Below are 286,861 nucleotides of genomic sequence, written 5' to 3' on the forward strand. Positions count from 1 at the left end.
ATCCTGCCTCGGGCATGGATGTGTGTGATGTCCTTAGGTTAGTTAGGTTTAAGTAGTTCTAAGTTCTAGGGGACTGATGACCTCAGCAGTTAAGTCCCATAGTGCTCAGCGCCATTTGATCCAGTGAAACTGTACCGAAATTCCCCGTGTTGCAACAAAAACTGTACAAATTGGCCTATGTAATAGTGAAATATGTAACAAACTGCCTCATGTCAACAGAAAAAATTGTAACAAATTTCTCCACATTACAGTGAAATGTATGATAAAGGACTCTATGTTACAGTGAAGTTGTAACACAACACCTCATGATACAATGAAAATTGTAACAAATTACCCAATACACCATTATGTTACAGAAAAATTCACTGAACACCTCAAGAGTAGTCTTCCATGAGAGCTTTAGCGCAGACCACAGACCCAACACAATAGGACAGTACAAGTTCTGCGTTACTGACAACCTAGTTGTACCGATGTGGAGGCAATTAGTATATGTAATATCATAGATTTCACAAGGTTCCATTGCTGTTACCAAAGACCTCTTTGCACCAACACAGATCTAGCCTACTGGATTTTCCTAGACATCATCCAGTTCTACAGTTGTAGGATCTGTTTATATAATAAAAGCATTCCATAGCTGGTGCAGTCTGCATAATTATCCGATTTCCAATATCCTACTGGGTTTTTCTGTGAAGTCACAGTGGAAGAATGTCGTTCGTGTTAAGTGTAGGATCCAAGATGGTTACTAAGTGTAATATCCAAGATTGTAATCCATGATGGCGTTTGAGGACATCATCAAATATTTCAGAATACAAAATGGCGATATGGCGATTCAAGATGGCTACTCTGGATGTATGAGTGCAGGCTGCAGTGTTACCAGTCCAAAATAGTTGTTCAAATTTCAGTGGCGTGGCAGTCGTCTACCCCACCATTCATCCTCAGTGTCTAGGCCTCCTAATCATCAAACGGACTTACGACTTGTGCTTTATACATAATAGTGAAAAGCTGATCATCATCATGAAGTGTCATCAGAGATCTATCACGTCCAGACAGAAAAAAATGATTCACACAGCTTGATGTCAGTTAATACCCATTCCTCTCTCTCAGTACTTACTATTGCTATTTATTATGTATTTATGTGTATGTGTCTTTTCATGGTTTTCTTTTATTTTTCTCTCAGCACAACAGCTACCTGATATAGACAATGCAGTGCATGATACATCTGAGCAGCAGTAGAAAGAAGAAGAAAAAACAATTCACCACACAACCACAATCCATGATGCAGCTCCCGACATACTGGAGTGAAAATAAAGTCAACATTCAGAACTGTTTCCAAACTTTGAGTTTCCATTATATCGATCACCAGCACTAGAAAGTCAGCACGCAGACAAACTGTCTGATGCAGTGCCTGATATGTATCGGAGCAGAACATAAAATTGTTTCCAGGCTTTGAGTTACCACTATATCCAATGTCTGGCACACTTGTTGAGCCTCAGCTAAGTCGTTTAGAAATACCGCTGTTCAACAATACTTATCAATTGATCGCCAATGAATCGAAACTTGTTAAAGTTGGTTTAGCACCTAACATAGACTACGAAGTTACAGCGTAAATAGAGAACTTCCAACGGGGTACAAAGGTACAGTTCAGTAATATGGGGTGGGATCAACTGTGCAGCAAGCTGAAATGCGTCAAAGATTGCATGGCACCCAGCTACAAATCATTATCTCGAGACACGTATACATTCGGCAGCGACAGTGCACCCATCATCGACATGTTTGTAGATGATTCGATGTAGTTAACATCTCAAGTTCCAACACAGCGCATTATTTAAAGTGTTCAAGTTTTGTGAACCAGAATAGCTTCTATACTGTGATATGGATAGCCACGGACAGACACAATCTATAATGAACTTATGTTAAACCCCTCTTCAGTGGCATTAACAACTATGCATTGGAAAATAAAGTTCACAATGAGGAGGAGAAGTGAGCGAAGTTCAGAATTGCATGTATGTGTGCTATACCTGAGTAAGCTAGTGTATTACTCACATAAACAGGAATATCATACTCGCCGAGTTTGCAGATGGCATATGTAGTTCTATTAGTGCTTCAACTGGTTTGCATGCAATACAACCTGAATTTAAAACATATAAAAAAGAGTTATTAGGGAAATATTGCAGAGTGATGGATAGGCTTGAGGTAGAAAAAAGAGAATGAAAATGTTTTGACTATAGTCATTTAAATAACTTACGGGTTTGCTGACGGGTGACGTCGTCGAACACCGCCGATATTTCGACAGAAGCACTCCCTGCCATTCTCAAGGCACAAATGCAAGGAAGGAAAAATGTACAAGCAAATTTAATACCTCGGTTCATAGAGGAGAAACAAGGAAGACACCACACACAGAACAAGTGTCAACACAACCAAAGATAAACAACATCAGAAATATCGATGGTTACTATTAATCAACAGGTGAGGTAGCACTAATTCTGTCCCTCTGTTTTGTAACAACAATACACACTAACTGCACTAACACAATCTGGTGGCCATTCTGCCTATCACAGAGAATTGTCACCATAATCATTTTACCTACCAATCAAGGCCGTGTATGTGTCGAAATTACATTGACATCCGATCATATATTTAGGGTGCTCTATTTTCTCTGTCAGGATGTATATCATTTGGTGACCCCCTCCCTCCCCGCCGGTGTTGGTGGCCGAGCGGTTCTAGGCGCTTCAGTCTAGAACCGCGCGACTGCTACGGTCGCAGGTTCGAATCCTGCCTCGGGCATGGATGTGTGTGATGTCCTTAGGTTAGTTAGGTTCAAGTAGTTCTAAGTTCTAGGAGGACTGATGACCTCAGATGTTAAGTCCCATAGTACCTAGAGCCATTTGAACCATTTGAACCTCCCTCCCCCCATTTTTCACATAAACTCTCAACTGTGTTAGTTTCCGCTACTAAGTGTGACGCTAAATTATACAAATATTGCACTTAGGTAACCCTGTCACCTTGTCGGCTGCTACTAATTGTGATAGGTTCTGTACAGAAATCTTACAGCTGTGGTGCCTCTGCCGCTCCTCTCCGCTTGGCGCACCAAGCGGTCGCATGTGTTACTTAAACCTTAAACCCGCCCTGAGCGTCTGACATTGACTTTGGCTGCCACCATCGTCGTCCTCTGTCGCGGTCTGGCATATAAGAATCCAGCGTTATTTAGAGTCCCTCATATTCATTTGATGTTAACAATCAGGAGCAAATTATGACGCGTCTATTAATTAAACGCCCTGTTCCACGAAACCTGTTAATGAACAAATAGCGCAACTCAAAACTGACTCGTAGGAAGACATCCACGCTCATAAGACAGAACAGAACTGTACTGTCAGCACGTTCAGTTTAAGTCCTTTAGCACTGACGTACTGTGGGACATCTATCTAGTAGTATGTTCTCATATTTTTTAAATGTATTATTTTACTTACATATAAAATTTAAAGATAAAGTGTAATAAAATCCGAGATTCTCGATCATTGCAGACGCACGTCCAGTGCTGGCCGACAACTGTAGAGCCAACTGTCGTGTTAAAATGCGCCGGTCGGCATGAATAATGGCATCCGTACGATGCAGAATGTCTGGAGCAGTGGCTGTGACAGGGCATCCCAAGCGTGGAGCTCTGTTTCTGCATTTCCTAAGGTGTAACTTTCTTTTAACATCGCCCAAATGTACTGCCATCAACTGCAGCATCGCCATACACTGTACACGAACGTTCATGGATGTTCACCACGGTTTCTTTTTCTGCACACAAAAATTCAATAAGAGCACGCTGCTTGTAACGTGAGTCGTTTGTAGACGCCATTTTTGCGCTGTACTACGGCTCTGCCATCTGATAGAACGGTTCGAAACTTCACCGGCCCATAGAACAAACATCAAATGTGTAGCACCAACAAGGACGTTTGTCTATGTATATTAATGCCTTTTTTTAAAGTGTGGGGCATTACTTATTGAACGACCTTCGTATATAACTGCTAAGTATGGAGCTATTGTATCAGCATACTCTGAAAGGAAATTAGCTGCTGTCGAGCTGGATGGGAGACCTTGCCTTTATTAAGTGATTTAAGCTGCTTCGTTACACCGAGATACTTTTGTTGGCATTTGTTCTCGATTAGAATTCTGCAATATTTACTTCGTCTTCTTTGGTGAAGGAATGTGTGAGAGCTGTGTATAGCAACCCTGCTTTAGTGACACTGTCGTCAGTAACATTACCACTGCTATCGTGCACTGAAGGTATTTATTGCGCCTGGCCACTGTTGTATTTTACGTACGACCAGAATCTCTTTGGATTTTCTGCGAGATTTCGAGAGAGAGTTTCGTAGAGGAAACTATTAAAAACATCTCGCATTTAAGTTCGCTCTAAATTTCGAGCTTCTGTAAAACTACGCCAATCTTGGGAATTTTGCGATGTTTTAAATTTGGCATTCTTTCTTCATTGATTCTGCAATAGTGTTTTGTGAACCATGGGGGACCAGTACCATCTCTTTCATTTGGCATATATCTCTCAAATGCCGTCGATACTGTTTCTTTGAATTTAAACCACATCTGGACTGTACTGAAGTAGTCATATTGGAAGGAGTGGAGATTGTCTCTTAGGAAGGCGTGAAGCGAATTTTAATCTGGTTTCGTAAATAGATATACTTTGCGTTTATGTTTGATGGATTTGGATGTTACATTATTCAGTCTCACCACAACGACCTTGTGGCCACTAATCCCTGTATCTGTCACGAAGTTCCGTATTTCCTCAGGATTATTTGTTGCTAACAGGTCAAGTATGTTTTCGCAACCATTTACACTTGTAGGCTCTTGAACTAATGGTTTAATCTAATTTTCCGAGAAAGAATCCTGTACAATTCTGGACGATGTTTTATGTCTACCGCCGACTTCAAAACATGTATTTTCGCCGAAAGACCGAGGGTAAATTAAAGTCACCATCAACTGTAATTGTATAAGTGGGGTACCTATTTGAAATGACTTTCAAGTTTTGGTTGAACTGTTCAGCAACTGTATGATCTGAGTCAAGGGGGTCGGCAAAAGACACCAATTATTATTTTATTCCGGTTGTCAAGTATAACCTCTACCCATACTAACTGACAGGAACTGTCTACTTCAACTTTACTACAATGTAAACTACTTCTGACAGCAATAAACGCTCCATCACCAACTGTATTCAATCTATCCCTGCCGAACATCGTTATGTCCTTTGCAAATATTTCGGTTGAACTTATCTCCGGCTTTAGCTAGCTTTCATTACCGATACCTATAGCGATTTGAGCTTCAGTGCATCCTTTTAGCTTTTGGAGCTCTTGTTCTTTCCCACTTCAAAAATGCGCAGTTCATTAGGTCGAAGGGTAGACAGATGCATTACTATGGATGGACGTTACGTTGATTGACTACCTCCTGTGTCATGAATGAGCATCACATCAAGCCTCTCCTATGAACAAACGTTCAGATATCCGACGGTACGGGTTTCCGTAGCGGGGTTGCTGGAATTGTTTCTTCTGATTATTTCGATTAGTATAGCCACCTCTCAAGATATTCAACACTTTTTATTATAACACCCTGCATAAGTCTAGGAGAAAGTGAGAATTCAGGCGAAAAATAAGTCAAAGTGTTTGTAATGAAGACTAAGACGCTGCCACGTCAACATTACTAGGCCTGTTTCAGACAGATCGGTAACTAGAAAGGAAGCGTTCAGTTAACGGTAAGATCATAGCCTAAAAATAGTCTGCATGTTATTGCGAGTATTATTTTTGTATGAGAGATAGCTCTTTTTCTGTCCAGCACTGTATTTTAGCTTTGCGCGGACTCTTTCTTTTTCGCAGTGCATTAACTAATGAGAATCGTAAACTGTCCTCGCAAAACATACGAGTGTTATGACCCTCTGCTGTTCACTGAAGCAGCTTCGCTTGCATTTCGATTGCAAATAACAAGTGTTATACCAGACGAAGGTAGTTTCGCCAACGTCCATAAAACGTAGAAATGAAAGTCGCCTGTAAAATTCTTTTATCGTAAAAACGTAATTTGCTTGCAGTTTCAAGGAAGTAATATTTGCCAGTTGTTGATACCAATAAAGTGTTCGTTACGTGACGCCTACGGAAACGTGTAGCAAATTATTCTACTGGCTGCTGCTCGTAAGCCGCCAGCCCACAAATTTCATGGATTACCACCCAGTACGCTAATATTTACCAGCGTTCATTGCAAATGTCGCTAAAGCACACAAGTGTGGTGTCGTTCGGCCTCAAGGTAGCAACTTCCAGCTCTGATCGAGGACGAAATTTCCACCGCCGGTTATATTATCACAGTCGTCCACCCGACAGACACAGGAAAGGAACGGGACCTTAATATTTCAATACCACCCACGAACAAGCGTAAAAATTAGTCATAACAATCGGATACGATGCTAAACCTAGGCCCACATGTCAATATCTTTTCTCTAATTCAAGAAATGAAAAATCCGAAGAATTACTGAAAAAATGGAACGGTTCATAATTATTGTAAAAAGCAATCATACACTCTGATTTAAGCGTGTGGCTATTTCCATAAGTCAAAAAGTTATTTTTTCCTGAAAACAATACAGACAGGTGCGCTTTGTCAGAAACAAAAACTAATATGCAATCAACTTCGTTTACATAGTAGATACTTTAAATTTGTGTTTCCAGAGTTTTCTGTATTTCTTCGTATGAGTTTTAGGGATTATTCCACCGTCTTCATAGCATCGAGTTAGAGTGCAGGAGAAAAATAACTAAGTTATCCACAGAAAAGAAGATCAATTACCCGTTAAGTTCTTGTCGAACTCAGTTGACAAATTAGCCTTTTCTCAGACTGAAGAACCTTCGAATTAGTATTGAGTACGTTTATTTCACCTAACAAGTAGGGGGACATTCATTAATTACATGAGGGATATGCATTAAAACTTGGACTCCTCCCCTCTCCCCATAGTGAAATGAAATGAAATGAAATGTCGTGTGATTAGGGCCTCCCGTCGGGTAGACCGTTCGCCGGGTGCAAGTCTTTCGATTTGACGCCACTGCGGCGACTTGCGCGTCGATGGGAATGAAATGAAGACGATTAGAACAACACAACACCCAGTCCCTGAGCGGAGAAAATCTGCAACCCAGCCGGGAATCGAACCCGGGTCCTAAGGATTTACATTCTGTCGCGCTGACCACTCAGCTACCGGGGGCGGACACTGTGGTTAGTAGTGATAGATGCTCTTTCAAATTACCCATGTGTCACCCACAAACTAAAACGGGTGTCTTGCGACACAATCGGATCTGTCACTGACTGCTTTCCCCAGCCCCATTTCTTCGTTTATCCTCTTGTGTCTCTCCCTTTCTAATGATATGCATAGAATTTTTTTTATTTCTTTTTATTGTGATATTCAATCCGAAGGCTGGTTCATAGGAGCTCTTCACGCATCTGCATTCTGTACAAGCCTTTCCAACTCCGTATAACTGCTGCAACCTGCATCCTTTTGAACCTGCTTATTGTATTTATCTCTTGGTTTCTCTCTATAATTTTTACCCTTCACTACTAAACTGGTACTTCCTTGATGTCTCACATTGTGTCCTATTAACTCATCCATTCTTTTAGTCAAGTCATGTCACAAATTTCTCTTCTCTCCAATTCTACTTAGTACCTCCTCTTGGTTACATGATCTATCCATCCAATATTCGGCATTCTTCTATAGCAACACATTTCAAAAGGTTCTGTTCTCTTCTTGTCTGAACTGTTTATCGTCCACACTTCACTTGCATACGAGGCTCCACTCCACAGAAATATCTTGAGAATAGACTTAAATCTACATTATATTCGATGTTAACAAATTTCTCCTCTTCAGAAACGCTTTTCTTGCCACTGCCAGTCTACACGTTGTATCCTCTCTGCTTCGGCCAGCATCAGTTATTTTACTGCCCAAACAGCAAAACTCATCTACTTATTTCACTGCCCAAATAATAAAACTCATCTCCTATACTACTTTGAGTGTCTCGTTGCCTATTCTGATTCCCTCATCACCACCTGATTTACTCTGACATCATTCGATTACCCTTGTTTTGCTTTTGCTGATATTCATCTTATATCGTCCTTACAAGATAGGGTCCACTCCTTCAACTGCTCTTCTAAGTCCTTTGCTATTTCTGAGAGAATTACAATGTCATCGGCAAACCTCAAAGTTTTTACTTCTTCTCTCTGATCTTTGATTCCTTCTTAAAAATTTTCTTTTGAGTCCTTTACTGCTTGCTCAGTGTACAAATATGGATAGCACTGGGGATAGGCTAGAACCCTGCCTCACTCCCTTCTCAACCACTACTTCCCTTTCCTGCCCTTGACTCATAACTGCCGCCTGTTTTTTGTATAAACTATATATAACCTCTCTCTCGCGGTATTTCACCTTTGCTACCTTCATAATTTCAAAGAGTGACTTCGAGTCATTGTCAGAAGCTTTCTATAATTCTACAAATGCTGTAAACGTACGTTTGCCTTTCTTCAGTCTTATCATCTAAGACAAGTGGTAAGGTCAGTACGGCCTTCCGTATTCCTGCATTTCTCCGGAATCCAAATTGATCTTCCCCGAGGTCGGCTTCTGCCAGTTTTTCCATTCTTCTGTAAATAAATCGCGTTAATATTTTGAAACCATGACTTAACAGATAGTTCCGTAATACTCACACTTGCCGTCCGCGGTGGCCGAGCGGTTCTAGGCGCTTTAGTCCGGAACCGCGCGACTTCTACGGGGTTAGTTCGGTTTAAGTAGTTCTAAGCTACAGGGGACTTATGACCTCAGATGTTAAGTCCCATAGTGCTCAGAGCCATATTCACACTTGACAGCACTTGTTTTGTTGGAAGTGGAAGTGTTACATTCTTCAAGGAGTCCGAGGGTATTTCACCTGACCAGTATATACTGCACGCCAGGATGAATAGTTTTGTCATGGCTGTCTCTCCGAAGGATATCAGAAGTTCTGACGGAATGTCGTCTACTCCATGGACCTTGTTTCAACTTACGTCTTTCAGTGCTCTGTTAAATTCTTCTCCTATCTTATCTTCATCTAAGTCATCTGCTCTTTCTATCACGTTGCCTTCAAATACATTTCCCTTGTAAAGTAGTTCTGTATACTACTCCCACCTTCCAACTTTCCCTTCATTTCTTAGCACTGGCTTTCTATCTGAGCTCTTGCTATTCATACAGCTGCTTTTCTTTTCTCCAAAGGCCTCTTTAATTTTCCTATAAGGGTATCTGTCTTTCCCCCAGTTACACCAAGTGTCCCTCCCATGGGTCGTCTGGCGCATTTACTCTGGCGTTTCGGCAGATATTTGCAGTTTCGTTTTGGCAACGTGTAGACAGAGTCAGTCCAAGCAAATCATGCTCATCACGTATCGCCTACGACGCCCAGCACCGACGGAAATTTTAGGATCCCATTCGATAGAATGGTTCGGAATTAGTTTGTTGCGTTATTCGATTTATCGGTGTGTATTAACAGGACCAGTAAAACACGAATAACAGTCAGTACTCCAACAGCGACTGACCAGCACTTCTGCAGGTTGGAGCTGTCGCTGCTGGACCACTGGCTATTCTTGGTGTTTTACTGTTCCTGTTGATACACATCGATGAAACGCTAGATTATTTTGGAACCGCTCTGTCGAAGGTCACGTAAAATTCCACTTCAGAAATCATTTTGATTGTAATAAGAAGCAAACCGACGCTTTTTATCGGCTCTGGGCGTCGCATGAAGGAAGTGATGAACAATATTTGTTTGGGCTGACTCCAGCTACATGTTGCAAAACCGAAATTGCATATATCTCCCGAAACACCAGAGCAAAACAGCCTAGCGACTCACGAGAGCCGGCCGGAGTGGCCGATCGGTTCTAGGCGCTACAGTCTGGAACCGCGCGACCGCTACGGTCGCAGGTTCGAATCCTGCCTCGGGCATGGATGTGTGTGATGTCCTTAGGTTAGTTAGGTTTAAGTAGTTCTAAGTTCTAGGGGACTGATGACCTCAGATGTTAAGTCTCATAGTGCTCAGAGCCATTTGAACCATTTTGAACTCATGAGAAAGAGACCCTGTATATATTTTTATATCCTTACATTTGTCATGTTGCCATTCCTGCTTAGCCATTGTGCATTTCCTGTCACTCTCATTTTTTAGACGTCTGTATTCCCTTTCGACTGGTTCATTTGCTGCATTTTATACTTTCTCCTTCCGTCGATTAAATCCAATATATCTTGTGATATCCAAGGACTTCTACTAGACCTTGTGTTTTTATTTATCGATCCTCTGCTGCCTTTGCAATTTCAGCTCTCAAAGCCACTCTTTCGTCTTCTGCTGTATCCTTTCTCCCTGTTTTAGGCAGTCGTTATCCTTCATTCCTTCCCTGAGTCCATATTCACCCACTATTTTGACTTCTCTTGCTTTTCCTGATATCGAATTCCAGTCCCCCAATACAATCAAATTTTCCTCTCCCTTAATTATATGAATAATGTCTTTCATCCCATAACACATTTTTTTAAAGAACCTCTTCATCTGTGGAGCTAGTTGGCACATAAATTTGTATTATTTTGGTGGGGTGTTGTCTTCGTGTCTACCTTGGCTACACTATGCTGTGCATACTAGCTTACCCACATTTCTATTTTCTTACTCATTATTAGAGCTACTCCTGCACTACCCCTATTCGATTTTGCATTTATAGCCCTGCGCTCATCTTACCAGAAGTTCTGTTCATCCTGCCACTGAGCTTTACTAATACCCACTATATCTGACTTCAACCTAACCATTTCCACCTAAATTTTCTAACCTACCTTCGCGATTAAGGAATATAACATTCCACGTCCTGACTCAAAGATTGCCAGTTTTGTTTCTTCCGATTACTACATCCTCCTGAGCAGTCCTTGCCCGGAAATCCTAATGGGAGATTAGTTTACCTCTGGAAAGTTTTACCCTAGAGGATGCTATCAGCATTTAACCAAATAGTAGAGTTGCATGCTCTCAGGAAAAATAACATCTATAGTTTCCCCTTGCTTTCAGCACAATAACGCCATGTGGGCTGATGTTACAAGACGAGATCAATCAATCATTCAGACAGGTGCCCCTGTAACTATTGAAAAGGCTGCTGCTATTCTTCAGAAACCACATGTTTGTCTGGCCTCTGAACAGTTGTGGTTGCATATGCGGTACTGCTATCTGTATCATTGAGGCACGCAAGCCACCCCATCACGGCAGGGTCCATGGTTCATGTAAAGAGAGCTGGAATTTCAAAGATAACGAATGAAATGTCTAAAAAATCTAAAAAATTGAAGACGTTTAACAAATTGTGTAACTCTTGAAGAAAGTCCATTTCTTCAGAGTTCATTTTTGCTTCAAACAATTTCCTAATATTTGAAACTTTCTGGCAGATCAGAAGTGTATATTGGACCAGAACCCGAACCTAGGACCGCTATCTTTCACGGGCAAGTTCTCTAACGACGAGCAATTGTGGTAAGCGAAAGCAATCAGTCCAATCTTTATTAATAAAGCTGTACATACCAATTATACGTGAGATACAAAACATTTAATTTCTTACACTTCCAACCACGACTCACTTCCCAGCCACACAACTTTACTTCCGCCAGTACCTCTTCTCCTATGTTCCAAACTGCTCAAAACTTGTCGTTCATAACTTTTGAGACTAGCACTCCTGGAACAAACGATATTGCGTAGAAGTGGATTTGCCACAGCCTAGTGAATCGATTCCTGAATGAACTTTCACTCTGCAGTGGAGTGTGCACTGATCTGAAACTGCGTCGCAGATCAGTGCTCTGTACCATACCGAGACTGGAGCCTGGGCTCGCACGTGCTCGAAAAGGCAAAGGTCGCAGATGCGAGTCCCGGTCCAGCCCATAGTTTAGATCTGCCAGGAAGTTTCAAATCAGCGCTGCTGTGTTAAAATTCATTCTGGGAAGTTCTAGGAGATCAACGCACCGGGAGAGGAAAATTAAACTTCACTTTATGATATTTGAGGAGTATTATACTAATATCACATAAAGGAATTAAAGATACGTATTTCAGACCCGTTATCTCACATGAAATGGCGCCTAAACCTTACATGCAATAGGATCCAAAGCACACTTTTGCTTACTGGGAATTATACGAATGACAATGTGAAACATTTAGGCTTACACACATGGAGGTATCTTCTAATGTAGGGATCGGCTGTCGATTAAAGTCATTTTCGTGAATTATCAAATTAGTCATGTTACCTTCTTTGTCAGCTTACCAGACTTTCGCCAACCAGCAGACTGAATCAACGAAAGAGGGTGACTTAGGTGATTGCACTGATGCGGATTGCACAGTGCCAGCAAACTAGTTTCGTGTGTTACATCTACATCTGTACTCTGCCAGCCGTGGCGGAGAATACATGGTGTAGCTGAAATTTCCCTCCTTCCTGTTCCCAGGGCAGGTAGTTCATAGGAGGGAAATTGTCATTACACCTATGCATATATCTGGATGTTTCTCATAGTGATTGTTACGTGAGTGAAACAGCATTAGCCACAGCTGCAGCCAAAAATCGTAACCAGGGCATTAGCAGCCGTGCCTGTCACCCGCAGTCATTGACCTGCCAAACCAGCACCCAGCAGGAGCGAGGCGCTCCCGTTGTTCTGTCCTCAACCAGGCCTGGGTCACTGGCACCTGCTCTGCATCTACATACATACTCCACAAGCCACCATACGTTTTGTGGCAGACGCTTCCCTGTACCACTACTAGTCAATTCCTTTCCTCTTCCACTCGCAAATAGAGCGAGGGAAAATCGACTACCTATATGCCGACATACGAACCTTAATTTCTCTTATCTTCGTTGTCGGTACCCAAAATGTACGCTGGCCGCAGTAGAATTTTTCTGTAGTCAGCTTCAAATGCCGGTTCTCTAAATTTTCTCAATAGTGTTCCTCAAAAAGAACGTCGCTTTCCCTCCATGAATTCCTATTTTACTTCCCGAAACATCTCCGTAATACTCGCTTGTGGCAGTGGGCGGCTCGTGGTTGGGATGTTTGGTGAACAGTTAGCAACAAAGAAAAATATACCTATTTTTACACAAGTTTATCTTAATAACTCAACCTACCTGTTTCTTGCACATCAAATCAATCTGTCGGTCCTTTATGGCTAAAACTTGTCGGCGATGTCTTCATAGAATGGCGGTGTTTTTATTAACTGCGCTAGAAGTTCTTTCTCAGTTGAAATATTCGCTAAAAAAAGAAAATCTCTCTTCAGAAATTGCATTCCTCAGGTATATTATTATACACTTCAGGCAAGAAAAACTTCGTTCCGCGAATGCTATGAGGTACTAGAAGAAATTGGCAGAATAAGGAAGAACTGTTTATAAGTATCCGTAAAAATTTCCTAATCCTCATTAAAAATGTCCAACATCTTTCCGGTGGAAATCTTTCTGTACTTCTCATCAGCATAAAAACAGAGAGTCAGAAGAAAACAGACCCAAATAAATTTTGTAATGTTTAAACTGCAATAGTAGACAAACGTGTGGTATTCTTCAAATTTTGTGGGATCGCAAGGCAAAAAACCTGAATTTTGTTGACAATGGCGAAATCTCTCATCTATTTCCATCAATACGTGATCCAAAATTTCATAATACAAGACTCGATAAAACGTGAAAATGGTGTTTGTAATAAAATTCACACTATATTATAAGCAGGATTCACATGTCAAACGTACAGCACTAAAGGCACTGCAGGTAGAAGCTTGCTACATGCACACAACAACCACTGCTTTACAGTCTGCAGTCTGGAACTGGAAACAGCCGGAAACAAACTTTCAGTTTTCCTCAACGCATGTCCCCTCTAGAGACGAACTCAAGCAGGTGACGTCACGATTGTTATAGCAACCATACCGCTACGCTCGGCCTGTGGCTCCAGATACGAGGTTGAGCTACGAGAAAGGGGAAGACTACTTCACTTCGCCTGATCAGAATCGCGTGCTTTCTGCTATACAAGAGAGTCCCGCGCAGTACAAGACAGGGAAATACGTTTGGCATAAAAAGCAGCATATATGATAGGATAAATAAACTTTTTTAAAGTGTCGCAAGATAAAGAATTAGTGAAGTGCCATTTCACCTACTATCCCTGAATAGTCACCCTGGCATGCTGTTCGAACATACCGGTAACAAATCTAGGAACATGCCTCTACAGGGTGTTACAAAAAGGTACGGCCAAACTTTCAGGAAACATTCCTCACACACAAATAAAGAAAAGATGTTATGTGGACATGTGTCCGGAAACGCTTAATTTCCATGTTAGAGCTGATTTTAGTTTCGTCAGTATGTTCTTCCACCTACGCTCAATGGAGCACGTTATCATGATTTCATACGGGATACTCTACCTGTGCTGCGAGAACATGTGCCTTTACAAGTACGACACAACATGTGGTTCATGCACGATGGAGCTCCTGCACATTTCAGTCGAAGTGTTAGTACGCTTCTCAACAATAGATTCGGTGACCGATGGATTGGTAGAGGCGGACCAATTCCATGGCCTCCACGCTCTCCTGACCTCAACCCTCTTGACTTTCATTTATGGAGGCATTTGAAATCTCTTGTCTACGCAACCCCGGTACCAAATGTAGAGACTCTTCGTGCTCGTATTGTGGACGGCTGTGATACAATACGCCATTCTCCAGGGCTGCATCAGCGCATCAGGGATTCCACGCGACGGAGGGTGGATGCATGTATCCTCGCTAACGGAGGACATTTTGAACATTTCCTGTAACAAAGTGTTTGAAGTCACGCTGGTACGTTCTGTTGCTGTGGGTTTCCATTCCATGATTAATGTGATTTGAAGAGAAGTAATAAAATGAGCTCTAACATGGAAAGTAAGCGTTTCCGGACACATGTCCACATAACATATTTTCTTTCTTTGTGTGTGAGGAATGTTTCCTGAAAGTTTGGCCGTACCTTTTTGTAACACCCTGTATATTGCTTCGATGTCCTCCTCTAATGCAACCAGGTGCGAATCCCAAACATTCGAGCAGTACTCAATAATGGGTCACTATAGTTTCCTACACGCGGTCTCCTTTACACATGGACCACACTTTCCTATAATTCTCCCAATACCAATGTCTACCATTCACCTTCCCTATTATAATCCTTACATGCTCGTTCCATTTCATACCGCTTTGCAACGTTGCGCCTAGATATTTAACGACGTGATTGTATTAAACAGAACACTACTAATGCTGTATTCAAACACTATGTATTTGCTTTTCCTACTCATCCTCATTAACTTACATTTTTCTACAGTTAGAGCTAACTGCCATTCATCACACCAACCAGAAATTTTGTCTAAGTCGTCTCGTATCCTCCTACAGTCACTCCACGACGACACATTCTCGTACACCACAGCATCATCAGCAAACAGGTGCAGATTGCTGCCAAATCTGTCCATCAGATAGAAAATAATATCGCTCCTATCACACACGATGTACTCCAGGCGATACCCTCTGATGAACTCTTGCTGTCGAGAACAATGTACTGGGTTCTGTTACATAAGAAGTTCTCAAGCCACGCACATATCTGGGAAGCTATTCCATATGCTCGTACCTCCCTTAACAATCTGCAGTGGGCACCATGTCAAATTCATTTCGGAAATATAGGAATATCGAATCTGCCTGGTACCCTTCACCCATGGTTCGCAGGATAGCAAGTGAGATAAGGGCAAGATGAGTTTCGCACGAACGCTGCTTTCTAAAACCGTGCTAATTCATGGACAGAAGCTTTTCCGTCTCAAGGACATTTATTTGAGAAGATGTTCAAGAAATCTGCAGCATCACGATGTTTAAGATATTGTTCTGAAATTTTGCGGGTCCTTTCTTTTACCATTCTTATATAAAGGCGTCACCTGCGCTTGCTCCTTTTTCCAGTCGCTCGGGACTTACCGCTGAGCGACAGATTCGCGATAAATGCGAGCTAGGTAAAGGGCCAATGCTGTAGAGTACTGTTTGTAAAACCGTACTGGGATTCCATCCGAACCAGGCCACTTATTTATTTCAACTCTTTCAGTTGTTACTCTGTGGGCGGAATGCCTATTACTACGTCCAAATGAGAGTCTGTGCGTCCCGGCGAAGGTTCGAGTCCTCCCTCGGGCATGGGTATGTGTGTTTGCCCTTAGGATAATTTAGGTTAAGTAGTGTGTAAGCGTAGGGACTGACGACCTTAGCAGTTAAGTCCCATAAGATTTCACACACATTTGAACATTTTTTTGAGAGTCTGTGCGATGCTCAAGCGATGGTATGTTTGTACGACTCTCCTGCGTGAACGATTTCTTAAACGCGAAATCTAAAACTTCGACCTTCCTTTTATCGTCTTCTGCTACCACTCCAGATTGGCCGACGGGTGACTAGATGGAAGCCTTAGATCCGCTTGACGGTTTTACGTAGGACCAGAATTTTCCCGGGTTTTCGGCAAGATGTTTTGCTAAGGTGCTAAGGTATGGTGATGGTAACTGTTGTATGCTGCACGCATCAATCTATTTACAGACCCACGAATCTCTATTAACTTTTGCCTGTCGTCATTTGCGCTTTCTCTTTTGAACCGAGAGCGCAAAAGCCTTTGCTTTCTCAACATTTCCCGAATTTGGTTGTTAAACTATGGCGGGTCTTTTCGGTACTTCATACACTTACTCAGCACATACTTCTCCAGAACACGATTTACAATCCGTTTAAACTTTGTCCATAATTTCTCTACGTCCATTATACTAGAACTAAATGATGTCAGTTGTTTAAGTGGGATGCTAACAACTGCTTACCTACTCTCTGTAGCGAAAGTACTCTCCAAGCCTTCTTGATTGCTTTATTAACGTTAGTAACAATAGTCGCTATGACGACATCATGATCACTAATCCCTACCTCTCTATTGACGCCGTCGATAAGGTCAGGACTGTTTGTAGCTACAAGGTCTAAAATACACTGACGGAAAAAAAAATCGCAGCACCAAGATGGATTTGTGGAACATAAACGAAAGATGGTAAGCGTGTTTCTATATCTCTAAGATCGTGTTTGTTCAAGTTTCGCGCCAGTCAAATGGTTCTAGTGGCTCTGAGCACTATGGGACTTGACTTCTAAGGTCATCGGTCCCCTAGAACTTAGAACTACTTAAACCTAACTAACCTAAGGACATCACACACATCCATGCCCGAGGCAGGATTCGAACCTGCGACCGTAGCGGTCGCGCGGTTCCAGACTGTAGCGCCTAGAACCGCTCGGTCACCCCGGCCGGCTCTTCGCACCAGTCGCGTAAGAGTGGCGCTAGGAGTGCCACTATGCAGAGACAAATCAGGTTTGCTATAAATATACGCTGTAACAGTCCTGAGCATTAGTTACCTTCGAGACTGGACAAGGTGAGTTGATTTTAGTCAAGGATTCCTTCAAGGCTACAAAGCCGCCATACTCAACACCGCACTGAGTATGGACGTGGTTGTATAATACGGCAACGAGAAGCTGCATATTCCTTCTGCGATATTACAGGAAGACTTGGTAGGAATGTAACCACTGTAATGATTGTTGGCAGCGGTGGTCACGAGAATGTACGGTCGCAAGAAGACCGGACTCCGGACGCCCACGTGGTACTACCGAGAGGACAGACCGTCATGTTCGGCGTATTGCTCTGGCGCATCGTACAGCATCTCTAGCAGCAATTTGAGCAGCACTGGGCACCACAGTTACACAACGAACTGTTACAACTTAGTTACTTCAAGGACAGCTCCGAGCCAGACGCCCTCTGGCGTCCATTCTACTGTCCCGAAACCACCGCCATTTTCGACTTCAGTGGTGTCAAAATTGTTCAAATGGCTCTGAGCACTATGGGACTTAACAGCTATGGTCATCAGTCCCCTAGAACTTAGAACTACTTAAACCTAACTAACCTAAGGACATCACACAACACCCAGTCATCACGAGGCAGAGAAAATCCCTGACCCCGCCGGGAATCGAACCCGGGAACCCGGGTCAGTGGTGTCAAGCGAGAGCTCACTGTAGGGCAGGGTGAATATCTGTTGTGTTTCTGCCGGCCGGTGTGGCCGTGCGGTTCTAGGCGCTTCAGTCTGGAACCGCGTGACCGCTACGGTCGCAGGTTCTAATCCTGCCTGGGGCATGGATGTGTGTGATGTCCTTGGGTTAGTTAGGTTTAAGTAGTTCTAACTTCTAGGAGACTGATGACCACAGATGTTAAGTCCCATAGTGCTCAGAGCCATTTGAACCATTTGTTGTGTTTCTAATGAAAGCTGATTCTGCCTCTGTGCAAGTGATGGCCCTGTGTTGGTTAGAAGGAGGCCAGTTGAGGGTATGCAGTCAACCTGTCTGTGTGCTAGTCACACTTGACCAATACCTGAAGTTATGGTATGGGCTACGATTTAGTGTAACAGCAGGAGCACCCTCGTGGATTTTCCACGCATCCTGACTGCAAAATTGTACGTCAGTCTTGTGCTGCCATTCATGAACAGCATTCTATGGGGTGGTTTCCAACAGGATAACGCTCGTCCACATACCACTTTTGTAACCCAACATGCTCGATAGAGTCTCGACATATTGTCTTGGGCTGCTCAATTACCAGATCAGTCTCCAATCGAGCACATATGGCACATCGTCGGACGACAGACAGTTCCAGCGTTATCCACAACCAGCATTAACCGTCCCTGAACTGACCCACCACATGCAACAAGTATGGAACTCCATCCCACAAACTGAAATCCGGCACCTGTACAACACTATACATGCGCGTTTGCTGCTTGCACTCAGCGTTCTGGCGGTTACACCGTTTATTAAAGTACCAGCATTTCATATTTGCAATGGCTTATCTCGCGCTTACTTTAATCTGCTATCTTGCAATGCTAATCACTTAAATATGTTAGCTCGACAAATGTACTCCCGAAATTTCATTATCTACATTATTTTTTGTGTGTTGCGAATTTTTTCAGTCGGTGTAGTTCCGCTGCGTGTGGGCTGTCAAAATAGCTGCTCAAGACAGTTTCCGGAAACGTGTTCGAAAGTACTTCTCAAGACTGTCTATCTGTACGCCTGCAAAGAATCCACTGACGCTTCCGCCTGACGTAAAAATGTTTCCGCACAGTTAGCCTTGGACAGCTGTAATTAAACCCCCGGAGCCATTCTGTCATTGTCGAATAGCCGGACTACACTATGACATCCAGTATCTGCCAGAGAAAGTCGTATAATTGAGGCAACCAGCACCACTGCCACCGGGCCTCGAACCCTCGACCACTGTCTGACCACCTTGGCTCTTGGGCAGCTCAGCATTCTGTTGTTTCACCAGTCTATGGTTGCAGCGTCCAGCCATCTCAGCATCTGCCGAGGATGACTCCTTCACCCTGTGCCTCTGGGGTGAGACAAAGTCCCCCATATTCCCGGTGATAGTAGAGGACACCTGCTGTGGGCTGGTAGTGCAACACTTCCCTTGATATAGCGGCAACAGCGGCGGTGCATGGTCTACCCTGCCTCTAATAGGGCCACGCCGGGAGGTCAACACCCCAGGAGACCTCACGTCAGTGTATTTGCCACAATCGCCAGGAATCGGTACTAGCAGCTGCAAAAAGGTACGACAGTGTAAACAATCAGCAATAAAGGATTTCTTGCATCGACGACTTGCCTTCTTATTCTGCACCCACATCCAGCTCTGGTAGACTATCATCACTCGCACCGAGGCATCTTAGACACTCCGATTTATTTTTTGTCAAAAGAACTACTAACGGTTCTGCAGCACAGTCATCCTACACAGCAATATGAGTAAGTGCCTAATTTAGAGTTTTCTGACACTGCATGGTTTTTTCTATCCTTTATTCGTCCTTGTTGTTTAGGATTTACCGTGTAATTTTGGTGCTAGTTGGTGAGCAAGATATCTGAACAGGTTCTGGCTCAGCATGTGATTCAGCATTTGCTGGATCAGGTGACTTAGTTATAGACAGAAATAGGAAAACTAAAGAAGAAAAGGAGGGAATGACCACATCCTAGTGTACCTGTTCCTGAATTAGTTTGTTAGTTACATGTTCCATAGATAATTTGAACGATTCTTTTGTCGATATCGAAATGATGTGAAACGAGACAGTTTACAGCTATACCTGAAACATGATTAACGTTAACATTACATTTTTACACTTAAAAACTACTTTTTTGAGGCTAACAATTTTTAGACAGGAATTCGTGGTGGAGCAGTGAAATAGGAGGAATTGTCCAAGAGAAATGATATTACGTTAGATTTAAATCTTGCTTTGCTACCTGTCAGACATTTTATGATATTGAGCAAATGATCAAAAATATTTGTTGCTCCATGTTGGACTTCTTTCTAATCCATTGACCGTTTCAATAACGGGTAATAAAGGTAATTTTTCCTATACCATTGTCGGTATGGATATAGCTGTTCTTCTTATATTGTGATGGTTTATTGTCTGGAGCCGCGCGACCGCTACGGCCGCAGGTTCGAATCCTGCCTCGGGCATGGATGTGTGTGATGTCCTTAGGTTAGTTAGGTTTAAGTAGTTCTAAGTTCTAGGGGACTGATGGCCTCAGATGTTAAGTCCCATAGTGCTCAGAGCCATTTGAACCATTTGATGGTTTATTCATAACGAATTACGTTAGCGAATGGTGTATGTATTGTGATGGTGCAGTCAACACTTCCTTTTTAAGTGATAAATAAATGTAAATGTCGTGTGACTAGGGCCTCCCGTCGGGTAGACCGTTCGCCGTGTGCAAGTCTTTCGATTTGACGCCACTTCGGCGACTTGCGCGTCGGTGGGGATGAAATGATGATGACTAGGACACCACAACAACACCCAGTGACTGAGCGGAGAAAATCTCCGACTCAGCCGGAAATCGAACCCGGGCCCTTAGGATTGGCATTCTGTCGCGCTGACCACTCAGCTACCGGAGGCGGACTTTCTAAGTGATTAGTTGCCACATAAAATTATTCCATAAGACGTTACTGAGTAGACATATGCGCAGTACGTCAGAAAGTCCACTCGATTGTTTCCAAGACTAGCAATTATACGAAGAACAAAAATAGTTGACTTAGTTATTTGAGAAGCTCAGTAATATGCCTTTTCGACTTCAAGTTTTCATCAATATGTACGCCCAAAAATTTGGAGCATTCTACCCTATTTACTGACTCTCATTCATGTGCTGCATCAATTGTTATTTGTATGACTATTTGTTGACAGAATTTAATATAGTCTGTTTTCTCAAAATTTAAGAATAGTCGATTTTCAGAAAACAACTTAATAATTCTTTGTAAAACACAAGTAACAACCTTTTTTATTGCTTCTTGTGTAATATAACAATAGTATCGTCTGCAGAAAGCACCAATACTTCTTCTTGAATGTTAGGTGGGAGGTTATTCACATACATAAAGAATAAGAGTTGACCCAAAATTGAACTCTGTGAGACTTCCTCTATGCTTTCTCCCCAGTCACTAAAATTTTCTACCTTTCCTGCATTATCTGAATTAATCAGCAAAGAGTTTTGCATTCTGTTCGTTAAGTATGATTCCAACAGTTGTGTGCAAAGCAATCAATTCCACAAAACTTATGTTTTTCTATGAGTGTAACATGATCTACACAAAGATACGCCTTGGAAATATCACAACAAATACCAACTGGACAAATTTTATTGTTTAAGGATTGTAATATTTCGAGGGGCAATGTCTAAACAACATTCTCAGATTAGTAATCCTTCTGAAATCCAAAGTAACACGACTTCTTTGGCAGCACCAGTTACCAGCAAAACAGGTTACAAAATCTTCATGGTTTTTGATCATTTGGATACAGCTACAAGGTTCGGAAATTGGAATAATGAGCAATTATTAAGTGTAGCTAGAGTGAAGTTAGCGAAGAACGCTGGGGCTGATGTAATGTGACAAGAGAAATTAACGGATGCCTAGTTGTTTGATGACTTCAGAGAAAGGTTAATAGAAAGATGTAGGGGGGAAAATACATCAATATATTACTGTGAGCAACTTAACGGGATATTTGAGAAACATGGAGAATCAGTAGAGAGTTTTGTAGACCGCACTTGGAAAATTAATGTCAATACATGTGAATTGACAAAGGATGATAATGTGAGTAAGACCATATTACAATAAGCCGAACAGAGAGTGCTTGCTGAATTTTTGTGAGGTTCACTAGCAGAAATGTCATGAAGAGTACGCCTGGAAATTCCAAAGACTTTGAGTAAAGCGCTAGACACTGCAGCAGCCCTGCTGAAATAGATGTGGTTACTAAACCACAGAAAAAGAAAGTTATATCTAAAACAGACGTCAAATGTTTTAAATTTGGCCATCAAGGTTACATTCAGCGTAATTGTAGGGAACAACAATATCAAACACTTAAATTATATGGGTGCATTGATCGGAATTGTGTACGGAATGGTTCACAGGGACAGGGATGGTGGCCACAGAGTGGACCTCGTACCCTTCTGTTAAATAGGAAAGCAAGTGGTGTGTACGCTATGCAGTGCTCCCAGTAAGGGTTAGCACGGGTCACCACAGAGTTGAATCAATGGCAGACTTCTTTCTGACCGGATACGTGAGAGGAAAATTATGCAAAATTTTATTAGATACAGGGTCTCAAGTATCGGTGGCCATTAAGAGTATACTTGGCGAAGCAAAATTAAATCCCCCATGCTGAAGATTAAGCAGCATAGGTGGTGGTGGTGGGGGGGGGGGGGGTGATGTTAATTCACTCAGTTCAGCATTACTGAGATTCCAAGTGGGACGAAGTAGCTTCGAGGTTCTCCCTATGGTCGGCAGTGGTTACAATGTCACGCTCAGTTCAGATTTTCTGGTTGCATATCATGCCACAGTTAACTTAGAATGGCATATAGCAGAGCTGAATGAAACACTGTCACTGTCACTGTCACAAGGATCATCCCTAGGCCAGGGATGGCCACCTGAATTGCGTACAAGGTCCCATAAAGTCAGTTCATGGGATATCATACCTAAAGGTACAGAAAAACTACTCTCGGTATATGTAGGAACTGATGTGGTAGTTAAATCTTTGTGTATGGCCGAGCCTTTCACTGAAAATTAAGAGTTGGATAGAGCACAATGTCTTACACGACATTGTTTGACCGATGTATTGGAAATTAATGGAAGAGAGTTGTGCCTGTCAGCACTGATTACTTTAGTTCTGAAAAAATAAAGCTATAACATAGTACTCCAATAGCCAGCTTAGAAGTACTGGACGAGAATGAATTAGGAAAGGATTTCACATCAATCTACGTAATGTCGGGACAGTCTGTCAGTTTAACTACACTGACGAGGAAAGTATCACACTTAAGAGGGACAGTATAATGTGGACAAGGACAGACCGTTGGGGGAATATGCCGAGTTATTTGATCCTTCTCGTCCATGGCCTGCCACACACTTAACTCAAAATCATGTTCCAACTGGGAATCGTCCACCAGTCTATAAGAAACCTTACAGAACCCCACACTATTTACAGTCTGCAATGGAAAAGTTTATAAATCAACAATTTCGCCGGCCGATGTGGCCGTGCGGTTCTAGGCGCTGCAGTCTGGAACCGCGAGGCCGCTACGGTCGCAGGTTCGAATCCTGCCTCGGGCATGGATGTGTGTGATGTCCTTAGGTTAGTTAGGTTTAACTAGTTCTAAGTCCTAGGGGACTAATGACCTGAGAAGTTGAGTCCCATAGTGCTCAGAGCCATTTGAACCATTTTTTTCAACAATTTCATGATGGGATCAGTGAAGAGAGTAACACGTCCTAGGCTGCACAGGTTGGCATTGTAGCAAAGAAACCATCAGATAACAATAAAGAATATAGATTTTGTTGCGATTATCCTTATTTAAACCAAAGGACAGTAAAAGACGCCTATATTACACCTAACATCTACAGCTGCATCTACTTATACATACATACCCACAAGCCACTGCCTATTGTCGTTGAACAGATGAACTACGTTATGACATCCAGTCCGTGCCAGAGAAAGCCGTAAGAAAGAGGCAGTCACCACCACTGTCGCCAGGCTTCGAATCCTCGACCGCTGCCTGACCTTCTGTGTGTTTTGGCAGCTCAACACTCTGCACCTTTGCTGGTCTACAGTGGTGGGGTCCAGTCATCTACACATCTGATGAGATCCAAACTGAGGACTCTTCCACCATGTATCACTGGGGCTAGGTGCGGAATACCATATTCTCAGTGACAGCAGCAGACGCCTGACAACCCAGCTACGGGCTGGTAATGTCAGACATACCCTGACACAGCAGCAGCAGTGGCTGCGCACTGTCTGCACTACCTCTGACAAGGCCAAGCTGGGAATTCAACACTCCGGAAGACTTGCGTATTTTCCACATTCGCCATGGATCAATACTACGACCCTTGAAGGCTGAGGAATGTATATTAACAGCAACAAAGGGTTTCTTGTAGGCAAGAGCTGCTTTCGTCTGCTGCACCCACCTGCATCTCCGGTAGAGAATCACCGCCCACACTAAGCCATCCTACATACTAGATATACAAGGTTCATGATGAAGGAAGTAGTACAGTTTTAGAATCGTACTGAAATTTGGCCTCAAGAAATTTTGTGAGCAAGGTTTTTGCCAGGGCACAGAGCACTTCTTATAAAGTCTTCCACTGGAGAGTGCTGAGCATATCCCTTTTGTGTTCGTGGATACTATGCTTTTGTTGCTTGTAAAACTTTATTGTACTGTTGTGCTTCCTTGTTGTGTACAAAATGCGACATAACTCCAGAATAAAAAGAGCTATGTTCAAATGAAAGAGATCATTGCTTTTGCATGCAATTCTTTACCTGTCTCGTATGTCGCATGAACCCCTTTACACCTGAAAATGACGAGATGTATCCGATATGTTCGCCATGTTCTCAACATAGAGTCTCAGCCCCCACCCCCTCCTCACATCTTATACTGTTGTTGTTGTGGTCTTCAGTCCAGAGACTGGTTTGATGCAGCTCTCCATGCTGCTCTATCCTGTGCAAGCTTATTCATCTCCGAGTAACTACTGCAACCTACATCCTTCTGAATCTGCTTAGTGTATTCATCTCTTGGTCTCCCTCTACGATTTTTACCCTCCACGCTTCCCTCCACATCTCATACTGTTGTTGTTGTGGTCTTCAGTCCAGAGACTGGTTTGATGCAGCTCTCCATGCTGCTCTATCCTGTGCAAGCTTATTCATCTCCGAGTAACTACTGCAACCTACATCCTTCTGAATCTGCTTAGTGTATTCAACTCTTGGTCTCCCTCTACGATTTTTACCCTCCACGCTTCCCTCCACCACTAAATTGATGATTCCTTTCCCTTGATGCCGCAGAACGTGGCCTACTAACCGGTCCCTTCTTCAGGTCAAGTTGTGCCACAAATTCCTCTTCTCCCCCATTCTATTCAGTACCTCCTCATTAGTTACTTGATCTACCCATCTAATCTTCAGCATTCTTCTGTGGCACCACATTTCGAAACCTTCTTTTCTCTTCTTGTCTAAACTATTTATCGTCCATCTTTCACATCCATACATGGCTACACTCCATACAAATGGTTTTAGAAAAGACTTCCTGGTACTTAAATCTATACTCGATGTTAACAAATTTCTCTTCTTCAGAAATGATTTTCTTCCCATTGCTAGTCTACATTTTATATCCTCTGTACTTCGACAATCATCAGTTATTATGCTTCCCAAATAGCAGAACTCATCTACTACTTTAAGTGTCTCATTTCCTAATCTACTAATCTAATTCCCTTAGCATCACCTGATTTAATTAGACTACATTCCATTATCCTCGTTTTGCTTTTGTTGATGTTCATCTTATATCCGCATTTCAAGACACTGTCCATTCCGTTCAACTGCTCTTCCAGGTCCTTTGCTGTCTCTGACAGGATTACAATGTCATCGGAAAACCTACAGAGCTTTAACTTTCTATTTATCCACCGGTTTTTGTTTCAGAAGTTTGGTTCCACGCAAAGGGAGTAACCTGGAATATTTACGTTCTACGATAAATGTTCATTGAAAAAGTGTACAGTGTGACTAAACATAAACCGATGTCTTTAACAATTTCTTTACTTGTAAAAACTACTTCAGAAGAAGAACTACCACTACCAATGTGGATCTAGGCGCTTCAGTCCGGAACCGCGCGACCGCTACGGTCACAGGTTCGAATCCTGCCTCGGGCATGGATAAGTGTGACGTCCTTAGGTTAGTTAGGTTTAAGTAGTCTTAAGTTATAGGGGACTGATGGCCTCAGCAGTTAAGTGCTATAGTGCTCACAGCCATTTGAACCTTTTGAACCGATGCGGAACAACAATACATTTTTGGCACTGCTCCTCTTCTCCCCACTGCCCTTCGTCCCTTTCCAAAAGCTTAGCTGCCATCATAAAAAAAAATCTTTCATTTACAGTTTTAAACCTACTACATTCTGTTTTAATAACTTTAAAAACATGTACTTTTTTTATCAGATTAGATTTTTTAAACCATCCATTTATATTTTGTAACTGCTCTCTGATATTTGTTCATATCTAATGACCACGCCATTGAGGGCCATTAAACTCTAATCCTCCTTACTTTCTCTCTTCGGTTTTTAGTTACTTGCATGTTCCAGGGATCATAACTATGACATTTTGTTGTGACGTGCAGTGAGTTAAATTTAAAATTGTGATACCAGCTTATCACTGAAAAACAAACATGACTGTCTTAAAAAATAAATTTTTACAGAAAGTGATTTATTCTTAACTATGTTCAATCTCTCACTCACTCACTCACTCACCTACATAAATACACACACACAAACACAAACACTAGATTATTATTGCACGATCAGAACTTATTCTACTCTGGATCTATAGTACTTGTATGTAGTTTGGCGGTGCACCACAGTGCAGTAAAAAAATCCTCGTCCTTCTCTCAGTTCCTGTTTCCATAGAATGGTCAAAACACAGTCCTGTCGCAGCTTAACCTGTTTCTACACGGTCTGCAAAAGGTGGTAGATATACACTCCTGGAAATTGAAATAAGAACACCGTGAATTCATTGTCCCAGGAAGGGGAAACTTTATTGACACATTCCTGGGGTCAGATACATCACATGATCACACTGACAGAACCACAGGCACATAGACACAGGCAACAGAGCATGCACAATGTCGGCACTAGTACAGTGTATATCCACCTTTCGCAGCAATGCAGGCTGCTATTCTCCCATGGAGACGATCGTAGAGATGCTGGATGTAGTCCTGTGGAACGGCTTGCCATGCCATTTCTACCTGGCGCCTCAGTTGGACCAGCGTTCGTGCTGGACGTGCAGACCGCGTGAGACGACGCTTCATCCAGTCCCAAACATGCTCAATGGGGGACAGATCCGGAGATCTTGCTGGCCAGGGTAGTTGACTTACACCTTCTGGAGCACGTTGGGTGGCACGGGATACATGCGGACGTGCATTGTCCTGTTGGAACAGCAAGTTCCCTTGCCGGTCTAGGAATGGTAGAACGATGGGTTCGATGACGGTTTGGATGTACCGTGCACTATTCAGTGTCCCCTCGACGATCACCAGTGGTGTACGGCCAGTGTAGGAGATCGCTCCCCACACCATGATGCCGGGTGTTGGCCCTGTGTGCCTCGGTCGTATGCAGTCCTGATTGTGGCGCTCACCTGCACGGCGCCAAACACGCATACGACCATCATTGGCACCAAGGCAGAAGCGACTCTCATCGCTGAAGACGACACGTCTCCATTCGTCCCTCCATTCACGCCTGTCGCGACACCACTGGAGGCGGGCTGCACGATGTTGGGGCGTGAGCGGAAGACGGCCTAACGGTGTGCGGGACCGTAGCCCAGCTTCATGGAGACGGTTGCGAATGGTCCTCGCCGATACCCCAGGAGCAACAGTGTCCCTAATTTGCTGGGAAGTGGCGGTGCGGTCCCCTACGGCACTGCGTAGGATCCTACGGTCTTGGCGTGCATCCGTGCGTCGCTGCGGTCCGGTCCCAGGTCGACGGGCACGTGCACCTTCCGCCGACCACTGGCGACAACATCGATGTACTGTGGAGACCTCACGCCCCACGTGTTGAGCAATTCGGCGGTACGTCCACCCGGCCTCCCGCATGCCCACTATACGCCCTCGCTCAAAGTCCGTCAACTGCACATACGGTTCACGTCCACGCTGTCGCGGCATGCTACCAGTGTTAAAGACTGCGATGGAGCTCCGTATGCCACGGTAAACTGGCTGACACTGACGGCGGCGGTGCACAAATGCTGCGCAGCTAGCGCCATTCGACGGCCAACACCGCGGTTCCTGGTGTGTCCGCTGTGCCGTGCGTGTGATCATTGCTTGTACAGCCCTCTCGCAGTGTCCCGAGCAAGTATGGTGGGTCTGACACACCGGTGTCAACGTGTTCTTTTTTCCATTTCCAGGAGTGTAGTTTCCGCCGGCCGGGGTGGCCGAGCGGTTCTAGGCGCTACAGTCTGGAACCGCGCGACCGCTACGGTAGCAGGTTCGAATCCTGCCTCGGGCATGGATGTGTGTGATGTCCTTAGGTTAGTTAGGTTTAAGCAGTTCTAAGTTCAAGGGGACTGATGACCTTAGAAGTTAAGTCCCATTTGAACCATATAAAGCTGCAAGGATGGTGGTGCAGTGTGTGAGAGGGCTGTTGCAGGATGGATAGGGACTACCTAAAACGAGAGTGGAACTTTACTATAGCAGTTAGGTTCCAGAGAGGTGACTCGTTTCGATATGTGAGAGTGCCAGAAATATGATTCACTAGTGGCTGTGATCATTATACGACTTCTCCATTGGATCCAACGCAGGTACGTGCTTGAATGGAGGGACTTCATTCCAAAACCCAGACAGCATTTCTAGCGGATAGCGTAGCATTAGAGATCTGGAAAGTTAGTCTACATTTCTTACGACGTCAATCAGCACACCATCTACTGTTTGTGATCCTTCTCAATCAACCATCGCCTATAGCTCAGTGGTTATATCACCGAACCTCTGACATGGCATCGAGGCAAAATGCGTTACAAATACTGTAGAAATATCTAGCTGCGGTGGCATGAGGGAGCCGCAAATACCAGTTTCATACCACGTTCCTTAACCGAATCAATTTCTAAATTGCGTAATTTTATTAAGACGTTGCATCGTCGGCGACGTGTAAGCACACTGTTGTTCTGATACTATATACTCCAGCGATCATCGTCACGGAGTTTCTCTGAACAAAAAACCACCTCATTCAGAGGTAATGTCGTACCTCGATTTATAAAGCCAGTATAGCTTTTAACATGGATATTTGTGTGCACCTGTAGAACCAAGACCACTTGTGACAGTAGCATACAGTAGTTGTTGCTATCGGGTTTTTTAACATCTGGTGGTTTGTCAGAGGATTACACCTCTCTTTCTAATACACAGTGGTACCACACGCAAGAAAAACTTATGAGACATGTACACCCATCGCTGATTTTCTGTCAAAATTATTTTGTATCGTCTGCAATCATTTATTGGCGAAGTATTATATGTAGTAGTAGGGGGTGCGTGATAGCTTCGCCTTGAGCATCAGGCTTATGAAGTATGGGTTTGTGTTCCGATATGTGCGAAGGAAATGAGTATGTCCAGTCGTAAGGAAGGTATGGATTTGACGTGGAGTACTGTGATAGCAAAGGGAAGTCATAAGAATGGTACCGATATTTCTATTTCCAGAGCCGCAGCCGTCAGCAGGGTGTATTTCCGATACTTTGCTCATTGCCGAATGTCGTTCAAGTGAGACCGCAATCGTAACACTTAGTTGTAAATACAGGGATAAAATATATACGAGGCCGGATTTTTCCTAGGACGACTCTGTCTATGCGTGCTTGACATGCCGGTGACCTGTGCTGGAATGATTCATGTTTCCCGTTAATGGTAGGAGCGTCCGAATGAAAAAGCCTGTTGGAGTGTAGGAATGTAGCTGACTTACTGTGTTGTCCTCTAGACGGCCGAATAGCGAACTAATACTTAGTATGTGTTGGATAGCTTTCGTGATCGCATGGAAATTTGAGAAGATTGAATATAGACGTGTGTTTGCACTGGACCGTTATTCCCTTCCATGTAAATTCTTCAGTTGACTGATTCTACACATTTCGTGCCTTTATTTAGTTGAGGGAACATCGATTGTGGTGTGTGCATCTAGCAGGTGAAAGACACGTTTGCTGGTTCTCTAGACATGAGAAACACCTTAGTTGACTTTGTAAATTATAGGGATGATTTGGAATCTGTTACATCAGCGAGATGGTTATTCACGAGTGGAAATATCATTTTCTTCTCTTTGTTTCGAGTTCTCAGGTAAAGGTCTTCGCAGACGAGATAAGTATTATGTTGCACGAGCAATCAGTAGGATATTGCTGTATGCTTGATATCGAGAAGTACCGCGAAAATGGTATAATATTATGGCAAACCATGCGAAAGTACATGTGTTCTTGTAATCCCAGAGTCTGGAGATGGCTGTAGAAAAGCAAGCAGGTCCGACCAGAAACAGTAACGCGTTTGTGCCAAGGGGAAACGAGCCCAAATTTTTAGAACCGTTCTGAGAGAGACTTTGGTTCACTGAGGGCGCTCTGGTCACTCGTCGGGGGTGGATGACCACCGACCTTGCATGGTAGTATCTAGTGTTGTGAGGGGTATATACGGTATGTCTTTGCAGTATATGTACAATTGATGTAAAATGGATGATTTTGTATGGCACAGGATTCGAGTTGTATGTTTACTACATCGACACAGTACACGGTGATATATTGCTGGGTTGGAGATCGGTTTCATGCTCTAATATTCAAGCTCTTGTCCTCAGTGGGAGAGCAGTGTAATTGAGTAAGAGTCTTTCCGTATTTGACGATATGTAGTGGCACTTTGCAGGGTTTAATTGTCGGTGCAGTATGGCGATCTGTGTAAAATAGTTTTTTGCCACTGAAAGTCTCATCTGCAGAAAAGAAAGTAAAGGTGGATGGTGCTTCCACACCGGCAGCATCAGTAATTTGGAGGGTGAATTCTGTAAGAGCCAATCGTAATGCTCTGTTCACTCACACGACATCCTTTGTGCTGGGATATAGGAGTCTCTACATAGCAGTGAGAACGTTTGTGTATGTTGAAAGCAGGAAGGGTAACAAGTGATAGATGAGGTGCCACATTAGGACCACAAGGAAGAATGCATTCGGCGTTATTCTGCGTTATTTTCGTAAACAGGTTCTGTTAGGGACGAATTTCCATGCAGACAAGCTGAGGCATCACAAAAGCTCCTACAAAAGCGACCATTAACTATTTGTGGGACACTATACAATTTCTGAGAGGTCGACTTGGCTCTTATTTTACATATACATGTGACATCAGTATAACATTGAGAACCTTTAAGATGGTGAATCGCCATCCAGACATTTCGCGGCATTGTGTCAGTCATGCTGGGCAGGTAAGCACGGCTATATGCATCTCGCATCTCCCATTACGATCGTGAGGGACAATGCACCCTGTGCTATTCTGGAAAGGATTTCTGCAGCATCTGCGAGGGTGAGTCGCTCGGCAGTTAGGTCATTGCTGGACCACAGATAGAGATAGGGATCACACCAGCAGCGGTGAACACATGCGTGCGCGGCCCAGAGGATGACTTGGTGCTTATTTATATTGACATGTGACGTCAGTGTAACACTCGAAGAACCATGTCTTTGACATGCCATCAGTTGCACGCCTGCGCTCGCTTGCATCTGGCTGGCCCTGCAGAACGCGCTACAGCCTCTGATAGTTGCGGTTGATGATAGTTCGGAAGCGTTTTTTACGTGCACTGGATTATTTTCGGCTGTTTAAGCAAAGTGAGCGTTACACATACATTATCTTTTGACGATTTAGGAGTTGTTTTGGTGTTCGTTTCATTATTTTGTGAACAGGTGTGCAGTGTATTATTTCGACAGTTGACAATTAGCAAGTGTGTTTGCAGAGTCTTTTTGATGGATTATTATTTTGACGATTTACGAGTTGTTTGGCTCCAAGGACATAAATGTATTGCATTATTTCGGTGATTTACGAGTGTTTTGCAGGTCTGTAGGCTGTGCAGTGCATTATTTTGGCAGTTTACAATTAGCAAGCGTGTCTGCAGAGCATTACACATGGGTTATTTCGGTGATCTACTAGTAGTTTGCAGGTCTGTATGCTGTATACTTCCCGCGGTTTTCTTAGGTCAGTAGAGATAGCCCAACTGACCTATCTTCCCTCCAAAATTCAAACTTCCCACCAGTTCCTAGGAAGAGGTGGTGGTCGAATGACTTAGGTTAGTGGAGGTACCACAAGTGACCTATCTTCCCGCCATTTTCTTAAGTTAGTAGAGGTTGCATTGTCCTGACGGAATTTGAACTTCCCGCCATTTTCTGGGGGAGGGGAGAGCGGAGGGGGGTTATGTTAGTGGAGGTAGCCCAATTGACCTATCTTCCATCCAAAAGTGAGGGGGGGGGGGGCGTGCACTTTCCTGCTATCTCAGATAAAGGTACTTGCATCATCAGCTGACATCATTTGATGACATCATCAACTGACGTCACGGCCACCGTCGTGGATGACGTCATGCACTGTTGCCAATTCTACAGGCCAACATCTTTTATGGCGTCATCGCCGCCATCTTGGATACATCTGGCAACAATAGAAAGTGGGGTGGTACATAGGTAGCTCTACTACTCAATATTCTTCGTACTTCGCCACAGATTGTGCCGTATCATAGACATTCTGCAGGTCCATGATGACCAAATGGGCCTCTACCCTTCTGGAAATTCCCTTCTTTATTAGATTCCGTAATGTGAAAATTCCATCAATACACGAGGCCCGTAATGTAAGACTGCTCTGTTCATCAGATATTATAGCCTCCATCTCTATTCTTTCTTTTAAGACTGTCATATGTAATGGCATCACACTTCTGCCCAGGTAATGTCCGTAGTCCAGCCTATTCCCCTTCTTGTAGATTGATGTAATAACATTTTTTTCCAGTCCTTGGGTACCTGGTCCCCTTCCAAACACTATACAGTTGGGCCAAGATATCATACATGACCATAGGAGCTGCCTTTATTGATGCTATGTTTATTCTTATCAATATAAAGCACTCCGTCTTCAGGCCACAAGTGGCCCATCAGGATCATCCGACCGCTGTGTCATCCTCAGTTGAGGATGCGAATAGGAGGGGCGTGTGTTCAGCACACCACTCTCGCGGCCGTTATGATGGTTTTCTTTGACCGGAGCTGCTACTGTTCGGTCGAGTAGCTCCTAAGTTGGCATCATGATGCTGAGTGTACCCCAAAAAAATGGCAACAGCTTATGGCAGCCTGGATGGTCACCCATCCAAGTGCCGGCCACGCCCGACAGCGCTTAACTTCGGTAATCTGACGGGAACTGGTGCATCCACTGACGCAATGCCGTTGCCCTTATCGATATAAGTCACCTAAAAATCAGAATATTCTGTTTCATTTCATGATTTACCCTCATGTATTATTTCTAATGGTGTTCAGATGTTGTGCAGTACAGAAAAGCATGTATTTCGTTTCATCTAAGTCTAGTGACAGTCCTTTTGCACAGAAGATGTTATTAATTTGCAACAAAATTTTACTAATATTTTCACATCTTGTAGTTGCTCCATAAGACTTCATTGTAACACTTGAATCTTCAGCAAAGAGAACTATTTTTGCTTCGTCGATGTATGATGGTAGATCATTTGTATAAAACGAGAACAAGAGCAGTCCCATTATCGATCTCTGCGATAGACTTGTAATCACTACAACTGTACTGCAGGGATCGATATTGGGTCATTTCTTGTTCTTGTTGTGTATTATCTGCCATCTTATATCGAAGAAGCAGAAATAGTTCTCCATTCCCCATTCCTAAAATACTGTTTCGTTCTTCAGACTCTCTGGGTTTCTTAATGCGACACTCTGTGTCCTTTAAATTATACAGGATGAAAAAAAATTACCAACAAAGTCCTGAGAAGAGAACTAATTAACAGCCAAGAGGATGTATAAAATATACTGAGGTTTTTAAAAAATATTAAACTGGTAATATACACTGAGCTGACTAAAGTCATGGAATCTCCTAATATCGTGTTGGACGTCCTTTTGCCTAGCGTAGTGCACCAGCTCGACGTGGCGTGGACTCAACAAGTCGTTGGAAGTCCCCTGTAGAAATATTGAGCCATGCTATCTGTACAGCTGTCCATAATTGTGAAAGTGTTGCCGGTGCAGGATTTTCTGCTAGAAATGACCGCTCGATTATGTCCCATAAATGTTCAATGGGTGTCACGTCAGGTGATGGGTGACCAAATCATTGGTTCGAATTGTCCAGAACGCTCTTCAAACCACTATGAACAATTGTGGCCCGGTGACATGGCGCATTGTCATCCATAAAAATTCCATCATTGTTTGGGAACGGGAAGTCCATGAATCGTTGCAAATGGCCTCCAAGTAGCCGAAAATAACAATTTCCGGTCAATGATTGGTTCAGTTGGACCAGAGGATCCAGTCCATTCCATGTAAATAGAACCCACGCCATTATGGAGCTACCCACCAGCTTACACAGTGCCTTGTTGACAAATTTACTCGATGGCTTCGTGGGGTCTGCGCCACACTCGAGCCCACCATCAGATCTTACTAAATGAAGTCGGGACTCATCTGGCAGTTTTCCACTCGTGTAGGGCCCACTCGATATGTTCACGATCCCAGGAGAGGCGCTGAAGGCGATGTTATGCTGTTGTTAGCAAGGTCACTCTCGTCGGTCGTCTGCTGCTATAGCCCATTGACGCCAAATTTCGCCGCACTGCCCTGACGGATGCTTTCGTCGTACGTCCCACATTGATTTCTGTGGTTATTTCAGGCAGTGTTGGTTGTCTGTTAGGTCTGACAACGCTACACAAACGTCGCTTCTCTCGGTCGTTAAGGGAAGACTATCGGCCGTAGTTTTTCGTATAGAGTAGTAATGCTTGAAATTTGGTACTCTCGGCGCACTCTTGACAATGAATCTCGGAATATTGAATTCCCTAACGATTTCCAAAATGGACTGTGCCATTCGTCTAGCTCCAACTACCGTTTCGCGTTCAAAGTCGGCTAATTCCCGTCGTGCGAGCTTTTCCACAAGAATCACCTGAATACAAATGACAGCTCCGCCGATGCTCAGTTCTATTTTTTACCTTGTGTTTGCGGTACTGCCACCATCTGTATATGTGCATATCGATATCCCATGACTTTTGTCGCCTCACTGTATATATGCGTTTTCAAAATCATAAATTATCTAGGAGAATACTGTGAAGTGCACAATAAAATGATACGGCAAGTCACAGCAGATACCAGTTAGCAACATTTTGTTATCAACAAAAGTATAAGTAGGGTAATGAACTGTGTTCGAATTAATTCAGTCGATGCTGAGAGCATTAGATAAGGAGATGAGGCTTTAAAAGTAGTAGACGGCTTTTCCAATTTCGCTAGCAAAATAACTACGACATAAATACAGAGAACATTAATTGCAGACTGGCAATAACAAGAAAACCTTTCTGGAAAAGAGAAATATGCAAACATCTAACACAAATTTATGTGTTAGGAATTCTTTTAGGAAAGTATTTTTCTGGACTGTAGTCTTACATAAAAGTGAAACATTGCCGATAAACAGTATAGACAAGAGGAGAATACAAACTTTTGGATTGTGGTGTTGCAGAAGAATACTGAAGCTTAGACTGGTAAATCGCAAAACTGCTGTACAGGCATTGAAATGAATCGGAAAGGAAAAAAATTTGGCACGATTTGGCTAAAAGAAGGGATCGGTTAGTGGTACACATCGTTAGTTATACTGTAGAGACGTTAGTGGGATAAAAATTATAGAGGGAGACTTGAGACAATTCTCAGATTATAATGCACTACATTTCGTAATGTGGACGTGTTGGTAGACATGGCCTCCAGTTATTCTATTTTCGACGTGGAGAAAGCTTCGTTGGTTTTTTATTATTTTGTTTTTTTTTTCTTTTTCTTGTTATCAAACATAACTTATCAAGATGTGGAAACTGTTGCAGTTAACTGAAGATTTTCACGGAGCATCACGTTTGTGGGAAATTAGTAATTCCGAGTAATAAAATCGCAACATGAAAAAGTTGCTTAGCGAAGAGCTGGCCCGGCCGGGGTAGCCGAGCGGTTCTAGGCGCTACAGTCTGGAATCGCGCGACCGCTACGGTCGCAGGTTCGAATCCTGCCTCGGGCATGGCTGTGTGTGATGTCCTTAGGTTAGTTAGGTTTAAGTAGTTCTAAGTTCTAGGGGACTGATGTCCTCAGAAATGAAGTCCCATAGTGCTCAGAGCCATTTGAACCATTTTTGAAGAGCTGGCCAAAAAATACTAAATATCAGTGAGTCTTGTTGAAAAATACATGTTGTCTTCTACTTTCAAAGTCAAAAGTAAATTACAGCCGAAACGATGCCCCTCCATAAACAATTCACGTTTCCACCAATGTCTCCTCTTTCGATTTCTTTCACTATCCTTTATTATCACTGCACAAGTCGCGATCCCAACCAGGTCAGACATATTTAGCGAATATCGAGAACAAGCCATTCATGTGTGTGCACGTGACAAAGTATCTAGTCTGTTTATATACACTGTCCAGCTACATGTCTATCAACAGTCCCTCTACCGTATTTAATCGCTCGATTTTGTATCCAAGTGCGTACTTACTAAAGGTTTGACTGCAGTAAACAGGTTCAAGTAAATGAATGTTGCATCAAACGGTCTTCTTATTGAAGACCACAATAACAAAAAGAATGAAACAATCTCGCAGACTAGAGTATTTCAAAAGTTTTGGAAATGCACATTTTGTTCACTCTATGGGAAGTCACCACATCACTCTCACATTTGTTTTCATAAACTGTCATTGACGTGATATGTTTGCAAGTGTACCCATAATTATTAATCGCAGTTTGCTTCACGCCCAGTTAGCTGAATATATTCTAAGAAAGATAATAGCAATTTCTGAAAGGTTGTTCAGCTAAAAGGCTACATTTAATTGTGGACTACAGAGCGGTTTCGACATTTAAGATACTTGTAGGTGCGCAAGCAAGATAACAACAAATTTATATAAACTCTGTACAACTATGCTGACTATATTGTCAGTTAATAAAAAAAGTGAAGTACCATGCGTAGTTGTTTACAAGTATTGGAAAATCCTTAAATTAGATGTGTGTCAAAAATTGTCATAATCTCTTTGTAAACAGTTTTCTGCCCTTTACCGTTATTTCATTGCCTCGCCCATCTGAACGAGAGTGGACTGAAAGTTCTATATTACCGCTCTTCTTTTTAAGGAAAGCTATTAAAACTAAAAAGTTGTAATATCTGAAATCAATAATTCAAATAATAAATTGAAATATCTATGACCAATGTCTACATCTGCATCTACATAATTACTCCGCAATTCACAATCAAGTACTCGGCACCTTCAAGCTATTTCTGTACTGTTCCACTCTCGAACGGTGCGCGGGTAAACGAACACTTAAATCTTTCTGTGCTAGCTCTGATTTCTCTTTTTTTGTAGTGGTGATCGTTTCTCCCTATGCAGGCCGACACAACAAAATATTTTCGCAATCGGAGGGGAAAGCTGGTGATTGAAATTTCACGAGAAGATTCTGCCACAAGAATAACGCCTTTGTTTTAATGATTGCCATCCAAATTCACGCATCATGTCCGTGGCACTCTCTCCCTAATTCCCTGATAATACAAAACGAACTGCCCTTCTTTGAACCTTTTGATGTCCTTCGTCACTCGCACCTGATGCGGATCCCACACCGAACAGCAATACTCCAAAAGAGGGCGAATAGGCGTGGTGTTAGCAGTCTCTTTGGTAGACCTGCTTCTGTCTTTGGTTTGCTTTCATCACAACGTTATCTATGTGATCATGTCAATTAATTTATTCGTAATTGTAGTCCCTAAGCATCTAATTGAATTTACATTCTTTAGATTTGTGTAATTTACCGTGTAACCGAAATTAAGTGGATTTATTTTACTACTCATGTGGATGACTTCAAACTTTTCATTATTTGCTACTTTTCGCACCATACAAATTTCTTGTCTAAATCAATTTTCAATTGGTTTTGATCATCTGTTGACTTTACAAGACTGTAAATAACAGCATCATCTGCAGACAATTTAAGAGGGCTGCTCAGATTGTCTCCTAATAGTTAAAGAGAAACCAGGAAAGCAGTTGAAGTATTTGAGGACTTCGTTATCAAAGAAACCATCAAATTATAAATGATAGCAGCCACGTACCCAACACATTTAATAATCACTTTCTGGAAGTCGCTCAGAAGATTGACAGGTGCAGTTCAAGTGATAAAGCAATAGAAAGATCTTTAATAAGTAATTCCACGTACATGCAGACAAATTACAATCACTCGACATTTTGCCAAAGAAATTAAAAATGCAATAAACTACCTTAAAAACAAAAGCTCTCAACTATCGAGCAAAGTACTAAAATCCTATTCTTCTTTGCAGATATGCAATGTATTCAACCGCATATCCAGTACAGCGCAATCAAAAGGGATATTTCCAGTCACACTTAATCTGCTCTTGTCAGACCCCTTTACGACAAAAGTAGTGAGACATATATTACTAATTAACCCACCAGTCTCACTAACTACCCGTTTTCGAAGGTACTAGAAAAGATCGAGTATACAAGAACCATCACACACCTCTCACAAAATAAGATAGTTGCACACAATTTGGAATTGAAAAGGGTTTCTCCACAGACCATGTCATTTTTCAACTCACGTATCAGAATATACAAAATTTAAATCACAAAATGTTGTCAGTTCGTGTTTTTTTGTGACTTTCCATGGAATTTGACTTTGCACTTCACAATATTTTCTTAGGTAATTAATAATTTTAAAAGCATGTACATATACTACCAATTTAATTTTTTAAACTTATATACATGTTTTAAATACTCTCAGTTGTTAGTTACATCTCTCCTCAGAGACCTTCGTGGTAAACATAGTAACCTCTTTTCACGACACTATTCATTCCGTTTATCTGCTATTCCAAGTTCTTTTCTGTTTCTAACAGCGTTATAATGTTACCTCTAAACCCTGAAGCTTTTTTTTATTTCTTGTCCCAGAATTGTAATTCCTTTTCCAAATTTCTCCTAGGTTTCCTTTTCTACATGCACTATGTACAGATTGAATAACACGGCGATCGGCTACAACGCTTCCCGCCTGACCTCCTGCCCTGGAATAAGACGAGATATGGAACTTCGCCACCAAGGAGAGCAGAGCATTCGTAGTTGGTTGAGGAAATTTGTTACGCAAGTGACGCACAGACGTGTTTAGTCGGCTTAAGGTCGACTCACACGTGACGGAACAGAATGTCGAACATTCTACAACGCATTTCAAATTGTGACATCCCGCACAGGTCGTCAACGTAACGGAGCGTCAACGTCACCGTTTCTCGGGAAGAATGTATTGAGCTTGACGTTGGCAAGAGTGACCGGGGCCGGAGGGGGAGGGGGGGGGTTCGTCTGCTAACTTATCGCTCACTCATGTTATAATGCTGTCTTTTGTGCTTTTTGTCTCATTAGTTTTGTTTTATTGATTGGTTTCCAGGAGAACTTGTATACATTTCTCATGCCTGTTCGCCGGCCGCGGTGGTCGTGCGGTTCTAGCGCTGCAGTCCGGAACCGCGGGACTGCTACGGTCGCAGGTTCGAATCCTGCCTCGGGCATGGATGTGTGTGATGTCCTTAGGTTAGTTAGGTTTAAGTAGTTCTAAGTTCTAGGGGACTGATGACCTAAGATGTTAAGTCCCATAGTGCTCAGAGCCATTTGAACCTTTTGAACCGATGCGGAACAACAATACATTTTTGGCACTGCTCCTCTTCTCCCCACTGCCCTTCGTCCCTTTCCAAGAACCATTTGAACCATGCCTGTTCATCATAAAAAAAAGACCAGAGACCTGAAAGAGAAAAATTATTTAACTTTTACAGTAGCTGGGCAAAGGAAAAAATTACACTGTGCATAAATAAGAGCACACGATTTCCATACGACAACCTATTTGTAACAGTGAAAATGTCTGCTTTAGTGAAGGAGAAATATACACGTGGTTTTGAAGTTATTTGGTGGGGAGAGTGTTGTACCTGGAGGATAGTGTACATAGGGACACATGATGTTTCCTGATCGGTGTTTCAATCTAGTGACTAATTTTAGAATCACATGACGGAATGCGTCGGGTCCGGCCTTTTTAAGTGTGTCTGTTGTTGTGAGACATGAGGTTCTGTTTTGTGCAGCGATTGTATATATTACAAGTTCTACATATTTAAGTACTGTATAACATACTAAAGCTATTTGGCGAATATTGTTAATTCTTCAGCCACAGAGTTTTTTAGTGAGTAAATTTTTCACGCTGTTTCACTTCTCACTAGATCACCATACAAACTTTGTCGAGAACATCGGTTATGAATTTTGCTATGACCATTAATAAATTTTTGATTGCTAGCTCCTTAATTCTGGTCGTACAGTCCAACTTTCGTATCACAGATCTCGTAACGTCACTTTCATAGTTAGGTACAGAACTAAGCGACGCTGTGCTGCCGTTCTGTCTGGTGTGGCATTTCCGGTAACGTCTTCCGTTCCTTTCCGTTGACGTCCGTCTGAATCGAGTTTAAGCGCTGGGGAGTGCGGAACCGCGCGTTGCGTAACGCACTTAACTGATGGCCGGCGCAAATGCGTGGTGAGATGTAACGAGGCGCGTGTCGCCGGCATCGCAAACCACGCAGGCGATCGTGTGCGCCGATGGCTGGCAGATACGTGCAATTAAAGACAGTGGCGGTCACGTCGAGCGTCACATGATCGTGCCACCAACAACGTACCGGCCCATACGCGTCCATTTCTCCCCCCCCCCCTCCCCATTTGCATTGTAAATAAGCCTCCCCGTGATGGCCGATCCGCCGCCAACCACCCGTCTCGTCACGAAACATTTTAATTAAGAGACCCATTAGCGAGATAATGAATATCCTGGGAAGCTCGTGCAATTGCGCACCGTAGCCTAAGCCAACAAGAAAAGGTAAGGTCTATGCAGAGTAGCTGTTAGGGACGAGACGGATTCCTATCACGATGGGCTAATGAGTCTCCGCGCTAGGACCTAACTGAAGTGGCAACGTTTATTTTTGAGAGCCCGGAAGGAGCAAGGAGGGGGGAGGGGGGCAGTGAGGCTTCCCGTACGGACAGCGTGCCGGATAAAGTGAACGTAGCTCCGGAGAAGATTCGCAGGTGAGTACTCACGCGATACGCCCGAAACCAAAAGGCACTACAGAAAAAGGAATTAAACGACATGCCGAAATGGAAGTCACGAAGGATGAAAGCCTGCGAAGGTTGGCCTGCTCACTGCTGTAGAGATGAGAAAAAGTTTTAGTAAGAGCCGGCCTCCACTATCTTAGGGCACCGCCCCTAACTACACCTACATAATGTTTCTGCGATGATCATATAAACGATTTGAGTATTTTCTGAAGGTATTTGTCTGAAGTGTAGCCTTGCACGCAAGTGAAATGCGGACGATGAACAGTTCAGACAAGAAGATGGTTCAAATGGCTCTGAGCACTATGGGACTTAACTTCTGAGGTCATCAGTCCCCTAGAACTTAGAACTACTTAAACCTAACTAACCTCATACACATCCATGCCCGAGGCAGGATTCGAACCTGCGACCGTAGCGGTAGCGCGATTCCAGACTGTAGCGCCTAGAACCGCTCGGCCACTTCGGCCGGCAGACAAGAAGAGAAGAGGAGCTATTGAAACATGGTTCTACAGAAGAACGCAGATGATTAGACGGGCAGATCGGATATCTAATGTGGAAGTGCTGAATAGAACAAGGGAGAAAAGATACTGATTGCACAACTTGATTAAAAGAAGTGATCGATTGAAAAGACAGATCCTGAGGCATCAAGGATTCGTCAGTTTGGTAATGGAAGAAAGTTTGGGGTGTTATAGACTGTAGAAGGAGACCAAAGATTGTCTGTAGTAAGCAGGTTGCAATAGATGTAAGATGTAGCAGTTACGGAGATATTAAGAGGCTTCCACGGGATATACTTGCATGGAGAGCAGCTTCAAACCAGTCTTCAACATAAGAATACAGCTTCAACGGTATAAAATTTCATGAATGATAAAGAAGAGCAAATATTTGATTTGAGATGAAGAACCCTGGTCCGTAAAAGACAGAGTCGAAAGTCACGAAGTCAAACGTGTTGTGGGATAACTCAGAAAACGGAGCACAAGAACCTTCAAATCAGTATTCGTATGATGTAATAAAACGATTTAGTGGAAACGAAAATCTATGCAACTGGGACTTGAACCCGGATTTCCTGCTTTTCGCTTGAAGTCGTCTTATCCATCAGGTTATGTAAACTCTCTTCAATGCTTGACTCAAACATTCATTGCCATTCATGTTTCCACTTATAATTTCAGAACACTACCACCAGAGGTTATCGGACGAGGTATGTGGGAGTAGCATCACTGGGAGGAACGTAGTCGGCCGAGGACCGTGGCTTACTCACCCACAAGATTATATTCTGAGCAGCCAAAACATTATGACCACCTGTCTAATTGCGAGTTGGTCCACCTTTCGAACGTAATACGGCAGCGATTCTGGGTGCCACGAATTCGACAAGCCCTTGGCAGGTTTCCAGACGTACCGGGTGATCAAAAAGTCAGTATAAACTTAATAAACCACGGAATAATGTAGATAGAGAGGGTAAAATTGACACACATGCTTGGAATGACATGGGGTTTTATTAGAACGAAAAAAAAAATGCTAGACGCGTGAAAGATCTCTTGCGCGCATCGTTTGGTGATGATCGTGTGCTCAGCCGCCACTTTCGTCATGCTTGGCCTCCCAGGTCCCCAGACCTCAGTCCGTGCGATTATTGGCTTTGCGGTTACCTAAAGTCGCAAGTGTATCGTGATCGACCGACATCTCTAGGGATGCTGAAAGACAACATCCGACGCCAATGCCTCACCATAACTTCGGACATGCTTTACAGTGCTGTTCACAACATTATTCCTCGACTACAGCTATTGTTGAAGAATGATGGTGGACATATTGAGCATTTCCTGTGAAGACCATCATCTTTGCTTTGTCTTACTTTGTTATGCAAATTATTGCTATTCTGATCAGATGAAGCACCATCTGTCGGACATTTTGTGAACTTTTGTATTTTTTTGGTTTTAATAAAACCCTATGTCATTCCAAGTATGTGTGTCAATTTGTACCTCTCTATCTACATTATTCCGTGATTTATTCAGTTTTCAAATTTATACTGACTTTTTGATCACCCAATATGTGGCACTAGATGTCTACGCACAGGTCACACAGTTCCCGTAAATTACGGGCCGGTGTTTCGTTGGCGCTGATCTGTCGTCGAATAGCGTCGTATATGTGTTCCATTGCGTTCAGATTGGGCGAATTTGGTGACCAAGCCATCAAACTGAGTACACTATCATACTCCCCAGGCCAGTGAAGCTTGATTCTGGCATATTGTGATGCGTACAGGTAACCCCCTGGAAGATGCCATCGCCATCAGTTTGGCTCGATGCAACTGGTCTGCAGTAATGTTCACGCAGTGCACAGCTGTCATGGTGCCTTCAGTTACACAGTTACGCCCAAAAGTCCCATGGATGGCCAGATGACTGTGCCCCATAGCGTATTACTGCCCAAACCGACCTACATTCGTGCCGTGGTGCATGTTTCGAGCAGTTGTCGCCTGAGTCTGGACACGACCATGGACCTGGTGTTACAAGCAACGTGATCCATCCCACTAGTGACACGTTTCAGTTTATCCATGGTTCAATCTCGATTATTCCGCACCAACTGCAATCGTAATTGACGATGTCTTAGGTCAACATGGGAGCACGGAGGGGTCGTGTGCTGCAGGGTCCCATGTTTAACAAAGTGCACTGAGCTGTGTTCTCCGAAACGCTTCTGCCTGCACCAGCATCCTACTCTGTCTTCACATCTGTCACAGATCACCACCTGATTTACAAAGTGGGCAAGTCTCCGACTTCCACTTTCTGCCATAAGGCGCATACGTCCAACAACCTTTCGACTTCTGAATGTCTCGGCAGAAACTTCTGAATGGTGGGCTCCATGTGGTTCCCAAGTTGTGCAGCGACCGTAAACCATAAAATTACCAAATAAGCAGGAACCAGTCGCAAAATCATGTTTTCTTTATTTACTTTTTCAAATCGATTTCAACTGATTAACAGCCATCATGGGTGCTGCAAATACAAGAATAAAAATAATTAATAACAGTGACCAAATGAATAAATGTACATTACTTTACATGTGCATTCAGCAATTTGGCGCCATCTGCCGGAAAAACATCCGATCTTTCTGAATATCATTAACTGTACGCTAGATGGATGCCAACACCGTTTTACGTTTTGGCATTATGATTAAGTTTTGCTCCTCCATAATATGATAAGTAATTTTAAATTTTTTTAAAAAGTTTTTTAAAAATTTTTCTATGGTGTGCTTCTCACCTGTTTGTTCCTTTTTTACTAATTTGTACAATCGCTTTTTGGCATATATAACTGTACTATGTGGTTGACAAAATCTTTGTCAATACATCCATTTTTTTTAAATATTTCAATATTTTATCATTATATTTTACCTGACTTTATATGGCATTTCTTCTTCTCATTTTTATTTTAGCTGCACCTTTTCTCATAGAGGGCGGGTTTGCTTTGCAGCACCCCCTTATGGTTTCTCGTTGTCATAGTCAATTCTCGATGTATCACTTTATGTCTGACCTCTGCTTAAGACAGTGTTACTACTCAGGGCACACATTCGTTGAAAGGTAAATTTGTATGTGCATTTTAAATGGTTTAATGCGTGTATATACATTTAATTGGTTTTATGTTGCTTGATATACATTTATTCATTTGGTCACTGTTATTAATTATTTTTATTTTTATTCTTGTATTTGTAACACCGATGATGGCTGTTAATTAGTTGAAATCGATTTGCAAAAGTAAATAAAAAAACATGATTTTGCGACTGGTTGCTGCTTATTTGGTAATTTTAACCTTTCGACTACTCGTGGTTTCACCGTCGTTCAATAATTTTCCATGGATGCTCACGACAGCAGCACGGCAACAACCGACCAGCCTCGTCTTTCCGAGGTGCTTGTTCCCGGGTGTCCGGTCATAACACTCTGCCTTCGCCAAAATGGCTTATTTCAGAAGAATTCCCCATTTGCCGCTCGTATCATCGCTAGAATGATTCCCCATTCGTCTCTGCTCCGATTATACTCTTTGCTCGCCACGTGACGTGTCCTTAACGCCATTACGCGGTATTCAATCTATCGGTGGCAGTGATCATAACACTTTGGCTCATCAGTGTAAATCAAGTGGAATAGATTCACTAAAATCAAATGAATGGAGCGACGGCGATGAAATCAATGAAGAAGTAAATAATCTTGATCTTCTTGAACTCCAAACTGATCTTGTTAATAAGACAAAAGTGATGCGACACATTTTTTTCTGAAATCAGGTTCGTTTTATTCAGGATTCTAATGCACCATATATAATACGGCTACAACACCCTTTTTCAACATAATCAGTGTTCAACGCGACGGCCTTACGCCGCCTTACAGCAAGAGCCTGTATGCCGCATGGTACCATTCCACTGGTCGACGTCGGAGCCAACGCCTTCCTGCATCAATAACCTTCCCATCATAAACGTACTGCTTCCCGTGGAGTGCATCCTTCACTGGGCCAAACAGATGGAAGTCGGAAGGTGCGACACCTGGGCTATAGTGTGGCTGAGGAAGAACGGTCCAGTGAAGTTTTGCGAGCTCCTCGCGGGTGCTCAGACTGGTGTGAAGCCTTGCGTTGTCGTGGAGAAGGAGAAGTTCGTTTGCATTTTTGTGACGACGAACACGTTGTGATCCGTCGATCACCTCGAATGAGAGTGTCCGTAAGTTCCAACATTGCAGTTGTGTACAGCCGGCCGGCACGCAAGAGATCGGACAGATTTGCGCGACGTTGTTGTAATGATCATAGACGCCTCGCCCAACGACTCACCGTGCATTTGTCCGCTGCTAGGTCTCTGTAAGACACTGTGTAAGCGCTTATGAATATCTGCGGTGCTCTGGTTTTCGCCAGAAGAAACTCAATGACAGCTCTCTACTTGGAACTCGCATCCGATACAGTCGCCATTTTGAAGGCTACGTAGACCGCCGCCTCCGATCGAAACTTCATGAAATTAAAGCAGGGCTTAACAACTGGCCGGTTTTGAGCACGAGTACTCGCGTCTGCTGAGGCACCTGCTCGCGAGCAGCTGCAAGGTCGTGGAGTGGGGAGGGAGGGGAAATGCGCGCGCACGTTTGAATAGGGCCGCAGCGTGCCTACTGAATTCGCGCCGACTGTGTAACGTTTAAAGTACTACGATCAGCTCGTAACAGTCACTTCGCTGGTTAAGAATCATGTGAAGTCGCCGTTGTGTAACCCCAACCATGCTTTCGCAGTTCAACCCCCATTGGGAGGAATTGTATCTGTTTACTGAAAAAGTTGGTGTTGCAAAATGATTAGTATGTCACAAAACGCTGAATTCTTTTACGATATTTAATTTGCAGCGACATTATATGTCGTACCACGCGAAAGACTACGGACGTGGAAAATGTGATTGACCAGATCGTGCACAGGAAGTTATTAAACTTAAAACGAAGCTATCCGAAGAAGATCTGGACGACGAAGGAAAATCAACTGAGGCAGCTCTCAGAGTGGGTTACAAAACTGCTTTGCTTTTAGCAAAATCCCTGCGCCCCTTAACTGATGGCGATTTAATAAAAGAATGTTTGGTAGCTGCAGCGGAACATTTGTGTCCATCTCAAGTTGAACTGTTTCTGATTGTGCCATTATCTAACATGACCATTATGCGTCGCATACAGGACATGGCAGACGACGTCCAAAGCCAGTTTGCAAATATCTGTAAAGATTTTATGGCGTATTCTCTAGCTCTGGACGAAAGAGTTGATATCACTGGAACAGCGCAGCTTGCCGTATTTATTAGAGGTGTTAATAGAGATCTTCAGGTGAGGGAGGAGCTCCTCGATGTAGTAGCCATGAAGAACACTACAACCGGAGGTGATATTTTAAGTAGTGTTGAAGAAAGTGTTGAAAATATAGGATTGTCGTGAAGTTCTTTAGTTTCAGTGTCTACAGATGGTAGGGGCATACACTAAGCTAATAAAATTATGAGGCAGGTGTACATTCTCCTTTATTTGTTTCATTTGTCGCAGTAATAATTCGTGGGTGATATTCCTACAGGTGGCCGTGGATTTACATCGACTGGCGGCAGCTGTTGTGTACCCCACGTGACTCTCCCCACTCTCCGCTCTGGTCCGGTAGTGGGGGTAGCGTGCTCGCGCTGCTCCGTGCTCGCGCCTTGCTGCTCACAGCTTGCTCCGCGAGCACGAATGTTGTGAAGCCCTGAATTAAAGGGTCTGAAGCGAGAATATCCCACGACGTCCCACAAGAAATTCCGCACTTTTTTCAGTCGAAATTGGTCGAGAAAAAAAGTGTTGCATTACTTATTGAACGCCCGTCGTGCTGATAAAATACCACCACAGCTGTATTCGTACACATTTACTATTTCACAACCGGTTTCGTTCAATAGAACATCATCGCGTTATATTGCTAACAGTCTTCGTACCAAATCCCAACAGTGTTTTACCAATGTCACGACTTCATACATCTAGATATCTTACCCAAGGTTAAAGGCTGGAACATGACAATCATATAAACACTCGATTGCCTGAGAGAAAGACGCTCGCTTACCCAGCAACGATACATTCCTCTAGAGAACAGCATCATCAGTGAGCACACTGAGAGAGCTGCTGCAGTCACGTAAAATGGTGGTGGCGGATTTGAGTTCCGTCTTGCACGTGGGAAAGGTAGTGGTCAGGGATGCGGGACTTAGATATGGCGTTACTCTCTTCACTAGTAGCAGGAATATTGATAGAAATGTTCGTAGGTATGCATATGATGCATGAGCCTGTTCTAGCGCACCGGAAAAAATTTGTCACCCCCAGAAGAAATCATGCTAATGTAGTGTAGTACTGCCTCTAGCACTGATAATGGCCTAAGTTCGGCGACTAAGAGAGTCTACAGGTTTCTTCAGGTATGTAATACCCAGCTGAGGCCATTCACTGATGATTACATCCCGTAGAGCTACGAACCTGCAGGGATGATGATCGCTACGTTTTGCACGCTATTCCAAATGGTGCCAGACATTTTCTACAGGATTAAGATCGGGTGATTTACAGAACCAGTCGAGGTTCAAAAAGGCGCCTAAGTGCTCGTCAAACCAGAAACGTATGCATTCTGCATTCTCAACACGGCCGTTGCCATGTTGGAAGACGGCGGCCACAGCATTGCCCTCCTCTGGATGTAGAAGTTGGGGCAACACTTGCTGGCCGAGAGTGTTGAAATTAACATTCTGTTTCATTTTCATGATGAGCTGAATGAGAGTGGGTCCAAGTCATGGTACGAAAAACGCCCACGAAACATCACAAACCATCTGCTGTCTGAAGTACAACCTACACTTCAAGCCACCCCACCCACCCACCCGCCCACACACACACACACACACACACACACACACAGCGTGTTAAACGCTTCATTAGGCTGTCGATGCACACGTTGCCTTGCACTATTCGGAAAGAGATAAACTTGCGACTCGGGCCACACTACACACCTCCAGTCAGCTACTGTCTAATTTCTGTGTTTTTGGCCCATTAAAGACGTTGTGAGCAATTGCCTTTTGCCAAGTATCAGATTCCAAACGTTTGCTCGGAAACTGGTAGAGATGGACATGCATTCACTGACAGAAGCAATTCCTGTCGAAACTAAAACCGGTTTTCATTGACAAGGCGTGACGCTTGTCTCCATTCCCAGTAGCTTAGGATGTTTTTACGCCCACTGTTCTTACGCCGTGTTTCATGGCGGCGAATGGTACACCATTCCTTGTAGGCACGTTGAACAGTCCGCGTTGACACACCAACATATCGGGCAACGTTTCACTCTGTGATCGTCGGTACTTCCAAGCATGATAGTTCCTTTTCCTATTCTGCATGGGCCCATCTTCCTGTGCTGATTCCATACAACCGCCTGGCACATATACATCACTTCACTACCATATCTTAGGTCAGAGGTGATGGGCAACATGACCGCTTATCAGCTGTATTATCTGTAGCGTCCCAAAGCGAGCAGTGTGCTCTTTTAAGCAAGTCACTAATATTTTCTTCATATATTTGTGACTCCTTCTCTCCTCCATTACTGAAATCCAGTGACCTCAACGATCGGGACATCATGTTCGATTACTTCTGTGACACGTATACGTGATTCAGAAGCTTGACCCAGTTATTTGCCCGACGAGTTGACCGCTGGAAACTTGAGGCCTCTTTGCCTACATCCACATCTATACTCCACACGCTACCTTACGGTATGTGACCGAGGGTACTTCTGGTACCATCATTTCACGCTTTTCCTGTTCCATTCGCTAATGATGTAAGGGAAGAACGACTATCGGTAAGTCTGCGCATAAGTTCTAATTTCTCTGATTTTCCTGTCGTGGTCATTTTTGCGAGACGTGTGGGGGAGGAAGTAATACGTTTCCCCATCCTTCTTGGAGCGTACGCTCTCGGAATTTTAACAACAAACATCTCTATGATGCAGAACTCATCTCTTGTAGCACCTGGCACTGGAGTTCGTAGAACATCTCCGTAAAGCTCTCGTGGTTACAGAACTTCATATGGGTCCCAGATTAACGAACATTACTGAAGAATCGCTAGAACGAATATTTTGTAAGCCGTATATTTCGTGGACGAACTGCATTCCTGACGATTTTTGCAACGAATCACAGCCTACCATTTGCATTTAGTACGGTAAGTTTAAGTGGTAATTTCACGTTTGAGCGCTCCGAACGGTTGCTTCCGGGTACGTTGAAGTTGGTTTTGTTTCCTGTGTTTTATCACCAAGATGGACAATAATTAAAGCAAAGCGAGGGTAATGGAATGCAGTCGAATTGAATCAATCGATGCTGAGAGAATTAGGTTAGGAAACGAGACACTAAAAGTAGTAGATAAATTTTGCTATTTGAGTTGTAAATAACTGGTTTTGGTGGACGTAAGAAGGATATAAACTTTAGAATGGCAATGGCAAAAAAGTGTTTCTGAAATAGAGAAATTTGTTAATATCGGATATAAACTTGAGTGTTAGGAAGTCTTTTCTGAAGGTATTTGTCTCGAGCACAGCCTTCTATGCAAGTGAAAAGTGGATGATAAACAGTTCAGACAAGAAGAGAATAAAAGATTTTGAAATGCAGTTTACAGAATTATGCTGAAAATTAGATGGATAGGTAATATGACTAATGAAAAGGCACTGAAGAGAATAGGGGAGAAAAGAAATTTGTGACATTCCTCGACTAAAAGAATGGATCAGTTGGTAGAACACATTCTGAGACCCTAAGGGATTTCCATTTTAGTGTTGGAGGGAAGTGTGTGTGTGTGTGTGTGTGGAGAGAGAGGGGGGGGGGGGGGAGGGAACTTGTAGAGGCAGACAAAGAGATGAATACAGTAAGCAGGTTCAAAAGGTGTAGGTTGCAGTAGTTATTCGGAGATGTTGTGTTCGAACATTATGAATTACCTTGAAGAGAATGGTCTATTGGCACACTGTCAACATGGATTTATAAAACATCATTTTTGTAAAACACATCTAGCTCTTTACACGCACTCAGTGATGAGTGCTATTGACAATGGATTTCAAATGTATTCCGTATTTCTAGATTTTCGAAAGACTTTTAACGTTGTTCCACACAAGCGGTTCGAAACCAAATTGCGTGCTTATTGAATATCGTCTCAGTCATGTTACTGGATTCGTGATTTCCTATCAGAAAGGTCACAGTTCGTAGTGACTGACGGAAAGTCATCGAGTAAAACAGAAGGGATTTCTGGCGTTCCCCAAGGTTGCGTTATAGGCCCTCTGCTGTTCCTTATCTATATAAACGATTCAGGGGACAATCTGAGCGGCTTTCTCAGGTTGTTTGCAGATGGTGCTCTGCTTATCGTCTAGTAAACTCGTCAGAGGATCAAAACAAATTGGAAAACGATTTAGAACAGATATCTGAGTGGTGCGTAAACTGGCAATTGACCCTAAATAATGAGAAGTGCTCGGTCTTCCACATGAGTACTAAAAGGAATCAATTAAATTTCGGTAACACGATAAATCAATCAAATCTAAAGGTCGTAAATTCAACTAAATACCTACGAATTACAGTTACGAACAATTTAAATTGGGAAGAACACATAGAAAATGTTGCGGGGAAAGCAAACCAAAGGCTGCATTTTATTGGCAGAACACTTATAAAATGTAACAGATCTAATGAAAGAGACTGCTTACACTACGCTTGTCCGTCCTCTTTTGCGGTACTGCTGCGCGGTCTGGGATCCCTACCAGATAGGATTAATGGAGTACATCGAAAAAGTCGAAAGAAGAGCAGCACTTTTTGTATTATCTCGAAATAGTGAAAAGAGTGTCACGAACATCATACAGGATTCGGGATGGACGACATTAAAACAAAGACGTTTTTCGATGCAGCAGAATCTTCTCACTAAATTTCAATCACCAACTTTCTTCTCCGAATAGGAAAATATTTTGTTGACGCCGACCTACATACGTAGAAACGATCATCATAATAAACTAAGGGAAATCAGAGCTCGCGCGGAAAGATATAGGTGTTCGTTTCTTCCGCGCGTTGTTCGGCTTCGGAATAATAGAGAATTATTGTGAAGGTGGTTCGATGAATCCTCTGTCAGGCACTTAAATGTGATTTGCGGAGTATTTCTGTAGGTGTAGATGAAGAGCCTTGCATAGAGTAAAGTTGCGTGGAGAGCCGCATCAAACTAGTCTTCGGACTGAAAATCACAACAACAACGAAACAGCGACATCAGCAATAGTGTAATCGAATTCTAATCGACCTCTTCGCCTGTTTATGCGCAATATGTTACTTTTATTTACGCTCTGGAACACTGCTACGCCTTGCTCCAATTGTCAGTGTGACAATGGGAAATGTTACACGATAAACACCTTGACTGGACGTTACGAAACTTATACTCCGTTATTTCCATGCCTGTTGGATATGTTGATTATAATTTCATTCTTATTTTCTATATTTTCGGCAGAGAAAAAAGCCTATGCTACGGATGAAGAGTGGTGAGAATACATTATGGCTGTTTGGTGTGTCTAACGTCACTGGAACTTTTCGAGCGGGTGTCACACCACAGAGGACGTGCATGTGCAACGTATGAACACTGCAGTTCGTACCAAAACTGCCTTGAGGACTGTACTGATCCTTGATTGGCCTGTCTTGCCCCAGATTTGTCTCCCATAAAGCATGTTTGGTTATGTTGTGTTGGCAGAAGAGCCAACACCGTGTTACTAGAGGAGGCCGAAATGCACGCGTTTTAGCTCACGCAGGCTGGCGTGAGGAGGGAAGGACTATATTGACGTGAGGTCTGGAACATGACAAGGAATTAGAATTCAGAAAGCGGACGTAATTAGTTTGATACTTAACTTTAATCCATTAATGATGAACGTCGCTCTTGACGGTACATGATTCACAATATTATCAGTTCAGAATACATTCTTGAAGAACATGGCGCCTTGCTAGGTCGTAGCACATGTCGTAGCTGAAGGCTATGCTAAACTGTCGTCTCTGCAATTGAGAGCGTATGTAGTCAGTGAACCATCGCTAGCAAAGTGGGCTGTACAACTGGGGCGAGTGCTAGCGAGTCTCTAGAGTTGCCGTGTGGCGGCGCTCGGTCTGCAATCACTGATAGTGGCGACACGCGGGTCCGACGTATACTAACGGACCGCGGCCGATTTAAAGGCTACCACCTGGCAATTGTGGTGTCTGGCGGTGACACCACAGTATATGATGTGAAGACGTATACTTTCATGCTAGTCTCCAGCCAGCAACCTTCATGAACTGACTGACACAGCACGAGTCCCAGGGATGGCAATAAACTGCTCAAGGTGACATTCGGAGGCTGTTTGCATCCATGTTGTAAAGAATATAACAGTGTATTGGTTCAAATGGCGCTGAGCACTATGGGACTCAACAGCTGAGGTCATCAGTCCCCTAGAACTTAGAACTACTTAAACCTAACCAACCTACCGACATTACACACATCCATGCCCGAGGCAGGATTCGAACCTGCCACCGTAGCAGTCGCGCGGTTCTGGACTGAAGCGCCTAGAACGGCTTGGCCACCGCGTCCGACAACAGTGTATTCATGCCTGTGGTTGTCACACCTCATACTGGTGTTGACGACTGACATCAGTTCCGCATACAATGAGAGATTTTCCCCGATGAGTCAACTTTTCGGGTATCCTGCAAACTGAACCATGATAACGTTCGTATATGGGGTTAAAGAGTTCTCATATTACACGCAAAATGGAAACAGACAGTGCCAAAGTCTATGTGTGGTGCGGACCTACATACAATTGCATTATTCGTCCATTCTTTTTCAGCGAGTCTACCGTCTACAGCGGTGTCTGCCTGGACATGTTACAATCGTTTGCTATTGCACAGCTGGAACACCCACTACCTGACGCCATATTATACATAGCAGGACACAGCACCACCTCGCGGATCCCTGAAGGTCCTTCAATTTCTGGATGAAACGTTTCCGGATAGATAAACTGCACGAGATGGTCTAATTCAAAGGGCGTTGCGATCACTTGACCTCAAACCACTGTACCTGCGGAGCAGGGGGGAGGGGAGGGGGGGGGTTACTAGTTACCTTACAACTATTTCATGGAACTGTCTCGTCTAAACGAAGCAAATTGGTCACAAAATGTACACAAAGTTTCAGTAGCAAACGGTCTGAAGGAGAGTCGTAGCTTTGGAAACAATGTACTACTTCCGGGTTTGGCTGGCATAGCTGCTTGGCGGCTGCCGCTGAACGAATGTGGCACACTTGTATGTATTCGCCACGTATTGTCTACACAACTCAGGAAGTCTCCAAAGCAGTTGCTTGTTATGACATTCGTACGGTTGCCTGTTCCAGCTCAAGTCCATTTTCCGAAGGACATTCCCATAAAAAATGAACTTTGCACTCTATTATCGACTAAATCGTTGGCCAGGCAAGAAATTTTTGTCTGCAAGTTAATGGTACTGTCTGCAGACAACGTTTAATATATGTCTGCTTGCCACACTCGTTTGATTTCACACGCGAACCCCCACAGACAACCTAGAAATCTATGATGAACGTGCGTTTCGCTTTTCTATACACTGTAATTGCCTCCTATTCCAAAGCATAAGTTTAAAATTTGGCTCAGAGGTGCCCCTACAACCTTCATTTGTACTCGTGCAAGGGCGTGGCGCCCTCCGACATCACCCTTGGGTTCGGCGATGCTTCAAACAGTAAGGTATCGATACACCAATATTCAAGAAAAGTAGTAGGAGTAATCCACTAAATTACAGGTCCATATCGTTAACGTCGATATGCAACAGGATTTTGGAACATATATTGTGTTCGAACATTATGAATTACCTCGAAGAAAACAGTCTATTGACACACAGTCAACATGGGTTTAGAAAAAGTCGTTCCTGTGAAACACAATTAGCTCTTTATTCATATGAAGTGTTGAGTGCTATTGACAAGGGATTTCAGATCGATTCCGTATTTCTGGATTTCCGGAAGGCTTTTGACACTGTACCACACAAACGGCTCGTAGTGAAATTGCGTGTTTACGGAATATTGTCTCAGTTATCTGACTGGATTTGTGATTTCCTGTCAGAGAGGTCACAGTTCGTAGCAATTGACGGAAAATCATTGAGTAAAACAGAAGTGATTTCTGGCGTTCCCCAAGGTAGTGTTAGAGACCCTTTGCTGTTCCTTATCATTATAAACGATTTGGGAGACAATCTGAGTAGCCGTCTTAGGTTGTTTGCAGATGACGCTGTCGTTTATCGACTAATAAAATCATCAAAAGATCAAAACAAACTGCAAAACGATTTAGAAAAAATATCTGAATGGTGCGAAAAGTGGCAGTTGGACCTAAATAACGAAAAGTGTGAGGTCATCCACATGAGTGCTAAAAGCAACACGATAAATCAGTCTAATCTAAAAGCCGTAAATTCAACTAAATACCTAGGTATTACAATTACGAACAACTTAAATTGGAAGGAACACATAGAAAATGTGGGGAAGGCTAACCAAAGATTGCGTTTTATTGGCAGCACACTTAGAAAATGTAACAGACCTACTAAGGAGACTGCCTACACTACGCTTGTCCGTCCTCTTTTAGAATACTGCTGCGCGGTGTGGGATCCTTACCAGATAGTACTGACGGAGTACATCGAAAAAGCTCAAAGAAAGGCAGCACGTTTTGTACTATCGCGAAATCTGGGAGAGAGTGTCACAGAAATGATACAGGATTTGGGCTGGAAATCATTAAAAGAAAGGCGTTTTTCGTTGCGGCGGAATCTGCTCACGAAATTCCAGTCACCAAAATATTTTGTTGACACCGACCTACATAGGGAGGAACGATCGCCACGATAAAATAAGGGAAATCAGAGCTCGTACGAAAAGATATAGGTGTTCATTCTTTCCGCGCGCTATACGAGATTGGAATAATAGAGAATTGTGAAGGTGGTTCGATGAACCCTCTGCCAGGCTCTTAAATGTGATTTGCAGAGTATCCATGTAGATGTAGATGTAGATGCGAAAACAAGCCCGCACCTCACAAGTTCATGTGAATTGTGAGGTGGGTTAACGATCTTACATTTGCACCAGATTTCAACATAATTCTGCCCAACGCCACCGTGGACGCGTCACGATGAGGAGGTCATCACATCCCCTCTTACCCTTGTATCACCGATTCGTTTGACGTCTCTGCAATGGAGGCCAGAACCACGACGTCCAGCATTGAATTCACGCTGTTTTCCCATGGGTGGCCTAAGAAAACATTTCAGACACCCCGCCGCTCAGAATCTACACGAAAAGGCCTAAGGGGATAGCATAAAGAGTGTCAATGAAATCAACCCTTTCCCTGAGGCGTTGAATCCCACACATTTCGCGGTTCAAAACGGCAGTTCGCAGTGCGAAGATCAACAGGAAGATGTTCTTGACGACCTTTGAAACTGCTGACACCCTCAGACGTTTCATCTACATCTACATCTACATCCCTACGCCACGCACCGTATGGTGGATTGCGGAGTCGCAATCCACCATACGGTGCGTGGCGTAGGGTACCTCGTACCACAACTAGCATCTTCTCTCCCTGTTCCACTCCCAAACAGAACGAGGGAAAAATGACTGCCTATATGCCTCTGTACGAGCCCTAATCTCTCTTATCTTATCTTTGTGGTCTTTCCGCGAAATGTAAGTTGGCGGCAGTAAAATTGTGCTGCAGTCAGCCTCAAATGCTGGTTCTCTAAATTTCCTCAGTAGCGATTCGCGAGAAGAACGCCTCCTTTCCTCTAGAGACTCCCACCCGACTTCCTGAAGCATTTCCGTAACACTCGCATGATGATCAAACCTACCAGTAACAAATCTAGCAGCCCGCCTCTGAATTGCTTCTATATCCTCCCTCAATCCGACCTGATAGGGATCCCAAACGCTCGAGCAGTACTCAAGAATAGGTCGTATTAGTGTTTTATAAGCGGTCTCCTTTACAGATGAACCACATCTTCCCAAAATTCTACCAATGAACCGAAGACGACTATCCGCCTTCCCCACAACTGCCATTACATGCTTGTCCCACTTCATATCGCTCTGCAATGTTACGCCCATATATTTAATCGACGTGACTGTGTCGCTACTCTACTAATGGAGTATTCAAACATTACAGGATTCTTTTTCCTATTCGTCTGCATTAATTTACATTCATTTATATTTAGAGTTATCTGCCATTCTTTACACCAATCACAAATCCTGTCGAAGTCATCTTGTATCCTCCTACAGTCACTCAACGACGACACCTTCCCGTACACCACAGCATCATCAGCAAACAGCCGCACATTGCTATCCACCCTATCCAAAAGATCATTTATGTAGATAGAAAACAACAGCGGACCTACCACACTTCCCTGGGGCACTCCAAATGATACCCTCACCTCCGATTAACACTCACCATCGAGGACAACGTACTGGGTTCTATTACTTATGAAGTCTTCGAGCCACTCACATACTTGGGAACCAATCCTATATGTTCGTACCTTAGTTAGGAGTCTGCAGTGGGGCACCGAGTCAAGGAATATAGCATCCGTCTGATACCCTTCATCCATGGTTCGCAAGATATCAAGTGAAAAAAGTGCGAGTTGCGTTTCGCAGGAGCGATGCTTTCTAAAGCCGTGCTGATGCATAGACAGCAACTTCTCTGTCTCAAGGAAAGTAATTATATTCGAACTGAGAATATGTTCGATAATCCTGCAACAAACCGATGTTAAGGATATTGGTCTGTAATTTTGAGGATCCGTCCTTCTACCCTTCTTATACACAGGCGTCATCTGCGCTTTTTTCCAGTCGCTCGGGACTTTACGTTGGGCAAGAGATTCGCGATAAATGCAACATAAGTAAGGAGCCAATGCAGTAGAGTACTCTCTTTAAAACCGAATTGGAATCCCATCAGGACCTGGCGATTTACTTATTTTCAACCCATTCAGCTGCTTCACAACCCCAGGGATGCCTATCACTATGTCCTCCATACGGGAATCTGTACGAGACTCAAACAGCGGTATTTTTGTACGATCCTCCTGCTAAATTTAAAATTTCAGCTTTCGTTTTGCTGTCTCCCGTTGCCAGGCCAGACTGATCAGTGAGTGACTGGACCTTCGACCAGCTTACCGATTTTACGTAAGAGCAGAATTTCCTTTGGTTTTCAGCAAGATCTTTTGCCAAGGTATGACGGTGGTAGTGGTCTCTAAGGACATTGTGGGGCTATATCCCCACTGAACGTGATCGTACCACTATGGAGTGCGGCGCGACCGCAATTTTTGCTCTTGTGTACAAGTTGGAATCACTAGGAATCGCTCAAAACTATTCGACGAAATTTGATCAAGATCCGAAGCAGCAATGGGTACTAATGCTTCTTCAGCCATCCTATTTTCCTCCCTCCCATGGCGTGATCACGTAGGAGTGCACGATTAACGTGAATAAAACAGCAAAGGGTCCCTCCATGCCGATGCCCCCCCCCCCCTTCCCACCATCCTCTCACAGTTCGGCAACACGCACGGTGCCACCCATGCAGCTTTGCTGAGCACGGCACAAATGTTCTTATCAGAAACTCGAACACCAGTTCAGCCTGGCAGCTGCTCTAGCACCTGAAGGTAGCAAACTCCACCCGAAGGGTGTCGAAGGCGTTTGCTTAACCCTCAGACTATAGCAGCCGCCAGGCTGATTTGGTGTCGAAATTTCTGAAGGTACACTTCTAACGTACTCATAAAAGGTGTCTAGGTGTCACCGAGGGTGTTCCCGAACTGGGGATCTTAGAGGGACCCTTTGCCGTTTTCTTCACGCACATGGGACTGTGACGACCATCTCATCGTGTGACACGTGCACGGTGCCGTTGGGCAGAATTTTGGTGAAATCTAGTGCCAATTAACCCACCTTACAGTTCACATGAACTGCGTAGCTGTGGGCATTTTTCGTACATGTCGACACCTTACGGTTTAAAGCATCGCCGCGCGGGATTAGCCAAGCGGTCAGCCGGCACGGTAGCTCAGCGTGTTCGGTCAGAGGGCCGGTTGGTCTCCGTAATAAAAAACTGAGTGGATCAACCACCAAACTTGAACAGGATGTCTTGCGACGTCCGCAACGACCAAACACAACGATTTAAAAAATAAAAAATAAAAAAATAAAAAAAGAAGAAGCGGTCTAAGGCGCTGCAGTCATAGACTGTACGGCTGATCCCGGCGGAGGTTCGAGTCCTCCCTCGGGCATGGGTGTGTGTGTTTGTCCTTAGGATGATTTAGGTTATCTAGTGTGAAAGCTTAGGGACTGATGACCTTAGCAGTTAAGTCCCATAAGATTTCACACACATTTGAACATTTTTTTTTTTTTTAAAGCATCCCCGAGCCCAAGGCTGACATCGGAGGACGCCACGCTCTAGCACCTTTACAGAGGAAGGTTGTAGGCACCGTTGAGCCAAATTTTAAACTTATGAGTCGCAATGGGAGATAATTACGGAGTTTCGAAAAAATGATCCTTTAATTCTATTGCGCAGTAGCGCAGGATGACCAGACGGGGAATTGAACCACTGCCCTCCAAAATGTGAGGTCAGCATCTGTCCATTGTCCCAACTTGCTCGGTGCTACCAAAAGAGCCATTCCCAACCATTTGGAAGTGATTTTCCGGTTATGTCATTAAATATGTGCATCTTCGGTATCAGGACGCACCGAATTGCTTATTTGGACACTGTTGTACGCCAAATGTTTTTTGCCAAACTTTACACTATTCTTCAATCCTTCACATAGGCTGATCAGGCAACATACTCTCATTTGTTACTAGATAACTGCGTAGCTGAAAGTCGACTGCGTATCCAAATCGAAGCCATTGGTGATGCCCGTGATGGGGCCCACAATTATTGTTCACTAATTTTCGCAATTTCGCCTGAAATGCTCCAAACACAACACAGTATATAGAAGACAATTTCAACAATATCGCAGTGGTTACTATCGCCCTACATTGTTGGTTGCGGTGGCAGCTAAACGCCCTGTTTGATTTCAGATTTCCTCTGATCTAGAGCTAGAGAGCTATGAGGTAAAGAAAAATTGTGCGAAAAGCATTTTCTGAAACTCACGTAGTACAGCTGAAAGCTCAATGGTAACAGACTAGCTGCTAGTACTGCACGGAGTTTTATCTGCTTCAGTGCTCCACTTCGGTGCGTACCTCTCTGCCGAGCTATTAATGTGAATAAAGAAGGCACTTTACGAAAAAGAAATACAGGAAAATGTCAGACGCAAAAGGCAAGAGATATCGGAGTCTACTTGGACACGAATCTGGGATTATCAGCCACAGAGGGAAAGGGTGTGTGGTAAACCCAGTAAAGACTTAAGGAAGAGACCGATCTTTGCCTTATGGGGCCTAACAGATTTGATAGTACCCTCGCTGCCTCATCCCCTGTGACATACATCTCGTGTTAACTATGAGCTGAAATGACCTAAATTAATCACGAAGCCGGCCGTTGTGACCGAGCGGTTCTAGGCGCTTCAGTCTGGAACCGCGTGGCCGCTACGGTCGCAGGTTCGAATCCTGCCTCGGGCATGGATGTGTGTGATGTCATTAGGTTAGTTAGGTTTAAGTAGTTCTAAGTTCTAGGGGACTGATGACCTTGGATGTTAAGTCCCATAGTGCTCAGAGCCAATTAATCACGAATCGAACACTTTCACCGAAATGCAGCTATGACGACGAAATAATTTATAGCGTTCTGGTGGTTCTACAGCCATACACGAGAAAATCATGCGAGGCTGCAAGGGACAGGCGATAAAAGTGGAAAGTATTTCCTCGGTGATCAAATTAAATACAAGGTCATCCGAGACTCAGCTTTTCGTATTACGAGGCGAAATCACTGCAACTTTTTCACGCAAGACGCTCATCGACACATCTCGTAACTTTCTTTATTCCGTCAACTTATTTTTATATTGGTTTCGCAGTAACTTTCCCCCTTTTAGGAGCAAATAAATGTCACGGCAACCGGAATGTGGCAGTTGCCCCACTCCGCTAATTCGTCGTTACGTTTATTGGGGCAATATTTAGTGCTAGTCCTCTGAAGCAATTTTGAGATCCGGATTTGCAAATGTCCTCTTATTCGAATGCTGGGGAACGTCAATTTGCCAACAAGACAAAAATATTTTACGATTTACAAAACATCACACGACAGCTTTCTTATTGTCATAGAAACGCCTATATTATTTGCCTCCGAATAAAGAATTGTTTATCTAAAAAACTTACACAAAGATATGAAATTAAATTATATTGCACTGGTGATCCTGAAAAGTGAAGATTTACACTTCAAATTTTGTAACTACAAAATACTTAATTATGCACGAATGATCATATAAAATTTTCTTCTTCTTCTTAGCGATTATCCCAGAGACATGGAGTTCAGTTGTAATGGAGTCCGTTATTTCATGATTTGTCAGCTCATTTGGTTTGAACTTTGTGGCCGTATGCTCTTCATCGATTTTAGCTATTTGTGCATTGCATTTTCTGATACGGAATTTTGGGTATAGTCAGGTATTTACCTAAATGGGCGTGCGTAGCAACCTAAAACCACTCTGGAGCTGACCTGATCACCAAACCGGCCGTTAATATGCCGGATTCGATCCAGGTGTGGTTCACTTTATCGCTGCGCGTTGAGCAATATGGACGAAACAATCACAGCACATGCATTAAGAAATGTATTTCTTTCAGTGGCACAGTGGGTCTCTTACCTATGCTACTATTTTTACTTAGAACATTACAAAAAAAAGTTTCTCCTGCAGATATTTTGCATACAGCCCTTTCATCTGCTTATGTTCCGATTTAAAATTAAATTACCAGTTTCGCAAGGAATCTTGCATGTGAATCCTTAATTAATTTTCTTCATCCTACCGTTTTACAACGTCAGGGAGTCCACTTCTTTGGACCTCGGAACGGCAGTGTTCTTGATCTTCTGCGTTTCGTGGGGGATATAAACGATCCTAATATCTTTGTTAAGGACGTCCTACCATCTCTGCTTAGGTCATCCACATGATCACCTATAATCGTTTTCCAGACTGTGTGGACTGTTGGCAACAGAAAGAGATGTTGATTTTATTACGTAACCTAAGCAGTAATGCTTGCCTTCCCTCATTTTCTTTGAATGGGAAATATGTCAGAACTTGATGGATTGTGTTACGGCAGGGTCGATGAAGTGGAAAAAAGGCACGTTTCCAACACCCCATACATATTTCATAAAGTGGAGATGTTTTTTAGTGGTCACTTGTTCTTCTTAGCAGTCGGTGCCATACAGTTCTATTAAACGGACAACTGTGTTTTATACCTTGGCCTTCATATATATTGGCATATGTTTGTTACACAGGACCTCCGTGAGCTCCTTCTGTCACAATCAGATCACTTTCACCACTATCTTATCGTCACTTTTCACACAGGACTGAGGTACTGGAATGTATTCACCTTCTTTAGATTTTGTTCGTCAATTTGGAGCACTCCAATACTAGGAACTGTTTCCTAATACTCAGTTTTTACAATATTCAGTGTAGATCCTAACTGACTGAATCAGCCATACAAGGACTTACGCTCGAGAAAAGCCCAAAGTGCGATTTGCTGCAGGTCAGGTGCAGTAGTGTACATAAGCGTCACAGAGCTGCTATTGGATAGGCCCGCTGGACAATGCAAGCAGTTCTTTTCGTCCCAGCCAGCATTTTAACCCAGTCACACACACTGTGGTCAGAAAGAAGTATCAAAGGGTTAGCGTGGAACACAGCAAAGCCCGTCTTAGAATCTAGAAAAGAAATCAGTAATGAAGAGATGGCAACAAACCTCAGCAAGATTTGTGTTTCAATGCTTGCTATTGAATGGGTCACTTAAAAAATCCTTTTAACAAATGTATCTATAGCTCAAGTGCACATTTCAAAGGGACAATCCTGACATTTTTATTATTAGTATTAACTGTAGCCACGTTGGCTAACTTCAGGAACAGTGGCTGTGTGGAATAACTATTTGTATTTTTCTGTTACCAGTCACATTTATTTATTTTATGTTTAATAAAACACACTGTAACCCGTTTCGAGCATGTTTCTCTCACCGTCAGTCGTTTATGTATACAGATGTTACTTAAAGATAAAATGTATTGCCGCGCGGGGTAGCCGCGCGATCTGGGCGTCATGTCACGGTTCGTGCGGCTCCCCCGTCGGAGGTTCGAGCCCTCCCTCGGCCATCGCTGTGTGTGTTGTCCTTAGAGTGAGTTAGTTTAAGTTAGTTTAATTAGTGTGTAAGCCTAGGGACCGATGGCCTCAGCAGTTTGATCCCATAGTCCTTACCACAAATTTCCAAAAATAAAATGTATTAGTCTCAATTAACCTAGAACTGTTTTGTCCACTTGTTCTGCTGCTGGAGTGGCTGTTTGGGTGTTTGGTGTCAAGGGGAGGGCAGTGGGTGACCAGAAATCGATGTCTAATGTTGGCTTCTGCTGATGTGAAGCACTGCCTCGTTGTTGTTATCGATACTACAGCTTGTGCAGAATTCATACAGTTTTTCTTCGGTTGCTATAGCGTGATAATTGTGTGCTATACTTTCTACTGGTAAAGACACCACTATAACAAGCTCCTCTATACATCCCACCTACCACAAAAAGGCTTCATGTAGACCAATGCTACACACATCCCACAAATTTCCGCTTCAGTATACAGAACTGTAGTAAGAAATATGCATCATAAAATGTCTTGCAATAAACAATGGATCTGATCCATTACTCATTGATACAGTGCCACAATAATTAAAAAACTACACTCACAATTAACAGCACCCCAGCGGTATTTATTTATCGTATCCAAGTCATCACCATTTTACAAAAAAAAAAAATATATTACAATGCAAGAGAAGCAGTTATAATACAATAATACATGGTCATAAGGTAAATTAATTACAATAATATAGAAAAGTATGTAACATATAATGATAAGCGCTAAGGATGCGAAACAGAGCGATTTTCATATCCCACGTGAAGCCCAATACACTGCAGCTTGAATAGCCTTGTCATTTGCTTCAAATAGGTCTTGAGTCGAACACGGGTTGTTTAGTTTCCTGCAGACCAGTAGGTGTTGTGGGTCTTGCTGTTCTCCACACTCGCAGGGCTCGTCTGCACTGATGTAGCCCCATTTTTTCCAAGTTTGCTCTGCATCTTGATACGCCTGTTCGTAGTCTATTCAGGGCTTTCCAGGTCGTATATGGGAGATCAGAGCCAGCTGTGGGTTCTTCCCTGGGGCTATTCCCTGGTCTTCCTGGGTCCACATTGTACCACAGCTCTTCTCGTCGTGCTCTAGGCGATAAAAGAGTTGCTTCAGTTGTTCGTAGGAAACTCTTCCTTGATTTAAGTCGGCGGGGTTGAAGATTGTATCCGAACATTGGATGCCTGGGATCTGTCTCCTGTTTATGTTTCTCGATTTCTGCGGCAGTCCTTCTTCTGATGTCTGGCGGGGCTATGCCCATGAGGTGGTACAGCAGCTTTGTGGGAGTTGGGCGGAGGCATCCTGTCACGATGCGTCCAGTCTCATTCAATGCTATATTTACTTGTTCAGCGTGGGTGGAATTTTGCCAAACGGGTGCCGAGTACTCCGCAGTGGAGCAACATAAAGCTAAAGTTGACGTGCGGAGAACTGTAGGTTGCGCTCCCCATCTGCTATTTGTTAGCTTCCGGATGATGTTGTTCCTGGCACTCACTTTCATCTTTGTGGCCAAACAGTGTTCCTTGTAGGTGAGAGCACGGTCAAGTTTAATCCCAAGATATTTTGGTGTGTCGCAGTGAGATAGATGTTGTCCCTTCCAGCTTATGTTGAGTTTCCTCCTTGCTTCCTTATTACGTAGGTGGAAAGCACAAACCTGGGTTTTTGCTGGGTTTGGCTTGAGGCGGTTATTATCATAATAGTCACCCAGCTTTTCAATCGCTAAAGTTAATTTACTTTCTACCTCTTCAAAGGTTTTTCCCTGGGTGGCATCGACTGTATCGTCTGCATAGATGAAGGAGCGAGCGTCCATGCTGATCGGTTGGTCATTGGTATAAATATTATACAGCAATGGGGCGAGGACGCTACCTTGAGGTAGGCCGTTTTTCTGGGTCCGCCATCGGCTCTTCTTCGACTGCAGCGTGACAAAATACCGTCTATTCTGCAACAGGCACTGGATGAATTGCGCCAGTCGGTAGTCTTTTGTGGTGTTACATATTTTTGATATTAACTTACTGTGGTTTATGGTGTCGCAGGCTGCTGTAAGGTCGATAAAGGCTGCACCTGTAATTTGTTTCCGCTCGTATCCATCTTCTATGTACTGTGTAAGGTTGAGGATTTGTCCCACAGCATGACCTTCCTGGGCGGAATCCTGCTTGCTCTTTAATTATATTCTTGTCTACATGTTCTGAGATGCGGTTAAGGATCATTCTTTCTAAGACTTTATAGAGCTGACAAAGCAGGGAGATGGGCCGAAAATTTTTAGGGTCTGTGGGGTTTTTCCAGGTTTTGGTATAGCTACTATATTTGCCTTCCGCCAAGTCTTGGGGATTTTCATTTCAAGAACACATTTGTTCATCATATCTAGTAACCACCGTCTGGTAACTGGTCCGAACATTTTTATTTGTTCTGGGCGTAGGTCATCTAGGCCAGCGGCTTTATTAATTTTCATTATGGAGATGGAATCTTCTAATTCTTTCAGAGTAAAGGGGGTGCCTAGGTGGTCTTTTTCTTGAGTGCCTCTCTGTAGTTTCTTTCTTGGGTGTTTCCTGTTGGTTTTACCATTAAGTAGAAGTTGATTTGCTATTTGATTTGGTGTGACCTTATACAAATTTTGTGTATTAGATGAGGGGTCATTATTGATGTTTTTAAGAAGTTGCCAGGCCTTTCGGCTATTGTGTTTCATGTCTAGGTTTGTGATTAGATTACACCATTTCATTGTTCTTGAGGCCGATATGGCATGGAGGAGTTCTTCTCCCGCCATAGTTGTTTCCTCTGAAAAAGGGTTTTCCTCGAAGAGCTGTTGGTAATGTTCCAGAAGAACCTTTGAGTTTCCGTCAAGTCCAGGGATATAACTAGTTCTGCAGCCTCGGGGGATATTTCTTCGGGAGACAGTTTTAACTAATTCAATGAAAGTGTCATATTTTTCCGGGCTAGCATCAAGGTTCTGCACCTCTTTGTCAAGTTCTTCAGAGAATTTGTCCCATAGGGCACGTTTAAAATTAAAACGTCTTTGGAAATGGGTGGTTGCTGGTTTAACAACTGCTTCAACCAGACATAATATAGCTCGGTGCTGTGTATGTGGGAGGGGTTCTCCCACATCCTTCCTGGTTTGATGTGCTACGTTTCCGCTGACAAAGATGTTATCTGGATTGTATCCACGGTTCCACCTGCTGCTGTTGAAGGAATATGGAAGTTTGGGGTCGTGTATTAATTTAAGGCCAGTTGAGTCTGCCCAGGTTTCTAGGTCGTCCCCACTTTTGTCTGTGTGCCTGTACCCCCAGGCTGATCCATGACAATTGAAGTCGCCCATTACTATTTTCGTTGGTTGTGAGTTGAAGTTGGTTGGCTCACTGAATCTGAACTCCCTGCTCGGTGACTTATATATAGACGTCACAGTGCAGGACTGTAACCCTACAGTCAAGATTTCGATGTCTTCTTGAGATGTCAGTTCTGCAGATATAATACCTAAGCCCATTTTGGCGAAGATTGCGCTGCCATATTGCTCGTGTGGTCTTTCAATTACTAATTTCATTCCGTGGATCTTTGGTCTTCTGTTTGTGGGGCCAATGTGGGTCTCTTGGATTAGTAAGAGATCACAGTTGTGAGTTTTACATGCTACAGCAAGTAGCACTTCTTTCTCATGAGAGAGCCCTTCAATGTTTATAGACATTATATTTAGCGCTGGCTTTGATACAAGCCTTTTTGTGGTGTCTTGGTGTTGAAAGGATTGGCCGTTAGGCACAGGCCTAACGTTGCCCAGGGTACGCCCGATCGTTGTCATGATCTTCGGGGAGGCTCCTTTCGTGTACCCCAGCGGTGAAATATGTAAAAATACCATACCTTGGTATAATGTGTGATAAATCAGCTAGGTTATTCAAAAACACGGATATAAAAATCAGTTTTAGCAACCAACAACAAATAGGAGGCTTATTCACAATATAGAACCGCCAGATACAGATCTTGACACATCTGGCATTTACAAAATAACCTACAGCCAATGCAACGAATATTATATGGGCCAGACAGAGAGAACCTTAAGAACTCTCTTTAAAGAACATATACACTGCTATAGACGAGATAATTGTAACAATTCAGCAGTAAAACTAAACATTGATTACATAGGCCACTCTTTGAAAATTGAAGGCAAGTTGGAAACTTTGCACAGAATCGAAAGAGAATATAAGAATGGGCAAAAGGCAAGAAATGATAATTTTCATTCGTAATATAAAAAATAGTGAAAATTTTGTTAACTAGATAACTGAATTCAAAAGCTCAAAATTCTTCGGTAGCCTTAACCAGTATTAATGCAAAGACTTAAAATGTGCCAGTGTGAAACAAACTACTACCAGACTGTATCACAGTCTTGAGTCTAACATAACAGTCGCGACACTTCGCCTCGATTTTGTTGCCTACCGCGCCAGCAGCGCCCCGAGCGGCCAGAAACTTAAACTGTGAGTTTGGCGTGATGGTGAAAGCGAATAGTGGTTGTTTATTTTGATTTCTACAATGGTTTTTACAAGCGGGAGCGTTTATAGCGCAATAAATTGCAGCAGCAACGGTTAGAAGACACCACAGCTGTCTTTTTTTTACGTTTCCTAAGGATCCTGAGAGCTATATACCATCACGTTACTAAACTGTATCGTCGGGATTCACTTGCAAACTACATGTGTGTAATGATTAATGTTACGTTTTAGGAGCAGAAAATGGCTAGTTAATAGCAGACGAGAAGACCTTTTGAAAAAAGACGCAGTTTACCTGTATAATAATATTAGGTTTTCTTCGCTACATTTCGAACAAAACCAGTTCATGAGCGCAGACAATAATAAACAATTGTGGATTGCAGTGCCCACACTATTTGACATCCCAAAGAAACCACCTCAACTGACGATGAAGAGGAAACTGCCACAAAGATTCGACAATCCATCTGAAGCTGTAAAACAGTCCTATGACACAGAAGCAGACAGTAAACTCTCCATGTATCAGTGCCAGATTCGTGTGAATCGTCAACACAGGCCTGCTTTGACGATAAAGTGGTTAGATTAAGTGCAGTTATTCGTGTCTTACAAAAGTGCAATGTTTGGTATGTGTTTCATTCACTTCTGTTGTTAGTCACTTAATTTTCCTTGCTTCCTTCGTGTGATGACATTATTTTGTTAGCACTTTGTTCACTGACAGATTGTTTGAAAATTATTCAAATATTTGGTTTTGCGTGAAATGTAATGTAATCAGCTCATTATAATGTTTTCAACATATTTCTCCCACTATTTGGCAGTTGCTTGTCCCACTTATAATAATATAAAGATGAAGGTCGAACTTGTGGCAACAGGCGACAATGACAAACAGTAGGCCTACAGAATGGTAAATGACCTGTCGATCGCTTTTGAATGTAGAAGAACATGTCTGTGCTTCTTACGTGTGAATCTGTGTTTTTATATTCTTTTGATATCAACGTGGTAAGCTGCAATTCTATCCAACGTCACCTGTGTTTCTGAAAGCCTGCTGATTAATTCCTATTATGCATTCTTTCATTGCCATATTAGCTATAGTATTCTTCTATGGGGTAATTCTCCATGGTCCAGGAAAATTTTTATTTGGCAGAAGAAAGCCATCAGGAGCATTTCTGGGATTACCAAAAAAATGGTTCAAATGGTTCTGAGCACTATGGGACTCAACATCTTAGGTCATAAGTCCCCTAGAACTTAGAACTACTTAAACCTAACTAACCTAAGGACATCACACACACCCATGCCCGAGGCAGGATTCGAACCTGCGACCGTAGCAGTCACGCGGTTCCGGACTGCAGCGCCAGAACCGCACGGCCACCGCGGCCGGCTCTGGGATTACCAAAAATAACATATCATGTAGGTCATACTTCAAAGATATACAGCTGCCTTTTGTACATAAAAGAAAACTTTAACAGTTACAACCTTAGGCAGTCCATTCATAATCATAACACTCATCAAACATTTAAGATAGACATACCAACAACTCGACTCAAGAAAACACAAGACAGTTATGAATACATGGGAATAAGGCTTTTCAACACATTACCTGTGCAGGCACATTGTGTCTCTCTTAATATATTTAAAAGTAAGACTAAAAAATGGCTGAAAGACAAAGCTTTTTACAGTGTTAAAGAATTTGAAAACTCTTCAAAAATATACCTGATGTACGAAACAACTTGCAACTCTGTTTGTACCTCTACCTAAGCTTTTTTTGTCTCTGTAATTCCATGTTTAACTGTTAAACATGTGGAGAAATCCTTATGTATCAAATGTATTCTTTTATTATGCACATTCTTTAAAATGCACACTTTAGTTATGTGGGATATCTTTATGTATCAAATGTATTCCTTTATTATGTATGTTATTTTAAAATGTATACTTTAGCTTTGTGTGATACCTCACAATAGTTATATTTCTTAATATGTAAATTGTACATTACTCATGATGACATCGATTGCATGTAAATGTTTAAAGATGGATAAATAAATAAATAAATATTGTACAAAAATAAAGAAAAATGTGTTTCTTCACGAATGTGCTGTAGCTTGCCACTCGATTAATGGTTTTTGTCCATACTTGCGCTTATTTTAGAATAATTTTAGAAACATACATGCCTTCTGGTACTACGCAAACCCTTTGAGGCAAGAAAATAACTCAAATATTTTGTAAATTAAGTAGGAAATGGATGCAAAACAAATATTATGCTTACGACGCATCTGACATTCACCTTACTCGCCGCTTGGGGCGCTAGTGTCGCTCCATCTGTCAAACAGTCTTTGAATTAGTATTATACATGATTTCAGATTGTTAGTTGTCCAACTACAACAGGAGGTCATGAAGTTAATGTGATTAAAATGTGCAGCTCTATTCACGAATTTCGTGAAATATTCCACAGCACCAACATTTCACTACATTTTGCCTTGTTTCAAATTTGTTGGTGATATGGTTCATTGGCAATTTATTGATCAAAAAGATTTGGGGTTCAATCGCTAAATAATGCTAAGATTTTTATCCCAGTAGTGCTTACTCTTACTTCATTGCCAGCATAGCTCTACATTAAAAATGCAAAATTTTACAAATTCACATCATTTTTAACCTGAACAACTCTACACAACTAATCTGATTGGGTGGTTGTCAGGTAGGTTGAATGAAAGGTCTGCCAACTACAAGAGAGTAAGGGGGTTGTATCCAAGACAGCAGTTATCCTAGTTGTGTGAAATTAAAAAGCTCTAAAATGGCGAACCTGGGAATATGGGCACAGCCATGATGTCAGAAAAAATGATAGTGGAATACAAGGGAGAAATTATAAGAAACATGTAAAGTGCACAAATAAGTACCACGGGGCTATTTGTGGGTATTATAAACATTACAGTCTTGAATTCCTCATAAGACTCCAGGACATCAATAAATTTAAGAGGCAGAATCCTCATATCTATTTATGTACATGGACTGGCTGAATGCAAGTCAGATGTGCACAATGTGCAGAATAATATTAACCATAAAGCTGACAGATCCCTTCACTTCTCCAAAGTCATTGGTCAGCATCAGCAACATGTAGAATTGTTGTTAATCTCTCAGGGTGGGAAACAACACTACTGCTGGATCAAAAAAATGCCAGTCCTATTTTCCTCAGTTAAGTAAAAATGATGATAAATGGCATTTTTGTCCTAGGTGGCTGTACTCATTTACAATAAGTGAGCAAATAACACATAAACTGTGGATTGCTCTATACAGGAAATAGTATGTGTAGAGATGCCTACTGGGGCAGATATTTTCTTAAAGTTTTAAGAATTTTCTCTATACTCTTTATTGCATATACAGATTCTGAGCGCCTTTTTGCTCCCATGGCACACTGTGAGGGTGACCCCTACTGCCTCACATACTACTCTCACAGAACGACACATACCATTCTCAGTAGCTACAAGGTTGTATATGTATATGACTGAAGTTGTAATTATATTGTTCATACATTTGGGAAGTCACTGTAAGATAGTCCCTCTCTGAGGTCAAAGAACAGCAATAACTGCATGAGAATTCAGCTGACTGCAATATTTCTGGGCAGCCATTAGCTAATAATTGCCAAAGAAATTCACCAAACAACCATATGTTTTAAAAAGTTATTATTTTATGTAAACAACCAGTTTCAGCATCTAATTAATGCCATCTTCAGGCCCCTATGCACTCAATGTATAGAGAATCAGATACATCGATGTATGCATAATGTGAGCCATCAAACCCTGCATTTTGTGAATTCTTTATTGTTGAGTCTTCGAAATACACACTCCACAAAAAATTCATGGAATTGGCTCTGGTTATCCAAGCATCGGTGTATCTGATTCTCTCACATGAAGATCAAAGGGGCCTGAAGGTGGTATTAATGAGATGCTGGAACTGGTCATGTAAATAAAATAACAATTTTTGAAAACATACAGCTGTTTGGTGATTTTCTTTGGTAAATATCCGACCAGCTGCTTTCCCGTATCCACGATGGATCAACAGAGATTAGCTAACAAAGCTGAAACACCATGCAAGGATCGTTACCACCTGACCAGCCAATCTGTGGTGCTGCACACAATTCATGTGACCTGGAATATAGAGTACCATGACACAGACTCATTTTCTTCCACAAGTAAAGCCATTGTAATGCTCATTTCCTTTATGAAACCTTATCTGATTTCAGATTGTGTAATGAAAAAATGAAATGAGATGATGGTAGGGCACTGATGACTGGGGTTCCCCACTGGAGAAAGTCTAGCCACTGAGTAGCAAGTCTTTTATGTTGACGCCATATTGGGGACTTGTGTGTCGATGACGATGAAATGATGATGAGGACAACACAACACCAGTCTCCAAGCAGAGAAAAGAATATCACCAAGCATACTATACATACTTCTTGGGTTCACTAAGATGTACACCAGCACCACTTCAGAAACTTGCTGAAATCATGTGTCAGGAGGATATGTACCTCACTCAAGATGCACATCCTGATGATTCTTAGTTTCAGCTTGTAACAATGAAAGGGGTATGGGAATACCAGTATCTGGATTCGATGGATAAACTCTATGAAACAACATTGCCCGACAACTGCATTCTCCAGCAATCTTACTGATAGTGCCAAAGAACACAGTGAGTGTTTGGCAGGAGTTAAGCATCTCTAATTTAGGGGAATATGCAAGTCACTGTATGGACACAGATCTATGCTTACTTGCAGATATTTTCGAATGATTCCAGAGTGTATGCAAGGAAACGTACTCTCTGGATCGTGCAACCTACTACAGCATACCAGGATTTTCGTGGTACACCATGGTCAAACTCACATGTGTCATTATTGAAATCAATCAGTGTCGACATGCTGTTTTGTGAGCGGATGATGTTTGGGAAACTTTGTAGATGTGTCCATATTCACAGCAAGAAAAATAACTTGCAAATGAGTGAACAGCTCGATAAAGCATCTAGTGATTTAAATTACATCATTTACTTCGATGTAAACGACTTACAGGGTGTTTCAAAAATGACCGGTATATTTGAAACGGCAATAAAAACTAAACGAGCAGCGATAGAAATACACCGATTATTGCAATATGCTTGGGACAACAGTACATTTTCAGGCAGTCAAACTTTCGAAATTACAGTAGTTACAATTTTCAACAACAGATGGCGCTGCGGTCTGGGAAACTCTATAGTACGATATTTTCCACATATCCACCATGCGTAGCAATAATATGGCGTAGTCTCTGAATGAAATTACCCGAAACCTTTGACAACGTGTCTGGCGGAATGGCTTCACATGCAGATGAGATGTACTGCTTCAGCTGTTCAATTGTTTCTGGATTCTGGCGGTACACCTGGTCTTTCAAGTGTCCCCACAGAAAGAAGTCACAGGGGTTCATGTCTGGCGAATAGGGAGGCCAATCCACGCCGCCTCCTGTATGTTTCGGATAGCCCAAAGCAATCACACGATCATCGAAATATTCATTCAGGAAATTAAAGACGTCGGCCGTGCGATGTGGCCGGGCACCATCGTGCATAAACCACGAGGTGTTCGCAGTGTCGTCTAAGGCAGTTTGTACCGCCACAAATTCACGAAGAATGTCCAGATAGCGTGATACAGTAATCGTTTCGGATCTGAAAAATGGGCCAATGATTCCATGGCGGCCCAGACCAGTACTTTTTGAGGATGCAGGGACGATGGGACTGCAACATGGGGCTTTTCGGCTCCCCATATGCGCCAGTTCTGTTTATTGACGAAGCCGTCCAGGTAAAAATAAGCTTCGTCAGTAAACCACATGCTGCCCACATGCATATCGCCGTCATCAATCCTGTGCACTATATCGTTAGCGAATGTCTCTCGTGCGGCAATGGTAGCAGCGCTGAGGGGTTGCCGCGTTTGAATTTTGTATGGATAGAGGTGTAAACTATGGCACATGAGACGATACGTGGACGTTGGCGTCATTTGGACCGCAGCTGCAACACGGCGAACGGAAACACGAGGCCGCTGTTGGATCACCTGCTGCACTAGCTGCGCGTTGCCCTCTGTGGTTGCCGTACGCGGTCGCCCTACCTTTCCAGCATGTTCATTCGTCACGTTCCCAGTCCGTTGAAATTTTTCAAACAGATCCTTTATTGTATCGCTTTTCGGTCCTTTGGTTACATTAAACCTCCGTTGAAAACTTCGTCTTGTTGCAACAACACTGTGTTCTAGGCGGTGGAATTCCAACACCAGAAAAATCCTCTGTTCTAAGGAATAAACCATGTTGTCTACAGCACATGTGCACGTTGTGAACAGCACACGCTTACAGCAGAAAGACGACGTACAGAATGGCGCACCCACAGACTGTGTTGTCTTCTATATCTTTCACGTCACTTGCAGCGCCATCTGTTGTTGAAAATTGTAACTACTGTAATTTCGAAAGTTTGTCCGCCTGAAAACGTACTGTTGTCCCAAGCATATTGCAACAAACGGTGTATTTCTATCGCTGCTCGTTTAGTTTTTATTGCCGTTTCAAATATACTGGTCATTTTTTAAACACCCTGTATATGGATATGCCATGCAACACTCTCTACCTATTGGTAAGTTTTGATGTCTGTATGGAGAAGAAATTTTCGGATTGGGTAATTTCTCATCTATGGTGGCAGGTTCTCAAGTAGGAACTGCTTTGGAGATAGACTTAACATATCCTAATAGTTTATATGATGTGCACAGAAGTTTGTCATTTTTCCAGAGCACCAAGTTCTGGAAAATGGTCCCAACATCAGGCTACTGTTAATGCTGGAGGGAAGAACAAGTTACATGCTACGTTATAAGAACCTCCAGCAACGTCTTAAGTTGGGGCTACAACTAGATAGAGTCACTCACACTACTTCCTCGAAGTAGTACACTTGGTTAAAGGAATGCATTGATGCAAATGCTGATAAACGGATTTCTACCATACATCATTTACAGAAAGATTTTTACTTACTTACAAATAATGCAATGTCTATTGAAACTACAGAAAACGTTAGAAATCACCATGAAGTTTAGTTAGCCACTAAATAGAATGGATCTTATGGTGTGAGAGAATATATCGGCAGATAAAATTTTAAATGGACTACAATCTTCAATAAAGAATTCGTCGCACTGGAGATGGCAAAGGCTTAGGTAGAGTTCATGAAACCTGTTTATGAAGGTACAGAATGTAAACCTTCACATGTACTATTTCCATTATGAATTTCTAAAAACTCATTTTGCTGACTCAAAGTTACTTTATGGACATGGACAGTTTCATCCACTGAGTGAAGGATTGTTATCCATATGAAATAATAAAGTGACACCCCATTGCATTTGACATATCTAGATATGCAGCAGATAATCCTTAGGGCACAGAGCCAGCTAACAATAAGATTACTGGCTTGAGAGTAAAGATGAGACAAACATGTCGCAGATGTCAAGTTTGTAAGTCTCAAGATAAAAAAAATGTAAACATACCATACAGAGGCTGATGCCATCCAAGAAGTAAGTCACTTACATTTCGCGGAAAGACCACAAAGATAAGATAGAGGGACTAGGGCTCGTACAGAGGCATATAGGCAGTCATTTTTTCCCTCGTTCTGTTTGGGAGTGGAACAGGGATAGAAGATGCTAGTTGTGGTACGAGGTACCCTCCGCCACGCACCATATGGTGGATTGCGGAGTATGTATGTAGATGTAGATGTAGATGAACAGCCTAAGAGTGTGAGGTGTGCGGCCTTAATAACTCTCAGGGTTGACAATTACTTTAAGTTCCTGGGCAGTGGGGTTTGGTAGTGCTCCACTTCCACCTTCATGTATGGCGTACCAAGTCAATATTCAATCGCAAGGCATGAGGTACATATTGAATCACAGGTGAAAATCAGCCTGTTACGTCATGGTAATAAGTAGGTCATTTGTGAAGATGGGATCGGAACCCTATCATACACAGACTATTCACTTGAGGAATAGAGTGGATGAATGTGTTGTTTATTTTGAAAAAATAAATTACAAATAACAAGAACAGCAGCATTCACAAGATAAATCTACTTTTAAAACTCTATTCACTCGTTTTCTTTCTACCTCAAGTTGTAAAATAATTTATTATGATGTAAGACTGCTAGATCATAGAACGTGCACTTGCATTTGCATTGCACATGTCTTTTCTACAAGAATGGATGTGTTTACATTTCATTAACAGTGTCCAAATTTGGCATGAAATGGTCACCTACAGTAGCAATGCACATGCAGAAACATTAAATATGAGCGTAGCAAATGTGGACTTAAAACTTAAGACAAATGAGTTTTTAATTTCCTAGAATTTAAACTTAGAATAGGATTCTAATTTCATAATAGATGAAATGTGACAACCACACAGTTTGCACCCATATTTCTCAGACCAGTTATATCGGATTCTCATGTCACTGGGCTGGGGAAAACCCCAAAAAATCTGACAATGATACAGGCTGCACTCATATCCTTAGGTCCATCATCTTGGATCACCATCTTGAATTTTGACATCATAGAACTATGTCCGTATTCCTTGGTCCACCAGCTTGGATCTTTTTAATTTCACGCCAAGAGAACAATGGCCAGTCTTGGATTCTGACATCACAGAGGCTCCTTTAAGTTCAGTCATCTTGGATTTTATGCTTAGGACAATTGAGATAGGTCCACCATCTTGGATTCTTCAATGTCCCATAATTTTGGGCTTAGCACAATTGGGCTATTTTGAATTTCCTGCTCGTTTCGAATTTCTATCCATTTCATACACAAGGAAATAAGCCTGTGACATCATAGCAGTGGGGGAGGGGAATTCTGTCAACACTGAATGGTGACATCATTGGTGACATCATGCAGAGGGTGGAAATCTGGCAACAGTGCAGGCTGTGCTCAGATTGGTACTGCCCCTCTACTCAAGAGAACTATGATTTGTGCAGAATCATTATCACATAATTTTGCAAACTTGAGACACATAATACTGTACTGCTTTTCAAGATAAAACCTCTGATTTTAATACAAAGTGAAAAGAGAACGGAAATTTTTACGTTAATCTATTTTAAATTGGCATCCAGAAGGTCACGACCAGGCTGACTATTTAAAGTCTGGTAACGTCTGAAGTTCTATAAAACTTACCACTGGTTTGTGTACCACTTTGTACCAGCACCATACACAAGTAGGCCAAAACACTGATCACCCATTTAATAGCGTGTTGTTCCACTTTTCAAACATAGTACAACAGAGATTCTGCTTGACATGGATTCTACAAGCCCTTGACAGAATTCTAAAAGTATGTGGCACCATATGGTCTACACACAGGTCAAACAACTCCCTGAAATTACAGGATGGTGGTTTACAGGCACACGGCTGGCGCTCGATATATATTCCAATGAGCAAAGATCAGGCACATTTACTGGCCAAGACATCAGTGTGAGTTCACTATAATGTCCCTCAAACCACTGTACCATGATTATGACCTTGCAACATGGACAGTTATCCTGGTGGAAGATGTCATCGCCATAAGGGGAGACTTCAAGCACGAAGCGCTGCAGGTGGTCCACAATAATTTTCACATAGTTCACTGCTCTCATGATGCCTTTGGTTACTACCACAGATCTCATGGAAGCTCAACTCAATGTACCCTATAGCATAACTCTGTTTTCACTGGCCTACATCTGTGGCGCAGTGCACGTTTTGTGCAGCCATTCGCCTGGATGATGGCGTGCAAGGACCCAACCATCGATCTGATGTAAAAAGAAATACGATTCATTCGACAAGCGACACGTTTCTATTGATCCACGATGAAAACTCTGTGATGCTGTATCCACTGCAATCAAAACTGACAATGTCGTTGGGACAACACAGGAAAACCTAGGAGTCATCTAGGCGCTCAGTCCGGAACCGCGCGACTGCTACAGTCGCAGGTTCGAATCCTGCCTCGGGCATGGATGTGTGTGATGTCCTTAGGTTAGTTCGGTTTCAGTAGTTCTAAGTTCTAGGGGACTGATGACCACAGATGTTAAGTCCCATAGTGCTTAGAGTCAATTTTTTTGTAGGCGTCATATGATGAAGCTCCATGTTCAACAATGGCCTTTGAACAGTGTGCTCCAAAACACTTGTGCCTGCACCAGCATTGTACTCTGTCGTCAGAACTGCCACAGATTGCTGCCTATCCTGGATTACACAGTGGGGATCCTGTAACCTGTAAATTTTATAAGGAGACGTGGTCGTCCAATACTATACGTCCAACTCGTTATTTTACCGTCCTTCAACCACTTTCCATAGGTGCTCACGACAGTAGTATACCAACAGGCGACCAGCTTCATCGTTTCAGAGTTTGTTTCCAACCGCAGCGCCACAACGTGCCCTTTGTCAAAACCGCTTATTTCAGTGGATTTCCGCATTTGCAGCCTATATCTTCGCTATAATGACTGCCTATTCGTCGCGGTTCCACTTACATTCTTTCCTTACTGCCTCCTCATGTACCACCACCAGGAGGCATTCATCCTCATGGTTGGCAGTGGTCATAATGTTTTGGCTCATCAGTGTATGTCCCCAAGCTCTAAGGTTGCCTCCATGACTCCAGTATGGCCATACAATGCAGCAATAGCAACTGTCGAATCTTCTCGTTTTCTCTGGTCAAGCAGACAGGCAGGTCGTCCTGGGTACACAGAAATAACTCCTGCCGTACACCAGCTCTCAACATCCCACCATATTCATCTTACATGTCTAGGTCGTGATCTTCATCAATAATTTTTTGTTAATGGCGAAAATGTGTTATTCCTCCCTTGTCATTGAAGAGAAATCTCCAACTCTCTTCTGCATACCTTCTCGACTATTTTGTTTAATTTACACCATTTTGTTTAGTCTCATACGATGTGTACTATTCCAAGACCTGTTTCAACTCTTTCATATTGGGCGACAGATTAACACAGTGCTCAATAATATGATCTGACTTTCCAAATATCTGTAGTCACAGTCACCAATAAGTCGACATCCTATTCTGTTTAGATACTTAGGGTAATACTTGTGTCCTGTTAAGAAACTGGATCATACATTTCAGTGGTAGAACGTACATTTGAAGTTTCTCCTGCACATTAGTAAATAACTCATAGATATGTCGTCCTGTTGTTCCTGCATCCTAGTCCTCTGGATATTCTCGCATTGTCCATAGGTTGATATCTTGTTTGGTGTTTACTCTTTAGCCTAGTATCCCTGTCACTTTTTCTGTGTTACCTCTTCTTAACCACTACTGTGATCCCTTCTTTCTGATTACTAGGTCTATGGACATACTGCTCTGTAGTGGTGTAGAACTGTAGTGGCACAGCCTGCTAACTGGACATCGCCCCCGCCGATACCACAATTCAGCAGACGCCGCCACTTCCATACTGCTGCACTTGTGTGCCAAAAAGCTGGGAGAGGAATAGCCTAAAGGAAGCTTCTGCAGTTTGACCAACTACCTACAGAGCAAGGTGGCGCATTGGTTACCACACTGGACTCGCATTCGAGACGACGACAGTTCAAACACATGTCTGGCCATACAGATTTAGGTTTTCCATGATTTCCCTAAATCGCTCCAGGGATATACCGGGATGGTTGCTTTGAAAGGGCATGGTCGATTTCCTTCCCCATCCTTGACACAATCTGAGCTTGTGCTCCATCCCCAATGACCTCGATGCTTCCTTCTTCCTTCCTTAACAACTATCCAATGACAACAGCCAGAACCAAGCCATTGGTCTCTGTTCCATAGGCTTCCAATCGACACAGCAACATGGCTCTCTGTCAGACTTAGCCCTTGTTAGTGGTTTTATTTAAACCCACAGGTCCCAGCCATTATAATTTGGCACGCCCTGCTATGGTGAACAGCCCATGCCAGTCATCACCGTACTATGATGCAGCTTCGTGTGCCATCTCCAGGTTCATGTATTACCAACTGCAGTCTGCCTGAGCATGGGCCATCAGCCACCTAACGCCTCCTCCATGGTTGGCTGCAAATAAGTTCTAGTCACCTCCGCGCCGGCCACCTCCCGCCACCACTCTGCGAGTTGCAGTTCCGTTCATCATCCAGTTAGTCCCGTTAGGTCCTCCTACCTTGTGCTGGCTGCTGCCTGAAACATCACTGCCAGCCGCCTTTGTCTGCGTGTTGCAGATGTACTGTCCTACATTCATTTACGACAGTTAACAAAGAGTTTTTGTAACAGAATGATTGCCTACATCGTCTGCAGCTCCACCCCCTCCAGCAGATAAGCACTCACCCACACCTTCGCAAAGTAAGACCCCATTACTCTTCATGTCAGGACAAGTGTTGGAGGCTGTAATAGTGGACCAATAAACGCCAGAAATGACGAGGTTGCAGCAGAAGTGACAATCAGCACAAGTTTTCAAGTAAGTGCCGACTTAAAGTTGTTTTTGGGGCTGTAGGTTGTGTTTTTCCTTTCTTTTCTATTTTACTTGAGTTTTTTTGAACACTTGGGAGGGGGGGGGGGGGTGAGAAGTTGCAGGATGCGCAGTCCTTCACAGGCCTTCAGGAAGGGTTAGTAGATCGTTACAGACGAAAGAATACATCTATGTATTATCAGGAACAATTTAATGGTATAGTGTAAAAACAAGGAGAATCGGTGGAACATTTTGTTGATCATATCAGGAAAATAAGTATTAATACATACAAATTGATGGCTGATGATCGTGCCAACAAGGCAGTTCTGCAAGAATCAGAACAATGGGCTCTTGATGTGTTTCTATGGAGTCTGTCGGCTGAGATATCATGAAAAGTGTACATACAATTCCAAAAAGCCTTGGACGAAACAGTAACTGCAGCAGCTTTGTCTGGAACTGACCTGGTGACTAGACCAACGGAGAAGCGAGAATTTATGAATATGGAGGTTATATGCTACCGACGCGGTTCATTGGGCCACATTCCGTGATTTTGTAGGAACGTTCGAAAATGTCCGCAGGCAAGTGGAATGTGCCCTTGCTTTGCAAGTGTAAATTCATTCAGTCATTAGCGCAGCACGTGCTCATTTGCTTTGTTTTGAAGACAAGCGTCCGTTCGAATAGTGAGCCATTTAGGCCATCAGCTGTCACCTATTCACATCCCCACAACGGCAAGTTACGAATTTACCTTTTGCTGTGTTTTCCTAGTGGTATATTTCTCAAATTTCTCGCGTTTTTCTGTTTAAGAGGTCTAATCTTGCGTTTTAAACTGTGAGTGGAAATTCAAGCAGTCCATAGCAAAGTTTTCATTTCTTCTGAACAGCCAGCTACACAGCTCATTAAGGCATCAGCGTCCATTGGTGACACGTCAGGAGGGTAGAAAGTTACATATCTAGGTACCTGTCTGCTTTTATAGTTTAGTTCTTCAGTTAATCTTGATATCATAGGTAGGATATGTGCATGCTGTGTGCAGAGGCAGGAGGACCTGACCAAAGTTTACGAACAACTGAATGCACTTATGGTTGCGATCAGCCACCTTCAGGCTGCTGCCTAATGGCTTGGCAGTGGCGGAGAGTCTGACATTTCGTATGGGACACTTCAGGTGTCACTTGTTTCGCCCACAAGCTCTGCTGCCGAGGAACCTCCTAGTGTACCTCACATGGTGGATGCGGTCTCACAGTAGGGTGAATGGCAGATAGTAATGCATTCGCATCACCTGAGGCAGAGAGCCAATGTGGAGGCTGGCCGTCTGGCCTCATCTGTTCACCCTGTGAGTGAACAGGTGGCTGCTCCTTCAGCAGGGTCTGAGCAGGCACACACAGGCAGGGGTTTGCTAGATATTGGGAACTCAAACGTTATGGAGCCCCTTAGGAAGATAGCACTGACGGCTGGAAAGAAACCCAAAGTGCAAGGTCTGCCAGAGGGCCTCTCAGCACTATGGGACTCAACTGCTGTGGTCATTAGTCCCCTAGAACTTAGAACTACTTAAACCTAACTAACCTAAGGACATCACACACATCCATGCCCGAGGCAGGATTCGAACCTGCGACCGTAGCAGTCGCACGGTTCCGGACTGCGCGCCTAGAACCGCGAGACCACCGCGGCCGGCCTTATCCGAGATGTGGAGGAGACCTCACCTAAAGCTATCAAGCATGCAGTATGCAGTCGTCTGCAAGTTGTGGCTAACATCAGCACCAACAATGCCTGTCACATGGGTTCTGAGACCATCCTCAGTTCATTCAGGCAGCTGGCATAGATGGTGAAGGCAGCTGACCTCGCGTGCAGAGTGGAGGCTTTGTCGATTCTGTGACAGTCTTGGCTGCAGATTTATGGATGCTTGTTATCAGGTGAGGAATTGTACGGCTCTCCTTGATAGGTCTGGGGTGCACTACACAAAGGAAGCAACTACTTTGGTAGCAGAGTACCTGTGGAATGCACATGGTTTTTTTTTTAGGCAAGTCGGTAGTTTGAGGTACTCTGATAAGCAGATAGCGAAATCAGACCGTGTTCAGCGTAAAAACGCTTCGACTGTCAAAATTTATCAGTAAATTGTCGAAGTATTCATAACAAAGTGCCCAAATATACTGCCCTCCAGGAGAGTTCTGTCGCTCAAATTATTCTTGGGACTAAGAGTAGGCTGAAACCTGAAGTGGAAAGCTCTGAGATATTTAGCAAATCACGCAACGCATGTCGGAAAGACAGATTAGACGTCACAGGAAAGGGAGTGTTCACTGCAGCTGACAAAAATATTGTCACTATAGAGGTCGAAATTGAGTGTGACAATGAGGTTATCTGGTCACGTATAATAGGTCTACGTGAAACCAAGATAATTACTAGATGTTTTTACCAGCCACTCGACTTCGCTGTGATGGTTCTAGAGCCTTTCAAAAAAAGTCAGTGGTCAGTAGCGTGTAAATGTCCAGATCATGCAATACTAGTCAGAGACGACTTCAGCCTACTCACAAGGGAACCTCCCCATCGCACCCCCCTCAGATTTAGTTATAAGTTGGCACAGTGGATAGGCCTTGAAAAACTGAACACAGATCAATCGAGGAAACAGGAAGAAGTTGTGTGGAACTATGAAAAAAATAAGAAAATATACAAACTGAGTAGTCCATGCGTAAGATAGGCAACATCAATGAGAATGTAAGCTCAGGAGCGCCGTGGTCTCGTGGTTTGCGTGAGCAACTGTGGAGCTAGAGGTCCTTGGTTCAAGTCTTCCCTCGAGTGAAAAATTTAAGTTTTTATTTTCAGACGATTATTATCTGACAAACTCTTATGTTTTCATCGCTTTTTTGGGAGTGATTATCACATCCACAAGAAAACCTAAATCGGGCAAGGTAGGAGAATCTTTTTACCCATTCGCCAAGTGTACGAGTTAGGTGGGTCGACAACATATTCCTGTCATGTGACGCACATGCCGTCACCAGTGTCGTATAGAATATATCAGACGTGTTTTCCTGTGAAGGAATCGGTTGACCTATGACCTTGCGATCAAATGTTTTCGGTTCCCATTGGAAAGGCACGTCATTTCGTCTACTAATCGCACGGTTTTGCGGTGCGATCGCAAAACAGACACACTAAACTTATTACAGTGAACAGAGACGTCAATGAACGAACGGACAGATCATAACTTTGCGAAAATAAAAAAAGTAAACTTTTCACACGAGGGAAGACTTGAACCAAGGACCTCTCATACCGCAGCTGCTCACGCTAACCACGGGACCACGGCGCTCCTGAGCCTACACTTCCCTTGATGTTGCTGATCTTGCACATAGACTACTCAGTTTGTACATTTTCTTATTTTTTTCATAGTTCCACATAACTTCTTCCTGTTTTCCCGATTGATCTGTGTTCAGTTTTTCAAGGCCTATCCACTGCGCCAACTTACAACTAAATCTGAGGGGGGTGCGATGGGGAGGTTCCCTTGTCAGTGTAGACTGAGACATCTATGGCTTCATTGCAGGGGGTGTAGAGAGACAGTCTTGCGATGTACTTTTGAGCACATTATCCAAAAACTGCTTTCAGAAGCTAGTTCAGTAGCCGACATGCAATGGAAAATATCTTAGACCTTGTAGTCACGAATAGTCCAGGTGTTATCAATGGTGTCACTATAGAGACGGGGGACTAGTAATCATAAGGTTTCCATCCAGTCACTCATTGACCAGCCTGGTGTGGCAGTAGCAGATAGCAAATTAAAAGCTGAAATTTTAAATTTCGCGTTTAAGAAATGGTTCACGTAGGAGATTCGTAAAAACATACTGTTATTTGACCATCGCACAGAGTTCAGTATGGACGACTAGTAATAAATATCCCTGGCGTAGAAAAACAACTGAAAGAGTTGAAAACAAGTAAGTCGTCAGGTCTGGCTGGTACCCAGATTCGATTTTACAAGGAATATTCTATGGCATTAGCCCCTCACTTAGCTTGCATTTATCGTGAATCTCTCGCGCAGCACAAAGTCCCAAATGAGTGGAAAAAAGCGCAGGTGACTCTTAAGCAGGGTAAAAAATGGACCCGCAAAATTACAGACCAATATCCTTAACATCAGTTTGCTGCAGAATTCTTGAACATATTCTGTGTTCTGTGTTCGAATGTAATAAATTTCCTAGAGACCGAAAAGCTTATGTCCACGAATCACTACAGCTTCATAAATCATCGCTCGTGCGAAACCCACCTTGCTCTTTTCTCAATGATACACTGTTGTGGACCATGGATGAAGGGCAACCGCCAGTTTCAATATTTCTAGATTTCCGAAAAGCATTTGACATGTTGCGCAATGCATACTGTTAACTAAAGTGTGAGCATATAGAATAGGTCCCAGATAAATCACTGACTCGAAGACGCCTTAAGTAGTAGAACCCAGTATGCTGTCCTCGACGGCGAGTGTTCTTCAGAGACAAGGGTATCGTCAGGAGTCTCTCAGGGAAGTATGGTAGGGTCGCTATTATTTTCTTTATACGTAACTGATCTGGCAGACAGGGTAGGCAGCAATCTGTGGTTGTTTGCTGATGATGCTGTGGTGTACAGGAAGGTGTGGAAGTTGAGTGACTGTAGGAGGTTACAAGATGACTTAGACAAAATTTCTAGTTCAAAAAATGGTTCAAATGGCTCTGAGCACTATGCGACTGAACTTCTGTGGTCATCAGTCGCCTAGAACTTAGAACTAATTAAACCTAACTAACCTAAGGACAACACACACATCCATGCCCGAGGCAGGATTCGAACCTGCGACCGTAGCGGTCGCTCGGTTCCGGACTGTAGCGCCTAGAACCGCACGGCCACTCCGGCCGGCAAAAAATTTCTAGTTGGGGTGTTGAATAGCCACTAGCTCTAAATGTAAGAAAAAACGTAAGTTAATTCAGATGAATAGGAAAAAATTCCGTAACTTTCGGGTGCAGATCATTTAAGTATTTGCGCGTAACGTTGCAAAGCGACATGAAATGGAACGAACATTTGAGGATTGTGGTAGGGGAGGTGAATGGTAGACTTCAGTTTACTGGGAGAATTTTATGTAAGTGTGGTTCGTCTGTAAAAGAGACAGCATGTAGGACGCTAGTGCGAACTATTCTTGAATACTTCTCGAGTGTTTGGGATCAGTACCCAGTCGGATTAAAAGAAGACATCAAAGCAATTCAGAGATGGGCTGCTAGATTTGTTACTAGTAGGTTCGAGCAATACGCAGGTATTACAGAGATGGTTCTGGAATTTCTGGAGGGAAGGCGACGTTCTTTTCAAAGATCACTACTGAGGAAATTTAGAGAGCTAGCATTTGAAGCTGCCTGCAGAACATGAGATATTATTCTACCTCGATTTTCTGCTGAAAGAACTGAACTATCGCAAGCAACACCAAAGAAATCAAGTAAGCCAATAAAACAGCATACACGGTTTCTTAGACTCACCTCATGGAATTCAATACCAAAAGATACAGGAAGAATGCTTTGGATGGATGTAAGAGTTGATTTGTAGATTAATACTTTGTGTTTGGTAGAGCCCTTGCCGGAGAACGAGTAAATAGATCAAGCACAATGTTTCATACAACAGTTCATCTTTCCAGCACCATATTGATGGAAGCTGTGTAGTGAATGTCAGTGTAGGACAATTTTTGTTTGGAATAGGCGAGGCTATCAAAAGGTGCACTGGTAGCAAACAGTTTTTAGAGAAAGATGAGTTGAATAGGGACTTCAACGTGGAATACATAATGCTGAGACAGTCTGTCGATTTAACTGCGTTAATTGGGAAGGTGTCACATCTGAAAAGACATGATGAAGTGGGCTTGGAGAGATTACTGTAGGAATACAGGGAATTCTTTAACTCATCTTGGCCATTGCTGGCTGCACCATTAGTGCAATGCAGAATTACCACGGGAAATGAATCATCTGTATAGGTATCAGATCCTGCACCATCTACAACTAGTGATAGAGTTTACTGACCAGCAACTTCAAGACAGAATTATAGAAGCGAGTCCATGGTCATTACGTTGTTATGATTCCAAAGAAGTTCTCAGATAGTAAGACAGCTTATAGATTCAGTTGTTACTATAGATATTGAAACCAACAGACAACAACCGATGCATACCCCATGCTGAGCATTACAGAGACCTCTGACAATCTAGGACAATGTTGTGATTATACCACTATAAAGTGAGTAAAGCCAATTAGAAGTATAATTGGTGTATCGTCCTAGAACAGCGTTTTCGGTTTAATTTGATCGTTACTAGTATGTCTGGATGCCATTTGGTTTGAAAAATGTACTGTCGACTTTTCAATGCTTATTAGACAGGGCGCTATTGGGCGTGAAACTGAAATAATGCATGGTCTACCTAGACACCGACATTGTTTTTCCAAGGCTATACAGAAGCACGTGGTGCATCTGCGACAGGTATTCAAACAGTTACATGCAGCACAACTGACCTTCAGATTAGAAAAGTGACACTTCATATTACATGAGGTCCGCTATTTATGCCGCATTATTGGCCAAAACACTTTACAAACCGACCCATGAGTGGTACATGTCGTAAAGGATTTCCCAACACCGAGCACAGTAAAGCAGTTACAGTCATATCTCAGGATCACGAACTTTTGTACAAGATAAATCCCAAATTTGCAAACATAACAAGACCCCTTACACATTTGTTAAAGAAGGGATTAAAGTTTCACTGGACCCCAGACTGCGAACCAGTATTTGAGCAATCGAAAGAATTATTGAGTACCGGTCGCGTCTTCGCTTTTCCTGACTGTGAAAAACAGTTTGCATTGTCATCTCACGTAATCTAGGCTGTGTACTGAGTCAAGAGATAGACGGGGAAACACAACAAATAGCTTACGCTTCGAGACCAGCTCAATAAGGCGGAGATGAACCATTCAGCTACCGAGACGTGGATGCGGGCGCTAATCTTTGGCATCGTTATTTCCGTTATCTGTATGTGCGACGTTTTAAGGTGACAACAGATTATGCAGCAGTGAGATGGCTTCTGGGACTTAAGACTCAGACCAGTCATTTGACCCATTGAACGCTATGGCTAAGCAAAACTGATTTTGTGGTTGTACATTGTTCAGGAACACAGACAGAGTGGGTCACAAAGTATGCCCTGTAAATTGTATTGGATTTCAGCATCGGTTTGGTATTAACGTGTGGGAGGTATTCATGATGGTCATGTGACTGGCCCACATCTCCTTCCACTCAGAGTAACTGGTCCTGCATGCTTGATCTTCCTGCAAAACATATTGTTCCCACTCTTAGAAACAGTGCCACTGAATATCGGCTGAGGTGGTCCAACCGTGTGGCCACCTCAATCGCCGAATTTAACACCTATAGAGACAGACGAAGATATGCTAGCACGAGCTCTGCCTACTGCACTAGAAACTGAAGAAACACCAGGTGGGATGGAGAGTGTGTACCAGAACATGCTTCATAGGTACAATGTCTATAACAACGTTGGTGGTCGCCACATCGAGCTACAGTTGTAATGCGTCAGTAGGCCTACTCTTCAGTACGTACAATATTCTGGGTTCTTTTTTATTTTTGAATAATGTAAACATGTTATGCTTAATTGTTAATACAAACAAATGTGCTTAAGTGGTCAATGGATGTTTCGTTATGTTTCCTTTCGAATTGTTACCTATTAATTGTGCTGCGTCATGCCTAATTCAAATGCTCACACAGACGTGGATCAGCTAACACCTGAATTGAAACCGTTACTGAACGGAAATGCTATGTTTGTGGACACAGGTTCCTGTTCAAAATATTATGTACTTACCTCTACAACTCTTAGAAGTTTGTCAGAGGAATTTCCGAGCATCCTGTATTTAACTTTAAGATTTGGATACAATTATTTAGAAATTTAGGGTGTGCACAATGGACGTGATATTAAAGTGATAATTTTGATTGTATTGGCTTTCAAACTTTGTGTGTGATGTAAGAAATTCTTTAATTCCATTTCCATTATGCCATCAGGAAGAATAATTTAAGGACATATTTAAAGACAGCCAGACTTCTGGCGCAATATGACATGCATGCTTGTAACTGAACATGGAACCATACTATACATGGAGATTAGATTCATCCATAATTTTATAAAAGAATACCTACCCTGGTTCAGTAAAAACCAGAGGATTATTTAGTTAAATGACTGACTTGCAACGAATATGAGCAGACTGACAGAATTCAGATTGAGAGTGCAGAGAGGTATAATGGTGTGGTCACTAGCTGGTGCCACAGTATGTTGATACTGACAACCAGTGCCATCCAAGAAGAACAAGAGTAACACAATTTACTATTTATAACTATAAAATAAGTTATCAATTACATTAGACAATCTGTACAAATAAAATGAAACCAGTAGAATGGCCAAGAGATTAAATTATTTTAACATATGGTACGTAGTTGGCCAGTGTCTAAAACATTTGTATAAAGAGAAACAAAGAAACTTCTTTATTAATACACAACATATGTACAGTGAATAACCACCGAAATATCAGTTGTCAAATTATGATAATGATAATCATTATAAACGGAGAGAAAGGATAAATATAATAGAGGCCATTTTACAAAAAACCTGGGTACATTATATACAACTATACATAAAAACTAGTAATTCGATTTAAAATAAAAATGGATAGCAGTATTAACACATTAACTATTAAAATGTAAATACAATAACAAAGTTAGATGTAACCATACAACTTTAAAATATACACGAGTTCATTGGTCATCATCTTTTTTCCCCCTAGAAATGCCCAAGGAGGAAAAGGAGGGGAGGAGGGCAATGGGGGTGCGGAAACGAGGGGCGAGGGGTTGGAGGGAAAGGGGGAAGGGTTGTCAGCTTGGGGGGAGGGGGAGGGCAGGGAGGGGGGAAGGAGGAAAGGGATGGATTATGGGCTTGTAATAACAAAAGATCATAGTTACAGCAACCATAAATTGTGGGTAGAATGCCCATAAAATGTGATAACACACACCATGACAATTTTACATGTAGGAAATCACAGATTATATCAAAAGAACATCTATGTTTTCTACTCTGTTCAGTCTTAAAAATGTGTAGGTAATACAACTAATATTGATATGCCAACCAACAACTATAAAATCACGAGTCTAATGGTTACATATTTAATTTTATTTTTGTGTTTATTTTTAATGGAAGAGCCAAGCCATATGTTAGTCCTAAGTGCCTCAATACATCTGTATTACATATGTAGCCATTTTTATGTACAGATTCTGATGACTGCTATTGCTGAAATGCGTAAAAATGGATTAATAAATGAAGGAATTGTGGTGTTTAGTTTCCTCTGCATTAACATTCCTTCATCTGCGATCAATTCAGCAAACTGCTCTTTATGTAAATTATTCACCATGGTCACCTCCCTCCTGGGTGCCTTAATCACACACCTTTGTTGCATACAATTATTCCATCTGATTTACACGCACAGCACAACATTCCAATCCTGATGCCTTTCTGCATCTACCTGCTGGCCTGGACCCTGATTTTGGCCAACAGGAGGCCCTCTGCTTCCACACTGACACTCCACAGCAACATACCTTTAATGCTTTTGCCATTACTGCTGTACATGTCGCCACCATCACAAGGCATGACCCCACCCTGCGGTAGGTCCCCCGGTATGTGAACTATGGCTGGCCAGCCTACCTCATCCATCAGTTGGCGACTGAGTTCAACCCCTGGAAACACATTTCTCACAGGCTTTTGGTTGTCAGTGACATCATTCTCTTGGATACTAAGACTGACACGTATTGGGTGATCATTCCAGCCAAATTGCAGCGAGTCCTGAGCGTGTTGCACCATGAACACTGGAAGATGACCTGCGTGAAGGTGTTTTTTCATCAACACATGTATTGGCTGGATATCAATAGCGACATCGAGACAATGGTGCATGGCTACATGGTATGCCCTGGCACCAAGTAGCACCCCAACAGAGATAAACGTGGTTGCTAACCATGGACACGTACTCGGAGAACCCATATGTGGTACGCACGGCATCCACCATGACCGACACCACCCTCACTGCATTGCCCCAGGTTTTGGCCACTGAAGGATACCTCATATTTTGGTCTCTGATAATGGGCCCTAATTCATGGCATCTGGTTTCAGAGAGTTCTGTATGGTCAGTGGCATACAACATGTTCTTCCTTCCCCAAATGCTGAAGCGGAATGTCGCATTCTGAGCTTTAAGCAACAAATGAAGAAAGTTGTCGAATCCTCTGCCACTACATTGACCCTTGGCCTTTGGCCCTGTTTTTGACTATTGCACCATGCTCATTGACAATCGTAGCCCAGCTGAGCTGCTCCATGGGAGATAACCACGGATGCTGCTTCATCTTCTGATGCCACCTCCTTCCACATCCCGTTTCTGACTGCTGCAGCAATATGCACCTGGCATAGCTGTGTGGGTTCACTCCTACAGGAGTACTGCAGCTTGGACACTGGCAATGGTAGCAGAGACCCATGGCGAAACACAGGAGGGGCTCGAGTGCTGCCACCATAACCAGATACAGCCTCCAGCACTGCATCGCACCAACCACCGTACCCTCACACTCTGCTTTCCAGTGATAACGAGGCCCCAGGGCTGGCATTACTGGTGACTGCCAACTACTCTCCATGGGTACACAAACACCACCTTTTGCATCCACAGGGATTGGGGAACCCTCCAACATCCTCATCTCCAATGACGTAACAGTGAACACCACTGAATGCTCTTCCCTCCCACACCTGACAGTTGAAAGGATCAGGTGTTCACCGTACCTTCTTTCCATTCCCCACAATCCCCACAATACCATCCAGAGTATTTCCACTTGCATGCACCCGTTTTGCGGGGGGAGGGAGGAGGGGATCTGGTATTGGGTCCATGGAGGTTGAATGCCCTCCAGAGTAGATTAATTTCGATGGCTGTTAGGGCCCACTGCCCCTGTGCAGCATTGTGCTCACACCGCAAGAGTGCCACCACTCACCACGTGAGTACGGTGACCAATAGCGATCCATGCAGCTGGTATATGTGGCTACCCAGTGCACAGCTGGTCAGTTCAGTGCTTGCACTTGATACTGTCAAATCTATCTTCCCTGTAGTAGGACAGATTGATAATTACCTTGCTTGTCACCTAGTTACTCTCTTTGGCTGCATCTTGGATTTGTCTCTCCGCTACACTTGGTCTTGTTGTCACAATTGTGACAACAGCTTTGCATAGCACCTCGTTGTTGTCTAGGTTGTTTGTCCTCGTCCTGGTCTGTTATCCTGTCTGCAGTCTGATGCACTGCATTGCCTACTGTTAGTTTGGGTTACTCTTTCATAGGTGGCTCTCCCACCTGAAGGCTTCCTCCAATGGGTACACCTATATCCAGCTAGCTGTGGACTTAGCACCCTATCCACCCACCCCCCTCACTTACCTGTGTACAATTTTAGAATTATACTTCATTGGAAAAGATGGTCCTGTTGACTGTTTTCTCTCAGCAATTTTCTACTTAGTACCTGTGAACAAAAAAATCTAAACATGTGAATGTGCACCATGAGCAGCATTATTCCAACTGCAATATTACTAGTTTCTGGAATGCACATGGCCCGCATCTCGTGGTCGTGCGGTAGCGTTCTCGCTTCCCACGCCCGGGTTCCCGGGTTCGATTCCCGGCGGGGTCAGGGATTTTCTCTGCCTCGTGATGGCTCGGTGTTGTGTGCTGTCCTTAGGTTAGTTAGGTTTAAGTAGTTCTAAGTTCTAGGGGACTTATGACCACAGCAGTTGAGTCCCATAGTGCTCAGAGCCATTTGAACCATTTGAATGCACATGTTGTTCACTACTGTTTTTTGTGTATACTACTACGATTTATTCCAAATCTTCACACTTTCACTGTTTATTTCTTAATTTTTGCCAGATCGTGTATATTTCACACGATATAAGAATAGATAAAGCCGTTACAATACAAATTATGTTACTAATTGATTTAAGCTCATATGGATAGAAGGAAACCAAATAAAATGATTATGAATTCTTTCAGAAATGAAGCTTAAAATTGTGTGCCATTATTATTGCCAGTTAAAATGTTCTAAATGGAGGAAACATTTTAAATGTCTTTTAGTTAACCATGTACAGGATATGACATAGGTACCAAGAAGTATCTGACTGTAGGTGTAATAGAAGTGCAGAAGTCTACAGATGCAGATACAAGTAATACACTAAAGCTAAACTAATGAATATTATGGGTAACTAACATAAATAAAAGCAGCTACACAATTTTTGACCATTTAAGTCAGATAAAGATTTTAAATACTTACACACAGGTAGTTAAGTGGTATAATGCTAGTGCACATTATTCACTGTGGATATATGAATTCTTGGGAGATACTTTTAAAGTGGTAGATGTATTGCCAGAAAAAACTGCTCTTATGGGGCTGACTCTAGATGTAAATTAATATCATGATATTACAAGTATTAGGGAACACATGAGGCAGTCTTTAACGCTTTTAACACACATTTTTGCAATAAGCGAAATATCTAAAATGTTACCACCCTCATTAGTATCTGACACAAATAATGCCCACAACTCACACCAATAGTTCCAAAAAATCAACACTGGAAACTCCAGGTAGGAATATCAGCAGTGTAGGAAAAGAGAGACTGCTACTTATTGTGTACAAGACATGTCAAGTTGCAGACAGGCAATATTAAAATACACACACACACACACACACACACACACACACACACACACACACACACACAGGGCTGCAAATAAACGGATTTTTTGAACTGCGCAGATGGGAGTTATCCTTACAAAGCATTCTCCATTCCCGTAAATATCCTGGCCTCAACTTACAGTAACATACTGTCGCCACATCCTCCTTCCAACAGTTTCCACCCCCTCTGTCCTATCATCTTCTCGCCATTCTCATCTCCCACTCTGTTTACTTGCAGCCCTCTGCCAACACAGCTGCCCATCTTTCCCCGCTCCTCTCCTTTTTTGCTCCTTTTTTTCCCCACCTCCCTGCCCCACAAACTCCTGATGCTGCGCCTGTTGGCAGTCTAGTCCCTGCACACTCCACAAGACAGCGTTCATCTCCCCTTACCCTTCCCCTCCAGTGCTGGAGATCGTGGTCATGTGTGCATGAGGCATGCTTGTGTGTGTGTGTGTGTGTGTGTGTGTGTGTGTGTGTGTGTGTGTGTGGGCGCGCGCGTGCCTTTTACTGATGAAGGCTGTGGCTGAAAGTTTGTGTGTCGTGCCTGTCTGCAACTTGATGTGTCTTTTTTATGGTAAGTGGCAATCTGTTTTTCCCTACATTGCTGACATTCCTACATAAATAGTTCATAATCCTTACCTAAAACTAAATTTTATCTGGACTTCCAAATCTCTAAGATAATCCGAAGTATTCTTTCTCTCATAAGGTTTTCCAATCACCTATTAACCTTCATTCACTAAGCAAGTGCTTCTGCATAAACTGTTAAGCAACTAACTGGTTACAAAATCATGACTAACAGCATCAAGTGGTCTGTCGAAACATTACTATCAACAACGTATCACTAGTAATTTCATTATATTTATGATAGCATGTTGATCTACAAGCTGCTCAAAGACCACCTATTACACATGTTACCTAACACACAGTGAGATTAAAAATGAATTGATGAGCTGCTACCTGTGCATGTGTTTGAATTTTAAACGACGTGACACACTGCTTTAATCTGGACATGATTTGCAATTCAATACTAACTAAGCAAAATGTTAGTGCCTGATTGAGACTCAACCACAGCACTGATTGTTATTGCTGACTATAATAAAGAGATGTGATATAACACATTTTAGCCAGTATCTGCTAGCAAATCTGAACTTGAAATTACATGACAATTTTTTTTTAACTGGACTGGAACTCCTATCCAGAAACTGTTGTTCCTGTTAACTAACCATGAAATGCGTTAAATATGGTTTCATTCCCAAGTAACAAACCTGAAATGACTTAATGTGTGTGTTGGACAGCAATTTGAACCCAGCACCTCATCCCATTGTTATGTAAGGGCTATTAAGTGCCAGATATAGAATTTTCTGAACAATAACAAGATGTGTGAAACTGCAATTATGAGAAAAACAAATAATTTCTGTCTTCTCAGGATTCGAACCCGGCAGTTATCACCATTGTTTTCTAGCCACAAACAAACATTAAATATAGGTTTCTTTCACCAATAGCAAGAGGTGGCCAAGTCTGAACTCGATCTGACATGACGAAGAGTACAGTGATGACTGGAAATCGAACGCCACACATATTGTCACTGACTATGCATGAAGATGATAATATTCTTCTCGGGTATGCAGCCGGATCATGACGTCTTCAAGACACAATATTTCCGTGGTCCAACTGGCCGCCATCATCAGGTGAGAGCGCTGGTGCACAATCTCGCCGGAACTGACTTCCCAGCGCAAGCGGCAGCCCATATATAGGCCGCAGAAGACCCACAACGCGTGCGCGAGAAGGTGCCGTGGCTGCCCTCTAGTGCAGTAAATACGCCGCGCCGCCGGTGGTGGAAAGAGGCGAATTCGAGATATCGCTGTCAAAAATAAAAGAAATTTTAAAAAATTCTATTCCGATGATTGAGACGCAGACCGTTGTTTTTTAATGTCAGATAACACCGGGTCCCAAGTCTTACTTAAAAGATAACCCTTGTGTCTATTAATAAGATTGTCGGATAAACGAATCTCTATGGATTCTCTTAAAACACAGTCCCAATAGCGAGATGCAGGGGCAACCATTTGTGTCGCATCATATTGCATTCTGTGTCCCTCGGTGAGACAGTGCTCCGCCACTGCGGATTTCTCGGGTTGAAGCAGCCATGTGTGCCGCTGATGCTCAACACATCGGTCCTGAATGGTCCGGATCGTCTGACCAATGTAAGCCTTCCCACAGTGGCAAGGGATCTTGTACACACCGGGCTTCCTCAAACCCAAGTCATCCTTAACAGAGCCAAGAAACACTCTAAGCTTGACCAGCGGACGAAAAATACTTTTGATGTGATATCTTTTTAGAATTCTTCCTATCTTCGAGGAAATGCTCCCAGCAAAAGGCAGAAAAGCCACCGATTTGCAGGTATCTTCTGGTGGTTCAGGCGATGGTCCAAACTGGAAAGCACGACGGATCTGTTTATCTGTATAGCCATTCTGCTTGAACACAACCTTAAGGTGGTCCAATTCTTGTGTCAAGCTTTCTCCATCTGAAATGGCATAAGCTCTTCTCGCCAACGTTCGCAGGACCCCCGTACGCTGGAACGATGGATGACAGCTAGAAACATGCAGGTAACGGTCCGTGTGCGTAGGCTTACGATAAACACTGTGTCCCAGTGTCCCATCATCCTTTCTGTACACCAGAACATCCAGAAACAGAAGCTTTCCATCACTTTCCACCTCCATGGTAAACTTGATGCTAGGATGCAGGGAATTAAAATGATCTAGGAGGCGGTCAAGAGCCTCTCTACCATGAGGCCACACCATAAACGTGTCGTCAACGTACCTCCAGAAACAGGTTGGTTTTAAGGACGCCGTCTTCAGCGCCATGTCCTCGAAATCTTCCATAAAAAGGTTGGCGACTATTGGGGACAGTGGGCTCCCCATAGCCACTCCGTCAGTCTGTTCAAAATATTTGTCATTGAATAAAAAGTACGTCGACGTCAGCACGTGGCGACAAAGCCTGGTTGTGTCCTCATCCAGTTTCTCACCAATTAATTGCAAGGATTCTTCCAGAGGAACCCGGGTAAAAAGCGACACGACATCAAAGCTCACAAGCAAATCGCAGGGACTAAGAGACAAGGACTTCAATCTCTGAATAAACACAATAGAATTGGGAATGTGATGTTCGCATTTACCGACGTGAGGGCCAAGAACAGATGTTAAATACTTGGCTAGATTGTAGGTAGGAGCACCCAAGTTACTCACGATCGGACGAAGCGGGACCCCTTTCTTATGAATCTTGGGTAGGCCGTATAGTCTCGGTGGCACGGCAGCACCAGGACGAAGTTTTTTGAGAACTCTTCTTCAACAGTGAAAGCGTCTTCCGCTTTATCCATCCAGTTGGGTCATCCTGCAATGTTCTGTATGCTGAGTCCTCAAGTAAGAGATCCATCTTTCCCAGATAGTCATCACGTGATAGAAGAACCGTTGCGTTGCCTTTGTCGGCTGGTAGAACTATCAGATCCTCGTCTTCTTTAATGGATCGGACGGCTGCCCTTTCGAGAGAGGAGATGTTACTCCGTGGAGGCGGCGCCCGCTGCAATGTATGTGAGACCTCTTGCCTAATCTCTTCAGCTTGGCCCTCCGAAAGGTTGGACACTGCTTGTTCGACTGCACAGATGAATTCGGTGATAGGCACATTCCTCGGTGTAGGGGCAAAATTCAGGCCTTTCTCCAACACTGACAGCGTAGCGTCGTCCAGTTCTTTACTCGTGAGGTTAATCACTGTCCGTCGACGGGTGTCGTCATCAGATATCATAGGTTGAGAACAAAGCCATTGAAACTTAGAAGACTGTTTCCTGACGGCGCTCCTATGCGTCCAATCTGATAGTGCCCAAGAAGAACTATCCACCCATTCCCAGGATGCATCCGACAGCAGCGACGATAACTCCAAGTGCAAGAAAAGTAAATACTTGGATATGAGATCCAGTTGTCTTCGAGTGAAGCGAATGCGCTCCTTGACTAAGGCGAAACTGGCACGCTTCTTGATGTTATTGGCCGTTTTCGTATCAATAAAATGCACAAATCTAGCAAACTTAGGTATCACTCTTCCATCACGGCATCTCAGCAAAAAGGCGAGGGCACTCAGCAACTTGCCCTTCTTCTTACGAAGTTTATCAAACTTCTTCACGAGTTCCACCATCTCCTCCCCGTAGAGGCTTCTGATGTGACTACGAAGGCTTTCCCGGCATAATAATTGATAATATTCTTCTCGGGTATGCAGCCGGATCATGACGTCTTCAAGACACAATATTTCCGCGGTCCAACTGGCCACCATCATCAGGTGAGAGCGCTGGTGCACAATCTCGCCGGAACTGACTTCCCAGCGCAAGCGGCAGCCCATATATAGGCCGCATGAAGATATTTTAACTATCAAATTCTCTGTCACCATTAGCTAGGAGTGATATGTTTGAACTTGAAATGAATTGACGAAAAGCTATGTGTATTTCTGGGAGTCGAAACTGTAATATACACTCCTGGAAATTGAAATAAGAACACCGTGAATTCATTGTCCCAGGAAGGGGAAACTTTATTGACACATTCCTGGGGTCAGATACATCACATGATCACACTAACAGAACCACAGGCACATAGACACAGGCAACAGAGCATGCACAATGTCGGCACTAGTACAGTGTATATCCACCTTTCGCAGCAATGCAGGCTGCTATTCTCCCATGGAGACGATCGTAGAGATGCTGGATGTAGTCCTGTGGAACGGCTTGCCATGCCATTTCCACCTGGCGCCTCAGTTGGACCAGCGTTCGTGCTGGACGTGCAGACTGCATGAGACGACGCTTCATCCAGTCCCACACATGCTCAATGGGGGACAGATCCGGAGATCTTGCTGGCCAGGGTAGTTGACTTACACCTTCTAGAGCACGTTGGGTGGTACGGGATACATGCGGACGTGCATTGTCCTGTTGGAACAGCAAGTTCCCTTGCCGGTCTAGGAATGGTAGAACGATGGGTTCGATGACGGTTTGGATGTACCGTGCACTATTCAGTGTCCCCTCGACGATCACCAGTGGTGTACGGCCAGTGTAGGAGATCGCTCCCCACACCATGATGCCGGGTGTTGGCCCTGTGTGCCTCGGTCGTATGCAGTCCTGATTGTGGCGCTCACCTGCACGGCGCCAAACACGCATACGACCATCATTGGCACCAAGGCAGAAGCGACTCTCATCGCTGAAGACGACACGTCTCCATTCGTCCCTCCATTCATGCCTGTCGCGACACCACTGGAGGCGGGCTGCACGATGTTGGGGCGTGAGCGGAAGACGGCCTAACGGTGAGCGGGACCGTAGCCCAGCTTCATGGAGACGGTTGCGAATGGTCCTCGCCGATACCCCAGGAGCAACAGTGTCCCTAATTTGCTGGGAGGTGGCGGTGCGGTCCCCTACGGCACTGCGTAGGATCCTACGGTCTTGGCGTGCATCCGTGCGTCGCTGCGGTCCGGTCCCAGGTCGACGGGCAAGTGCACCTTCCGCCGACCACTGGCGACAACATCGATGTACTGTGGAGACCTCACGCCCCACGTGTTGAGCAATTCGGCAGTACGTCCACCCGGCCTCCCGCATGCCCACTATACGCCCTCGCTCAAAGTCCGTCAACTGCACATACGGTTCACGTCCACGCTGTCGCGGCATGCTACCAGTGTTAAAGACTGCGATGGAGCTCCGTATGCCACGGCAAACTGGCTGACACTGACGGCGGCGGTGCACAAATGCTGCGCAGCTAGCGCCATTCGACGGCCAACACCGCGGTTCCTAGTGTGTCCGCTGTGCCGTGCGTGTGATCATTGCTTGTACAGCCCTCTCGCAGTGTCCGGAGCAAGTATGGTGGGTCTGACACACCGGTGTCAATGTGTTCTTTTTTCCATTTCCAGGAGTGTATGTTGTTACTGACAATTATGAAGAGATATTAACAATCAAAATAAATTTTCAGCAACACTTAGCTGTGCTCATTCTAAAGCTTGAAAGAACATTATGGAAATTATTGTGTCGAGCCAGGATTTTAATAGTGACATGCAGATTACTTGGAGAAATTGATGAGTTTGGAATCTTGAGCAAATAACTAATCGATGGCACTGTGTTGAAGGAAGGGATCAAATCCATGAAAGAGAAGATCCAGCTTCAAGTCCTGAATCAGAACAAATGTATTCAACACCTCAGGCTGCGCCACTTATTCCTCTGTCATGACCCAACATAACCCCTAGTTGCTAGTGAAGGGACATCACATATAATGTGAGTCTGGAGCCATGGTGGAATTGTATGTTCATTTGGCATAACCAGGGGTAAACAGGCTCTACTAGTGCCTGTTAAGAACTTTGGTCCAAAATGGGAATCGAACCCTGGACCTACACTGAACTTCACATATGGCTGCATCATGATTTTGTAGTAGCAGAGGTGTCCCACACGATGAGAATACTGACTTCCTGGTTCCCTGAAATGGATTAATCTGTTCAACAGATTCATTTCTTGCTCATTCGAATCACCATTAACCAACTGCCACAGCTATCCACTGCATATGTTCAACATGCTTTTGTAATCACTGAAATAAAATCACATAACAGCCATCTATACAAGCTGCCAACACTGTAGGATGGGTAAGTTTATCAGGAAGTGTTGTCTCTCACTTGAGCTACTCTGATGCAGTGCCTGTTCATGGTAAACTTTGCACAGTGCAAAAGAAAATCTCACTTACTGAAACCAAGTCTTCCACAATTTAGTAAACCACAACTTGCTGGTCTCCTACCATTATCAATCTGAAACTTCCTGACAGATTAAAACTGTGTGCCGGACCAAGACTCGAACTCAGGACCTTCGACTTTCATGGGTAGGTACTGACTCAGCTACCCAAGCACAACTTCAAACCCTTCTCCCAGCTTTACTTCCACCAGTACCTCACCTCCTACCTTCCAAACTTCACAGTCGTTCTCCTGCTAACCTTGCAAGACTATCATTCATGGAGCGAAGGATATTGCAGAGATATGGCTCAGCCACAGCCTGGGGGGACGTTTCCAGAATGAGAATTTCACTCTGCAGCAAAGTGTGCGCTGATATGATACTTCCTGTCAGATTAAAACTGTGTGCCAGACCGAGACTTGAACTTGGGGCCTTTGCCTTTTGCAGACAACTGCTCTACCAATTCGGACCATGTAGAATGAGAGTCAAAATACACTTAACCAATGATGTTATATGTACCTCAGTCAATCTATCAATATACACGGAAGTAGCAATCCATACTCAATGTTCTACTAAAAAATGAAAATGCATAATGAAAATAATGTAACCCACATTGTACCACAGGTCATTCAATAATGGCAATTTAGCTGAAATAGATCTGTAGTGAAAGGAGAGAAATAAACATTAATATTACACAGCAGCAAGTCTGGAAACTCCTTATAAGTATGACTGTAATACTGTTCATCATTTTTGCAGACCATTCACTGTAATCTGTCTGAAAAAAATCATTAGACAAGGTATAAAGATTGTTATATTGGCTGCTTCACCTGAATTCATTTCTAGTACATGTAAGCAGTAGCTTTCATAATGCTCATATACTTCCTGTTAACCACTTTCAAACACATGTAACTCACTGTTAATTGCATAATATGCCCACTTCCTCAACACTGTCACTGCTTGTCTGTCCTACAACATGTTGTTGCATTTAGTTGGTGGCTGGTGACAGAGATATCAACTTTGATCTCCATCTCCTGCCAATATTTGTTATTGTGTACTTAAGAGTTCTGAGAAATTCTATGACTTTTCTTGTCAATCAACACTGTATTATTGTGGTAACTTTGCTGTTCTCTACAAATAGATGTGCTTTACATTCAGGATGCAATTCAGTATCTTTTGTTCTTTCATTGTGTGTGTGTGTGTGTGTGTGTGTGTGTGTGTGTGTGTGTGTGTGTGTGTGTGTGTGTGTGTATAAAAAAAACCTGCTTTCAGTGTCAAGTATTGGCTTTGACTGGCCCCAAATAGACTAATTTGGTACATAATTCTGGTGACAGCATGAAAAATCAGCAGAGTAGTCTTCACTGATGTCAAATAGTGAGATGGAGATTAAATAATTGTATATAAAATGCTGACAGTCACCGAGTGCAAGATCTGGAAAGTCGACACGCAGAACTTCTACACTTATTTGTAACTTACTTCAAAATAAAATGCTTCATACAATTTATTTAGTTTATGCTGCTTGTGCCTATGGGAATGCTCTGTACATCTTCCCTAATTCCTAATTACCTTACAATAAACCAGATTGTCCTTCACCCCACAACTTTAAATTGGCCTGCATGTGCAAGTAACATATTTTAGGTCATTAATATAAAATAAAAATATTTATTTGCACCAAAAATTTAATCGTCTCCAAGTTTCAACATTATTAACACACAAACACACAAATATTAACATTTCAGATTCTTCAAAGCCCGCAGAGAACAGGCTACATTATGAATTCTTGCACTGCCCAAGCATTCCTGATTGGTGTAAAACACAGCATACTGAAACAAAATTGAGATTTGATATTAGGTGTTACATAACACATAAATTGCAAATGTCTTGACAGTTAAAACAAAAAAGTATGTTGGTGGCAAAACATATTTAAAAAACTATCAAAGGTAAAGGGGAGCAACAAAAACACTTGCTACACTTAACAGCAAAAAAAGTGGGCCACCGCTGAATGCAACCAATGTAACATAGCTGTGTCACAGGTTCTCCAAATGCTGAAACCCTGCGGGGTGCAGTCTGACTATAAACAATGGTGAACACACTAGACTACCAGAGAACACTGCTCATTATGGCAGTCAGCCCATATGTAAACTAATACCACGATACAACAAATGCTAGAAAACATGTTATCAGAGACGAGACAGTCCTGAATGCTTGTAAATTAAACTTCTATACAATAAGTGACACTACAGAAATCTTATCCCACTCATTAAATAACATGATGAGTTTTTGTTTGTGATACAAATTTGAACCCAATGTTTACCAAACAAAGCTTACGTGTCTGATTGAGACTTGACTAGGCATAAAGAGAGAGAGAAAATATTGAAGTTTCACCAGTATCAGTTTGCAAGGCCACGTGTCCAAACCTGGAAATAAATGATGACATGTTAAGCATTGTAATGGAAACCCCATAAAGCTTATATTGCTCCTGAGAAGTAACCATGAAAAGTATGTAATAAAGTGCAACACATGAAACATAATGAAGAAAAGTTTTGGTGATGGGCAGGGAGTAGAACCCAGTACCCATACAAATTGTTAACAAAGCAAAATCAGATGTCAGATATTAAATATCTTCACCAATTGCATGAAATTGGAACCTGAAATGACAATACAAATTATTTTTGACCAGCAGGGATTTGAACCTGGCACCTTTTGCGAGTGCTTGTAGGTGCAAATAGATGTGAAATATTTATTGTTTCCTCACCAGTAGCAAAACGTGCAAATGTTTGGCTCAAGGTAATGCAACGAATAATTCTGCACTGTCTGGGACTCCCACGCCACTCATGTCATCATCGGTGACCCCACACAAAAAGGTGTCAACTATGAAATTCTCTTTCACTAATAATTAGGATCACGCTGTTCATAGAGACCTGGAGGAGTTTGGAATCATGACAAAACAACTAAACGCTAAGACAGTATCATCTCTAAAGGTTTAATTCCAGAGAAAAAATTGGAATTGGACCTTGAATCCCCGTCCAATGATAATATTTTAAAAATCTCAAGGTCACTTAAAATAAAAAATGGAGGTCCTATGACCTGGCACAATGATTGGTTTGTGAACTAAAATAATATCACTAGTGTAAGAAAGCTTACTAGAGACAGAGTTTCTGCAAGCAGTGACTTCCACCTCTGATAGCCAAAACTAATCCAACTCTGTTCCAGTCCGTAGCAAATGGACATGTCTAATGTTAAATTGGAACCACGACACAGTCCTGTGTTTCTTATTTGGCATTACTGGAGGTGAAGAGGGTATGTTTGTGGCTGTTAAAAACTGTTACCCCCAGTGGGAACTGAACCCACACCTTAGCCATTACAAGGAATCCTCAGTTCAACCAACCACCAAATTTCATGTCTGTTAGCATCATATTTTTTGTCATAATGGGGTGTGCAGCACATGGTTGGTTGGTTTGTGGGATCAAAGGGACCAGACTGCCACAGTCATCGGTCCCTTCCTCCAAATACCAAAAACACCCATAGAGAACAAAAACGATTAACAGAATAGATCACAGATGACACAGAACAAGAGAAACTTAGACAAAGACCAGACAAAACGGACTAAAATCACACAGAGTGTGACTGTGGTTGGCCGACCATAGAAATAAAAAAGGAAAAGCCAACTACTTAGAAACACATTAAAAAATCGGTTTAAAATCGTAGGCCAAAGGCCAGAATCAACACAAAACAATAAAATAAAACAGAAACACTCAGATTAAATGATAAAAAACCCCTGCCCGAATAAAACATAAAACTAAGTCAGCCATAGCAGAGTCATCTGTTAAAAGGGCAGGGAGCGTGTCAGGCAGTGTGAACGACTGCCTGAGCACAGCTAAAAGTGGACAGTCCAATGAAATGTGGACCACTGTCAAAACGGAGCCGCAGCGATATAAAGGTGGGTCCTCACGTCGCAATAAGTGGCCATGCGTCATCCATGTGTGCCCAATGCGCAGCCAGCAGAGGAGAACAGACTCCTTGCGAGAGACCCACAAGGAGGAGCTCCACACACCGGTAGCCTCCTTGATGGCCCGAAGCTTGTTTCGTGAAGGCAGGGCGCGCCATTCAGTGTCCCAAAGGTCCAGAATTTTGCTTTGTAGGAACGCTCGCAAATCTGTCGCCGGGAGGCATATGTCCAGAGATGGTGTATTGGTGGCCTCTTTCGCCAGTCGGTCAACATTTTCATTTCCGGGTATCCCAACATGGCCCGGGGTCCAAACAAAGACCACAGAGCGGCCGCAACGTGCAAGAGTATGCAGGGACTCCTGGATAGCCATCACCAGACGAGAACGAGGAAAACACTGGTTGAGAGCTCGTAAACCACTCAGGGAATCGCTACAGATCACGAAGGACTCACCTGAGCAGGAGCGGATATACTCTAGGGTACGAAAGACGGCGACCAGCTCAACAGTGTAAATGCTGCAGCCAGCCGCCAATGAACATTGTTCGGAATGGTCCCCTAGAGTAAGCGCATAACCGACACGACCAGCAACCATAGAGCCGTCAGTGTACGCAATGCCGGAGCCCTGATACATTGCAAGGAGGGAAAGAAAGCGGCGGCGGAAGGCCTCCGGAGGGACGGAGTCCTTCGGGCCCTGTGCCAATTCCAGCTGAAGGCGAGGGCGAGGGCGAGGCACACACCATGGGGGTGTACGCAGAGGTGCCTGGAAAGGAGGCGGAAGAGGTAAAGCCCCATGCCCGGAGAGAAGCTCTTTGACGCGGACCGTGATCATACAACCTGACCGGGGCCGACGTTCTGGCAGATGGACGACCGATTGCGGGAACAGGAGACAATAGTTTGGATGCCCGGGCAAGCTAAAAACATGGGCAGCATAAGCCGCCAGTAAATGTTAGCGCCTCAATCGCAGTGGAGGGACACCTGCCCCCACAAGTATGCTGTCCACAGGACTGGTGCGGAAGGCACCAGTGGCAAGTCAGATCCCGCTGTGTAGTATTGGGTCCAGCACCCGCAACGCAGATGAGGATGCTGAGCCATAAGCCAGGCTCCCATAATCCAGACGAGATTGGATTAATGCCTGGTATAGCTGTATCAGGGTAGATCGGTCGGCGCTCCAGTGGGTGTGGCTCAAGCATCTCAGAGCATTTAGATGCCCCCAACACGCCTGTTTAAGCTGCCGAATATGAGGCAGCCAAGTCAGCCGGGCATCAAAAACTACACCCAAAAACCTGTGGATCTCCACCACAGCAAGGAGTTCATCAGCAAGATAAAGCAGCGGCTCAAGATGGACTGTTTGGCACCGGTAGAAATGCACAACGCAGGTCTTGGCAGCCGAAAACTGAAAACCATGAGCTACAGCCCAAGACTGCACCTTGCAGATAGCGCCCTGTAGCTGACATTCAACAGCTGCAATGCCAGTAGAGCTGTAGTAAAGGCAGAAGTCGGCAGCATACAGGGAAGCGGAGACAGAATTTCCCACCACTGCAGCGAGCCCATTTATTGCGATTAAAAACAGAGAGACACTGAGGACAGATCCCTGTGGTACCCCGTTCTCCTGGACTCGGGAGGAACTATGAGAGGCCGCGACTTGCACGCGGAACGTACTATACGACAGAAAATTTCCGATAAAGATCGGCAGAGGCACCGAAGACCCCATCCATGTAGCGTAGAAAGGATGTGATGACGCCATGTCGTATCGTACGCCTTCCGCATGTCGAAAAAGACAGCGACCAGGTGCTGACGGCGGGCAAAGGCAGTACGGATGGCCGGCTTCAGACTCACCAGACTGTCGGTGGCGGAGCGGCCTTTACGGAACCCACCGTGAGATGGAGCCAGAAGGCCCCGAGACTCCAGTACCCAATTCAAGCGCCGGCTCACCATCCATTCGAGAAGCTTGCAAAGAACGTTGGCGAGGCTAATGGGGCGGTAGCTGTCCACCTCCAAAGGGTTCTTGCCTGGTTTCAAAACGGGGATGACAATGCTTTCCCGCCATTGCGACGGAAACTCACCCTCAACCCAGAGACGGTTGTAAAGGTCGAGGAGGCGTCGCTTGCAGTCCACTGAAAGGTGTTTCAGCATCTGACAGTGGATGCGATCTAGCCCAGGAGCGGTATCAGGGCAAGCGGCAAGGGCACTGTGAAATTCCCACTCACTGAATGGAGCATTGTAGGATTCAGAATGGTGGGTGCGAAAAGAAAGGTTGGTTGGTTGGTTTGTGGGATTAAAGGGACCAGACTGCGATGGTCATCGGTCCCTTTTTCCAAAAAAAAATAAAACCGCCCAAAAAGAAGCAAAACGAACAGCAGGAAAGACGTCAGACGACACGGGACAAGAATGACTCCGACAGAGATCAGACAAAACAAATTAAAACACACAGAGAGTGACGGTCGTTGGCCGACCATAGAGAAAAGAAAAGGAAAAGCCAACCACCAAGAACACATTAAAAACTAAACTCAGTTTAAAATCAGAGGCTAAAAGCCAGAATCAACACTAAAAAAACAAACACTTAGATTAAACGATAAAAACCCCCTGCCCGACTAAAACACAAAACTAAGTCCACCATGGCAGAGTCATCTAGTAAAAGGGCAGGGAGCGTATCAGGCAGCACAAATGTCTGTCGGAGCACAGTTAAAAGCGGACAAGTTAATAAAATGTGCACCACCGTCAAAACTGCCCCACAGCGACAGAGAGGCGGGGCCTCATGACGCAATAAAGAACCGTGAGACAGTCGGGTGTGGCCAATGCGGAGCCGACAAAGAACAACTGAATCTCTGCGAGTGACGCACATGGATGACTGCCAAACACGCGTCGTCGCCTTGAGAGAACGGAGTTTGTTTGGCGTGGGCAGATTGCGCCATTCAGTGTCCCAAAGCGAGAGAACTTCGCAGCGGAAGACTGCCCGCAAATCAGTCTCCGGGAGGCCAATGTCCAGGGTGGGTTCACTGGTGGCCTGTTTGGCCAGGCAGTCAACATGTTCATTGCCCGGGATACCGACATGACCGGGGGTCCACACAAAGACCACAGAGTGGCCGCAATGGGCAAGAGAATGCAGGGACTCGTGGATAGCCATCACCAGACGAGAACGAGGGAAACACTGGTCGAGAGCTCGTAAACCACTCAGGGAATTGCTACAGATAACGAAGGACTCACCTGAGCAGGAGCGGATATACTCTAGGGCTCGAAAGATGGCGACCAGCTCAGCAGTAAAAACGCCGCAGTCAGCTGGCAATGAATGTTGTTCATAGTGATCCCCTAGAGTCGGAGCATAACCGACACGACCAGCAACCATCGAGCCATCTGTGTAAACAATTCCAGAGCCCTGATACATGGCCAGGATGGAATAAAAGTGGCACCGGAAGGCCTCCGGAGGGACTGAGTCCTTCGGGCCCCGTGCCAAGTCGAGCCGAAGGCAAGGGCGAGGAACACACCACGGGGGTGTACACAGAGGTGCCCGGAAAGGAGGTGGAACAGGGAAAACCCCAAGCCCGCAGAGAAGCTCCTTGACGCAGACGGCGATCGGACAACCCGACCGGGGCCGACGTTCCGGCAGATGGACGAATGACTGCGTGAACAGGACACAGTAAATTTGGATGCCCGGGCAAGCTAAAAACATGGGCAGCATAAGCAGCCAGTAATTGTTGGCGTCGTAACCGCAGTGGAGGGACACCTGCCTCCACTAGTATGCTGTCCACAGGGCTGGTGCGGAAAGCACCAGTAGCAAGGCGTATTCCGCTGTGGAGAATGGGGTCCAGCACCCGCAACGCAGATGGGGAAGCGGAGCCATAAGCCAGGCCCCATAATCAAGACGGACTGGATTAACGCTCGGTAGAGCCGTAACAGGGTAGACCTGTCGGCGCCCCAGCTGGTGTGGCTCAAGCATCTCAGAGCATTTAGATGCCGCCAACACGTCTGTTTAAGCTGCCGGATATGAGGCAGCCAAGTCAACCGGGCATCGAAAACCACCCCCAAAAACCTGTGTGATTCCACCACTGAAAGAAGTTCGCCGGCAAGATAAAGTTGCGGCTCCGGGTGGACAGTACGTCGCCGGCAGAAATGCATAACGCAGGTCTTGGCAGCCGAAAACTGGGACCCATGAGCTACAGCCCAAGACTGCGCCTTGCGTATAGTGCCCTGTAGCTGACGTTCAACAGCTGCAATGCCAGTAGAGCTGTAGTAAAGGCAAAAGTCATCAGCATACAGGGAAGCGGAGACAGAACTTCCCATGGACGCAGCGAGCCCGTTAATGGCTATTAAAAACAGGCAGACACTTAAAACAGAACCCTGTGGCACACCGGTCTCCTGGACGTGGGAGGAACTATATGAGGCCGCGACTTGCACAGGGAAGGTACGATACGACAGAAAATTGCAGATAAAAATCGGCAGAGGACCCCAAAAGCCCCACCCATGAAGCATAGAAAGGATGTGATGACACCATGTCGTATCGTACGTCTTCTGCATGTCGAAAAAGACAGCGACCAGGTGCTGACGGCGGGCAAAGTCAGCACAGACGGCCGACTCCAGGCTCACCAGGTTGTCGGTGGCGGAGCGGCCTTTACGGAACCCACCCTGAGACGGAGCCAGAAGGCCCCGAGACTCCAGTACCCAATTCAAGCGCCGGCTCACCATCCGTTCGAGAAGCTTGCAAAGAATGTTGGTAAGGCTAATGGGGCGGTAGCCGTCCACCTCCAAATGGCTCTTGCCCGGTTTCAAAACGGGGATGACAATGCTTTCCCGCCATTGCGACGGAAACTCACCCTCGACCCAGAGACGGTTGTAATGGTCGGGGAGGCATCGCTTGCAGTCCACTGAAAGGTGTTTCAGCACCTGACAGTGGATGCGATCTGGCCCGGGAGCGGTATCAGGGCGAGCGGCAAGGGCACTGTGAAATTTCACTGAATGGAGCATTGTAAGATTCTGGGTGGTGGGTGCGAAACGAAAGGCTCCGACGTTCCATCCACTCTTTAATGGAGCGGAAGGCCAGTGGGTAATTGGAAGAAGCGGAACTAAGAGCAAAATGCTCTGCCAAGCTGTTGGCAATTTCGCCGGAGTCTGTACAAACTGCTCCATTCAGTGAGATCGCAGGGACGCTGACAGGGGTCCGATAGCCATAGAGGTGTTGGATCTTGGCCCAGAATTGCGATGGAGAGACATGGAGGCCAATGGTGGACACATACCACTCCCAGCACTCCTGCTTGCTTTGGCGGATAAGGCGGCGGGCCCACGCACGCAGCCGTTTGAAGGTGATGAGGTGTTCAATGCAGGGATGTCGCTTGTGACGCTGTAGTGCCCACCGGCGATCTTTAATCGCTGCAGCAATCTCAGGCAACCACCAAGGCACAGTCCGCCGCCGAGGGGACCCAGAGGAACGGGGAATGGCAGATTCGGCGGCACTAATGATGCCGGTGGTGACCGATTGAACCACCGCATCAATGTCATCATTAGAGAGAGGCTCAATAGCGGCAGTGGAGGAGAACAAGTCCCAGTCAGCCTTATTCATAGCCCATCTGCTAGGGCGCCCACAAGAGTGACGCTGTGGTAGTGACAGAAAGATCGGAAAGTGGTCACTACCACACAGGTCGTCGTGGACACTCCATTGGACAGACGGTAAGAGGCTAGGGATACAGATTGAAAGGTCAATGGCGGAGTATGTGCCATGCGCCACACTGAAGTGTGTGAAGGCACCATCATTTAAAATCGAGAGATCGAGCTGAGACAATAAATGCTCAATGGTGGCGCCTCGACCTGTTGCCACTGACCCACCCCACAAGTCGCCCAATAGCAAGAAAGGTGGCGGCAATTGGGCTATCAGTGCAGCCAGGACATGCTGCGAGACATCACCATCCGGTGGAAGGTAAAGACTGCAGACGGTAACAGCCTGTGGCGTCCACACCCGAACAGCGACAGCCTCTAAAGGTGTTTGGAGAGGGACAGACTCGCTGTGCAGAGTGTGAAGGACATAGAGGCAGACGCCACCAGACACCCTTTCATATGCTGCCCGGTTCTTATAATAACCCCGATAGCCACGGAGGGTGGGGGTTCACATTGCTGGAAACCAAGTTTCCTGAAGAGCAATGCAGAAGAAAGGGTGAAAGCTGGTAAGTTGGCGGAGCTCAGCTAGATGGTGGAAGAAACCGCTGCAGTTCCACTGGAGGATGGTATTGTCCATTGCGGAGAAAGGCGTGACGGGACTGGGAAGGCAGATTACGCCGCTGGGACACCTGCTGCCTCCGATGGAGCACCGGTGCAAGTGCTATCCATTGCGTCTGAGGGATCGGCGAGATCGAGGTCCTCAGCGGACGCAAGGATCTCCACCTCATCCTCAGACGCAGAACTTTTAGGTAGTGGTGGAGTAGGTGCCACCGCAGGTGCCTTGGTCTTACAGGTCTTCAAAGTCGTTTTCTCTCGCTGTTCCTTTGGTTGCCGTTGTTGAGAGGGCTTATTGGAGTCAGTCTCTGGGACCGAAGAGGATCGCGAAGCCCGTCGACCAGCGACCTGTGGCTTCTTCAGCCACTGGTTGGTGTCTGCTGTGCCGCTGGTAGGAACCTGGGAAGGGAGTGACCCAAGGGATCCCTTCCGAGCGAGAGAAGCCGAAGAAGACTTACGCTTGTCCGGCTTAGAAGTGGGGACTGGTGTCCCAGGTGGTTTAGTGGGTGCTGCTCCCGAGGTAGATGGTGTGGGAGCAACAGCGAGAGAAGGGGCCCCCCATCGTCAAGGGAGCAGGTGAGGTCCTCTGACTCTGAGAGCTGACTGTATATCTTGCAGCTGAAGGAGCTGGAGCAGGAGTGACAGTGGAGGCATAAGATGACATCATGCGCACGGGATGTAGCCGTTCAAATTTCCGTTTGGCCTCAGTGTAAGTCAGTCGGTCCCGGGTCTTATATTCCATGATTTTGCGTTCTTTCTGTAAGATACTGCAGTCCGGCGAGCAAGGGGAATGAGGCTCTCCACAGTTGACACAGACGGGAGGCGGAGCACATGGAGTATCGGGATGAGATGGGTGTCCACAATCTCGACATGTGAGGCTAGAAGTACAGTGAGAGGACATGTGACCGAACTTCCAGCACTTAAAGCACCGCATCGGGGGAGGGATATAGGGTTTGACGTCACACCGGTAGACCATCACCTTGACCTTCTCTGGTAAGGTATCACCTTCGAAGGCAAAGATGAAGGCACCGGTAGCTACCTGATTGTCCCTCGGACCCCGATGAACACGCCGGACGAAATGTACACCTCGGTGCTCTAAATTGGCGCGCAGCTCGTCATCAGACTGCAAAAGGAGGTCCCTATGGAAAATAATACCCTGGACCATATTTAAACTCTTATGTGGGGTGATGGTAACGTGAACATCCCCCAACTTGTCAGAAGCAAGTAACCTGCGTGACTGGGCAGAGGATGCCGTTTTTATCAAAACTGACCCACAGCGCATTTTGGACAAGCCCTCCACCTCCCCAAACTTGTCCTCTAAATGCTCTACAAAGAACTGAGGCTTCACGGATAGAAACGAGTCACCATCAGCTCTGGTACAGACGAGATACCTGGGCGAATACACGTCACTGTTATTCATTGCCTTTCGTTCCTCCCATGGTGTGGCCAGGGATGGGAATGATTTGGGGTCATAAACGTTAGCTTTAAAATGAGCCCGAGAACGCTTAGAGACTGCTGGTGGCTGGCCGCCAGTGAGAGATGATGTACCACGCTTCATTGCGGGTCATCCGCCCTGATGCCACCTACTTCGACCAAGGACCCTCCCCACGGTCGCCACCCAGCCACAGCAATAGCCACCTGGCAGGATGGCCATTGCCGGGAGTCCTGATGCCCCAGGGAGATGGGCATCTACTCCTTGGCATACGTGGGGAGTTAACGGCGCAGGCATCAGTAGAGCGATCCCTGTGTTGTCAGGGGGCTACAACCAACAGGGTACATGGCGGCCCCACCACAACGGACTGGCTACCGTGCTGGATCTTAGGTGCAAATATGTCCAAGGTCGTCATCGCAGTTAAAAGCAACACTGCAGAGTGCAGTGTGGTAATCGCACCCAGGGACGTATCCTCGCCCAAGGGATGGAAAACGAGCGGGACACCATTGCAACGACGAAAAAGCCGGCTAAAGGTCTCAATGCACGACGGATACAGTGCACCATGTAAGGCGCCCTTCCCCAATTGGCTCGCTCTTCGGAATAATTTAGAAAGATGGAAGTCAAACCCGAGAGGGGACCATCACATAAGGCCAAAACATTTGAGACTCCTTTTAGTCGCCTCTTACGACAGGCAGGAAAACCGCGGGCCTATTCTAACCCCCGAAGTAGGGGAAAAGAAAGGCTCCAACGTTCCATCCGCTCTTTAATGGAGCGGAAGGCCAGTGGGTAATTGGAACAGGCGGAACTAAGAACAAAATGCTCTGCCAAGCTGTTGGCAATTTCGTCGGAGTCTGTACAAACTGCTCCATTTAGTGAGAGCACAGGGACGCTGACAGGGGTCCGATAGCCATAGAGGCGTCGGATCTTGGCCCACACCTGCGATGGAGAGACATGGAGGCCAATGGTGGACACATACCGCTCCCAGCACTCCTGCTTGCTTTGGCGGATAAGGCGGCGGGCCCGCGCACACAGCCGTTTGAAGGTGATGAGGTGTTCAATGCAGGGATGCCGCTTGTGACGCTGTAGCGCCCGCCGGAGATCTTTAATCGCTGCAGCAATCTCAGGCGACCACCAAGGCACAGTCCGCCGAGGGGACCCAGAAGAACGGGGAATGGCAGATTCGGCGGCAGTAACGATGCCGGTGGTGACCGATTGAACTACCGCATCAATGTCATCACTAGAGAGAGGCTCAATAGCGGCAGTGGAGGAAACCAAGTCCCAGTCAACCTTAGTCATAGCCCACCTGCAAGGGCGCAGAGAAGACTGACGCTGTGGCAGTGACAGAAACATCGGAAAGTGGTCACTACCACACAGGTCGTCATGCACTCTCCATTGGACAGATGGTAAGAGGCTAGGGCTGCAGATCGAAAGGTCGATGGTGGAGTATGTGCCATGCGCCACGCTAAAGTGTGTGGAGGATCCATCATTTAAAAGCGAAAGATTGAGCTGTGCTAATAAATGCTCAACAGTGGCCCCTCGACCTGTCGCCACTGACCCACCCCACAGAGGGTTATGGGCGTTGAAGTCGCCCAGTAACAAGAAAGGTGGCGGCAATTGGGCTATCAGAGCAGCCAGGACATGCTGCGCGACAGCACCATCCGGTGGAAGGTAAAGACTGCAGATGGTAACAGCCTGTGGCGTCCACACCCGAACAGTGACAGCCTCTAAAGCTGTTTGTAGAGGTACAAACTCGCTGTGAAGAGAGTTAAGGACATATATGCAGACGCCACCAGACACCCTTTCATAAGCTGCCCGGTTCTTATAATAACCCCGATAGCCACGGAGGGCGGGGGTTCGCACTGCTGGAAACCAAGTTTCCTGAATAGCAATGCAGAAGAAAGGGTGAAGGCTGATAAGTTGTCGGAGCTCAGCTAGATGGTGGAAGAAACCGCTGCAGTTCCACTGGAGGATGGTATTGTCCATGTCTGAGAGGGACGTGAAGGGACTTGGAAGGCAGATTACGCCGCTGGGACACCTGCTGCCTTCAATTGAGCACCGGTGCTAGCGCTATCCATGGCGTCTGAGGGACCGTCGAGATCGAGGTCCTCAGCGGACGCCAGAATCTCCACCTCGTCCTCAGACGCAGAGCTGGAAGGTTGCGGTGGGGCGTCTGCCACCGCGAGTACCTTGGGCTTAGAGCTCTTCTTCTTGGATTTCCCACGCTGTTCCTTGGGTTTAACTGCTGGGAGGGCTTCACCGATTCAGTCTCCGGGACTGAGGAGGATCGTGAAGCCCTACGACCAGCAGATTGTGGGCACTTACGCAACTGTCGGTCTTCACCCTTCCCGCTGGTGGAAACCTGGGAAGGGAGGGACCCAAGGGACCCCTTGCGAGCGTGAGAAGCAGAAGAAGTTGGACACTTCTCCAGCTTAGAAGTGGGGACGGATGTCCCAGTTGGGTGGGATGGTGTTGCTCCTGAGGTAGGTGGCGCAGGAGCAACCCGGTGGGTAGAGCCCCCCACTGGCAAGGGGGCAGGAGGAGTTTTACTACTCGTCGATCCGGCCGGAACTCGAGAAACTGATGGGGCTAGCACAGGTGTTGTAGCAGCAGCGTAGGAAGATGTCATTCTAACAGGATGTAATCGGTCATATTTCCTTTTGGCCTCAGTATAGGTCAGTCGGTCCAGGGTCTTATATTCCATGATTTTGCGCTCTTTCTGGAAGATTCTGCAGTCTGGCGAGCAAGGTGAATGGTGCTCCCCGCAATTGACACAGATGGGAGGCGGGGCACATGGAGTATCGGGATGAGATGGGCGTCCGCAATCTCGACATGTGAGGCTGGAAGTGCAGCAGGAAGACATATGACCGAACTTCCAGCACTTGAAGCACCGCATCGGGGGAGGGATATAGGGCTTGACATCACATCGGTAGACCATCACCTTGACCTTTTCCGGTAAAGTATCACCCTCAAAGGCCAAGATGAAAGCACCGGTAGCAATCTGATTTTCCTTCGGACCCCGATGAAACGCGCCGGACGAAATGTACACCTCGGCACTCTAAGTTGGCGCGCAGCTCGTTATCAGACTGCAAAAGAAGGTCCTTATAGTAAATAACTCCCTGGACCATATTTAAACTCTTATGGGGTGTGATCATAACAGCAACATCCCCCAACTTGTCACAAGCAAGTAACTGTCGTTGGTTGGTTGGTTTGAGGATGAAAGGGACCAAAAGTAGCTGTCGTGACTGGGCAGAGTCTGCCGTTTGTATCAGGACCGATCCAGAGCGCATTTTGGACAAGCCCTCCACCTCCCCAAACTTGTCCTCTAAATGCTCGACAAAGAACTGAGGCTTTGTGGAGAGAAAAGACTCCCCATCAGCTCTCGTACAAACTAAGAATCGGGGCGAATAACTGCTACTGCCATCCTCAGACTTACGCTCCTCCCACGGTGTGGCCAGGGAGGGGAAAGTTTTCGGATTGTACTTCTGAGCGTTAAATTGAGCCCGAGAACGCTTAGAGACTGCTGGCGGCTGGCCACCAGTGAGAGACGATGTACCACGCTTCATTGCGGGTCATCTGCCCTGATGCCACCTACTCCGACCAAGGGCCCTCCCCACGGGCGCCACCCAGCCATAGCAAAGGCCACCTGGCAGAATGGCCATTGCCGGGAGTCCTGATGCCCCAGGGAGATGGGCATCTACTCCTTGGCAGACGTGGGGAGTTAACGGCGCAGACATCAGTAGAGCGATCCCTGTGTTGTCAGGGGGCTACAACCAACAGGGTACATGGCGGCCCCACCACAATGGACTGGCTACCGTGCTGGATGTTAGGTAACATGTGGTCCATGGGCGCCGTCAGTGCAGAAAGAGGCACTGCACAGTGCAAGGTGTAATCAGCACGAAGGAACGTAGTCATGCCCAAGAGATGGAGAGCGGGCAGGACTGCAATTCAACGGCGAATAAGCTGGCGAAAGGTCTGATCGCAAGATGGACACAACGCACCAAGTAAGGCGCCCTTCCCCAATCGGCTCGCTCTTCGGAAAATTTTGAGATATGGAGGTCAAACCCGACAGGGGACCATCACATAAGGCCGAAACATTTGAGACTCCTTTTAGTCACCTCTTACGACAGGCAAGAATACCGCGGGCCTATTCTTACCCCCGAACCCGCAGGGGGTGCAGCACATGGTACAAGAGGTGTTGACTTCCACTGGAGCTGTTGTGAATAACCTATTCATAGTCTAATAGTCAACGTCATGCAGTGTGACCACAAAGCTGTGATATCAAACCCATCATTTTCCTCTCTTTTTTAGGCTGTATTCCATCTGTCTGCTAAGAGCATCAGTCTGACAGAAGATTAGACACAATTTTGTTCATTTCCTAACCATCCGGTAATAGAAAAATATTGCAGAAACATGTTTGTGATAGGGCTCATAGGTGTCTTTCATGATAAGACCAATTTCAGCACTTTAGCCAGCGGCCACTTGATACAGACTGATGTCCGCCCACATAATTGTGACGCATTGGGCACATAGACTATGACCTCCAGTGGACTTTTCTGCACTCAAATAAGCAAGTATAACAACATATAATGTTGCATATGATATAATACTATACTTCAGCACGCTCTGTGACGGCTTTGTATGGCATGTTGCTGTAAGCATATTTAACTGTAGTCTTATTTTGTTCAAGTTTGTAGTATAGCTTATGCCATGACAACTTGAATATTTCTCATTTTGATGTTATAAGAAGCATCACTTATTCACTACAAAATGGAGTCTAAAACTGAGTTAAGTCTAACATTTGAGATATTGTGTTCTGTTTGTGTTTAATAAAAGGGTGAAAGCAGTGGAGGTAGGTCGAAACACATGTGCCCTGTATGGAGTGATTGCTAGTGGGAAAACCAAGTTGTATTGTTTCCAGTATGACCGTTCTGAGATAGCCGTAAGTCGCTGCTTGCAGAAACTCTGTCTCTAGTAAGCTTTCTTACACTAGTGACATTATTTTAGTTCACAAACCAATCATAATGTAAGGTCATAGGACCTTCATTTTTTATTTTAAGTGACCTGGAGATTTTGAAAATATTGGCACTGGACTGGGGTTCGAGGACCAATTCCAATTTTTCTCTGGATTTAAACCTTTAGAAATTATACTGTCCCATCATTTTGTTGTTTTATCATGATTCCAAACTCCTCCAGGTCTCTACAAACAGCGTGATCCTAATTATTAGTGAAAGGGAATTTCATAGTTGACACCTCTTTGTGTGAGGTCAATGATGATGATGTGCATGGCCATTTGAGTCCCAGGCAGCATAGAATTATTCGCTATATTACCTTTAGCCAAACATTTGCACATTTTGCTACTGGCGAGGAAACAAATATTTCATGTCTATTTGCACCTATAAGCACTAGCGAAAGGTGCCAGGTTCAAATCCCTGCTAAGCAAAAATCATTTGCATTGTCATTTCACGTTCCAATATCATGCTATTTGGGAAGATATTTAATATCTGACATCTGATTTCGCTTCGTTAACAATTTGTATGGGTACTGGGTTCTACTCCCTGCCTATCACCAAAACTTTACTTCGATGTGTTTCACACTTGTGTGTTGCACTTTATTACATACTTTTCATGGTTACATCTCAGGAGCAATACAAGCTTCGTGGGGTTTCCGTTACAGTGCTAAACATGTCATCATTTGTTTCCAGGTTTGGACACTCAGCCTTGCAAACTGATACTGGTGAACACTTCAATATTTTGTGTCTCTTTATGCCTAGTAGAGTCTCAGTCAGACACATAAGCTTTGTTTGGTAAACACTGGGTTCAAATTTGTACCACAAACAAAAACTCATCATGTTATTTAATAAGTGGGATAAGATTTCTGTAGTGTCACTTATCGTACAGAAGTTTGATTTACAAGCATTCAGGACTCTCTCAACTGTAATAATGCATTTTCTGTTATTTGTTGCATGACGGTATTGGTTTACATCTGGACTGACTGCCATAAAGAGCAGTGGTCTGTAATAGTCTTGTGTGCTACCCACTGCGTATAGTGAAACGTCTGTACTGCACATGGTTTAGAGGACCAGCAACACAGCTACGCTATGTTGGTTGCTTACAGTCAGATGCGGCCTACAGATTGGAAGTCAGGGTTGGCCCACTTTTTGTGCTGTACAGTGTTCATCATACGTGTCTAGAGACCCTTCAAGTTTGTAAAAATTATACAAAATCAAAATTTACGTAAGTACAATATACTGAGTTATTAAGAGGTTTATGAGGGCTATATAGCACAATTTAAACAATAATATTGCAATTGTAGCTGCTTGTACTGTACATATGCATCACTGAAGTTTAACACAACAAGACTGGTGTATTTCAAAAACTACAAGAATGTTTTTGTAAGCTGTATTCTTTGCAATGCAATACTTAATGAATTTCTTGGTTTCACATCTCTCATAATTGTTTCTTTTTTTAATAATAGTAAGCAACAGTAATCAGCAATAATGCGATTAGAGGCAGAATACAGTAAATTTTTTGGTAAAGATAGAAAAACTGAATGAACTATGGTCCTACTGAAGTTACAGACACAGTATTTTCATGATATAAATTAAGAAGAGAATGAAACAATTAGTATTGTATGAGGGGTCCCCCCTTTACTGCTAATAGGTTTTCTACTTGCACTATTTTGTGTCATAATATCCCATTAAATGATAACCATAGACTATATTGTGTCCTTTGTCACTGTTGCATCACAATGCTAACCCGACCAGAAAGAACATTTTGTTATACATACACAAAAATTGAGTAATTTCAATAAAACTGAACCATCAGGTGGCTTGCGGAGTATGGATGTAGATGTAGAAAATGTGCATTATGCTCACAGCATAACTGAAATTATAGTCCTAAAAAACTTCCATAAAAATTAATAATCTTAATACTGCACAAGTTTTTGTACAGTCTGGAAGTCGCCTGCTCCCCAACTAGCCATTGATATAGTTGAAGCAGTTCTCAAGTCTACATCAAGGACTGAGCTATCAGTGTTATGAATGACAGCAACTCAGCTAGTAAAAAAAGTTCATATTATGTTCAGGGCAACATATGAACCACAAACGAGTCAGACAGTAGTCTTCCAAGTTGACTGCAGCACTGAAGGAGGGGGAGGGGGCAGAGGGAGGGGGGGGGGGGGCAAATGAAAGCTAAGTAAATTTCAGTGTCCTGTGCTCAAAAGCAAGTCAGTACCAGTTTCTTTGTTTTCAGTGTCTGCATTTTTGGTGTTGTTTCAAAAGGGAAGATTAGGGTTTGAAGTATTTCTGACAATGACGTCATTAGAGATGGATTTTTGTTTTGCTGTACGATCTTACAGCCGTTTCGTGTGAAACAACAAATTCTTTCATTAAGTATACTATTGTTTGACTAATTTACCAAAATTACTGTTGCATTTCAGTTGTAGGCTCTTTAGTGCTGCAATCAATGGTTTCCTGCTGTGCACATTTCTTATCACTACACACATTGGCAATAAGTTAACTTCAATGAAGTAATAGAGCAGCACTTTTCATGTCATTGAATTACAATCTGTTTGTGATTAGGAATTACAAATGCAACTACAGTAAAACTACAACTCTCTTAGAAATCAGTAATTACAATAAAGACAATTGCAGTACGGGAATTACAGTAATAAAACACACTTGGTTCTCTTGGCATGTAAAATTTGATGTGGCAAGATATCTGAGTGTGTTATTTAAAAGGATGTCATGATAAAATATTTTGAATATCTGCATTACACTAATATTTTCAATTGGAAGTGTCATTTCTGATCATTTGGTATCTGAAATTTATGGTACCACTACACAAAAGTAGATACTAGGAAATTACAGAGAAAGATAATTCAGTGATGTAACTGAAACTTTAATTTAATGGTAGAGCCCTCATGAATAACACAAAATTCAGAAGTATGTAATACTGGCTAAAAAATTTTGCTATGATTAAATGTTGTGATATTAGATTAGATTAGATTAGATTAGATTAATACTAGTTCCATGGATCATGAATACGATATTTCGTAATGATGTGGAACGAGTCGAATTTTCCAATACATGACATAATTAGGTTAATTTAACAACATACTTAAGTTAATATAACATCTTTATTTTATTGTGTTTTTTTGTTTTTCTTTATTTTTTATTTTTATTTATTTTTATTTTTTTATTTTTTTTAATATTTTTTTTGTTTTTTTTTCTTAATTTATATCTAAAAATTCCTCTATGGAGTAGAAGGAGTTGTCATTCAGAAATTCTTTTAATTTCTTCTTAAATACTTGTTGGTTATCTGTCAGACTTTTGATACTATTTGGTAAGTAACCAAAGACTTTAGTGCCAGTATAATTCACCCCTTTCTGTGCCAAAGTTAGATTTAATCTTGAATAGTGAAGATCATCCTTTCTCCTAGTATTGTAGTTATGCACACTGCTATTACTTCATAAGAGAGTATATATACTGAGAAGCTACTGTGAATATCCCTAGATCCTTAAATAAATGTCTGCAGGATGATCTTGGGTGGACTCCAGCTATTATTCTGATTACACGCTTTTGTGCAATAAATACTTTATTCCTCAGTGATGAATTACCCCAAAATATGATGCCATATGAAAACAATGAGTGAAAATAGGCGTAGTAAGCTAATTTACTAAGATGTTTATCACCAAAATTTGCAATGACCCTTATTGCATAAGTAGCTGAACTCAAACGTTTCAGCAGATCATCAATGTGTTTCTTCCAATTTAATCTCTCATCAATGGACACACCTAAAAATTTGCAATATTCTACCTTAGCTATATGCTTCTGATTAAGGTCTATATTTATTAATGGCGTCATACCATTCACGGTACGGAACTGTATGTACTGTGTCTTATCAAAATTCAGTGAGAGTCCGTTTACAAGGAACCACTTAGCAATTTTCTGAAAGACAGTATTGACAATTTCATCAGTTAATTCTTGTTTGTCAGGTGTGATTACTATACTTGTATCATCAGCAAAGAGAACTAACTTTGCCTCTTCATGAATATAGAATGGCAAGTCATTAATATATAATAAGAACAACAAAGGACCCAAGACTGACCCTTGTGGAACCCCATTCTTGATAGTTCCCCAGTTTGAGGAATGTGCTGATCTTTGCATGTTATGAGAACTACTTATTTCAACTTTCTGCACTCTTCCAGTTAGGTACGAATTAAACCATTTGTGCACTGTCCCACTCATGCCACAATACTTGAGCTTGTCTAGCAGAATTTCATGATTTACACAATCAAAAGCCTTTGAGAGATCACAAAAAATCCCAATGGGTGGTGTTCGGTTATTCAGATCATTCAAAATTTGACTGGTGAAAGCATATATGGCATTTTCTGTTGAAAAACCTTTCTGGAAACCAAACTGACATTTTGTTAGTACTTCATTTTTACAGATATGTGAAGCTACTCTTGAATACATTACTTTCTCAAAAATTTTGGATAAAGCTGTTAGAAGGGAAATTGGACGGTAATTGTTGACATCAGATCTATCCCCCTTTTTATGCAAAGGTATAACAATAGCATATTTCAGTCTATCAGGGAAAATGCCCTGTTCCAGAGAGCTATTACACAGGTGGCTGAGAATCTTACTTATCTGTTGAGAACAAGCTTTTAGTATTTTGCTGGAAATGCCATCAATTCCATGTGAGTTTTTGCTTTTAAGCAAGTTTATTATTTTCCTAATTTCAAAGGGAGAAGTGGGTGAGATTTCAATTGTATCAAATTGCATAGGTATGGCCTCTTCCATTAACAGCCTAGCATCTTCTAATGAACACCTGGATCCTACTATATCCACAACATTTAGAAAATGATTATTAAAAATATTTTCAACTTCTGACTTTTTGTTCGTAAAGTTTTCATTCAATTTGATGGTAATACTGTCTTCCTCTGCTCTTGGTTGACCTGTTTCTCTTTTAATAATATTCCAAATTGCTTTAATTTTATTATCAGAGTTGCTGATTTCAGACATGATACACATACTCCTGGATTTTTTAATAACTTTTCTTAATATAACACAGTAGTTTTTATAATTTTTGTTAGTTTCTGGGTCACTAATCTTTCTTGCTGTCAGATACATTTCCCTTTTCCGGTTACAAGATATTTTTATACCCTTAGTAAGCCATGGTTTGTTACAAGGTTTCTTACGAGTATATTTAACTATTTTCTTGGGGAAGCAGTTTTCAAATGCATTTACAAAAATGTCATGAAATAAATTATATTTTAAATTGGCATCAGGTTCACGGTACACCTCATCCCAGTCTAACTGCTGTAGGCTTTCCCTGAAATTTGCAATTGTTAAATCGTTGACTGAACGTACTACTTTGGAGGACTGTTTAGTATTGCTGAATGGAGCTATGTCATATATTGTAACTAGCTGTGCACCATGATCAGAAAGACCATTCTCAACAGGCTGAGCATTTATCTGGTTAAACTTATCTTGGTCTATAAAGAAGTTATCTATCAGTGAGCTGCTATCCTTTACCACCCGAGTAGGAAAATCAATAACGGGTGTCAAATTGAAAGAACCGAGTAATACTTCAAGGTCATTTTTCCTATTACCCTCTTTCAGAGAATCTACATTGAAGTCCCCACAAATAATATAGGTTTAAATACTATGATTCAAATTAACAGCCAAGTTCAGGAGCAAGTTTTCCCTAAAATCAACCAGCTACGTTACAACGAAACACAAAGAACAGAAAAAAATATTATAATTTATAATAAACTGGCTGAAACCAGGATTTATTTGCAATATATCGTCTTAAACACATGTCATGATGATTTTACAGGCACTGACAGTACTGTTTCTGCACTGTGATGGTCTTGACAAATTTTTTTGCACTGACACACTTTTCCACTTATTTGTTTTCACGCTATCAGGTCATTGTTCATTTTTCAATGAGGGCAAGTGAACATTGTCCATGGTGTCTTCCAGCCAACAATGCTAAGACTGAACTTCTCTCCTTTTATCTCTTATTTCCTCCACTTACTTTTCTCGTTCCTCAACAACATTTTTTCAACATTTTCTTTCTCAGATCTCCTGCCTTTCCTCCTGACTCTCTCACTTGTTGCTTTTCTGTCAAGCCTCCTCAGTATGCTTTGTTTCTAATGTTTCCTATTCTTGGGCACATTGCTGGCTGACATTGCCGCCTCACCTTTCAATACTGGATTCATCCTAGTTTGATGCCTGGTTGGTTTAAAAGAGGGGGGAAGGGACCAAACTGCTAGGTCATCGGAGAAAGGAAAAACCACAAGAACGACGGAAGGCCAACAAATACTTAAATGGACAAAAGGGGACAAGAAAACCACAGAAACGCAAGAAACAGGTAGAAGAGATTAAAACAACAAAACAGATTACCATGGCTGGCTGACCATCAGAATAAAAAGGAGAAACCAGCCACTCTGCAACACATTAAAACCTCCACCCTAAAAGCACTAGGGCGGAGGACACAGAGAGACAAAGGAAATGCGATAAAACTTAGATCAAATGATAAAACCCACCCTCATGAATAAAACATAAAACTAAACCAACCTATGAGGCGCTGTCAGATAAAATTAGCAGCAACGAGTCCTGTAACCCAAGATTTTGTTGCAGTGCAGTCAATGTGGAACAGTGCACCAGAATATGGGCCACTGTCAACCGGGTGCCGCACCGACACTGAGGAGGGGGGGGGTCGGGGGGGGGGGGGGGTCTTCACAGTGCAGGAGGTAGCCATGGGTCGCCCAAACGTGGTCAATGTGGAGCCAGCAGAGAACCACAGAGTCCCTACGAGAGGCCCGCATGGAGGACTGCCACACATTTGCAGTCTCCTTAATGGCACACAGTTTGTTTTGTGTACCGAGACTATGCCATTCCATCTCCCAAAGGCGAAAAACCTGGCGGTGTAAAAACGAACGTAGGTCAGTTATTGGAATGCTGATCTCCATAAGCAGTTTCCGTGTAGCTTGTTTGGCCAGCCTGTCAGCAAGTTTGTTCCCTGGGATTCCAACGTGTCCTGGGATCCACACAAACACCACTGAACGACTGGACCGTTCCAGGGCAGAGATGGACTCCCGGATGGTCGATACCAAAGGATGACGAGGGTAGCAATGGCCAATAGCTTGTAGGCTGCTCAAGTAGTCAGTACACAGAAGAAACGACTCCCCAGGGCATGAACGGATGTGCCCAAGAGCACAAAATATAGCCTCCAGCTATGCAGTGAAAACACTGCAGCCATTGGGCATGGAGTGCTGTTCAGTATGTCCTCCACGGACATACGCGAAGCCGACATGATGATGAACCATTGAGCCATTGGTGTAAACCACTTCATGGTCTCGGTACATATCAAGAATCGAGAGGAAGTGACAGCGGAGAGCCGCGAGGTAAACTGAGCCCTTTGGGCCATGTCAAAGGTCCAGGCAAAGCAGCGGCCTAGGTGTATACCATGGAGGTGTACGCGAATGGACCTTGACCATAAGTGTGAAAGGTAAAGACTCCAGTTCAGATAGAAGGGATCGGGCATGAACTGCAATTGTAAGCCCTGACCTGGGCCACCGATGCAGGAGATGAAACACTGTGGGTGGGAAAAGGACACGGTAATTCGGATGCACACGAGAACTATGAACGTGTGCAATGTAACTGGCAAGCAGTTGCGCACGCCTGACCTGCAATGGAGGGACTCCAGCCTCCGCCAGGACGCTGGTCACCAGACTCGTCCTAAAAGCTCCTGTCACTAGTCGAACACCATCACGCAATGCTGAGGGCACCACAGAACCATAAACCAGACTCCCATAGTCAATGTGGGATTGAACAAGGGCTCTGCCGAGCTGCAGCAGCGTAGAGCGATCTGCACCCCAGTTGGTGTCACTCAAGCAGCAGAGGGCACTGAGGTGCTGCCAGCACTTCCACTTAAGCTGACGAAGGTGAGGAAGCCAAGTCAACTGGGCATCGAAAACCAGTCCTAAAAATTGATATGTCTCCACTACAGTGAGGGGATTGTCAGTAAGGTGAATTTCTGGTTCCAGATGAACAGTATGATGCCGACAGAAGTGCATAGCACACGACTTTGTGGCCAAAAACTGGAAGCCATGGGCTAGAGCCCATGACAGCGCATTGTGGATGGCTCACTGTAGGTGCCGCTCAGCAAAACCAGTACCAGTGGAGCAGTACAAAATGCTGAAGTCGTCTGCATACAGAGATGGTGAGACAGACGGCCCTACAGCTGCTGCTAAACCGTTAATGGCTACTAAAAATAGATATACACTCAATACAGAGCCCTGCAGGTCCCCATTCTCCTGGATATGTGAGGGGGGGGGGGGGGGGGGGACTATGGGAGGAACCAACTTGAACATGGAAAGTACGAAGTGACAGGAAATTCTGGATAAAAATCTGGAGCGGGCCTTGGAGACCCCACTCGTATAATGTGGCAAGGATATGATGTCACCAGGTGGTGTCATACGCTTTCTGTAAATCAAAAAAGACGGCAACAAGATGTTGGCATCTGGTAAAGTCTGTTCGGATGGCAGACGCAAGGGACACAAGATCATCAGTGATAGAGCTAACCAGGTGGAAACCACCCTGGCACGGAGCCAGTAGGCCACATGACTCCAGGACCCAACAAAATCACCAACACACCATATGTTCCAGCAGCTTACAAAGACTGTTGGTGAGGCTGATGGGCTGATAGCTATCCACATCAAGCGGGTATTTGCCGGGTTTGAGCACTGAAATGATGGTGCTCCCTCACCACTGTGATCAGAAGACGCCATCGCACCACATCCGGTTGAAGATCATGAGAAGATGTCGCTTGTAGTCAAACAAGAGATGTTTAATCATCTCACTGTGGATCCAATCTGGTCCAGGAGCTGTGTCGAGGCAATGTGCAAGGGCACTAAGGAATTCTCACTCTGTAAATGAGGTGTTAAAGGGTTCACTGTGGCGTGTAGTGAACGAGAGGACTTTCCCTTCCATCTGCCATTTGAGAGTGGGAAAGGCTGAGGCGCGAGCTTAGTGCTCAGCAATCATGTTTGTGCCAGTAGATAACATGCTATTTATGTTAACACCGGGAACACCTGTTGGGGTATGGTATCCAAAAACTCGTTTGATCTTTGCCCAGACTTGGGAAGGTGACATATGGCACCCAATGGTCGAGATGTATCTCTCCCAGCACTCCTGTTTCCGTCCTTTGGTAAGCTGGTTAATGCAGGCACAGAGCCGTTTAAAGGCTAGGAGGTGCTCCAGGGAAGGGTGCCAACTATGCCACTATAGAGCTCGCCAACGCTCCTTAATTGGGACTGTCTTTCACCGGGGCATCCTAAAAAACGAGGGATCGCGTTTTCTGTCACAGAAACAATCATTGTAGTTACCTGCTCAATCACCACATTTATGTTACCATGTGGGGGAGATTCAACAGTGACAGCAAAGGTGAAAGCGGCCCAGTCTGCCTTGTTTAAAGCCCATCTGGGCAGGTGTCCGTGGGCATGACACCAGAGGAGTGACAGGAAGATGGTGCGTCGCATGGTACACCCCAGGTGTTACATGCTTCACCCACTGTCCCTGCTGTCGAGACATCTTCACGAGTACCGGGCATGGTTGGGCCACCCTCTCCCCAAGGGGAGTGGCAGGTTCAGCGGCATTCGCGGCGCACGAGGCCGAGGGTCAATGTGGAGGCTGGCCGTGTGGCATCGCCCACTCTGCCTGTGAGTGGACATGTGGCCGCTCCTCCAGCAAGGTCCCAGAAGGCACACAAGGGGAGGGGTTTATTAGTGATTGGGAGCTCCAATGTTAGGTGGATGATGGAGCCCCTTAGGGAAATGGCGGAAAGGTCGGGGAAGAAGGCCAGTGTTCACTCTGTCTGCTTGCCGGGGGGTCTCATCCGAGATGTGGAGGAGGCCCTGCCGGCGGTGAGAGAGAGCACTGGGTGCACCCGACTGCAAATTGTTGCTCATGTCGGCACCAATGACTCCTGCCGTCTGGGTTCAGAGATCATCCTCAGTTCATACAGGCGGCTGGCGGAGTTGGTGAAGGCAGAAAGCCTCGCTCGCGGGGTGGAATCTGAGCTAACTATTTGTAGTAGTATCGTTCCCAGAACCGATTGCGGTCCTCTGGTTTGCAGCCAAGTGGAAGGCTTAAACCAGAGGCTCAGACGATCCTGCGGAGATCTGGGGGTGCAAATTTCTCGACCTCCGCTATCGGGTGGAGAAATGTAGGGTTCCCCTGAATAGGTCAGGCGTGCACTACACGCAGGAAGCGGCTACAAGGGTAGCGGAGTACGTGTGGAGTGCACATGTAGGATTTTTAGGTTAGAAAATTCCCTCCCTAGGCCCGACAAGACGCCTCCGGAGACGCGACAAGGTAGGAGTAGGCAAAATGCAACAGGGAATAACAATATTAATCTGTTAATAGTAAACTGCAGAAGCGTCTATAGAAAGGTCCCAGAACTGCTCCCATTAATAAATGGTCACAATGCCCACATAGTACTAGGGACAGGAAGTTGGCTGAAACCAGATGTAAACAGTAATGAAATTCTAAACTCAGATTGGAATGTATACTGCAGAGACAGGCTGGACAGTGAAGGGGGAGGCGTGTTTATAGCGATAAGAAGTGCAATAGTATTGAAGGAAATTGACGGAGATCCGAAATGTGAAATAATTTGGGTGAAGGTCACGGTTAAAGCAGGCTCAGACATGGTAACTGGATGTCTCTATAGGCCCCCTGGCTCAGCAGCTGTTGTGACTGAGCACCTGAAGGATAATTTGGAAAATATATCGAGTAGATTTCCCCACCATGTTATAGTTCTGGGTGGAGATTTTAATTTGCCAGATATAGACTGGGAGACTCAAACGTTCATAACAGGTGGCAGGGACAAAGAATCCAGTGAAATTTTTTTAAATGCTATGTCTGAAAACTACCCTGATCAGTTAAACAGAGAACCGACTCGTGGCGATAACATATTAGACCTTCTGGTGACAAACAGACCCGAACTACTTGAAACAGTTAACGCAGAACAGGGAATCAGCGATCATAAAGCGATCGATGATTTCAGCCGTAAATAGAAATATTAAAAAAGGTAGGAAGATTTCTCTGTTTAGCAAAAGTGACAAAAAGCAGATTTCAGAGTACCTGATGGCTCAACACAAAAGTTTTGTCTGAAGTACACATAGTGTTGAGGATCAGTGGACAAAGTTCAAAACCATCGTACAATATGTGTTAGATGATTATGTGCCAAGCAAGATCGTAAGAGATGGAATAGAGCCACCATGGTACAACAACCGAGTTAGATAACTGCTGCGGAAGCAAAGGGAACTTCACAGCAAACATAAACATAGCCAAAGCCTTCCAGAGAAACAAAAATTACGCGAAGCGAAATTTAGTGTGAGGAGGGCTATGCGAGAGGCGTTCAATGAATTCGAAAGTAAAGTTCTATGTACTGACTTGGCAGAAAATCGTAAGAAATTTTCATCTTATGTCAAAGCAGTAGGTGGATCAAAACAAAATGTCCAGACACTCTGTGACCAAAATGGTACTGAAACAGAAGATGACAGACTAAAGGCCGAAATACTAAATGTCTTTTTCCAAAGCTGTTTCACAGAGGAAGACTGCACTGTAGTTCCTTCTCTAGGTTGTCGCACAGATGACAAAATGGTAGATATCGAAATAGGCGATAGAGGGATAGAGAAACAATTAAAATCGCTCAAAAGGGGAAAGGCCGCTGGACCTGTTGGGATACCAGTTCGATTTTACACAGAGTACGCAAAGGAACTTGCCCCCCTTCTTGCAGCGGTATACCGGAGGTCTCTAGAAGAGCGTAGCGTTCCAAAGGATTGAAAAAGGGCACAGGTCATCCCAGTGTTCAAGAAGGGACGTCGAACAGATGTGCAGAACTATAGACCTATATATCTAACCTCGATCAGTTGTAGAATTTTGGAACACACATTATGTTCGAGTATAATGACTTTTCTGGAGACTAGAAATCTACTCTGTAGGAATCAGCATGGGTTTCGAAAAAGATGATCATGTGAAATCCAGCCCACGCTATTCGTCCACGAGACTCAGAGGGCCATAGACATGGGTTCCCAGGTAGATGCCATGTTTCTTGACTTCTGCAAGGCGTTCGATACAGTTCCCCACAGTCGTTTATTAAACAAAGTAAGAGCATATGGACTATCAGACCAATTGTGTGATTGGATTGAAGAGTTCCTAGATAACAGAACGCAGCATGTCATTCTCAATGGAGAGAAGTCTTCCGAAGTAAGAGTGATTTCAGGTGTGCTGCAGGGGAGTGTCGTAGGACCGTTGCTATTCACAATATACATAAATGACCTTGTGGATGACATCGGAAGTTCACTGAGGCTTTTTGCGGATGATGCTGTGGTATATTGAGAGGTTGTGACAATCGAAAATTGTACTGAAATGCAGGAGGATCTGCAGCAAATTGACGCATGGTGCAGGGAATGGCAATTGAATCTCAATGTAGACAAGTGTAATGTGCTGCGGATACATAGAAAGAAAGATCCCTTATCATTTAGCTACAAAATAGCAGGTCAGCAACTGGAAGCAGTTAATTCCATAAATTATCTGGGAGTACGCATTAGGAGTGATTTAAAATGGAATGATCATATAAAGTAGATCGTCGGTAAAGCAGATGCCAGACTAAGATTCATTGGAAGAATCCTAAGGAAATGCAATCCGAAAACAAAGGAAGTAGGTTACAGTACACTTGTTCGCCCACTGCTTGAATATTGCTCACCAGTGTGGGATCCTTACCAGATAGGGTTGATAGAACAGATAGAGAAGATCCAACGGAGAGCAGTGCGCTTTGTTACAGGATCATTTAGTAATCGCTAAAGCGTTACGGAGATGACAGATAAACTCCAGTGGAAGACTCTGCAGGAGAGATGCTCAGTAGCTCGGTACGGGCTTTTGTTGAAGTTTCGAGAACATACCTTCAACGAGGAGTCAAGCAGTATATTGCTCGCTCCTACGTATATCTCGCGAAGAGACCATGAGGATAAAATCAGAGAGATTAGAGCCCACACAGAGGCATACCAACAATCCTTCTTTCCACGAACAATATGAGACTGGAATAGAAGGGAGAACCAATAGAGGTACTCAAGGTACCCTATGCCACACACCGTCAGGTGGCTTGCGGAGTATGGATGTAGATGTAGATGTAGATGAAGAGGTCACTACCACACAGGTCATCATGTGCTCTCCAGTGGATAGATGGGAGAAGGCCAGGACTGCAAACCGAGAGATCAAGGGCCGAATATATGCCATTTGCCACACTGAAATGTGTAGGGGCACCTGTATTTAAGAGGCAGAGGTTGAGATGTGACAGTAAATTTTCGACAAATCTGCCTTGGCCAGTAAGCATGGTGCCACCCCACAAGGGATTATGAGCGTTAAAATCTCCCAAAAGTAGGAAAGGTTTAGGGAGTTGATCAATCAGTGCAGCCAATGCATTAAGGGGTACTGCACCATCTGGAGGAAGATACATGTTGCAGACAGTTATTTCCTGTGTCATCCTTATCTTGACAGCCACAGCTGAGGGGTTTGAAGGGGCACAGGTTCACTGCATACCGAGTTCAGGACATAGACATAAACTCCACCTGACACTCTATTATAGTCACTACAGTTCTTGTAATATCCCCTATAGCCACAGAGGGCAGGGGTCTGCATTGCCGGGAACCAGGTCTCCTGGAGGGCAATGCAGAAAGCATGTGTAAAACTCAATAGCTGCCGCACCTCAGCCAGGTGGTGGAAAAAACCACCTCACTTCCACTGGAGGATGACGTTATCGTGAGGCTGGGAAGGTGTGAAGCACATAAGGAGGCAGGTTATGCTTCAGGATCACCTGCTGCCACTGATTGAGTATTTGTAACCATTTCTATGGTGGATGAGGTATCAGTGAGATCCAGGTCCACAGGGGATGCTAAGATCTCCACCTCATCCTCAGATGCAGAATTGGTAAGGAGTAGTGGTGTTGGGGTCATTCTTCCTAGTTTGCTTGCTCTCTCACTTCTCTTTAGGGGCTTGCTGGGAAGATTTCTCCGAAGCAGCTTCAGGCATGGAGGAAGACTGAAGCTTTTTGTCCAGCAGCTGTTGGCTCCTTGAGCCACTGGCGAATGTCGACCGTGGCATTAGTGGAGACCTTGGGAGAGAGGGCCCCAATAGACCCCTTCCACATGAGAGGAGCTGGAGGAGGCTGTTGCTTCTCAGGCAGGGGTGTGGGGACCGATGTCCCCTGCGTTTGGAGGGGCCTTGCTCTCGAAGTAGGTGCTTTGGGAGCAACGGAGGAAGATTTGCCCCCTACAACCAAGGGGGCGGATGTATTCTGGTGGCCCGGAGGGTCAACTGTTTGTGGCACAGAGTGAGGAACCACTGGCACTTGGGACGGCAATGGTGACGTAGCTGCAGCATATCGATGTCAACAGAATGGGGTTTAGTCTTTCCAATTTACATTTAGCCTCTGTGTAAGTCAACCGGTCCACGGTCTTGTACTCCATGATTGTCCGTTTCTTTTGGAGTACTGGGCAATCTGGCAAGCAGGGGGAGTGGTGCTCTCCACAGTTGATGCAAGTGGGAGGAGGCGCACATTGAGTATCTGGGTGCAGTGGATGTCCGCAGTCTCGACATGTGGAGCTGGAAGTGCAGTGGGAAGACGTGTGCCTGAACTTCCAGCACTTAAAGTACCACATAGGGGGAGGGACGTATGGTTTAATGTCACAGTGGTAAACCATCACCTTGACCTTTTCAGGCAAAGAATCACCCTCAAAGGCCAAGATGAAGGTGCCGGTAACAACCCTGTTGACTTTGGGTCCCCCGTGAACTCACCGGATGAAATGAACACCTTGTCGTTCTAAATTGGCACAGAGCTCGTCATCAGACTGTAAGAGGAGATCGCGATGGAAAATGATCCCCTGGAGCATGTTGAGGCTTTTATGGGGAGTGACAGAAACAAGGATATCACCCAACTTGTCACAGGTGAGTAACGCTCAGGATTGGACTTGAAATGCTGTCTGAATCAAGACTGCGCCGTTTCGCATCTTGGACAGCGCTGTCACTTCTCCAAACTTATCCTCTAAGGTGTTCAATAAAAAAATTGAGGCTTCGTAGGTAGAAAGGAGTCCCCATCAGTTCTGCTACAGTCTAAAAACCAAGGCGAATATGGCTCTCCCCTTCCGTATCCCTACGTTCCTCCCATAGTGTAGCGAGGGAGGGAAACGATTTAGGGTTGTACCAGTCGGCATTGTATTCAGTCTTGCCCTTCTTAGAGACTGCTGGCACTGTACGATCACCAGGAAGAGGTGACTTAGTGCGCTTCATTGCGGGTCATCTGCCCTGATGCCACCCACTCCAAGCAATGGCTCTCCCCATCCAACCAAAGCAAAGGCCAACTGGTGTGATGGCCGTTGCCAGGAGTCCTGATGCCCCAGGAAGACAGGAATCTACTCCTTGGGATACGTGGGGACTTTACAGCTCAGGCATCAGCAGTGCGATCCCTGTGTTGTCAGGTGGCTACCACCAAATGGGTACATGACGGCCCCACACAACGGACTGGCTACCGTGCTGGATATTGGGTGCAGAGAAATACAATATTGTCATGGGGGCAAAAGAGGACAGGAGACAACGGAAGAAGATGACATACCCCGGAAAGTGCCATCGCCCAAACAGTTGAATTGGAGGTGGAGATCCAAAGCTATGACAATAGATTTGAAAGTGGCAGGTCAAACCATAGAATGGGACCTGAACTCATAGGGCCAAAGAGTGAGAGACTCCTTTTAGTCACCTCTTACAACAGGCAGGAATACCTCAGGCATATTCAAACCCCCAAACATGCTTTGCTTCATATGCCACTCTAACACCACCTCCACACTGATCCACCTGTCACTACAGATCAGTAGAAAAAGTTTCTAATATCTGAATGCAATGGCTAATGTTACTAGGCTATAGGAGTCAGTGTAGCTTCTTTTACCCCTTTTCTTTCTTTGTCCTTGGTTCTTTATTTCTGTCAAGTAATGTTTTGTCTCTGCATGTGGGTCTAGGAAGCTGACAAACTTGCCATGTTGAAACCTGCATTGTGGATTTTTTTTATATATACCCACTGTCAGTCAACTTAGAAAAAATGGCATACACAAAATAGGTGCTGTTACCACGAAATGGAAGTCAGTCATGCAAGCACTGATGCATCCATTGAATGCAGTCAAAAGGTAACAAAATATCTGGAGAGCAATAAAAATTTTCATCTATAACTTTCTTTCCAAATTGGTATAAACTGCATGCACACAAAAATGAAATTCGTGGCACATCTACAGCATGAACATAAAGAATGACAACTGACAGCTCTACAAGTAGCAGACATATTTCCATGTTTTTTACAGAAAACTGGGCCATAGTTAGGACTGAGTCTTGTATAATATCATATTTTGAAGAGTGCTCTCCATATTTAATCATATTTTGAACCTGGAGAGAGGAAAAAAATAGTGTCATAATGCTTTCAACTTCAGAATATCATCACAGTGATAGTCTGAACATTGCATAAATCTGTCAATAGCAATTTTCCATTCTAATGTTCTGTAAAATACATTTCACAGAGACAAAAATTCTCAGTCTGCTGTTAGAAGTACTTTCGTTGTACTAGATGAAACCTGCAGTTTCTGTGCATATTTGTCACTTTGAGTTCAAAATGCAACTGATGATGATGCAGAATTTTTGTTACCTAACCAAGAATATAGAGTAAGGTGTTTGTTTTCAGAAAATGGGGAAAAAAGCATGGTGCATTACAAATATAACATTGTTATTTTGCATTTTTCTGTCTGCTGCAAAACTTTCTGTGCAGAACAATGCTCTTTTCACACATAGTGGAACGTTTCTGGTCAAGTCTTGAAGGTAAACAAACAACATAGTTAACAATGAACCATCCAGACCAATCACGGGTATTATTGTGTATGAATGTGTGGGTGCAGACATGAACACAGTTATCTTTATATGTTTTTCATCTTTGAATTAAAGCCTTCTTTTACCCTGCATTTCATTTTTAAAATTTGACTGTTCTGCAATGTACACAAAAGATTCACTAAAACCAATGATATTATTCTTTGCATCTGTAACAGTCACCTTACAATTGAGCCAGCAGCCTCACCTCAGCTAACACAATGGTTCTCGTGAGATCATTGCAGTTACGCAACGTCTGTTGTGGCCAGTACTTGGATGGATAACTCCCTGGATACATTATGTGCTATTGGCTGCTTCCCCTTTACCTTTATAGCAAAGGAGAACAGGGGTGATGGGGTAAAGTCCCTGATCACCAGTCTTTGTGGCACTGTCCTGGACGAAATTCCAGATTTCTCGTACAGTGAGGGCATGTAACAATTTTGTTGTTGATCTGTCTGTCTCATGGGGACATTAAGCTCAGAGGCGCCACCAGTGCTATTTGAGAGTAGTAGGCTATGTGCCGGCATTGGGTTTGTTGGTTGGTTTGGGGGAGAGGACCAAACAGCAAGGTCATCAGTCCCCACAAATCTAGCACAAACATGACACCATACTCCATACACACCTGTTACAGTCACCTACACTTACCAGATACAGTGAAACACACAACTCTTGACTTTCACAAAGGAAAGGTGCCAATGTGCACAAGGGATAGGAAAAACTCTTCAAATTAGGCGGGTGAACCTGCCCTTCAGGGTCCCCCAACCAATCATGCCATATGACTTGACTTTACAATTAGTTCACCCAATGCTCTATCTTTGTTTGACATGGTAATTTTAATTTCAGATTCTTCTTTTGGAGATGAATGTTAATCAAATGTGGCAATACCACTCACAAGTTCTTCAGGAGTACAACTATCTTTAGTTTCTTCACCATTAGTGAGTTTGCAATCTGTAACACTGGGTGCTTCAGTCATTCCTAATTGTATATCTACAGTATATAAAGATTCATCTAAAAGTTTAACTACCATTTCACACATGACATAATTTTCACCCATTTTCTGTTGATAGCTTCAGTTGGTGTCTGTTACATATATCCACAGCAAATAGCAAAACATTCACAGTGATCACATCACCTGCATTGCATAATATTTTTTGGAGTCATCGGTATGGTTAGAATGAAGCTTCAAACATTTACCAAAAATTAAAAAAAGTAGAGCAAAAAATGAATACTAGCATCTATTTTACACAAGCCTTGGATCAAGTTCACTCTTCAAAGAGCATCATGCTGGCTGGCTGGCTGCAATTCACCGAGCATGAGCAGTGCGTACGCAATAACAGTCGTTCATTATATCCATGTGTCTCCATCTCTTAGTTGCAGGTGCCAAGCCAGAAAATAGCAGTTTTCTCATTTTTTTTCAGTAACTTCCAGTGCATATTGGCAGGTGAAATTCATGTGTATTTCAGGAGGTGATAAGTAGCAGCAGGGAAAACTAACAGTGGCAAAAAACTTAAGACAGTTTTCAACAAGACATATCAGACCATTCCCTTGTGAGACATTTCCAAATAAGTTACAGTAAATCAGCAAGACCCCATCCTATTTTCAGCATGGTTAATAAATTGTGGGGAAGCGGTGTATCATACACACATTGAAATGATTTGTTACAGTAAGTAATTTTCATCAACTGCAGTTTATCCTGAGGAAGTCTGCCTCAGTCATGACTGCACTATTCTTCTCATCAAAGACTCCGATTAGATTCTTCATTAAAGGAAGGTTCTTCTCTATATACCAGTTCCATAAATAAGAAGTTTTTGTACTCTGCCTGGCAATTTCTTGATCATATTGTTTTACAACTTTTGATCATATTGTTTTACAACTTGTTCTGTTTCACAGATTAAATTATCTTCATCTGCTTACATGTTTTACCTTCATCTATTCTTAATGGTGTTACCAGCTATAAGGTGTTGCATGAGCAATGTGTGTGAGGTATGTTTTTGTAAACTGTTTATCTTTCATAACAAACAACTATCTGCCACATCAACATTAGCTGTCTTACCATGTAAAACAACACAGAACTGTCCGTGATATGTCCACGCAGTTTACAGTTCACAATCAATTGTCAAAGGAGTATTACTCATTACAAGAACTTTTCGACACACATTTAATGCATCGTACAACAGGATGTAGTGCCCAGAAAGTTGAATGAATATAAAAAGGAATGTTCCACAGTATTATCATCATTGGAAGAAATTTATGATCATGGCTACAAATGTACAAGGAACTTGTTTGCTCAGGCCATAGAGAGCTGGCCAAGAAACACATATTCCTTCCAGACATTTGAGTCCTTACCTCAAAGTTTCCAGATTAGGATAGGATAATCTTATCATCAGTGCAATTTTAATCATACAGACTTGGGACACATCGTATATAGAGTAAGTTATTACACATAAGATAGCATTTCTAGTGCAAAACACTACCCAATGCCCTGAGAAATAGGTAAGTGCCTTACCTGTCCTGGTGTAAGTGCTCTCAGACTTTCCGCAAGTTCTATCACAACATCATTTTTGTTGATAAATGAGACCTTGCATGGAGTCAGTGGTTTTGTATGTTGGAAACGGAACATACAATTCAACACTCCATTTTTCCTTAGAGATTTTGGGACTGAATGAATCCAGTTCATTCCAGATGCCAGCATGAATTTGGAATAGAGACAGGGATGGTCCGTACCTGCAACCTGAAAAAATCATTGGTACAATAAGCAGTTTGGAAAACATTAAACATTGGTATGTTATCACATGATCTTTACATATTTTGTATTCTGATGGGAAGTTCCTTTCACATATGAATGGTTCCATCAAAAGTCTAAAAAGGGACGAAATGAAACTTGTTGAGATCCATAATCCACATAAATTAAGTTCCTATCTGTTAAACAAGCTCCGTCACAGAAGATAGCTTAGAGTTGGATCTAAGGGGACTTAATGGAAACTGCATACAAAAAAATTTCAATAATGATTGACTACAAACATTGTTAATAAAAGAAAACACTTAAAATTTGATGACTTAAGTGTGCTCAGGTGTACAAACCTCTACAAAAATTATCAGAACAATCTCAACCGGAAATAGTTGTATGAATGTTGGGTGAGGTGATTTCTCTGTGGCAAAGCATGAATAATGCATCAGAGGTGATTGGTATTTACTACCAACAAATGTTGCAGATCCTGACATCATTGTATAGATTAATGTTCAGTATGGCAGCCTGTGAAAGAGGGAGGTGATCTAAACTCAGATAGATTTGTGTACCACACTAATAACTGTTGGACTGGCACACAGGTCAGCTTGAGTACGATTTTTAACTATTTTCTTGCTGACCCGAGTGCAGAGCTAATCTCCAATCTCTACCTCAAAAAGTTATACGACAAATACAAATACAACAAAGCTCACAGTATTCATGGGAAAGGCTATGCACAGGACTTACCTCACAAAGAAAGGACACCTGGCCACAGAAAAAAGAAATATAATTACCAAGGCCAGGAAGAGCAGTTGTCTATCATCAGTGGTGTCTGTCCTGCAGAACAACTATGTAAATTAGAAACAATGCTGTAGACTTGAATCTGGTGAATGGTAATGAATCATGACACCATTATCACACACTTGAGAATGTATCCCAAAGTAGGTACACATCCAGGTAATCCTTGGACCTAGAAATCCCATGCTGCATCAGATACAAGTAGCCATGTGGTCATCAAAATACTATAGTGGCTTCCACAGGCAGCTACCATCAACAACAGGGAATCATGGCATTTTGCTATACAACTACAACATTATCATCAGACATGCCAGAAATAAATAGGGTCACAAGGCTTGTTGATGCAATATGTCAATGCAAGGTCCCAAATCATTAACACTATGACCAATAGTATGACAGATCTGAATTGTTCCATGGTCCATTATCGGATTATCACAAAGATGGTGGAGTTGCACTGATGTTGCCTGGGAGTCTACTAAGTAGTTCCATGGATGACTGAGTAAGTGAGCAATTAATTTGATGTGAAATAATACTAACATAAATCAGCATAACACAAAATCCCTTCAACATACAGAAACCAGATGTATCATCACTTTAACAATTGTGAAAGCTGGTCATTCAACAACTGGTTTCTGTAGTTCAACCTGATAAACAGTGACTGTCTGAACGTCGATTTCTGGCCGAAGCCAAAGCTGATTAATCAGCTATCGCCCTAACCTTCAGCCGAAGACAAAGCCGAAGGTTATGCCCCAAGACATTCCATTCAAGATTGGCAAAATGTGAATAAAATAATGATTTTTTTAATATAATATAAACAATTTAATGAGATGATTAAAATTATCTTGCAAACTGTCAGAAATGACAACACTTTGGAATAAGGTCCATTATATTATTTATTTACTTAAAAAAAGTAATTTAACAATTAAAATTGGAAAAATACATAATAAAAGCCAAATGAATATTAAATTTCCATTAGCATTTTAATATCTATCAATGAAAAAAAATAATAATAAATGAAGTTAAACAATCTTATGTAGTAAGCTAAAAATAAGAATTTGCCCACATTTACACCCATCATGTTCAATTGTCTGTCTGCATATATCTGTCCCGCTGCACTGAACAACTGTTCACTAGGAACACTAGTGGGCAGAGAAGATAAATATTTAAGTGCAATTGGGCCTAGATAAGTACATGGACTAGAACCCCAATATTCATAGATGTCGAGATTCCTCAGAAGCAACGGTTCTTTTAAATAACATGTTAAGATGTTCTTCACCATTTGTGACTGGTAATGCAAGTTTATCACCTGAATTCCATAAATCATCATCATTTTATGAGGATGCATATTCGATATCTGCACCTGACGCTAGGCTCATCAATATCTAAGTCCATATGAGCTATTTGACTTGACCTAGACACATTCTGTTGTAGAAATGATAATATTTCAGTCTTCATGTTCTCCGTTTCATTGCTAGTCCAATACTTCATTTTAAAACATATCTATTAGTGTTGCAATCAATAAATGTGGAGTATTTCTTGCACACGAAACTCTGCTGTTAACAGTCTCACACAACTGTGTCGAACAGTTTTACGTTTTCAGTATCTTCATCTTTTGTGGTCAATTTTGAATTAAGCATGACGATCGATGGTATTATTAAAGATACTGATGAAGAGTTACTTGAAATATCAAGTGTTGCTTGATGAAAGCACTTAAGTACTATCTATCATACAGTAGCTCATTTGTATCCTTTTTCTGCAGTTGGGATATTATCCCACTGTGTTCTGACGTGCATAAATTGACAGTAGTTTTTTGCTCAATGAGTCTTTCCAACATTAAAAAAGTACTATTCCAGTGGGTTTCTTCATCAAGAATCAAAACCTGTTTGGGTAACTCGCATGTTTCTTGAAACTTGTTTGAATATTTTTTTATTATATCCATTACAGCAGTGTCTTTGAATACATCATCATGAATAACTAGCTGCAGCATATGAGCTATGCATCCAATATAAGCAAATTTTCCACAACACATGGCTGCTAGCATATTAAAAGCATTGTCACAGATACCCATGTGGATTTTATTTGTTAAATTAAATTCGGGAATAATTTGGTTAAGTTTCTGTGAAATATGCTGCCCTGTGTGATCTTGTTTCAAGACACTTGTTGTCAGTATAACTTTTTCCCTTTTGGGGCCTTTAATGAAGTGTGCTGTGCAACTCAGCAATGAGGACGTCTTTGTTGGATTATTCCATATGTCAGTGGTAAAGCTGCCCATCCAGCCTTTTCTAAAAGAAGTACAACTTTCCCTTTTACTTTTTCACATATTGCTGGCATTAAAGTCATTCTAAAGTATTTCTCAGACTTTTTCCTGTACCTGGATGGCGTGTCAGGGTCAGTCAAATTGAGTCTATGAAATACATCTCCTTCAACAACACTGTATGGCAGCATGTCGACGATAATGAGATCCATAACACTTTTATTGATTCACAACAATATCAGATGATTATCAGGCCATGGCAGAGCTACTTCTTTTCTTAATTGTGTCTGGTAAAGTAGACTGTTTGACTACCTTTTTGCTTATGAAGAGTTAATTGTCTCTAGATCTTTTTTGATCAAACTCTGGTGTTTTTCATTTGTCTTACAAAAAGCTGCCCATTCACTTTTATGACTTTTTAACAAATGATTTTTAATATTTGTAATGGTCTGTGTTTTTGTTAAGGCACTACCAAGAGACAGTGATTTACTACATACTTTACCAGTTGCTTTGTCACTGTTTCTCCAAAAATATTCCCAGATGGGGTTTAGTCTCACAGGAGCCATTATGTACATTTCAGAAAAGATAATAAACAAATTAATCTTTCAACAATCACACCAACCACCTCTAGCCCCAAACAAAGCCGAAGCTTGTACTATGGCAACTAGACAGCATAATACACATACTTAAATACACAGAAAAATCCATGCTACTGATGTAAATGCCCATGCTTATCACACCCATATTTATCCATGATATTCCAACCAGCAACCCCTCGGCTTGATAGTTCGGAGCGCAAACCACTAGACCCAGGACACTGCGAATATGAACTTTTGATTAATTAAAAATATAATCCATGCACTAATAAGGGTTCGGTCACAGTGCAACTGATGTCGGTCATCAGATTATTTTCGACAGACGTCAACTGATATCATTGGCTGATTGTGTTGTCAAAGAGCATCCAACTGTATTGGTCGACTACATGGGTTTCCATGTTTGCTTTGAATCAGTGAGTGTGATCCACAAAATGTATATTCCAACTTTTTTTAGCAAGTTTTACACTAAAATACAGATTAATAAAGGCAAGGCAATTCGCAATGGTGAATTTATTCCTACTAGAACAAAAAACAGAAAATTTTGTGTGCTGTTTCAACTTCTCTAAAATTACAAATTTCTTGGGGAATTGAAAAGTTAATTTATTATTAGTATGTATATCATTTTTTATTATTATTACTTTTCTGGACTGCCCATTGTGCCAGGAGGTGCCTACAGATCTTGCAAATTTATTGTTCATCCTAAAATTCTCAAAAACAGCAGCCAATGACGTCTAAACAAAATACACATTTTTTTTCCCTTCACATACTGCTCAAACGATCTGACCAAATAAAAAAGTGTAACATCTGAGCATCTACTGTCATTCATATATAAGTATATAAAGATAAAGAAAAACGGAACTTCGTATTTTGGTGCTTAGAGTATATAGAACAGTAGAATACGCAATACGACACATATCTGTCAGACACAAGCCCTCTTCTAACCAAATAAATGCTCTTTGGTTTAAAATTAACAATCTTTTTTTGTCAGTTTGCAGATGAATTGTCATATTACGACTTAAAACTCTTCATTCCTATGTGAACAAGGGCATAAGATCCTAACCTTACAATACATAAATGTAAAGGGAGACAAGAAGAATATTTTGAACAGCCCATGCATAAAAATGCATTTACTTTCAGAAATTAATTAGAATATAGTGCCTACTTATGCCTGCAGAACAGTGCCAAACATATGTTGCAATAAATCAAAAATTATGGTTCCAAAATGCAGCATAAATTGTTGTTTCTTTAGTGTCAGGGCCAATACTACGATATAAATATTGTTGACCTTAAACTGAAAGACAACTAAGGAAATGTAAATAAAAATGAGTAATTGTGTTCTTGAGTGTCAGTGTGCCCCCCTCTGTATGTGATGTATCTCTAAGACCTGTGAATATCAACTGGGAACAACAACCACGCTAGAAGTCATAGAATTTAGAATACTGACCTGTATACTTTCTGGTAGAGATTTTCCTTTTTAATTTTATTGAAAAATACCTGCATATTCTAATTTACCCCGGCGTGAGGAATGGGCACCAGCTATGTTAAAAATCGGAACTGTATAAATACTAATACGTATTTTTTTCTGGTAAAGGTTAAACAGGGTACTTTTTGAGATTTTTTTTTAATTCCAAAAAGAAGACACACACAGTCTTTCAAACATTGTTCCTTCTTTGCCATTGCTGTTGGTGATAAGCAAATATGATGCGAGTTGAAACGATCAAAATGCACATGTCCAACTTCGAGATACATCGCATGAATATATTCTGTAAAGTTTTTCTAGTTTTCTGGGCTGAGACATACAAGTATAACTCCTCCTCTTATGATTTTTGAACAGTGTATTCACTATTACTAGCTGAAATTTATTGCAGAACTCAATTAGTCTTTCTCTTCTCTATCCTACTACCAAGCCCATATTCTCCAGTATCTCTTTCTTCTATTCCTTCCCCTACTATCGCTGTCCAATAGGTCATGATTATTAGATCGTCATCTCCTTTTACTTACTGAATTACTAATTCAGTGCCCTCATATACACTGATGTCCAAAATTAAATCAACAAACAGCTATTTTCCCATGCTGTGTCTAATTCATGATATAATTATACAAACTGTCAACAGATGTCAGTACGATCATGTTCTGCATGGAAGATGGCATTTCAGTCAATGGAAAACCACACCAATGATGACGTCAGGGCACCCATCAAATGCAGAGTGTTTGGTGGGTAGTCCTACATCCACAGTTGCTGTGAACACATGGTCACACCCCATAGTAAGCACATCAACCAGTTGTCAGAATGTGTGTGCAAATCTGTCGAGTTGGAAAAATCTAAAAACATTTTCATCTACTATTATGCATGTTGCAGCTATTTACATTCTGTATTCTTTACATTTTTTCTACTTTGCTATCAACTGTTTATACTGATTTGTGGCAAAATAAACTCAATCTTGCAAAATTTCCATTTGTGCTTTAATTTTCGACACCAGTGTACTTTCTGTGTGTATTCACATTCTGCTTGTATCGACATGTACACCTGAAGCATAGTTGTCATCTTTGGTTTGCTGTCATTCTGATGAGAACAACCCTATCACTGAACTGTTCGCAGTAACTCCTGTCTTTTCGTTGTGTCTGTCTGCAACTCAATGTCTCCTCTATATGGTTAACCGCAATAATCCTTTTCATAATATTGTCTCTAACCTACATTCCTACTGACAATGAATCCTACTTCCATTCTACCATTTTCTGCTGCTGCTGCTGCTGCTGCTATCATCCTTTATTTGTCTAACCAGAAATCCTTATCTTCTTTCCATTCCATTTCACTGAGACCCCACCCCCGTTCTGCACTGTATCTACACTCAGCTTCGGTATTCGCCTTTCCAAATTTCTAACTTCCCTACCATGCTCAAACCTCTTATATTCCATGCTCCTGATCATAGTATATCTTTTTCTCATGGTTACCTTCCTCCTGGTAGTCCCTTCTTGCAGATCTGAATACAAAACTAATCTGGATATTTTTTTTTTTTTTTTTTTTCCAATGGAGAGATGATGACGACAATTTTCAATTACAGGTCATGTGTCCTGTGTACACACTCTGAGTGTCTTTAATGTAGCGGTTTCTATTTCCTTCTGCACCCTCATGCCAGTGACTTTTGCTGATTCTTCTGTCTTTTAAGGGCAGTCTCCCATCTCAAAGCCAAAATGTTGCCCTGAAACTCCAGTCTGCTCCTCTGCCCTCTATGTAAAGGTTGTTGGCAGAATGAGAATGACTCTTGTACCAAGAGTCTTCGACCACCATTGCTGACAATTTTTATTCAAAATTTAATTAGTGGCAAAGTTCAAACTCAGAACATTTTGGTTACTCAAGATAGACAGACAGACAGATATACCCTGGCTTATAGCCAGGTTGCTTTTACAGAATTAGCAATACAGCCAAATCTGTCTGACAAATGAAAGTAATCTCAGTTATACTATGAGATCACTGTCCAGACATGCAACTTTGAACAGATGTTTACAACTAAACAGCAACATCTCATTACAATTATCAAAAATTCATTGACATCAAGCTATCACAGCATATAGAACTAATTACTCAGTGCAGAGGTTGGAGGGCTTCCACCAGCCAGCATTTCCACTGGGTGTTTATGAGTAAAGTACGACTACTCACAAAGGTCCAAGCCATCGTGTGCAAATCTGTCACTGTACACTGTTTGTATGACAGTACAACATCCACACTTTAATTTGACAAGCCACAAGCTGAGTGAACAGTATGGCTATCGAGAAGACAGACCGTACACTGTTAGTGAAACTGTTTTATGTGAATGGCAGTAATTAAAGCGCTGCATTGAGAGAGTATCATCACCTGAAAGATCCATGTCATTAAATAGTCTAAACAAGATAATGAAATTCGAAAACACGGGTGAGCTCAGTGTGTTACCTGGATGAGCAAGGTGTCCTATCCTGGTGAAAGTTTTTGACAAGGTTGCTGTTGCTGTAAATGACCATGCAGCATGTGCCTGGGTAGTCCTACTGCTAGTGCAGTGTTGACAATAGTCCATCCCATCATCAACAGTATGGAAAGTTTTGCAGTTTATTTTGCACTAGTACATGTACAAGATCCATGTGGAGCAGCAATTGAAATCTAATGATCCGCAGCAACATTCTGAATTTGCTCTTCAGCTTCTGGCACAGAACAAAATTGATGACATTTGGCCGGGCAATATTCTATGGAGTGACTAGGCACATTTTACAATACAGCATGCAGTGAATACACAAAACTGCCAAATTTTGGGTACTGTTAAGCAGCGTGGTGTACACGAAGAGCCATTTCACTCACCGTATGTGACTTTGGTGTGAATTCACAAACTCCTTTATTCTTAGTCAATTCTTCTTGAAGAGAGTACACCCAGAGGGCATGTGAGGTGTACCATGACATCTGAACTTTATACTTTGTGTGTGTGTGTGTGTGTGTGTGTGTGTGTGAGAGAGAGAGAGAGGGGTTTACGGGCGTTAAACAGCGTGGTCATCAGCGCCCAAACGCATAAAAACAGGAACACATGCGGTGAAGGGACTAAGACGGTCAGCGAACAAGGAGAATGGCTAAAAGACACAGACCTGATGCAGTTCCAAATCCTCACATACAGAGGCAAAACAAGAGGAGAAGAAACGCACTAAAAAAGGAAAGGAAACACAAGGAAAAGAGAACAGAAACTGAAGTGAAACAAGGAGGTAATCGTGACTGGCGGACCTCTTACCTAAAACCTGGGTGAGCCAGTCACCCAGCAGCACATTAAAACCCTCTCCCTAAAATCCGAGGCAACAAATTGGACAGGACACAAAACCGTAAGACCTTAACCACAGTCGTTGTGTCGTCTTGCAAAATATAGGGCAAATCCGGTGGCAAAGAAACCACCGCCCTCTGGTCAGAGAATAAAAGACAGTCAAGTAAAATTTGGCAGACAGTAATCTGGACGCCACAAGCACTGCAGATTGGGGGGTCCTCCCGCAGGAGTAAAAAACCATGCGTTACGGGACTGTGCCCGATGCGGAGGCGAGTGAGGAGAACCTCATCCCGCCTGCATGACTGGTAGGACGTACGCCATGGCCGTGTGGTGGCCTTGACCAGACGCAGCTTATTTTCACCGACTGCCAGCCACTCCTCTTCCCATTGACGCATAACACGAAAACGCAAGAGGGAGGTAACAGCATGGAGTAGGACGGCACATTCAACAACATGAGGGAGGGAACATGCATCTTTGGCAGCCACATCTGCCAGTTCGTTTCCCCTAATACCCACGTGCCCTGGCACCCAGCAGAAAGAAACCTCCTTCCCCTGCCGTTGCAGGTAGAGTAGGGCATCATCGTGGATGTTCTGGACAACCGTATCAGCTGGGTACAAGTGTTGCATAGTCTGAAGGGCACTCAGGGAGTTAGAACAGATGAGAAACTTAAGACTGGGAACACATCTCATCTGCTCCAATGCCCGCAAGATCGCGAACAATTCGGCATCAAAGATGGTAAACGCCGCAGGAAGCTGTAACTTGATGACTCGATCAGGGAAAACAACAGCACAACCAACAGAGTCCCCCTGTTTAGAGCCATCCGTAAATACTGGTACATGGTCGGGATGCTGGTGTAAAATATCGTAAAATAAGGAGGTAAAAACAAACGCAGGAGTGCAGCTCCTCCGGTACTCCGACAAGTCTGAAAGAATTCTGGGCCTCTGGAGCAACCAGGGAGGCAGGCGGGTAAAACCTTGGAGTTGGGGGGCCACACGCTCCACACCAAGGGACTCAAGCAAATGCTTGGCACGAATCCCAAATGGTCTCGTTGCCCCGGGATGACTGAAAAAGAGACGTTCCATAGGCAGTTGCGCAACAGTAGGGTACACAGGGGAGGTAGGACAGGCAAGGAATTGACACATCCGTCGCACCATGTGGAGTTTCCGCCGGATGGCGAGCGGCGGTTCCCCTGCCTAAGTACGCGGGCTGGGGATGGGACTGGTACGGAAGGCACCAGTGGCCAGCCTGATACCCTCATGGTGGACTGCATCAAGAATCTTCAGATATGAAGGCCTTGCTGACCCATACGCGGTGCAACCATAGTCAAGACGCGATCGGACGAAAGCCCTATAAAACTGCAGCAGACGCGCCCGATCTGCTCCCCAGGACCGATGGCTCAGACACTTCAAAATATTCAGTGCCTTCAGGGCCCGCACCGTGAGGTCTTTAAGATGAGGCAACCACAACAACTTGGAATCAAAAGTGAGGCCCAGGAACCTCACAGTGTCGCTAAAAGGAAGAATGGTGTCCCTCAGACGCAATTCAGGGGAGGTAAAAAGACATCAAGAACAATTAAAATGAACACACACACATTTGTCTGCAGAAAGGGTAAAACCCGTCTTCGTAGTCCATGCCTCTAATCGCTTTGTCGTAAGCTGCAACTGCCGACTAGCAGTGACAAGACTGGAGGAAGAGCAGAAAACAGCAAAATCGTCCACAAACATGGAGCATTGGGCAGGACTTCAGATAGTGTACGTGATACTGTTAATGGCGACAGCAAAGAGGGTGACACTTAAAATGCTTCCCTGAGGAACACCATTCTCCTGCACGTACAAATCAGATAGCACATTACCAACCCGATATCGAAAGAGGCGGTGGGAAAGAAAGGACCGAATGAATATGGGGAGGCGGCCACGAAAGCCCCACTGATGGAGTTGATTGAGGATAAGGGGGTGGCAAGTAGTGTCATATGCCTTATTAATATCAAAGAATACACCTAGACAATGCTGGTTACGTAGGAAGGCCTGCTGGATGGCCGCCTCAAGCAGGGTCAAGTTGTCTATAGTTGAACGACATCTCCAAAAGCCACACTGAGAGGGGCTAAGGAGCTGCCTGGTCTCTAGCAGCCAAACCAGGCGATGGTTGACCATGCGTTCCAACGTCTTCCCGACACAGCTTGTCAAAGCAATACTTCGATAACTACTCAGATGCGTTTGGTCCTTCCCCGGTTTGAGGAGGGGAATCAAAATGCCTCCCTCCACGAGTCAGGGAATGTGCCGGATAACCATATCATATTAAAACAATTCAGGAGAACTTAATTGGATGGCAGCAACAAGTGCTGCAGCATGCTGTACCGGATTTGATCATGACCAGGCGCAGTATCATGAGCCACAGACAGCGCCGAGTCCAGTTCCAACATTGTGAAGGGGCAGTTGTAGGGTTCAGAATTTAGAGACCGGAAGTCCTAGTGACCCCTCTCGATGGCAGTGCGGTAGCGGCAGAAATCTGGATCACAGTTAATAGTGGCAGTAGATTCCGCAAAATGCATGGCCAGTGTCTGGGCAATGTCTCTCGGCACCGTGAGGAGACATCCCTGATGCAGCAATGCCGTGACAGGTAGTTGGCTGAGTTTCCCGGAAATCCTCCTGATGGCTTCCCATACTTTCGTAGAACTAGTGGAGAGGGATATGGAGTTCAAGAACAATTGCCATGACCGTCGTTTGCTCTCTTTAATCACTCGCCACGCCTTGGCCCTTGTCACCCGAAAGGCCGCAAGATTGTCAGCGGAGGGACGGCACTTGAAGCGGCGCAGAGCTGCACGGTGGGCTCAGATGGCTGAGCAGCACTCAGTGGTCCACCACGGGACAGGACGCCTCTTGGGATGACCGGATGACCGTGGGATTGACAATTCAGCAGCATGGGAGATCACGGCTGTAACATGGTCGACACATTCGTGGACACTGGCACGGTGTTCCAAAACAGCCAGTTGGCTGAAAAGTGTCCAGTCAGCTCTGCTGAGGTGCCACCGGGGCGGCACTGGTAATGCCACAACCTCATCCAGGAGGCGAATCCAAAGGGGGAAGTGGTCACTAGAATGGAGGTCAGCAGCAAACTCCCACAGAGCAGAATCCGCGAGTGCTGGAGAGCAAACGGAAAGGTCAATAGCTGATGACGACCCAGAAGCAGTACAGAAATGAGTGGGAGCACCAGAGTTGAAGATGCACAGTTCTTCAGACATCATGAGACTTTCCAGAACGCGACCGCTGGGGCAAGTAGTCGGAGAGCCCCATAAGACATTATGAGCATTGAAGTCCCCCAGAAGAAGAAATGGGCGGGGGAGTTGGCTAATAAGGTCTGCGAGAGCCTCAGAGTCTATTGCATCATGAGGCGGTCAGTAAACTGAACAGACTGTGAGCCTCCAACCCACAAGAAGGTCAACTGCAACTGCTTGCAAGTCTAACGAGAGGGAGCTCAGATGAGTGGTGCATGTCACGCACAAAAACCACAACACCACCCTTTGCCCTTTCCCCCCGTCAGACCATCTTTTCGATATACGGTATAGCCCCGTAAAGAAGGAGCATCAGTGGCCCGAAAATGTCTCTTGGAGACATAAGCACAAAGGGCACTCTCGTACAAGGAGTTGTAATTCGGCCACATGCGTCCTGAACCCATTCAGATTCCACTGTAATATGGGAGCCAGTGATCAGGGTGGCTGAACTTTCACCCTGCCTCTGTGCTTTGGAGGAGAGCCCGTACTGGCTGGAGATTTATTCCTGGGGCGACATCATCAATGTCCATCAGCTCCGATGACGACCCAAGGGAGGTGTCATACAGTACGATGGCCTCGTCATCGGACCGACCCTGACTAGTCTCCTCAGGTGGCAAAACCTTCACCTTCGGCGTCTTTGTCTTGGGGGGCTTAGAATGCAGAGCCTTGTCAACAGTTGGAGCTTTACTCGCCTGGGCAGAAGGCGCCATATGGGGAGATGCAGGAAGTACCCCAATGTCAGAAACCGTGGCCTTGTCCGACGTTGCGGAGAGAGCTGCAGGTTTCAAAACAACCGCAGCAGCACAAGTGCACTGGCAAATGCAGGTATTAGTGCTAACACTAGCAACCTCCATTTGCGTAGAAACAGTGGCCAACTGTACCGGTTTTTTCAGAGCGGAATTGAAAGATGTTGTAAACACAGGAGGCTGCATGGCCTTAAAGAGCTTCTTGGCCTCACCATAGGGGATGCGCTGAGATGTTTTAATCTCCTGTATCTTCCGTTCTTCGAGATAGATGGGGTAGACCCGGCTCCAGACAGGGTGACTCCCAGAGCAATTCACGCACTTCACAGGCGATGGACAACCGGCTCCGTCATGGGCAGGCTGACCACATTTACCGCAAGTGGCTATCCCATTGCACCCCAACGTAGTATGCCCAAAGCGCTGATATTTAAAACAGCACATTGGGTTGGGGAAATATGGCCGTACTGGCAAACGTAAGAAACCCACTTTAACATGCTCTGGGAGTCTCGGGCAACTGAACATGAGAATAAACGAGTCGGATTTGACTAGGTCCCCATCGACTCGTTTCATAATATGCTGCACATCAACAATACCTTCATCAGCCCACTCAGATTTTAACTCGTCTGTGGGGATATCCACCAAGTCCCTACATGTCACAACACCCTTACTATAGTTCAAAGTGGAGTGGAGCTCGGTCTCGATAGCGTACTCTCCGAGACAGGTTGCTTTCCAAACAGAAGTGACTTGACGGGAACTAGAAGTCTCAACTAACAGAGTCCCATTGCGCAGTCGCTTGACAGATTTCAGTGTTCCTGCAATTCCCTCAAGACCCTTGTGGATGTAAAAGGGAGAAACCCTCTCAAAGCTACCCTCCTTCCATTTAACAATCAAAAACACATTCTGATTATCAGCATGTGCTCTGTTATGACAGTCTGATAAATCTCTAGCAACACCAGGCGATGGAGGACTCGCAGCACGAAGTCACTTTTTCGATGGGGTGTGTTTTCCTACCAGTGGCCCACCCAATCCACTGGTAGGAGGAAATGTAGAGCTCGAAGGGTCCATTGCGGTCCCACAAGCAGCTAGGGAACTAAAGGTCCGCTCAGACAGAGCCCCATGTGCCTGAGTAAGCCTTATACAACTGGGGTGCGGCAGGTGCCACAGAGGTTGCCCGCTTACGACTGTTCCACCCCAATAGCCATGCATCTTATAGGCGCGGAACACACCGTAAGATTGAGGGTTTTTTATAGAGGTTGGCCTTCCTCGCAATCCAGGTGGTCAAGCCAAGATTACCATTCCCCGCAGCACACAACATTCCACCGCCGCACCATACGGTGGTCGCTGAAGCATGTCCGGGGGTTATGGTGACAGGAGACTGGCGGCGCAGACCAGTCCCCCAGCTCAGGACCCCGGGGTCGCCAAGCCTGTACTCACCAAATGAATGCTGAGCCCCTGGGGGCATCTGCACTTTATCAAGATCTCCTTGTACAGCATGTGATTCCTGCTTTGCAAGTGCACAGGTGTGTGGAAACCACAGCTTTCACGCAAGATGGGGCAGCACCTCATGTCACTCACCCCATGAAAGATCTGCTTAATGCAACATTCTATGAATATGTTCACTTTGGAGGTTTCCCGGATATTTGGCCTGCACCATCACCGGAACTGAATCAAAATGGTTTAAATGGCTCTGAGCACTACGGGACTTAACATATGTGGTCATCAGTCCCCTAGAACTTAGAACTACTTAAACCTAACCAACCTAAGGACATCACACACATCCATGCCCGAGGCAGGATTCGAACCTGTGACCGTAGCAGTCACGCAGTTCCGGACTGAGTGCCCACAACCGCTCGGCCACCGCGGCCGGCGGAACTGAATCCATGTGATTTTTGGCTCTGGGGATATCTAAAAGAACACATTTAGCAGGGACACATTCAGTCTTTATCTTATCTGATGACCAGTACCAGTATACAGGAGCACGTTGCTCAGATTCCACTAGAACTGCTGCCAGAAACTGTTGATAACGTGGGTTTTATGGATGCACTTGTTAACATCTCTAGTGCTCATATTGCACAAATTGTGTAAGCGCAGTGATTAATAATGAAATCAACATTATATCTTTCTCACTTGTTTGACTATTTCTGCCCATGTCCTGTTACTAATCTAATACAGATGGAAACATTTCTATACATATTTCTTGCATTCACAGCACCGTATCTGCAACTGCTGGCCAAACTTGGAACTATATTTTTCCCTGCATAAATCAGTTTCACATTAATGTATCAGAATATCTAAAGTTTCACTGTCATATGCTAATTACAACCCATGCTGCATCACGGTGAGCAGCTGCACTTTATATATAACCACCCAATACATAGTATCGACTTTTTATAGATTACAGTTAGTTCCTCTGTCATCAACATTTCCTACTATTTCTCGTGTGTGCATAATGCATCTGTATAATAATGGCGTACAAGCAGTGTGACTGTTTAAAATTTTTGCACAGTAGCAGCTGATAAATCTTAGGCTGGCAGGCAAAAATGCTTACAACAATGTTGGATAAGCCTCCACCATGATTATTAATCATGTGCAGGTTGTGTTTATATTACCAAAATTCCTACATTTCAGACTATGTGTATAGCAAAGAAGACATCATTCTGCCAGGTAGTAAGGTCCATGGGAAGTCTGAGGAAACAATTAGCATCTTACACCACAGAGAGGCATGTACGAGGGTGTGCTGAAAAGTAATGCCTCCAAATTCTTTATGTGAAATATTTTTAAATAAAACTGCATTAACACCCTAAATCTTTATTCTTCATGTCTACACATTTACTTCTCAACAGTCACCCTGGCAACAATCACATTTCTCCTAACAAGAGACCAGTTTGCTGACAGTGTCACTGTAGAATGTTTGATTTTGTTGACAGAGTCACAGTCTTACCTCTGCTTGCACCACCTCATCACTATCAAAGTGCAGTCCTCAAAGGTGTTCCTTCAGTTTTGGAAACAGATGAAAATTGGATGGGGCCATGTTGGGACTGTATGGAGGATGAGCACATGACAGTGAACACACGGCAATGGATTGTTGATGATGTCACAGTGCTCGTGTAAGGTCTGGCATTGTCATGCTGAAGGAGAGCATGCTCCATGTGTGCATGAACTCTTCTATGGTTATAAATTCAATTACAGAACATTGTTTCTCATGCAGCAACATAGTTACATTACACAGCACTATGTTACACAATACAATTTGGAGCCCTCTAGCGGCAGAGGGTTGCAATGTGGGTCAGTAAAGCAGGAAAGTCGAGCACGTAATAAGCATGACACATAATACCTCAGACAATATTGAGAACAGAATAAAAAATGCAGAGGCATCATTTTTCAGCTTGCCCTCATGGACTATGTAACATACCATTTGTCCTTCAGTATGCTGTAACAGAGTGAAAGAGTGAGTAGCTGGAGAAGTATGTTGGTAGCATCACAGAGAATTTCATATAATTTGAATGGCAGCCACTAAAAGAGAGTTGTCGGCATTACTGAGAGATTTACTATTCAAATTCTGGCTCATACATATCATTAAGAGACAAGCAACATATTACTACTTTCTACAGATAACTTGCAAAATGGCCACAATGGTAAATTCAGAGAAATGCAAGCTCATTTAGATACTTACTGACAGTTTAATTCCTGTACCCCATTCACAAATGAAACAAGAGAGGGGAAACTGATAATGGAACACAAAGTGCTCTCGACCACATGGGGTAATATTGCTGACTGAGTGTAGACACAGTTGTATGTGAGAGACCAAACCTTCAGTCCATAAAAGAAGCAATAAAGCTGAGACATATCTCCTCCCAGTTCACAAAATGTTATGTCTCCCTGAATTGACTTCCAAAAGACTTTTAACACAAAAAATTCAGTGGTGCTCAAAAGTATTTTGTTGAAAACATTAATTACAATTACATAAAGTAAGTATGTAATAGGAAAAAACTGCCAGTGGATGCTTGAAAAGTATGTAATTATAATCCATTTAGTACAAAATTACATTTAGTTCAAACAAATTTACCTTACATCAAAACAGAAATAACAACTCTTCTGGATCAAAAGTTATTTGTAGGTCTAAGTACGAAAGGATAAAAAAATATTTTGGAATCTGAAGACCAAGCCAGTATTTTGTTGCATACCCAGGGGCTTTGATCACAGCTGCACATCTGTTACGCATTGAATTCACAAGTTCTTGTAACAGGTCAAGTGAGAGTTTTGACCAGTCGTCCAATAAGGCAGCAGCAAAATGATCCTTGTTTGAGTACCTTCTATGATTAAAATATTGATCCAATGCATCCCAGAGGTGTTCAGTTGGATTTAGATCCAGACTCTGGCTTGGTCACTCCAAAAGTCTGAATTTTTCATGTGAAAAATGGCCAGTGGTGTTTTGAATCTTCGTCTTGCTGACATATCCAATTATGTGGCATATTCTTTCTCCCATGAAAAACCATACTGTTTTCTAAAATGTCACTGTGCAGGAAACAATCCATTCTGCCTTCTATTTGGACTAGAGGATCAAACGGAATCCAGAAAAACATACTCCAGTTTGACACAGCGATCAACATGCTTAATGATCGGCATCTGGTACTTTTTGTCATCCCTTTTGGATTGCTGGGTGACCTATATACTGCACACCATCAGAATAACTTACATTAAATTTACTTTCACCACTCCATAAAACAATAGACCAATCTGTAGCACTCAAAAATTGATATTTCTTTCCATTTTTTGCATTTATGAGTTGTTTATGCAATGGTCACCTACAGTTTTAATCTACATTTTACAACAGATACATTTATGTACAGTCCATGATGCTGAACCAGATCATCCCTAATCTGTCAAGCCGATTTTCTTGGATCAGGAGCCGACGGCTTACAAATCATTCTGTCCTCCTTGTTTTTCGAGGAGGACCTCTTTCTGTCATTGATTCCAGATACTTATTAGTTGATGTGATATGCCATAGTCTCTTCCCTTCTTCAAAGCACACAAAACAGATTTTCTCACATCAGCTGAGTATTCTTTGTGTTTTGGCATGCATCTAATTGCCTGTACAAGTGAATAAATACTTTTTGAATACCTTAGTAATGATAGTTAATGAATACTCTACCACCAAATCAAATTACAAAATACTTTTCAGCTACAGAAATATATACTTACAGTGTTATTCTATGACCTTGCTTCTTTTACTAGATATGTAACTGCAGTAATGTGAAGCTCTTGATGGAGTGACACAGCTACATACGATGATCTGCTGTGATTGCATGCAAACTGTACTGATACCATAACATCAGAACTACAGAATACTTTTGAGCACTACAGTATCTTCCCAGGAAACAAAACATTTTGCCACTATGACTTCATTCCCAGGTCATAGCCCCAAGACCCACAGCTCTTGCCTCAAGGGATTGGAGACAGATTGTTGGGTCACACTGATTTCAAAGCACATCATCATAACTGACTAGATTTTATTACTGACAATAGAACAGTTTTTGGTTTTGGAAGATGTGCCCCAACTATCTTATGTGAAGAGATGTCAACCTCATAATGGCTGTGTACATTTTGAAATTTTGTGTGGTGTCAGATATCCTCTTCAAATTATTTCGGTGCTGTTTTAATAATATCAGATTGGCTGCTTGATTGTCCCCCCACCCCCCTCAACCCCTTTTCTGAGTGATCGATCAGCCACAGATAGCTGACAAATAATTTTAATATTCTCTTTTAATTGTCCATATTAAGACACATTTTTATTGCCAAACACGTCATAGGTGTTTTTTCCCTTTTCTTTTCCTTTCTTTGTGTGTGTGTGTGTGTGTGTGTGTGTGTGTGTGTGTGTGTGTGTCCATCCTACAGTGTGGTGTTTTCCCTGGAAGCAAGGAAGAAAGATAATGGTTTAAAGTCCCATCAAAGACAAGATCATGAAATGGAGCACAAGTTTGAATTGAGGAAGGACATGGCAACATTTCAGCCATGTCCTTTACAAAGGGATCAACCCAGCATTTGCTTCAAGCAATTTAGGAAAACTATGGAAAACCTTAACATGGGTGACCAGACAGGGATATAAATCATAGTCCTTCAGACTTTGTTGTCACTGTCTACGAAAACACTGCACTTCATCACTTTGTATATTACTTTAGCATGCTGTAGTATTAAATCTCTAATCCAAAGGTATTATTCCTGTAGAGAATGTTACACATTTTTACAATTATTACACTTACCACATAGATGATGTTTCTTTCAACATCTTTTTGGGCTATAAAATACGGTTTCTTCAAACCACCAAAACGACACCTTTGTCCGAGTGTCCAGTGGTGTATTCCTTTATGTTCACCAACAATATGCCCAGTGTCTATATCCACGAATGCACCTTGTTTATCTCTGACATACTGAAATCGAAATCAAAATAAATTAATTACAATTGTTTGGCGTAAGTCCATAACAGATGTCAATATATGGCACAGTCAAATGAAAATGACACACATAGAAAAAGTAAACAAACTGTTTATTATTTAACAAGTGATCAGTAATACACCTACCCCACTGTGAGACATGGTCAATGTCTTCATAGGAAGATGTTTGCAATTATCTAAGGAACTATGATTGTACCCCGGCATGCATTTCTTTGTCCGAAGCAAATTGACAGTCACAGATGTCTTTCCTCAGAGCTCCAAAAACATAAAAAATCACATGGGCAGAGATTGGGTCTGTGCGGAGGATACATAAGGGCTTCCCAGAAAAACTTCTGCAGCATAGCAAAGGTTGAAAATATCACTTTAGTTGTAAGAACCTTACAACTGAAGCGGTATTTCAACCTCTGCTATAATGCTCAGTTGGGGATGTTCCTCCAGCAGGATTGTTTGTTCTGCAGCATAGTCGAACCCACCTTGGCAACAAGTGGGCTGCCTCATGAAGTCATTGACCATCTTGTCTTACAGTGGGATAGATGCATTAACAGTTATGGCGATTACTTTTGAAATAATGAACAGTTTGCTTACTTTTTTTCCAATCTGTCTCGTTTTCATTGACTGCCCTTTATACCAGAAACCTTAAATGACCTGTGCCTGAAATACATGCAGTAATTTGATGAAAAATGAGAATAGCAAAACACCAATTGAATAAACCAAATAAATCCAAAATCTGAAAATAAATAAGAGCATCATGTTCATAAGGACACAAATCACCAAGACAGCACAACAATAGAGTTAGCAATGTGCTAACCATTGTGCCAGTTCACATGTTGAAATTTCCAAGGATGCGAAACACGTGTGTGATCTGTGTACATTTCAAAAGGCTCTGATCACAAGTATCCGGACACCAAAGGTATGTGGACACTCGCATGTAATGCGGAATTGAACAAGAGGTAGACCCTCCAGTACAAAAGAAGGCAGGGAGTATTTTGTTATCAACAGGGAAGCTGTAACAGCAGAATGGGAAAGTATAGGGGAGATGGGCTTATGATACAAGGATGCTTCTAATGGTTATTGCACTTAAGAAAATGCTAAATATGGAAGGATATGAAAACATTTTATACCACTGCGTGCTGTGTACAGGAGAGGAACGTTTCGGAGATGTTGTTTGTATCAGCATGACAATGCACTCTCCATAAAGCAGCATTTGTGAGGCAATGGTTTATAGACAATAATATTCCTGAAACTGACTGGCTTGTCCTGAGTTCTGACCTGAACCCAAAGGAACATCTTTGGGATGAATTATAAAGTCAACTTTATTCTTGACCCAGTGTTCAACATCAACATCCCTACCTTCTCTGGTTTTAGTTCTTGAGGGAGAATGGGTTGCCATTCCTCCACAGACATTCAGATACCTAACTTGAAAGTACTCCAGCAGAGTTCAATCCATTACAAAGAAAAAGTGTGGACACATCCCATATTAATGTCCATTAACAGATGTCTGGATACTTTTGATCAGATAGTGTATTCACTGAAGTTTAAGCTGCAATAACTGTGATTGCTCGTGCTGTCTTAACTTCATGCCAAAAATTTTCTGAAGACAATATGATTATTTATAAGCAGTAACTTACAGATTTCTATGATGTAGTTAGAAAACCCCCGTCACCACATTAACTATTTCTCCGTATTACAGGAAGATTCACCAGTTTCTGGCACTACAGCTGTAGCTGTCAGCACAGGCAGATATCCATACAAGACTTGCTTAATCTGTACATGGAATTCTTGTGGTTCATGTGGTTCACACAGGAGATGAAGTGGTTATACGCTTCTAGGAAGATGTTTTAGTTCTTAGACTGTAGTGTAGATGATATATTTCACTTATGACTTCACATATGGAATGTGTTTTTGACTGTATGCCACAACATATTGCATAATGTTTATATATAAGTGTTTGAAAATGACTTAAGTGTCAAAATTGGTCAATCGCACAACAAATAAAGGGTAACTTTACATCTCACTATTGATAATGTTTTTTTCACAAAATTCTTGGAAGCCATGGACCCACATATGAACAAAATATTCAATGGTAATGTTATCTATGACAACACCATTAAAGCAGAGTTACTAAACATGGATTTCTGAAATTCCAGAATTCAAATCAATAACTGCTGCCAACACAAGTAACTTAGAATTATATACTCTTCCTGTAGTGAAGCAACTGAAGTCACTAAATAAAAGCAAGTCTTCTGGTCCAGAAGGTAAACCTCTTAGGTTCATTTCAGAGTATGCTGATGAAATAGCTCCATTTTAACAATCATACACAACTGCTCACTTGACAAAAGATCCAAACCTTAGGACTGGAAAGTTGCAAAGATCACACCAATATACAAGAAAGGAAATAGAGGTAATCCACCAAATTACACTGCTGGCCACCGTAAATGCAACACCAAGAAAGACAAGAGGTAGCACAACAAAATTTATTTTGTAGATAACATGTTGACCAAGTATCAAATGATTACGTTTACAGACGTCTGTGACATGTGGTTCCTGCCAGAATCAGTAGCCAGAGTAGCCGCCATTGTTGGAGATCACCGCTGCCACACGTCTCGGCACTGAGTCAAAGAGACGTTGAGTGTGTTCCTGGGGTACAGCAGCCCAAGCAGCTTCCAAACGTTGCCAAAGATCATCTGGTGTGGCAGCTGGGGATGTAATCTGGGTCACTCGTTGAGCAACCATGGACCACATGTTTTCTATCAGCGAAAGATCCGGAGAGCGAGCCGGCCAGGGAAGCAATTCAATCTGGTTATTGACTAAGAACCTTTGGACAATGCGTGCCACGTGTGGTCGCGCATTATCCTGTTGAAATATGGCTGTGGCCGAGCCCTGAAGGTAAGGAAGGACAACTGGTTCCAGCACCTCGGATATGTAGCGCCGGCTATTTAAAGTACCGGCAATGCATACTAGAGGCGTGCGAGAGTAATATCCAATACCGCCCCATACCATAATACCCGGTGCAACACCAGTGTGGCGGTGCATAATGCAGCTGTCCAGCATCCTCTCTCCACAGTGTCTCCACACTCGAATCCGACCATCGTGGTGCTGCAGACAGAAGCGTGCCTCGTCAGTAAAGACAACGTCATTCCATTCTGCCATCCACATCCGTCTGTCATCACACCATTGGCGACGGAGACGTCTGTGGTTCTGCGTCAATGGTAGACGAAGCAATGGACGTCTTGCGGACAGACCACTCTGCTGTAAACAGCGTCGAATGGTACGCGCAGACACTGGATGATGCATTACAGACGCAATGTGTTGTGCTATGGTTCGGGATGTCACTGAGCGATCCGTCACTGCCATGCGCACAATTTGCCTATCAGCACGTGCAGTGGTGCACCGAGGTGAATGCGATCGACCACGTCGGTCCGTCGTACCCTCCTGCATCCAACGGTCACATATCCGCATTACAGTTGTTTGGTTTCGTCCAACACGACTAGCGATTTCTCTGTATGATAATCCACAATCTCGGTAAGCCACTATCCTTCCTCTGTCGAAGTCGGATACTTGATCAAAAGATGTTCGCTGTTGTCTACGAGGCATAACTGAACGTCTTGTGAAACAACCACAAGGTAAACACATGTGCCGAACATACACTCGTCGAAATCGCCAAGCCTTAAATGGCGCTATGAGGTGGTGCCACAGGCGCGCGTGATGTGCGTCTGCGCTGAAATTCTAATCAGTTGCATATCTCATCGCTGCAAACCCATGGTGTAAATTTCACTTGATTCGGATGCTTCCTACAGGGTGTTGCATTTACGGTGGCCAGCAGTGTATAAACCCATATCACTGAAATCAATCTGCAGTAAGATTTTGGAACACATGAGGTGCTATCGAAAATTTTCGGGACTGGTGTTGCCATCTGTTGAAAACCTTACATTTGGACTAATGGTAACCATCACCCTCGAAGTAGTTCCCACCCACACATACACACCAGTCCCAGCGCTTCTGCCACTGGTCAAACATTTTCCGGAAGTCCTGTTCTTGAGAGTGCTTATCACCGCCAGCAATGTTTCTTGAATCCTCTCTGGAGTGTCGAACCGACAGCCTTTCAACTTGAGATTCAGTTTTGGGAGTAGCCTGAAGTTGCAAGGTCCCAAATTTGGCAAGTACTTTGCGTGGGGTACAACTGCCATGTTGTTTTTTGCCAAAAAGGCCCTGGTGAGCAAGGCCATGTGACAGGGCTTGTCATGATGCAGCAGCCAGTTCCCTTGATGCCAAAGTTCGGGCCATCGTCACCACACATTTTCATGGAGCCGTCGCAAAACATCACAGTAGTATGCGGAATTCACTGTTTGGTTGGGTGGGACGAATTCTTTGTGCACAATTCCCTTGGTATCAAAGAAAACAGTGATCATGCTCTTCACCTGTCTCGCTTTTTTTGGGTCTTTTGAGAGCCTGGGCTCTTCCACTGGGACGATTGTTGCTTTGTCTCTGGGTCATAACCGTAAATCCAGCTCTTGTCGCCAGTGACAACCCATGACAAGAAGGTTGGATCATCAGATGCGGTCTGACGAAGGTCCATGCACACGCACTGTTCTGTTCGCGGATCCATCATAAAATCGCCACACACCAAACACAGAGTATTACGGAAATCACTGTGGACACGCAACACGTCCTCACAGCTGAATGCCACTCCGCACACTTACTCATCAGATATGCAATTCTCGCCACCTAGCAGTTCAAAGATCTACTACTTGTACTTTCCAGATGGCAGCGCCAGTCCTGAAAATTTTGGATTCCACCTCGTATATCACATTTGAACATTATGAAATACCTTGAAGAAAATGATATATTCACACACTGTCAACACAGATTCGGAAAATAATATTCTTGTGAAACACAACTGGCCCCTGAGTGCTATCAACACGGTGTCTTAAGATGACTCCATGTTTTCAGATATGCAGGAGATTTTTGACTCCATTCCTCACAATTGACTTCTAATCAAATTGCATGCATACGGAGTATCAACTGATCCTGAACACTGAAACGTGAGAGGTCCTCCACATGAGTACTAAAAAGTTTTGGTTACACAATAAATTACACAAATTTAAAGATTATCAATGCAACTAAATGCCTACGAATTACAATTACGTACAACTTAAATTGGAGTGCATGACCCCGATTGTCTTTCTGCCCTAAAACAAAACTTAAATTGGAACCATCGCACAGAAAATATATTGGGGAAGGCAAAGCAAAGATTACATTTTATTGGCTGAACACTTAGCAGATGCATCAAGTTTATGAGACTGCTTACACTATGTTTACCTATCCTCTTTGGAAGTGCTCCTGCTTGGTGGTGGATCCTTATCAGATAGGACCAATGGAAGACATGGAAAAATTTAAAAAAAGAGGACAGCTTGTTTGGTATTGTTACAAAAACAAGGAGAGAGTGTCAGGAATACAATAAGCACGTTGGTGCAGCAATCATTAAAACAAAGGCATTTTCCATTGGCGTGAGAGCTTATCACAAAATTTCAGTCACCAATTTTCTCCCCCAAATGCGAAAATATTTTGCTGACTCACCTACATAGACAGGAATGACCTTGCAATAAAATATGAGAAACCAGAGCTCATACAGAAATATTTAGGTGTTCTTAAAACCCCATACTATTCAACAGTTAAGAAATATGCTGAAAGTGGTTCCATGAACACTATGCCAAGCACTTAATTGTGTATTGCAGAGCAGTGATGTAGATGTAGATGTAGATCTATGTTCCACACAACAGTTGTGATTTAGTTGCAGACTATCAGACTGTAGGCATACTTGAATGGCTCGATTGTTATGGAACTGTTTGTGCAATGCAAATATCAAGATTTGAATCCCAGTCCAGCACACAGTTACTTCAGTGACAGTTCAAAATATCATTCAACAAACAGACTTACGCCATAGCTAAGTCAATCTCCATCCTGCCATTTCTCACGCTGTTGAGGATACTCTTCTTAGGAGTATGGAACTGAAGGAAAAATTTAGGAGTATACTGAAGCTTTGAGTGAGTCTATGTAGTACAGACAAGTAGATCAGTAGGTAGAGAAGGGCCCATGAAATATAGAGATCCAGGATTAAAACAGGGTATAAATAAGAAAAGTAACATATTTTCAATTTACATTCGTACCTCTGAAATAAATCTCTGAAAATTTCTTGTTCCGATGAAACAAATACCAGTGCTTTCTCTCTTATTGGCAATGATGTCAAAACCTGCCTCACAGGCAATCAGTTTTGTTCTGTCCTTTGTTAAATTGCTAAGTGGAAACAGTGTCCTCTGGAGAGATTCTTGCTTGACCTGGCTAAGGAAAAATGTTTGATCTTTGAATCTATCAACTGGAATCAGTAAGTGTACACCTGGAAAATGCAATCTGAGTATTATGAAGCATTCAATAACATGTACATTTGAAATAAGATTTACTAAAACCAGATGTGAGGAACTTTCCTAGAAACAAACTAACAGGCTGCAGATGTTACAACAGTAATTTATCATTGTTAGTAATAATCATTATTATTATTATTATTGGTGTTGTTGTTACTACCTTTAGATGGTTTATAATCCTCTAAATACTCTCCAAATGATGTTCGAGCATAATGACCAGTAGCAACTGCATCACAACCAAGTGTTTCCACTGCATATTTAAAAAATTTGTCAAATTTTATATGCTTGTTACACAATATGTCAGGATTTGGTGTGTATCCAGATTCATAGTCCTTCACCAGGTTACTGAAATAGGTAATTCAATTTTAAACATGACAAAAATACAAAATAACACAGTACTATTTACACTTACATATGAATCCAAAACAACAAAGTTGTGCCTGCGGGAATCATTGGTATTTTCTGTGTTCTTGTATGGCTGCAAGACCTGGACCATGAAAGCTAGTGACAAAAGCCTCATTGATACCTTCGATACGTAGTGTTTGAGGAAAATGTTATGTGCATCATGGACAGAAAGAAGAACGAATGTTTTCGTTACTGTAGAACTTAGCATCACAAGAAGTTCATCTTCCAATGTCAGTCAATGTTAATTTCAGGTACTTGAGCACATTTTGAGAAGAGAAGGGATGAACTTAAAAAAGATCATATTGCAAGGAAAAATCCAGGGCAGGAGACTACGAAGAAGACCAAGTAAATAACTGGATCAAACAAAGAACATACCAGCCTATCTCTTCACATTCTACTAAGAGGAGTTGAAGATCGCTGTGGATAGAGACAGCTAGTTGAAGATTCTGTTGTCTAAAAAATGAATGAAGAAACAATGTCACAACACTCAGCAATGAGTAAATCGACTTATGACGACAACATTTCATATAACTGTATTTGGTTTGGGATCACAGTTTTGTAGAATTTTTTAAAGGACATTATGTTCGCCATTGGCTGCAATCAAGTTACAAGACTGCAATTCTGACCTTACATAATTGTCAAGCGTAAGTTGTTATCAATGCATACAGATTAAAGTTAGACATTTTACTGACAAAACATATAGATTTCACATTACATATAGGAGATGTCAACAAATACAAACTTTCCCAGTTGCAGCAGTACTAAAAATCCTTAATTTTCTGTGAGGCTTCATAAGGATTATGGATTGTATGTTTGTCCTAATAAATGTAAAATTTATTGCTCAGGCTTTTCAACTCCTTACAACACATTCAACATGCACCTAAAAGAGAATAAACATAATGCAAATCTTTCACACCATACAGAAGGGCAGAACCATGAATATTTTGAAAGATGGAAATTTATAGTCATCTAGAGACTCTCCCAGAAGATACATTAAACAAAGTATCAGAATTGATTTATAGAAGATATCTGAACAACTTCAACTCAGTGCTTCAAAAAAAAAACTGAATGGTAGTTGAACAGTACATGTAACTGTTATCAGAATCACCACCTCATCTTGTATCCCATTCCTTTAGTGGAACACTTCATTTATTTCTATGTTTTTCCATTACTTATGACATGAGAACTTATGGAGATATACCATGCCACTACATCTTCGTGCAAGAGTGAAGTGTTTTACTTATTACACAAATATAAGGATGGTGTTTCCACCATAGTTAAAATATGATTGTATTTTTATATTCAATACACAAGATGATGATGGGGCATGTCGTCTTCATGAGCCATACGCTATACATTCCCTCCCTCCAGTTACGCAATACATGACATTTTATATACTATCCGCTAACCTGCAATATACGGGAACTTTTGTATCTTTGCCATGATATTGCATGTACCTTCATTACTATGTAGTATTTTAATTTATATATGTGAGTTTTTTTACCATGGTTAATAAAGTGTGATAGGCTTCACTCTCCCATTTTACTCCACAAGATACCATATGGTGCATGGTGGAGGGTATCTTGTACCACTACTAGTCATTTCCTTTCATGTTCCACTCACAAAGGGAGCATCTGCTAATTTCTCTTATTTGCTTCCATGCTCCTTATGCGAAACACACGCTGGTAGCAATAGACAGCTCGTGAGTAACTCACATTTACAAAAGTGGCAACGAATCAGGACCTGTGAAGTGTGCCAATGAAACCTTGAACATTTTTGTAAATTTTCTTGTGGTAGCTGACCCCACAGTGGACAATGTTTTTGGAGACAGGCTCTTTCCACACCTTCTAGTATACAGTTCATGAAACAGTGCAATGCCATGCAACCCAGCTGCCTTAAACACTCTCTGTGATAAATATGCTCAAATCTTCACACCCAGATTAGGGAACACAACTGATTTTTAAGTTCATGCCACCTGTAAGAAAATGTCTAACACCGCACCTAACCCCTTCTGTGGTTTTCTAGCAAATTGCAGGGCCACCCTGAATGAAGGACGCAGCTTATTGGAGCAGCTTCGTGGCCACTCACCACTGGACCCTCTCAGATATGTTGCATCCGCCACAGGCACATGTCATCACTGTGACCTCTCCCTTCTGGATGGGCACCCTGGCATGGGCCTACAATCTCCGACACCACCCAGCCTCAATCCATGGGATGTTCTTCACCCCCTACATCCTGTGGCCTCCACCCACAGACTTCAGTGGCCACACCGAAAACAATATCGCCTCTTTCATCTTGGTCAGTCACCTTTTACTGCACCCCCAGAGGACCCTCCTGTCCTGTGGCAATTTATACAACTTTCATCAAGATTCAATCTACCTGGGCTATCACAGTGACATCCACGGATATTGATCCACCACTGGACAACACACCAATTATGTTCTTCTGCCCCAGTAGTCACTACAGGTGGGGGAAGGATAGGGGGTGGATGTCATGGCACCACCCAAAGTTACTATAGAAACAGAGTAGCTGGCACAAAAGTAGTGTCGGTACTATAGCTGCACCTGTAATGAGATGGTGCTTGTCATGAAGAGTTCCCTCTGCCAAGATCACAAACGAAAATGGTATATTAAGTCAGCCCAGAGCTAGCCTGAGTCAGTTGTGATGCAATCTCTCAAGCGTGAGGCAAGGGTATATTCAGGTTGGCTCAGTGCTACTATCTGTGGACTCTGTCTTGATACAGTGATAATTGGATTTTATGCTTTGAAATAAAGACTTGTTAACTTTTACTGTTTACAACAGGCATCCAGTGTCTCTCTCTCTTGTTGTAAATAAACCAAGGCGATGCCTCCCTAGCCCCAGCGTAATTTGTCTTTACAAAATCCACCAATATTGTTTACACATTTCCCTTAGTGAACTATAACAATTCAGTTATCCCCAATTAAAGCCCTATACACCACTGACACTGATTATAAACAAGTCCTTTGCTTCATCACGCATTTGGCCATAAATAATTCCCTGTCTAAAAGCATTCTGCCTCGAAAACTGTGGTGCTTTTGGTCTCTTAGTTTAGGCGGCTGTTAACATTGTTTCCAATACAATTCTATTCCAATAAGTGCACGGTCTCTGCCACAAATTTAGAGATGTATTCTCTACAATATCAGGTTGTGCAGCAAATTACAAAGCCCACACACAGTGAAATAAGGCTGCCCTTCCTGAATTTAGTCACATTCACTCAGTGCCTTTCTCACAAAAACTAATGGCCAAGAAAGAGTTGCACAGATTGCAGGCATAAGGCACCAGTGGCCAATGCATCAGCTCACCAACTGAGAACCAATGGGAACTCTACATGTAGATAGAGCTCAAAAACCCACACTGAATGCCCAGTCAATTACCAATTCTACACCAATTTCTCACTTTACTGAATTAATAGCTAAACTACCAGGGGTGTCTCTAAAATGAGTTGCTCAATGCATATTTACAGTTACACAGACTATATCAGCAATAAAACATACCATTCAGCCTACACTGCTACTAGATTCTACCTTTCACCATAGTGAGTGCACCCTTAATTTTGCAATGATAATCAGAAAAATCCTGTTCTAATCTATGAGTCTGGTCCACTAAGTTGAAAGAAGCAGGCCTAAAATGTAACTTACAAAAAAACAATTTTTTTTTCAACTACATGATGATCTTCCTAAAAATGGTGCCAAACCTATGAAGAAACATCCAGCTTACGCTGAGTACCAACAAAATCTGTGGAATTAAAAAATACTACAATGTATTTTGAGAAAAGTCAATTACTATGCTAAATATATTTCTCTAGCAGCACAAGTAATAGGTAACTTGTGAAAGAAGGGCACTTATTTTGAATGGACACATATTTCTAAATCTAAACAGGCAATTCGAGCTAATCTGATATCTCACAACTTTCATTCCCGGAATATGCATTTTCTAACAACAGACACATTACGATAATGAGTAGGAATTGTCCAAGTGCACAGAAAATCGATCTGGTCCAAGAATCTAATTGTCTTTGTCTCCAGAGCTTTAACACCATCATGAATTTTCTGTTTCTAAAGAGAAAAAGGCGGCCCTTGCTGTAGTCTATGCCATACATAAATTCTCTTTATTTCTATACAGAAATTAATTCCAACTGGTTATATACATTTTTTTTTTTTTTTGCTCCGACATTTTCAACTTCCAAAAAGCCTAAAAATTTCACACGAGTCCAGTATGCAAGTATTTATAACTACAAACTTCACTGCAAACCAACAGTACAATATGCAAATGCTGATACATAATTACGAGTTTCAATAAGCCCACACTCATCAGCAGAGGCCATCCATCAAGCCAACATCCACAATCAGGTAGCTGTAAGCTAAGGTAAAGTTGTCTTCAACCTGATGGCTGGTTTGAATACCGCAGTACTTGACCAGGCGTAACCCTGCACGAGGTGGCATATCCTGGGCTGCTTCTCAAATTTGAATTGACTTTTCCAACCAGCTACAGGGGGATCTATAGTTTAACATGGATTTCTAACCATGCTACAACTTGTCATTTTCAACACACACACACACACACTATTGCTAGAAAAGAAAGAAGTGATAAGTAGCAGTGTTAAGACTACACAGGACTGAACCCCAGACCTATGGATTTGTTCTCTCTCTCTCTCTCTCTCTCTCTCTCTCTCTCTCTCTCTCTATCTATCTATCTATCTATCTATCTATCTATTAGCTACATGCAGATAGTCTTCCATGTGCAAAATGGGTGGCTCAAGTGCTTACCAACAAAAACCATGTATATACAGCCAGCTAACTGACACATTCCATATCACAATGATAAAAATTGTGTATCAAATACATAACTAATAACTAAACCACAAACAAGCTTGCATGGGTGTAAAATGCCTAGATATCTGCTCTGTTGAAAGCCAGCAGGATTTCTTAGATGGAAGTGATACTGAATACCTCAAAGAAAACCATATATTGACAAACAGTACAGATTCAGAAAGTATTGTTCTTGTGAAACACAACTGACTCTTCATTCATACAAAGTAATCCGTGCTGTCAACAGGGGATCTCAAGTTGATTCCATCTTTCTAGATATGGAGAAGGCTACTGACACAGTTCCTCACAAACATCTTTTTAATCCAATTGCGTGCCTATCACAGTTGTGCAATTACGTTTGTGATTTCTTGTTAGAATGATCACAGTTTGTAATACGTGATGGGAAGTCACTGAGTGAAACAGAAGTGATATCTGGCGTTCCTCAAGCAAGTGTTATATGACCTATACTGTCCTCAATCTACATAAACAACTTAGGAAATAATCTGCACAGCCCTATTAGATTGTTTACAGATAATGCTGTCGTTTACTGTCAGGAAACTTGTCAGAAAATTAATATAAATTCCAAAATGATTTACATATTGTATCTATATGGTGCAAAAAGTGGAAATTTACCCTGAACAACAAAAAGTATGAAGTTCTCCGTATGAGTACTAAAACAATTCTGTTACATTTCAGTTACATGATGTATCACACAAATATAAAGATTCTCAATTCACCTAAATGTATGGGGATTACAATTACCAACAATTAAAATTGGAGCCAACACATGAAAAAGATGTGGGAAGGCAAATCAAAGACTGTGTTTTCTTCCCTCTGTACAGACTCCTATATGGAGGACAGACAGGCATCACTAGCATACAAAAAGCAACTTAAAGAGCTGAAAATAAAAATAAATAAGTCCTCAGGTCTGGGTGGAATCCCAGCTCATTTTTACAGAGAGTACTCTCTGGCATTTGCCTCTTACTTATCCTGCATTTATAGTGAATCTTTCGCCATGCGAAGTCCCAAGTGACCAGTAAAAAGTGCAAGTGCCTCTTGTATGCAAGAACGGTAAAAGAATGAACCTGGGAAATTACAGTCGGTTTGCTGCAGAATTCTTGAGCATATCTCACGTTCACAAATAATATATTTCCTTGAGACAAAAAATCTTCTCTCCATAAATCAGCACAGATTTATAAAGCATCGCTCATGCAAAATACTGCTTACTCTTTTTCTCTTACGATATCCTACAAAACAGACATGAAGAACAACACACAGATTCCATATTCCTACACTTCTGGTAAGTGTTTGACACAGTGCTCTACTGCAGACTGATAAAGGTCTAGTATACAGAACAGGTTCTCAGATATGTGAGTTGCCCAAAGACTTCTTAATTAATAAAATAGATGTTGTCCTGGATGGCAAGCATTCATCAGAGAGCAGGGTATCATAAGGAGGGCAGTTTGTTTTGTATTATGGCAAAATAAGTGAGAGTATGTCACGGATATGATAAGTAATTTGGGGTGACAATCATTAAAACAAGCATTCTTCATTGCAGCGAAATCTTTTCATGAAATTTTGATCAACTTTATCCTCCAAATGAAAAAATATTCTGTTGACCCCCACCTACACACAGAGAAACGACCATTGTGAGGAAAAAAGAGAAATCAGAGATCACATGGAAAAATTTAGATGTTCATTTTTTCCACACACTGTTCTACAGTGCAACGGTCAAGAAATAGTCTGAAAGTGGCTCTATGAACCTTCTGCCAAGCACTTAAGTGTAAGTTGCAGAGTAGTCATTTTGCTGTAGCTGCAGATGACAACTGGTATTTGTCAATGAGCATACCATGTTACACCCACTATGTGATGAAATCCCTAAAATTGATAACTTAAATGATGATATTTTTCAAGTGGTTGGCATCAAACCAGGTCTACAACAGGCAATTATCAAGCACAGTACCATGTAAAAAGATAGGAAAGAGGATGCCACACGTCTGATGTCAAGAATGTAATAATTGGAACCACTGAATTTATTTGCAATTTGTATACAGATGTGAACCACATAGAAACCAGATATTTTAAGATCACTTGTCAGCTTAAACAGAGCTAATGTATTGTGCTGAAATAGGCGGAAGACACAGTACTGCTCAATTTCATGAAAGGTGCTTATTCACTGGGAACAGTCACAACCGTAAAATAACTAGGTGTGTGTTTAATGTGATTCAAAGTGAAATAATCATGTAAAACTAATTATAGGAAAGGCAGATGCTAGACTCAGAATCACTGGAAAAATCCTAAAGAAATTTGATTAGGCACCTTACAAAAATTCTGGTTAGACCACTTCTTGAGTATTGCTTATTAGTCTGCAACAACTGCCAGGTATGATTAATAGAAGAGAGAGAAATCCAGAGAAGATCAGTACATTTTGCATTGAAAATATTTATTCAAATCCTGTAACAGGCACTTCAAGAGAAGAACTTTGCATCATTGAGAAAATTACTGTTTAATTTAATTTTGCATCATTGAGAAGTTTGCTGTTTAATTTCCAAGAACCCACATTCCAAGGAGGAGTTAGTGTGGTAGTATGTTCCATTGACAACTGCTGTATGGTCATTAGTGCATGTAAACATGCTGCTGTGTGTCTCCCCAACATATCCGCGTTCGATGAGATTTTAGTCGGGAGAACGGGCTGCGCAGTCCATTCGCCGAACATCCTCTTGTTCCAAGAGCTTCTCCACCTGCACTGTTTGATGTGGCCATGCATTACAATCCATAAAAATGATGTCATGGCCGAATGCACCCCATGCAAAAGTTATTTAATCCTTAAGTTTTGTGCACCAGTGCACATATCATGAAATTTACCACCACCACCACCACCACCACCACCACATACAGGGTGGAGAAAAATTGTGTCACGAAATTTTAACCCTGGATAGCTAATGCCAGTAGAAACAAAAATTACTTATGTCGTGTAGGTTGACAATGCACCATTTTTAAACTACGGAAACTTGGTGCCACTCACTCTGATTGGCCGTGGGATTGGCCTGTTGCCATTCGTCAGTTGATGGACAGCACTATGGTTGTCAGTTCCCACAAACAAACATCCCTCACCCCGTCACTGCCCCAACATGATACGCATACATGTCGAATAGGTCTTGCTGTTTGTATCCATCTCACGTCAAAGGCATTCACATGTAAGCTTCGCTTAGGAGCACACACACATCACCTGCGATTTACTCATACAGTAAGCATGGCAGCACAGCATTTGTTTGAAGAACAATGAAATATGGTTTTTGTTTATGGACTAGCCGATGGTAATGCACATGAAGCTGGAACAGTATGTATGAGGAATAGTACCCAGCACGATGTGACCCACATGCACAAACGTTTACAGAAATTCACCGGTGACTTGGCGAAACAGGCTCGTTAGCGGGATATGATGGTGATGCTGGAAGACCTCTACCATGACAGGATGCTGCATTTGAAGTAACTGTTCTCAAGCACTTCGAGGAAGCACCTATGACAAGTGCTCGAGCTCTCTGACACGACATGGGGATCACCCATCGGTTACTCTGGGAGGTTTTGAGGGATGATGGCCAGCATCCATTTAGTTTCCACTCTGTCCAAGACCTAAATCCTATGGCGGACTATGATCACAGGCTAGGGTTTTTCTGGTGGTTTCTGCAACATGTTGCACGAGATCCCAACTTCCCTGCCATTGTGTTGTTTACAGACGAGTGCACCTGCCATCGGGATGGCCTTTACAACACTCGAAACGTTCATTACTGGGCAAGGGGAAATCCTCACATCACGTATGTCCGGGCACGAACGATTTTCGCTCGACTTTGGGCAGGCATTGTGGGTGACCATCTGATTGGCCTGGTCCGTCTACCTCCTCGATTTACTGGGGCAAATTACCTACACTTTTTGCAAGAAACTCTACCCAGTCTGCTGGAGGATGTTCCCCTGGACATACAGCTACGCATGTGGTTGCAGCATGATTGGGCGCCCGCAAGTAACAGTTGTGCTGCACAGGAATATTTAAATGAACTCTTCGATGGCCGGGTAATTGGCAGAGGCACTCTTGTCTACGACAAGACAAAGACAAACTCCCGTGCGGAAAAAGGTAGGAACCCTCACTAGCAATAATAATCTCAGAAACAGGTATAGTACGGTAAGCTAAGATTTCCCTAGTTTCAAAGGATTCCAAACCAGCTCTTCCTGCATTGTTACAAGCAACGAAAGCTACAGTTAGCCACCCGTTACCCAAACTGGAAGAAGAAGAAACTTTCATTAAAGAAAAATTTAACCTCGCACCACAAAATAAAGTAGGTCCATGAATAAGAACAAATTGAGTAGTTTTACCAACTCCTCTTATTTCATTCTTTTTACCCTTCGCAGAAGATGTCTAAGCACCAAGAGTGCCGTCCACATTGACACTGATGCTATAAATAGCACACTGTTCTGTCTAGCGCATTCACTTGGTTTGAGTGAATAGCCACTGAGGCACTGCTTCTTACAATGATGCGTAAACGTTGTTTTCGTCGTCGCCGGCAAATGCTGGTTTACAAATCACTTGTCAATGTGGACGGCACTCTTGGTGCTTCGACATCTTCTGCGAAGGGTAAAAAGAACGAAATAAGAGGAGTTGGTAAAACTACTCAATTTGTTCTCATTCATGGACCTACTTTATTTTGTGGTGCGAGGTTAAGTTTTTCTTTAATGAAAGTTTCTTCTTCTTCCAGTTTGGGTAACGGATGGCTAACTGTAGCTTTCATTGCTTGTAACAATGCAATTCATGGCCCCCGCGATCACCAGACCTCATGCCACTGGACTTTTTTCTGTGGGAATTCTTCAAGGTTCTAGTTCACCCACCCGGATGCAAACCATCTAGAAATGAAGAGGAACTAATGGATCGCATTAAACAAGCCGTCAATCACATCAGGGCAATGCCATGAATCTTTGAAAGAGTTCGGCAAAACACCATTCGATGTTATCACGCTTGTGTCACGTCAGAGGGTCACCAGTTCGAGCACCTGTTTAAGTAAACAATGTCCTAGCTACAAAAAAGGCCCTTTGCAGGGCCGACATAATTTGTAAAAGACTTTCTGTACACGAGCTAACAGCTGTTGACAGGATTGTTCCCATTATGTCTTATCCTGAAACTACAATGGATGTGTGAGGACCCTGGCAGATTTGCCCCCAGGCCCCGGAGTGAAAGGCTGGTGTGCTACCACCGAGTGTGCGGCCTGCCTTGGATACATTGCCATCTCCAGCAGGCAAAGTATTCACAGTCATGCGTTGTCCAGAGCAGCCAGCAACAGGGCAATCCCATGGCTAATTGGAGGGCATGGCAACAAGTTTCCGTAGTTTAAAAATTGTGCATTGTTGATTTACACAACATTAGTAATTTTGGTTCCTACTGACATCAGCTATCCAGGGTTACAACATTGTGACACAATTTTTCTCCACCCTGTATATCAATTACAATGACAAACTTGGCACACATTAAGCACAAAAATACCCATGTGCATCTAGTTATTTTATATACATTATGAAAGGCAAAGGCTACATACAAATGTCAGAAGATTCAATCCAGTGGAACACCTCATCGGATGCTTCATGCAGACCATTTATACTACCACAGAAATGTGTGTTGGGACACTCATTTACAAGGTCGCTCACTGTCTGAATTCACCACAGTCACACTTACTACCAGTGCAAAAGCCCCACGTGTACATGTTGTATTTGTACATGTCTTCCCTGGTCTGGTATCTGGAAAGCTGTACCACATCTTCCTAAGGTGATGGAAGCCTGGAACTTTAACAGTTGGGCTGTCAATAAATTTAAGCTTCCGGGTTTTCATGGACTGTCACTCACGTTTCTACTCAGTGTCATGGGTGAACCCAGTGGAGTGCATTTAGACTCCCTTCTTCGTATGCTGGCCTTCTGGATTTGAGACATTTCCTACGAAGTGAGAGTACATCTCTGAAAAAAGGGATTGATTGATTTTTAGAAAGTTGCTGGCAAGAGCTGCAGTGAGCCTTTCAGCAAAGATGAGCTGGACAGATGTTCAATAGTCTTGGCAGCCAGCACATAGGTGTAGATCTGACTGTGCCACTAATGGTTCTCATAGGTGCATTCAAATGAGGGTCAACTTTCTTCATACGTGTGCAGCACAGACAAACTGATGTGCAATATTCTGCTGCAGAGTACACCAACGCAAGTGATGATCCATAGAGAAAAGATGTATTTGCTTCCCACGTACTGCCTGCCAGTTTCCTCACAAGGTTTGCTCGTGTTTGTAACTTCTTCACTGTGTTGGAAAGATGTTTATGATATGTCAGTGTTCCATCTAATGTGACACTGAGGTGAGGTATTTTGGTTTATCACTGTATTTGACTATGCCATGTGGACCAAACCATAGACTAATCTTTGCTGATGCTAGGTGATTAGAGAGATGGAAAAGACATACTTCTGGTTTAGAAACACTAGCTGAGGTCACAGTGGTACTGACATCAGTGGATTCCACCAACAACCAACATTGTTGGAAGATGACAATCGGTACATTTCAAATCAGTTTCTTTTATTCTGTTACAATTGGCTGATATTCTCACACATGAAATATGAACTGTGAGAAATAGATAAGTTTAGTCTACAGAAGAAGGCGTTTGTGGCATACTTAGGAGGAAAAACATCATAATCAGGATAGCTCAGAATCTATAGACCAAAATCACAGCTTTATTGGAAATCACAAGTAGACAAAATCTTTATCAGAAATTTTTGTCATACATTACAATCTTAAAAAGCAATTTGTTCACGCAAGACAGGTGGTGTATCTTATGCTTAAAGTTAGTGTAGTGAATCTCTTCTTGGGTGTGGTAGGTGGGCATCAGCTGTCAATGAATTATTACTATTGTTTACTTCCATTTCTGTGCCAAAACAGTAGTGATTTTGTTAGTTTAGGTGGTCTGCAAATGTGGCATGTGTGTTTCAACTTTTCATTGTTTTAGGTGGTCAGAGTATCTTGTTCTAAAATCTATGTTTGTCTATCACATGTATGCCGAATGACAGTGACTGAAGTTTAATTGACATGTGTCTGTTTTTCTGAATATATTTGAAGGTGTGCAGAGTATTTGTAATCTTGCTTTTCAATGTCACCATGAATCATATAGAGTATGTAACAGAATGTTTCTCTGTTCATTTCATATATTTGTAAACTTGTCTGGCTATTCCAGTAACTGAGGACACAGTGTACAGTGCTCACCACACTCATTCTGAGATAGGTCTAGCTCATTCACATGCATTCTGAGTCTTTTTAATATCAAACGCAACAATGCAGCATTTGTCTCCAAGCATAGAGGCACCATGGCACCCATCCCAACCCAAGGAGGTTAAAATAGATTCTAACTGCCTTAATAGAAAAGATTCTAACGTAATCACCTTCATCCTGCCAAAAACTTGACAAAGGAGAGCATATGAACTGTGACCAAGCTGTTGGCCGATATTACCAGGCAAACTCTGGTGATCATGTCTGGTGACCTCTGTCGGTGCCACTGTGAAAGCAGTTGCCACGTCTTGAAATACTCAGAGCCTACTGAGGCTTTTTTTTGTGTTCTTCACATTTTGAAAGATCTTCACTCTTGATACAAAATTGCACGGTCATATGCATATCAGAATTTCCAACAGGTCAATTTCGGCAGGTCTGTTGTGCAGACACTGAAGAACACTGAAACAAGAACAGAGCCTTGAGGCAAGCCATCACTGAGTACATACCATCAGTCCTTTTCACTTGGGTGTACTTTGAACTGTTGACTGCTCAACATGCTGCTTAGGAGGTTACCTAGAGTTTTACAAAGTATTGTGACAGCGAAGGCTTTCCCGGTGTAATAAATCTTGAAAATCTCTTCGAGTTTGCTGCCAGACCCTAAAATCAACTCGATTTGATATTTCGGCGATCCAACTGGTTGCCATCTTTAGGAGATGTTATGGTTTCTAAAAAACCAAATGGTACTTTGGGACATAGTGTTCAGTGAATGGATCGAGATCTGCATTCTAGGAGTTGACATCCACCACACCAATGCAGTGGCTTCCTTAGGACTTTGGTACGCAGAGCATATGCCATTTCCGACGCGACCAGCTTAACCCAAGAACTTGCGCATTTGAAGGCTGTTTTTAAGGAAAATGGATACTGAGAAGCAGATTCATTGGGCTATGGAGTTTGGACCATCACGGGAGGTGCACGAAGAGGAAAATAGATCGATGGCTTTTATCCCTTATGCTAGGGGCATATCGTTTAAGACAGGGAGAATTTTAAGGAATTTTAACATTAAGAGTGTGTTCTGTCCACCTTCTAAGAATAGGGCACTACTCGGCTCTGTGAAAGATAGGCTTAGGAAACCCAGTGTATACAAAATTCTGTGGCAATGTGGGAAGGCTTACATCGGCCGTTCGATTCACACAGTTCATGACAGGTATGTGGAACAGTGCCGTCATACGAGGCTACGGCAGCCGGAAAAATTGCCAGTAGCAGAACTCTTCTTAAATGAGGGACACAATATGAAATTTAAAGAAACTGTAATAGTTGCCAACACTTCCGGTTTTTGGAACAGTGTCTACAAAGAAGCAATTGAAATTAGGTTGGCAGATAATTTAATTAACAGAGACAATGGGTTTCCTCTTAGCACGATGTGGAATCCTGTGCTATCCCGCATCAAAACAGAATATTCTTCAGTGCGGCCAGACCAAGTATTCAAATATCGTCCCTTAGTGCGACATATCGTTGCCGCCAGTGTTCTACTAAGGGCAGCACCACCTGCCCAGTCTTGGACGGCAGCAACTGTGATGGGTGGCGCATGCATCATGTATGGTACGGTGGCCTATATAGGACGTCAATTGGCAGCTTGGTGTCAGTTCTCAGTGGAACTCATCAGTGGAAGCAGCATTCTCCTGAAGAAGGCAACCAGTTGGATCACTGAAATATCGAATGGAGTTGATTTTAGGATCCGGCAGCAAACCCGACAAGACTTTCAAGATTTACAAAGTATTGTTTTCAAAAATTTCAATATTAGACTTGTGCCACACCATGTCACAAGCTGCCGATGGGACACAGGAAACTACCCCAGTCTTGAATTTCTTCTGATAGCCAGTTTCTATGTGAGTAGCCAAGAAGAGAATTTGTTCACAGCAGGTTCTACAAGGTAATCCAGCTTGTTGAAATGGTACCACTGAATTAGTTTGGTATTGTATTCAGCTTAAGATCATTTTTTCCTACAGTTTGTAAGCATAGCTAAGTAGAGATATTGGACAAAAGTTCTCTGAAGCTGCCCTTACTTCCCTGGCTTTTTGATAGCAACAGACAGTAAAATCAGAGCATTCTAATCATGCCTGGAGGCTTACTGACAGTGACTCTTCCCACACACCCATTCACAAATAGGAAAGGACAGCACATACAAGATAATGGCATAGGAAGCAAATTCAACATTACTACATCTGTGCTTGCAGATTTACCTCACTTTTCATAATGCTAATAACTACTGAAGATGGAAAATAATTTTCTGAAGATCTTTGTATATGCCATGATTTCTCATTTCATCACAGTTATCTTCAGTTCTTTGTGTTGATAAGTAGGCTCTCATAATTCTTCACGAAGAATGGTTTTTCAAGCTGCCTGATGAATGGCATTTTTTTGTACTGTCTCTCAATAGAGACTGTTGACTTCTATACAAGAATTACATTCCTAACACAAATGCCTTACAAATGTGTAGGATCTGTGCAATGAGCATGGAGTAACTCCAAAGACAATCTTCCTAACAAAAGATAAAACATGGAGCACTAACTGATGAATAAAACATTACATACTGGATGAAATACATATAAAATGAATTTTGAATTCTATAATAAGTAGATTTAAATATTAGCAACAGCACTCAGTTTTTGTTAATATCACTTACCACAAAGCACAGCTGATGGAATTATTGTCCGAAATGGGAACACTGACTTCTACAAATACATTCTTCAAGATTTTTTTCTATGGTACAGATGCAGCAGGAAACCAGATCTGCAGATAAATCAAACTGGAAGGTAACAAAGTATCCCCTATATTAAGATGAGATACCATTGACTGGTTACTAACAAAGTAAGAGTGTGATTTTACTACAAATATAAATCGATAAAACTCTCCTCAGAAATCCATCCACATTACCTTAAGCCCCATAATAACATAACTGAATTCTATTTTTTAAAATCTGAATTATGCCTGACTAGCTGCAAATAACTCTCTCATTCTGATGAGTCTGAAAAGTGTAAAATTGTATATCTGTATATACCTTATTTCTCAATGTAAAAGCCACTGCAACTTTCATATGACTGATACCACACCAACTTTTCCATAAAACCATTTCATAACAGAATCCCATACATTGTCGCTGTTAGCGAGTGTTTATCAGAGACAAAGGTATCATCAGGAGAGCTCAGGAAAGTAAGACAGACCACAATTGTTCTCTACATAGACAAACAAGCTGTTGGATAAGGTGAGCAGTAAGCTGTGATGGTTTGCTGATGATGCTGTAGTGCACAGGGAAGTCACCTTTGAAGACTTGGATAGAATTGCTACATTGTGTGATGAATGGCAGCGTGCTCTACATGTGAGAAAATGTAAGTTAGTGTAAAAGAGCAGAAAAAACAATCCTGTAATATTTGAATACAGTATTAGTGGTGTGCTGCTTGCTACAGACACATAGATTAAGTATCTGGGCATAACACTGAAAAGCAATATGAAATAGAATGGGCATGCAAGGTCGGTAGTAGGGAAGATAAATTGCTGATTTAGGTTTATTGGGAGAATTCTAGGAAAGTGTGATTCATCTATAAAGGAGACTGCATATAGAAAATGTGTGTGGCCCATTCTTGAGTATTGCTTGAATGTCTGGGATCTCCATCAGGTCAGATTAAAGGAAGACATTTGAGGCATCCAACTAGATTTAATTCTGACAAGTTTTGATCAACACAAGTATTTCAGAAATGCTCCATGAATCTGAATGAGAATCCTTAGAGGAAACAACAGATTCTTTTCACAAAACATTATTGAGAAAGTTCAGAGAACTGGTATTTATGACAGATTTCGGAATGATCTTACTGCCACCAACACACAACTCACTTAAGGACCACCAAGACAAAATAAGAGAAATCAGGGATCACATGGCAATATATAGACAGTCATTTTTCTCTCATTCAATTTGTGAGTGGAAAAGTAAAGGAAATGATTTTAGTAGTGTTACAAAATACTCTCCACCACCCACTGTATTGTGGCATGCAGAGTATATATGAAGATGTAGAAAGTACTCTAGTTTCCTTTTATTTGTCATATCTGCTCAAATATTTAATTACACATAAAAGCTGTTACCACAAAGCCAATGTGTAAAGGAAGTTCAATGTCAGAGAGAAGAAAATTCACCACTCAAATACATCCTCTTCCCTTTTTTTTAAAAAAAAAAGCACTAACAATGATGTATTACATCCTTCTCGCAGATCTGGGCATCATTCCCCTGTCTGGGTCAGCTCAGTACAAAAATCATTTCATTAACCTAACAGATATGCAACAAAACAAGTGTCATTTCGTAACAGTGTAAGAGCCATGTTTTCCTCATAAATCATTCCTACAAGTCCACTGAAGTAAAACAGTATGCCAATTTAAGAATTTAATATATATATGGATAAACAGCACCAAACAAAATGTTTTATATTAAGTCCTTTATGTCAATATATATACAGGCAACACTCATTGTATAGACTTATTAACACAAACAGAAATAATTTGTTTTGTATTACACAAGCAGAATATTAATTTAAGCAGCATCAATAACCAGTTTTTAATATTGCCAAGATAGCACGACACACAAAGTGTCACGGGTTTATATTCATTATCTTGCATTAGGGCAGTATTCAGAAACGTTGTGCAGTAATAAAAGCAAAATAGGTTCACTGTATACAAAATCCAACAGCGAAAACTCCCTTTTTCTATAGCAAAATATGAAGGTACAACCATTAAAACTAGAGTTTTAGCAATTACAAATAAACTTCTGAGTAAAAATGAATACTGTTGCACTGCAGTTAATTTACTTACCATGGTTGAGGAAAATTTAGACAATGCCTACAGCTAATGTAAGATGTCATGGAAGCAGACCAGTCCAGGTGAAGTTACATCAGGGCTACATGTTAATATGGCAAGTACTGTCTCCGAGGCACTGAGGCAGTTACCACATGCGACTGTTTCATGTCTGAACCATGGCTCTATTCTGGCTTACAGTGTAGGAACTGCTGCTTTAGAAAATCAAGGATGGACCAAGCCTGTACAAATAATCTTAATTTCTAAATAGGGACAGTGCATTATTTGTAAAGAAAGAGGTTCCAACACTGTGACCTTCCTGGGGATGTTTTTGGAATTTACATTTCTTAAAAAATTATTTTAATGCTTTTCTGAGCATTTTAAAAGTGAGAATACAAAATTTGTTTCACATCACTTCAACTGCAGCAAAAGTTCTATCATACAACATCTCAAAATCTGTGGTTCTGACTTTTTTGCGTTACAGCTGGTATGGCACACCTGTGCATATCATCACAAATCAAGCAATGAACTGAAATACTGCAATCAGTCAGCCACCAGCTCTGAGGGGGGTCCCACGATGGTCTACAAATCTACACAGAGCAACAAGATACCACCTTCACACTCTGACGCCACCAGCTGCAACCCTGCTGTTCATTCTGAGTCTGATGCTGTGGACTTAGCTTCCTCCAACTGGCTGGACCCCTGCAGGGCCTACCTCAGCCACTGCTATCCTCCCACCCCGATGGTCTACAGTTCACACCCGAAATCATGCAGCCACTGAACTGTCATTGCTCGTGCAGACAAACTCCCTGCTGCCTGCTTCTACTCATGTGAGCGGACTCTGCAGAGTAAGGAAAGGTAGGGTGGCATCCTATATATTGACTTCTACGAAGTGCTATCCAAAATTTTTGGGACTGGTGCTGCCATCTGTTGAAAACCTTACCTTTGGACTAATGGTCACCATCACCCTCGAAGTAGTTCCCATCCACACGTACACACCGGTCCCAGCACTTCTGCCACTAGTCAAACGTTTTCTGGAAGTCGTGTTCTTTGAGCGTGTTTATCACCACCAGCGATGTTTCTTGAATCCTCTCTAGAGTGTAGAACCAAAGGCCTTTCAACTTGAGTTTCAGTTTTGGGAACAGCGTGAAGTCGCAAGGTGCCAAATCTGGCAAGTATGGAGGGTGGGGTACAACTGCCATGGTTTTTGCAAAAAGGTGAGCAAGGACATGTGACAGTGCGCGTTGTCATGATGCAGCAGCCAGTTCCTTGGACACCAAAGTTTGGGCCGTCGTCGCTGCACGTTTTCATGGAGCCATCACAAAGCATAACTGTAGTATGTGGAATTCACTGTTTGGTTGGGTGGGACGAATTCTTTGAGCACAAATCCCTTGGTATCAAAGAAAAAGATGATCATGCTCTTCACTTTGCTCTTCACCTGTCTCGCTTTTTTGGGTCTTTGAGAGCCCAGGTTCTTCCACTGGGACAATTGTTGCTTTGTCTCTGGGTCATGCTCTGTCCCCCAAACACTTGTTGAAACATTGCAAGGGTCGCCGTAGTACTTTTCCCGAGATTCGCACAGAATTTGATACACACATGCTGTTCTGTTTGCAGATCCGTTGTAAAATTGCGCCACACCAAAAACAGATTATTACGGAAATCACTGTGGACATGCAACACATCCTCCCAGGTGAATGCCACTCCGCACACTGACTCATCAGATATGCAGCTGTCGCCACCTAACAGTGCAAAGATCTACTACTCCTACTTTCCAGATGGCAGCACCAGTACCGAAAATTTTTGATTCCACCTCATACATACATTCACTTGTTTATTTTTTATGTAAGATAATTATCTGTCCCCTATCCCCTTCAACACCCCTCCCCCCTTTCTGTTTGGGATGTCCAGAAAAAAAACATGCTTTGAAATCAGATAATGACATTCACTAACTATAGCTGGATTTACAAAACGAATGTTTGTATCATATTTGACATATTTTAAAATAACTCTCCTTCTTATGCCTCTTTGTCTGCTTTCCTTCCCACTCCACCCCCCCCCCCCCCCCCGCCTTCACCCCCACCTTTGCCCACTCCCTTCAGCCCCTTCTTTCCCTGTTGTAAGAGATTTAATTACAACTTAGAAGTTACTAACTTGTGTTATATCTTTTTGAAGGGCAATAATTCTTTATGTGGGCTTTGGCTTCTATGTGGCACTCACACCAGTGTGACCAAGTAACAGTTATACTTCAACATCACCCACTTCAGTGGAGCCTGTTGATGTGGAATGCTGATTAAAAGAATAGTGCAATTTTGTCATATGAAGACATGGTTGGAGACTGTTGCAGTTGCTGATGGTGTTCCAAATCTGCATCGAGCGAGAGAAAAACGACTATCTGAATGCCTCAGTACGAGCTCTAATTTCCCTTATCTCTGCATGGTGATCATTGCGCAATTTGAAAGTAGGCGGTAATAATATATGTTCTACATCATCGGAGAAGATCGGACTTTTGGAATTTAGTGAGCAGCCCCTTCCATTTAGTGTGTCGTCCATCTGCAAGTGTGTCCCACTTCAAATTTTCTATGAGATCTGTAATTCTCTCGCGATGGCTAAAAGTACCAGTCACAAATCTTGCCGCTCTTCTTTGGACCTTTTTTATCTCTTGAATCAGATCCAGCTGATAAGGGTCCCATACAGATGAACAATAAGACTGGACAAACTAAAGTATTGTAAGCAATTTCCTTTGTTGAAGAACTGCATCGCTTCAGGATTCTACCAATAAACCACAATCTAGTGTTCGCCTTACCCGTTACTTGTGTAATCTGATCGTTCCATTTGAGAGCATTTCAAAAAGTCGCACCCAGATACTTGACGGATGTTACCGCTTCCAAAGACTGGGCATTTAATTTGTAATCGTACATTAATGGAGATTTTTTGCTTTGTTATACACAGTAGGTTACACTTCTAGTATAGAGAGATAACCGCTAGTCATTACACCAAGCATTTATTTTCTGCAAATCCTCATCGATTTGTTCACAACTTTCGTGTGATACTACTTTCCTGTAGACTACAGCATCATCAGCAAACAGTCTAATGCCGGTGTCAATACCATCAACCAGATTGTTTACATAAATCGTAAACAGCAGCTATTATGCTGCCCTGGGACACAGCTGATGTTATGCTTGTTTCTGTTAAAGTCTCCCCATTCAGGACGACATACTGCTCTCTGTCTGTTACAAAACTTCCTATCCAACCGTGTATGTTAGGTTAGTGTTGTTTAACGTCCCGTCGACAACGAGGTCATTAGAGACGGAGCGCAAGCTCGGGTAAGGGAAGGATGGGGATGGAAATCAGCCGAGCCCTTTCAAAGGAACCATCCCGGCATTCGCCTGAAACGATTTAGGGAAATCACGGAAAACCTAAATCAGGATGGCTGGAGACGGGATTGAACCATCGTCCTCCCGAATGCGAGTCCAGTGTGCTAACCACTGCGCCACCTCGCTCGGTAACCGTGTATGTCATCGGATAGACCATAAGTGCGCACTTTTTGGAGCAAGCGACAGTGCAGAACTGAGTTGAACACCTTTCGAAAGTAGAGGAATATGGCATCCACCTGGGAGCCGGTATCTAAAGCCTGTTGTACAGGGTGTTACAAAAAGGTACGGCCAAACTTTCAGGAAACATTCCACACACACAAAGAAAAGATGTTATGTGGACATGTGTCCGGAAACGCTTAATTTCCATGTTAGAGCTCATTTTAGTTTCGTCAGTATGTACTGTACTTCCTCGATTCACCGCCAGTTGGCCCAATTGAAGGAAGGTAATGTTGACTTCGGTGCTTGTGTTGGCATGCGACTCTTTGCTCTACAGTACTAGCATCAAACACATCAGTATGTAGCATCAACAGGTTAGTGTTCATCACGAACGTGGTTTTGCAGTCAGTGCAATGTTTACAAATGCGCAGTTGTCAGATGCCCATTTGATGCATGGATCAGCAAGGGGCAATAGCCGTGGCGCGGTACGTTTGTATCGAGACAAGATTTCCAGAAAGAAGGTGTCCCGACAGGAAGACGTTCGAAGCAATTGATCGGCGTCTTAGGGAGCACGGAACATTCCAGCCTATGACTCACGACTGGGGAAGACCTAGAATGACGAGGACACCTGCAATGGACGAGGACATTCTTCGTGCAGTTGACGATAACCCTAATGTCAGCGTCAGAGAAGTTGCTGCTGTACAAGGTAACGTTGACCACGTCACTGTATGGAGAGTGCTACGGGAGAACCAGTTGTTTCCGTACCATGTACAGCGTGTGCAGGCACTAGCAGCAGCTGATTGGCCTCCATGGGTACACTTCTGCGAATGGTTCATCCAAAAATGTGTCAATCCTCATTTCAGCGCAAATGTTCTCTTTACGGATGAGGCTTCATTCCCACATGATCAAACTGTCAATTTTCACAATCAACATGTGTGGGCTGACGAGAATCCGCACGCAATTGTGCAATCACGTCATCAACACAGATTTTCTGTGAACATTTGGGCAGGCATTGTTGGTGATGTCTTGATTGGGCCCCATGTTCTTTCACCTACGCTCAATGGAGCACCTTATCATGATTTCATACGGGATACTCTACCTGTGCTGCTAGAACATGTGCCTTTACAAGTACGACACAACATGTGGTTCATGCACGATGGAGCTCCTGCACATTTCAGTCGATGTGTCCGTACGCTTCTCAACAACAGATTCGGTGACCGATGGATTGGTAGAGGCGGACCAATTCCATGGCCTCCACGCTCTCCTGACCTCAACCCTCTTTATTTTCATTTATGGGAGCATTTGAAAGCTCTTGTCTGCGCAACCCCAGTACCAAATGTAGAGACTCTTCGTGCTCGTATTGTGGACGGCTGTGATACATTCTCCAGGGCTGCATCAGCGCATCAGGGATTCCATGCGACGGAGGGTGGATGCATGTATCCTCGCTAACGGAGGACATTTTGAACATTTCCTGTAACAAAATGTTTGAAGTCACACTGGTACGTTCTGTTGCTGTGTGTTTCCATTCCATGATTAATGTGATTTGAAGAGAAGTAATAAAAGGAGCTCTAACATGGAAAGTAAGCATTTCCGGACACACGTCCACATAACATATTTTCTTTCTTTGTGTGTGAGGAATGTTTCCTGAAAGTTTGGCCGTACCTTTTTGTAACACCCTGTATATCATGCACAAAGAGGGCCAGCTGTCCCTCACATGACAGCTGTTTCCTTAAAACATGCTGGTTTCTTCAGATGAGCTTCTCAGTGTCTAGAAAGTTCATTATGTCTGAACACAAAATATTTTCCATGATTCTACAACAAATCGATGTCAGTGAAATTGGCCAGTAATTATGTGGATCCGATTTTCTACCCTTTTTATAGACTGCTATGACCTGGGCCTTCTTCCAGTCTTGTGGAACTTTCTGCTGTTCAAATGATCTCATAGATGATGGATAAGAATGGTGCTATATTTGTAGCATAGTCAACATAAAAACTTACCGGGATACCGTCTGGGCCAGATGCCTTCCTGGCATCTAAGGATCTTAACTATTTTACAATCCCAGATACACTAAGCACTACGTCGGCCATCCTTGCGTTTGTTCGATAATTGAAAGGGGCAATGGTGCTGCAGTTCTCTACCGTAAATGAGTTTTTGAACGCTTGGTTTAGAATTTCGCTATTCTGTTGATCGTCATCCGTTACATTACCCGTACTTGTCAGCAAGAGAAGCTATTGAATTATTTGAAGTGTTCATAGACTTTACGCATGACCAAAATTTTTTGGGGTTATTTTTAGAATCTGCAGATAAAATATTGGTTTCATATTCATTAAAAGAATCTATCGTTGACCTTTTGACAGCTGCTTTCATTTTGCATGAGTTCTGTTTGTCAGCAGAGCAGTGACTATGTTTAAAATGACGGTGCAAAATTCTCCGCTTTCTCGGCAACTTCCTAATATGTTTGTTGAACCAAGGTGGATTCTTTCCCGCCCCTATATTTTTGCTAGGCACATATTTCTCTAGCATGTGGTGGACAATACCTTTAAATTCCGACCAAAGATGCTCAATATCTTTGTGCCCCGTGGTGAATGCTTAGAGCTGACTATGAAAATATTCATTAATGCAACTTCTACTGACATAGAAGCCACAACAACATTATGGTCGCTAACACCTTCTTCTAGATTAACTTTTTCAAAAAGATCAGATCTGTTTGTCGCCAAGATATCTAATATGTTCCCTTCTAGAATTGGTTTTCTAACCAACTGCTCAAGGTTGTATGTTGAGAGCACTCCTAGAGTAACTTCATATGAATCTTTGCTTCTTCCCCCTGTGATAAACATGTAATTTTCCCAGTCAATGGACACCAGATTAAAGTCTCCACCTATAACTAATGGATAATTTGGATATTTATTTCCTATGTACTCAAGAGTTTCCCTGAAACGTTCTTCAGCGTTTTTTTGCGGATGCTGGTGGTCTATAAAAACATCCTAATACTATGGTCACTCCTTGTCTGATTGACAGCTTTATCCAGACTATTTCACAGTCCGCCTCAGTATCAATGTCAATTGCATTTAAAAAGCTTTTAATTGCAATGAACACACCACCTCCCATAGAATCAGTCTTATCCATCCTAAACATTGTCCAATCCAAGTTCAAAATTTCACTGCTATTTATGACTGGTTTCAACCGGCTTTTGGTACCTAATACAATATTGGCATTACTACTGTTTATTTCGGAGAGTAACTCGGGGCTTTTGCTAGAGACACTTTGATAATTTACTAAAATGAAATTTAGCCTGTTTAAATCCTTTGAAATGACCTGTTTAGATGAACTAACAATTTTTACAGTTGGTGCACCCACAAAAAAAAAAACTATGTGCACGGCACAAGTACTGTGTTACCCATGAAGTTAAGCTGCTTCCTGTGTGTAGTGCACCCCTGATCTATCAAGGGGTGTCCTACAACGTTCCACCCCATAGCGTAGGTCGAGGAACCTACAACCATTTTCGTCATAGAGTTGACTGAGCCTCTGGTTTAGATTCTCAACACGACTCCAGACCACAGGACCCCAGTCCACCCTAGGTACAATGCTGCAAATTGTCAGCTTGGCTTCCACTCCTCGAGAGATGAAGGCTACCTTAATCAATTTAGCCAGACGTTGAAAGGACCCAAGGATTTCCTCGAAACCCCAATGACTGGCATCATTGGTGCCGACATGTGTAACAATCTGCAGCTGGCTGCACCCTGCATGCTCGATAGCCACCGGAAGAGCCTCTTCCACATCACGGATAAGGCCCCCCCAGCAAGCACACTGAGTAAACGTTGGACTTCTTCCCTGCCCTAGCCACTATGTTCCCGAGGGGCTCCATGACCCGCCTAACATTTGAGCTCCCAGTAACTAACAAACCCCTATCCCCACGTGCCTGTCCAGACCTTGCTGAAGGAGCAGCCACTATCCTGGCAGAAGGTGCATTCTGATTCGGCTCAGCCTCCCTCCCCCCCACAGCATCGGATAGCACACTGAATCTATTAGCAAAGTGCATGGGTTTTGGGAGGAGCCTGCATCCCCCATGCAGCCTTTGCCTTGAGGCTCGAGACCTCGACACAGTCTGCCACCCGCACTGAAGTGAGAATGTGCCAGCCAGCTCAGTCGCACCTGAGGTAGGCTCAGTGACAGAGCTGTGACATCCCCCCCTGCACATCTAGTACAGCAGAGGCTGCCCCAGGCACTCCATCCCCACCGCATCTCAAGGTGGCACTCTTGAGCCTGCTGACTGTGACCAACAAAGCTTCCAGCTGCGTTTGGACTGTGGCCAACTACTCCTGCATCTGCACACAACAGACACAGTCCCTATCCATCTAGCTAATATGTGATTTACTATAAGAAACTTAAGGAAACCTACTACCACACAAGGTTAACAACTACACTCTAGTTGGCAGAAAGGACACTCAACAATGAAAAACAATAAAGTAGTATGGTAGAAACTAGATCTGGAGCTTATTTTCCTGCTAGGGACTATCTAGTGAATATTATTAAAGAATTAAAGAGTAACCTACGATAAGCTATACCTACTGATTAGCCCTCATATTTATAATGTAAACAAACCATGCGAAAAAGACCTAAAAAAATTATAAAAATTGCTACCTTCAATGTATCGAGTCTAAATGACACTAATAAAGGTTGCATTGTACACTGACAGATGCAGGTACAAAATAAAACCTTTAGCTAACAATAAGAGTTCAGAAAGTAAAGCATAAATATGAACTCTACTCTACAAGACCCGATGGGCTTACAGTACATGATCACTAAAGCCCACAACAAGCTAAGGAATTTAAGCAGATGGCGAGGTGAGTTTTAGCTTTCTGCTAACTAAACCGTATGTAAGAAGGGCTGAGCAGTTGTATTATAACACAGATTTGCTCAGATATTGTAGTGTAACACTAATTTAACATGTATTTTATGTTAGCTTAACTGTTTACACTCGCAGGTTGTGCTAGTCAAACGTATACAAGTGAGGTTAGAATTCACTGTCAGTATCACTTTTCCTAATAAAATGTATAAAATCTGCTACCTTCAATGTATCGAGTATAAATGACACTAATAAACATAAATAGTGAGTATTGTACACTGACTTGATTGATAATTTCGTGTACTTAATGTCAGTTAAGAATGTAAACAAACGTTTGCGTACACGTGAAACTGTCCTAAACAGAAACTTCGCTTTTCCTATTCAGATGCAAATAAAAACTGAAACCTTCAATTTATCAAGTCTATCTGACACTAATGCATGTAAATACTATAGAATATACAGCAAAAACAATTAATTATAGCTAAATTACTTATCTCTTAACACAGCAAGCGAAATGTGCTCATAGCATAGTAGTTTTCATCCAACTATGAAAACAAATGCTCCAAACTGACATTTCACGTCGGTCACATCCCAATGCAAATCTGTAGTGCAACCATCTGTGTGGCGTGCTTATAATTATGTATTTATATTTTAGGACAACTAATCAATAAAAAATGCACCACATGTTCTAATGAAAGTATGAAATCCATCTGACGATGAATTGTAATGATTCGAAACTGGTATAATGGTACCTTCTGAATAAAGGAACCTAAAATAAATTTGTGGCTGGTTGCTGTCTCAACACCATCAACATTTGTTTTAAATAATAGTTGTTTTGTTGGATTGCCACAGCCAGTTTGCTGTAGATCTGTTTTCACTGCAATTTTATTTCTGGATAATGTTAATTAACCTCCATTATACACTGCCTCACAAAGAGAGAAGCACCAAGAAGACATGCTTAGATGTCAATATAACTTCATATCTGTACACACCATCAGCAGGTATTTAAATGATTAGAGTTGCAACTTTCTGTGACAAGTAGAAGAGCTACCAGAATGTATCAGTTTTATTCATGTTTAGTGTTGTTACCAGGCCTGGCAGGTGATACAAGGGAAGCAATAGGCGCCAGAAGTTGAGTGATCACTGTGAAGGACAAGGAGATACTGCATACTCATATGAAACAGTGTTATCATCTCCTGACAGAGTTTGAAAGGGGCCTCACTGTGGGTCTCATTTGATTGACTGGTCAAATCATGCAATATCCATATTTTTGGGGCATTTGTAGGTGACAATGTCTCGATGTTGAACTACTTGGGAATGTCAGGGCAGGTATACTTGTCATCACAGTTCTGACAACCACATCTGATCACAACAAGTGAGGATCACCATACTGTGCACCAAGCCCATTGCAACTCACATCTGTGTCTACCTTCTGAGAACAAGGAATGGCCTCCCTGCAAAATTCTGTGTCATCCCGCACTATGGTTGGAGACTAGCAGCAGCCAGACAAGGGAATTACCATCCTATCCATAGTCTGTTATTAACACAACATAAACGGCTGCACTTAGAGTGGTTCCATGTCCAGGAAGCATGGACTGCTGATGATAGGCACTCCATCATGTTCAGTGATGAATTGCAGTTCTGCACCCAAATGACCATCATCGGCAAGTGTAGTGGTGACCTGGGGAGATGTCCACTATTCCAGTTTTGAAGAGGTACAGCCGTGTTACTCCTGTGCATCACTGTGTGAGGAGCCATCGGGTATGATTTCATAACTAAAGTGATATTTGTATGATGTAGCTGCTTTGGGCACTGAAATAATTCAACAGCTCCACTTGAAAATTGGAGACTGGGTTGGGATTCAAACCCGGATAATCCACTTCTAGCGAACAATCGCCTTGACCGCCTCAGTCATCCAGGCTCGCTTCCCGTCCAAATCAAATTCCAAGTGCTGCTAACCACTGCTCTTGTGAACCCATTCATTTTCATGCAAATCATCATTTGTCCCCTTGTGGGAAAATGATGACACTACAGGCAATAGCAAAAGTGAACGGGGTCACAACATCAATCACTTGGGAATTTAACCTGGATGAGAAGCATGTCTGGATGGCCAAGGCCGTCAAAGTGACCATTTGCGAGAAGCAGAGAATCTGGGTTCAAGTCCCCATCCAGTCACAAATTTTCAAGTGCAGCTGTCAAATTATTTAAATGCCCAAAGTAGCTATGTCACGCAAATTTCACTTTTGTTTGAATGTAAGGCTGTGTAAGTCAATTGTTGGGTCCGTCCAAAAGAACAGACACCATACATATAATGGTATAATTTCAGGTCATGGCTGGTAGTGCTTTAGGAAACTCTGATGCCACTACACTAGGTCATGGGTATCTTGCATCCTCATGTGTTACCTTTCATGCAACAGTATCATAGTGCTATTCTTCAATAGGCCAGTGTTGGTCCACATATGACACATATCGCTGTGATCTCTCAGCATGATGTTGAGATATCCAGATCTATCCCTGATAGAAAATATGTAGGACATACTTGGAAACATACTCTGTTCCACTGCCAGCATCCAGGATATCAAGGACATGTTACAACAGGTGTGGTTCAGCTTGCCTCTAGTGAGGATACAACTGTTATACAATGCCTTTCCCAATCAAATCAGTCTGTATATCCAAGCTAGAGGGGGTGCAACATCATACCAGAAAGTGGGCTCAAATTGCCAATTTTTTCGTAAATTTGACTTGATATCTTAATCATCAGAATATCATCACACACTCTCTCAATCCGTGAAGTTTTGTTTTCTCCTCTCCTTTTTCATGTGTCACTTTTTTTTCCAGGCATTTTATTTTGAAACCCACCTCTGCACCTCAGTGGTCAGTGTACGTGGCTATCACGTGCAGGACCCAGCTTCGGTACCAGTACTGCCAACGATTTTTCCATGGTGGGAGATTGGTACCGGATGAACTCAACCTCATGATGCTTACTGAGGACCTATACTTAAATGAGAAGTAGCAGCTCCAGGGTCTGGGAAGTCAGCAACACAGTCAGGAGAGCAGTGGGCTGACCAAATGCCATCTACACTGCTTCTGCATAATGCAGAATGGCAGAGGATGACACAGAGGCCAATCAACATCTCTTGGGCCTTCAGGGCATGGACTAGGAGCTGGTTTCTTTTGTTGTATTTTGAAATAGCAAGCAAATTATCGATCATGATTATCCATAACAGCTTCTGCAAATATAACTAATTCTGTGGATTGTAGAATATTACCTCCTACTTTTCTGGTTTGCATTTTAAGACATTTCAAAATGGGCAACCATAAAGTAACAAGGCATATATGGAAACCACATACACAGCCAGTTGTCCACAAACATAGTTAAAATGTCAGAATTAAAACCGAGTGAAAAACTGACACACCCTTGTGGGAGACTGGTTCATGAATAAAAATAATTGAAAATTAGCATCCTACACGTATATTTAAAAATGGAATCACAGTAAAATATATGAGTTTTAATGTTCACACTTTTTATGCTTGGTTACTCATTAGGACAAAATTACAAGCAACCATGTCCACATAACAGACTAAAAACACAAATTAAAAGTCTGATAAAAATGAACAGGTCTGACATCACTTAAAACTCAAAATATAAGTGAACCCAAAAATTGTTTACACAGAGCAGGGCACAGAAAAAAAGGTAGCCATGTATTTCATTTGTTTCGTTCTCTGACAGACTGGAATAATTATCACCAAGGCGAAGCATACAATGCAACTAGCTGTGAAAAAACTTCATTCATTAGTAGAACTATTCTAACTCAAGAACACTAATTTATTGCTCAAACAGTACACACACATGGAAGACAAAGTACAATACAATTAGCAATACACAAGTGGCTGGCACAGCCTTGCGCTCCGGCCTATATAGACATTAATTCCCAAATGGCGCGCAGCCAGCAGGCTGCACACGCAATTGCTGTCGTATTAATAGGCTGGGTGGCTTCTAGTGGCTGAATCAAGCACAAACTTCACGCACAAACTATGTAGCAGTACACACACAAAACTGGTAGTTACAGCAAGAACCTTCTGAGATAGGATTCTCTACCATCTGTGATTTGTTATCCCACTGCTATGGACAACACACACACAGATCACAGCAGCCCAACTACAGTTCAATCAATGCTAGAAATGCCCTGCATCCGAGAGGACGACACTTAGCTGTTGAAGTGTTACAGGTAGACTATTACATATGTAATGAGCTGAACACTAACCAGAAGTGTCTATAATGAACTAAGGAATCAACTTGTTCTAGATGAAGCAACAGAATGAATTCCGTGGGCCGAATTCTTTGAGGGGGGAAGAGTGTAAAGACATGAGCCTATGCATACGGACACTATGCCATCAAATGGATCACTTGCGGCAATATACTGACCCAGCATTGCGACATAGCATTCACCAGGCATCACTATTCACCTGCTGGCCAGTGCCAAGATGGTTATCAAAGCTAGGAGGCACTCTGTCATGCAGCATGGAGTCAATTTTTAAATAACCACACAAAAGATGGATGGACAACAACACTGACTGACAACAAACTGTAGCATGTTTTGCAGGTGGTGTCATACTGCAAGAGGTGATTCTGCTGCTGCAGCACACACAGCAGATTCAGGGACAATTCAGTATGCACTAATTACCATCCTAATGGCCTCTTGGAAGACCACGACAAGAATCTTCAATGGAATGCTCTTGTCAGTACACACATGGAGGCAATGTCCAATTTGAAAAAGATCAGAATATTTCCCCAACGAGCTTCATCATCCACTGGATGATGGGGTGACACATAAAAGGAATTATCTTTATCCGTTCAAAGGTTTCAACTCACGTGTCACTGGCCTTAGAGTTTGTTGGACACACACACACACACACACACACACACACACACACACACACACAAAATCGATCTTTGTCGATGTTTTTGCTAAATTCAATTATATTCGAGTACAACAAAAGAACCAAATTACCAATAAAATTTCTTTTTATCCCTATGCTTTGCTTTCTGGTATGGTGGAGAGGGCACAAAGATAACAGCAATGGCTTTTGGATGTGTTAGCTCCTTCACAAAAATTTCAAACCAAGTAACAGTATTTTCTGCCAGAGAATTCTGCCACTGTGAAATCTACACATATCAATTTCTCTATTTGCTTAACTTTTAATGTTATTGGCACCTTTTCCTTTCTTCAGAGAAGATATCTACAACTTATAGAAGGTAAGACATATAGTTAGCTTTTTTAGCATGTTTTTAATAACTCACTTTCTTATCTGTCTGTCTGTGTGTGTCTGTCTGCTCAGTACTGTTTTCTAGGCAGTTTTGTTTTTCATAGGATGATGGCCGCAGCAGTCTGGCCTAAGTAAACCCTTGTCTGCAACATGCTCACTGTCTCTGTAAAAGTCTTTATGCTCTTTAGCATGTGCCCACCTCATAGCATGTGCCCGCCTCCCCTTTCCTCCTTATTGAGGTGTCGTGTTCAAAAACTGCTAATATTGACACTAATGTCACTCCTCATGTTGAGAGACAGACTGCCCTAACGGGATATGCCTCCATCATGATGCACACTACCATTCTTCCCCCAGCCAGCCCTTGGGCTGGAGCTCCAACAGTGTTAACAAAATACATGTCTCTCATCTTGGTCAGATTGTGTCACTCCACTCTTGTGCAGCTACAGCTGCATCTGGCCTCGAAACTTGTGCGCACACCGGCTCTATCTAAAGCTGAAGTGTAACCTCTCCTGTGTTCCTTCCCACTCCAAAATATTCACTCATGTTTAACTTACTTTCTTGTCGGTCTCTTCAGTAGGAGTTTGGGTGGAGGTGAAAAAGATTGGCAAAGCATGGCATGCTGCAATGCAGGAGATATACCTGATGAACAGAGAGAAGAGGGGAAAAGGAGAAAGGTAGTGAGAGGGAGAGCATGAGATGGACAGAGAGAGGGGGCAAGAGGAGATGGACAAAGAGAAAAGGGGGAGGAGGAGACGGACAGGCACAAAGGGGAGGAGGAAATGGACAGAGAGAGGGAGTAGGAAGAGATGGACAGAGAGAGGGAAGAGGAGATGGGCAGAGGAATGTCGGAGGAGGAGATGAAAAGAAAGGGGGGGCAGGAGGAAATGTACAGAGAGAAGGAAGAGAAGGAGAGAGGGAAGAGAAAGAGACAGGCAGAGAGATGGACAGAGCGACGGGGAGGAGGAGATGGACAGGAAGTGTGATACAGAGGAGATGGACTGACAAGGAGGAGATGGACACGAAAATGGTGGAGGAGGAGATGAACACAGAGACTGGCAGGAGGAGAAGGAGATAGGCACATATAGGGAGGAAGATGGCGTTAGTCGGAGAGAGGGGGGAGGAGATGGAAAGAAAGAGGGAGCAATGGGCATATGTAGTACATAATAGTATAGGGTTGAACCACTTGTACATCAATTATGTATAGCTTGGGCATCACATTTTTTTGTTTTAAATCTTAGAAGTATTTTCACAGCTATTAACAATTCACATCCACAAATTTTCAAGTCTATCTGTAGGCAGTTAAGAACCTCTATGGGACTAAGAGAAATGATTTTATACTTTTTGATCCAACGTGGAAATATGTCTTATTAAAAATTTATGTTTATTTAAATAATTATTAGAGTACCAAAAAAATACTGTTATCTTTGTGACAGTTTACTGAAAGTTTCTGTCACCTATTTTGAGGAACCAGCCTATTTCCTCATGGGTACAACTTTTTTCAATTACACAAGTGTAATTAGACACATTTGTGTGACAAAGGTTTCTTTCCAAAATTAATTAATTCTAGTTTGTAACTGGGGCATCAACCTACACTACAAGTGATTTAAAATCTGGAGTTGACATATGACTGCAGGAATTTTCAAGGCCTTGCAGGTCGTCTTTGCTTTAGTATAGGCTATTCATCTCATTTAATCCTCTAGATACCTCACTAACATTACCTTCTGCACCTTTTTCTTCTCAAGGAATAAAGGGCATTGTTCACTTATTTTTGATCATTTGTGATAATTTAAAAGTGCATGCTCAAATGGGACTCAGCTCTGCTCCGCCCCCCCCCCCCCCTCCAACTCTTATGTGATTTACTTCTCACATTGGCCTTATTTCAACCAAACTATCCATACAAAGTAATGATTCCAAGAAAAATTACCTGAACACATCAATCCAGTACTCTTTGACAAAATTTACACGATGAAATGGGATTTGTAGCTTGTTACAAACCCATTCTGCATCCTCTTCATCTTTCTGGGATGTACAGGCACCAGTCTCATCTATTACATCCCAATTCTTCATAAAAACTCCGTGTACATCATAACCTGCAGGGATAAAATAAACAATAGTAGGAAAAAAAGGGAAACTGTAAAACAACCTATTTAGTTAAGAGGCCTAAGTACTGAATAACAAGAAAGTCAATTCTGAATTAGAGTGTGTTTTCTTGGCTTTGTTGACTGTGACCCAAAGATGGTCTAAATCAACAAAATCATTTGCAATGAGCTGAAATGTTATGGCTTACAGCACAGTTAAGAGAACATGAACTACACTCATATGAGTGGCAACTATCAGGGAGCTCAAGCACAAATACCACAAGAAAATCAATTTGTTATTTTTTTCTCCTTGCTGTGCTCATTCATTAAGTCTTTGTTGTGTCCATGCTGCAGATATCTGTGAGGATCCAGTCACTCTTTCGAAAACATAATTTTTTTTCATTCTAGTCCCCAAGGACAAAAAGTTTTAAGGGACCTGCACACGTTCAATATGTATTGACAATACTAGTTCGTCAAACTATCAACATATTGAAGCGACCACACACCTTCAATAATATTGACAAAAACTGTCATCTGGCAACACGATTTCATGAGGGTAAGGTGTCGAGTGCCCAGAAGAAAGCATGTGCTGCAATTATATTAGCTATCGCCTGCAAGCAACAGAAAACAATGAGAAAGAGGAAATGGGTCCGAGATTGGTTGAAAAAAAGGGGCCACTGGTCACATGTTAATTTTCTGAATGAAATCAGAATCATGGACCCAAAAGATTTTATACATCATTTTCTGATGAGTTCTGCAATGTATGACAAGTTATTAGTGTTGGCACAAGATAAAATAAAAAAGCAAAATATGTTAATGACAGATGCAATTGCATATGACACAAGAGATTAGGATTAACTTAGAGATGTCTGGCAACAGAAAGACCACTCTAATGCTTGAAGTTTAGTTCAGTAATATCAGCAAGCACAATTAGTAAAATTTTATGGAAACCTATGAAGCAATTATATCTGCCTGGCAAGGACCTGTTCAGGAAATTAACATCAAACTTTTTGCGCTTTCTGATAATTTGGTGAAACTGACATGCATTTCCCAGACATCTTACTAGTCACTGCAGATATATGGCGTATTTTTCGTAATGGGAGTGTTTTGCAAAACTGCTGTGTGACATAACAATCTATACTATACTTCCAAATTACTGAAATAATCCATGTTATAGATAATCCTCCATGAATCATCCTGAAGTGGCATATACAATGATTACCCTTGCACAAGCCTATTAAAAATTTTTTGTGTTATAAGACTCCTCAAAAATTGAACCTAAGGTATGATATATACCATGGCAAATTGAAAAAAATAAACTGTGCACACTAACACCACACGGCTGGTTCATGAAGCTGTGGCAACATCTAAATGAAGAATATTGTCAAACAGTCAATATTTGGCCTAAAACGTTCACTGTGTATTGAAAATATTGAGAATATTTTGAGGTCCATCAATACTGGTCATCAATATTTCTAGGACTGACAATACGTCAATACAAGCTCTCAGGTGGTCAGTATATTGACAGTTTGACAATAATATTGAACATGTGAGGGCTCCTTTAAAAGAAAATATTGGATCAACCCTTCATAAACTGCTGGAAACGAGATGGTCTGTGTGGATTGATGCCATGTGTCCACCTGCTATGCATTTGCCAGAATTACAAAGGGCAGTTGAACTTCCTTTTAATTTGACTGCAGGGGCATGTGCTGAACTACGTGAGATTCAGAAATATTTGGAATCATGTCAGTGTGTCTTGATGTCTTCAATGTGGTACAAAGTATTAGCTGCAATACACATAATAATGTACTTCAAGCCAGGGAAGTGACAACAGATGCTGAAAATGACCATATTACTAGTCTAGTGGAAGAATGAAGTAAACTGAAAAATAGCTGGGATACTATTTACACAAAATCTTGCAAGGGAGCAGAAAATTTTGGAATCTCTCTAGACTTAAACATAAAGACTCACGGTACAGAGAAATGGTAAGGCAATAGAAACCACTCTGTAGATGAAACGCCCGGCGAAGATTTCAACTGGAGCCCAGAGGACAGTTTTAAACTAAATGTTTTCAATGTTATTCTAGATACAGTTGTAGCAAACTTAACTATAAGATATGCTGCCACAGACAACATTATGGACACATTTGATTTCTTATGGAACTAAGTAAACCTAGACAATTTTACACAATCAGCAAGCATAGAAAACATGGGATCTATGTACAGTATAGATGTTAATAAGCAGGATTTGAATCGAGAAATTTTGCAATCAAAGAAGATTCATGCAGCTAATTTTGGGTCTGAGCCACTTCCCCCTCTGGTCTTCTCAACACTAATTTTACACCAAACATTAAGCCTTTCATTCGCGTTGATCTTCCTCCTGTTCTTCGTATATTAAGAAAATGGTTTGTCAGTTGTTACAACAGCTGTACCATAATTCTTATTTGGAATTACACCAATAGAAAAGGTACGAAAGCTGATAATATCTCTCTCATTATAGCTCTCCAATCCTCCAAGTGGCGAATCACCTCCTTGTAGTATAGCAATCGTAAACCATGAATTACCACTCACTACCTCTGTAGTAGTACAAGAATGGCTGTCTTCACTTAGACGCTACAGCTACGCAAGGCGGGTGACCTTGAACGAGCTTCGCCTGGCTGCCGCCAGAGCTTGAGGATCGCGCTCTAGTTTTAACAGAGCGCAATCCGCTGGAAAAAATAACTTCCGGTGCGGCACCGCCCATACGATAGGGTGCTGATTGGCTGGCTGTGCGCTTATCAGCAGGCGCTTCCGCTACAGAGGCAGCAGCACGCTCAGTCGACTCGAGGCAAGAGACAGCCATGCCTTACCGAAGGAGAACATATGCTAGAACGAGACTACCAGTGTACAAGAATGTTGATACATTTGATCTTAAACCAAAGCAGACTGCTCAACAACTACTACTTGGAGGACCTATTACTTTTGTTGGATGCAAGATATTTTTCTTGTACTACTACAGAGGTAGTGAGTGGTAATTCATGGTTTACGATTGCTATACTACGAGGAGGTGATTAACCACTTGGAGGATTGGAGAGCTATAATTAAGTTAATAGCATGTTTCCATATATAATGGTAGCCTTATTATTTTCTGCACTTTGCCTGTTACTGTTGCCCAAGCAGAGCAGGCATCCAGTGCTCTTGCAAAAGTTAAGAACTGTTTGAGAACTGTAATGGGGCAAGAGTACCTTGTCACATTAGCTATGATTACAATAGTCAGAGTTAAGCCTCCTCATTAGATTACAGTAGGATTATAAAAGAGTTCGCATCTAAAAAAGCTGGAAAGAGTATATAATTTTGTACAGTATCAAATGAATGTAAACTGCAAGCATTGAAAATGTTTCTAAAAAATGTCATTGTTTCACCTTTCGTATTAAAACTTTCTGACTTTATCAAAAAAAAAAAAAAACTGAAATTAAATTGAGAAAAAATATTGGGGGAGGGGCCTAAGAACTCTTACCTGGAGCCCAAAAATCCTAGTACTGGCCCTTTGTGTGTGTGCCTGTTGATGTCTCAATGCTCATACAATTCCGTGAGTGGTCTCCTTTAGTCCTAAATTATTCACATTCTGCCAGAATGTTCCTACTATATTTACATCAACAAGTAAATAAAAATAATGATGATGATGGCAACAACAACAACAACAACAACAACAACAAGTTTTATGTTAGATCATAAAACTTTCAAACTATGTGTTGTGTTACATTATAAAATAGTGAGTGCAGAGACTGATAGCGAGAAATGAACAGTGTAGCATTAGCCCATTACATTATTAAATAACTTACTAGTAAAACAATATGATACATTTGGGATAAATCAATTGAGGTAGCACTGGTTTAAACAGACAGGCCTTGAATTCAGAAGGATGGAGATGTCAATCTACATTTGGCCATTCTGATTTAGGTTTTCTGTGGTTTACCTAAATTACTTCAGATTCTTACTATAAGGCCACAGATGACTACTTGACCCATCCTTGTCAAATTAGATCGGTAAGAATGTAGACACCTGTATATGTCAAATACATTACTCTGTTGTTCTTAAACTGTAATGCTTTTACATGTCCAATATCCTTCAAAAAGTGATAGATAAATGAAACTACTACTACTACTACTACTACTACTACTACTACTACTATTACTGCTACTACATAAGGCTCATTCCACATCAAAACACGCTATAATTCAAGGATTTGTAAACTCTATTTCAGATTTTCACAAAACTATGCACATTTGCTTATACTTATAACACAGGAAACTCATTTTCATCTCAGACTAAAACTTTATTTTATATCAAATTTTAAATGTAGTGACATTCTGATAACCTGTCTCTGCAAGGATGTCAATGCAAAATGGTACTTATCTACATAACTGCCCATAACCCTGGTGTTTATGGAGCTTTTGATTTGATTTTTTTTTCTTCAGAAGTAAGGCATATAGTCAACAGATATCCATTTATTCAAGCAGTAAAGTCACAAAGAAAATTTTTAAAAAAATATTAATGTATGTCAATTTTCGATTTCAGGAAAATTGCGAGGATGTGGAGAAATGCTTGTGTCACATTTCTCCAACCTGCTGGGAACCCAATTTTGGTCTTAAATAATCGCCTACATTTTAAGCTTTCTAATAAAATAAAAATTTTAATGGGTCTTCTGCTAATTGACACACATATCTGAAATCAAAATACTGTTTGGTGTGATGGGAACTGGTCATCCACTCACTGTCTCACTGCTTCAGATACAAGGGTATCAAATTAGCATATTTAAGTATAACCCATTCTAGGTAGGCTAGTTGACTATAAGTGTGAAAATTTATTTCCTTTCATTTGAATAGATAATATTACTTAAAAGTATTTGAAAGTCATCAGAGAACTTGTGAAGCTTTCAAAAAACACAGACACACAGTCCAAAAATCTTTGAGGTCAGTTTGCTTGTCTTTGTCTAAAACATTAAGTGCAAAAAGAATCTATGTAAAACCAGGCTAAAAACTGTGCACAACATGTCACAAGATTTTTGAACAGAAAACTAACATCAGTGATAAGAAATGAAAGTGATGCCACAGATGACCCAGAAGTGAATTTCATGAATCAGTACTAAAAAGACAAAGTATTGAGGATGCAAATAAAACTTTATATGATATTGGGTGCTCTCCCTTAACACTTCACTCCATTCCAAATCACAGCAAGGCTACATATGGCAAAAAGAAGCTAGAAACAGTGAAGCATGTTTTGGAAAGAAAAGTGTGTCGGGCATTGATTGCAGTACTGAAGATTTTGACTGCAGAGAAGAAAAATTTGATGATGAAATTGTTAACAAAGCCCAAGATTTTGATGCCATGATATTGTTAATGAAATAAAAAAGTGGCTAATGTAAGAGTACCTGAAAAAACTCAAATTTGAACTTTAACTCTGCCCTCTTGGTCAAAAGAAAACTGTCAGAATTCAATGTGAGTGAGTATGTGGTTTGACAAGCAAGGAAACTGAAAACAGAAATAGGTGTTTTATCAATCCCTAAACCAAAAACGGGGAAGTTGTTGCTGAAGTGGTAAAGATTGTCACCGATTTCTACCAAAATGACAAATATACTTGAATGTTACCAGGAGCAAACGACAAAGTTAGAATTCAGGAGAATGTGTATATGCAAAAAAGACTCATCCTTTGCAACTTAAAGAGAACTGTACTCCTTTCTAAATTTTCTTCACTAAGACCGAAGTGGTGTATTTTAGCTGGTGCTGCCAGTGCTCATTGTGTGTGTGTGTGTGTGTGTGTCTCCTTTTGGATGCGGAACACACTTGCTTGTGGCTGATGATGAAATTCAGTTCTGCCACTAGATAAACACAGATCATCAGGCAGAATTGGTAAAGCAGTCTGCAACTGTTGGTGAATATATATTGTTGGTAACAAAATTACAGGCACTTAAACCACACTCATTTAATCTAAGTGTCATTGAAAATATTGAAAGAAAATCTAACCCCAGAAAAAGCAATTCTGTTAATGTACTTTGCTGAAAACTACTGTTTTGTAATTCAGAATGAAATGCAGAGTTATCACTGGACAAGAAGCAGCTGTACAATCCATCCTGTGTGTGTTTATGTGGTAAACGAAAAAATTAAATTGGTAATAGCGAACCACTGCTTTATAAGTAATGATATGGGAATTCTGTCCAGAAAGAAATGGTTATGTGGCTCGCGGAGCATTTCCCACTAGTGAAGAAAATGTATTATTTCACTGGTGGATGTGCTTCTCAATATAAGAACAGAAAAAACTTTAAAAATTTGTGATAGCACAAAACCAATTTTTCTATTGATGCTGAGCATTCCTTTTTTGCTACTAGCCAACACCTGAGGCAACCTGATAAATCAGCGGTAGCGGAGCATTTCCTAGACACGGGACATAGTACGCTTTACGAACAGATGGAAATTTTATCCCCAGCATCATCTTTCTGGGACTGTTGTTAAGGAGGCCATACATATCAATACAGGAGGCAATCTTATCAACAGGGATGCAGGTTTTCAACTAAGTGTTGCCTGGAATCCAGCACTGGCTGCCCCTAAAGCAAAACAGCGAAAAAAAGAACTTCCGATTCATCAAGTGACAAAATGCACAACGGAGATTTAGTTCAGACTTTAACCGCAGGAGCGTCCGGCAGCACAGCCATTGCCCATAGCACACACGCTGATGGCCTTTCTGTGGCTCCCAGCAGGGGGCACCAGGAGTCCCGATTTCCTCCAACTACCAGAGTCTTCCTGCACACATGTACTGCCTGCTCCCGGCATGATAAATTCCGATGCCGCCGAGCAATTATCATCAGTCGCGCCTTGCAGCAGTGACAGTAGCAGCAGCAGCAGCAGCAGCAGCAGCAGCTTATAATGTTGAGCAGTTGCATAGATGAAATATTGTGAGTTACACAATATGATCCAGTGGCAAACCCAAGAAGCGTATTTGCAACAGATCTGCCGGGAAAGCATGAAAAGTCACATTTTATGTGCTGTTGGTGTACCTAAATCAACCTCATTAGGCAGAATGTATTACTTTAATGATTAAAGATATGAAGTTACCAGAATATAATTTGTCTCGGTGGATTTAAAACATATATTCTCTTAAGAAGTTTCATTGACAGTTTCACTGCTGAATATGTACATTTTAAATTAACACAAGTGTTGCTAGAATAACTGTAGTTCAAAGACACTAATTTGACACCCTGAATAAATTTAACCCATGTAATGAAAATGTTTCAATTAAATTTATAACTTTTGGCTCTGTACTTTCATGATGCAGCCTTACTATAGGTGTCAGTTTACATAATCTGATCTGAACGATCTTCTGAACAATGATGTGATATATATGTCAAATGAACATCCAATATCTATCAAAACTCAGGGTGATTTTTCTATTTTTGTTAATAATATCAGAGTTTTGATAAAAATAAATCTTGTATCAGCTGTCAGAAAGTGTTTTACATATTTAAAAATCACTGTTTGGACCACACCACCTTAAGATAATTTTCTATATTTCCGTAAGTCAAGAATCGTTATTAATTTTTTTCCAATATAGATATATCCCTTCTGTAACATCTGGGGAAATATGACAGTGATGTGTTGAAAGTAAGATACTTTCTGTTATTATTACTGTTATTATTTTTGTCTGACATAATGCAATCTAAATTACAAATTTCACCAGCACTTACGTTTGTAGAAAATTTCAATTTTTTCCCCTCATGCTACAAGAAGTTCCCACCAGGCTAGTGAAATGTGATAAGCATTTTTCAATATGTCTGGACATTTTCCGGAAATTGGAAAGTGACACATATTAATTTTTCTTTGTATTGTTCTTTGTAACTTTACCGCTTAAATAATAACATGTCTGTTAAGTATGTGCTTCTCTTAAGGGGAGTTGGAATGCCCTATGCCAACAATGTTAAATTTAGTGACTTGGCTTCCCTGTATTCAGGAACCACTGTAGCCATTGACAAGAAAATTTTACAGGACATTAAACTATATGTTCTGAGTCTACTAAACTACAATAATTACATTTCAGCCACTGCTTTCGGAAATACAATTTTTTAATTACCATTTAAAATTTTGTGTACTTTTTGTACATTAATTATAAATAACATTATGTTCTTCTTTCAGTTCAGTAGACTCAGGATATGTATGTTATTACTCCCTGAAAATTTTAATACTATACTCGAAGTGATTTCTGAGATTTAGCAAAATATGCAACAGAAAATGTAAATTTTCAGGAATGGCTTCTAAACTTTCAAAAACTGTAACTCACTCAATATATGCTTAATTTTTTTTTTTTTTTTTTTTTGGTCACTCAGAAACACCGTGTACCATACTGTATATCATCCTCTTGATCTTGATCTTTTTCTAAGATTTTTCTTCTTTCTGGACCCCTTAGTGGCCAACTGTGCTGCATACTCGGGTTCATCAATGCGAACCTTGTCCATCTGTTCAAGTTCTCTGATGCAGTTTGCCCCAGGATTAATTCCCATATGGCGTAGCACTTTCACCCTACCAATGTTGCCATCATTAAAAGAAATAACAGCATGATTGATCCCCCACTTTAGTGCCTTCATTCCAAGAAAAACATTTTTTGGTATGAGAGTCCATATAAGATTACTGAACGACTCATTGGGATTTTCAGTATGACTACGCAGACACTTCTTCAGTAATTCAGGATTTGACAGGTCGCTGTAAATAAATTTTATGATATCCATGACTGCTGCTGGGATGGAATGTTTATGACTGTATGAACTGTTTGAGTGCTGGGCATAAATTGGGTCCAGGAGGGCAAAGGTGGTGTACTGGTTTTTCATCAGTTGACAGTCTGTGGAAGAAGGTAGCCCATACTGCCTGCTTCATTTTCACCAAATCCTCAGTATTATTTCCAATGGCCATCCCATAATACTGCCGCAGTTCATCAATCGTTTTGTCTGTCATCCTGCCTCTTATGGCTTTACCATCAGAAAGTTTCTTGCCTCTCAAACTTTGTTTCAACTTCCTCAACCTGGTGCCCACCTTCTTCTGGACATGACCAATACAAACACACAATTCAGACATGTACGAAAGAACAGATACCGTCTTCATCTATATAGTTAAGGCTCACCAGTTATTTGACCATCTTCTGTGCGGATGCACACACATTGACCGAACTCTTACGGGAATCAGTAAAGCCACGAGTAATGAGTGTAGTGGGCAGGGGCACTACGAATATAGTGCGGGACAATAAATTGGGAATGTGGGTCTCACAGAAGGCATGCCAGTGATAAGTCCCTGCAGTCGCACTATCCTCTGTGTCCTCAGTAGCTCAGATGGATAGAGCGTCTGCCATGTAAGCAGGAGATCCCGGGTTCAAGTCCCAGTCGGGTGCACATTTTCAACTGTCCCCCTTGACGCATATCAACACCTGTATGCAGCTGAGAGTATTCATTTCATTGTACTGATTTAATTGTAAATTCAATTTTCCCTTTGCCTTTACAGCAGAGGAAGCAAGACGGGTGGTGGCATAAAGTTCTTGATAACTAGTCTGAGTGCGAATGTTCTAGATCAAATGCCAAACCTCTCTGCAGCGTCTCGTGAAATGAGGGTATTCAATACTGTAGATGGTGATCCATCCGTAAGATGGGGAAGTTAAGCTCAGCAGCCCCCTCAGTGCTATTCAAGAAGAATAGGCTATATGGCAGCACCAGGTTTCACCGTCTCTCTTCTCTTCTCTCATCATCATCATCATCATCATCATCATCATCAATCATCATCCAACACATACATGACACCACACTCCATATACGCCAATTACAGTCACTGAAACTCAACACTTATACTTCAACAATGCACAACGCTCATGCTTCATGAAGGGAAGGTGCCTAAAAATGCGAAGGATGGGAAACACCTTTCCAGTTCAGATGGCTGAACCTCTCCTTAGAGATCTCCCAGTCAATCATGCTGTATGACTTTACTATACTTTTATTATGCTACATCATAAATGCTATACTGATTGATAGTGTCACCAGTCAAAGCTTACGGGTTGTTCCATATTCTTCATCGCTTCCACTGAATATGTTAATGTTGAAAACTATCATTACTCCAAGGGTGTGCAGTGAGTCACCCTTTTGTATGCTGCAGTGATTTTAAGTCTTTTCTTTTAGTGTACCGGGCTCCAGAAAAGCAGGCCATAGCTGACATTAGCTGTAGAATAGAGTATAGTCTATTTTTGCCAGAAAATATTGTGATAAGATGATGTCTTAGGTTTTCCCCAGAAGCAATTATGAGCTTGGCACCTATTGGAGAACACAAAAGAAGACTCCCGAAAGAACGAGTTTGTAATTCATTTGGGCATATCCTGGGCAACAGTATTAACTACCAGCTGGTCATTTCACTCCAGAAACATCCCCATATCCACAAAGACCTTACAACAGCCATGCTTAGCATCAAAGATCACACAACATCTACAAATCAAAAAGAGATACTCAACCACGTGTGACATGCTTTGCGTTCAAGAGATTCACAGAAATATGACACTGCTTGTCCAAAGATATATGTATGCCCCTGCAGCTAATCATCCACATAGACAATAAGGCAGCATCATCTTTTCCGTGCATAGCACAGGTTCTCTTTATGTGCGTAACAGCAGTAAAAAATAAATTACTCTCTTACAGTGGAGGTGATTAATGGCATCGTGACCACAGTTTATAAAACCACTTTCAGAACCAAATCATCATGTCTGTGATGGTCAACAGCCATATATGGCATGGATATACATGGGAACTGGTTCAAATGGAAATACTATTGTGGTTTGGGCAGTATCAATCTGACTCTGCTTACTTGAAAAGAGGTTACAATCGTCATCTTTTCTTTGAAAGTGAGCAAATCAGGCGAAACTCAAAACAGTAAGTTGGGCTGCAGTACCTAACATTGCATAATTGTATGCCAAACAAATGCAGAAATTCAGACAGATTATTCCCTTTCTTAAAAAATATAATTTTAAGAAAGCTGACTGTAAAAAATTTACTTCATCCTTGGATGAATATTTACCCATACGCAGCCTGGCCCAGTTTCATATGATGAGTTTGTGGATACTGAGAAATACTGTTCATGGTATTGTAATACTCAGAGGTTGGAGACCACAGCATATGAAATGTTTATCATCAGACACTGAAAAGCTACTGAAGGTTTATTTCAATCATTGCAATAAATAACCTTTCAGGAAGAAAACTCAGAGCTGGAGAATGATTCCTAACAGCAATATCTAAAGACAAACAAGACATGTGGGTAAAAATGATGAAGGCAAAGGATCGGAGCTAGAATAGTCAGAATGCATGGAGAGTTCTTAAGAGCTTCTGTAGAGGTTTGAACAACTATTATATGGCATCCAAAGGTCACTACCAATCAGTTAGCCCATGCCTGAAATTATCTCTGCCTGGGGACTGAGTGTTTGTGTTGTGCTCCTCATTTCATTTCATCATTATTCGTGAAAGTGGCTAGACTGGACTGTGTAAAGATTGGTACTTTGTACAGGCGTTGATGACTGTCCCGCAAACCAAACATCATCAAGCCTGAAAAACAGGTAAGAGTTCAATGCCATAAAACAAGGCAGCCTAAAGAACATAAAACTTGTACTAAAGAACATAAACAGCCATTCAGTATAGAATCAGCAAGCACAGATGACAGCAGTGTGGAGCGCACAAAACATTTCACAAAGAAAGTAAGAGAATGGATCATGGAACTCTTCAATTACTACTTTGAAACATATCTCTCAAAAATCACATGTGACATCCATTCTGAAGCCATATAAACCACCAACAGATGCTAAATGCTTGATACCAACATCACTACTATGTCATTTATACAAAATCCTTGACAGACTGTTTCTGAATCACTTACAGCTTACAGTGCTTATCAACAAGCAGGTTTCAGACCGGGAAAGAATTGAACATATCAGATTCCCATTCTCACCCATTATATATAGGATTGGTTCAAAACAATGATACAAGTGCAGCCTTCATTGATCTAATAGCTGCCAGTACTCAGTCAGTCATTGTATATTGATATAAAAAAAAAAACTATGGATTTACTAAGGATTATGGTTTCACCACACTCATTGAACAATTACTCAGAAAAACAGAAGGGTATATGTATGCTTTCGTGGATAATAAAGTTGACAGCAATGCATAAAAAATTGTGTTACTACATGGAAGTGTATTGGTCCCTAGTTCTTTTAACATCTATACTTGTAATTAACCACCTCCAGAGCACACCAGGAAGTTTCTCTATGCAGGTAATATGGCTTTGGAAACTCAAGCTAAGTCCTTTGCAGAAGTGGAAGCGCACCTGAAAGGTGCTTTGAACACAATGAGTAAGAACCAATTTCATCCATTACCAGTTAAAACTCAAATTCATGCTTCTCATGGTAAACACAGACATGAACATCATTGCCTTGGGAGCTCTTGCCAGTGCAATTGGATAATATACAACATCCAAAACACTTGACTGCACCTTGTCGTATGAGCAGCATAGCTATACCACAAGACTGAAAGTGGAAACCAGAAAAAACATCCTTAGGAAGCTGATCAGAAGTACATGGGTCTCCAAGCCACAAACTATGTTTGTGGTCTACACCACTTGCCAAAATGTATCAGCTGACAGGTAGTGCTCCCCCAAACATCCACCGCTAAATTGCTGACAGTGTGGAAAGAACAAAGCTGGGCATCAAGTCCATTCATCCATTATATGATCATGTAGCAACTGTCCTGAGATTAATATTCAGGAAACAGTAAATGAAAACTATCAGCATCTTGCAAATGATTCCACCGAAAGCAAGAATGAAAATTCAGAAATAACAAACAATAAATAATCCTAGATGGCCCCAACCACCGGAAAATATCACTCCTTACCACCAAGAGAAGTGGGATACTAGAGCTGATGGATCCATGTGCAATGAAAAAAACGGGGATTTCCAATTGTTACAACCTACTGCAACTGCAGAGATGCTCAAAGCATGAACCAGTTACTCTGGTGCCAGTCCACCACCGAGTAAGATCTATTTCAGGCAGCTCTTAACTCTACTGAGGTTTCACACTTCTGGTAATCTATGGTGTAGTTTTCCATGCACTAACAGTCAGAAATGTTTAAGTAACTCATTTTGTGTGTTCTTTAATTTATTTTTCTTTATATTGAAGCTTCTGACATGAAAAGCAATAACACCCATTTATTGAGCATCCTTAACTAGTTCGTTTCTTGCATGTGATAAAATAGTTTAGCAACTTCTGCATTAACCACCACTTCCATGTCATGCAATGCACTGTATTTTCAATTTATTCCAGTCAAATAAGTTATTGTCCTTGTAGAAAAAGGCAGGAACTTGTGTAGTGTCAACAGCATTGTTCACTTTGCAAAACAAAATTAGATCATCTGCAAATTGCAAAATTTGAAATCACACTGTTGAACAAAACTTAGCAGGAACAGAGAAACTACTGAACAGCCATTACATATGAAATGTTATGCTCTCTCGTTCACGTACACAGCTGGCTATTCATATTGCAAAATTAGGAAGATAGTGAACAAAGAGATTTTACTTACTGTGCACATACTGCAACATAGTAATAGTACATGATTTTTTACACAAATCTGTCATATCTAGCAGCAATAATGGCTATCAATTGGCTGGGTATTGAGTGAAACTGAGTTAGTATGACAGATTCAGGTATGTCATTCCACAGTGCTTCACCTATGCCAGAGTTTATCAACTTTATTGGCTGGCAGTGGTGGCATGCCAGTCTCTCTGCAACCCATGACCGGATGTTTTCAATGGGTGTGAGATCTGAAGAACACGCTAGCCTGGGCAACAGTCTAGCACTTTCAGTATTGAGAAAGGTAAAGACAGCATGGGAAACATGTGGTTGAAACGTAATGTCACAGAGACCTCAAAGATAGGGAACAGCCACAAGCAAAAAAGTTGTGGCTGCTGTTCAAATTACCAGCTATGTGAACCACAGACAATTGTGCTGTGTTGTGTACCCAGTGGCACTAGTGATTACCTTAAACCACTCCACGTAAATGCCGGGATGGTTCCTATGAATGGGTACAGCCAGATACCACCCCCAGCCTTGGAACAATCCAAGCTAGTGCCCCATCTCCTATGACCTTGCTGTCAATGGGACATTAAACCCTAATCTTCCTTCCTTCCAATGGCACCACAAACCTTCGCTCCCATAAACATAACAAATGCAATCTGGTGATGTTCATTCTCTTTTGAGTCTTCACACATCGATACGACATTTACATCTACATACATACTCTGAAAGCCACCACACGGTGCATGGCAAAGGGTACATTGTACCACTGCTAGTCATTCACCTTCCTGTTCCATTCACAAATAGAGCAAGGGAAAAACTACTGCGTATATGCCTCTGTATGAGCCCTAATTTCTCTTATGTTCGTGGTCCTTACACAAGATGTACGTTGACGCCAGTAGGCTCATTGTGCAGTCAGTTTCAAATGCTGGTTCTCTAAATTTTCTCAATAGTATTCATCAAAAATGTCATCATCTCTCCAGGGGCTCTCATTTGAGTTCCCAAAGCATTTCCACAATATCTGTGTATAGATCAAACCTACCTTTATCAAACCTAGCAGCTCACCTCTGAATTCCTTCGATGTCATCCTTTAAACCAACCTGGCGAGGATCCCACACACTCAAGCAGTACTCAAGAATGCATCACAATGGTCTTCTACATAGTCTCCTTTTACAGATTAACCACACTTTTCTAAAATTCTCCCAATAAACCAAAGTTGACCATTTGCCTTCCACACTACAAACCTTACACGCTTGTTCCGTCTTATATAGCTTTGCAATGTTACACCTAGATATTTAATCCACCTGTGTCAAGTAGCACACTACTAATGCTGTATTCGAACATTATTCAATTGTTTTTCCTACTCATCTGCATTATCTTACATTTTTCTACATTTAGAGCTTTCTGCCATTCACCACACCAACAAGAAATTTTGTATATGTCATCTTATATCCATTTACTGTCACGCAACAATGACACCTTCCTGTACATCACAGCATAATTGGCAAACAGCTGCAGCTTGTTACTCACCCTGTCCGTCAAATCATATATGTATACCATGAGAATAACAACTATCCTATCACACTTCTGTGGGGCACTCCTGATGACACCCTCTTCTCTGTTGAACACTCACTGTTGAGGGCAACATACTGGATCCTATCAAGTCTTCCAGTCACTCATATATCTGTGAATCTATTCCATATGCTCATACCTTTGTTAACAACCTGTTGTGGGCCACCTTGTCAAACTTTTTCAAAAATCTAGGAATATTAAATCTGCCTGTTGGCCTTCATTAACAGTTCACAGGATATCATGTGAGTGAAGGCAAGCTGAGTTTCACATGAACAAGGCTTTCTAAAACCATGCTTATTTGTGGACAGAAGCTCTTCTGTCTCAAGGAAATTTATCATACTTGAACTGAGAATATGTTCAAGAACTCTACAGCAAAACAATGTTAAAGAGATGGGTCTGTAATTTTGCAGGTCTGTTCTTTTACCCTTCTTATATACATGAGTCACCTGCACTTTCTTCCAGTTGCTTGTGACTTTGTGCTGGGCAAGAAATTCCTGACAAATGCAAACTAAGTAAAGGTCCAATGCCACAGAGTACTCTGTGAAACCTAACTGGCATTCCACCCAGACCTGGCAACTTATTTGTTTTCAACTATGGCAATGCTGCACGCAAAACCATAACTAGTCTGAAAAGATGACAAGTTGCATCCTGTGACCAGTGTCGTCATTGGGACACTCTGCTGCTACATCAAAGGAAGCCCCCCCCAATAATGGTCACTGTGCCAACAGCTTGCAGTGCTCCAGAAATCGTCTCACTGTCTGTGTAGATACTTGACTTGCAGCATAGCATCTAGTATGCTCAAAATCAAAGCAACAATATTGCAGAACAATAAACCATAGCCTGAATGGGTCACGATACTGTCACTGTCCAACAGGTTCTAACACACTGGTTAATAGTCATCCTTACACAAGGGATAATACAATCTTCTCACAACCAACCTACATTGAGATACGATTTCTCAATGAGTAGTCTTTCCTTATATACAGAATGTAGACGGCATTACTCCTGTGCCCTGAAATGCTAATCATTTGCACATCCAAGCATGCAGTGCATTTCTGGCCAATTTAATACTTTCTGCATGTTTGGTTGGTTTGGGGGATTAAAGGGACCAGACTGCGACGGTCATCGGTCCCTTTTTCCAAAAAATTAAAACCACCCAAAGAGAAGAAAAACGAACAGCAGGAAAAACGTCAGACGACACAGGACAAGAAATACTCCTACAGAGATCAGACAAGACAAATTAAAATCACACAGAGTGTGACGGTGGTTGGCCGACCATAGAGATAAAAAGGAAAAGCCAACCACCGATAACACATTAAAAACTCAGCGTAAAATCGTAGGCCAATGGCCAGAATCAACACAAAAGAACAGAACAAACACTCGGATTAAACGATAAAAAACCCCTGCCCGAATAAAACGTAAAACTAAGCCAGCAATAACAGGGTCATCAGACAAAAGGGCAGGGAGCATATCAGGCAGCGCAAATGTCTGCCTGACCACAGCTAAAAGGGGGCAGGCCAACAAAATGTGGGCCACTGTCAAAGCCGCCCCGCAGCGACATACAGGAGGGTCCTCCCGGCACAGTAAATAACTGTGTGTCAGCCGGGAGTGGCCAATGCGGAGCCAACAAAGGACGACTGAGTCCCTGCGGTTGGTGCGCATGGATGACCGCCACACAGTCGTCGTCTCCTTAATGGCACGGAGTTTATTGGGCGTGATCCGATCACGCCATTCAGCATCCCAAATCGCAAAAACTTTTTGGCGGGGGACTGCCCGCAAATCAGTCTCTGGGAGGCCAACATCCAGAGACGGTTGTCTCGTGGCCTCCTTCGCCAGGCGGTCAGCATGTTCATTGCCCGGGATACCGACATGACCGGGGGTCCACACAAAGACCACAGAGCGGCCGCAACGCGCAAGAGTATGCAGGGACTCATGGATAGCCATCACCAGACGAGAACGAGGAAAACATTGGTCGAGAGCTCGTAAACCGCTCAGGGAATCGCTACAGATAATGAAGGACTCACCTGAGCAGGAGCGGATATACTCTAGGGCTCGAAAGATGGCGACTAGCTCAGCAGTGTAAACACTGCAGCCAGCTGCCAAGGACCATTGTTCGGAATGGTCCCCTAGAGTTGGCGCATACCCGACACGACCAGCAACCATCGAACCGTCGGTGTAAACAATTCCAGAGCCCTGATACGTGGCCAGGATGGAATAAAAGCGGCAGCGGAAGGCCTCTGGAGGGACCAAGTCCTTCGAGCCCTGTGCCAAGTCGAGCCGAAGGCAAGGGCGAGGAACACACCACGGGCGTGTACGCAGAGGCGCCCGGAAAGGAGGTGGAACAGGGAAAAACCGAAGCCCACAGAGAAGCTCCTTGACGCGTATGGCGATCGAACAACCCGACCGGGGCCGACGGCCTGGCAGATGGACGACTGACTGCGGGAACAGGACACGGTAATTTGGATGCCCGGGCAAGCTAAAAACATGGGCAGCATAAGCAGACAGTAATTGTTGGCGTCGTAACCACAGTGGAGGGACACCTGCCTCAACAAGGATGCTGTCCACAGGGCTGGTGCGGAAGGCGTATCCCGCTGTGGAGGATTGGGTCCAACACCCGTAACACAGATGGGGATGCTGAGCCATAAGCCAGGCTCCCATAATCCAGACGGGACTGGATTAAAGCCTGGTAGAGCCGTAACAGGGTAGATCGGTCGGCGCCCCAGCTGGTGTGGCTCAAGCATCGCAGAGCATTTAGATGCCTCCAACACGCCTGTTTAAGCTGCCGGATATGAGGCAGCCAAGTCAACCGAGCATCAAAAACGACCCCCAAAAACCTGTGGGTCTCAACCACTGCAAGGAGTTCATCGGCAAGATAAAGCTGCGGCTCAGGATGGACTGTTCGGCGCCGGCAGAAATGCATAACACGGGTCTTGGCAGCCAAAAACTGAAAGCCATGCGCTACAGCCCAAGACTGCGCCTTGCGGATAGCGCCCTGTAGCTGACATTCAACAGCTGCAATGCCAGTAGAGCTGTAGTAAAGGCAGAAGTCGTCAGCATACAGGGAAGCGGAGACAGAACTTCCCATGGACGCAGCGAGCCCGTTAATGGCTATTAAAAACAGGCAGACACTTAAGACAGAACCCTGCGGCACGCCGTTCTCCTGGACGTGGGAGGAACTATATGAGGTTGCGACTTGCACGCGGAAGGTATGAAGCGACAGGAAATTGCAGATAAAAATCGGCAGAGGGCCCCGAAGACCCCATCCATGAAGCGTAGAAAGGATGTGATGACGCCATGTCGTATCGTATGCCTTCTGCATGTCGAAAAAGACAGCGACCAGGTGCTGACGGCGGGCAAAGGCAGTACGGATGGCCGACTCCAGGCTCACCAGATTGTCGGTGGCGGAGCGGCCTTTACGGAACCCACCCTGAGACGGAGCCAGAAGGCCCCGAGACTCCAGTACCCAATCCAAGCGCCGGCTCACCATCCGTTCGAGAAGCTTGCAAAGAACGTTAGTGAGGCTAATGGGGCGGTAGCTGTCCACCTCCAAAGGGCTCTTGCCCGGTTTCAAAACGGGGATGACAATGCTTTCCCGCCATTGCGACGGAAACTCACCCTCGACCCAGAGACGGTTGTAAAGGTCGAGGAGGCGTCGCTTGCAGTCCACTGAAAGGTGTTTCACCATCTGACAGTGGATGCTATCTGGCCCGGGAGCGGTATCAGGGCAAGCGGCAAGGGCACTGTGTAATTCCCACTCACTGAATGGAGCATTGTAGCATGCGGAAGTGTGGGTGCGAAAAGAAAGGCTCCGACGTTCCATCCGCTCTTTAATGGAGCGGAAGGCCTGGGGGTAATTCGCAGAAGCGGAACTCATAGCAAAATGCTCTGCCAAGCGGTTTGCAATGACGTCTGAGTCAGTACAAACTGCGCCATTCAGTGAGAGCACAGGGACGCTGACAGGGGTCCGATAGCCGTAGACGCGTCGAATCTTGGCCCAGACCTGCGATGGAGTGACATGGAGGCCAATGGTGGACACATACCGCTCCCAGCACTCCTTCTTGCCTTGGCGGATAAGGAGGCGGGCCCGCACACGCAGCCGTTTGAAGGCGATAAGGTGGTCTATGGAGGGATGTCGCTTGTGACACTGGAGCGCCCGCCGGCGATCTTTAATCGCTTCAGCGATCTCAGGCGACCACCAAGGCACAGCCCTCCGCCGAGGGGACCCACAAGAATGGGGAATGGCAGATTCGGTGGCAGTAATGATGCCGGTGGTGACCGATTGAACCACCGCATCAATGTCATCATTAGAGAGAGGCTCAATAGCGGCAGTGGAGGAGAAAAAGTCCCAGTCAGCCTTATTCATAGCCCATCTGCTAGGGCGCCCACAAGAGTGACGCTGTGGTAGTGACAGAAAGATCGGAAAGTGGTCACTACCACACAGGTCGTCGTGGACACTCCATTGGACAGACGGTAAGAGGCTAGGGATACAGATTGAAAGGTCAATGGCGGAGTATGTGCCATGCGCCACACTGAAGTGTGTGAAGGCACCATCATTTAAAATCGAGAGATCAAGCTGAGACAATAAATGCTCAATGGTGGCGCCTCAACCTGTTGCCACTGACCCACAACACAGAGGGTTATGGGCGTTGAAATCGCCCAATAGCAAGAAAGGTGGCGGCAATTGGGCTACCAGTGCAGCCAGGACATGCTGCGAGACATCACCATCCGGTGGAAGGTAAAGACTGCAGACGGTAACAGCCTGTGGCGTCCACACCCGTACAGCGACAGCCTCTAAAGGTGTCTGGAGAGGGACAGACTCGCTGTGCAGAGTTGGAAGGACATATATGCAGACGCCACCAGACACACTTTCATTAGCTGCTCGGTTCTTATAATAACCCCGATAGCCACGGAGGGCGGGGGTTCGCATTGCTGGAAACCAAGTTTCCTGGAGAGCAATGCAGAAGAAAGGGTGAAGGCTGATAAGTTGGCGGAGCTCAGCTAGATGTTGGAAGAAACCGCTGCAATTCCACTGGACGATGGTGTTGGCCATGGCTGGGAAAGGCGTGACGGGACTGGGAAGGCAGATTACGCTGCTGGGTCACCTGCTGCCTCCGATTGAGCACCTGCGCTAGTGCTATTCATGGCGTCTGAGGGACCGGCAAGATCGAGGTCCTCAGCGGACGCCAGAATCTCCACCTCGTCCTCAGACACAGAGCTGGAAGGTTGCGGTGGGGCGGCTGCCACCGCGAGTTCCTTGGGCGTAGAGCTCTTCTTCTTCGATTTCTCACGCTGCTCCTTGGGTTTAACTGGCTGGGAGGGCTTCACCGATTCAGTCTCCGGGACTGAGGAGGATCGTGAAGCCCTTCGACCAGCTGATTGCGGGCACTTACGCCACAGTCGGTCGTCAGCCTTCCCGCTGGTGGAAACCTGGGAATGGAGGGACCCAAGGGACCCCTTGCGAGCGTGAGAAGCCGAAGAAGTTGGACACTTCTCCGGCTTAGAAGCGGGGACCAATGTCCCCGATGGGGGGGATGGTGTGGCTCCTGAGGTAGGTGGCACAGGAGCAACCCGGTGGGTAGAGCCCCCCACTGGCAAGGGGGCAGGAGGAGTTGTACCACTCGGCGATCCGGCCGGAAGTCGTGAAACTGATGGGGCGAGCACAGGTGTTGTAGCAGCGGCGTAGGAAGATGTCATTCTCACTGGATGTAATCGGTCGTATTTCCTTTTGGCCTCAGTATAAGTCAGTCGGTCCAGGGTCTTATATTCCATGATTTTGCGCTCTTTCTGGAATATTCTGCAGTCTGGCGAGCAAGGTGAATGGTGCTCCCCGCAGTTGACGCAGATGGGAGGCGGGGCACATGGAGTATCGGGATGAGATGGGCGTCCGCAATCTCGACATGTGAGGCTGGAAGTGCAGCGGGAAGACATATGGCCGAACTTCCAGCACTTGAAGCACCGCATCGGGGGAGGGATATAGGGCTTGACGTCACATCGGTAGACCATCACCTTGACCTTTTCCGGTAACGTATCACCCTCGAAGGCCAAGATGAAGGCACCGGTAGCAACCCGATTGTCCCTCGGACCCCGATGAACACGCCGGACGAAATGAACACCTCTACGTTCTAAGTTGGCGCGCAGCTCGTCATCAGACTGCAAAAGGAGGTCCCTATGGAAAATAACACCCTGGACCATATTTAAACTATTATGTGGTGTAATAGTAACGGTAACATCCCCCAACTTGTCACAAGCAAGTAACCTGCGTGACTGGGCGGAGGATGCCGTTTGTATCAGTACCGACCCAGAGCGCATTTTAGACAAGCCCTCCACCTCCCCGAACTTGTCCTCTAAATGATCTACAAAGAACTGAGGCTTCACGGATAGAAACGAGTCACCATCAGCTCTGGTACAGACGAGATACCGATTTGCGGTCATAAACGTTAGCTTTAAAATGAGCCCGAGAACGCTTAGAGACTGCTGGCAGCTGGCCGCCAGCGAGAGATCATGTACCACGCTTCATTGCGGGTCATCCGCCCTGATGCCACCTACTCCGACCAAGGGCCCTCCCCACGGTCGCCACTCAACCACAGCAATAGCCACCTGGCAGGATGGCCGTTGCCGGGAGTCCCGATACCCCAGGAGGATAGGCATCTACTCCTTGGCATACGTGGGGAGTTAACGGCGCAGGCATCAGTAGAGCGATCCCTGTGTTGTCAGGGGGCTACAACCAAGAGGGTACATGGCGGCTCCACCACAACGGACTGGCTACCGTGCTGGATCTTAGGTGCAAAACTGTCCAAGGTCGTCGTCGCAGTTAAAAGAAACACTGCAGAGTGCAGCGTGGGAATCGCACCCAGGGACGTATCCTCGGACAAGAGACGGAAAACGAGCGGGACACCATTGCAACGACGAAAAAGCCGGCTAAAGGTCTCAATGCACGACGAATACAGTGCACCATATAAGGCGCCCTTCCCCAATTGGCTCGCTCTTCGGAAGAATTTAGAAAGATGGAGGTCAAACGCGAGAGGGGACCATCACATAAGGCCGAAACATGTGAGACTCCTTTTAGTCGCCTCTTACGACAGGCAGGAATACCGCGGGCCTATTCTAACCCCCGAACCCGCAGGGGGTTTCTGCATGTTTTCTTCATCGTATTGTAATTTTAATGCCCTTAAGTGTACACTGCACTGGTACAACACATTTTCTGTTTTCAAGCTATGATTTAAGTGGTCACGGCAACCTAACAAAGTCCATAGCAGATTGTCTTGCTAAACAGGACCTCGTGGAAAATGCAATCAGGTGCCCCACTATGATCACTACCTTGGGCACTCTTCTTTTTTTCCATGAGTTTGAGTCATCTCTGTTTCTGATTTCCACATTGCATTTGATGTAGACTTTCCCCTTTGTAAAAAACCAAAAAACAAAATCTCATACCGGCCCACTTTGTGCAGTTGTTGTAATGTTTGATTCAATTTTGTTGATGTGTTGCAAGGCATTCGCTTTATTACATTGGAGGTACCAGTAATTTAAGAATGGAAAACGAACTTGAAGAGTTAAGGTTTTCTGTAGGAGGCCTACACAGATTTCAGAAGCTTGAAAAATCACAAGAAGAGAGAAAATTATTAATCACTTCCATCAGTGACTCAGGAAATTTCATAAAATATGTACAACTAAGGATAATCTAAATAATAATTTTTGTCTCCCTACATCCTCATCCTCACAACAGGAGGTTCTCTCTCATCATGGAGTCTGACCTGCTCCTTTTTAACCTTCACCAGTCTAACCCTCTCTCTTCCTCAATTAAGAAACTATTAGTTCTGAAATCTAGGCTAGTGCATATACTTTTGTACATGTCTATCAGCAGTGCATTACTGACATTGCTCCTGACAGTAAGCACTGGCTAGAATTTCTGTCTGCTAATTTCATAATTTTCTCAAATGAATTTTCTGTTACACCAAGGAGTTATGAAAGACGGAAGCCACCTTTTATATTTAGTGACAAGGCCCATGCAGCCTTACAAGAATTTTAGATTTCTTCAATAAAATAATATGTTACTTTTCTTTCTAATATTTTAGAAGGTTATTTTTCTTTCTAATATTTTAGAAGATTTTTCTAACTAGCAAATAATTTTTGTAGAGTGCATTCTCACATCCAGAATTCTTAACTGCCTTGCACCGATCAACATACACACAGACTGTTCTGTACTATGTCTGTTCTTACCCAATGGTTTGCTTGCCTTTTGATTATCTTTGTCGTAAGTGGGAAAGTATTGTTCTTTATCGCATATTTTAATGCATAAGACAATTTTTTTTAATTGTTACTGCAGTTCCATGACATCTAATCTACCTTCACAACTGACCTGCTGCTGAATGCAACATTAAAATGCCTGGTACTTTCAAAGTACCAAGAACTCACACTCCAACTGCAGTTTGGAAACACATTATTTACTCCAACTTAAAATGTATCTACTGTAATTACTAAGAAGGTAAAATTTGAGAAATTCAGGCACATACAGAGGAGCCATGAAATCTTTATTTCTAGATAGTATGGGAAGGGAGTAATTACTATGGTGAATGAAGGTTAACGGAAACGTCCGATTCCACCCGTCTGCTTTGACCAATGACTTCACCAATATGGCGGAAACAACCATTCACAACAACTCCCATATCGCGACTATGACGTCATTACGTAAACATGACAACACAAAAATAGATCGAAAAACCATCAAACACATATTCCTCCAAAAATATAATGAAACTAACGGGACAAGCAGGCAAAATGGGGGTTTGTGGGTGGGGGACAAACTAAAAATAAACACACGCCACTAAACCAAACGACAAAAACGATTAAACAAAATGACCACAACCTTCCCAAAATCAACTAAAAACAATATCCACTGGAACTGAACACTTCTGTTGACCTAAATAGGTCAACAGAAAATACCTATACCAAATCATGAAACCCAAAACTACAACTACGTCCACAATCATCACTACTTCAAATAACACAACAAACCAACAAAATTGGAATCAAACACTTCCCTTGACCTATATAGATCAACAGAAACTACTGAAACAAAACCACCCACAGCCACAACCAAGCACTGAAACTGAATACTTCCCTTCACTTATAAAGATCAACAGCAACTCTCAATACCAAATCACAAATACCAACAACAAAACCCCCCACACATAACCACCCAACCATCTAAAGAGACCAAAAAATAAACAAAAACTAAACAACTCACCACAAAAAAGCTCCGGCACTGCCCTCTAGGTCAGACAACACAATCGCACCCAGCCCCAGACACAAACACCACTATACACACTAACACACCAACAGAATAAACCACAACCAAATAAAATTCCCAACCTCCTCTTCCCCCCCCCCCAAAAAAATCAAAGACTTTGGGAAATACGGAAGCGTCCGATCTAACCCGTCGGCTTTGACCCATGACGTCACAAATATAGCGGAAACGACAATTCCAATATGGCGGATATAGAAACATTGCATACGTATCACAAAGACGAAAACACATAGAAAAACAACACACACAAAGGTTTCACAAGAACAATCTGCTAACATTGATAGCAAACAAAGATAATAATAAACAAGTGGTACTCAAGGCCAGGCAGGGGGGCGGGGCTGCGCCCCCCCCTGACCCCCCCCGCCAAAAAAAAAAAACTCCCAACCTAACCTCGTATTCAGGGCTACGCTACAGATCAATGTGTAGGTGAATCAAAAGATAAAAAAAGAAACAAATAAAAAAAAAATATTGATTCATTAGACATAACGAGTAGCGACAAAACATATAGACCATAAAGATTGAACAATCTAATGGCAAACTGATAAAAGCCTCATAGACGACGTTAAAACAAAAAGTACAGTAAAAAGGTAAACTATATATTACAGGCCCTAAAACTCCTACTAAGGTAACGTCAAGGAGGCAACATCTACAAACACGCCACACTCACAAACCAAACTCCGCGCCGTAATGACGTCACACACCACAACACCCTTACGTCACGGGTCAAAGCCGACGCGTGAGATCGGATGTTTCTGTTGACCCAGACTTTGAAACAAATAATAACCAAAAACAAAAAAGAAGAAGAATCACACACTAGAACTAAAAAAAAATTACAACAAAACAAATCCTCCACAACAAAATCAAAAATCCATGACCCCCCCCCCACCTACCTTCCAAAAACTTACCAACCCCCCCCCCCCAAGCCACAGCCAACACCCCCACCCCCACACCTAACTAACCTACAACCTTCGGCCTATACATCTTACTCACCGCTCTTAAAAAAACCCTAAAAATAAAATAGCCCCCAGGGACGCTCTTCCGCCAACAGTACTCATTTAAATGAGCCTGAAGGTTAAAAGAGCACCTCTTCCCCCTCCCAATCACAGATTGAACAGCCCCCCAAAACCCCTCTATAGCATTAGTACAGGCCCCACTCTCATAATTCTTAAACTCGACACTGTGGTTAACTACTAAATGCTGGTAACCCTCCCGACCCAACTCGCTATAAGAAAAAAAAAACATCCGAAACTACAGTACTACCCTCTTCTACATATTCCTAAATCAAACCCACTAACTCCCTTTTTGTGTTATGCTCAACCACCCTAAACACACATTCTGAAGACCCAGCCCCTAATACCACAGCCCCCCACACCCATATACCAACCACAGCCTTGCCCCTCCCATACTTTCTCCTCCCAAACTGTGACTCGCCAATCTCTACAACTACCCCAGGCCCACCCAACTTACCCATGTATTTAATATATTCAGAACAAATCTCACGACAAAAAGAATACCAGTCAAGCACCGTTCGCTCACTCACACCCACCTCATGTGCACAGAAACTGAGAGAGGATTGATAACAAAAATAATAACTCATCAACACAATCTCACGCATGCCCAACATAGATTTCTCGAACCAGGAACCTTGACATATGGAGCGCCATATGTTATCCCTCCGACATCTCCACATGTAGCTGTACCTGGTCCGAGTCGCTGGAACTTTGGTAAGCCTCATAGATTCTCCACACAACGAGCACTGCATGAATTCAGCCAAAAGACCGAAAAGTTGCAGGAACTTTATAAGCGACAATGGAGTGTCGCCCATAAGCCCCCTTAACGGAAAACTATTAATCTTCTGGGTCATATCCATACCTAGCAAAGACAACAACAGTAATATGAAAATTCACACACGGCGAACCGAAAACGACACTACACCAACTAAGTCATAAAAAAATATATATACCATCAAATCACTGCAAAATATTCCACTAGACACACTCAGCCAGCACCACAACAAAACCAGTCAACGTCTACCATTCAAATGAACCCAATACTACACACAACACGCAACCAACAAACACCACCAGAGAGCACCACATACCACAGCAAAACACCACCTACAAACACACCACAAGCGCAAACTAAACACACACCACCACCTAACACGAAACCCCCAAACACACCACCAGAGAGACCCACCGACCGCATCAACATGACACCTACAAACACGCGAAACTCACGAACTAAACTTCTCGTCGTCGTGACGTCACACACCACAACAGCCTTAAGTCACGGTTCAAAGCAACGGCTGGAATCGGACGCTTCCGTCGACCCGTCAGGACTAACGCACTCATTGAAATCATCCTCGCTGGTTCTTAATATGCTAACGCGCACGGAAGACACGATTGTGTAGTGTCTGCACATCATAAACTGGAGTGGCAGAGATCAATTGCTTCATGTGACCCCATAACCAAAGTCTAGTGGAAACAAGCAGGTCAAGGTATGGGACCTCCCAGGCGAATCCACCGGTTTTCAAATGTATTCGTCTGGTGCTGACGCACAATGCACAGAAAATGTGCTGGTGGTTCATGCATGAACCACATCTGTAGGTTGTCCTGACATGGCACATCCTCCAGCAAGATAGCTTGTGCGTTCCTCAGAAAGCGGAGACAACGAGTACCTGTTAATCCCCGCGGTAGCACATATGGCCCTAATAATCTCTAGTCAAGAACGCCTAACCATAAACTGATTGAGAATCGATCCTGGAGCCTTGTTTCTTTACCAAATCTACTGTACGGTTTCCCCACTTTAAGTGTTCATCAATATGTACGCCAGAAAACATATATATTTCTACGCAGTGTATTATTTTTCATTGGTACATTAGCGCGATATGATGTTCTTGCGATAGGATTTTCTGTAAAACTATACTGCGCTACAGTGTGTAACGATTTCAAGTTAATGATACTGCCTATTAATTTCGCTATTCTTATCGTGCTCAAAATTCTGATATCCTGATCAAGAAGTTGATACTTAAAGAATTACTTGTTACATACCTTTCGATTTTAAATAAATACCGGCAACGGCACTATCTACACCACCAGAAACAGCAAGCGCAACTTTTCTGATTAACATCACAGCACACTTTTAACATAACAGGGCATAATTATGCATTACGAAACTGTGGCATGTAATTTCATAATACAAACGAGCAAAACAACATAAAAACAATGTAATGAACAAATCCAGCAAGATCAAAATAAACAAATGAAACTCTTTGTAAAGAGAATCCCAAATACGGATAATTTCAATATCGATATCACGAAGTAAACGGCCGATAATCTACCAGATTTTAAAGTTGGTTCTCATCACTGAATAGAAAGGAACGAAAAGACAATTAACAATGCTGTTCAAATTGCGACATTCACACAGTCCATCGATGGAAGAGAACGGGAGGGGAACTGCATGGATTCTCGCAAAGAAAATGTTCATGTTGACGTTTAGTGGAAGCTTAAGTGGCGTCCGGAAATTAATCTATTCTCGCCTCACTCAATCCCGTTATAGTAGCGGATTTTGTGATTTTGCGGAATGTTAATCCTTATTTTATTGATTTCCTTGATTTTGTGACACATTGCGAAGGATACTTGAAGACTTGGGCATATTTCTATGAGTATTCTTCCACAAAGAAGGTCAAATACATGAAAGCAAAAAATTACTTAGGTTTTAACATACCTGGACCATGAAAAACCTTACACTGTGCACAAATAATAAGACAATTAAATTAAAAAGTTTTCATTGCTAACCTGTTTTAACAAGTAAAAAACACAGCTCTACAGCAGAGAAAACCACAGTTTCTTTTGATTTATTAGCAGAGTAGAAAATTTGCCATACAAACTTTATCATGAACAACCGTTATGAATTTAGCTTTTACAATTAATAAACATTACTATCATTACCATTTCTTTAAATATGGTAATATACCTCACTTTTATCATTCAGTATTGGGCTAAGAAGAGTGACGTCGTGCTAACTTCCGTCTTGTGTGTAGTATCAAATACATGAAACCATTACAAATTCATTGAGTAACCCACAACACTTAACGCATCATATAGAAGCAACCTGTTGTTCTCAGTATTTAGTCTTACATCAGTATTTAGAAGACAGCTCGCCTCATGTCACAGCAGGGATTCAAACGGATATCTGTTCTGAGCACACTGTCTTGCCAGGTGTTTTGTAGATTGCTCCAACTCTAATGACTTCGTCATCACCTGTGTCTTAAAATTCAATTAGTCTTCCTTCCTTTTATCGTACGCAGCTTAACAGGCGTCGCTTCATAGACTAGTAAAAACTCATGTACATAGATGTGACAAAATTCATGAGATGCTGATATTTGCAACTTTTATAGGAATCATCCTGGCATTTACCACAAATGATTTAACGATATCATGGAAAACCTAAAGCTGGATGACCAGATGGGGATTGAAAGTGTCACCTGCCTAAATGCAAATTTATTGTCTTACCAATGTGTAACTTTACTTGATCACAAGTTATGGGTTGATGACATTGAATATTATCTTGTTGAAAGGTTGGCTAAGGAATTGAGAGCAAGAATGGTCTTCGAATAGGCTGGGGAATCTCTTTCGTATAGTAGAATGCTGTGAAGATGTACAACATGTGTACCATAATGTCTTAGCACTGAAAGCATTCACACCTCATCTTACGTCACCAAATGTTTGAGCAGTGTGGCTCTCAGGCAGAAACTGTATCACTTGCCTTTGCCCATGGTACATTCATGATGAAACTCGTCCCTCATTCCCTCTCTCCCTATACAAACAGTGTTGTTAGTAGAGTGCACAGTGATAAGATAGTAGATGCACATTCATGAAAAAGACAACTGACACATTGAGGAAAATGGTAGTCCAAATCTCCATTCCACCTTCATGATTTAGAGCTTCCTTTTTTCCTTAATTTGATTCAGCTGAATTCAAGGATTTTTTTTAAAGAAAAGTATTAGCCAATTTCTTTCCCCATTCTATCTAATGTGAACTTGCATTCCAAGTCTAACGAGTTCGTCACTGATAGGATAGTGAATAATACCCTTCCCTCTTTCTTGCTTATTCTCTAGGTCTGTATACAAGAAGAATAGTTCATTAGGTGTCTGTCATACACTAACTGAGTTCTCTGTCATGGTCTATATAGATCTTCCAGGGGCTTCCCTTTGTAGGTAGGTATCTGCTGACACTCTGCTTTCATTGTGTAGTCATATATGCATGGCCTACATATTTTCAATGTGTTGACAAGGACAACGACTTTCTGTTCAGCTCCTTATTGTTCTGATTAGACCTCGCCCACAGCTGCTTCTTTTAGAGGCCAGAGTTGTAAAGCTGACAGTGTCATAGCTTGTGACATCAGTCAGCCAGCTAGGCCAAGATCACATTTCAGATCTCACCAATTGCAGCTGGAATGACAGCTATCCTAAGTTTGTAATAAGTTTTTTTTGTAGATATGATTCCAACAAACTACACAGCAACTTCGAAAATCTAATTTCTCACAGTAATATGAAGACTTTGTGTTGCTGCTACACATTTTATTCTCGGTTGGTCACAAGGATTCCAAAAGTTTGTGATAAACTTTTTGGTTGGTCATATTTACTCCATAACAGCATATTACTATGTTTCTCATTCGAAATTTGCAGTTAATGGCTAAGAAACCACTCCATTTTGGGAGATTTCCATACACAATATTTTTCGCCTTTGCAATTATTCCAGTCTACTGTTATTGGAAATGTAAAGTCAGATTCATTCCTATAAAAAGGACTTGAAACTATCATAAAAGTTTTTCGAAACAGGATCACATTGTCTTTTACACCTCTATATATGATTGTGGTGTAATAGTAATTATTTAACAAACTTTTTTCTGCACTGTTCATCAGCATTTAGCTGTGTTTCGTTATCACAGTTCATACACATCTGTTTAAATTCTTCTACACATCTTTCTAAGACTGGGTGAAGTAGGATGTCTGACATGGACTTTGTATTAAAAGCATGATTGATTCATTAATTTTTAGATTGAAATTTAAGCACACTTTATAGAGTATTTCATATTGATTACCTCCAAATCTGATTAATCAAAGCATGGGAGGTTTCAAATTATGGATAGAAAAAAGTAGCCTCTTTGTGCTCTGCAACAACAAAGTACATGTAAATCACACAAATAGATTTATTAACATGTGGGCACTAGACAAAACCACCAATTTCAGTGTACACACACTATTTCAAACTACACAACACGATACAAGCACACCAAAGTTTTGTCTGTGGAATTAATTACATTCAACACCTATTATACAAGGGTTGGAACATAAATAGTGGAAACTATTTATTCACAACCGATTCAAAAGAGTTACATGTGTGCACCTGTTACTGCTCTTCAGAGTTATACCGTTAGCAGAGCCTGTTCTGTTGATGCTGCGAATGGAGTCAGGCAGTAGTAACTGACCGAGACAGACGCAGCAACTGGGAAGTAACCGATTTTGTGACATTTACGAGTTCCTAACCAGGAGCGAATTTTATACCATCTGTGTGCTTTAATAGTTTAGTTTCTTGAGTAATAGCCACTGTTCTAGCGTTTTCGTTTGCGTCGGAAAGTAAACCGATTTTGTGACATATTACAAGTTCCTAATCAAGGGCAAATTATTTAGTTTCACCTGAGTTCTTCGGTAGTTAGGTTTTTCAATATCTGCGCATTATTAGACACAGTTTCTGCGTTTTCGTCAAGGTCTGCAGTAGAGTTGCGCAGCAGGAGCCGATAGTCCATTTAAATGCATAGTTTACTTTTCCACGGTCTTTAGTATGGACAGGGACTGCGATTGTTGTGTGCGGATGCGAGCCGAGTTGGTGACACTTCGCTCTCAGCTTCAGGCTGTGACGGCTTCGGTTACACAGCATGAGGCTGTGGTGGATGGGCATCACTGTTGTGGGCCAGCCGTGGAGATCCAACGGACGTCCAGCACGTCCGAGTCCTCCGATCAGTCCTCACTGGTGGCCAACCCAGTTACTGCTCGCACTGAGGCTGGCCCCTCACCTTTGGTCGCTCCGGGGCGAAGCAAGTGGCAAAATACTTCGAAGGCAGTCGCACATAAGACCTCCCCAGTTTGTTTGACAAACAGGTTCCAAGTGCTGTCTGTGGCTGACACTGTCGTTGAGACAGATGCTGTCGCCTGTCCTGTTTCAGAGGAAACCACTCAGCCTGCAAGATCCGGGCAATCACAGAGGGTGGGATTATAGGTAGTTGGGAGCTCCAACGTTAGGCGTGTTATGGAGCCCCTTAGAGACTTGGTTGACAAGAAGGGTAAGAAAACCAATGTGCACTCCATGTGCATACCAGGTGGAGTCATTCCAGATGCAGAAAGGGTTCTCCTGGATGCCATGAAGAGCACAGGGTGCAGCCAACTGCAGGTGGTTGCTCACGTCGGTACCAATGATGTGTGTCACTTTGGATCAGAAGATATTCTCTCTGGTTTCGAGCGGCTAACAGAAGTGGTAAAGGCTGCCAGTCTTGCTTGCAAGATGAAAGCAGAGCTGACCATTTGCAAACATAATCGACACGACCGATTGTGGAACTCTGGTACAGAGCCAAGTGGAGGGTCTGAATCAGAGGCTCAGACGGTTCTGTGACTGTGTAGGCTGCAGATTCCTCGACTTGCGCCAAAGGGTGGCTGAGTTTCGGGTTCTGCTGAATAGATCTGGTGTCCTCTATATGGAGGAGGCGGCTACATGGGTAGCAGGGGCTGTGTGGCGTGGACTGGGCGGTTTTTTAGGTGAGAGGGTCTCGGGAAAACACAAGAAGGGCTTCAGTCACAGAGGGTGCAGGATGAACACAGGAAGAACGTAGATACAGGAACCATTGGTATAGCAGTTGTAAATTGTCGTAGCTGTGTTGGGAAAGTACCAGCGCTCCAAGCGCTAATATGAAGCACAGATGCTTAAATCGTTATAGGCACTGAAAGCTGGCTAAAGCCAGATATAACAAGCTCAGGCGAAATTTTTGCGAAGAGCCTAATAGTGTTCCGAAAGGATATGTTAAACACGGTTGGCGGTGGCGTGTTTGTTGCTGTTAGAAATAGTTTAACTTGTCGCGAAATTGAAGTAGATACTTCCTGTGAGTTAGTATGGGCAGAGGTCATTGTCGGCAACTGGAATAAAATAATAATTGGATCATTTTACCGAACTTCCAATTCAGATTATACAGTTGCTGAAAGGTTCAAAGAAAACTTGAGTTTGATTTCAAACACGTACCCGGCTCATATGATTAATAGTTGGTGGTAACTTTAATTTACCCTCGATATGTTGGCAAAAATACATGTTTAATTCCGGAGGTACGCACAAAATATCATCCGAAATTGTGCTAAACACATTCTCTGAAAATTATTTCGAGCAGTTAGTTCATGAGCCCATGCGAATTGTAAACGGTTGTGAAAACACACTTGACCTCTTACCAAAAAATAATCTTGAGTTAATAATGAGAATCAAAACGGATACAAAGATTAGTGAACACAGGGTTGTCGTAGCGAGACTGAGTATTGTAATCATCAAATCCTCGGAAAAAAGCTAAAAATATACCTATTCAAAAAAGTAGATAAAAATTCACTTGACGCCTTCCTGAGAAACAATCTCCACTCATTCCATATCAATAATATAAGTGTAGACCAGATGTGGCTTAAATTCAAAGAAATGTTATCGACAGCAATGGAGAGATTTATACCAAATAAATTAACAAACGACGGAGCTGATCCTCCTTGGTACACAAAACGGGCTAGAACACTGTTGCAGAAACAACGAAACAAACATGCCAAATTTAAACAGACGCAAAATCCCCGAGATTGGCGACCTTTTACAGAAGCTCTATATTTAGCTCGGACTTCAATGCGAGATGCTTATAACAGTTTCGACAACGAAATTTTGTCTCGAAACCTGGCAGAAAACCCAAACAGATTCTGGTCGTATGTGAAGTATGTTAGCGGCAAGAAACAATCAATGCCTTCTCTGCGCAATAGCAATGGGATACTGTCGAAGACAGTGCTGCTAAAGCAGAGTTACTAAACACAGCCTCCCTAAATGCCTTCACAAAGGAAGACGAAGCAAATAAACCAGAATTCGAATCGAGAACAGCTGCCAACATGAGTAACGTAGAAGTAAATATCCTCAGAGTAGTGAAGCAACTTAAATCACTTAATAAAAGCAAGTCTTCTGGTCCAGACGGTATAACAATTAGGTTCCTTTAGGGAGTATGCCGATGCATTAGCTCCATACTTAACAATCATATACAACCGTTCGCTCGACGAAAGATCCGTACCCAAAGACTGGAAAGTTGCACAGGTCACACCACTATTCAAGAAAGGTAGTAGGAGTAATCCACTAAATTACGGGCCCATATTGTTAACGTCGATATGCAAGAGGATTTTGGAACTTATATTGTGTTCGAACATTATGAATTACCTCGAAAAAAACTGTCTATTGATACAAAGTCAACATGGGTGTAGAAAACATCGTTCCTGTTAAACACAACTAACTCTTTATTCACATGAAGTGTCGAGTGCTATTGAAAGGGATTTCAGATCGATTCCGCATTTGTGGATTTCGGGAAGGCTTTTGGCACTTTACCACACAAGCAGCTCGTAGTGAAATTGCGTGATTATGGAATATCGTCTCAGTTATGTGACTGGATTTGTGATTCCCTGTCAGAGAGGTCACAGTTCGCAGTAATTGAAGAAAAATCATCGAGTAAAACAGAAGTGATTTCTTGCGTTCCCCAAGGTAGTGTTATAGGCCCTTTGCTGTTCCTTATCTATATAAACGATTTGGGAGAAATCTGAGCAGCTGTCCTCGGTTGCTTGCAGATGACGCTGTCGTTTATCGACTAATAAAGTCATCAGAAGAACAAAACAAACTGCAAAACGATTTAGAAAAGATATCTGAATGGTGCGAAAAGTGGCAGTTGATCCTAAATAACTAAAAGTCTGAGGTCATCCAAATGAGCGCTAAAAGGAACTCGTTAAACTTCGGTTAAACGATAAATCAGTCTAATTTAAAAGCTGTAAATTCAACTAAATACCTAGGTATTACAATTATGAAGAACTTAAATTGGAAGGAACACACAGAAAATGTTGTGGAGAAGGCTAACCAAAGACTGTGTTTTATTAGCAGGACATTTAGAAAATATAACAGACCTACTAAGGAGACTGCCTACACTACTCTTGTCCGTCCTCTTTTAGAATACTGCTGCATGGTCTGGGATCCTCACCAGTTTCCACTCGCTATACGAGACTGGAATAATAGAGAATGGTGAAGGTGGTACGATGAACCCTCTGCCAGGCACTTAAATGTGATTTGCAGCGTATGCATGTAGATGTAGATTTAGGAGCAGTCTAAAGTTATGGTGATTCTCATGTACGACTGTGATGGTGTTAGCCTAATGCATTATGTTCCTCCACGGCAGACCGACAGTGAACAGTATTACTTTTCGTTTTTGGAGCATCCCCTGCGACCAGCTTTGCGAATGAAGCGGCGACACTTTCTGTGCAACCCACCCATCATTTTGCACAAAAGTGCGCAGATGCATACAGCGCAAGCTGTAGCTGCTCTGTTCAGTCGGTGGGACTTGAAGGTACTGTACCATCCACCATACTCCCTGGTCTTTTAAGTCCTCCTGACTTTGATTTGATTCTGAAGATGAAGGAACCACTTCGTGGCATTCGCTTCAGAACTGTTCCAGAGATTCGACAGGCAGTAGACTGCTCTATTCGCACCATCAACAGAACAGGCTCTGCTTATGGTATACTACACTTCCACATCGCTGGCAACGAGTTCTCCACAACGCTGGTGACTACTTTGAAGGAGAGTAACAGATGCAAACATGTAACTCTTTTGTATCGGTTGAGAATAATTATATGCCACTGTTTAAGTTCCAACCCTCATATAATTTGAAATACTGCTGCACTGAAATCTATTTATCTACTGGATAACATGTTACTTTACGTTAACAAATTTGCGTAGGTCTACAAGATGGAACAGCTGCAGACCAAAAAATATTCCACTTTGTCTTAAGTGTGCAGCATAACCATATAATGGTTTAAACAGTATATAGTAAATGTATGCTAGTTGTATGTCATGGACATTATAGCCCCACTGGAATAAGTTTGATATTCTGGCTTAAAGCTGCATTTTGCGCTAGCATTTATCTGCTGGTCTTCACTACGTTTCTTAACTGATGACACTGAACGAAATTGAAAGGATTGACTTGTGACATAAGGAAGGATAAATATCAATTCTCATGTGCTGCAACAGATTAATAAAAATGGTTCAAATGGCTCTGAGCAATATGGGACTCAACATCTTAGGTCATAAGTCCCCTAGAACTTAGAACTACTTAAACCTAACTAACCTAAGGACATCACACACACCCATGCCTGAGGCAGGATTCGAACCTGCGACCGTAGCAGCCCCGCGGTTCCGTACTGCAGCGCTAGAACCGCATGGCCACCACGGCCGGTCAACAGATTAATAACGAAGTAAATATTTATTTGGTAACAATACAATTGAAATGGGTTTGTTATTGAGTTCAGTATTCATTTTGACCTATGGCATGAGTTAGGTGCAAAAGAATATTGTATGGTTTTTAACACTCCAATTTCCTAGCCTATTAATTTTTTATTGGTACTCAGCGCACAAACATTGAAAAATTGTTATAATGTCCTCATTGAAACAGGTCTCATTCTTCTCCTACCTTTTTTGTCTGCAGGTATCCTTCTAATTTCTGGATCGCACCTTGTTGAAGGCTGAGACTTGCTTAAATTTGTTGGTAACTCACGAAATAATTTTGATATAACTTGTGGTAGAAATAGTGATGGGGTCACTCAGAACAGTTCCCATCTCAGTCCTAAAATCGGCCTCTTGAGACATTATGTTCTGAAAAATGTTTATTATAAACTACACTTCTGTCCGATGGGTTCCAGTCACTTCTGGGGTGTTTTTATCGAGCGTTTCCTGTTTCCTTCTTCAGTAGGGAATCTAAACATTGATACATGACCCTTTTCCTTGGTGAATTGATAACTGCTCTTGCAAACAGGAACACAACACTTTTCTGTCGTCTTCAGATACAATAATCTGTTAATTGTTAACATATTAAATCAGACTGCTTTTATTTATGAATAACAACAGAGCATTTCAATAAATTACACAGTTGAACTACTTCAGCATCGCAAAAATTAAGTCAATGAACTGAGGGAAATCTAAGGAAATATTTATTATATTAAGGTATAATCACTTATGAGAAGGTTCAGATACAAAATTTCTGACTCTAAAACATTATTTTAAAGTTATGTATAAAGTTTTCTTCAAATTCTGTCCATGAAAGAAATTCAGATAGCACAGCTGCACATGTAAGTATAAAAACACTACAAGCTTTACAGAATTCTATACTAACATTTGTATTTAAACTTCGATTGCAGTCTCAACAATATGGTATAATTTCAATACACCACAGTTACACTGTTAAGTCTGGTTAAACAGAAGACGCAAAAGGTTCACAGCCTCACAGCCGCATCGTAGCCTGTAATGCAGTATTGCCACATTCCAGTCCTTCAGCCTATAATACAGGCAGCTGTGCCTCTTCCCTTATACACATTGTAGAGCTTTTGCTGCCACCATAATTATAAAACATTACTTATCTTGTTATTTAGTCTTCTGTGAGGTATGATGCTAGTCTCAAATGCTGTTTCTGATATGAAGAAACTTTAACTCGTATGAGGACTGTGTTACTGAGATAGCTTCCAATCGTTATCCTGTGATACAAAATTTTTAAACTTTGTAACAGTTGCATTCACTAATATTTACACACACAGAACTTGTAACAAAACATTATTCTTCCTTCAGCAATATTACAGAAACACAGTAGCTCTCCACCAAGACTGCCTATTTCCCATCACATTCCCACCAAATCTGTGTACAACAAAGAACAGAGATAGAGTATAAAATCATAGAGTTTACAACTTTGTCGATAATAATCGCGAATGCATCCTTGAAACAATTAATAAAATGAGTTTACAGACATTTAAATAAAAGTCTTTAATATTAATTCAAATAGATGTAATATGAACATTCAAATATGAAGCAACTAATTTTTCATGAATACATTTACATCGAAAATTAATTAAACTGAGCTGGAGACATCGATATTCAGTGACATCGTACGTTTCTTATTGTGTTATTGACTTGATTGCATTACAATGCACATATAATGTCTGTTTTTCCGTGCCGATTTAGGAACACTGTCCGCCATCTTACAGTTAGGATAGAAAGTTTTGCTTGTTATTAATGATGTGTGTGTTGTTAGTATAAAATGCTTATTTGCTGCTCAGCTTCGAACTGTATGAGTTGGTGGAGCAAGGAAAGTGATTTGTCTTTAGACAGGTGATAAGTGAATGTCAATAAATTACAAGAATCTCGTAAATATCTTGAGCATTGCTTTGCATGTTAAAATGCTTGTTCCGTTTTGAACAGGTTACTCTGAAAAAAGATACTTGTTAAAGCAATGGATTACTATCACTAAATGCAAGATTTTATAACTATGATGAGCAGTTTTTGTGTGGGCATCAGTTCTTGTAAGAAGATTATTTAGTTATTCCTGGTACTTCAAGCAGACATCTCAAACCAGAAATAGTGCCATTATAGTTTGTGTTGCCAATGCATTCAGTACTCAAGAAAAGATATCCAATGCAACAGATCATAATAACACCCGAACAATCTGTTGTAGAAACTCATGATCATATTGAACACGTTAATCACTTGAATTTTTCGACACAAATCTTTTATTTCTTTTCACACTAGCACATGTTCTCATTAATTATCTTAGTTTCATGTCTGTACAACAAGGATCTTATTCCTGATTCAGTTCACTCACAGTTTCAAGGTATCTAAGGAGTATGGAACTCACACACATATAGAAACGGTTGATAAGGGCACTGGAATGTGCTGTTTTTTACCAGACGTTTTGCAGTCATTGAGAAGAAATTCAAGAGTCTGCATGATAAAGATATTAGAAGAGAGCAGAAAAACTAATCGATAAAAGACATTATACATGGTCTGAAAGAGATGGGTCATCTAACAGAGAAGCTGAACCAACAAACTGGGACTCATGTGCAATTAGTGAGTAATTTGTTAAATAATATTATGTCAGCCAAAGGAAGTAGATACAGAACAGACATTAAAATGTTTACAACGACATGTATTTTCACTCCCCAGAGGCATGTGAGTATTTATTTACGTTAATGCCCCTTCCTCGTAAATCACTGATTTCTCGCTGGGCAGCGACTGTGAATTGCGTCCTTGATTTTGTTTGATTATATGTTCCAGCACTTTGCTTCTAACCATTATGTTAAAAATTGACTGTGGAATGCAAAAGTCCCAGGTTCGAGTCTTGGTCCAGAACATAGTTTTAATTTGCCACCAAGTTTCATATCAGCGAACACTCCATTGCAGAGTCTAAAATGCATTCTACAAACATCCCACAAGCTGTGGCTAAGCCATGTCTCCTCAATATCCTTTCTTCCAGGAGGGTTAGTCTTGCAAGTTTCACAGGAGAACTTTTTTCTAGCTTGGAATGGAGAAGATGAGGTACTGGCAGAAGTAAAACTGTAAGGATGGATCGTGAGTTGCGTTTGGGTAGCTCAGTCAGTAAATCATTTGCTTGCAAAAGACAATATTTTCTGGGTTTTAATCTGTCAGGAAGTTTCTTATCAAGTGAGGACTGAATTTAAACATGCTAGCCACGTAATAGATAACATGGCAACCAGGAAGCAGGTAGTATGGGACCAGGGAACAATGAGTTGTGCAGGTTTTGTAGAGTTTGGAGGATAATTCGAACAACCAGCAGGAGCAAAAGACGTTTCAGATGCACTAGTTTTCATACTTGCATACTTGTTCCCATAAAAGGTAAATTTAAATGTCCAAAAGTATATTTTCAGTGAATGGTTTTAATAGTAATATACAAGCAAACCTAATAAATTCTGCCCTAGAGAGCCTACGAAATCCTGGCAACAGAATCTAGATTGTTACTGTGTGCTCTACATCTGCATGTTTACTCTGCTATTTACAATAAACTGCGTTAGAGGGTTCAATGAACCACCTTCAAGCTGTCTCTATACCGTTCCGCTCTAATACGGCTCGCGGGAAAAACGAGCACTTAAATTTTTCTGTGAGAGCCCTGATTTCTCTTATTTTACTGTAATGATCATTTCTCCCTATGTAGACAGGTGCCAACAGAATGTTTTCGCAATCAGAAGAGAAAACTGTTTCATGAGAAGATCCCGTCGCAACTAAAAACGCCTTGTTTTAATGATTGCCACTCAAATTCACATATCATGTCTGTGGCACTATCTCCCCTATTTCGCGATAATACAAAACGAGCTGCCCTTCTTTGTACTTTTTCGATGTCATCCGTCAGTCCCACCTGGTTCGGATCCCACACCACACAGCAATACTCCAGAATAGGACAGACAAGCATGATGTAAGCAGTCTCTTTAGTAGACGTGTTGCACCTTCTAAGTGTTCTGCCAATGAATCACGGTCTTTGGTTTGCTCTACCCACAACATTATCTATGTGATCGTTCCAATTTAGGGTATTTGTAATTGTAATCCCTAAGTATTTAGTTGAATTTACAGTCTTCAGATTTGTGTGACTTATCGCATAATCGAAATTTAGTAGATTTCTTTTAGTACTCATGTGAATAACGTCACACATTTCTTTATTCACGGTCAATTGCCACTTTTCGCACCATATAGGTATCTTATGTAAATCATTTTGCAATTCGGTTTGGTCATCTGATGACTTTACTATACGGTAAATGACAGCATAATCTGCAAACAGTCTCAGAGGGCTACTGAGATTGTCTCCAGGGCCTATAACACTTCCTTGGGGAAGGTTTACTCGATGACTTTCCATCTATTACTACGAACTGTGATCTTTCTGACAGGAAATCACGAATCCAGTCGCCCAGCCGAAGCGATATTTCATAGGCACACAGTTTGGTTAGAAGACCCTTGTGAGGAAAGTTGTCGAAAGCTTTCTGGAAATCTAAAAATATGGCATCAATTTGACGTCCCCTGTCGATATCACTTATTACTTCATGAGTATAAAGAGCTAGTTGTGTTTCGCAAGAACGATATTTTCTGAATCTGTGCTGACTATGTGTCAATAAATCGTTTTCTTCGAGGTTCTTCAAAATGTTCGAATACAGTACATGTTCCAAAACCCTACTGCAAATCGCCGTTAGTGATATGGGCCTGCAATTCAACGGATTAATCCTACTTCCCTTTTTGGGTATTGGTGTGACTTGAGCAATGTTCCAGTCTTTAGGTACGGATCTATCTGTGAGCGAGCGGTTGTATATAATTGCAAAATATGGAGCTATTGTATCAGCATACTCTGAGACGAACCCAACTGGTATACAATCTGGACTGGAAGCCTTGCCTTTATTAAGTGATTTAAGCTGCTTTGCGACACCGAGGATATCTACTACTATGTTTCTCATCTTGGCATTTGTTCTTGATTGGAATCCAGGAATATTTACTTTGTTTCTTTGGTGAAGAAGTTTCTGAAAACTGTGTTTAATAACTCTGCTTTAGTGGCACTGTCATCACTGACTTCACAGCTGTTATCGCGCAGTGAAGGTATGGACTGCATCTTGCCACTGTTGTACTTATGTATGCAAGGATCTATCGGGTTTTCTGCCAGATTTCGAGACAGAGTTTCGTTGTGGAATTTATTAAAAGCATCTGGCATTGAAGTACACGCTGTATTTGCAACTTCTGCAAAACTTTGCCAGCCTTGGGTATTTTGCGCTCTTTTAAATTTGGCATACTTTTTTCGCTGCCTCTGCAACAGTGATCTGACCCGTTTTATGTACCATGAGGGATCAGTAGCATCACTTATTAATTTATGTGATACATATCTCTCAATTGCTGTCGATACTATCTCTTTGAAAGTATTCCACAACTTTTCTACACTTACATGATCAGATCGGAAGGAGTGAAGACTGTCCCTTAAAATGGCGTTAACAACATTTTTATCAATTTTTCTAAGCAGATATACTTTGTGTTTCTTTTTGATGTTTGTAGGTGTTACGGTATTCAGCCTAGCACCAATTGCCTTGTGGTCACTAATCCCTGTATTCATGACGATACTCACTATTTGTCCAAGATTATTTGTTGCTAAGAGGTCAAGTTTGCTTTTGCAACCATTGACAGTTTGAGTGGGCTCATGAACTAATTGTTCAAAAAAATTTTCTGAGAAATCATTCAGTTCAATTTCGTATGACGTTTTATGCCAGCTGCCGGCTTTAAACGTTTAATTTTTCAGCATATTGAGGGTAGATTGAGTCACCAGCGACTATAATTCCATGAGTGGGCTACTGTTCTCTCTGACAGACGCCATATCCTTATAAATATATCGTTCTGGCAATACCGACTAGTGTGGATACACACTCTTACGGGACTTGGTAAGAATGTCTTCCACAAGTAATGAGTGTGTTGGGTAGGGACACTACGAATGTAGCGTGTGGACATATAAGATGAGAATGTGGGTCTCACGGGAGGTGTGCACGAGATAGTCCCTGCAGTCGCATTATCCTCTGTGCTCTCGGTGGTTCAGATGGATAGAGTGTCTGACATGTAAGCAGGAAATCCCAGGTTCGAGTTCCGGTCGGGGCACACATTTTCAAAAATGGATCAAATGGATCTGAGCACTATGGGACTTAACTTCTGAGGTTAACATTCCCCTAGAAATTAGAACTACTTAAACCTAACTAACCTAAGGACTTCACACACATCCATTCCCAAGGTAGGATTCGAACCTGCGACCATAGCGGTCGTGCGGTTCCAGACTGTAGCGCCTACAACCACTCGGCCACCCCGGCCGGCACACATTTTCACCTGTCTCCGTTGATATATATCAATGCCTGTCAGCAGCTGAAGGTATTAATATATGCGCAGCACAGTACTTTAATATTCTGCTAGGTACTCCATCATATCCATGAGATCCTTAATCCCCACTGATTTAGTTGTTGACTCAATCTCCCTCTTGTGTGCATCACAGAGGAGTATTTCAGACATCAATATCGGAAAGGCATTTGCCAAGAAAGTTATATGATTCCCTGTAGAAATAAAATTTTTATTTAATTCACCAACAATGCTCAGAAAATGATTCTTAAGTACTGTACATATATCTGATTTATCAGTAACAGAAATATTTTTACTAAGAACAGATTTTATATCATTGACCTTGTGCTGCTGACCAGACACTTCCTTCAGAATTGACCATATAGTTTTAATTTTATCCTGTGAATTAGCTATTCTATTTAGATACCACATACTCTTTGCCTTCTGAATAACATTTTTAAGCACCTTACAATACTGTTTTTAATGGGCTACTGTAGCTTGATTCTGACTATTTCTAACATTTTGATATAATTTCCGCTGTGTTCTACATGATATCCTTATCCCATTAGTCAACCACCCGGGCTACCTATTGCTGCTAGGACCCATTTAGAAGATTCTAATGGAAAGTAACTCTCAAAGTGCATCAGAAATGTGTTAAGGAAAGCATTATATTTATCATCTATTTTATTGTCACTATAGACATTCTGCCACTGTTGTTCCCTGACAAAGTTTAAAAAACTCTCTATTGTTGTTGGATTAACTTTCCTACATAGTTTGTAGTTATATGTGACATTTGTTTGAGTACAAAAGACTTTAAGTGTTAAAATTTGTGCATCATGGTCTGAAAGGCCATTGACCCTTTTACTAACAGAATGTCCGTTTAGTACTAAAGAATGAATAAAAAATTGTCTATGGCTGTACTACTGTTCCCCTGCACCCTAGTTGGAAAAACACAGTCTGCTTCAGATCATATGAATTTTTTTTTCTTGCACCATCATATACAAAGTTTGTATTGAAGTCACCACATATAGCTAATTTCTGGTACTTCCTACTAAGTGAATCAAAACCCTCTCTAGCTTGAGCAGAGATGCTCTGAAGTCAGAGTTAGGGTACCTATAAACAACAACAATTAGACGTTTAGTTTCACTAAGTTCAATTGGCCTTGCACAACATTCAAATTCTGTTTAGTGCAGTGATATGATACATCTATGGACTCAAATGGAACACTGTTTTTTATGTACATGGCCACTCCCCCATCCTGCAAAGAAATCTGTAACCTGGTAAATGAAGCCTCTGAATTGTCAAATTATTTAAGTGGTGCTTCGATATGCCAATAATTTCAGGGTCAGCATCTGTAAGCAGTTCACTAACTTTATGTCTAATACATCTTATATTTTTATGAAATATGATATTTCCTTCTCTACTTGGAAACATGATGTTCTCTGAAGGTGAGCCCTTAGTTAGAGGGACTTCCTTTAAGCAGGTTACTTACCAGATGATTTCAATCTAAAAGAGGTGCAGCTCTAACACCAACTACTACAGAAATTTTTCTATGAGAGAGCCCATCACCACCCACCACACTGTCACCTATAAGCTTTTCCAGCTTCCCCTTCCCTTACCTATTGAGGTGCAGGCCTTGCCTAGTGAAATCCCATCTTCTGATAGACCCAACTGGCACCGCTAAAATGTGACCCATGCTCTCTGCAATCAGCGCCCTCTCCAGCCCCATGTTAACGCACCTAACAGCCGCATTAAGATGAGACCGATCATGAAGCTGAAACAGTCTCATCAAATGCACATTAGTGCCACCAGTTTGAGTAGCTACCTTATCAAGTCACCACCTATATCATATTCCCTGTCCCTATCAAAACTGCCTGCTCCACCCACTATCACTACATGATCCTCCTTTGTAAAATTCCTACATAACTCCCCTATGCTGTCAGTCACCTGAGCCAAACCTGCACCAGTCTGAACTATTTATTTTGTATTTCAATAAAGCATTTCAGTGATTTTCCTGGAAAGTGAGAAATACTTAACAGAAGTTCTACGCCATTATGTGATAGCTAATTATCTTTCAATATAAAATTTGTATTTTATTTTATAAAAATAGTTGTTTGCAGAACTTCAGTAAAATTATTATATGTAGATTAATATCCTTGGACTCAACAAATTCATGTATGTCATAGGCCTTTGAAAACCCTAGTTTGGAGGTTGTATTTTGCAATTTTGTATCTTTTGCATCATCAGCGTCGTTCTTTTCAATTTCTAGTAGTTTGTTGATGAGCTAGACATACCTTCATCTTTTCTTTGTTCAGATTCAGGCTCCTCAATTGTTGTGCTGTTAAGTTTATATAGTGTGAAATTACTTTCATATAGAAGTTTTAGAAATGTGTAGGTTCATTCAGCTCTGTTTTCCTACTTTGAGACTTGTCTTATTTTTTATAATAATATGATCAGAGACTTTTTATCAAGTACTTGATGCTCGCACATTTCAATTTTTTATTCCAATAATCTTGAAACTGGTGTTCTGTACAACTATTCTTTGTCTGTAATCATTTATAAATTTTAACATGCTTACTTTTGAGTCAAGAGACATTATTTCACATAAATTGTGTTAAAGCATAACCTCAACTAATTCCACAAGTAACACACATGGGCTCCAGTTTCCTGTCATCTGACAAACGCTGAATGCACATTTGAGCATCCATAATTGCTCTGCTAGAAATGTAGGCGCATGTGCAGAGTGGAACAGGAAAACGGCATTGTTTTGGTGCATCTTAACAGTGGCGTGACAATACTCTCATTTATTTATACGCTATGAGATGTACTGTAGCTCTACTCCTTTGAAAGATATAGTTTGACCGAAGAACTTGGGAAACGCATCTTGGGTTTTGCTGTTTTTTAAAGCTCATACTTAGTTTGTTTTATATGTCCTATGCATATATGCTATTTGAAAAGGCGTGGCTGTTGGTACAGTCTGTTGTAATTAAATGTCAGGTATGATGTATCAGCATTTAAAGCCTTCAGGATATATATGACAAAGAACAAGATCAGACTTTGTACATGTTCAATTTGGTGTACACCTACTTCTGCAGCTTTTCTTTTTTTTTTTTTGGTCATCAGTCTACTGACTGGTTTGATGCGGCCCGCCACGAATTCCTTTCCTGTGCTAACCTCTTCATCTCAGAGTAGCACTTGCAACCTACATCCTCAATTATTTGCTTGACGTATTCCAATCTCTGTCTTCCTCTACAGTTTTTGCCCTCTACAGCTCCCTCTAGTACCATGGAAGTCATTCCCTCATGTCTTAGCAGATGTCCTATCATCCTGTCCCTTCTCCTTATCAGTGTTTTCCACATATTCCTTTCCTCTCCGATTCTGCGTAGAACCTCCTCATTCCTTACCTTATCAGTCCACCTAATTTTCAACATTCGTCTATAGCACCACATCTCAAATGCTTCGATTCTCTTCTGCTCCAGTTTTCCCACAGTCCATCTTTCACTACCATACAATGCTGTACTCCAGACGTACATCCTCAGAAATTTCTTCCTCAAATTAAGGCTGGTATTTGATATTAGTAGACTTCTCTTGGCCATAAATGCCTTTTTTGCTATAGCGAGTCTGCTTTTGATGTCCTCCTTGCTCTGTCCGTCATTGGTTATTTTACTGCCTAGGTAGCAGAATCCTTAACTTCATTGACTTCGTGACCATCAATCCTGATGTTAAGTTTCTCGCTGTTCTCATTTCTACTACTTCTCATTACCTTCGTCTTTCTCCAATTTACTCTCAAACCATACTGTGTACTCATTAGACTGTTCATTCCGTTCAGCAGATCATTTAATTCTTCTTCACTTTCACGCAGGATAGCAATGTCATCAGCGTATCGTATCATTGATATCCATTCACCTTGTATTTTAATTCCACTCCTGAACCTTTCTTTTATTTCCATCATTGCTTCCTCGATGTACAGATTGAAGAGTAGGGGCGAAAGGCTACAGCCTTGTCTTACACCCTTCTTAATACGAGCACTTCGTTCTTGATCGTCCACTCTTATTATTCCCTCTTGGTTGTTGTACATATTGTATATGACCCGTCTCTCCCTATAGCTTACCCCTACTTTTTTCAGAATCTCGAACAGCTTGCACCATTTTATATTGTCGAACGCTTTTTCCAGGTCGACAAATCCTATGAAAGTGTATTGATTTTTCTTTAGCCTTGCTTCCATTATTAGCCGTAACGTCAGAATTGCCTCTCTCGTCCCTTTACTTTTCCTAAAGCCAAACTGATCGTCACCTAGCGCATTCTCAATTTTCTTTTCCATTCTTCTGTATATTATTGTTGTAAGCAGCTTCGATGCATGAGCTGTTAAGCTGATTGTGCGATAATTGCCGCACTTGTCAGCTCTTGCCGTCTTCGGAATTGTGTGGATGATGCTTTTCCGAAAGTCAGATGGTATATCGCCAGACTCATATATTCTACACACCAACGTAAATAGTCGTTTTGTTGCCAGTTCCCCCAATGATTTTAGAAATTCTGATGGAATGTTATCTATCCCTTCCGCCTTATTTGACCGTAAGTCCTCCAAAGCTCTTTTAATTTCCGATTCTAATACTGGATCCCCTATCTCTTCTAAATCGACTCCTGTTTCTTCTTCTATCACATCAGACAAATCTTCACCCTCATAGAGGCTTTACCGAGCGAGGTGGCGCAGTAGTTAGACACTGGACTCGCATTCGGAAGGACGACGGTTCAATCCCGCGTCCGGCCATCCTGATTTAGGTTTTCCGTGCTTTCCCTAATCACTCCAGGCAAATGCCGGGATGGTTCCTCTGAATGGGCACGGCCGACTTCCTTCCCCATCCTTCCGTAATCCGATGAGACCGATGACCACGCTGTCTGGTCTCCTTCCCCAAACCAACCAACCATAGAGGCTTTCAATGTATTCTTTCCACCTATCTGCTCTCTCCTCTGCATTTAACAGTGCAATTCCCATTGCACTCTTAATGTTACCACCGTTGCTTTTAATATCACCAAAGGTTGTTTTGACTTTCCTGTATGCTGAGTCTGTCCTTCCGACAATCATATCTTTTTCGATGTCTTCACATTTTTCCTTGTATTTCTGTATTCCTGATTTTCCTGGAACATGTTTGTACTTCCTCCTTTCATCAATCAACTGAAGTATTTCTTCTGTTACCCATGGTTTCTTCACAGCTACCTTCTTTGTACCTATGTTTTCCTTCCTAACTTCTGTGATGGTCCTTTTTGGAGATGTCCATTCCTCTTCAGCTGTACTGCCTACTGCGCTATTCCTTATTGCTGTATCTATAGCGTTAGAGAACTTCAAACGTATCTCGTCATTCCTTAGTACTTCCGTATCCCACTTCTTTGCGTATTGATTCTTCCTGACTAATGTCTTGAACTTCAGTCTACTCTTCATCACTACTGTATTATGATCTGAGTCTATATCTGCTCTTGGGTACGCCTTACAATCCAGTATCTGCTTTCGGAATCTCTGTCTGACCTTGATGTAATCTAATTGAAATCTTCCCGTATCTCCCGGCTTTTCCAAGTATACCTCCTCCTCTTGTGATTCTTGAACAGGGTATTCGCTATTACTAGCTATACTCTGCAAACCATCTTGTGGTGTGTGGTGGGGGGATAACTTCTGTACCCGTGCCACTTACCTCTTTCCTGTTCCAATCACGTAAGGAATTGAAACGTCCCCTTTGAACAATTATACAAGACTGTGCTTAAACTGACACACAATATTTTTGGTGCAACGCAATCTGACTTTCAATAATCCCTACAAAAGAATGGCTCTGACTAACATTAACCTATACCTTTCACAAATCACTTACCTCACAAAAATCTTCGTTACTCGAACTACTGCAATACAGCGAGCGCCACTACTGCCACCTAAATAAAGATTCAAACTACGGAAGGCACTAACTACTGATAGGCATAGTTAGCAAATGAAAGATTTAATAGAGAACAAACAATGTATTAACCTTAATAGTCATAATATATATAGCATTTCATGACATCCAGTCTTACAAATTTCAAAACTCCGCCATCTCTCTCCCCACATCCACCACTGCTGGCAGCTCACCTCCAACTGCGCAACGCTATGTGCTGTTAACATCCAGCTGCCCAACACTACAATGGCAGACAACAATGCAAACCAGCCACAGACTGCACACAGCACAGCCAGTGATTTTCATACAGAGCGCTATATGGTGTTACCAATGAAGAAAACCTAAACAGCCTACTTACATAGCCCCCATGCTCCCCACAAAAAATTTTACAAATTGTTTTGGGCAGTGGCCAATAATGATTTGATAAAATTTTTCATAATTACAATAACAAAGATATCAAATGCACATACTTATTGATACAATGTTGGTCAAAAGCTAAAATTTTCTCACAGTCCATAAAGACAGTCCTGATCGTTCATCACAGTAAAATAACAGTGTTTTTCTCAATGTCTGAGCAGTAAAAGAGAATGCACACAGAAGTAGTGGATTTCCATGCAGTCTTGAAGAAATAGTGTTGTTCTTCCAACGGAAAGACAGTGCTGACTCTTGACATGCAGACAGGTAATGGGCCACAACAGAGCAAACCCACCGCAGAGTCAGTCACAATTTTGAAGAATATTGGTAGGTAGGTCATCACAGAGTAGACCCACTGTAGTCCTGGTAGAGGTTATGGTATTGGTGGGCCATCAAAGATGCAGACACATTATAGTCCTTGTAGAGATAACGGTATTGGTGGGCCATCAAAGATGCAGACCCACTGTAGTCCTTGTAGAGACGGCCAGCAGCTATCTGTTGCAACTGTGCAGCTGCACTACACCATCGAAGAGTCTTGCGGACAATATAGCAAGTCTATAAACCACCACTTGTGCACTCACAAAGTTTTTTGAATTGTCCTTAGAACCAGCAATGTTGTTATCCAGTCCCTTGCTGAATTATTAACACACGTGCAAACACTAACAGTCCCTACTTCTCATATATTGTCCATATACTATGACCAACAGAAATGTGTGCAGAGATAGCTGCACATCGACACCACGTGACGTGCGGTGGCGCCCTCTACGATATCCATATAAGCGGCGGCCCCAGCTCCCAGCAGCCAGTCGTTGACTCACCTCCAAAGATGTTCTCCGTAGTTGAGAACGAAACGTTAGGGAGAAGAAGTTTTACAGATCGACCACGGCAACTTAGCCCGGAAGTGTTTATTGATGAAGACGCCGGCCGTGAAAGCCTACATGGAATGAGTGAAATGTAACTTACAAATTACTTAATTTGATGAACTGGTGTCAATTACAATTTTATAACATAAGAATACAATAACAAAGGTACAAAATGCATCATTAAAGAACATAACAATACAGATAACATTTGTGGTAATGCAGGCTTTACAGAAGAATCGAAATAACAAATACATCAGTGTTACAGGAATTATGACATAAGTAACTACATAAAAGATCAGAATAACTTTTGAAACATCAACTTCACACATGAGTATTAAAACAAAACAAAATAAATAATGTCTAAACATCTTTACAAGGGAAAGATCATATCTTCAGAAAAATTCTAAAACATAAATCTTATTAGCTAAACACATATACACAGGAAAAACACAAATTCACATAGTGTAATAACACAAAAATACAGGACAGGGTTTGTTTTCAGTGTAACATTTGGTACTGCAGGCCAACCCAAAACTTCATTCCACAGATCTTTCGTCATATTTCAACATTTGTTTCCACCAAAAAAAAATCCTATCCAAGAATTCTTTCTGTATTTATATGTTCATATATTTCTTACTTCCTTTTTTATTTTCCATTATCTTACCACATCATTTATTTCCAAGAAAATCGTACCTAAAGCTGTTGTCCCTGAACCCTACTTTTTTGTTCATATCCTCTTTCAAAATACTTTTTTGGCAAACCATTTTCTTATAGCTTCCCAATGCATTTCTTCCAATTCATCACAACTCGTTCTCACATAGAGCCTACCCAATCTTAAGCTAACTGAAATCTACAGAGCTCAGATGCTAAACTAAGGGATGAGGCAATGCAGAAGCGCAAAACAATTAACACAAACAGCAATGACAAAAAAAATGGAAATTGGCAAAGCAAGCTAGAGTAAATCTAAATTACCAAGCAAATGCAACATTTCAACTAATATGAGCCAATGTGCAGCAACAAGAAAAATAAATCAGTAGTAAAACTAGCTTAACAGAGTAATACAAAGTGAAATTTAGTAGCACTATGCCTGGCAAACAGCAGCAGCAAATGCAATAACATATCTAAACATGACAAAGCTCAAGGAGAAAAAATATTACAGAAAAAATGACCATGTTTAATACCTATGTCACATCTTAACACTAGAGTGATGCATCACCTTGACTTACTCTAGCAGATAAGTTACCAACCTGTTAAAAAATTATTTTTGCAATTCCTGTGAAGGGAAATGTTTATTTGTGCTCTCTTTTATACGAAAATACATCATAAAATTATTCTTTACTGGGTCTGTAGACAGAACATAGTGATATTAGTACATCTATTAAATTTTATTTTAACCAATGCTGCTGCAGCTAGAAACTTGATATTAAACAAAATGAGCAAACTCTCAACTAGAAAGACAATAGATGTAAAATGTTTCTCATCATTTCATTAGGCATTTTAGTAAATATCATAAATTAAAAGCTCCACAGTATAATCATGTGTTTTCAAGTTTGTGCGTGTCGTATTTGCGATGCGTTCTAGAAATGTCAATAGCGAGGATAATGACCTCTTTTTTTTCTCCACCTGTGCCTCTGAAAGGCACACATTAATGGCTTTTTTTCAGGCGATTGTTGCGCAGCTGGGTGCCCACGACGCATTATGTGAAGGTGGTCACTTAACTTTCTTACCGAAATATTTACGACAGCAGTAACAATCTCATATAAAAATTTTACAGGTCGAGAATTTGCGTTGCAAATATGTAGAAACAAAATCCTATGAATATAACAGTGTCCAAAAATATTCGTCGGCATTGTGATACATTCATGCATTTACACACATTTCATAATTCTTAAAGTACGATTCTTGGTTTCCAACATTCTTTTTCACAAGTCAGAGTCCCTAACCACTACTCATTATTCCTTACCTTATTACACAAATACATATTCGTCAACACTTCTTCAATATTTCATCATAGTAAATACATAGCATAGTCAATTTCTTCATATAGCATCAGCTTATTGATCATAAACATACCTCAACAGCATAATACACATCGTCATCGTAATAATAACATCGTAACAGATCAATCACATCTCAGAATCGTCGCAGCTTCTTTCAATAATTTCAAGACCTTCAATAAAGTCATCTACCTCAAACGTACTTCAAAAATCATGATCCCTTACCAAATACATCATTCAAAGCTCTCTTAGTATCACAATGGTTCCGAAAAAATATGAACAGTTCACAAAGTACAGACTAAATACAGTTTCATAAGTGTGAAGTTCTTCAACTGTGTAATTACATAAACATCTGTCACTAATGTAGTAAAAGAAAAAGTTCTGTTAAATAATCAGAGAGCTGTGTAATTCTGTGTTAGAGGAATATGGTACCGATGTGTAAAGTTGTATAAGCAAATACCATATTAGTTAGGGCTCCTTGTGCTTGCCAAACACATGGTACACAAAGTAAGCATGTAGCCCCTGAGGATTAATGTAATTATACCCTCAGGTGTTACAGATTATTGCAATGGAATGAAATGTATCACGGAAAAACTTTGTATCATTGTACTTCAAATATCTGTACAAAATTAATCACTCAAATGCGTGTACTGTAGCGCTAAACTGTGCGTCTTGTTGTAAGATAATCTCTGTGGAAGTATCGTAGATATCGTCCTCCGAAAGATAAGTTCTACACAAGTCAATGTACTTACCTCATGATAAACAAAAGTGAAATGCTTTGCATATAGATATCTTAGTTATTACGCTTATTGCCGTGATGAAAAAGTACTGTGCTGTAACATACTGTTGTGCTACGGAAAAGGCTGTCTCCTTGTAGCTATACCACAAAAGTTACTACTAAAATATGTTTTACTTTCCAGAAGAATTCAGAAAAACTGTGCAGATATAAAACAGATACACCGCAAAAGCAACATTGTAAATTGTCACTCATTAGTAGCGTCGTGATAAAATCGTGTAGCTGTCACATAAACTAACCACTGTGTCATCTGGTATCTCACAGAAAGTACTTTAAATCCAGAATGTATTTTCAAGTAAACCAAAATGTTGCATTAAAATCTCATTAGCAGTACTGGTAAATGTTCTAAGTATGTAAGCCTGATAGTCGTTACGTAATCGTGCAACTAACAAGCAAGAATGTACAATTACAACACTGTGTCGTCTGTTCACTATAATAATACACTCGTAATTCCTGTTGAAATAAGTTCTCTTGGTTCTTGACTGGATATTTAACTTCAAATATTGTTGCATATTAACAGATTCTAAGTCTGATAAAGCATACTAGTAATGTAAAGTGAAAAGTTATATGGCAAAGACAAAGTTAAAAAGCAGATTATCTTTCAATAAACGGTTTTACATGTGAAATGTGGTGAAAACCTTTCCTCTTCCTAGTACGCAGAGTTTCAACTTCAACGCAATTATCATGTGGTATACGTTGGATTCTGTAAGGTCCATTGTAAACTAGAAAGAATTTGTGACTCAAGTGTTTCTTCTTATGTGACAATGAATGAGCTTTAATGAGAACTTTCTGACCAATATATAATTTCTTTGCATTTGCTTTACCGTGTAGTTTTTTCCTTTTGTCTGCTGCAGATTTTATATTTATAATAGCCAAATCAATTATGTCTTTGTGTCGAAGTTTACGTGTATTCGTGAAATGTACAAGCTCTCTGATTCTGTTCGGTGGTTCTTCATTCTTCAGTACAAGAGTAGGTGGTAAAGCAGTGGAGTCATGAGGCATTTCATTCAGCACGTTTTGAAATAAGTGTAAATATCTGTCACAATGCTGATGCTTTCTGTGACAATAAAGTCTGCAAAGCTTATTGATTTCTTTCATAATCCGATCGGAGGGGTTACAATGTGGTGAGTACAATGAAATAAAAACAGGTTTGATTTTATGATTCCGAAGCATGTGTGACCAAACAGTAGATCTGAATTGCGGTCCGTTATCTGAAATTACTTTACTAAAGTGTCCAACTTCACGTAAAATTTTTTTAACAAAGGCGTTGGATACAGACCGTCCAGTGGCTTTACGTAACGGTGTGAAAGAAATAAATTTTGAAGTAAGTTCAACAGCGACTAGAACGTACGAAAATCCATTAGATGTTCTGACAAGCGGTCCCAAGAGATCAACAGCAGCAAATTCTTTTAATTTAGAAGGAATGATAGGAAACAACAGAGCACGATGGGAGATCGTAGATGATTTCGCCTTTTGACAAAGCTTACAAATAGAAAAGACTCTTCGAATTCTCGTTTCCATATTGTTAAAATAACAAGTCGTTCGAAGAATATGATAACATATCTGAAATGAATGTCTTATTAACAAAATCCTCAGGAATGCAAAGTACCCATAGATTGTCATCAACAGTGCAGCGTTTGAACAGTATGTTGTTTCTAACCAGATAATAATGCCGAATCTGTGTGTGTGCCTTTTCATGCCATTTGCTTTTGATGTCTTTCCAAATCGGATCTTTATCTTGTTCATGAGCAATGTCCTTTAAAGATGTGGTGATGAAGTTTTCAAAGGCGACTTTCTGAATGTAAAGAATACTGAAATTTTTTTCAAGGTTGCCTTCTGTGGTACTTTTCTCAAGCCCAGCCGGTGTGCGTGATAGTGCGTCCGCAACAATGTTCTCCTTGCCGGGGATGTAGACTATTGTGAACTGGAATTCTTGCAGAAACAATGCCCAACGTTTTAACCTGTCATGATTTAATTTTGAAGACATAAGAAATTGTAATGCACAACGATCACTGTATACTTTTACGTGCTTACCAGAAAGAAAGAAACGGAATTTGTTAAATGCCCAAACGATAGCTAAAGCTTCTAATTCAGTAACGGAATAATTTTTTTCAGATTTTGTTAGCACTCGGCTAGCAAAAGCAATGGTTTTCTGAACGGTAGTGTCATTTTCTATGGCTTCTTGAAATAAATGGGCACCAAGACCGACTTTAGAAGAATCCGTGCTCAAGGCAGAAATCTTGTGACAGATCTGGATGAGCTAGTATTGGCGCGTTAAGTAGCGATTCATTCAAAGAATTGGATTCCAACTGTGCTTGTTCGTCCCAGTTCCAAATAGTATTTTTTCCAGTGAGAGAACAAAGTTTTGGTGTAACAAGAATTTGCATATTCAGAAAACGACGGTAAAAATTTACGAGACCTAGAAAACTGCTGACTTGTTTTTTTGTGGATGGAACTGGAATGGCTCTGATTGCTTCTAACTTTTCAGGATCCAGCTGAATGCCTTCAGAAGAAATAATATGTCCCAAAAACCTCACCTTTGACCTACCGAATTTAGACTTTTCCAAGTTAACTGTAATTCCAGATTCTGCAAAAATACGTAACAAACTGTTGAGGATGCGATTATGTTGTTCCCATGAACCTTCTGCTATTAGAATATCGTCCACATATAAGGTGATGACGTTTTAAGATCTCAGGTAATACGGAATTTAGCCCACGAATGAATGCTGCCGAAGAAATGTTCAAACAAAAAGGAAGTTTCCGAAACTGATAACAAACACCGAAACAAAGGAAAGCTGTGTATTTTCTACATTCTGGATGAAGTTCGATCTGATAAAAGCTGGATCTGAGATCAATGGAAGACAACACTTTTACACCATTAAAATTTTGAAGAAGTTCTTCCAACGTTTGCGGCCTGTCTGTTTCAGGAATAATGATAGTATTGATTTGTCTCGAATCTAAGACAAGCCTGATCGATCCATTTTTCTTCTCAACAACATGTAATGGATTGTTGTATGAGCTTACTGCACGTTCAATAATGCCCTCGTCAAGCATAGATTGTATTTCTGTTCTAACATGGTCCCTATAATGCGCTGGAATTACGTATGGTCTAACACAAAATTTAGTATGCTCACGAACACGAAATTGGTATTGAAATCCCTTGATTGTTCCTGTTTTGTGAGTAAAAACTGTGGAATGTGCTTGTAAAATCTCAAAAAGGTCCTGCCTATCACTGTCATTACAATTGTCAATTGTTTGAATTTTATTCTGAATTAACTCATTAGTTTCAAATATGCCGTCGATATCATCTCTGTCAGTACTTGCAGAGTGATTGTTAGTGTCTAGTTCCGTAGAAAATTCCGAACTGTTGTCTAACAGAAGGTAAAGCGGATTAATTTCCTCGTCATGGTTTGAGAGCCAATCTTCAAATTTCAAAGCTATTGACTTGCCTTCTTTCTCTAAACTTATTTCAGCATCGTGAAAGTTTAAGATTGCTTTGTATTCACTCGAAAAGTCTACTCCCAGTATAATTTCCGTCGACAATAATGGAACAATAAGAAAGTTCATAGAGAAGCTGTGGCTTTGACAAAAGTTGGTTTGTTAGCGTACATCTACACATTTTCCAAAGATTGCACCTTGTAATTTAATCTTACGTAACGGAAGTGTGTGGCAATCGTTCGATTTGTTGCATTTGCTAAAGGCTGTTTCACTAGTTACTGAAATGGGACTGCCAGAGTCAAGTACTGCCGTAAATTTTACGTCATTTACTGTAATGTGAATCACAGGTTATGAAATGTTGTTATGTTTTACGTTGTGTTCCTGGAGTAAGATGTCCCTAATGTCTTCCATTTTTACGTAATTACTAGCTACGGCAGCTGCGTCGTCAGTTTCATAAGTACGTTTTGTGGCTGCCAGCGGTATGAGTCATTGCCTATTGTGTCTTTGTTGGCGCGCGTCGTTATTGGGATTTGGAGACCTAACTTCTACAAATTCACCTTGTCGAGAGTGCCCTGCTCTGTTTGAATCCCGCCAGTTCTGATGCAATTCAGGTCTGTCGTTACGATCATATCGTCTGTCGTCATGTCGGTAGATTCCATAGTTTCTTTCTTGTCGGTCACGTGGTGGAGAATTTCTCCCTGAATCGTAACTGCGCGCTGGACCGTTGCATCTAAAGTTATTCTGTCTCCCTTGATAATAATTATTTTGGTTCCCATATTGTCTGTTTCTCTGATTGTCTTTGTGATAGTCATTACTGCGGAGAGGTGATCTTTCCCTGTAATTATTACTACTGTGCCAACGGTTGTCATACGGGTGGTGTCTGTTTTGGTCACGATTTACGTTGTAAGAATAGCCTTGTCGTGTATTATTTCTGTCATCGCGGAATTGTGACAGATGTGACCTGTAATTGTTGTGTTCCTGTTTTCGCGTTCCGCGATTGTCAGTGTCAATTTCTGATTCTTGTAAGAGTCCCTGAAAAGCTTCAATGTCGTCTTTGCAACATCCTGCCAAAATAATATGTCGTAACTGTTCAGGCAATTTGATTAAGCAAATGCGGATGAGTTCTGAGGGGCTGTATGGGTTTGACAGGTACTGATTATCGTGCAACATGTCTTCAAAATATTTCACAAGACTCGAAAATTCGGATTGTTCGAAATGTTTCATCATTATGATGCTATGTTTTACTCGGTCTTGTGTAGCTTGAGACCAATATGCTGAGAGGAAGGCATGATAAAATTCTCCTTCACTGTGACAATCGTGAATGACCGATCGCATTCTTTCAGCTGGTAGCCACACATAAATTCTAATCTGTGCTCTAATGACCAGTTGGGAGAAAAACAATGAGAGAATTGATGGAGCCACGCTTGTGGATGAATGTCGTTGCCAGAATTCTTAAATGTTTTGAATTTACGTGTAGTAATGAACAGCTTATAGTCAAAATCATCCTGTCGGCGAGTAGCATATCGGTCATTGTTACGTCGTGTCGGCGGTTCCATCTCAAAATTCGGTGCACCTTGTCAATTTCTTTCATAATTTCCGAAAGCCCTGTGTTATTATTTTGTGGCTTTTCCGTATTTCTAAGTCCCTCTTCCAGTGTTGGAGCGCGAGTGTCCTCTGAAATACGTAATTTTTGTATTACTTGTGCCTACCGATCTTGTACTTCCCGGATTTCTCTTTTGTATTGCGTATTAATTTGATTCTGATTTTGTTTGAATTTCTTAATTTGTTCATACTCTTCTGTGTCAGTGATGGCTACAGGTCTTGTGTCATTCAGATCATCATCTACCTTTGCAGATAAGTTAGTGAACTGATCCGAAAGTTCGGCTACTTTCTCCGATAGTGTACTTATTTCCTCAGTGTGTTTTTCTGAACCAAGTTTCAGAGTGTCCATTTGTGTTGAAATCGTATCTAATGTGTCCTTTAAGTTTTCCTGAGTTTTTGCAAGTTGCGTAACCGAATCGGTAGATGCAACTGAGTCAATTTTAGCTTGCAAGGTGTCGTGATTTTCATGAACAATAGTTTGCAGTTCCTTTATAGCTGCTTCGTGATTCCGTAATGCATTTTCATGACGCGAAAGAATAGGTTGGAAATGCTCACGAATTTGTGTTTTTACGTCATTACAGACTTTTTGACATTTCGATTCAATGTTATGTAACTCAGTAGTTAAATCTTCACGTGTTTGTTCAAGTGAGGTGTCTAACTTCCGAAGATTTTGTTCCATTGTGTCTAACTGTTGCTGTGTTTGTCTCTGGTGTTGTTCCATTGTGTCAAACTTTTGAAGATTTTGTCCCATTTGTTTCTGATTTTGTTCAAGGGTTGTGTCTAACTTTTGTAGCCTTTGTCCCATTTGTTGTATTAGCTGTAATAACAGTGCACTGGTGTCTGAAACATGTTCCTCAGTGCTATTCGGCAGTGCATTTGAACCGGCAATATTCGCATTTTGAAAAACAGAAAATGTGTCTTGATTTATTTGAGAAAACGGTGAGGACGCAAAACCTGAATCTACAGTATTTGCAAGATTGTGTCCTGTCATTTCGGAATCCTGAGTCGAACTGTTGCCAACCGATCGATCGATAATGCTTCCCTGTTCAGTAATTGTTTCACTGTCTTCACCATTGTTTGCCGCCCGCTCCATTTCCCTATGCACAATTACCAAATTACTATGTTGAACATTAGTTAATTCATTACACCGTGGCGCTAACACACTACTTTCGTCTTCACTGTCATTTCTCAGTTTACTTTGGAGCCTAGTTTTACGTTTTTCACACGCCATAATTGTCACAATATTTTACACGATAACACAGAAAAGCACAATTTGAAGAGCAAAAATAAGAAAACACATTAACATAGCAGTAAAAATAATATCTAGTTAATTGCAAGCGCAGCTGCGAAATACTTGGTGCAAATCTACATGCATGCCACAACTGTTTTAATGTACAACAACGAAAGACTGAAACTACAAAGGAGATTCTCTCTACAATTACGCGCTAGCAATAAACAAAATCTACACTAATTACACAAACTACAAGAAAAAATCAGAAGATTCCAGTGAGGTATCCTCAGCTAAGGGTCGACATATGAAACGTCCCCTTTGAACAATTATACAAGACTGTGCTTAAACTGACACACAATATTTTTGGTGCAACGCAATCTGACTGTCAATAATCGCTACAAAAGAATGGCCCTTATAGCGTCCCCAGTGCTATATTATGAAAAGACTTAAAAAAAACAGTATTTATAAAGAAGAGACATTTAAAAATTGAATAATATATTTTTATCATGTAGCCGTAAAATAATAATTTCTCTGTCCAAGTTTCAAATGCAAAGAAGTAATTTATGACAAAATGATCTAAAGAGGTGACAAGATACGCTCTTTTGTTAATTTTTTATTCGTCTTCACTTCCTCTCTTGTCTTATTGTGTGTAGACGTACATCTTTCGAGTGCTGGCATATGTAAGCATATTTGTATGAGTTAAGCATATAATATACTGATTTAACATTATTGTGCACTTTTAATTTGTTAGAGGTGATCCCAATTTCATGTCCGCCTTCCTTGAATTAACCCGCATTCAAGTAATTTACAGTTCAACAATCGCAGCTGCTGATCCAGCCAACGACGCCATTACGTGGCGATATTAACTAATGAAAAATTAGCAGAAGCGGAAAACTCGCCCGCTATTAACATAATATTAATTTTTCTCTACAGCCCCCCGACGTTGCAGAAAATACGTAGCTTTAAGATTCTTATTTTCAGTACCATAGCCGACAGCCAGAGCCAGGACTCCGACTACATAGCAATAATTAACGGAGGTAAGAAAAAATACTCTCGCGCGTGTGTGGGCCGCAATTGTAATTAATAACTAAAGATCTTTTGCTTTAAAGTGAGCTGACTAGCCGAGGAAATTAATATGAAAAGTTTATTACATTGTTCAGCTTATATGCTCATGTTTCAAGATTCAGCGAGTGTAACATTCATTAACGTAACAAATAATTTGAGATTAATATTGTTAAAAAGGAGAACTTCAGGAAAGCAATTAACCGTAAACCAAAATTAAATGAAATATCATTTTTATTAAGGCCTACCACATAAGTCGGAAACAATCAAAAAATAATAATAACAATAATAATATATTAAATTACAATGGCCGATGGACGCGAGATTGGCGCCCATCATGGGGCCCGATCAATATGATTCTATTGTACTGAATGTAAATATGCATGTGTCTAATTGTTGTAAAATATTAATGCTTATATGAATTCCTTTAGATGTACAACAACAAACCACACCCTGAGGAGGTCTGGAGAAGGAAAATTGTAGAAAAGAAAAAGGATTGCGAGAAAGAAAAATAAGTAAGGTAAGGCCTATTGTGCAAGCATCCTGTGTAGCTCTGTGCGGAATATCGAACCCATGTGCACATGAGATACCTTCGGTGTTTTGTGTATTTATGTGTTTATTTTTGGAGGGGATAATTATTCGTTTTGTTTATTTATATGTTTATTTTTGGAGGGGATAATTATTCGTGTGTGTATCAGTGTTAAAGATTCGTCAGTGACTTAAAGTGACTTTATTATGGGTAAGATAGGACAAGCTAAAGCATCAGTACCAGACGAACAAAATTTTGTTAATATGGAAAGTGAGGGTCAGTTGCAAAACGTAAACGAATCCCAAGGCACCGCCTCGGATAACATAATTTCCGGAGCGGGGGGCGAGGATCTGTGGACGGTGAATGATGCTCCACAGCAGAATGTGAATAGAGTAACAACTCCACTGCCTGGGCAGGGGGGCCAATCGAGTGCTAGATTAAGTGGGGCACCAGTATGCACACCGATTGCAGACCCATTTGAAGACTTTATGTGCAGGTTAGAAGAAAGAGATGGGGAGAGAGATCAGAAACTGGCTCAGATCCTCTATGAGCAAGAGCAACAAAGAGAACAGAAAGAAAGGGAAAAAGAAAGAATGTTAGAACAGAGGGAAAAAGAAAGAGACGAAAAACTGGCTCAGATGCTACGTGAGCAAGAGCAGCGCAATGAAACGAAACTAGACAGTATCCGAAGCGAACTTGCCGAGATGCAGGACGCGTGCAAAGAAATACCCGATCTTGTGCAAAGCTTAGCCGGCAAAATGCAAAAATTACAGATATCGCAGGCTAGGCTTGAAGACAATGTCCAGACTTTAACCAACCGCGTGGATAATGTGGAGATAGATGCATGGAAAAGTATTGACGCATATTTGGAAGTGCAAGCTCAAAAAGTAGAAAGAAAATTAAATGAATGGCTAGAAGTAAAGGATCGCGAGATATCTGCAAAGATTGAAAGTGACGTAAAAACAGCTGTAGAACAAGCGATTGCGGCCGCGATTGTACATATTGACGCTAGCGCTGCCGCACTACGTGCCGAATTAACACAGATCAAATCCCGTGTGACAGCGGAGTCGCCAAATTGGCAACAGGAGGTTGCGCGGAGACTGTCTGTGTTGGAAAGCAATGTAAACAGTGGCGGACAGATAATGAATCCGACTCCACGTACTGATTACTATAATAACGCTGACGGTTGCAGGGTGCGAGTGCGCAACCGCAACCTAATGCGAATTATGAGCACGAACACCATGCGATACCGTGCAGCGCACATCACGAAGTAATGAAGGTCACAGAATGTAGCAATCAGATGTGCAAAAAGGAGGACAATGTAATAAAACACAGGACATTCCAACCCTTCAATAGCGAAAAACGAAATGTCCACCCTGTGGTATTTATTAAGAGCTTCAGGAATGTGTTTCCCAGGACATGGACGGAAAGACAAAGAATACAGTTCGTGGTGTCCTTTATTCAAGGTGACACGGCACTGTGGGCCACCGACGTGTCCGAAAAATGTCTAACAATGCAACAGTTTGAAGGTGCATTCCTGCAAAAATTCTGGTCCGATAGCGTCCAAGAAAGACTACGAAAGGAGTTGTACAGTCCAGAAATGTACAATCCTAAGATGGGAACGTTACGCAAATATTTCGAAAAGTATATAAACAAAACCAAGTACTGGGACGAGCCAATGTCCGATCGTGACATAATCAGATTAATAAAAATGAAGTTGCCCAGTGAAATTAAAAGATATTTCATCAATGTGCTGGAATACGATATAGAACAATTCATGGAAATAGTGGATTCTGTTGACTTATTGATCGAAGATATGAAAACCGAAAACAAGTGGAACCATGCAGGCTGTAATCAACAAATATCTGATTACAATAGCAGCCACAGTAACGGTAGTGACTTAGTACCAAATGGCAATGGGAATAGGCAAGAGCACCGGCAACAGAATCGAGGCACAAACAATAGCAATGGTTATAACGGCAATGGTTATAATCGTCAAAATCGAAAGAGACATAATGATGGACGCATGAGTAATGGATATAATGGTAACGCAATCCGCAATAGCGAAACAACCGAAACCAGTGGCGTGGTTGTAATGAACCGACACCACAGTGGCAACAAAACTCAGCGCCACAATGGAACGCCAACCCAGGTCCATCACAGAAAATGTCAGGAAGTTACAACCGACCACCGCAAAACCAGAGCCATACACAATATCAAAATACACCATCGGGGAGGCAGGGCGGCCAACCCAACAGTAGCAACAACAACAACCAGAACCACAATGTGAGGTTAGTGGAAGTGACAGACAACTGTGAACCCACTAATGCTCATCCGTTAAACTAAAGACAGCCACAATACGCTCTCCGTTGTCGGCTGCAGGATGGTGTAGTGAGGGCACATTCACGAATGACAGCCATAAACTTTGTATGCTGAGATACAATGAGGGTATAAAAATGGAAAAGGAACTTTTTTTTATTAAGGCCCACCACGTAAGTCGGCAACAATCAAAAAATAATAATAACAATAATAATATATTAAATTACGACGGCCGACAGACGCGAGACCCTGACTAACATTAACCTATACCTTTCAGAAATCACTTACCTCACAAAAATCTTCGTTACTCGAACTACTGCAATACAGCGAGCGCCACTACTGCCACCTAAATAAAAGATTCAAACTACGGAAGGCACTAACTACTGATAGGCATAGTTAGCAAATGAAAGATTTTCATAGAGAACAAACAATGTATTTACCTTAATAGTCATAATATATATAGCAGTTCATGACATCCAGTCTTACAAATTTCAAAACTCCGCCATCTCTCTCCCCACATCCACCACTGCTGGTGGCTCACCTCCAACTGTGCAACACTATGCGCTGTTAACATCCAGCTGCCCAAAACTACAATGGCAGACAACAATGCAAACCAGCCACAGACTGCACACAGCACAGCCAGTAATTTTCATACAGAGTGCTACATGGCGTTACCAATGAAGAAAACCTAAACAGCCTACTTACAGAATGATTTCTAGTAAGTCTCTCTGTGCCCTCAAATCAATCTGATTTTATCTTGATTGCCTTTTTGTGAGATAAATGTAACAGGAAGCAATATATTGGTTGACTCTTCTAGGAATGCACTCTCTTAGAACTTTAACAGTGCATCATACCATGGTGCAGAATACCTCTCTTGCAATGTCAGCTACTGCAGTTGGCTACGCATCTCGTGACACCAAAGGAACCTGTAACGAAACATGCTGCTCTCCTTTTTACTTCCTCTATTTCCTACGAAATCTAATGCTAATGATTGCTTTTCTTGAACCTCCAAATACTTTTTTATTCACCTTCATGTTTCTGAAAGTTCTGGGACATTCTTATTAATTTATATTAGATTATATGTACTTTCCATTACAATAAATCCATAGTGAGGAGATCCACCAGAGTGAAGAATATGTCAGAAAAGCATGAATACACCATAAATATTTACAAAGAGAAACAAATATGCTAATGTACCTTCCACATATCCTAAGTTAAATGGTCCTAATGGATGTGGAATAAGTAAAAAGACATTAAATATATTTTCATGTAAAATGTAATAGCAAATGTGTTTCAAGACATTTCATTTAAACGTTCATTACACTGAGGTGTACACAATAATTCTTTGGCTACAACGGCCATGCATCATTAAATAGAAAATTCATTTTACAACACCTATTTATAAAGATCACATTGCTGCACTGAGTTTGTAGATAAGTCAGATTACACTAATACTCGCGTTATTTGATATTATCAGTGACAGGTAAATGTAAGTTGATTCTGTTCAAAAAATCAATGGAGTAAAAGGTGATAGTCGCCAATAAATCCTTCAGGCTCCTCTTAAATCGAATTTTACTGGCAGTTAAAATCCTTATGGCTGCTGGCATGTTACTGGAAAATGTATGTTCCTAAATAATTGACACCCTTCTGGACCAAATTATGTGACTTTAAATTTTTGTGAAGGTTATTCCTCTTTGTATTATTGATTCCATGAACTGAGCTGTTGTTTTGAGAAATAGAATTATTTCAATGACAGACTTCATTAAGGAATAAATATAATAAGAAACAGAAGTCAATAAGCCTAGTCCCCTAAACAGACCTCTGAAAAATGTTCTTGAGTTCACATCACAAATAATTCTTATTACCAGTTTTTGTACATAGAAAATCTTACTGATAGCACGGCTTGATGAGTTAGCGCAAAAAAGAATCCCATATGACATTATGGAATGAAAGTAAGTGCTGTATGCCAGCTTTTTGTATTTTTATATCACCTGTGTATCATATATACAGGGTGATTATAATTAAAGTTAAACTTTCAACCCTCTGTAGAAATAATGCCACTGATCAGAATGATGTCAAATTGCAATGGAATATTATCGGAGAAAGGGGAAAACGTATGCCAGAAGAAAAATAGTTACACAATGCAGCAATAGATGGCGCTGTAAGCATCATAATACAATAGTGGTGGACTACAAAAGATAAATGAATTATACAACAATGCATAAGGCGTACATTTGAGGTTAAACAAACTGTACTACCCAATGTGCATGGGTGTACAGGTGTGATACTGTTAGTTACGTAAGCCCATCCACCACAGCAAGGTCATATCACATTGGATGGGAAAAATCGGTTTTTAATTGTCCTGAGCTAAAAACCAGATAAAAACCATCAATTACATCGGTTTTTAATTATCCAGAGGCCAAAAAACTCATAAAAAACATGAATCAAAAATCAAATCGGATTATTAATTTCCGCGTGACTGGCGTATAGCATGTTCAATATGCTGTCCGCCATTTTCTGCAAAAAGTTGAAATCGAGAAACAGCATGGCACTTCAGCAGCTGCTTAACTGGATTTCCAGTGTGCAGAGCTGCGCCACCTTGCATAAAAATGATCCCTTCCACACATCCACGCTGTTGCAGAGCTCGAAAGACGTGGTTGCACAAAAGACACTCATAGCACTTACCAGTGATGGTACTGGCAACAGGACCAGAAGCACCAGTCTCTTCGAAAAAATATGGCCCTATGGTAAATGATGCGGTAAACTCACACCACACAGTGACCTTTTCAGGATGAAGTGGTACTGGTTGATTTGCGTGTGGATTTTCCATTGACCATACTCGACAGTGCTGTGTATTGGCATATCCTCTCCGATAGAAGTGTGATTCTTCTGTCCACAAAATCTTCCACAGCCAATCATTGTCCACTTCCATGTGAGCAAGAAATTCTGAAGCAAAGATCTCTCTTGCTGGCTGGTCAACAGGAAGCAACTCGTGCAAATGGGTAATTTTGAATGGATAGCAAAAAATGATGTTTCGTCGGATTCTACACACCTTGCTCACAGGTATGTTCAGTGTTTAGGCAGTTCTCCATGCACTACATATTTTCACACAACTACTCGTCTCCTCCTGCACTGCTGTGGCCACTGCTTCCAATAACATCGAATCAATTCGTTTCCTTCCTCTACCAGGTTGCACACCAAAAGAACCCATCTTTTCGAATTTCCGAATCATTTTCTCCAGACCCACGGCAGTCATCGGAGCAATGCCTTTTTTCAAACCATTCAGTGTCTGGAAATTCTGCAGAGCGACATGTGCACAGTCATCATTCTTGTTATATAGCTTTACAAGCAGAGCGCGATCCTGCATTGAGACAGCCATGCCAAACTTTGCAGACGCGAATGGAGGAAATGTAGAGTGCCCACCATGTTTATACCAACTTCAATGGGTCGTGCGCATTACAGGTGTTTTCATTTACATATTCTGACACACACAGCGCCATCTATTGTTAAATTTTCACACTATTTTTACTTCTTCCATAAGTTTTCCCCTTCTCCGATAATATTCCGTTGCAATTTGGCGTCATTCTGACCAGTGCTGTTATTTCTACAGAGTTTTGAAAGTTTGACTTTAATTAATCCCACCCTGTATTTCAAAAATATTAAATTACAAAACTGTTCATTGTATAATATTTTTTGAAGCACTCATCAGGCTGGAGAGCAGCGTTTAGTGTACACGTTTCGCAGTAATACACAGTTTCACACCTATAACCTTCCTTTTTTGTCTACACATTCTGCACAATCCTTATTCTTGTTCCCAGGAAGCTTGTTGATAATCTACAACTGTCCATTCAAGCATTCCAAATCATCAGAAGTTGAACGACGTCCTCGTATCTGCTCTGGATTTATTTCTTCAACAACTAAGTCTCTTATAACACTTTTAGGGAATACCTTGTGAGACAGTGTTTTCAACTTGTTTTTCTCCCAAAAATTTCTTTCCGTGGAAATAGCTGTTTACACGCCCTGCCTCCAAGAACGAGAAGTAATGCTTTCACCAACACTTTAGACTTTTCATTAGCAAACCATAACTAGAAATAAATGAATCAATGACTGTTGTTACAGGGCCAAAATAAGGCATCAAATCACACAAGGGCATCTCTAATCACACAAACTCTGAGCCGCCATCTTCTTGATTTTTGAGGACTTTACATTTTGAATAACACACGATCCTTTAATGATACTGTAAATTCATCAGCAGCTAAATTTCTACATGGTCGATAAATTTCGAGAAACTTTAGAGACAAGTAATCCAACACATTCTTCTTTACTCAGACTTGATTGAACCTGAGTGTTGAGATGTGCACTCTCTGGATTAGAAACGTGCACTCTCTGGATTAGAAACACGAAATGCCCAGAAAATTTGTATAAACCGTCTGCGAGTAAAACAGTCCGAAAAGAAGTCAGATGATTGTAACCATTCTCTTGAAAAATATTCCTGCAAATTTTTACACTTTTGTAATGCCCTGTTCAGTAGCACGCCATGGCAGCTTTTCATTTCTGCCTTGCTAACATTTCTTCAGTCACACCACGCACACTGTTGTGGAAGCCGTATTTTAACTGTAGCATACATAATCGTTTGGTCTGTTATTTGTTGAAATGGGTGTCTGCAAAAATCAACTGCAAGTTTTACTGATAAATTACACTTCGAATCGTCAAATGAAAAATGTGTAAACACAGTCATTTGCGCTCCACATTCGCCACGAATCTTCTGCTGAAACACTAGAATAATGCGCATTTTTACGGTTTTCATCGTCATCTTCGCCAGAATTGTTTAGAAATGAACCACTCCTCTAAAAGCTGCAAAATCTCTTCCTCAGAAAGAACTGAACGTTTGGAATTAGCCATTGCCCGCTCGCGAACTTGAATGTAATATTTCTGACATTCGTTTCAACAACAACTGCAACAATTGGATACCGAGTTAATACAGGTTCATGTAGATGGCAGCACTAATCACCATTGATGCATAATACTCTCAGATCCAACACTGAACATGTCAGAGCCGCGAGAAATCGTGTCGAATGAGGTTCGGCATCAGAGCAGAAAACAAAATTTACGGTCTCCAGTGAAAGTCGGCGTTAGAGTAGAAAGGGCTAGTCTAAGTTGAGAGCGCTCTATCGAATGTGGTCCTAAAATTTCGATTAAATTTTGTGTGTGTGTGTGTGTGTGTGTGTGTGTGTGTGTGTGTGTGTGTGTGTGTGTGTCGCATGAAATACATTATGAGCAGTAATTGTCTTAGCTGCATCCAGCTACACAATGCAAAAACGAAATTGCAAATATCAGCCAAAACACTCTTAGCAGAGACACCTGGTATATGCACTGTCCGTTCTTTCGGACATGTCCAAAAGACCAGATAATATATGTGATCCTAAAGCCACATATGATCACAATACAAAAGAAATAAAGACATTAGCTACTATTGGGCATTGAAATACATCAATGAGGACAACTGAAAACTTGTGCGAGACCGGTACTCGAACACAGATTTTTCCATTTCTCGTGAAAGCCATATATGATCACAATACAGAAGAAATAAAGACATTATCTGCTATTGGGCATTGAAATGCATTAATGAGGAAAACCAAAAACTTGGGTAAGACCCGGAACCAAACAGATTTTTCCATTTCTCGTGAATGGTCGCCTTGACCAGCTCGGCTATCTGGACACAGGCGCCAACCAACACAAATTTCCAATTTATTTACACACCACTGACGTAGCGCCCCTGCTCATTACCCACACCTCTCGCAGCTATTCACTGATTCACGTAAGACTTTGAGTGGATAGTGTATCTGCACTGGAGGGCTCATTGGGCCATCTCACCTTGGTTATATGTTCTTTCGAACATGTGCAAACAACAGGAGCCACCTATATACACTGTATATATTTTAGAATGTGCAAGGTGTTTCCCATCAATGTATGCCTAAAATATGATGCCAGAGAGATAGAAGAAACTGATAGTGTCAAATTGTTTGGACTGCAGCTGCAGGGAGAAGCATACCACAGAACTTCCAAAGCATCTAAATAAATCTCTACTTCCATGGTGCAAGTTATCAGACATAGGTGATATAGAAATAAAAAAGCTGACATATTACACTTACTTTCATTCCCTTATGCCTTATGGGATTATTTTTTGTGATAATACATCAATTCAATCTAGGCTTTTCTGCATCCTAAAATGTGAAGATAATTACTTGTGCCTAGTCTGACACTAGTTTTCAACTTCCCCATTGTCATATTTCAATGCCCAGTAACAACTAACGTCTTTACTTTGAATTAGGCGTATAGTGTGTATTTTGAAAGTTTAGTGACATGCAATTGGCTAATAACCATTTATGAATGTCCATCAAAATTTCAGTAACCGATCATTCTAAGACTATACTGATGACCTATTTAGTGCATTTTTTAACCTCACAGGGAAACGTATGTGTTCTAAGATGTAACGTTATTGGGCACCAAATGTAATTAGTTCCCCCTGTCAGAGATGTGCAAGTTGAAACATTTTACAGCATTCCCTGTCACACCATAACAGAATAGAATTGAATAGAAGTGTGTTTGGTAACATTCGATATTACAGACAGATAAAAGCACTCTTTCTCAGAAGTGAGTTGTCATGTCAAACATTTATAAATTAATCATGCAACACGCAAACGCAAGTAGATATTCCAAAACAAGTTGATTATCTGGTAAAACAGACTGCCACCAGAATAAAGAATATGGAAACGACTGACATATTTGGAATGTTACTAAAAGGTAACTTAGTCTCAAGCATCCACCAAGAATACAGTAAGATTTATGCATTAATTATTTTAGAAGACTTGTTTTCCAAGCAAGAATGTTTTCAGTCAAAATACATATGCAGGCAAAAGTATTTTGGTACCAGTACTGTAATGTTCATGCTGCTGTTTTTTCTCATTTCACTTACTTTCAAATGCAAAGGAAGAATCTTACTTATCTTACAGTGAACGTTTCCTAAAAATTACAAAAAACTTCACACAACCAGCAAATTTATTTAGCACTGGAGAAGCTTCTAATTAAGGACTTTTCGTAATACATATGCAGATAACAAGTATATAATTGCCATGATGCCACTATCAAGGAGAAAAAAGGAAAAATAACACCTAAAACGGTAAAGCATATCCCATTTCAAGTTATAATGAGTCTGCTGCTTTAATTTGTCTGCAAGAATAGCTACCACAGTCACTACAATATTGTGACAACAGATACCTCTAGCAGTACATGGGACAAAGCTGAAGTATGTCACTGAAGGGAATGGAGCCACATTACCACTTATTGTTAGGGACAGCTCGGCTGAAAACAATAATAAGCACTAAGATTTCATGACATTCATGTTAGATCATGTGATGTCCCTCGCTTGCTACTTTGGTAATTCCATATCAGATTTCATCATGTTGCCTCTGTATTATAAACTGAGTGTCACAACAGTATACCACTTTAAGGCAATAATGCATCATTGAAGAGTTATCACAAACGTCACTTTGATACGAGTTGTCACAATTATATATCATTTAATGACACATCAGCAGAAGAAAGGCGCTATGACATCCATACATAAACAATACTAATCCAAAGAATTGTGTGTGAACAGTGTGGTATTATGGTTAAAGACATGAGTAGATGAATTTCCTATGTTCTCGCTCAGTTTCCAAAATTTTGATCAAGTCATGAAATATGAACATCATGAATTTTGCTCAAAAGATTGATGAAACACAAGTTTTTCCAAATATATGAGAAAATTACAACAAAAAACAGTCAATGGAGGTCATAGAATGAAGCTGCTGTTTTTTACACGTTTTCATAACATTTCCATTACCTTTCTCAAATATATTTAAAGCTTTTTAGAATATTTTCACTATTTTTTCAAGTATTTTCACCAGATTTTTACGAAATTATTTTTTATGACTAATAATTTCGTCAAAAATTTCAATAATTTTCCGTGACATTTATTTGAAATTTCATGATTTTCTTCGAAACTGAGTCAGACATGGAAACTTCAGTTACTTAAAGTAATGATTTAAACAAAAAACATCGAAAATGCATGAATCATAAAATCTAGATATAAAAATTTCATATTATCTTACCATTTTCAGCTCTTTTTCGAAGATGTGGCTCAGAAAATAGAAAAACTCAGTAAAACATGTAATGATTTTTTCACTTCTCTCACTCATTTAAATCTTTAAAATTTTTTGTTGTAGTATATTTTCAATATAAGTGGGTCCCTTCAAACTTTTCTAAGAGACAGAAAATTTTAACATTAAATATATTTTAAATAAATATCAAAAGTGTTATGTGTATACTAGCTTCGACTTTGTGTGTCTGGAATCACCTAGCGCAGCTTTCAAGAAGGGTGATTTAACTGCTTCCAGAGTCCTTGGTTTTTTAGATACAACTTTTCCAAAATGAGATCTATTCCATAGGTTGTGATGGGAACTACTTTTGGGGCGAACAAGGCCATGGCGGTTTTCGGTGCAGTCTGGATATTACCTTGATGTCAAACATGGCTTTTGTGGCAGCTGATGTTCGAGATTTTACTTGTAATTGGAATGAGCTGCAGAGTCAGTCCCATATATTCGAATCTATTGACTGTCATAAGAGGTTCCGTTCCAAAATATATTCGGTCTTCCACAGCTTCTCGACCTCCGTTGCGTAATGTCATCTTTAAAGTTTTTCCTCTGTTAACTTCCATTTCGTTCTCGTGTGCCCACTTCTCGAGTTGGTTGGCTGCTCTTTGTAGGTTGAGTCTGGAGTTCGATCCGACGAGCATGTCCTCCACATATATGTAGATTTTGACGTCCTCCATTACTTGTCTTATCATCTGTACAACATTGTATTTGGCAATATTGAAACGTAAAGGACTTAGTGGGTCCCCCTGCAATACACCTTTCGTTTGTGTTATCGTTTTCGATGTGCTTACGTCATCTGTGATCAGAATGAAGTTGGCCAAGAGCATGATATGCATGAATGTTGTACGTTTATCTTTCTCTGTTATTGATTCTAGTTTAAAGATTAGTGTGGGCCTGTTTAGTTATCGAAGGCCTTGGTATAATTTACAAAGACTGCATGGAATTTTCCTTGGGGATGTTTTAATGTGTCCTCTATGACACCTGTTAGGTTACTAATGGCATGTAGCATGCTCCTGCCTTTCCAGAATCCGAATTGTACTTCCATGATCTTCTGGTCTATTACTTCAGAAACTCGCTTTGTGACAACACTTGTTAGTATCTTCTGTGTACATTTTTCCAGGGCAATTCCCCTGTAGGAGTTCAGATGCATTTGGTGGTCTTTCCTCATAAACGGAATGTTAATTGTCGTCGTCCTCCATTTTTCTGGTATGTTGCCCTATTGTAGATGTAAGTTTCTAATTTATGTTACTTATGCACCGCTTGTGCACATTTATTCTAATAAATAAAAGTTTTATCTGATAAATTTGTGCACATGTTAATTGTTGTTGTTGTTGTTGTCTTCAGTCCAGAGACTGGTTTGATGCAACCCTCCATGTTACTCTATCATGTGAAAGCCTTTAATCTCCGAGTAAATACTACAGCCTACATCCTTCTGAATCTGCTTAGTGTGTTCATCTCTTGGTCTCCCTCTACGATTTTTACCCTCTACACTTTCCTTCAATACTAAATTGGTGACTTTTTGATTCTTCAGAACGTGTCCCAACAACCTACCCCTTCTTCTAGTCAAGTTATGGAACAAAGGCCTCTTCTCCCCAGTTCTATTCTGTACCTCCTCATTAGTTAGGCGATCTACCCACCTGATCTTGAGCATTCTTCTGTAACACCACGTTTTGGAAGTTTCTACTCATTTCTTGTCCAAACAATTTATCGTCCATTTTCGACTTCCACACATAATTACATTCCACACAAATACTTTCACAAAAGGACTTTCTGACACTTAAACCTACACTCAGTGTTAACACATTTCTCTTCTTCAGAAACACTTTCCTTGCCATCGCCAGTCTGCATTTTATATCCTCTCTACTTAAACCATAATCAGTTATTTTGCTTAACAGATAGCAAAACTCATCTGCAACTTTAACTGTCTCATTTCCTAATCTAATTCCTGCAGCATCACCTGATTTAATTCGACTGCATTCCATTATCCTTGTTTTGCTTTGTTGATGTTAGTTTTCACAATTATACTATTATTCCAACTGATAAGTATGATAAAAGAATTGTTTCTAATTTTAATCGTGTTATGAGTTTAAAAGATGAATATGATGGCTGGGAACATTGCTTAGGAATCAAACAACATATAATTGATCTATATTTTAATGGGCAACATAAATCTATCAAATGCAAGTTTTATAAAAATCATAAATGTATTAAATGTAGATTTCATCAGCTAATTATTTTATAAAGTTCTTATGATAATGTATCTAATTCATTTTCTAAAACATATCTTTTATCACCATAAGGACTTCAGGTTTTCCTACTAATCACAACACAATAAATTATTTGTTTGTTCCTTCATATCAAGCTCATAGATATACATTGCTAGGTATTATTAAACAAATAATCTTTATAATCTGGTAAGCCTATTTTCTTTTTACAATATATTTCTTGACTCGACATATTTCTTGACAGCATCACCAGTTTTCTAAGCACACATTTTTATCTCACACCACAAACTTCTTCCACTATTTTACCATCATGTTCATATTTCATTTTACCTACGACTTTTTATTTACTTAAAGAATGTTCTAAATATTATCTTTGGATAACCATTAGTATCAAATTTATCAAGTATATACTTCATATTTTCATGAACATCTTCAGCTTGTATGTCATAGATGTATCTTGATAACGAAATTCTGCTTTTTTCTCTATATTTCCTTTTGTAGAGCTATAGTGCAGATTAGATATAAATTAATTAGATAAGTTGAGTATGTTCATTCCAATACAAATTGGTTTGTTAAATCTAAGTATGGTTTTATTCATGTGAACCACAGCAACATTTTGATCGAATATTGTTCTCCCTTTAAAACATTGTTTTGCTACACGTTTTTCACACTTATTTGCTTCTGATACTAATTTAACACCCTCTCTTTTCCTTTTATTTTCCGTCGTTTTTCGGTAAACTGGATCATCATTAATTTGTAATAACATTTTCCAAAATAATTTTTTGCTTTAGCCTTCATTTCTAGATTTGAATCTATATACATTTTCTACATTTAGACATTTTAAATTTTAAAACTTCCTGAATTTTTGTTATCTTCATTTCAAGAGACAAATATTCTCTAAAATTTCTATAGTGAACTATATAATTATGTTTGTCCCTCAAACTAGTCAGTAACTTTCTTTCTTTAGCGCCAGGTAAAATATCTTTTGGATATTCAAAATCAACTTCAAATATATATACAAATTAAGAAGTATCAGAAATTTCATCTATTTTCAGAACTATAATTATTTCGAGTATCCTATTCAAATTTGCCACATGGCAAATATTGACTCATAGCCCATAAATAGAAATCATTTACATCTAAATAAATTAAATAATAATGATTTATTATTTGAATCATAATCGTTGAAATATTTATTACTTGTGTAACACATCGCTTACAACATTTAGAGCACCTCAAACACCATTTTACTCCATTAATATCATATCATAATCATATAATAATTACAATTTAACTTTAGCTATTTTAAACATTGGATCAAAGGATAATCTAGGTGCTGTAAGATACCAAGATGGATCTAAATCATCTGCTTTCTTACAAGTTATTCTACAGTTTTAAAAAACAGTAGTTATTTATCAAACATCAGTATTTAGATAGAAATCCCTATATACACTGAGTTTTTTATACTAAAAACTTTCCTAAACTGATTCTGCATCTTTGTTGCCTTGATCATTAGTATCATATGCGTTTGCTTTATTATAGGAATGTCACTTTTATGGAAGATCTGTTTTTTTCATTTTTTGAACTATTCATGTAATTACTGGGATAAACACCCTTTTTTAAAATTTGATGATAAATTACCAAGTGAGGAAGCCATAAACTTAAATTTACAATAAATCTCATTTGCAAATGTTCTATCTTTTTACAAAACTAATATATCAATCTCTATTGTTAGATATTACATCCGTTTCTTTCTCATCATAACAGAGCTATTTTATCAACAAATGAGAATGAAATTCTGAAAAATTACGTAAATGAATTGCTACAATATTTTTGATGCTTTGTCGTATTGCAATTATTACATAATGAGTTTATATATTTCCAGTTAAATGATCATAATGACAAACGTTTGTTTGAATAATGACTTCTGCATAATGCACATGTTTTTTATATATTAATTCTTCATTGTTCTTCAGATGTTAATGTATTCATTTCTTCAAGTTCGGAATTTAACTTCTGCTTTCATTTACTACTTTTTCATATATTTGGTACATTTTTATGACAATTTTTCCTTTACATAAAACTGGACTTTTATAATGTCCTTTTATATATATTATGCAATGACAATTACCGCTCTGTTCATATTTTCTATATTTTAGTGTATATGAGTTTTCTGGTCAAGCTGACATTTTTAAGAGCAAACTTTCAAATTTACTGTAGTCACAAAAGGAACTTTTGCGGGATGCTAATGATTTTCAAATCTTGTATATGAACTTGTATCTAGTAATACAACATTTAAAGGCTCATTTACTGAACAATTTTGAATGTATCCGTCAACGTTTCCTGTATAGTTACAATTAATTAAACACACGTCACAAATAAATTTCGCTGAAGTACATCCCATTAACTGAGCTGAAAATGTCTTGTGTGAGGTTTCATCCAACAATAATGTGAGTTTGTTTCAATTTTAAAATACAATACTTTATAATGGTTAACTTGTTAATATTTAATCATTGCCAATGGATGAGCTTGGCATTTTTCATCAAATGAATAAGCGTTAGCAGATTCTTTAATTTTAGTTACAATTTTTGGAAAGTCACGAAGTGTTGTAGGAAATTTAAATTTACCAAGCTTCTGATTAATATCAGGTACAACATTTTTTTTGGTACTGAACTGTGAATTTTCATCTCAAGGATACAATGCAGATTTTATGGACCATAATCACTATTTTTAACATAATGGAATATATTCTCTTATGACTAACTGCAATCCAGTAACTTATCCTATGCTCCAACATGACCCTCAGCTTTAAATTTAAATATTCATGGTATAATTTGTTTTCTGCAATTTTTTAACATATAATCAAATATCTTACAAGCATGATAGTGTAATTGTGTGTTTGAAATATAAATTCTACTGTCTTTTCAGATTTCATCATACAATTACAAAATGCATAAAATATACATTTTACTCATAATGTAGTTTTTAATTCTTTCCATATTTAAAAAATTTTCTTTTGGAAGCATTCAAAATGAAATTTGGATACACAAGTTTGGATTGTTCTCTAAATTTATAGCTTGTAATCTATTTTCTAATATTTTACTAACTAGATATTGATTAACTGTTATTCTTTGTTTTTGTTTCCCAAATATACTAGTAGATAATGGAAATATATTTTTAGTTACATAATTTTAAACAACTTCGTCATAATTTTTAATTTCAAAATAATGTAATTGTTTCCAAGCGCTTATCTACATAGTATGATTTTCGATTATAAAATTGATTAAATCACATTTTTTTTAGTTTCCCATATCCTATGAATTTATTTCTTTTGGAATAATCATACAGATTAGCGATCATGAAGTCTCTCAATTTGCACACCATTTATAACAGAAAAAACAAAAATAACAAAAATTGAATAAAGAAATTATTCAGAATTATCAAAAATGAAATTAACATGAGACAAAAATAAATTTATTTGACTTCAGGAAAAAGGTCAATTTAACTGTGTTCAAATTAAGATAGAGATTGTGATAAGATCTTTATATTTTTAATATCAGTTTAATGTTTATTATTTATCACCAGATTCGAAAATCATTTATAAAAATTAATTAGAAAAAACGAAAATTGATAGTTTACTAAGAATTTTTAAAATTATATAAGTTAAAGATAATATGACTGGTTCCAAGAATAAGATAAATTCAGAACTAAAATTTTTAAAATTGTTTTTAATTGGGTTGAAACTGATTTTTATAATCACATTTCTTATTTTTTTATATATTACAATTTACAGTTTTCACGTTTACTTGAGTCTTTGCCTTTAGAAGGTAGAGTTGTGTAAAATTAAGCATAACTTAAATTTCTTGACAGTTAATAGATTTCTTTGCTAACTGTGATGAGTTTCAACTTAATTCTGATAGTTTTACATGAATATTTTTGTTATATTCCCAAGTACAATTTTTACATTCGTTTTTATGTCTTTAGGTGATGTACTTGAATAAAAACATTCTAAATGCTTAGTTCTCTGGCAGTTGATATATTTTTTTTATTTCACACTCAGTTTGTTCGTAATTTTTCATTAAATGTCCATCTTTGGAAACATTTTTTAAATGTCCCTTGTAATAACATGCAGAAATACATTTTTCAAATACACAGAGATGTGATTGATTGTTATACTGTTATTTATGATATTTCTTAAGACTTTCCTTGCATATTTCCCTATAATTTTCTTTTATATGTTTTGTAATTTAAAATTATCATTTGAATTCTGAGTTTCGCACATTTTACGCATTTTAGTTTTACTTACATCACTTTAATAGGCTTATAATTTATAAGACAAAAATTAAATAGCAGTAAAAGTTGCAGTTTCTGTAATCCATTAATACATTTAATTCCTGTTGAATTAATTCCGATTAGTTAATATATTTTATACCAAATAACTCTAAATCATTTTACCAAGACTTATTACTTTTTGCAAATTCATTATACTCGCAGATCGTATTACATTTCAGAAATACAGTTTTCCATTAATACATCTGAATGTAGAATTAATTCTTGTGATCAAACCGAAAAATTCTCCAGTTATAAGTCCACATACTTTATATTTAAAATTACATTCAACCGATTCTGTATAGAAAAAATTATCAGAAAATAAAAATATTTTAAATTTTTTGGTAACATTTTCAGAAAACAGCTATCTTATAGTCTATATCGATTAGTGAATAAACAGTTTAGATCACAATGGTTATTTTATTTAAAATGACTGTTTCTGGCCTGGTCTTATGGCATCTTCAGAAATGCACTGTGGAGGACTCTGAAGATGGCTTAAGACTAGACCACAACTGATCACTTTAATAAAACAACGGCTGTGATCTACATTGCTTTTTACTAATTTCATAAACAATTTCTACCTCAATATTGTGTGTCTACACCAATTAACCAGTGGTTTTTGATATCATGAAATTAACTGTAAGATATCTAAATTTATCGTATGTATCGTGTTACCAACAAATAAAACATCATTACCACTTGTCCTTTCATATAAGCAGTAATTTTTTGTAAATTTTGTGATAAAAGTGTTAAGAAATTGGATATTAATTGTGGTTTAAAGCTTGTTATCATTAACTATGATCATCCATTTCTGATAAAAAAATGTATATAGTCTAATTCCGATGTACAAATGATAAATACTATTAATTTGAAATAATAAATCAACTGGTGTATATGATACAACTGGTGTCGTTCTTGACAAGTGATTGTGTACGTGGACTAATATTTTATCTATAAATTTTCTGTAGCATTGATGTCTTCTTGAGTTAAATTTAATTTTCTTCCATTATAATATGGATCCATTGTTGATCCAAAATCATGTGCATGTTGTAAACCTAATGAGTGACCAATTTCATCTACTAATACTTCAAACACTTTATTTGATTTTTTAAAATTAATGTCAATCTAAAGGTAGCAAATCCCAGACATTTAATTTAAACTACATCACTCTCCATTTTTAACTTTTTCTACAAGATACACATCTGGAGTTTTGCCTTTGTGGATCTTACTCTTAAGAATTTCATGTGAAATCTTTCAGATTGTGTGTAATTGGATCTAAAAATATACTATCTTCAGTTTAAATAATTCTGTTGACCAATCAGCATTATAACTTTTTATTCAAAAATTCCTTCCAAATTGTTTATTCTTACTTTTCCTAATATTTGAAACTTTGGTTTATAATCATTAGATACAATATTAGCAAAGTTTAAATCAGATTTGTCTTCAGTTTATGGATTCATTTTTATTGTTTGAATGTTTTGTATTAATATATTGATCAATCAGTATTTAGCTAGATCAATCAACTTTTAATTACATTGAAGGAAAAGTTTTTTCCATATTTTTTCATTAGTGTTTTGTTCAATATTTCAACAACTGATGTCGTTAATTCTGTAACAGTTGTGTAACAGTTACATTTGTATTTTTATGTAAGTTCTTCAAAAACTTCATTTTAAAAAAATTTTCCATTACCTTTTTGATAACTTCTCAGAGATACTAACACCAAAAATTTTCAAAAGCTTTCTTTACCCATCCTATTTTAAACTGGAGTAACCCAAGAAAATTCTGAAAATAAATAAATTGCAGTTTCAAGTGTTTATATACTTCTTTTTATTCAGATTGACCTTATTGTCCAGAATCCATTTCTACTAAATCACCTTGCTACAGATCATTTGCATCAAGGGAAGCGACATTTCTTCTTTGAAACATTTTCCTCATTGGCTCGTGTCACTCATTAATAATTTATCCACAAATTTGTTCTGAACAAATGACAAGTGAATTCCCCCAAGTGTCAATAAATTTGGTGGGTGTGTAGAGGGGGGCAAAGTAGGGCAATAAGTACTTTTTGGTATGTGCTTAATTTTACTTTTGAGAGGCATAATACAGCAGAAAAAGTAATTGGCCATTTTAGCTGTAGAGAGAATATTTTAGAAGCAATGATATATAAAAACGTTTTTCATAGAAAAGTTGATATATAATTAACTGAATAATCAACTTTTGTTATAATTGGAAATTTTGCAAAATACCCACTATCATCAATTAATTTTGAAAAATGAAAATTTTTATTGCAAACCTACAACAAAGAAACTTCAAAACCAAAAACATCCCTGTGTAATAAAGGTGGTTTCAGAAACACCATTTTTGGAAAATAAGCTGTTCACAACATACTGTTGCAGAAATATCAAAACACCTAAATAAAGTATCTAAACATACTTACACTACTGGCCAATAAAATTGCTACACCAAGATGAAATGCAGATTATAAACAGGTATTAATTGGACAAATATATTATACTAGAACTGACATATGATTAAATTTCCGCGCAATTTGGGTGCATAGATCCTGAGAAATCAGTACCTAGAACAACCACCTCTGGCCGTAATAACGGCCTTGATACGTCTGGGGATTGAGTCAGACAGACCTCGGATGGAGTGTACAGGTACAACTGCTCATTCAGCTTCAACATGATACCACAGTTCATCAAGAATTGTGACTGGTGTATTGTGAGAAGCCAGTTGCTCGGCCACCATTGACCAGACGTTTTCAGTTGGTGAGAGATCTGGAGAATGTGCTGTCCAGGGTAGCAGTCGAACATTTTCTGTATCCAGAAAGGCCCGTACAGGACCTGCAACATGCGGTCGTGCATTATCCTGCTAGAATGTAGGGTTTCGCAGGGATCGAATGAAGGGTAGAGGCACGGGTCGTAACACATCTGAAATGTAGCATCCACTGTTCAAATAGCCGTCTATGTGAAGAAGAGTTGACCGAGACGAATAACCAATGGCACCCCATACCATCACACTGGGTGATACGCTATCATGGCGATGACGAATACAGGCTTCCAATGTGGGTTCACCGCGATGTCGCCGATCACGGATGGGACCATCATGATGCTGTAAACAGAACCTGGATTTATCCGAAAAAATTACGTTTTCCATTCGTGCTCCCAGGTTCGTCGTTGAGTACACCATTGCAAGCACTCCTGTCTGTGATGCAGCTCAGAGCCATTTGAACCATTTTGAACCAGATGTGACTGACTTGGCGAAAGAATATCACATGACTATCATCTCATTTCCTTCACATTTCACCCACAAACTACATCCTCTAGATAAGACGTTTATGGGACCTCTGAAAACGTACTATAGCAGGGCAGTGAGGGTATGGTTGCACAACAATGGGCGTCCTCTCGCACCTTATGATGCTATGGAGGTTTTTGGCCAAGCCTACCTTCGTACCCAATCATCTGAGATAGGAATAAACGGATTCAAAGTAACGATTATACCCTGTGAACTGCTACATCTTACATCTTCACTGACGCTGATTTCATTGCTGCTGAGTTGGTTGCAGAAAAAAACATGCTCAACAGTGGAAAATAGACCTAACATTTCTGAATAACATGCTCCTCTACTTGCTATCTCTGGACCATCGACATCATCTGCTTCTTCTTCAAGTTATCCTGATGTACAGTCACGTCAAGCTCTAGCTATGCCAGTTGATGAAGCCATTGAAACACCGGGTAGTACTCCAGGTACTTCAAAAAATGCAGTTTCACTATTCGAAAGATCTCCTGTCCCCAAAATTAAGACGAGAACCACAACATGGGGGCGAAAGGCGGCAACCGCCGATTGACAAAAGTGCTGTCAAGAAGAGTTCGTTGAGTTTCTCTGGGGTGAGAGACCACCCTGTGGACAGAGGTGCAAAATACAAAGGCCTTCAAAAAGAAAATTTGTTCCACAAAACTATCTGATTCATCATAGGACTCTGCAGGCTTCTGCAGCTCTCACCTTGGGGTGAGAGACCACCCTGTGGACAGAGGTGCAAAATACAAAGGCCTTCAAAACAGGAAATTTCTTCTACAAAAGAGAATGAACACACAAGACGAAGAATAAAATCTGCTGGGAGGGACCTGCCAAGGGATAGGAGGCCCGAGAGGAGGGAAAAAAGAGCAGAGAGGAAGGTGCAGCGGGATGGGGGGCTGGAGGGAGTGGGGTAAGGTGCACGAAGGGGCTGGAGACAGGTGGGGTGCGAGATGGAGAGGGAAGGCAAATCAGGAGGGAGTGCAGAGAGACAGAAGTGGTGCACTGGAAAGGGAGGGGGTGGAGGAGGGAGGAAAATCGCTCAGGGGAAGGGATGAGGAGGGGAGAGGGAGCCCTGAGGAGTGGCAGGGAGGAAGGTAGGGTTAGAGTTGGTAGGAAGGGTAGATATAGGGGCAAAGTTCATCATCTGGATGTGGTAGGTGGTGGAAGTTGCGTTGGGAAAGGAGGTCGAAAGAGGGCGAGACACCACGGTAATGGGGGGGGGCGGCAATGGGCTGGCGGTAGAGTGGATAGAATACACCAGGGGGGGGGGCTCCATTAGAGATCAATCAGAATCCAAGAACGCCTGAAGATAGCAAGAAGTTGGCTTGCCGAAATATCGCACCCTTTGGACGAAGCTACCCAGCTGAATACCCGAGAAAGATTTCTGTATGCCGGGAAAACCTCAGATCACACGCCAAAAAGACTGTTTGTTTATGTAAATTAATGGCTTTTTAAAAAATGTGGGATATTACATTTTGAATGACCCTTGAACATAAATGTCAAAAGCAAACTAAAAAACCATGAATGTAAAATATAAAATAACAGTTAAATTGTAAAAGGAATGTAATAAAAATATATAATTAGAGTACTACTCTACTGGCCATTAAAATTGCTACACCACGAAGATGACGTGCTACAGACGCGAAATTTAACCGACAGGAAGGAGATGCTGTGATATGCAAATGATTAGCTTTTCAGAGCATTCACACAAGGTTGGCACTTGTGGCGACGCCTACAACGTGCTGCCATGAGGAAAGTTTCCAGCCGAATTCTCATACACAAACAGCAGTTGACCGGCGTTGGCTCGTGAAACGTTGTTGTGATACCTCGTGTAATGAAGAGAATTGCGTACCATCACGTTTCCGACTTTGATAAAGGTCGGATTGTAGCCAGTCACGATTGCGGTTTATCGTATGGCGACATTGCTGCTCGCGTTGGTCGAGATCCAATGACTGTTAGCAGAATATGGAATCGGTGGGTTCAGGAGCGTAATACGGAACGCCGTGCTGGATCCCAACGGCCTCGTATCACTAGCAGTCGAGATGACAGGAATCTTATCCGCATGGCTGTAACGGATCGTGCAGCCACGTCTCGATCCCTGAGTCAACAGATGGGAACGTTTGCAAAGACAACAAACATCTGCACGAACAGTTCGACGACGATTGCAGCAGCATGGACTATCAGCTCGGAGACCATGGCTGCAGTTACCCTTGACGCTGCATCACATACAGGAGCACCTGCAATGGTGTACTCAACGACGAACCTGGGTACACGAATGGTAAAACGTCATTTTTTCGTATGAATCCAAGTTCTGTTTACGGCATCATGATGGTCACATCCGTGTTTGGCGACATCGCGGTGAACGCACATTGGAAGCGTGTATTCGTCATCGCCATACTGGCGTATCACCCGGCGTGATGGTATGGGGTGCCATTGGTTACGCGTCTTGGTCACCTCTTGTTCACATACACGGCTATTTGAACAGTGGACGCTACATTTCAGATGTGTCACGACCTGTGTGGCTCTACCCTTCATTCGAAAAACCCGACATTTCAGCAGGATAATGCACGAAAGCATGTTGCAGGTCCTGTACGGGCCTTTCTGGATACAGATAATGTTCGACTGCTACCATGGCCAGCACATTCACCAGATCTCTCACCAATAGAAAACGTCTAGTCAATGGTGGCCGAGCAACTGGCTCGTTACAATACGCCAGTCACAAGTCTTGATGAACTATTAAAATTCAAGTGAGAGCATCTGAAATAATTGGCATTCTTATAATTTGCTAATAGTGTTCACACAAAATTCCTAAATACTGTGCACTTCAAAAAATGAAATGACGTAGTATTAAAAACCAATCAGTCTATAAAGGAGATTGCTTAGAAAACATGTGATGCATACAAAAATATTGTTCAGAAGTGTGGGACCCATACCAAACAGACCTAACAGGGGTTATTGAAGGCCAGCATCAATGGTCACAGGTTTGCCCCACCCATGTGAAAGCAGCATGGAGTTGCTGGAAAATATAAATTGAAAGATACTTAAAGAAAAAGTCACATCTTCCTCTAAAGTCTAATCGCAAAACATCACGATGCACTGTTTAATGAGGAACTTATTAATATACTCAACCCCTAATTATTGCTCTTGATGGGACAACAAAGACAAAATTAGACATCTTGCACAGTTGAATTTTAGTAATCGTTTTTCCTGAGCTCTATAAGCAAATGGAACAGAAAAAATCACTAATTCCCAAGAGTTATCAAAGCACAGATGAAGATAGATATGAACATTCAGATTGCGTGATAACATGTCAACAATGATGAGAACAAAATGATAGAATTTACCATAGCAAAAATATGACAGTCTCTATATTTTATATAAAAACATGCGAACAATTACTTATTTAAGTCATTTGTTTAGGTGTACATTATAAAAAATCAGAGCTACATCGTGGTTGTGACTAATGGTTACCAAAAACTGAGGTATAAGTCGAGACATGGAGACCATAGCTGAGCAGGTATAACTACATGTACTAACTAGGAAATTGAGATTTTGTGACACTGCAATTAGTGTAAAAGTTAAATCCCTGTGCTGTCGAATATGGAAAATTAAGCGGAAATGGAAATGAAGTCCCATTCTTCTTGACAGAGCATAGGGGAACGACGCAGGAGACCTGCACCACCATACTAGGCAAGGTCCTAATAGAGGTGGTTTGCCGTTGTCTTCCTCCGAGGAATATTAAGTACCTAAGTGGAATTTTAAAACCTTACTACATGCACCCAACGGTTATTTCGTAAAGAAAAGAAAATTTTGTAACTTGTTACATCTGCTTTTGTTCTTAATCTGTAGAATGATCTGCAGTATTTCTCGTTCTCAGTTGTTCCCTATCTTCTGCAAGTCTCTTCATGTTGTCGGTTTCAGAAGTTGTTTTATCTGCCCAGTGTCCTGAAGTCTTGGCGTTCCTCACGTATTCCCCTCGGGCATTTTCCCCTCTATCAATTTCACAATGGTTGGGCAATGTCTGTGCAGGTGTCCAGCCCAATAGTCAACTAATTCCTTGATAGTCCTCCACAACGAATTTTTATCTCCTATGTTGCTGAAAACTTCTTCATCTATCATTCTCTCTGTACATGAAATCTATAAGATTCTTCCTCAGTACCATAGCACAAAAGCAAAGTCGTTTCCATTCTGGGTTGTTTACTGTCCATGTCTCTGAACCACAGAGGGTAAAGCTCCAAACAAAAGTTGTTATATACTGTTTCCTAATGTTTAAACTAAGACTTTTCGTCTGTATTAGGTTCTTCTTCTTGTTGAATGCTATTCTGGATTATGAAACTCTACATTTAATATCCCAGCATGATATGCCATCCTTTGTTATTCTGCTACTTAAGCATTTAAAGTAAGTGACTTCCTTCGGGTTCTCTCTAACGAGCGAGGTGGCGCAGTGCTTAGCACACTGTACTCACATTCGGGAGGATGATGGTTCAAACCTGTCTCCGGCTATCCTGATTTAAGTTATCCATGATTTCCCTAAATCCTTTCAGGCTGGGATGGTTCCTTTGAAAGGGTACAACTGATTTCCTTCCCAATCCTTCTGTAACCCGAGCTTGTGCTCTGTCTCTAATGACCTCGTAGTTGACAGAAAGTTAAACACTAATCTCCACCTCCTCCTCCTCTCTCTGTCTAGATTATGTTTCCTGCTGTTGGAACTTTTTTACATACATGGATTTCCCTTTTCTTCTTATTTATTTTCATATTGTAAGTTTCTCAAAACAAACCCCTCAGGAATATTTTCTTCTATCACTTTCACAATGGTTGGGCAATGTCTGTGCAGGTGTCCAGCCCAATGGTCAACTCATTCCTTGATAGCCTTCCACAACGAATTTTTATCTCCTATGTTGCTGAAAACTTCTTCTCAGTACTGTACATAAGTTGATGAGCAAAGAACATTTGTCACTTGACTGAATGGAACATAATGTCACATCATATTAAAAGATTCTACAGTTCATTTCAAATGTCTGCATTCACACTGGCCGTCAACAGCATGGAACAGAATGCAATTCGATGTCACCATCGTGGTTTCTCAGATAGAGAGTTCTGATTTTTATGTTGGAATTGGTTGGGAGGAAGGATTGTGTTGTCATCTTTGAAAATCCGAAGTTAACATTTTCGTGATGCTCACTCATGTAATAGTAGTGAATTTTTGCTTTGGCATCTTATTTTCTTCATTTTATTAGAGAAAAAGGTGTAAATATGGACACCCTCTTTTGTTTTTAACTTAAAGGTACATTCTTTTGTAAGAGTTCTTGATTTTACGCCTTAATTAACAAGTATAACAAGTTTAAGAAATGAAGAGAGGCGAAACAACAATTAGTATCCATTATTTCTATTCGAAAACAAAGATTTACAAAAACTTGTAAGATGGAATTTCAAAAAAGGAGGTGCAAATACGTACATCCACATAGAAGGTGCAAGAAATCTTTTGATATATTTTAATGAAATGGGTTAAAACAATTCAGAATCGTAGAATAGTCTGCAAAAAGCAACTTTCGTAGATTTATGCATGAAATCTGAAATTATTTACAGTAATTGCAAATGTAAGTAGCTCTGTCACCACAATCTAAGTGTGTCCACATTTGTCACATAATGCGTTTAATTCACACCTCTCCTCTCCTGTCTTGAGAGAACTTTTCATCAGCAAAGATGCTAGTTGTATCTCTTGAGTTTTGTGTATCTCTATCGTTCACATCAAGGTCATTATCGCTGTCCAGAAGATGAGAGCTGTAGAAGCCTGAAGAGTCCTATGATGAATCAGATAGTTTTGTGGAACAAATTTTCTTTTTTGAAGGCCTTTGTATTTTGCACCTCTGTCCACAGGGTGGTCTCTCACCCCAGAGAAACTGAACGACCTCTCCTTGACAGCACTTTTGTCAATCGACTTTGTCAACTGATCTTTGTTTGGGGTCCCAGTGATGTGACAGGCGGTTGCCGCTTTTCGTCCCCGTGTTGTGGTTCTCGTCTTAATGTTGGGGACAGTAGATCTGTCGAACAGTGAAACTGCATTTTTTGAAGTACCTGGAGTACTTCCCGGTGTTTCAATGGCTTCATCAACTGGCATAGCTAGAGCTTGACGTGACTGTACATCAGGATAACTTGAAGAAGAAGCAGATGATGTCGATGGTCCAGAAATAGCAAGTAGAGGAGCATGTGATTCAGAAAAATTAGGTTTATGTTCCACTGTGGAGCAAGTTTTTTTCTGCAACCAACTCAGCAGCAATGAAATCAGCGTCAGTGAAGATGTAAGATCTAACAGTTCACAGGGTATAACCGTTACTTTGAATCCGTTTATTCCTATCTCAGTTGATTGGGTACGAAGGTAGGCTTGGCCAAAAACCTCCATAACATCATAAGGTGTGAGATGACGCCCATTGTCATGCAACCATACTCTCACTGCCCTGCTGTAGTACGTTTTCAGAGGTCCCATAAACGTCTTATCTAGAGGCTGCAGTTTATGGGTGAAATGTGGAGGAAATGAGATGATAGTCATGTGGTATTCTTTCGCCAAGTCAGTCACATCTGGTTCAAAATGGTTCAAATGGCTCTGAGCACTATGGGACATCTGAGGTCATCGGTCCCCTAGAACTTAGAACTACTTAAACCTAACTAACCTAAGGACATCACACACATCCATGCCCGAGGCAGGAGTCGAACCTGTGACCGTAGCGGTCGCGCGGTTCCAGAATGTAGCGCCTAGAACCGCTCGGCCACCCTGGCCGGCCGTCACATCTGGATTTCGAACGTCGCTATAATGACCATCCAAGATGAGCAGAACAAGCATTTGTTCACTCGGACATGTTTTCTCAATGAAGTGACCAAACCATTTGGTGAACAAATTGTTTTGAACCCAACCTGAAGGATGGGCTCCATCAATGGCACCAGGGGGAGGGGATGGTGAGGGTAGGATGTCATTAGTTCTTGGGACTTGTTGGTTCTAGGGAAAATTATCATTGGCGGGACATAATGTCCGAAAGCTCTCATCCATGGGATAACTGTGATTAAGCCACTCTTTTGTTTCTTCCCTTTCATCCCTATCACTTTTGGATTTTACTTTGGGCAATGAACAGGCCTGTCTCGTTCACGTTATACACTTGGTCTGCTGGATCTGAGTGATTGTTGAAAGCGTCTGCCAATAAATCAAAGAAAACCATCACATTCTATTTATTGAAGCCTAAGGCTCTGGTATATGAAGTTCCACAAGGTTTGCAAATTGACAGCTGATGCATGTGGCTCTCAAGAAAAAGTTCAGTCCAAGCTCGTCCTGCTTCTCCTCTTTTGAAGCAGGTTGTCAAACAATTTCTCTGGGCAAGTAAAAATGCTGGTTGGGTATGAAGGTAGGCTTGGCCAAAAACCTCCATAGCATCATAAGATGTGAGAGAAGATAAGAAACTAGTTGTTTTTCGAGATCTACATTGAAAATCGGTTTCAGTCACCACTTGCTCAGGGATTATATAAAGTTTAAGAAATCTCTGCAAACTGGAACAAGGCACTCCAAATGTTCTTGCTGCTATGGCATGTACCATCTGAGATTTATCCCACTGATGCCTCTGGCTCTTACATTCATAGCGCTTTCTCATTATCTTCATTCTGCAAGTACGAATAAAAGCACTAGGGTCTACTATCGCAATTTGAAAATTCTATTTGTTTGTTTCTCTGTGAATTGTATATAAGAACTTTAAACAAAATTCGACTAACCATATCCCCATAAAAACATTTAAAGGTTTTACATTGTTTGACTGAAGAGATGGTGTAATTATAGGCCCTCCTTAATAGGGGCCCATTTTTACACCAACCCAATGGGCCCATGTTTACACTAACTATTCTTAAGCAACATGGCCACTATCACGTCTAACCCAAAAGCATGTGTAACGTAAAACGTGCTTCTAAAAGTAGCTTAGGATTCCGTTATTCTGCATATCACCGAGGAATTGTTTTAAACGAATTAGAAGGATATAAAAAGAAAACGATTTCACATACCTGAACAAACACCATTTCACACAATAACTGACGCTGTAGCTATATTGCTTGAAACAATGCTTCCAACTGGTCACTGCAACTATCTATCAACAACAGGTACCGTTTTCAGTCCTGGTCACCAGACTCCAGCACTTCCCATACCCTGTTCACTAGGGGTGCCCATAATTACACCTGTGCCCATTTTTACGCCTTTTCCTCTACTTTGCTTTGTTTTCATGACGAAATGCAAAAGTTTCACGACAACTTGCATATTTTTTCCTTTACGTGTTCCTCCATAAGAGAGACAAGATATTTTAAAGGAATAATGACTTAGGTTTTACAATAACTGAACAAATCTGATGCCTGCACTTTGTGTAAACATGATCATAAATCGAGATTGCATATTTTTTCCATTAAGTGTTCCTCCATAAGAGAGACAAGATATTTTAAAGGAATAATGACTTAGGTTTTACAATAACTGAACAGATCTGATGCCTGCACTTTGTGTAAACATGATCATAAATCGAGATTGCATATTTTTTCCATTAAGTGTTCCTCCATAAGAGAGACAAGATATTTTAAAGGAATACTGACTTAGGTTTTACAATAACTGAACAGATCTGATGCCTGCACTGTGTGTAAACATGATCATAAATCGATGAAGCAATGTTCTTTTATTAAGTAAGGAAGTTGGCTCTACTGGGGAAGGAAAGTATTGGTGTTTATGATGTTATTTTACACATAGGAAAAAAATGTCAGAGGTAAACTGGCTCTGTGTATTTACTTATAAATATTGTTTGATGTGTTTGTGAGCAGAAATTTTTGCCAGAAAATAAATATCAATATTTTGAAATGTTGTTTCATTTCTCAGCAATTTACCATACAAAAGTGATCAAGAAAGCGTGTTATATAGTTTGCTATGGCCATCAATTACTTAATCGTTGTTAGTTTCTTAATTCCGATATTATATTCTGACTTTTTGTGTTACAAATTATCTCTAGCAATCTCAGTTTCACTATTCGCTACTGGGATAATGGTATCGACATCATGCTGACATTCTGTCCGCAATTTCACTGTGTCGTCATAACCGCCGTCTGCTTCACGTCTGCTGTGCAGCGAGCTACCTTAATTTAAGTATTAACTGTATTTTTTGTACTTGTCACTTCTTCTTCCGTGTGTTTTTGCTGTTAGGAAGCTTTATTTGTCGAGTGCTATTAATAGTGTTCCATAGATTTCGTGTTTGTTTTGAATACAGTCAGAGAGAGTCCCTTTAGTCAACCATAGTGCCAGTAGTGCCACTGTTTGTTTTCAATACAGCCCAAAGACAGGTAGTGCTATTTTCTTTGTTTTATACAAGAAGTGGCTAGCAATCACAGTTTAGTCAATAGTCAGCCGCCTTTAGTGAATTAGCAGTCTAGTTAAAAGTTGATTAACTCTCTTCAGTAAATTGATTCCTTAGGATGGATAGGATGTGTGACTGCTGTGTACGCACGCAGGAGGAGCTGGCCACTGTTCGCGAACAGCTGAACGTGTTGATGGCCGCGGTCAGCCGTCTTCAGGCTGCTGCCTCCAAGTGTAGCGGCAGTGGGGAGTCTGGTGCGTCGCAAGGTACACCCTAGGTGTTACGTGCTTCACCCACTGTCCCTGCTGTCGAGACATCTTCGCGGGTACCGGGCGCGGTTAGTCCACCCTCTCCCCAAGGGGAGTGGCGGGTTCAGCGGCGTTCGCGGCGCACCAGGCCGAGGGTCAATGTGGAGGCTGGCCGTGTGGCATCGCCCACTCTGCCTGTGAGTGGACATGTGGCCGCTCCTCCAGCAAGGTCCCAGAAGGCACACAAGGGGAGGGGTTTATTAGTGATTGGGAGCTCCAACGTTAGGCGGGTGATGGAGCCCCTTAGGGAAATAGCGGAAAGGTCGGGGAAGAAGGCCAGTGTTCCCTCTGTCTGCTTGCCGGGGGGTCTCATCCGAGATGTGGAGGAGGCCCTACCAGCGGCGATAGAGAGCACTGGGTGCACCCGACTGCCAATTGTTGCTCATGTCGGCATCAATGACTCCTGCCGACTGGGTTCAGAGGTCATCCTCAGTTCGTACAGGCGGTTGGCGGAATTGGTGAAGGCGGAAAGCCTCGCTCGCGGGGTGGAATCAGAGCTAACTATTTGTAGTATCGTTCCCAGAACCGATCGCGGTCCTCTGGTTTGGAGCCGAGTGGAAGGCTTAAACCAGAGGCTAAGACGATTCTGCGGAGATCTGGGGTGCAAATTTCTCGACCTCCGCTATCGGGTGGAGAAATGTAGGGTCCCCCTGAATAGGTCAGGCGTGCACTACACGCCGGAAGCGGCTACAAGGGTAGCGGAGTACGTGTGGAGTGCACATGGGGGTTTTTTAGGTTAGAGAATTCCCTCCCTAGACCCGACAAGGCGCCTCCTGAGACGCGGCAAGGTAGGAGTAGGCAAAATGCAACAGAGAATAAAAATATTAATGTGCTAATAGTAAACTGCAGGAGCGTCTATAGAAAGGCCCCAGAACTGCTCTCATTAATAAACGGTCACAACGCCCATATAGTACTAGGGACAGAAAGCTGGCTGAAACCAGACGTAAACAGTAATGAAATCCTAAACTCAGATTGGAATGTATACCGCAGAGACAGGCTGGACAGTGAAGGGGGAGGCGTGTTTATAGCGATAAGAAGTGCGATAGTATCGAAGGAAATTGACGGAGATCCCAAATGTGAAATGATTTGGGTGAAGGTCACGGTTAAAGCAGGCTCAGACATGGTAATTGGATGTCTTTATAGACCCCCTGGCTCAGCAGCTGTTGTGGCTGAGCACCTGAAGGATAATTTGGAAAATATTTCGAGTAGCTTTCCCCACCGTGTTATAGTTCTGGGTGGAGATTTTAATTTGCCGGATATAGACTGGGGGACTCAAACGTCCGTAACGGGTGGCAGGGACAAAGAATCCAGTGAAATTTTTTTAAGTGCTTTATCTGAAAACTACCTTGAGCAGTTAAACAGAGAACCGACTCGTGGCAATAGCATATTAGACCTTCTGGTGACAAACAGACCCGAACTACTTGAAACAGTTAACCCAGAACAGGGAATCAGCGATCATAAAGCGGTTACAGCATCGATGATTTCCGCCATAAATAGAAATATGAAAAAAGGTAGGAAGATTTTTGTGTTTAGCAAAAGTGACAAAAAGCAGATTACAGAGTACCTGACGGCTCAACACTAAAGTTTTGTCTCAAGTACAGATAGCGTTGAGGATCAGTGGACAAAGTTCAAAACCATCGTACAATATGCGTTAGATGAGTATGTGTCAAGCAAGATCGTACGAGACGGAAAAGAGCCACCGTGGTACAACAACCGAGTTAGAAAACTGCTGCGGAAGCAAAGGGAACTTCACAGCAAACATACATATAGCCAAAGCCTTGCAGACAAACAAAAATTACGCGAAGCGAAATGTAGTGTGAGGAGGGCTATTCGAGAGGCGTTCAATGAATTCGAAAGTAAAGTTCTATGTACTGACTTGGCAGAAAAACCTAAGAAATTTTGGTCTTATGTCAAAGCGGTAGGTGGATCAAAACAAAATGTCCAGACACTCTGTGACCAATATGGTACTGAAACAGAGGATGACAGACTTAAGGCCGAAATACTAAATGTCTTTTTCCAAAGCTGTTTCACAGAGGAAGACTGCACTGTAGTTCCTTCTCTAGATTGTCGCGCAGATGACAAAATCGTAGATATCGAAATAGACGACAGAGGGATAGAGAAACAATTAAAATCGCTCAAAAGAGGAAAGGCCGCTGGACCTGATGGGATACCAGTTCGAGTACGCGAAGGAACTTGCCCCCCTTCTTGCAACGGTGTACCGTAGGTCTCTAGAAGAGCGTAGCGTTTCAAAGGATTGGAAAAGGGCACAGGTCATCCCCGTTTTCAAGAAGGGACGTCGAACAGATGTGCAGAACTATAGACCTATATCTCTAACGTCGATCAGGTGTAGAATTTTGGAGAAAACGTATTATGTTCGAGTATAATGACTTTCCTGGAGACTAGAAATCTACTCTGTAGGAATCAGCATGGGTTTCGAAAAAGACGGTCGTGTGAAACCCAGCTCGCGCTATTCGTCCACGAGACTCAGAGGGCCATAGACACGGGTTCCCAGGTAGATGCTGTGTTTCTTGACTTCCGCAAGGCGTTCGATACGG

At 41.9% G+C, this 286,861-nt stretch overlaps 2 protein-coding genes across 2 annotated transcripts; one reads left to right on the plus strand and one right to left on the minus strand.

Moving 5' to 3' along the window:
* Window positions 1–100,976: 100,976 nt before the first annotated feature.
* Window positions 100,977–221,720, minus strand: LOC126249579 (mitochondrial tRNA-specific 2-thiouridylase 1). Its single transcript, XM_049951244.1, has 7 exons — window positions 221,495–221,720; window positions 193,810–193,975; window positions 161,058–161,242; window positions 160,646–160,872; window positions 154,287–154,454; window positions 135,380–135,604; window positions 100,977–101,153 (listed from the first exon to the last, which is right to left on the minus strand). Exons 1-7 carry the CDS (start codon window positions 221,571–221,573, stop codon window positions 101,058–101,060), a joined length of 1,146 nt encoding a protein of 381 aa, XP_049807201.1. The 5' UTR covers window positions 221,574–221,720; the 3' UTR covers window positions 100,977–101,057.
* Window positions 221,721–256,055: 34,335 nt separating this feature from the next.
* Window positions 256,056–260,552, plus strand: LOC126249199 (N66 matrix protein-like). The gene is made up of 2 exons (XM_049950853.1): window positions 256,056–256,515; window positions 260,416–260,552. The coding sequence occupies exons 1-2, from the start codon at window positions 256,056–256,058 to the stop codon at window positions 260,550–260,552; spliced, it is 597 nt and encodes a 198-aa protein (XP_049806810.1).
* Window positions 260,553–286,861: the final 26,309 nt, after the last annotated feature.

This window comes from Schistocerca nitens, chromosome 3, assembly GCF_023898315.1.
Source record: "Schistocerca nitens isolate TAMUIC-IGC-003100 chromosome 3, iqSchNite1.1, whole genome shotgun sequence".
Classification (NCBI taxonomy): domain Eukaryota; kingdom Metazoa; phylum Arthropoda; class Insecta; order Orthoptera; family Acrididae; genus Schistocerca; species Schistocerca nitens.

What these genes read in the sequence shown, in the direction of transcription:
- LOC126249199 (XM_049950853.1), top strand. Translation starts at nt 256,056, where the DNA reads ATGGAAATAGTGGATTCTGTTGACTTATTGATCGAAGATATGAAAACC. An exon ending in CAAAATACACCATCGGGGAG is followed by an intron (nt 256,516 to 260,415) that starts GCAGGGCGGCCA and finishes TCTTGTTCCCAG; the next exon opens with GAAGCTTGTTGATAATCTAC.
- LOC126249579 (XM_049951244.1), bottom strand. Translation starts at nt 221,573, where the DNA reads ATGTTAATCAGAAAAGTTGCGCTTGCTGTTTCTGGTGGTGTAGATAGT. An exon ending in TATTTATTTAAAATCGAAAG is followed by an intron (nt 193,976 to 221,494) that starts GTATGTAACAAG and finishes TTATCCCTGCAG; the next exon opens with GTTATGATGTACACGGAGTT. An exon ending in TTCAGAGATTTATTTCAGAG is followed by an intron (nt 154,455 to 160,645) that starts GTACGAATGTAA and finishes TTTCGATTTCAG; the next exon opens with TATGTCAGAGATAAACAAGG.